Source organism: Stegostoma tigrinum, chromosome 5, assembly GCF_030684315.1.
Source record: "Stegostoma tigrinum isolate sSteTig4 chromosome 5, sSteTig4.hap1, whole genome shotgun sequence".
Classification (NCBI taxonomy): domain Eukaryota; kingdom Metazoa; phylum Chordata; class Chondrichthyes; order Orectolobiformes; family Stegostomatidae; genus Stegostoma; species Stegostoma tigrinum.
The window spans coordinates 22,070,693-22,292,456 of NC_081358.1; the positions used below are offsets into that span (position 1 = coordinate 22,070,693).

At 41.1% G+C, this 221,764-nt stretch overlaps 2 protein-coding genes across 11 annotated transcripts; both read left to right on the plus strand.

The window, feature by feature from the left end:
- The first annotated feature begins 2,448 nt into the window (after positions 1-2,448).
- tpd52 (tumor protein D52) lies at positions 2,449-145,220 on the plus strand. Of its 9 annotated transcripts, none has more exons than XM_048529095.1 (8): positions 2,449-2,557; positions 26,063-26,178; positions 33,132-33,280; positions 39,665-39,766; positions 51,610-51,636; positions 51,904-51,945; positions 53,333-53,381; positions 54,187-55,315. In XM_048529095.1, exons 2-8 carry the CDS (start codon positions 26,134-26,136, stop codon positions 54,307-54,309), a joined length of 537 nt encoding a protein of 178 aa, XP_048385052.1. In that variant the 5' UTR covers positions 2,449-2,557; positions 26,063-26,133; the 3' UTR covers positions 54,310-55,315. The 9 variants fall into 9 exon arrangements, 6 of the variants coding, with proteins under 6 accessions (XP_048385052.1, XP_048385056.1, XP_048385055.1 ...); XM_048529098.2 differs by lacking the exon at positions 2,449-2,557 and adding an exon at positions 3,159-3,376; XR_007247342.2 differs by lacking the exons at positions 2,449-2,557; positions 54,187-55,315 and adding exons at positions 3,161-3,376; positions 47,157-47,280 and having other exon boundaries at positions 53,333-53,348.
- A 55,776-nt stretch (positions 145,221-200,996) lies between these two features.
- Positions 200,997-204,790, plus strand: hey1 (hes-related family bHLH transcription factor with YRPW motif 1). 2 transcript variants are annotated; one of them, XM_048530155.2, is made up of 5 exons: positions 200,997-201,204; positions 201,635-201,710; positions 201,833-201,916; positions 202,162-202,243; positions 203,096-204,790. In XM_048530155.2, the coding sequence occupies exons 1-5, from the start codon at positions 201,119-201,121 to the stop codon at positions 203,677-203,679; spliced, it is 912 nt and encodes a 303-aa protein (XP_048386112.1). In that variant the 5' UTR covers positions 200,997-201,118; the 3' UTR covers positions 203,680-204,790. The 2 variants fall into 2 exon arrangements, with proteins under 2 accessions (XP_048386112.1, XP_048386113.1); XM_048530156.1 differs by lacking the exon at positions 200,997-201,204 and adding an exon at positions 201,213-201,385 and having other exon boundaries at positions 201,490-201,710.
- Positions 204,791-221,764: the final 16,974 nt, after the last annotated feature.

Consider the following 221,764-nt stretch of genomic DNA (forward strand, 5'->3'; position numbering starts at 1 on the left):
TTATTGGCTCCATCCCTGCCTCTTTGACTTGTCAGTCTCCTCTCCATCTATCTTCTCCTCTATCCATCTTCGATCCGCCTCCCTCTCTCTCCCTATTTATTTCAGAACCCCTTCCCTTCCTCCATTTCTGATGAAGGGTCTAGACCCAAAACATAGCCTTCCTGCTTCTATAATGCTGCTTGGCTTGCTGTGTTCAGCCAGCTCTACACCTAGTTATCTCGGATTCTCCAGCATCTGCAGTTCCTATTATCTCTGATACAATTTTATGCCCATCTCCTTTGTTGTTCACTTTGTTAAAAATTCCTCATTCCCTCTCCAGTGGTCATCCCACCTGAGCACAGCTGAGAAATGATTCCATTTATCAACTGGGTGCCAAAAGTTGGAATCACTTTGCAGCCAGGCTTCGTGAAAGAGGTACTGAGTTGTTCTGATTTTTATTGGTAAATATTGTGACTCTGGGCAGACCCTTAAGGTTGGCCACCAGCACAAAGCACAGGCATTAGATATGATGTTGATGATTCAAATTGTCTGTTGGTAAAGAATATTGTGTTCTACCGAACCCAAAAGGTTATAAATTACAAACTGCAGTTCAATTAAAAGTATAAACCATGGTTTCAGTAAATCCATTTATATACAAGTTTATGAAAGTTGATTTTTAGCTCTAGCTAATTTTCTTTCCATCTGACTGCTGTCCTTGTAGGTTTGAAAGCATGTCATTGCAAATATGGCTGCCTGAAGAAATACATTTTTGAATAAATGGCCAATCGAAATTGCCACTCCAAGGCAAACTGTGTGTTGATACATAAACAGCGTAAAATACGCAGATTTGATAATGATCTCAGTGTTTCTTCAGAATTAACAACACCCAGATGTAACAGTGCCTGCAATGTTTTCTCAGAAAAAGCCCTGAAATTATGACATAAATAAACCCCATGAACAAAGGGCAGTAGGACCCATCTGTAACAGAATTTTCTACATGCTCCTTTTCAATCCAGTGATAAATTTGCCATAGTCCTGCTAGACTGTAGGGCCGCGCTCTCATAGAGGGACAACTGGTGACGGTTTAGATATTTTATTTGCTGTTACGTACCTGTGAAGCAGGTGGAACTTGAGCCTCCTGGTCCAGAGGGAGGACATTGCCACTGCACCCTAAAAGCCCTATCAACCTAAGGGTGACTAGGTGAGGTTAAGAAGGACAGTCATTCATGGTGAAATGAAACAAAGAACCGCAGATGCTGTAAAACTGAAGCAAAATTAATGCCAACAGCACTGCTTTGATTCTTGTACTGTCTGAAGTTACCATGAAGGACAATCAGAAATTGCTGGAGGACCTGAACACATCTGGCAACAACTGTGGAGAGAAAGCAAGCAAAGAAAGTCAGCATTTGGAGAAGCCTTACCTTTGAGAATGCCAGCAGTTTCTGTTTTCATGGTAGCTTCAAATGTTACAGGAACTGAACCAGTGCTGTTGGCTTCACTCATCAGCTGTTGAGCCAACTGAGCTAAGCCTCACCCTATCCCCTGCTGTTGAGTATGACCCATCACTGACAGTAACACAAACACAGAAATTGCTGTAGAAATACAGTGTATCTGGCAGTGTCTGTGACAAGAAAGCGGAGTTAACATTTTGGGTCTGGTGACTCTTTGGAACGATTGGCAGTAAGGAAAAAGCACCATTTATGCTGAAGCCAAAGTTGATTTGAGGGGTTGGAGAGGTGACTGGACAGATGGAAATGAAACCCAAAGACAGAGAGATATGAAAGGGGTAGGTAAACATGGAGATTACAGAGGGAAAGCTGAAAAAGTGATAAAGAGAGCTAAGAGTAGGAGACAATAGATGAGCTGTACCGAATACAATATATAGGTGATAATTGGTCTCAGAAAAGATGAGAATGCAAGACTGTGTTAAAAGCAACCCATGTCATTCCAGGACAGGGTGTGGGCTCAGTAAACATGGAATCAGTCTCTAAAGTTATTGAACTGGATGTGGAGTCCTATAGGCTGCAAGGCCCCCAAGTGGATGTTATTCTTCAAGCTTGCACTGATGCTGGCTGAAACTCTGCAGGACGCCTGAGACAAAAATGGTGGCATGGGAACACAATGGTGTATTGAAGCGGTAGGCAACTGGAAGGTCAGGGTCATTTTTACACATGGAATGTAGGCATTGTGCACAGTTGCCCAATACACACAGCACAATGGTTTGGTGGTTAGCCTCACAGTGCCATCAACTGGGGTTCGATTCCAGCCTTAGGCGACTGTCTCCAAGGATTTTGCACATTCTGCCCGAGATTCCTCTGGGTGCTCCGGTTTCTTCTCACACCCCAGAGATGTACAGGTTAGGTGGACTGGCCGTGCTAAACTGCAAATAAGTGAGTTACACCTGGGAAATGCAAGAATAGGGTGGTAGTGAGTGGGGTGGGGCGTGGGGGAAGGTGCGTTTGGGTCAATGTGGATTTGATGGGCTTAATTTCCTGCTTCCGCACTGTTGGGATTCAATCTCCCCAGTGCACAGGAGACCACACTGTGCGCAGTTAACACAGTCGACTCAAAGTGAAAGGTATGTGTCCGCTTCACCCCGAATGTGTGCACCTGGGGACGTGAGATGGTAAGAAGGAAATAGACAAGCAGGTGTTGCACCTTCTGCGATTGCAAGGGAAGGTGTGGTGGGGGAGTGGAGTTGCAGGAGTAGACAGCAGTGATAACGCGCCAGTTATTTTCCACAAGATAAGTAGGAACTGCAGACGCTGGAGAATCTGAGATAACAAGGTGTTGAGCTGGATGAACACAGCAAACTAGGTAACATCAGAGGAGCAGGAAGGCTTTTCAGAGACAGTAGGAACTGCGGATGCTGGAGAATCTGTGAATATGATGGTGCTTGGCCTGCTGTGTTCATCCAGCTCTACACCGAATTATTTTCCACAGTGGGAGACGGCTGCTGACTGTCTCAAAGCGACAACCTCCCAACTCGGCACAAGGGGCTTGACCATCACCGTTTCCCCCACCCCGGGAGGAATCACGTGCGGACACGGCCGGGGGACGCTGATCCGTGCGCGCTGGCGTTCGCCCGCGCGCGGTGACGTTCTCTGACACCAGACGCACGCCGCGCCCGGGGCGGTTAATGGGCGGGGCCACGTTGGAAGTGGGGGGCGGGGTTTGGTTGGCTCCAGGAATAGTGGGTGGAAGCGGCTGTCGGTCGGTCGGTCGGTCGGACGGTGGGTGGGTGTCGGGGTGGTCGTGCTGTTCGTGTCAGCGGAGGGTCGGGTGGCTGTCTGCTTGACTGATTTCGGAGACGAGTTGTGGCGGTCGCAAGAGTATCCTCTCGCCATCGTCCCGTCATTTGTGAAGAAAGGACGAGGGATGGACGCTTCTAATGAAGGTAAATAAAACCGGGCCGAATGCAGCTGGAGCTTTGAGGCGCCGTCTGGTTTAAATTGGTCCACGAGTCGTGTATCCGAGGACAGTGTGTAATTCCTGCTAATATGGGATTACATCTCCTCTAGCCAAGGACCACCCTAATCCGGCTCTCAGTTTTTATTTCTGTTGCGTGATGCTAAAAAGGAAAACTGCGTTCACCCCTTTAGTGATCTGCCGTTTTGTTTACCGCCTGAAACCGACTCACACCTTGAGGGGGTGTCGGTGCCAGCAGATGTTTTAATTCTTCACGTTTTTCACTTGAGCTGTCGGTAATTTGCTAGTTGCTGGAAGTACAACAGGCTTTTTTTGAGATGTGGTGCTCCAATTTTGAGCCTTTCACGTGTTTTCACTCGTGTGACGTGCTGGTAGTTTGTAACTATTATGCCATAATTTTTGGTCCTGGAAGAGGATGTGTTTAAAGTGATTCACAGTGAACAGCCAGTGATATTTCATAACTTCCATTTGCCGATCATGTGCCAGTTATTTTGCACAATTGAAGGTTTCAGCAAGTGTACGGTACACGGTATAATGCCGCCTACATCTCAGTAACTCAAAGTCAATGATATTGCAGTTCCAGGAGTTTCCTTCAGGAAGTTGTCTGCCTGTCCTGTAATACATTTGTCAAGTATGGCTTCAGTCTGTGAACACCTTGGCATATATCTTAATTTGGGGCATTTGGCTAGTAGTGGCAGAACTTATTTCTTCAAGTGCTTGTCATTCCCGGGATCTTGTGTACGATTGCATTAGTTTCTTGCCAGTAGCTTTTGGATTGCTAAAATAGCGTCATTCCCCGACGTCCTTCTCCACGATTTTTTTATTTCTGTCCTGCAAATGGTGACTTTTTTCTTCCAATGTCTGGTACCTTGTGTATTCATATGTGTGTGGTACTTGTCAAATGGGCATTTGATGTTGTTTTAATTTACTCAACTGAGATGGTTGTCAGTCTAATTCTGCCTTCACCTAGTGTGTTTTGAGCTGGCTGCTGTATGATGCAAGAATCTTTCAGTTGTTAAAAGAGATGCATCTTTCCCTGCCGCCGTCAGTTGCAGTGGTTTGCACTTAATTACTTCACCTGACCTATTTTGCTGGAAGTGTGATCAGTTAATTATTGGAATTACTCTAACATTAAAAAGAGCTATTTTGCAAGTACATCTTGAGGATATTCAAGAGACCCTGCTATTTTACATTGGTCTAAACTGTTCTTAACTTGGATAAGAATATTTTTCACTTTGCCTTTTGTGTTAAAACTTGTTATTTTCTTGGTGTTTGCTTAGAATTCACTGGATGAATACAGGTGAGGAAGGTGTCCCATATGCGTTTGATGTTTTCTTTCCAGCAAACATTTCATTCAATTATTTCTTAATTTTTCATCATCTGATGTTTAACTTCCATTGTCCTAATGAGAAATACATTCAACATGTTAATGTTTTGATTTATGAATCTGCTACTTACTGGCTTGAACTATTATTACTTTGGATTTGTTCAGTTTAATGGAGTTTTCTTTCCAATGTACCTTTTTTCAGGTGGTTTACTACCTAAATCATGTGGAAGTCTGCAATATTCTTTCCAAAAAGGGTAGACTGGATCTAAAAGTTGAAGTTCTAAAATTGTAGGAAGTTGAATAGGGGCGTATGTTTGCAGGTAAAAGGATGGCTGAAAAATAGGAAGCCTTCAAAAATGACTTTAGGAGAGCCCAGAGACAATGTGTTACTGTTAGGGTGAAGGGCAAGGCTGGTTGTTGTAGGGAATGTTGGATGTCTAGAGAAATTGGGATTTTGGTCAGGAATAAGATGGTAATATGTGTTAAGTATAGACAACAGAGATTGAGTGAATCCCTAAAAGATTATAAAGGCAGTAGGAGTGCACTTGAGAGAAAAAGGAGGGTGAACAGGGGACGTGAAATAGCTTTGGCAAATAGGGTTAAGGAGAATCTAAAAGGATTCTACAAATACATGAAGGATAAAAAGGTAGCTAGGGAGAGAATAGGGCCCTCTTATGAATCAGCAAGGCTGCCTATGTGTAGAACCTCAGGAGATGGGGGAGATGCTAAACGATTATTTTGCATCAGTGTTTACTGTGGAGAAGCGTAGGGAAGATGGACAACGTGGGGAAGTAAATAGTGACATCTTTGAAAAATGCCCATATTACAGAAGAAGAGGTGTTGCTATCTTAAAAAAAAACCCTGTAAAGGTGGATAAATCCCTGGGACATGATCAGGTGTACCCTAGAACCTGGAACCCTTTAGGAAGCTACAGAAGTGGTTGCTGGGCACCTGAGATATTTAGGTCATCAGTAGCCCTAGGTGAGGTGCTGGAAGGTTGGCTAATGTGCTACTACTTAAGAAAGGTCATAAGGAAATGCCAGGGGACTATAGATTGGTGAGCCTGGCATTGGAGGGACAGGATTTACATGTATTGGGAATGGCAAGGACTGATGTAGGTAGTCAACATGGCCTTGTGCGTGGGAAATCATGTCTCACTAACTTAATGATTTTTTTTGAAGAAGTGAGGTTAGATCACATTATAATACAAGGAAAACTAGCCATAACAAGTCCACACTGAACCTCAGTGCATCCCATCCTGACCCATTCCCCTAAAACCCACCTAAGCCACACATCCTGAACACTACAGGCAATTTAGTGTGGCCAGTACGCCTAACCTGCACATCTTTGGACTGTGGGAGGAAACCAGAGCACCCAGAGGAAACCCATGCGGACATGGGGAGACTGTGCGAACTCCACACAGACAGCCACCCAAGGCCGAAATCAAACCTGGGGCCCAGATGCTGTGAGGCAGCAGTGCTAACCTCTGTGCCACCGTGCTGCCCCAGTTTGTCACATGTTCAGACTCACATCAGGTCCCAGTCCAGCTGATTCTCCTCTATCTTCCTTAGCTTTGTTATCCTTCATCAAAAATCTGGCTGAAACCTATTATCATCCTCCAAGACAAGAACCTTCCTGCAGCCTCTGTCAATGTCTACATTTATTGGTAAGAGTATTGAGTATAGGAGTTGGGAGGTCATGTTGCAGCTGTACAGGTCATTGGTTAGGCCACTTTTGGAATACTGCGTGCAGTTCTTACTTCCTTGCTATAGGGAGGATGTTGTGAAACTTGAAAGGGTTCAGAAAAGACTAAGAAGGATGTTGCCAGGGTTTGAGTTTTAGGGAAAGGCTGAGGCTATTTTCCCTGGAGCATTAGAGGCTGAGGCGTGACCTTAGATGTTTAGGAAATTATGACTGGCAGGGTTATGATAAATAAACCAAGGTCTTTTCCCCATGGTGGGGGTGTCTAAAGCTACAGGGCATAAATTTAAGTTGTGAGGGGTAAGATTTAAAAGGGACCTAAGGGGCAGTGTTTCCAAGCAGAGGATGGTGTATGTTGGAATGAGTTGCCAGAGGATGTGGTGGAGGGTGGTACAATTACAACATTTAAAAGGCATCTGGATGGCCATATGAATAGAAGGGTTTTGAGGGATGTGTGAGAAATGCTTGCAAATGGGGCTAGATTAATTCACCATTTCTGGTTGGCTTGGCCAAGTTGGACGAAGGGTCTGCTTCCATGCTGTGCTTCTCTGACTAAGTTAGTCCCCATGACCCGGTTGTTTCACTCTGAATTCATGTTTTCCTTCCTTAATTTGCAGGATCTCAATGTTTGTCTTATGTCATGATGAGTAAACATAATCTGCCACAAGACAAGTGGTAAAACTACAGAACTAAATGGTTTCAGGGCAGGTTCCTCTGACCAGTATTTCTCTTTTCTACCATTCAGGATTCATTTACAACAAACAAAATTGCTGGAAAAGCTCAGCAGGTCTGGCAGCATCTGTGGAGGAGAAAACAGTTAACATTTTGGGTCTTAGGAAGGGTCAGACTTCCTGAGCTTTTCCAGAAACTTTTTATTTTTGTTCCTGATTTACAGCATCCACTGTTCTTTGGTTTTAAAAATTCATTTGCTTTGCTACTCTCTAAGTTGTTGACTATTGAATTAACTAAAGGCTACCTGAAATGGACTGAGTAAGAAGTGAAAGAACTGCACATGCTGTAAATCAGGAACAAAAACAAAGTTGCTGGTCCCGAAACATTAACTCTGATTTTCCTTCTCAGACGCTGTCATACATGCTCAGCTTTTCCAGCAACCTTTTATTTTTGTTCCTGAAATGGACTAATGTGCCTTGATCTTAGCTGCATGCTGGTTATTTTTCAAAAAACTGAAATTAAAGTGCACTGGAAATTTTGGCCTGTTGAAAATGGATTAAGAAGATTTTAAGCTTTGTTAAATTTTATAAGTTCAGAAGAATGCTTTCATTAAGAAATGAACTGACAAGTAATGGTTACAGAAGCTATGTTGGAAGGAGGACCGAAATGCTGAGTGGATGACGCAGGAGTTGATTTTGGAACCTTTGTCTTCAATTGGAGTACAGAGGTGGAATCAGATAACTGGTCTGAATTGATCAAATTTGCAAATAATACCAAATTTGGAAGCAGTTGATTCTTAAACCACTTAAACTACAGAATGCATTCAATGTCTAGGTAGGTTGGTTTGCTTTAGTATTTCCTTCTGAATACAGATGTATTTTATATTGTCAAACTGGTTCATGAATTTTTATTTCTGGTAATTCCACGTTTTGCATGTTCTGAAAATAAGACAAATAAGTTTCAAGTTGTTCACGTTTATTTATTATCCTTTTAGAAAATGCACAGACATAATGCAGGACATTAATTGTCATTTAATAAATGCCTGATCTGAGGATTGTAGGTGGAAGCTTTTGGTAGAAGATCAGAAACAGAATAACAATGATCAATAAAAATTTGTTGATGGGATCAATGTGAAGAGTTGAGCCTAACAATCTGATCACGAAATTTGGAGCTGTCTTGTAGTTCTTAGGAGTCAAGATTCGACATCAGTTGTTTCTCTTCACAGACACTGCAAGACCTCTAGAGTTTCTCTAACATTCTTTGTTCCTGGAGTTGTCTTGGTTAGTATAAGTTAATGTTTCACCGCGGGGTGACTCGGTTGAATTTTTTTTTTTGGTGAGGAGAAACAGAACATTCCCCCCCCCCCCCCCCCCCCCCCCCCCCCCACCCCTCACAACATGGCACTGCTCTGCAGCCTTTCTCCACAGCTATGCAAACTAAACTATTGCTTGAAACATATCATTTAAGTGAATACTTTGACCATCAAAGCAACCCTTTGATGGACTGAAGTGTCCTCTTTCCAAACATGCTGATTTTACAAAGAAACTTCCTTCTTTACAAAAGTGTTTTCAGCTTTTATTTGGAACGTGAATAACTTAAACCCCTTATTGAAAAAAACTTGTAGACCCCTTTATTCATACTGTGTTCAGAAATTGGCAGCTATGTATCCAGTTCTTTTAGTGAGTATATTTCAGCCATACCTGATGGCCAAATGCAGACTGACTCAAGGAGCAATTAGTTGTTGACAAAATATTGTTCACATCCTGGAACTGTTTTTAAGGTTCTATCCTTAATGGGAGGTTATTTTCTCTCTCCCTGCCGCTGAACAAAAAGAAGATTGTTACCCTTGTTGGAATATTGTGGATTATTGCAGCTGCTGTGATTGCATTTGTTCAGTGTCTCAATGAGCATTCTGGGTGTACCTACACTAACTGAACTGCAGTGTTTTAAAAAGGCTGATATCACCTTTTCAAGGGCAATTGGAGACGAACAATAAATGCTGGCATAACCAGCAGAGGCCACAGCCGATTGTCACCAAGGAGATGCTCTGGGCCTTTTTCCAACTGAACAAAGGTGATTTAATGTTAATTTTAAAAGCAATTTTTCACTTTTCAAACAAATGTAGAATTTTGTTTGGAATTAGAAAGATATTCCCTTTTGAGTTAGTGAAACAGCTTTTACCCTAAAATTATCAGGCAACATTTTAATTTAGCAGGCTGTCTTTATATGGAAAGTGTTGTTGCAGAAAGCAATAATTTGATAGGATGTGGTTGATGCAAGGAATATAGTTTTTACTTTGGAGAATACTGGATTTTGGAAGTAGAGAAAGATGCCAGGTGGAATGATTGGTTGTGGAGTAGTTTTAAGTCACTGTTTGCACACGAAGGGCTAAACAGTGGCTTTGAGTACTGTGCTGAACTTTTTCCAAATGTTTCTTTCTAAATGCTCGATAAATAGTTCCCTAATGTATTGAAGGTGCACATGATCCAACAGGGTAAGATTAGTCCATCAATAAGAATTCTTGCATCTGTATTGTGTAGACATTTGGCTGAAGTTAGTACTTGCACCTTTTCTTCTTTTTTCTTATCTTTTCCTTCATCCTTTCCATTAAATAGCATGGTCCTTTTCTACTTTAGGAGAAAGTAGAATCAGTATTGAGGATGGGGAGATCAAGACCTGTGTTTAATCGTGTATTTCTGCTCTTTTATTGTTATGAAGATGTTAAAATCTATTTGCAGTGCTGTAAATTTCTTGACATTAATTATTACATATTTCTGTGCACTGGTATTGTTTTGCTTTCATGCAAGACATACAAGGTATGAGGGAAGTAATTTTTGTTTTAAAACAACTATTAGTTATTTGATAGTTCAGTGAGATGTTGCATTAATTCATTCCAAATACAGTACCTGGCCTACAATTTATTCCCCCAGGCATTTTGCAGAAGTTATAAATCAGCTTCAAATTAAGTGTCTGTGTATTACAACCTTTGTTCCCACCTGTGTTGTCAATTAGACTGGATTTATTTGTTATTGCTGAAAATGGTTGTTGGACTGAGTTAGATGCAATAACCAGTCTTGTGTTGATTTGGGGTAAAGCTATTTTAGTTAATACAGACAACACAAATGCTGTGTAAGCTTTTTCCACTTTTTTTGGTTTATCTTTACACTTAATCCCTTTTGTACTACTTCGATCAATATCTTGTGTCTCTTGCTTCTGCAAATTGATTTGAACTGACGTTCCCACTAATATGTGGCATTGCCTAATGAATATTCAAATTAATTTAGTTTCTTTTTAAAAAACTTTACACATGAGGCAGCCTTTAGTCCTTTTCTTAGTGTTAATCTTGACTAGAGATGAACTTTGGTACCTTAACCACTTGAAATTTTGCATTGTCTCTACACAAATTCCTTCTAAAACAGATGTAATGAGCCGACATAATTAGTTTGACCTATTCGGGGACACTGGGGCATGTGGGACTTGAACCTGCCCTTCTGGCCCAGAGGTAGGAACATTACAACTGCATCACGAGATCCTGGCACTCGTCATTATTTGGCGTGATGCAGATTGGAGTTGGTATTTTCACTTACAGGCCCTTAATTGTTCAATGTTTGAATCCAGCTTGATTTACGGCATTGGCAGGACAGCATGTGATGGGAATGGATGCCAACAGTGTGAGGTTCATTCTGTGTTCTGACAAGGTTGAGGTTTGGGACTTGCCGCCGCCTCCCAACGATAGACATTGTAATGTTGTTAGTTTGACGTGGGCAGATAACCCTTGAACAAAGAGAATGCTTCTGTCCGTCCCCCTGAAATTTTTTCTTTCTTTTTCGTACTGTGTTCTATACAGCCATATGATATGCAGCTAAAACTTGGGCTAAATTCTAAAAGAATTGAAAAATCATTTTTCAACACATCATTGATTTCCAGATTCAGGAATAAGCAGTTGGATTAAGGCCCAAATTATTCTGTACTTTACATAAACTTGCTTTATGTATGTGTGGGACTTGTCCGGCTAAATTATTTCTTTTTTTTTGAAGTCGTGCAATCAGATCACATGCTTATTTGATTTTTTTCAAACCTTGGTGACGCCTTCATGGCACTGTTGTCAACAACCTCATTTGCTCTATCTAGGGTGGAACGGTGGCTCAGTGGATAGCACTGCAGCCTCACAGCGCCAGGGAGCCAGGTTCAGTTCCAGCCTCGCGCAACTGTCTGTGCGGAGTTTGCACATTCTCCCCGTGTCTGTGCGAGTTTTCTGCAGGTGTTCCAGTTTCCTCCCACAGTCCAGTGATGTGCAGGGTAGGTGGATTGGCCATGCTAAATTGCCCGTAGTGTTCGGGGTTGTGTGGGTTATAGGGGGATGGGTCTGGATGGGATGCTTCAAGGAGTGGTGTGGATTTGTTGGGCCAAATGGCCTGTTTCCACACTAAGCAATCTAATCTAATCGAGTTCATTTATTTATATTTTAATTGGAAATGCATAATCTGTAGAATTGATGTGAACTGATAACTTAAGGGAATGGTTCACAAAAAGAAACTAAAATGTAAATGCAGTGCATTTGGCCGGATCTGCGTAGACAATTGCTCATGCATTCCTGTTTGCAAATTTTAAATTAGAAGCAAATCCTGTTTTGATATGCCTTGTAGTGATATGAACAATAGGCATAGTACCTTGATTGCTTGTATTTTTGCTACCTTGTCTGCTTGATTATCCCAAGTTTTTAGCTTTGGAAAGCTATCTTTTGTGGATAGAAAAGGGCCCTCCATGTTTATCGGCTCCAGGTCACGGGAGGTTGCAGAAGCTTCTTACTGCCTCGTACCTGGCCAAGCATTCATTGTCCACCAGTGCCCACCCTATGTCCATGTTTCAGAGGTGTGATTTCTGGATCGTGACCACCACATGAGTGCACATGGAGAAGCAATAAAAGCAGCATGAGGTAAGTGTACACACATTTTATTCCCCTGACTGCATTTTTTGCATTTTGCAAGAATAAACACTAGTTTGAATATTTAAACAACTCTGATACTGCTAATGAAATGTCAGTGCAACTCCTACATACTCTTGTTTTATTTTAAACTTGACTGTCTCCTGTTCATCAGCCATTTTCCTGTCTCTGGCGTATTAGCCCAGAGCCAAGAGCTCTCGCCTTCTTTAGTAACTCTGCATGCAATACTTCTCAGATCCAAAAAGGCATTTGATAGTTATTACCCTTATCTACCTCGCTTGATAGCCTTGAATTCTGGTAAATTTGTCGAACATGATTTCCTTTTAATGAAACCTTGTTGACTGTCGTTTTCTACTTTCTTCGAAATGGATTTCAGGACTATCCCAATGACTCACGTTAGGTGAATTGGTCTGTGATCTTTCAATGTAAACTCCTTGATTAGAGATATTCCTTTCTTTAAGTTGACTTTTAGTGGTTTCTGAAGTTTTTATCTCAATCTTCCGGCCAGCTACTATCCTGATAGCATAGTTACCTTTTTCCTGTGTTTGATGTGACCATTAATTTCTTAACAGCTGCCGTGTTCTTCTGAGAGTTGTTCTTTCTCATTGCTCTCAAGATATATTTCAGTGTTCCATCTAAGCCATGTGGATGTTAGGAAACTCTGCTCAAGCCATTTGACATGCCAATGCTTAGCTTCTGCTTGTCAAAGCTATTCTGAGCACAGACCAGCGTGCAGTGGCAGGGAGATTTGAGGGTCAAGAGTCATGATTTATGTTCTAAAATGTCTTCCCGTACTTCTCTCTACCTTGTTACTTTTTACTTTCCCAATCTTGTTTAGCCAGCAATCTTCATACCTTTGTAATAACCTTTATGTTTTAGACACTAGTTTCAGATCCAGTTTTTTCCCTGAAACTGAATATGAAATTCTGTCATATCTGATTCCTTGCTATGAGCACACTGACTTGTTACTCATTTTGACATGAAAAATAGCCTATTCTGTGGTGGCCTCAATATATTGTTGTAAGCAAGTGCCCTGAATATGCTCTGAGCAATCTTCAAACTAATTGATATTAATTTGATTCATCAATCTTGAAGAGTAAAATAACCAAAGATAATTGCAATACCATTCTTGAACACACACTATTCTTAATTGATGTTCACTACTCTCCAGCTCCTTGTTATTGCTACATACCCAAAAGTAAAGTCAATGTTTGTCATACCTTTTTGCATCGTTTAGGTTCATAGGTGACATACTCCAATGCGATCCCTGTGAGGGTAGCAGGATCACTCAAAAATAAAATCAAAACATTCTAAAGTACCTCACAGAAAAATTTCCAAAATATAACTTCTTAAAATATCCTCATTGACAACTTCTTAGTCCATTCAGTGGTTGTCTGCAATGCAGGTTGCCTTTTGTAACAAGTGAATTGCATGCTTTAGATCTGCAGTCATGCTTGGAATTATAGCTTCTTTACTTCTCTGAAATCCCTCTTTTGTACCTAACTGCTGCTCCTTGAATGCCTCCCGTTGTTGTTTGTGCAAGTTGACTGTGCACGTTTCATTCCTTAGAACAGTAATTACACTTCAAAAAAGTAGGTGAAAAGGTTGTGAAAGGACTTTGACATGCTCAGTGACCATTAAAAGCACTGCACTTTCAGATATTTTCCAATCAACCTGCTCAGATGTTCAGACCCATCTCTGAAGCAGGTGGGATTTGAATCCAGGGAGAGGGGACACTTGCTCTGTGCACAAGAGGGCAGGGATGTTATCAATACATCATAAGATGGCCCTGAAATAAGATCTTTATCTGCCATTTTCAAATCTGATCCACTGAGGCAAGCGTTCTGCCAACATAATGAAATTATCTTTCCTTCGCTTTGAGTATTGATTTCCCTTACCCTCATTCACAATTGCTTTGAACCAACTGATGAATTAATTGCATTTTTGGCCAGGTAACCTATAACACTTGCAGTCCTCTTACTGTGTTTCCTTTGCAACTATATTGTCTGGCAGTTTTTCCTACTTCCTGCACTCTGTAATTCAGAAGTTGAATTAAGCTTTGGATTTTGACTTGTGCCTTACCTTTGTCTGGTACTTGCAAGTTCCTGAACTTTGTTCAGCAATAAGCCTGTCACAGATTAGGTTACCAAATTTCACATCTGAAGAAAAACCTTGCACTTACAACGTTGAACTTTTTAGTTGCCTGACATCTTAAAGTATAGCCACCATTTTAGCGTTATTTATGGTAGCCAAGATTCCACAACTATTAAGAGATTGATTGTACCCAGAAAATATCTTTGGGGTTCTCAGATGGATGCCTTCTCTTTTTATCCTTTCTAATAAGTTCAGTGTTATTCCATGTGTATTTTTTCCCATGGTGCAAAAATTGTTTTTGAATTTAATATGGTGATTTTCTCTATGATGCTTATAATTCCTGGGAATTATTTATGGTATTTAAAGAAAATCTCAATTGTACATGGAATAGTGTAGGTTAGATGGGCTTCAGATCGGTATGACAGGTCGGCACAACATCGAGGGCCGACGGGCCTGTACTATGCCATTATGTTCTATGTCTCCTCATCTATTTGTTATAATTTTAGTGAGGTTCTGGCACTAAATTGCTCTCATTTTTAAATCGAGATGAGTGTCTGCTTCAATCAGGAAGTACACCAGATTCAATTTTGGTAAATAGATTTGCATGTACGTACCAATTGACTGCTGACACTGTAGATTCGGATGTCAGTTATGTGACATGGTAGCAGATGCCATGCTTTAACTCCTACAGCTGAATAAAACAGTAAACATAACTCACCTACCAATGCTACTTAAAAACTGATGAACTACTTGCAGGTCTGTTCTTGAAAAGGTTGGAAGGATAAGCCCAACAAACCCAAAGTCACTTGAACATTTCATAGTGGAAAAACTACTAAAAGTTATAATCTCAGCCAAATATGGATTAATTAAAATAGTGCATCTTTGTTAAAAGCAGGTTGTGATTAACAAAATTGATTGTGTTTTGGATGTCACTGAATTAGTAATCCTGAGACCCAGGTTAATGTACTGGAGTTGTGGATGTGGATACTAATCCTGCCATGGAGATGGTAAAACTTGAATTCAATGCACAAAATGCTAGAATTAGAAGCTGGCACATTGGCAATGAGCCAACTGTTGTTTTAAAAACTCATCTTGTCCACTAATGTCCTTTTTTAGGGAAGGAAATCTGCCATCCTTACCTGGCCTGGCCTACATGTAAATCCAGTCCCACAGCAATGCAGTTGACTCTTAATTGCCTTCTGGGCAATAAATGCTGGTCCAGCCAGTGATGCCGTTAACCAGTTTTAAAAATCTACCCAAATCTGTCAACAGTGGTCAACAATGGTTTCCCAAGGGTCGGGACTAGGGTTACTGCTTTTCTTTATCTAAATGAGATGGTCCAGACTTGGTACAATATTAAAAGTTTACAGTAAGCATAAAATGTGAAATGGTTATGAACTGTGAGCTGACAAATAATAGACTTCAAGAAAGTCTAACTAAGGATAAGTGGCAGGTGAAGAGATGAAATTAATGCAAAAGTTGTGAAGACATGTATTTTCTACATATTTTCAATGAGTTCCTGGCTGTTCTGGAGCACTTGGGAACACAATACTTAAGAGCAGGAGTAGGTCATTTGGCTTTTCAGCCTCCTACGACATATGATAAGCTCATAGTTGATCAGTTTGTGTTCTCAGTTCCACTTTCCTGTCTGCTTATCATTACCCCTGAATCCTTTGACCACAAAAATCTATCTGATCTGCTTTAAATAAATTTAAAGACCCAGCCTCCGCTATTTCTCGGAGAGGAATTCCACACTCGAACAAGATCAAAATTCTCATCTGCCTTTTTAATTCGCTCACAATTTAGGCATCGCTGGCTGGGTCAGCATTTATTGGCTGTTCCTAGCTGTCCTTAAAGATGACGGGCTGCTGCCTTGAACTGCTTCAGTCTGTCCATCCACTGGAGGTAGACCAACAATGCTGTCGGGGAGTAAATGCCAAGATTTTGACCCAGTGTCGTTGAAAGAATGGTGATATATTTCCAGATATAGGATGGTGGTCAGCTTGAGAGGAACTAGCAGTTAGCAGTGTATCTACATATCTGTTGTTCTCTTCCTTTCTAGATGGAAGAGGTCATGGGTTTAGAAGGTGCTAACTAAAGAAATTTGGTAAATTTTACGCAGTTCACTTTGTAGATGGTGCTCACAAAAGCTGCTGTGTATCGCTGGAGGCTATGGATGTGGTGCCAATCAAGCAGGCTGCTTTGACCATAAGGGTCTCAAGATCTTTGTGTTGAAGCTGCATGTATCCAAGGAATTGGAGTATTCTATCATACTCCTGACTTTTGCCTTAAAGATAATGGGCATATTTTGGGAGCCAGGAGGTAAATTATTTGCTGTAGGATTCATGGTATCTAATTGACACTTGTAGCCACTGTACTTAAGATGGCTAATCCAGTTCAGTTTCTGTTCAGTGGTCACCACCAAGGGCATTGAAGGTGTTATGTTATGTGATGATCATGTAATTGAATCTCATGGAGTGATGGTTTGTTTGCTCCAAATGAGAGAGGCATTGGCTGGCATGAAAATGATTTGCCGTTTGAAAGCCCAAACCTGGATGTTGTCCATTGTTTCTCTATTTGGGTGTGGACTGCTACATAGCTGTGGAGTATTGTCACGTATTGAACATCCTCGCTATGGACCTTTTAATTTTAGGGAAAGTTTTATTTGTCTTGCAGCTGAAGGTGATTGGGCCGAAGACACTAAATCTTTAAACCATGTCCCTAGTTTTAGTCTCCCCATTTTAGGAAACATTTTCATTGTATCTGCCAATTCAACCTCCCTAAAATTGTGTTTTAATAAGATCTCTTCTTATTTCTCGAAACTTCAATAAATATAGGTCCAACGTATCCAGCCTCTTTCCAAAAAATTGGTTTTATTTCCAGAAATAAGTTATGAATTTTTCTGAACTGTTTCTAAAGCAATTGTCTTTTCTCAAATGAGGAAAGCAAAACGCTTCAGGTAAGATCTCATCAACCATATTTAGCAATAGGAAAACTTCCTCCTTTTCTGTCCCATTCACCTTGGAATTAACAAAACATTCCAATTGCCTTCCTGTTTTTAAAAAATAAGTCCTGCTGCAACAGAAGATCAAGGGTCACTCGTAGGACCAAAAAACCTCTCAAAACTGCCAATTATCAGCCATTCAGCAGACAGCAACAAAAATGAGTATGCTTTGTCACACCTGCAATGTGTGAAATAACCATGAATTTTAATATAGCCTGCAACTGCACTGTAGAGTGGAAAGATTCAAAACAATTTGTGAAAATCACAAGACTTACGCAAACTAGGTTTATGGTCCTAGCCTACATGGCTGACTGAGGAAAGTTAAAGTGTACAGTAATTTTCAGACTTGCAACCATGCTGAAAATAAAGCTCCTTTCGGGAGCTTTTGTGTGTCTATGATAATGGTTAGGTATTTGAGGAAGCTGTCCTTTTAATACTTCTGATAGTCAGTTGGTGAAAGAATCCAAAACCAGTTATTACTTGAAATATTTTTACTTTGACCAGGGTAATAAAATACGTAGCCCCTTCATTCTACTATTTTGTTTGTCAGTAAAATTGTAGTTTTTTTTAAATAGTCTGTTCAGCCATGTTATGTTGCAACTCCAGTGCAAGCAGGAGTTGAACCCAGACTTTTTGGCCCTGAGGTAGGGACCGTACCACTGTTCTACATGGTCTTTACAAAAAGTGTTTAGGTTTTAATCAACCTGATTGATAGGGACATTACCCACTGTTCTGCGTGACCCTTTGATTGGGGTTTTAATTCAGAGCTTCTGGCTTGGAAGCAAGAGTGCGATGAAATGAGGCATAATATGTTTGAAGAACGATGTCATCAGTGCCCTCCAACTGTATACAGAATTTTCAACGATGTACATAATAAGGAAGGTTGTAAAGAGCAGTGAATACAGTGTACTGAGTTGAAAGAAATATATTTGCATTGCTTTTTTCACCTTGAGGGAATGATTTGGGCTATGCATTGACTCTGATCCTAGCATAGGACAGAATTTCCTGTGTGGCTTCCAGTTTGATTTTTTTTCAGTACTGAAATTTTAAATGTGACATAATTCTCTATTTAAATATGATACTTTCCCTATTGTACAGAGCAGCTTTTACACTCTCGGCTCCCTTTCCTGATCTTGCTCATCAAGGTGCCTCTCTGAGAGGCTATGGATGTCTTCCAACCGGATCTGTATCTGGTTTACTCTCTGACATACTTACGACAGCTGATTAGAGGAATGCCACACTTATCTAGTGACTAACCCTTTCCAAGAGAATTTAACTGCAGTATTTTTTCATGCTGCTTATGAAATAAGGTTATGTTGAGCTTAGCTGTAAGGCAGGAAAGATCCCATCATTGCATGGCATCATTGTTAAATGTTGATTTGCCCTTTCATGTCTCGGTCTGTTGTTCTTGGAGTATTAAATTCACTTTTTGTGAGACGTTATCTTGTGGTCTTTGCCTCTTAGCTGTTTTGCCACTGTTCAACAACAGTGATTGTCTTGTACTCGATCTTTGATGCCAACAGTGGGGGACATGATGAAATAAGATTTTTCAAAAATTTCCTCTGAAGGAAGACGCCACAAACGTATTGGAAACTTAGGGGCTCAATCTTGTCACCCAAAAGAAGGTGGGTAAGTGTTGTGTCAAAGGTTAATATGCAAAAATATCCAGCAGAGACCCAAGTTACATATTTAAAACTACCTGTGATGTGATGATTGTTTAAATCTTGATTTTATTCGTTCATGAGATTTGGGTCTTGTTGTCTAGGTCAGCCGTTAATGCCCATACCTAATTGCCTTTCAGAAGGTGTTAGTGAGCTTTTGCCTTTATCCATCCCACTTTATTTAGTGAAATAGACCCAGCGCTTTAAGAGAGGGCGTTTCAGGATTTTGACCAGCAAAATCGAAGGAATGGCAATATTCAAGTAAGGATGGTGAGTAGTATGGAGGGGAATTGGCAAGTGATGTTTCCATGTATCTGTTGTCCTTGCCCTTCTAGATGGTTATGGTCATGTATTTGAAAGTGCAGTCTAAGGAGTCCTGAATTCTTGGAGATGAATGTATCTTGAAGATGGTACACAGTTAATACTGAGGCTTGGTGATAGAGGGCATAGATGTTTGTAGATGAGATGCCACTCATGTCGGCAGCTTTGATCTGAAGGATGATAACTTCTTGAGTGGTGTTGAAGCTGCACTCCTCCAAGCAAGTGGGAAGAATTCCAGCACAAGGACTTGTGCTTTGTAGATCGATTTTGGAGATGTTACTCATGCAGCATTTCTGGTCTCTAACCCAGTCTCGCAGCCATGGTGTTTATACGGCCAGTCCAGTTTCTGGCCTATGGTAATCTGCAGGCTACGGCTGGTGCAGACTACAGTAATTGGATTGCCAGCAATCAAAACACCACCCAAAAATTGCAATCTGGATTCTTCCACAATCTCTAACAGCATATAGCGATGAACTTTGATTTGAATTATGGTTCTGCTTCTAAGCTACCTTCTCAGTCTTGCCCTTCCACTTTTGCTGAGGCTGAGCAAATATTAGGCCTTTGATAAGGGTGCAGGATGAGGGGTGTGGATTTGGGAGGACCACCATAACTCCATTTGCAACTTTAATTTTATGTTTGTCTAGGCTGTAGGTGAGAAATTAATGAAAAGCTGCACATGATCGTGACTTGCTGTGATCCATTGTGACCTTCGTGTCTCTGAAGCTGCTTTCCCTAAACTGGCACTGCCATGATTCACCGACATTTAAGCCCCTGTGCTGTGATGTTGGATTTATCCTATTTCTCGGTGCTGTCACTTCTGATACGTGCCGTCTTGTCTTGCAATATTATTAACTTTGTGTTTGGGTAATCTTTTGTCAGAGTTGAATATCTTGTTATATGGAGGCATGGGAAGGTATGTGATGTGCTTTTGATATGCGTGGATGAGGTGCGATGTAATCCTGATGGGAATGATTCCTGAGTAAGTGTCAGGTTATGGTAGCACAGGCTGTGGTTGAATTGAACAATATATGTGGTTTTTGCAGCCCTTAAGTGACTGCAAGCCCTTGATGTTCCTTGTTTGAGAGAGGGGAAACCAGATAATTTTAGATTAATTAGCCTAGGATTTGTTGCAAAATTACTGGAGGCAATATAGGTAGTGACTGAACCTTTTGTAACTTGTCAGCTGCTTGGAGGAAACAAACATGGATTTGTAAGGGGTATGCTATGTCTGAATTTTTGCTGTATCCTGCCTCACTTTTAGCATCCTGGGAAATGGTGTAAGGAGTCTCTAATTTCAGACACTTTTATGTGGCCAGCAAGTCCAAGTGTGTTACTTGAAACTGCAGTTTTTGATTCAAATGTAGGGGTAGTACCAGTTCTGAACAAGAGTCACTGGGGACCTGATAAGTTAACTGTTTTCTCTCCATAGATGCTGCCAGATCAGAATTTTTCCAGCAATTGCAATCCTACTGTATCTCAAGATCTGATGATTAATGGGCAGATACTTTAATTTGCCAGGGATTGACAAATAGTATCCTGTAAGTTACTATATTGGAGACTAAACTAGTCACCATACAATTTAATGTCTTGGATGATGGGGATTTTGGATTTCTGGCTTTTTAGCCAATGTTATGAAGGAAGGCAATATTGTGCGCAGTGTAATAAGAATTGTAATCTTGTAACAAAATATTTTATAGGCAAAGTTCATGGAGAGAAAAATGTGACATGCTTTTCAATGTAGACATATGAGAGAGCATCTGTTTTGGACCTAAAATTACAGTACCTGTTCCTGACACTTGGATACAAAGTGCTGGAGAAACTCAGCAGATCTCATGAGATGGTGTCCATCAGTGGATAGTAAATCAATGAAGAATGTGGGGACATGTTAGCTGTGCTGTCATAGATGCTGCTCGACTTGCTGTGTTTTTATTTCAGATCTTCAGCATCCATAGAATTTTGCCTTTACACATCAGTATTGTGTAGCTGGGGTTATTATTTGAACCTTCACTGCTAGCTTTTAACAGTTGAGAAAGTAATTCACATCATTGCTTGATGCTTCAAAATCATTCACCCAGGGCCTTGCTTTAATATCTGAAATTCAATTTTTTTTTCCAACAAGGCTTGACTCAGTATGCCAGAATGTTGAACTGGGTTGCATATTCTCATCTTGGAATGTGGTTTGAATGTGAGACCTTCAGCTGCCACGACAGTGCTCAAAACTGAACCAGGCTGATTTGGATCTGAAAGCAAAATCTTCTGATTTGAATTTGAGCTCAAATTTTTTGGGACATATGGTTAAAATCAGAATTGGAAATCAATGTCTTTTTCCTATGTAACTCCTTAATGCAAGCAATTCTCATAGTGAACATTTTCTTCCCTTGTTCGCATTTTACCCTCACTACCCAAATATTACGTCATTTCAGCATTTTTCAGACTAAATATCATTTTAATGCATTTTTTTGTTCTTGCAACAACTAATCTCGACAAATATGTGTGATCTTTTCATTTTTTTTAACAAGTATGATACACATTTTCATTAGTTGATTTTTTTTTTAGGGTGCAGCAAAGAAACTGCAAAGAAATATTAAATGTGAAACCTGCTTTCCTAATTACTATCTTGAACTGATTTGTGTTCTCCAATTCCCAAAATGAATGTTTTCTCATTTTGGTGCTGCATGGCTTGGTGGTCCCCTTGGCTAAGTTGATCACTTCATTTGCTCAATGAAGTAAAGATCCAGTAATATTTCCTGATTAAGATACAAATGTTTTACTGTTACTTTTGGTATAAATAAGTCCAAGAGAAATATTGGAGCAGAGTGTTTTAAGTTTATCTCTAAATTAGTCCCTTTATGGTTAAAACAGAATACAGATGGGCCTGATTTTACAAATATCCGACTTAACATTTTTATTTTGGAATGAGATTTCATACAGTGATACACAAATGTTAATTTTAAAGATCCACTTGTACTCATTCTGCATTGTGTTCCGACTTGCATACGAATCAACTTGTGAATATACTGAAGAATTTAACCTGTTCACAACCTGGGTTTTTCCCCTGTATAAGCAAGCAAACCAACTATCCATCACTGGATGTTAAAACAATGAAGAATTTGTGGATATATTACTTAGAGGCCAAAGACACTGCTTTGTGGTAAAAGCTCAAGGTGAGGGGAAAAATGCCATTGATTTGGGCCAAGTGCAGATTTGATTTGCCCACCTATCAGAATTTTTAATTTTCTTTTTTGCAATGCCTGGAAGAACAGCTCTCAAGCTACTCTCTACTCCTAGTTGCTGTTGACCTCTGCACAAAACAGAGGCACATTGTTTAGTCTGCTGTAAATAATTTGTCGTTTTCTCGTAGAGAAGCTGAAGTGAAAATTGCTGCACTTTCAGTGCAGCAAACCTGAACATTGAGGTGAGGTGAGCATCATCGATGAGATGCAGGAAGCAGGATGCCATGTTTGCATAGGATGGGGCAAGAAATTTTGAAGTACCTCCACATTAAGGATTGGGATTAGAAGTCCAGCAAAGCCCACTCGTGGAGTATAGATCCAAAGACTTGGCAGCAGTGCCACAGAGTTTTATTGAGTGGTCAATGTCAGTGAATGCATTTTCGTAAGGCAGTCATTGCATCACAGCCTTTTGCATTGCTCCATGCATCGCACTCCTGTCACTTACCAGGCACCCATCCTTTACACTTTGAACACATGCATAACCTCCAGATGCTCTACCTTTTCTTTTGTATGCCTACCAATTCTAGCAACCTCTGAAAACCCTCACTGCTTTGACATATTTGTAGCTATTTAGCTGTGACAGGTGCATCACCCAACCACTGCTTCATAGGCACTGACTTTCTGCCCCCTCTATGAAAGGCAAGGTGGTATATAATAGAAGGGAACAAAGGAGAGTAGTGGAAGGTAAGGACATGTCTGTGAATCCTATGGAATTGATCGCCATTTGTCTACATAATGAGACTATCTGTGCTCTATCTGGGAACATTAGACTGTGAGTGCATGTTTCTGCGTTCTGCCCCTCTTTAATTCCTAGCACAGCCTTATTCTGTTATCTGGCTGATGTGAAACGTAGATGGGATGACCATGGATAACGTTTTTCATACCATCCCCTTGTGTTCTCCACTCCACCCCTCCCCCAACTCATGGCCTTCCCAAAACCAAATATTCCTTCGAGTTCCTACTTGGAGACATCCGTAAGTTGTCATTTTCCCAACCTTAGAAGGCTTACGAGGAACAAAACAGATTGAGATGTAGGCCCATCACTTGATTACACCCTCAGACGCCAGTGCAATACTTGACTGCACTTAGCCTGGAGGCTTGAGAACAGCATATGGTGAATCATTTTGGCACGAAAGACGTGGAATTGAGCCAAAAGTGAAAGGATGTATTCTGGGCTGGTTTAGTGGAGGGTAAGGCCGCTGATGAGTTCAAAGAGACAGATTGTATAAATAGTGTCTACAGGAAAGGAACATAACGCTTAGTTTAAGCTGGGTAAAATCAAACCCAGGAAATCAACCTCGAGTATGGAATTGCCTTTCATAGAAGATTCACGGTTCAAAATTGTGATTTTTAATAATGAAAATAACTTGATAAGTGGCTAGAATATTAAACGATAGAGATGAGCGCAGGAAATTGGGATTATCCAGATAAGTATCATCATTAGCAAATGACAAGGAAGAGTTGGCCACTAATGACTAATTCCTGTTCATGTTCTCTCTAGTTTCCTTTAAATGTGCAAAGTTCCAAGACTTTAGTTCTCCTTTCTTGCTGAACAGATAAGGGGTGAATTACTAATCTTTAAAGTCTCTGGTAATGAATGCTGTTTGCACCTGAAATCTGATGCTTGGCACGAAAATATTGAAGACTTAATTTTTACAGCGAATTGCAAAGGCTTGGGCACTAAATTAATACTCGTGATCCAACAAAATTCATCTGACTGCTTTGCTTTGCTTTTCTCTTTTTATTACGAAAAGCCACTTGTATCCAGAAATGTGATTTTATCTATAATTTTAATCTAAGCACAAAAGTACTATTTGTTCATATACTTGGTTTGCTGTTTTGAAGCAAATTTGTCACGCAGACTTGCATTAAGTCTCTGCCAAACTTCATTGTTGGGTATATTTGTAGCTATAATCTCATTATTTTAATTCAATCTTTTTTGATGAATGAAATTACTTTATTGCTTACAGAGGCTTGAGTTGCATAAGAGTTGATACTTAGTTGAATAACTTGAAGAATTAACTGGACTTCATGTATTTAAAACAAAACCAAAGTACCCCACCAAATGCAATTATGATATCTATATTAACTTTACCAGTCTACTTTTAAAACTAGCTTGTAAAACTAAGTTTAGTTCATTTGTGATTATAATGGAAATTAAAATGGAAGCTTTCATTTAACATTGCACATCTTTATTTTAAATCCAGTTAAACATGCTTACAGATGGCTCTTGCGCTGATCTGCTTTACTTCTGAGTACATTTATTTTTCACATTTAAGGTTTGAAATGTTTTGTCACTTCAAAATGTGTCTTTTCAGTTTTGTTTGTAGAGAGATTGCAATGAACAGGGTTATCATTGTAAAATATTAACATGAAATCATAGTTAGAATTAAGATCATATTTTGAATTTATTTCCTGTTTATCTTCATTGGACAGCTTTTATTTTATATTAAAGAACAAATCTTTAATTTGTTCATAACAAGTATGTTGAATTTAGCTTGGAATTATGAGAGTAAAGAGTCAGTGAAAATTTCACGGCGAACAATTTTGTATTTTCTCAACTTATCATCCCTTTAGGATTCCATTAAAACGACCAAAATAGAGACCTTCGTGTGAAGGCAGAACAGAGGTACCAAATGTATTCTTTGAGCACTTCCTCTTCTATGGATAATAGTGCAATGCCACAATGAAGGAAAATGTTCTAGAGAAATTGGATAGGGTAACAATGAGGCTATTGGTAAAACTTTATATTTCCCCAAGTAGTGAAGGCATCGCTCTAGGTGAAATGCATCTTCAATTCCTCAGGTAATTGAGTTATTGACTAAAGATCACTTTCTTGCTATAGCATTAATATTACTTTTCATCCAAGTCTAACTGCAAAGTTTTTAAAATTGTGTAGACTGATCATCTCTGTATGAAGTCTGTGCTAAAAATACTAGCATTAATGAATTTAAATGAATTTTACAGGAATATTTTTAAAGCTACCTGTTTTGAGTTAGGTAAAAACTGAAAGAACTGCAGATGCTGTAGATTGGGAACAAAAACAGAAGTTGCTCAAAGCTCAGCAAGCCTGGCAGCATCTGTGAAGACAAAAAAATAAGTTAACTTTTCGGGTCCTTCCTCTGAACTGATGATAGCCAGGAAAACGTTTCTATACATGCAGAAGATAGGGAGGGGGTAGGGAATAAAGGTATATAAATCAACAATTTCCTAGCTACCATCAGTTCTGAGGAAGGGTCACCGGGCCCAACACGCTAACAGATTTTTTTCTTTTTGGCTGATGCTGCCAGATTTGCGGAGCTTTTCCAGCAACTTCTGTTTTAGCCTATGTTTTGGAGTAATATTTATTGCAATATTATGCAGAACATGTATGTATTTCATAGTTATGTGATTCGTCCTTAAAAATGAGTCTTGAGCAAGTACTTGAACATTCGCCATTTCTGATTTGTAGTTTTAATGTCTCTCAGATAACTAATGTATTAATTGTTTCGATTGTGGTTGAGTGTCCTAAGTAGAAAGTATTGATATGGATTGTCATTTGAGCGTACACAGGCACTTGCTGACACAGGAGATTTCAGTTGGGAGTTAAACCTGTAACCTTTCAGTTTACATAGATCTATTCCAAGTAAAAGCTGGCTCTGTTTTTTTTTTCTTTACCAATTATCAAAAAATAACTGTTTCTGTCGCTTGTTGCAGGCCTGTTGCAAGGTGATCCAGCACCCGAAATTGGAGAAGATGCTGTTGCAACTTCTGACCTTGGAGGTGGAATGACAGATGATGAGCGAGAAGAGCTGACAAATGAACTTGCTAAAGTAAGAAATGCTAGTTTTGAAGCTGACAGTGTTTTCTGGAAGGTTATTTCTTCTCCTAACCTGCAAATTATTTGATTTAATTACATTGTTATAATTTGAAAAAAATCAATGCAATTTCTCCAAGTTCAGAAAAAATGCCAAATGCATTCTTGTTTGATTTTGGATCTTCAATGTGTAATCAATTATAAAACCATCTTTTTTGGTACCCTGTTACTTAAAATAAGATGGATATGTGGGCATTCACATACAGTATTACAGTAGTGGTAAAATAGAGTTTTTCTCACTTCTCAAGAAGGTGCTTAGTGGAGAAGTTGGGACTGTCACGTAACAGGTAAGAAACTGAAGGGATTAATCACCTATCTTGAAAATAAGATTGCTTTTTAGAATTGCGGCTGACAAAATACAAAATAATGTTGTTTCTGGAGTATTTGGCTATGTGATCTGAGAGTTTGTTTAAATAACAATGTGGTATGATTTTTAGAAACGCAAGTTTTGAACAATAAATCGAGGGGACCTAGGAAGCAAAGGAAACAAAAACTGTAATGAAATGCAAGAGCTCAAATGTTTAGAGTCTGAGCTAGAATCAAACACCAGAAATAACCCATTAGCTGGTTGCCAGCAAGCAGGAGAATTTGGTTTGAAATTCCACAGTAAATTGGTTTTTATTTTGAGAAAGAGCATTAACACTGTCACCGTGGTTGCAGTGACATCTGGAGAAAAAGGATCAACAGCAAAGGCTCAAAATATGGATTACTTTTGTCATAAAATATTTGAATATGAAAAATTCTTGTGTAGTTGTTGAAAACTGAATACTTGAACAGCTATCTATCAATGCACAGAAGATGGCTCTTGCTGAATTGTTAAGCATTGCATTCTTAAGAATGACAGCCTAGCATTTGATGCAGTGCTTTTTAAAAAAAAAATCTGCACTGTTTACCACTCAGTTGTGAAATAGGTAAAAATGAAATTGAAGCCCTTTCTTTTCTCATTATGACCATTTTGAGAAAGCAGTTTTGGGATCCATTTTGTGATTTTGTTTATTGTTTTTTTGCAGTTGACTTTCACATTTTACTTTAGAAAAATGTTCTGATTCTCAAGATGTCAGTACTTGCTGCCTTATCAACATGAGTTGGTATTGGTTAGTGGTAAGACAGGTTTCTCCTTTTGAGTTACGATTTGAATTAAGAATCAGCTTGCTTTTAAATTCCATTTTTCGTTTTATCCATATCTGCTTGAAAATTAATAGTTCACAAGTGCAGTTACTGTGCACTGGTAAAGCAGCTTTTGGATTTTGGGATTGGCAGATAAGCTTGAACTTCAGGCTTATTAGAAGAATTCTCCTGATTTAGCTCTGACCATAACTGTAGGGTAAGTTTGCCATACTTGTTACAAGATGACGCCAAAGTGCCGAAAAGAGTCTTCTGAATGAAAGCAAGTGAGCAAAGTGGGCCTATTTTAGCAATGTTTCACTACTTTAACCTGATCACTCACGTTATTTTCAAACAGCCCCACAGTACTTTGTCTAGGAATTGCTATGTGAACAAGGACTGATGCTTGTGTCTGATCAGGTGAGCTTGAAGCAGACTTGATAAAGGTGCTTGGCTGTTGTTTTACATAATAGCATGCTAATGAATAATGTTTGCTTTTCTGGTCACTGTCTGCTGATGTAAATTCAGAGCTGAGTTGAATATTGGCTTTAGCTTCATATTCAACCTTTGTTTGAATTTTTTGGTAACTTCTTTGTAAACCTGCTGGTTAGGCTGCACATACAGCACCAGTAGTGTTCAGGGCAGGTAACTTTCAGGAAGAGGGCAATGTTAAATTGCTTTTGAGGTAGTATAGCAGAATATTCCAGATAATCACTAGGAAACGCATTTGCAAGAAAAATGAGATTGTCAATTCACAGATAAATGACAGGCCTAAGATTCTAACAGTACTTAACATGAAAAGCTCTAGTTAACACATGTATTTGCTGTTAGCCCATGAGTCCAGCAAAGCCCAGAAAATCATGTTTATTTTAATCCTATCCACCAGTCAATCTTGTAGAGCTTTCACTGCTATTTGAGTATGCCTGTTCCAACTGAGGAGCCAGAGTAGGATTGTCCCTTTGCAGGACCCAGAGTTATTTGGGTGTTTATGGGCTCCTCTGAGTCTGTCTTGAGGGTTTTGAGTTCCATGGCTGCATTTTGGGGCACTTCTTTTTTTAAAAAAAAGCTTTTCAAAATTCTCTGTCACTCCTGTATCAGGTGACACTGTCACATAGTAACAGTACCTTCTGTGTCTGAGTTGATACTTGGGATGTTTGGACACAGCAGAATTGGAATAATTTATCAATATCCTCAATTAGCAACTCTACATTAAACTTGAAGTTACAATACCACACAAGCAAATTATTAGCTTCCTAGATAGTACAGTATTTAAATTTGGGCAAGATGTACATCAGCAAATGTTTTCATGCCAAAATGGCTGACATACTTCTACACATGAAAAGCTATCTCTCTCAATTCGCCTTCCACAGTTATGTTCATGCCTTTTTGTTTGAGTCGTAGAGACATATAGCATGGAAACAGACCATTCGGTCTGACTTCTCCATGCTGACCAGATATCTTAAATTTAATCTAGCCACCAATTGGCCCATATCCCTCTAAACCTTTCCTATTCATACAGCCATCCAGATATCTTTTACATGTTGTAATTATACCAGTCTCCACCATTTCCTGTGGCATCTCATTACATATACCCTCCAACCTCTGCATTTAAAAGTTGCCCCTTAAGTCTACTACTTGCAAGGCAAGATATTGGGTAAAGAGAACAGGTGATGGAAGAATGGTTGCTGTGGAGATATCAATCCTCGAAGAAAAGTAGAAAAATCCTGATTTCCTGTTTGCAGGTGGACATGCAGAAATAAAATCAGGTGTGTTTGTATGTGTTGTATTGTCTGTGTCCAATTTTGGGCCCCACACCTCAGGAAGGACATACTAGCCCTGGAGTGTGTCCAGTGGAGATTCACACGGATGATCCCTGGAATGATAGGTTTAACGTATGATGAATGGCTAAGGATCCTGGGATTGTACTCACTAGAGTTTAGAAGGTTGAGGGGAGATCTAATAGAAACTTAGAAGATAATGTATGGCTTAGAAGGGGTGGACACTAGGAAGTTGTTTCCATTCGGTGGGGAGACTAGGACCCGTGGGCACAGCCTTAAAATTAGACGGGATAAATTTAAAACTGAAATGAGACGACATTTCTTCATCCAGAGATTGGTGGGCCTGTGGAATTCATTGCCACGGAGCGCAGTGGAGGCCGGGACGTTGGATGCCTTCAAGGCAGAGATTGACAAATTATTCTTCTCGGAAGGAATCAAGTGCTACAGGGAGAGTACAGGGAAGTGGAGTTGAAATGCCCATCAGCCATGATTTAAATGGCAGAGTGGACCCGATGGGCTGGATGGCCTTACTTCCACTCCTATGTCTTGTGGTTTTATGTTTTGAGCTTCACACCAGCTCACAGCAAGTTCATGCTTGCAATATATTTGAACTCCTAAACATAAAACCTCTGTAAATTGCATCCTGTTTTTTAAATACAGGTGCAATAGTATTTCACTGCATCTCAAGTCTTGGTTTAAAATTGAATAGTGGATGATCATTATCATGGGATCCACTGAACCCATTTCTAACCTCTTGCCTTCTGAACTGACTGCATTGTGCTGTCAGATCCAATCCTGATTTTGAAATTAAACCAGCCAACAAGGGTGTTGCAACCATTGTCAGGCATATTGACCTCCGTTAGAGGTTGAGTACCAGGTCTTAGTACCACCTCATATCTGCCCTGGAACACCACCCCATTTTTGAACATTAGGCTACTGTCTATGACTGTCGCTAAACTCATCTCATCTGGGGACCTATTGTCTCTGCCTATTCCTGCCCCACGGAATGAACTTCTCCCTACCTTGACTTGAATTTTGTTTATTCATAGTCCTGTCTCTTTCCACTTACAATTGTTATTTTTCAGATGCTTTAGTCTGTTTCACATTTCCATTTTGTGAGCACTAGCTGCCACCTTTTCCCCAGTTTTGTGCAATCCCTCTACATGGGCAACCCCCATCAGGATGGTCTCACCAGCTGAAAGTACTGCTGGAAGTATGGTTTGAAGAGGCATTGCTTCTGAAGATTCAACTTTTGGAATAATAGCAGTAGAATTCTGCACTGTTTTGGAGGAAAACCTAAGGTCGAAGTCGTAGATGGATGTCTACTGAGTGGGGTAGTGATGATGAGTGTACAATGAACTTTTGTATCTAGAAGATTCCAGAGGGTGACAGCTGAGTTCTGCAGAATCCTGTTTCTGTTGAGAGCTCGAGAATTTTCATCCAGTGACATTGAAGGAATAATGACGCTGTCACAAGTCAGGATGGTGTGGCTTGGAGATGAACTTGCAAGTGGTATTTTGATGTATCTCTTGCCCTTGCAAACTTGTCCTTCTAGATGGTAGAATTTGCAAAGGGCTGTCTTTGGCTCCTTAGTGAGTTACTGTAGTGCATCTTTTGATGGAATGCATTTGTCACTAACAGTATTGAAGGGATGTGAGTGATAATGGGAACTGCAGATGCTGGAGAATCCAAGATAATAAAGTGTGGAGCTGGATGAACACAGCAGGTCAAGCAGCATCTCAGGAGCATAAAAGCTGACGTTTCGGGCCGAGACCCTTCATCAGAGAGGGGGATGGGGAGAGGGAGCTGGAATAAATAGGGAGAGAGGGGGAGGCGGACCAAATTGGAGAGAAAAGAAGATAGGTGGAGCGGAGAGTATAGGGTCGGCCGGGGTGGGGGGGGCGGGGCGGGCGAATAGGTCAGTCCAGGGAAGATGGACAGGTCAAGGAGGCTGGATGAGGTGGTAGGTAGGAAATGGAGGTGCGGCTTGAGGTGGGAGGAAAGGATGGGTGAGATGAAGAACAGGTTAGGGAAGCAGAGACAGGCTGGGCTGGTTTTGGGATGCAGTGGGGGACAGGGGACGAGCTGGGCTGATTTTGGGATGTAGTGGTGGAAGGGGAGATTTTGAAGCTTGTGAAGTCCACATTGATACCATTGGGCTGCAGGGTTCCCAAGCGGAATGAGTTGCTGTTCATGCAACCTTCCGGTGGCATCATTGTGGCACTGCAGGAGGCCCATGATGGACATGTCATCTGAGGAACGGGACGGGGAGTTGAAATGGTTCACGACTGGGAGGTGAAATTGTTTGTTGCGAACCGAGCGGAGGTGTTCTGCAAAGCAGTCCCCAAGCCTCTGCTTGGTTTCCCCAATGTAGAGGAAGCCACACCGGGTGCACTGGATACAATATACCACATTGGCAGATGTGCAGGTGAACATCTGCTTGATATGGAAGGTCATCTTGGGGCCTGGGATGGGGGTGAAGGAGGTGGTGTGGGGACAAGTGTAGCACTTTCTGCGGTTGCAGGGGAAGGTGCCGGGTGTGGTGGGGTTGGAGGGCAGTGTGGAGCGGACAAGGGAGTTGTGGACAGTGGTCTCTCCAGAAGGCAGACAGGGGTGGGGATGGAAAAATGTCTTGGGTGGTGGGGTCGGATTGTAGGTGGCAGAAGTGTCGGATGATGTGTTGTATCCGGAGGTTGGTGGGGTGGTATATGAGAACGAGGGGGATCCTCTGGGGGCGGTTGTGCTGGGGGCGGGGTGTGAGGGATGTGTTGCAGGAAATGCGAGAGACTCGGTCAAGGGCATTCTCGACCACTGCGGGGGGATAGTTGCGGCCCTTGAAGAACTTGGACATCTGGGATGTGCGGGAGTGGAATGCCTCATCCTGGGAGCAGATGCGGCGGAGGCGGAGAAATTGGGAGTAGGGGATGGAATTTTTGCAGAAGGCAGGTTGGGAGGAGGTGTATTCTAGGTAGCTGTGGGAGTCGGTGGGCTTGAAATGGACATCACTTTCTAGCTGGTTACCTGAGATGGAGACAGAGAGGTCCAGAAAGGTGAGGGATGTGTTGGAGATGGCCCAGGTGAACTGAAGGTTGGGGTGGAAGGTGTTGGTGAAGTGGATGAACTGTTTGAGCTCCCCTGGGTAGCAAGAGGTGGCGCTGATACAGTCATCAATGTAACGGAGGAAGAGGTGGGGTTTGGGGCCTGTGTAGGTGCGGAAGAGGGACTGTTCCACGTAACCTACAAAGAGGCAGGCATAGCTTGGGCCCATGTGGGTACCCATGGCCACCCCCTTTGTCTGTATAAAGTGGGAGGAATTGAAAGAGAAGTTGTTGAGGGTGAGGACGAGTTTGGCTAGGTGGATGAGGGTGTCGGTGGAGGGGGATTGGTCGGGCTGCGGGACAGGAAGAAGCGGAGGGCCTTGAGGCCATCTGCATGAGGAATACAGGTGTAGAGGGACTGGACGTCCATGGTGAAAATGAGGTGTTGGGGGCCATGGAATTGGAAGTCCTGGAGGAGGTGGAGGGTGTGGGTGGTGTCACGGACGTAGGTAGGGAGTTCCCGGACCAAAGGGGAGAAAATGGAGTCCAGATAGGTGGAGATAAGTTCGGTGGGGCAGGAACAGGCTGAGACAATGGGTCGACCAGGGCAGGCAGGAGATAGAAGCGGGGTTGGGGGACAATGAGGTTGGAGGCTGTGGGTGGGAGGTCCCCTGAGGTATTGAAGGGAGTCGAGTATTGAAGATGGTGGATCAGATGCCAATCAGACTGGCTGCTTTGCCATGGATGAGTGTCAAGCTTTATAAGTGTTTGACCTGCATTCATCCAGGCTAGTGGAGAGTATTCCAACAGACTTGCTTTTGTAGCAGTATGATTTGAATTTATTTTGCTTTATTCTTTCAGATAAGGTCTATAACATGTAACTGGTACAAAAATATGAGGAGGAGGATGACGAAGTCACTGTTAAACATTAAAATTCTTTTAATTCCATTACTCTGCAGTGTTGAACTCTCATCTGTTTTATATCTTAGGTGGAGGAGGAAATCCAAACACTTTCTCAAGTGCTTGCAGCTAAAGAAAGACATGTTGCTGAATTAAAGAAGAAGCTAGGATTGACTCCATTACATGAACTTAAACAGAATTTGTCAAAAAGCTGGTTAGATGTACAATCCTCCACAGCGTAAGTACAGCAATGGCCGGTAGAACCATGAATTGAATAAATGCCAAGAAAGACTTGCCTGCCTTTTAGTTGTTAATGAAATGGATTGGTAGACAGTTTGTTCTTCCATCTTTTGTTCAAACGTCTGATGAAAATGAATAACCTTTGCAACTAGGAATAAATGACTTGATTTAATATTCCCTCTTTAAACTTACACAGGTTCAAGTTTTGAATTTTGCTTCAGATTTCTCCTCTTTCTCTCACTTGGTTATGCCATCATACAATGTTGAAATTGCTGTGTGGAAATTTTGCTGTTACATTTTGCAGTTAGTTATCACTGCCACTTTTATTTGAAAGTTTGAGACCAAGCCCATTCTATAAATGTAAACAGAGCATGTTTAAAGTTAGTCACATGCACTGTCTCTCTTGGGTTCAATTTGATACTTTTGAAGAATGCCCAGAATATGAGTGCCTCTGTTCTTCTCTGCATCTGAATAGAATAGGGGAAAATCATCTGTGGCCAAGGGGTTTTGTCATCTCCTGTTTAATTGCATTTTTCCCCTTCTACTCAAGTCAAGATGCAGAACCAGATTACTGAAGAATGGAGTTTTGTTCTTTCGGTGGAGCGGCAGCCTAGTTTTTTTTTTAAGTCATTACGTTGTATGTGTTCACTGAGTAAATGGCATGGCATTATACAATGCCATAATCCCAGTAGCTGACTGGCTCACTTCCCTCCTTTTCAGACACCCCATCAAACCTACACACTTCAGGTTTTTGGCCATCTGGCCTAATCACCGTAATAGGTCTGGTGTCTGAGACTAACGACAGGAAAAGGGTAAATTGAGAAATGCTGAGTTGACATACTGAAAGTTGGTGTACTAGTTGTGACATTGGACTAGTCACTAGTCATGATTTCGGATCTGAATGTTCATTTTTCACAAATTGCTATATAATCTTGACTGCAGAGCTTATCCAGCATATAAAGACCAAAATGATTCTTCATTGTCCTTATTCTATGGAAAGCTAACATCATGTGTTAGCTAGTGATCTAGCCAGCAATTCCATTGCGTAAATTATTTCTTTTTTCCATAAAAGCATCCAGCTACCACCTTCTGAGGGCAGTTACAGACGAACAAATCTTTTCATTGAGAATCAATTGAAAGAAAATCCAGAATAGTTTGAGTAAATCCAAACCAGTAAGTAAGTTGACCCATGAAGGCAAGGAAAGCAGTTTCAGCTTATTCAAATGCAACTGAAGACATAATGACCCGAATTTTGTTCACATTTTGAAAGTGGCGACATTTGTTTAAGCTGGTTTTGAGTTCACTGGCTACTCGCTTTGTTTTCAATTTGTGTAATGAGGCACACTTTGTATAGTATATTTAATGTAATAAAACATCCCCAGATACTTCGTGTTGAAAAGCAAAATTAGACTTTGAACCCTCAAAGGTGATTACCAAAAATTTGGTTTAAAAACCTAGGCTTTAAGGAGTATCTTGAAGAATCCTATGGGGTCTCAAATTTTAGTAAGGGACTTTGAGTTAAACGTCAAGGCAGCTGAAAGTTCAAAACTTATTGTACAGGGATAAAATTAAGAATGTTTGAAGCTACAAACAGAATCCTAGATAGTTGTGAGGCTCTAGGTGATGAGATTGAGGGAGGGAGAAGCTGTAGAGAGATTGGAAAAACAATGATTTTAAAATGCGCCCTTGTGTTATTGCTGGATCCAGTGTAGCTCGACAAATACAGGGCTGATAAATGAGCAGGATCTAGTGCAAGGAAGGTCTCAGGCAGTGGCATTGTAACATGAACAGCAGTTAGGTAACCATCATTAAGGTTAGAACCCAGATACATCCGGGAGTGATTTGGAGCAAGCAAGCCAAGAATTAAAGGGATACCATTAGGGTCTCAGCAAATGAGCTGAAACAGGGGAAAAGTCTAGTTTTCTAGTCCTGGCAATAGCTAACTTTATAGCTGATGCAGCTGTGTGGTCATGAACATACCTGAGTCAACCATGACACAGCTGCAAACAATCTGGCATCATTGTTAATATGGCACAAAACAAGCCAGTTGGCCTAGATAATTATCCTAAATTAAATACCTTACACTTGTGTGTTGAACTGTATTTTTTCCATTAATGCAATTAGGATATTGCTGTCTAGGCAGCAGTTATTGCCCATCCCTAATTGCCCAGAGAGCAGTTCAGAGTCAACCACTTTGCTGTAGGTCTGGAGTCACATGTAGGCCACACCAGATAAGGATGGCATTTCCCTTCCCTAAAGGACATTAGTGAACCAGAGGGGTTTTTCCGACAATTGACCCTGGATTCATGGTCATCATTAGACTATTAATTCCAGACATTTTATCGAATTCAGTTTCCACCCTCTGTTGTAGTGGGATTCAAACCCAGGTCCCCAAAACGTTATCTGGGGTCTCAGGATTAACAGCCCAGCAATAATACCACTAGGCCATCATCTCCTCAAGTGCCAATCATTATTTGCTTTGCATGTTCACACTGCAAGTTGATTAATAGCTTAGAGATGACAAGGTGTAGAGCTGGATGTACACAGCAGGCCAAGCATCATCAGCGGAGCAGGAAAGCTGACGTTTCGGGTCTCGACCCTTCTTCGGAAAATTTAGTGAACCAGATGGTTTTTCCGACAATTGACACTGGATTCATGGTCATCATTAGACTCTTAGAAAACTCCTTGATGAATGGTTTGTTGTTTTTGTTGCAGTTGTCAGTGTTAACTGACACCCCGTCCCCAAAAATGACATCACATTTAAATTCTAAGTGTATATCATTAATATAAGTAGTCAACAGCAGTGTTTGCTTCACTAATTCTTGTAGAATGTCACTTCTTAAAAACTGAAAGAACTGTGGATGCTGTGCATCAGGAACAAAAACAAGTTGCTGGAAAAGCTCAGGTCTGGCAGCATCTGAAGAAAAAAACAATTAATGTGTCGGATCTGGTGACCCTTAGAACTGGTGGTTGCTGGGAAAACAAGCTTATATGCAGAAAATAGGGAGGGTGTGCAGTAGGGAGTAAATGAAAGAATAGAAATGTCTAATGAAAGAAGAACAGTTGGGCAGATGAAGGCATTGATAACGATCTGGCTGGGAAGGTGAATAGTTACTGAGGACTATTAGTGACTAACAATGGGTAGTGTATAATGGCAGGCTGTGTGATAACAAGGCCTGATCTGTTAGGTATGGGGCTGGAACATGCGTGAGGTTAGGCCCTAAAATAATTGAACTCTATTGAATGTGGTGGGCTGCAGTGTCCCCCAAGCAGAAAATGAGGTGTTATTCCTCCAGCTTGTGTTGAGTTTTGCTGGAACACTGTAACAAAGTGGAGCGACAGATGTTGACCAGGGAACAGAATGGTGTGTTAAAGTGGCAGGTAGCGAGGAGTCTTTGTGAGCAGAATGTGGATGAAACGGTCATCCACTTTATGCTTTATTTCCTCAATGTAGAGGAGACCACATTGTGAACAACGAATGCAGTACACTAGATTCTGGTAAGTGCAGGTGAAGTGTTCCTTCACCTGGAAGGTACGTTTGGAGTCCTTGGGCAGTGGGGAGGGAGGAGGTAAATGGGCAAGTGTTGCAACTTCACTGATTGTAGGGGAAGGTGCTGTAGGGTTGTGGGGGGCTGTTGGTAGTGAAGATGGTGTGGACCAGGGAGTCCCGATGGTCCCTGTGGGAGGGGAATAGGTGTAGGTGGTGGCATCTTGCTGGACGTGGCAGAAATGGTGTCTGCTGGTCTTTTGGATGTCGATGCTGGCAGGATGTAGATGGGGACAAGGGCTGCAGGAGGCAAGAGAAGGGGTGGTGAAGGCGGAAGTACTGGAGATGAGTCAGTCCCAGTTGAGGGCCCTGTCGTCAGTGGTGCTGGGGAATCCTCAGTTGAGGAAGAAAGTTGACATTTCACAGGCTCCCTTGTCAAAGTTGGCCTCATCTGAACATGAGATCACTTCTCATCTACCACACTGACTAATTTGTTTTATTCCCTCTGGATTTTGTCTTGAAACCAGTTAGTAGTCCATTCTGTCATTTGAGCACTAAGTCCATTTCCTAGTGTTATCCATGTGTCTATTATAAGGCATCTTACTAAAGACTACTTTAGTAAGGCAGATGCAATTTATCTAACCTAGAACAGTTATCAGGGAGAGGGATGGAATGATTAGCTGGGAAAGTCTGGAGCATGGACTTAAGATGATGGCCTCTGTCTTTCCAGAATAGGGAGTCCATAGTTAATATCCCTTTTCGGCATTGTTTTGTTTCTATGTTGTTATTTGAAACTACACTCAATTTCTAGTCCAATGTTGTTTGCTGCAGGATGTTACCTGACCTGATTAGTACCACTGAAAGCAACCATTCCCTTTCTCAGACTGAATGCTGCTTCCTACTTGTGGCCGCTCACCACGCTTGCATGACTGTTTGTTTGAGGTCTTCAACAGAGAGTTCCATCAACTTGGCTGTTGATCGTCTGCTTGAGCAGCTGCTTGAACCTGGCTATGTTGTAGCCACCACCTAACAGCATCCTCCGAGAGGTTGCATAGGCTGCTGCTGCCCCTCAGGATCTGCCTGTTCACAGAGAAGCTGGCCTCTGGGTTTCGGCTAATTCTGAGTTCAGCCTTCAAAGATGATGTCCTAGGCAGTGGCCATGATGCAACAAGAAACAAATGCAGTGCAGGTGGCCTAGTGCTCAATGAGCAATGTCCCTTTGCAAATGTTGGGCAGTTGCTCCTGAGCCTCTAGGAGGTAGTGAGTGGAATGCTTCATTTTCTTTCAGCATTTAAATGTATTTAATTTTTAAGTTAGTTAATTTACAGATGTTGGAATTCAGTCATTTCAAGTATATGTAACACACTTTCAACCCAAAAATTACAAGAATTTTTGTTTTTCTTGTGTTGAGGGAGGCCTTATAGAAATGAACTCCTGTTTTAGCATTGATGTTTAGGAGAATCAATGCTTCATTTAGTTTCTTTTTCCACTTAAAGTTTCAATTTTCTGGAATGGAACCCCAACTTTTAAGTGAGGATACCAGTACTTGATTGAACGATATTTATCCTCCTCCATTACAGAATGTCAAGTGGTAAGTAGTCTGATAATTTCACAAGCACTGAGAGTTCAAGTTAGTTTTACCCATGCGCTGATAACACCTAATGCTGGGCTTTCAGTTGATGACAGAGGGGTAGGGTGTAGATGAAGACTAGGAGGGAACAGATGACGGACCGTTAAAGGATCCTGGATGTTATGGCCCAAGAGAAGGCATTTCAAGTAAACTGGTTACAATTGAATATCACTAGAACCAAACAAGTGCAGTTCTGTCCAGCTAGAAGGTAGTGAAAAGGATTATGGTTTAGTCAACATCAAAGGCTGCATCTGACTCAAAGAATGAGGAAATATGGTTTGTCTTTGCCACTTGTGACTGAGTAGTTTTAATACTGTTGAAGGGATTCAGACATTGGAGCTCTGGAAAAATGGGCTTGGATTTGGGAGGTGACAACAGGATCTTGGACAGAAAAGGGAAATTGGCCCCTGGGCAGTAATTTACAGGAATAGTTATCTCAGGTGTTGGTTTTTGTGAAGAGAAGGGAAATGATGGCAGATTTAAGAGAGGGATAGTAACTCAAGAACTGTTTAACACTGGATGGCGTAGGGTAAAGGTTTGGTGGCAGAAGTGGGAGGGATTCATTTAAAATTCCTTTTTTATATTTATAGTGATAAGTCACTTCAAATTAAATTAGTGGTGAGCCTAATGCTTCTTGGTGAGCTTTGATACCCCTCCACCATATAGCATGGGAAATAAATGGAAAATATACTCCAATGGTACTTGGACATGCACACATAGGTGAGTTCACAACAAATGCTATAATGCAGATCCTCTGCTACAATGTAGCACCTTGAACTTTGATCAAATTTTCAGCAAGTTCCTATGACTACATGTAGAATTAATTGACGATGCAATCTTTTATAATTAAACCTTTTTGCTAGTGATGCTGATGTATCTCAATTTAGTTTACTCAGCTCCATGCTGAAATGGCAACTCATTTGTATTTGTGTGCAATGCTGGTACAATTTCCTGTTTGTACTCTAACCACCTTCCCCCAAGGTTACACTGGGTCTTGGCTGCTTGGGTGAATCACTAAAGTAGATTAGCTTGTACTGTCATGCATGTTTCATGACTTTCTTGGATGTGTTTCAGAATATGATGTAAACTCAGTACAAACTATCGATAGGAAATGTGAAATATCTAGGAGGGGAAGTAGACCTAGAATTTGGAAATCATTTGAAATGTATTGCATAATAAAACAAACATAAAATCCATCCAGATGAAAATGGCTGGAAACTGTACCTTTTGTGCTTGTTCTAATTTCTAAAAATTAATGTCGACAGGTTTAAGAAGACATCTGAAACCCTCTCTCAGGCTGGCCAGAAGGCTTCATCTGCATTTACTAATTTTGGTTCTGCTATTACAAAAAAATTTGAAGATGTTAGGTATGTCTTGAGTTGCTTTCTCTAATAGTAATAACTTGTTGCTCACTCTTATTTAGAATTGCTTCAAAAATTAGGAGTTTTGCACCTACAAGACCATTCAAAATTTTAGATTTCCTCCCATATTTGAACACATGCTGACATTCTTAGACTGTTTCATAGTTCTGAGTCTGTACCTGATATTCCTTTGTAAATGTACTAGCTGCTCAAGCCCACTTGAATTATCTATTGATAATCAGGAGCATTTACACATGCTGCTGTAACATAGAATTTGTATTGATATATAGGTGATTGTGACTTGCTATAATCAAGGATTTCAGATCATTGTTGCATGCCTTGCCCAGATAAAATTTATTATTGTTTCTGTTCTTTCTTCACACTTTCCCTTTCTCAACCCTATTCTTGTGTTGAGCTACATGGATCCTATAATTTTTGAATTCACTTTGTGCTAACATTGTTATTTTTGGCCTTAGATGCAAGAAACATTCGTTCATCCGTAGCATTCTGCAATATACTCACCATTTCGTTGTTTTTTTGCTTTCTGCTTTGCTTGTTCACTCTACAGAAAATATATATTAGTCTCTAAATATTAAATTGTGAAATTCTCAGTTATCTTTCTATTGCATTCTTAATGTGTACTTTTCTACCATTGTGTTGACTCAACTTACCCGCGTGTAACACTTTAAGATCTGTTCTCAAGTTTGAATCTGTTTTGTGGTGTAATTTTCCTTTGCATCCTCCCTCATTTTGATCCTATTCCTTCTGATCATGTAGTATCAGTTCACATGTTCAATTTGATTGCTACAAGGTTTCTTCACTATGACCTGCTTTTGCAGCCATGTTCAACATGTAGCCTGCAAATGTAATCTTGACTGTGAGCCTCTTCCGTGCACATGCAATTCACTCCTTTGTGTGTAGCAAATGCTTCTCTTGGTGCTTCAAACTCCTTGAGCCTTGAGATTAGAAAATGTGTTTCCAGAATGAGGTATTGAAAAAAACTGCTCTTTTTAATATGTCAAATGTATTAAAAGCAATGTTATTGAACCATCTGATGCCAGAGTCAGTTGGAAAATGAGTTGTGAAGAATTCATCCCTGTATTTCTTTGACTCCTTTTTAAGTACGTGGGCAAAAATTTGACAGATGGAGTACAATGTGGGAAAGCATGAACTTGTCTAATTTTATATTTGAGATTGTAGAATTCTGGATGTTCTGTTACATGAAGCTCAAAATATTGTTATGCAGGTACAGCAAGTGAATAGGAAAGCAAATGAAACTTATTATAAGGGGGAATACAGTGTAGAAGTAGGGATAGTCTGCTACAATTGTACAGGACGTTGGTGAAGCCACAGGGTCAGAGTCTCTAAGATCTCCTGCAGTGAATGAACCTTCTCTGCATCTGTTTGGGGTGAAGGGATATCTTGCAAAGAGACATTTGATAGGTTGGGCCTGTCTGTCAAGAGTTTAAGAATGAGAGGTGATTTAGAGGACATGGCAGGGTGGATGCTGAAAGGATGCTTCCCTTGTGGAAGACACCAGAGCCAGAGGATGCAATTTAAAAATAATGATCTCCCATTTGCGACAGATGAGATCAAAAAAAGCCTTAGAGCCATTGTCTGTGGGTTTGTCTTTCCTAGAGACACGGTCCTTGAATATTCTTCAAGTCTGAGTTAGAAAGATCCTTGATAGGGGTTTCGAAGGATGTGGGATGAGACAGAAAAGTGGAGTCAAGGTCATAATCAGATCAGCCATGATAATAAACTACAGACCATGCTTGAAGGACTAAATGGCCCATTCTTATTTCAAATGTATCAGCAGCCAGGTTCAAAACCATGAAATTTAGTAGTTTAAAGTGTCCAACTTGTGTAATACAGGATAATGAAGAACAGTCTTTCATGTACAAGAGCCAATTGCAGAAAATGATGCAAACGAGCAGTTAAAAGAGCAAGAAATAAGACGTTTTTAGTTTTTTTGTCACCAGTTTTATTGCATAGCTGTGTTTAGATGTCTTACATGTGAAGATTGGATTTCGCATGGCAAGATTTAACATTTTAACAAGGGGATTTTGATTTTGTATATGGCGCTGGGGTTATTTGAGAAATCTGCTTACTTGTTTTTCATAGTGACTTACGGCCTTTGTTTCAAAACATTAGATATATTGCTTCATTTGTGATTTCTGTTCCGTGAAATGCACGTGGATCTGAATCTGTTTTGAGAAGGCAAAATGTGGTGAGGTGGGCCACCTTTTTGCAATGAGATTTAAATTTGTATAGTGTTTTTAACCATGTCCTGTGCAATGATTCAACTTGCCTATTTAACCTGACCAAGACCATGAAAATAAGAGCAGAGTGTTGATGTTGTCAAACCTTCTCCTTTTGAGTGTCTTGGGCCTGATACCGTGGCCCTCATGGATAATGAGAGGTTTGAGCAGTGTATGAGTTGTGTGCAGATGTTTCTTCTCTAGTGCAACGAGAACATCAGAGCTGTGTAATTTGACTTGCTGCTCATTTTATACTAGACACTTTTCTGATTGAAGAAAGAACAAGGATGTTGATGCAAGGTTAAAGAGCCGAGGTGCATGATTTCAGTTTTTAACTGGAAAGCTGCTGGTCTTTTTATGGCATGATGCAAATGGGAATTGTGCTACTTACTTCTACCAGACGTGCAAGTCAAAGATCTAATGCACAACTTGAGTATTGACTGCCAATCATTTGCACATGTTGCCACTTCCAGTGCATTTCTTTCCCTTTGCTCATTCTTGAAATGAGCACATTACTGGCCAGGCAGCACTTATTGCCCAGAGGGCTGTTAAGAATCAACCACATTGCTGTGGTTCTGGACATCAGTGAATCAGATGGGTTTTTCCCAACAATCTGCAATGGATTTATGGTCTTTGTTTAGACCTTTAATTCCGGATATTTATTGAATTCAATTTCCACTATCTGCTGTGGTGGTATTCGAACCTAGGTCCTGGGTTGGCTTTGGCAGTGATGCCCACGTCTCATGAAGTGTTATAAAGTTGAGTAAGTCATAAATGTTATTTACTTGCTCTGACTCTTTGAATATTTGTTTTTGTGCAAATAATTAGTAACTGTATCTTAAACGATGTGAATGCACAGCACTGTTGGATTTTTGTCTAAGCAATGAAAAACCTGAGCTTCATGAATATGAAAAGTTTGCTCAAAAACCTGCATTCTGGTGATGTAGTTTGTTAGTATTGTTTTGATTTCTCTTCACCCTATTCCAAATATGTTTTATTTACACACTTAAGCTGGAAGATAACTGGTTTTAAAAACTCATCTTTTCTGTATTTGACAATAAATTTTTTGCTAGTTACATATGATTTAGTTTTAGTATTTAATGTTGTAGGTTGGCATTTGAAGTCAGAATGAACTGAGTATTTGTTTTACCTTGAAGTTAGTAACAATATAGTTGACTATTTATTTGTTTCAAAATGATCTATTTGACCAAAACTCAAATTTATGCATGTCCAGTGTTACCAACAGCAGTTGATTACTGAAGACTAGCCATTAAAATATTGAATTCAATTTGAAATGGAATGCTTTTGATGTGCAAAATTGCAATATTCAAAAATACTGATTGGAACAAAATTGCCACTGAATACTTGCATAAGTACTTTATCTCCTTTCAAAATGGTGCATTGTTTTAACTATAAAATGCACTTGGCCAAAAATGCTGTCTGATATGGTGTGAGTAAAAAAGGTCATGTTTGTGGGCCTGAAATTTGCCTATGATACATTCTTTTGACTTTCAAAGTTGCTGGTAACTGATGAAATTGAATACAATTTTGCTATGACTTTCACGTTCAAATTCAATGACACACTTGCATGCAACCAACAGAGGGGGTCATTTCACCTTTAGTGGCCTACGAACCTGCCCTCTTGTCAACTATCTATCAGGAACAGACCTCTCATGACTTGCACCTTAACTTCACAGTAGTATTTGCCACAGGACTAAGTTTCCTTTGTACATGCTAAAATAAGGACCAAAGTTTTGCGTTCATTCAAGCCTCATTCAAAGACCTAAGCTTTACCTTCAAATCAGAAAGTAATGTCAAATCTCAGATTTAGCACTGTTGATTTCACTTGTAAATGCTAAACTGCTCCCTGTGTACTACTCTTTGTACTTGCTACAAAATAGCAAGAACAAAATTTGGTAATTTTTGAACTCCAGTTTTTTGTTGAGCCAAAACGCAAACTGCACATGTCTTTGATCTACTATTATGTATCAAATGTATAGTTTCCTTAAAACTGAGGAATTTGCCAAGTGCACAGTACAGAAATAGCTTGCTAGCTCGTGGAGGAATTGAGCATATTTAGTGCTGTGAGGATGCTTAGTTTGGTTTGCCTTTTGTCTTGTTAGGATAGGGGTGTGATAACTTGAGTAGTCCGTATTTGCATTCTTCATTGCACCACAATGGTACATGTTATAAATAGCTGTTCATCAATAAATCTTGGAGTTTGCCTGAAGAAAAAGGGTGGACCAAGGTCTCTTTGTAAAAGAAAAACTTTGCAGCAAAAATACATCATTGAAATGCCTAATTCAGCAGAATGAGCACAAGTTATTCCCCAAACTTCATCTCCAATCCTTGGCAGTAAAGTTTACTTTTCGCACCTTGCTGGTGGGTTTCAGTACACATTTTTGTGTCAGTGTTATGATCCCAGCTGATGTTATTACTGGACAAATCGGAACCCAGAGTGAAATCTGACTTGATTGTTTTTGGTTTCGTGTAGTTGATGGTGTCTGAAATATTGTGTAAATATTGCAGCTTTTGTTTCAACAGTAAAAAGTCCATTAACCAAAGGAAATGGAGATAAAACAGAATAAACGGAACGATCTTCATATATCTTTTACAGCTCCCAAAAGTTCCTCTCCCACCTGAGAATCTCAATAGGTTTAACTGTGATTTCAACTCCCTGTCTGGAAAATCGGAAAGCTGTTTTCTGGAGCTTTTATACGCCAGAGTTCAAACTGTCCAGATGCTTCTGGTCTGGATCAAGCTTTAAACCCCTTACCCATTATTCTAACTATTGTTCCACTTTCTTACAATCACTGCTTTATACATCTATCTGCTTTCAAGGAGACTTCAGAACAACCCAAAACTGAAAGTAAAACATCCTCCTGTTTTTCTCTCTCTCTTCCACCTCTTTTCTCCCCTTCTCCTTCCCCCCCCCCCCCCCCCCAAAACTCTTGACTCTGTTGCCCTGCCGCCTTTGCTCCAACCCCATCCCAAGTGGGGATATTCTCTATTCCGTTGCCATCCATCTCTTACCATATTTTGTGTACTTGGGTATTACTCTCCTGTGTTCTTGCCTAGTTCCCACATCTCTGGAGAGTTAGTTTAAACCTTTTTCCCGACAGGACTACCAAAACTTCCCACAAGGAACTCTATTAGACTGTGTTCAGGTGCCATCTCTCTTGGAGCAAGATCAGTTCTTGGGTACCAGCAATTTGAAGCCCTCTGTCCTGTATTTTTCTAAGCATGCATTTATTTCTTCTGTTTTGACTTTTATCTTATTTCTGTACTCACTGTCACATAGGACTGGGAGTGATCTGCAGGTTCTTTTGCTGTCCTAGCTGACTAATATTCAACCTAGCTGTCTCAGTTGTGACTGCAGCACTACAACTGTTTTTCTGACCTATATTATTATTACCCATTATGTTCCATGATCTCTGGCTGATGACTTTCCCTCAGACCTTCTCTGCAGCCACCATGTTTTATCCACGACCCTGATATCGGGGTGGGGGGGCAGTATGCCGTTGGAGTTGCATTTGTGGCCGAAATATACTCCTTTCTGTTCCCCTAACAACAAACATAACACCATCCCTATTTACTCTTCCGTTCTGGTATTGCATTCCTTTTGAGGAATCAGTGCCCTCGCAGTATCCAAAATATGAAAATCAATTCTTCGAGAGGACTTTAGGGACTCCTGCACTGTCTGCTTGGTTTCTTGAACTTGCTGGTTGTTACCCAATTCCCCCTTTGTCTGCATACCCTTAAGTTGGGGTGTGACCACATATCAGAACACTCTCTATTGTGTAAGTGTAAACTTTGCATCTGTCATAGTGAGCCCAGCCACTACTACCCAAGTTCTGAAACTTGGAGCTAGATATAGCTAGGTCTCGTGGCATTTTCAGTCTTTCCAGCATGTCACAGGATGCCATTCCATATGGCTGAGCAGCCCTGCTATAATGCAAGCGTAAATTTCTATAATTTACTAGAGACTGAAAATTCGACCACTGAATTTGCTCTTCTGAGAATGTTACTGTTCTTCTATTTCAAACCCTGTTTACTTGTGCAGCTTTATAACTCCTGGTCAAAGACTGGCTGAAATAGGGGGGGGAAAGTGCCCCCCTCTCCTCTTCTCATTGAACCTCATTACTTGCCTAACTCTCAGTAGTTTTGTTCCCTCTGCAGTCTGAATACTGCACTGAACCTCCTCTTTATACTACTAAGGTTCCAATGAGTCCACCATTTGACAGTTACAAAACAAGTTAAGGCCTCCTATTTATTAATCTCACCTTCTCTTCAGCAAGAAGCTTGATTGGTGCCATTCAAGCTTGGAAGAAACACAACTCTAAAAGTAGTACAATTACGAAAGATGCCCTCAACGTTTTTAAAGGCTAAGCCTGTAGCCTAGATTTGGTGGGTGTGGGCAAATTGTGCTATTAATGCAGTCTTTGCCAACTTTTCCAAAGATTTTTCACTTAATGGCACACCCTTTGTATCCTGTTTTATGCAAGAAGTTAGTCCAGATTTCTGATGTTTCCTCAGGATTTTCATGTTTTGGTTTGTAACTGTATGGAGTGTACTTTTAATTTCTACATTTTCAAAAAATATTTTTTTCTATTCCCATTTTCTTATGGTGCTTGTCTCAGATGCAAAGGCGAATATCAGATATTGTACTTAAATATTTGAATCTTTTCTGGCATGGTAGATGTAGCTGATGCAGTCCAAAAGCTTTGTACCTAAAGTGAATGTTGTAGTAAAACTATTTTCCTTTATTTTGTCCTCCTTCTGACAAACTGGTGCTAGAGCAGAAATTCTATTTCATAGTTACAAATAGAACTTTAGCTGATTGGCATTTGAAACTAGAAGCCAACTACTTGTACCAAATTTAACACTTATTTCTGCTGCTGTAATATTGAAACAATGACTGGAGAAATACTTGCAATGTTTTCCGCTTTGTTAAATATAGCATGTATAAGTCTTCAGATAGAAGTAATGCCAACATTCTACTAAATTTGCATCATCGGCTAATCTTTAGTTTATTGTAAATTGCACGTGAAAGGGTGTGACTTGGAAAACCCATATAGTTTTTCTTAGCATTATTCCTTGGGTTTGTTGGTTAAGAATGACGTGCACTTTGGCAGGTCTGTTCTGGAGGAAGGTGTTTCGTCTAGATTGAGAAGGTTGCCTTTCCTCCCACAACCATCCCCTCCTCTTAAATACTACTGACAGTGTGACCTGTGGAAGATGCTGGAATGAAGAGCAAAGGTAGGCAATCTAAACTTTCTTTGTCTTCATTTCTTGAATGGAAGTATCCTCTACATACCAAGATCCTACTTGACATGTTGGAGGATGTAAACATTTGTTGTAAATAGTTGAACTCTCCTGCGTTCTACCACATTTGGGAGAGAACTGAAGCCTTCTTGCAAAATAGCATCTCTGTACTGTACCAGAGGAGAAATAGGCTTGAATGATGTCCCAGTGTCTTGGAGTAACCTCACATTATCCCTTATCAACTCACTTCCTTTTCCAGTACGTAGAGGGTACTTGCATTTGAAGGCAAGTAATGCAGTTGTTTTACTTAACTGCTTTATTTGTCGTAAAATCCATAGTGTTCTTTCTTTCTTTTCTTTACTCCAACACCAACCCCCCCCCCCCCCCGCTGTAAGAATATCCCATAATGTTGTAGCTTGCAGATCCTAGACACTTTTCTCCATTGAAAATAACTTGATGTATATAAGTACTTAATTCAAATTATTCATGCATGTACAATAATATTTAATTTTCTCAAAATTCAGGCTTTAAGGTTTTGCAGACATTTTGACGTGGCTTGTGAACGAGTTCATGCTCTTTCTGTTCTGAACATATAGATTAGTACTGTAGTTTAATATTTTTCAGGACTCAGCAGCTGCTGAATATGAAGTGTGAAGTGAGTTTGTTGCAGTGCTTAATTGCTGATAAATTCTCAAATAATATCTCATTCAATAGTACTTAGAATTGGTTGTTCTAAAGTATGAACGAACTCTAGTTCTGGATCTTTCTATTTTGGCACATTGCTTGTGTGGCAAGAAAAATTACCAGAAGACTAACTTTTCTCAATATTTAATTAGTGTTCTTTTGCTAACCTGTTGTACAGCAAAACTGATCATTGCACAAATTTTTCTTCTGATTTTAAGACCCTTACAGGTGTGGAAGTATACATTTTAAGTCTGTCCCCCTAAACATTTTGTGCTCCATTGATTGGATTATTTGCACAGCAAATGTGCTCTACTCTACCTGTACAACGCCCTAATTTCCTGTGTATTTGAAAGCTACCAAAAGTTTTTAAGCTTCATTTATAGGATGTGGACATTGCTGGCTGGGCTAGCATTTACTGCCCATCCTTTGTTGCCCTTGATAAGGTAGTTCTTGAACTGCAGTCAGTTTGGTGTAGGTATACCAACATTGCCATGGGGAGTGCTCTGGGATTTTGACCCAGCAATGCTGAAGGTATGATGGTGAGTGGTTAAGCAGAGAACTTGCAGGTGATGGTGTTGCCATATTTGCTGTACTTGGCCTTCTAGATGGCACACACTGCCGTTACTGTGCATCAGTGATGGAGTGTGTGAATGAATTGGATGTGCCAATCAAGAGCCTTGTCCTGGACGGTGTTGAGTTTGTGTTGTTGGAACTGCAGTCATCCACGCAATGGGGGGTATCCCATCACAGTCCTGACTTGTGCCTTGTAGGTGGTGGACAGTTTTTGGGGAGTCAGGAAGTGAATTATTCCAAGTAGGGTTACTAACCTCAAACTAACTTCTGTGGTCACAGTATTCATATGGCTAGTCCAGTTCAGTTCCTTGTCACTGGGAATATTAATAGCGAAGGATGCAGTGATAGTATCTCCTTGAATGGTAAAGGGTGATGGTTAGATTTTTCTTGTGTTGGAGGTGGCACTTGTGTGGTACAAATGTTACTTGAATGTATTTCATTATTTGCAGAGAAGGGTTCTGCACAAATGTAGTTTGCTTCCAGCAATTGTAAATGAGCCACACAAGATCAACTGGCTGTCTTTAGTGTAGCTATTCATGCGTTTGTGATTGATCCATTTGTTCACTTCTCACCTTCAAGCTTGATGCGGGACTGTGTTTGTTCACTGTACCAGTCAAGCTTGCAAATTTGCCAAAGGCTATCATTTTTTTTGTTAGTATCTGGCATACCTGAAAGCATCCTGGAAATAGTAGTATCTCGCGTTTGAAATGGAAGTTAAGAACCTGTTTTGCTTCTATTCAGTGGCTACACAAGTTATATTTATAACCGACAGGATGCTGTCATCACTCTAAAATGACAATCAGACAACTCCACAATTGAGCCGCAGGATATGTGGATTTTAATGCTAATGTTATGCTGTATGTGTATTCCAAATGTCTGAAAGATTAGCTGATTGAATCAAACATATTTCTTTGGGTGCATGTAATAAGCTTTTGATACAGACTGTGTTCAACCTCACTTGCAAAACTCAGTGAAACATATACTGTTGTGATTCTAAATTAGGTAGTACTTGATGTGAGCACGTGAATAGTTGATTATCTCAAATTGGTTGCTAATGTGGCTCAGTTAAATTTGCTAGAAGTGATGTGAAAGGATCCATCCTCTACAAACTGAGGGAGTATATTCAAATTTTGTATGTTTTTTAATGGAGAGTAGCCTACAGCAGCCTGCTCTTTTGACTTGTCAATACCTTGGCCAGTCTTCTCAATGAATTGGCACCCTTTTCTCCTGCAGTACAGATTGTTGTGAAATGAAACCATATAGGTTTACTCCCATAGTCACTGTTATAAGTTTGTCAGAAGAGCTTTAATGAAAGGATTCACTACAATTTAGTAGTAGCTCTGCAACCTTGAGCCAGTTTCTCGTGGAGTTAGTAATTTAGCTCCCTCTGATTTATTCAAATTTGTGAAGAGGATTGGTTCTGCATAAGCTTTGGATACTCAACTGTGAATTTTGCTGGAATCTGACACAAATTGTTACTATTTACTTTTGCTTCCATTTTTGCTGTAGATTTGCTATTGTATTCCACCTATTAGAAGTACTAATACCATGATACCCCAAGTGTTAGTTGACTGAGTTAACAGTAAGATGGTAGCAATTAGTTTGGGTTAAGGAAATTGGAGAAAAAAAAATCAATTGGGATTCATGACTTTTGATCTCACCCAGTGAGCAATAACGTTCACTATTCAATGTTTAAGGCCACAAGTTTGAGTTGACAGTCATGATTTAGGTTTGTGCCCAGAATATTCACTTGTCAGCAGCCCTCTGGTACATCATACATTATTACTACACCCCATTTTGAGTCCATCACAAGGGAGGAAGAAATTTAGAGAAACGAGTGTTAGTGGTAATAGAAGAAAGATAAAGAAACCGATTAGAAGCACCCGACAAGCAGCACTGACGTGTCCCAGAATGATACAAAGTGAATGGATTGTGGATTACAAATGCTGCACTCAATGGTGCTGGAGCAGAACTTTCTCATAATTTAGAAGTTCGACTAGTATCTGTTGGAGATTACACTAGCCACCAATGCTGAAGCATAAAATGAATCATTTGAGAAATGCTATTAAATATCAAGAACTTTCAGAATATATGTTGGTTTTAGCAGCTGGTCCTGCCCTTAACCCAAATAATAAGTCACTTAACACACACAGCCTCTTAGCTGAATGTTGATATTAATGCTTTACTACTTAGAAATCACAATCAATGCTTGTGTTGTTAAATGGGAGCAATATGCTAGAAATGTTAATACAAAAACAGAAGAATGCTGATGCTGAAAATGTGAAATTCTAAGATCAGACAACCTCTGGAGAGGGAAACAGTCTCCCTATCTGGGCCAGCCCTGCTGAGTATTTCCAACATTTTTTGTCTTCTGCCTAAAATTTTGAAATTTGATCAAAATTTTTGAATTTCTACTTCTGCTTGATTGGTATATTTTTGTTGCTCCAATAGTTTATATTTTAGTGCGATTCTTATTTCTCATAATTTTGATTCAGAACCTTAGTTTTTAAATAAGGGTTTTTAATGCATGATCTGAATGTGATCCTAGTTTAAACTGAATAAAAAGTTTTTGTTGTTACATTACTTTGTAATACATTACATTGTATCAATTCTAAAGACAAAATCTTTTTCTACAAAAAGAATAGCTCCTTTGAGCTGCCATTTGTTCCCATGAGCCATGAAGCAATAGGCCAGAGTTCTATGTAAAGCGATCTTGAGCCAAGATGTATTTAGGCCAAATATTATAAATTTGCAAGATGAATTTGTAACCATTACAAAGAGATAAAATATCTTGCAGATGTACTTGATCATGTAGACTCTTAATTTCTTTTGAAAGAACCACCTCTGCAAAAACAGCTGTGCCGTTGTGGTTAGAGAATTACCTATTCAGGAGCTTTCCTTAATGCAAACCGTTCCTCAAAAGTCTGGCTACTTTACAATTGTTTTACCATAACTAAGAACAGCTGAGTTTAAAATGTTAAAATCAATTAAATTTACAGTACTAGTGACCTGTTTTGTGTTCAATTTTCTTGTTAATGCTCACCGTATCATGATGACATCCTGCAGATTACATGCTTTTTCACATTCTTTTAGGTAAGGAAGGTGTAATTTATGATAATGAAGCACAAAATCAATCTGTTCCATTCATGAAATTAAATGTTACTTGAAAATAAAATTGCATGAATTGATGTACTGTGTAGAAGGTTGGTTTGCTGAGCCACAAATGGAAAATTGTTTATTTCATTGCTTAAAGTGGAAGGTGCTGTTTTGGAAACATTCCTTCCTATTAGTCTGTCATAAATCAAGTATTACATGTTTTTGAACTAACTTTTTGCTGTTTCCTTAATGCTGGCCGATTAGCATTCACTCCCTACGACACTCAATTAGCATGCCTGCTATGAGGTACTGTATTATATGCATTGAAATAAAATGTAATGGCTAATTCATTGTCTGTTTTGTTTGTAAACTGTAGTTAGCAGACTTTATAGATTGATATTTGAACTTTTGTTTTCAAATTTGAATATTGACTTGGTCATGCTCTTGTGGCTTTTGTTGATTTGAAATTTTGTACATTTCATTGTAGGAGTGGTAGTGATGAACTTGGGTATTGAGCACTGTACCAACTGAATTTTTCTTGTATCAGGAATTCCTGATACAATTTTTGTTCTTTAAAATCTGGTTGTTTTCAGTGTTCAAATAATAAGATTATCATTAATATTGTAAAATGTACATAAGTTGGTTTTGGGCTTTACATTGAAATCATTGGGTCAGCTTTGGTTATTTTGTCTAAACAAAGATATGCTGTTCAGAGCAGCTGTCAGTGAAACTGACAACTTTTTTTTTTCCCCTCTGTCCGAAGGTTGTGATGTCAGTTGTGTAGTCAGCTTGGTCTTCATTTCTCTAACTTTCACTGTGGTGTCCAGGTGTTAGCATCTTGTATCCTGGGGATAACTGGCAGATTTAATTAACCAGCACTGCCCCATTCCAGGAGCCTGGCAGATAACCAGTAATTACGAGACAGCTTTGCAGTTTCTAGATTTTGTTTTGGGTGGGAGAGAGAAAACGTTTACTTTGATATTGAAGCAGTCTGGATGATGCCACTACATTCAAAGCTTCAGCCATACTGTGCAGTTGAGTGAAGAGGTCTAGCTGCTCAACTGAGGTACAAGTAAAAGTACTTCTCCACAGCGTGGAAGAAAAAATATTTAGACCCGAGTTTCACACTGCTGTTCTTGGATGTCATCTCAATGTTTATTTTGATTTTCTTAAATATTGCAACACCATTTTTCCAGCAGGGGCTGGTATGGGATGTGGCAGTTCCAAGAAAAGACCAGAAGAATAAGCCTTAAGTTTTGCCAAATGTTGTCTTCTAGTGTTAGTGTGGTATGACCAGGTTTAAAATGATCCTTTTTAAGAGTAGGTGAAATGTTTAATTTGCCTGAACACACTTCACATTTCACTACATTGATTCTGTATTTGATTGTGTAAATACATTTTCAAATGATTCATGGACAACGTATCATAGGCTTTTGTTCTATAATGCTACCAAAGTTGATTTTATGTAGCTCTGGATCAGTTTTTGTTTGTTAGCCTGGTGTCTTTTTGCAGTAAATATTGTACAACCTATTGTTATCAAATGCTGGTTTAAAAATGTCGCAAGATGGATGCATCATTCTGCAATAGATTAGAAAACAATGCTAATTTTGATTTACTATTTAAATATTATGGCTAAATCTAAATAGTCATTTTTGGTGTTGAATATTAAAATCTTATCTGTCTTCTCTTGCAGAAATTCACCAACTTTCAAGTCATTTGAAGATAGAGTTGAAAGCTTAAAGGTAGTGCATATGTTAACTTTGAGACTTTGCTTGGGTTGTTGAACAAAATAGCTTTACAAAGATTAACCTGTTTTAGGGTTCCTTTCTGTGCACCACCACTATTCTATGTCCCTTTGGAAATCAAGGTTTAGTATATGTATTTATGGTCTACTTCATATTTTTTGCAAAAACTTCAGACTTACTGATATTTGGATGTCTTTAGATTTTTTCCCTTTAATATTGCTCATGAGGAAGACAGTTATAACCTGGAAGCACTCATTTATTTTTATTTGGGGTTAATAACTGGGAATTTGTCTTGCGCTGTTTGAGTGGAAAGGCACCTATTCTCATGTTTCACTGATAAGGGCAATGGATCTTGGGTTCTCACCATCTTAAAATCCTTTGCAAATCTTGCAGACTTATACTGCTAATGAGTCACTGCTCAAAAAGGAGGAAAGACTATTGTTTTGTTGTGCGGATATAGGAAAATAGGTTGTGAATATTCTGTGTGCAGTAATTGAACAAAGTTGGACTATGGTAAAGGGAGAATAGTAATGAGCTTTCCAATTGATGTTTTCTTTTTTAAAAAAAGCACATTTTAAATTTTACAGGATTGTATTTTTAACATTTCAGTAGAATCTTAGAATTTTAAAAGATGTCAACTCCACTGAGAATTAGCTTGATTTTTTTATACCCATCATTTCAACACTGATGTTTTCAGTAAATTGTTAAAGCATCATCTTAATGTTTTGTAGAAGTGCTTTTAGTTTAATTTTAGATTATATTTTCATCTTTTTATAACCAGTATTCATTTGATTTTTAACAGTCTAAGGTTGCAGGCAACAAGGAAGGAGGTGGCGATTTTGGGAATGTTCTGAACTCTGCAGCGAATGCAAGTGCCACAGAGGCCATTACAGAAGAGGTTTCAGATGTTCAAGAAGCTCATTAAAATGCTGCTTTAAATCCAGCTCTTTGACACAGTACAAATCAAGCAAATGGTACTAGTTACAAATACTGGCTTTATTCCATTAGTTGTGTCTGTCCCACGACATTGGATCTTGTAGTTAACGGTTCACAAGATCTGACCAGCCCCTGGATTAGTACACTTTGAATTTGGCATTTAATATAAAACTAATTTGGTCCTCAACAGCACAAATTGCTTTATGTAGTGAAAATACTTGGCTTAATGACTGTGTGTCCCAAACTCTTGCTCCATGCTACACCAATGAAACTGTCTTGATTGGAATAGCAAATTGAAGTACCTGAAACTTCCATACTTGGTTTTTTCCAAAGAAAATTATTTCAGACTTTTAAAATGGACAGCATGAGTTTGTTGGCAAACGTGCAAGCTATGACTCAGCTCAATGTGAATGTGTATCTTTTGTTAGATAACTCTGAAATTAGATGCCTATTAAATACATTGTGAAAGCTTTTTTTATTTGCTTTTAAAGATGTTATTTGTTCAAGCTATAAGGTAACAAGACATCTTTGTCGGAAATTGCCATAATTTAGCATTCTCTTCAGATGTGGAATTCAGTATATGTTGACTTTCCTTTGGCTATTAAAATAAAAGCCTACTCATCTGATTTTCACTTTAGTACCTGTCAAAGTATTTTCTTGCATAAGTGCTCAGTTATGTGACTTAAATCTGTTTATATCTGAGGTGGTTGTAAAATGTATACTGACTCCTCATTTTAATGCATGTTGGCAGTTAGCAACATTTAAGGTTCAGAATTTTGGGTCTGAGTTTTGATGACCAAATGAATGGATGACATTGATTAAAAGATGTTGCATTAGTGCATATTTGAAATATTTGAGGTTCGAGTTTAATGTTGACATTGTACAAGGGTAATTTTGGTTTTTGTTCACCTGGCTGGATGAAATGCTGTACAGTCCCAGCTATCTTGATATGTTTTAAAAAAAACTTTTAATAAAGATTGCTGATGATAAAAATGTTCACTTGTGAACTGGTCTGTCTCATGCTAATTGCTGAGAACTTGACCTATTGTAATAAATTAATATTTCACTTGTTGCTGATCTGTAAAACTGTTGTCATAATGCAGATCTAAAGCAGTTTTATTTCAAATCTCACCAAAAATGACCATGTTTCAATATGCAAACTTTCCACACCTAATAATTAAGCCCTGAGTAACAATGTTCTGTTCTACAATTCCTAAATTGGTTGTCTTCTGGCTGTGAGCAATCAGCAACATCTGTTACAAGGACATGCGATCTAATGGATTAAATATAGAACTTTTAAATGATCAGTCTCTTTCAGCTGCATTAACTTTATTCAGCATCAAAATAGTTTAAAACAGCCAAAAAATGTTATCTCCTGGGCTATGGAGGAAATGACATGCAAGAATGTTATGCAATTACGTATGTGAGGGTTTGTTCAGAATTCAGTGAGACTCTGATATACTGTAGGAAAGTGAGCCAATAATTAATCATTCTAATCAATTTTTTCATTTAAATGGGGTAAAAATACTTAAGCTACTAATTGCATTGCTTCTTGACTACTAGTTTTAGTCAGTGAGACTGTTGGAGGAGATGTTATAAAGGTAACCTATGAAGCCTCTTTGCTCATCTCAGTTTCCCTCCTAGCAGGAGTCTTACTGAAATGCCAATGTTCTGTAAATCTCAAAAGATTCTAAACAAGCAAAAAGGTAAATCCAGAATATTGCCTTAAATTAGATTGCATAAAGATGACCTAGGAATGCTGGTTTATTGTTGTGTAAAAATATAAATTGTAAACATCTCTCTCATTTCAGCTTTTCCACTCACATGTAGCTAAAATCCCTTATCCCTGGTACCATTTGTAGCAAACATCTCCTGCACCAAATCCAAGTCTTGACATCTCGGTTTTTAAAAAAAACCTGTGGATGCTGTAAATCAGGAACAAAAACAGTTGCTGGAAAAGCTCAGCAGGTCTGTCAGCATCTGTGAAGATTTACCTACCATCCCACTAGTATCCACGACCAGATGATCATTAAACGCCATGTCCGCCTCTGGTGAGATGCCACCACCAGACACACATTCCCCTCCCCTTCCTTGTCCACCTTCTGCAGTGCCCGTTCCCTCTGGGACACCCTGGTCCACACATCCTTCACCCCCAACACCCTCCTCCCTCCCCCCCCCCCCCCCCCCCCAACACACACACCAACAGCCCAACTGCACCTTACCCTATAACCAGTGAAGGTGCAATACCTGCCTATTTACCTTCTTTCCCAGTATCCAAGGACCCAAACATACCTCCCAGTGAAGTAGCACAACACCTGCACTTCCCAGAATCCAGTCTACTGCATTCACTGTGCACAATGTGGTCTCCTGTACATTGAGGAAACAAAGCATAGTCTGGGTGACCACTTTGCAGAGCATCTATGTTCTGCTCACAAAAATAGATGCTTTTGCCTGCCACTTTAACACACCACCCTGTTCCCCAGCCAACATCTATGGCTTGCTGCAGTGTTCCAGCAAAGCTCAAAGCAAGCTGGAAGAACAACAACTCTCTTTCTGCTTGAGGACCCTGCAGCTCTCTGGACTCCATAACGAGTTCAATAATTTTAGGGCCTGAACTCTCCCATGTCCCAGCCCCCTACCCCACACACCAGGCCTTGTTGTCATGTTGCCTGTCTTCACACACCCCCCCTGTTGTTAGTCACGAATAGTCCCCGTTAACAACTGTCCACCCTCCTATCCTGATCTTTATCAACTCCTTTTGTCCAACTGTCCTTCTCTCTCAAAACTCTATCCTGTCATTTACTCCCTACCCCACTCAACTCTCTTATTTTCTGCATATAAACTGATGTTCTCCCAGCCACCATCAGTTCTGAGGAAGGGTTACTGCACCTGAAACATTAACTTTTTCTTCCTCACAGATGCTGCCAGACTTGCTGAGCTTTTCCAGCAGCTTTGTTTTTGTTCTTGACATTTTGGGTATTGGTGCCCAAAAGTGAACACACTACCGTAGTTGAGGACTAACCTATGTTACAAGTAGATTGACAATACCTTGTGTTCACAGAAATAGGTAAGAGACTACATCTTTACTCTGTTTCTTTTTGTAGATGCACCCATAAATAATTCAAGCAAAATAACAATGAAGAAAATAATAGCAGGAGATCAGATCTTTGCAGAATCCTGAAGTAAAATCTCCCAAGACTTTCTTGATTTCATGCTTCACTTTAAATTGGAAAAAGTCCACACCATTCCACTACTTAACAACAATGAAAGAGGAAAATCGCAAAATTATGGAGCTGTTTGTCCAACATCTGTTGTCAGGAAATCACCTGTGTCTATGATTAAGGGGGGGAAAAAGTGACTATACATGCTAAGTTTTGATTTGTTCAGAGAATCAGCAAGGATTTATAAAGGGTTTGTCATCCTTGTTGAACTGGATCAAAATCTTTTGAGATGGTGACTGAAGTAGTGGACAAAGAAATTGGTTGCTATTTATATGGACTTTCAGAAGCAATTCATTTGCAATCTAAAGCTAAAGCTCATGGAATTAAAGGCAAATTAGTAACTTGGTTGGGTAACTGACTGGGTGGCAGGTGTCAGAGGGTAGGGGTGGTGATCAGGTATTCTAAGTGATGGACACTAGAAACTTTCTTCAACCTAAATTAGCAAGTTAAGAGTCACTTATCCAAATTTACAAATAACACTTGTACTTTGATTCACACTTGCAATGTCAAGGCATACAAAGCCATGGCCCAAGTGCTGGAAAATTGGATTAGAACATAGTGTACAGGTCCTTCGGCCCATGCTGTTGTGCCTGCCTATTATCTTACTAAGATCAAAATACATAGATCATTGAAAGGTTATGATCATAAAATGAAAATAGTCAAAAAGGCAAACAAAATCTTCTGAAGGGTTACAGGACCCTAAACGTTAACTCTGATTTCTCTCTACAGATGCTAGCGGATCTGCTCAGCTTTAACCGGCAATTTTTGTTTTTAATCTCTGATTTCCAGCAATCTCAGTTCTTTTTTTTTATTGGATAAAACATGGACCTATTGATGAAGATTTGTTTCAAGGTGGCAATGTAATACTAGAGGTATAGCTAGCCCTAGTTAGACCACACCTGGAATACAGTTCTGGGCACTATACATTGGAAATAGTTTTGGAGGAAGTGAGATCTAATTTGGCCATCATTTTACCTGGACTCCTTGTTTTTAAAATGAGAGATTGCATAGACGTTGGTTGTATTCCTTGATATTCAGAAAGTTAAAAGATGATTTGATCAAAATTTTTGAAATACTAATGGGCACGGAGCAGAGAAAGTGAAACTAGTTCCATTAATGGTCATTCTAGGCCCAGCAGACACATAAATTAAAGCCAAGCCTCTGGAGTGAAGTTAGGAAACAAAAGTACTTATAGCTATAGAGTCAGACAGCACAGAAACAGACTCCTTGGTCAAACTAGTTCAAGCTGACCATGTTTCCAAACTAAACCCACTTGCCTGAGTTTAGCCCATACCCCTCCAAACCTTTGGTATTCATGAACATGTCCACATATCTTTTAAATGTTGTAACTGTTACCTGTATCCACCACTTCCTCTGGCAGTTCATTCCACCCATGAAGCAATTCCTGTGTAAAAACTGTGTCCTTTTTAAAACTTGCTCCACTCACGTTAAAGATATTCCCCAACCTTAGGGAAAATACACTTGCTAGTCACTTTATCTGTGTCCCTCATGATTTTATAAACTTCTGTAACATCACCCCTCCACCTTGAATGTTCCAGTGGAAAACTTTTCAGCATATTTTTATAATTAAAATCCTCCAGTTCTGGCAAGTTTCTTCTGAGCCCTGTTCAAATTAATATCCTTCCTATGGTGGGGCAAGCAGGACTGCACACAATCCTCCTGAAGAAGCTTCACCCATGTCCTGTACAACCTTAACATGATGTCCCAACGTTTAGACATAGGTCTGATCAACGAACGCAAGTGTGATAGAAGTTTGGAACTTTCTCCCTCAAGTTGCATTCTTATGCTGGCACAATTATCAATTTTAGACTGAGTTTGATTTTTCTTATCCAAAGGTATTACATGATACGAGGCAAAGTTAGTTTTATGGACTTTGTCACAGATCAGCTGTTACTGTAACAAATATTGGTTAGTTTCAAATATTCAATAGTTTCAAATAGTTTACACCCATTTTATTGTCCTTTGGCCAAAATGCAGGCATTGAACAGAGCTTCTTCGATCCTTCAGAAACTAAAAAGAACCAATAGCTGCTGGTTAATAAAATGTGAGGCTGGATGAACACAGCAGGCCAAGCAGCATCTCAGGAGCACAAAAGCTGACGTTTCGGGCCTAGACCCTTCATCAGAGAGGGGGATGGGGGGAGGGAACTGGAATAAATAGGGAGAGACGGGGAGGCGGACCGAAGATGGAGAGTAAAGAAGATAGGTGGAGAGGGTGTAGGTGGGGAGGGAGGGAGGGGATAGGTCAGTCCAGGGAAGACGGACAGGTCAAGGAGGTGGGATGAGGTTAGTAGGTAGCTGGGGGTGCGGCTTGGGGTGGGAGGAAGGGATGGGTGAGAGGAAGAACCGGTTAGGGAGGCAGAGACAGGTTGGACTGGTTTTGGGATGCAGTGGGTGGGGGGGAAGAGCTGGGCTGGTTGTGTGGTGCAGTGGGGGGAGGGGATGAACTGGGCTGGTTTAGGGATGCAGTGGGGGAAGGGGAGATTTTGAAACTGGTGAAGTCCACATTGATACCATATGGCTGCAGGGTTCCCAGGCGGAATATGAGTTGCTGTTCCTGCAACCTTCGGGTGGCATCATTGTGGCAGTGCAGGAGGCCCATGATGGACATGTCATCAAGAGAATGGGAGGGGGAGTGGAAATGGTTTGCGACTGGGAGGTGCAGTTGTTTGTTGCGAACTGAACGGGCAGCCCTCCGCTCCCTCCGCTCCAACCCCAACCTCACCATCAAACCCGCAGACAAGGGTGGCGCAGTGGTAGTATGGCGTACTGACCTCTACATCGCCGAGGCCAGACGCCAACTCTCCGACACCACCTCCTACCGCCTCCTCGATCATGACCCCACACCCGAGCACCAAACCATCATCTCCAACACCATTCATGACCTCATCACCTCAGGGGACCTCCCACCCACAGCCTCCAACCTCATTGTTCCCCAACCCCGCACGGCCCGTTTCTATCTCCTTCCCAAAATCCACAAACCTGCCTGCCCTGGTCGACCCATCGTCTCAGCCTGCTCCTGCCCCACCGAACTCATCTCCACCTATCTGGACTCCATTTTCTCCCCTTTGGTCCAGGAACTCCCCACCTATGTCCGTGACACCACCCACGCCCTCCACCTCCTCCAGGACTTCCAATTCCCTGGCCCCCAACACCTCATATTCACCATGGACGTCCAGTCCCTGTACACCTGCATTCCGCATGGAGATGGCCTCAAGGCCCTCCGCTTCTTCCTGTCCCGCAGGCCCGACCAGGCCCCCTCCACCGACACTCTCATCCGCCTAGCGGAACTCGTCCTCACACTCAACAACTTCTCTTTTGACTCCTCCCACTTCCTACAGACTAAGGGGGTGGCCATGGGCACCCGCATGGGCCCCAGCTATGCCTGCCTCTTTGTAGGTTACGTGGAACAGTCCATCTTCCGCACCTACACAGGCCCCAAACCCCACCTCTTCCTCCGGTACATTGATGACTGTATCGGCGCCGCCTCTTGCTCCCCAGAGGAGCTCGAACAGTTCATCCACTTCACCAACACCTTCCACCCCAACCTTCAGTTCACCTGGGCCATCTCCAGCACATCCCTCACCTTCCTGGACCTCTCAGTCTCCATCTCAGGCAACCAGCTTGTAACTGATGTCCATTTCAAGCCCACCGACTCCCACAGCTACCTAGAATACACCTCCTCCCACCCACCCTCCTGCAAAAATTCCATCCCCTATTCCCAATTCCTCCGCCTCCGCCGCATCTGCTCCCACGATAAGACATTCCACTCCCGCACATCCCAGATGTCCAAGTTCTTTAAGGACCGCAACTTCCCCCCCACGGTGATTGAGAACGCCCTTGACCGCGTCTCCCGCATTTCCCGCGACACATCCCTCACACCCCGCCCCCGCCACAACCGCCCCAAGAGGATCCCCCTCGTTCTCACACACCACCCTACCAACCTCCGGATACAACGTATTATCCTCCGACACTTCCGCCATTTACAATCCGACCCCACCACCCAAGACATTTTTCCATCCCCACCCCTGTCTGCTTTCCGGAGAGACCACTCTCTCCGTGACTCCCTTGTTCGCTCCACACTGCCCTCCAACCCCACCACACCCGGCACCTTCCCCTGCAACCGCAGGAAATGCTACACTTGTCCCCACACCTCCTCCCTCACCCCCATCCCAGGCCCCAAGATGACATTCCACATTAAGCAGAGGTTCACCTGCACATCTGCCAATGTGGTTTACTGCATCCACTGTACCCGGTGCGGCTTTCTCTACATTGGGGAAACCAAGCGGAGGCTTGGGGACCGCTTTGCAGAACACCTCCGCTCAGTTCGCAACAAACAACTGCACCTCCCAGTCGCAAACCATTTCCACTCCCCCTCCCATTCTCTTGATGACATGTCCATCATGGGCCTCCTGCACTGCCACAATGATGCCACCCGAAGGTTGCAGGAACAGCAACTCATATTCCGCCTGGGAACCCTGCAGCCATATGGTATCAATGTGGACTTCACCAGTTTCAAAATCTCCCCTTCCCCCACTGCATCCCTAAACCAGCCCAGTTCATCCCCTCCCCCCACTGCACCACACAACCAGCCCAGCTCTTCCCCCCCACCCACTGCATCCCAAAACCAGTCCAACCTGTCTCTGCCTCCCTAACCGGTTCTTCCTCTCACCCATCCCTTCCTCCCACCCCAAGCCGCACCCCCAGCTACCTACTAACCTCATCCCACCTCCTTGACCTGTCCGTCTTCCCTGGACTGACCTATCCCCTCCCTCCCTCCCCACCTACACCCTCTCCACCTATCTTCTTTACTCTCCATCTTCGGTCCGCCTCCCCGTCTCTCCCTATTTATTCCAGTTCCCTCCCCCCATCCCCCTCTCTGATGAAGGGTCTAGGCCCGAAACGTCAGCTTTTGTGCTCCTGAGATGCTGCTTGGCCTGCTGTGTTCATCCAGCCTCACATTTTATTATCTTGGAATCTCCAGCATCTGCAGTTCCCATTATCTCCAATAGCTGCTGGTTTTCACTTTATTTTCAGTGGCCCATGCCTACAAAGTACCAGTAATGAAGGAACTTAGACCCAAGTTCACAGGGGAATTGGTTAAAGAAAATAGCTTTAGAAAACTTTGGTTTGTACTCAACAAAATGGTGTAAGGACACAAAACAAAAACAGAAATTGCTGGAAAATTGTTGTTTCTGTGTTTGTTTCTGATTTCCTGCATCTGCAGTTCTTTCATTTTATTTTGTAAAGGTAAGAATTTTGTGTTGAAGGCTATAAATAATTTTTCTAAAAGAATGTCAGAGGTGAGCATAAGATAATAAAGTGTGGGGCTGGAGGAACACACCAGAACAGGCAGCATCAGAGGAGTAGGGATGTTTTGGGCCGGGACTCTTCACCACAGCGTACTGAATCACTTTTGATAGCTTGAACTTTGTAGTCTGCCTGCATTTTGGAAAAGAAATCAAGTGTGGTAGATTACTGCAATGTTGGAGCATGCAACGTAAAACCATTCCAACTCATCACGCCTCTTCCCAATTTACATTCCGTTACCCGCTCTTGTAAACAGAGATCTAATGTTTCAGCCCTGCCCACTTTAAATCACATATTTATTGCTTGAATCTTGAGTAAAATTCTCAATTATTTACCCCATTCTGCCACATCTGACCACTTATCTATAGCTCAACTGTGCTACCACCAGAGCTCGATGTTTCCTAGAAGTGGTGGATCAAAACTTCTCTTTCCTATGTTGATTCTATGTCCTGTCCGTTTAGAACATAGAACAATACAGCACAGAACAAGCCCTTCGGCCCTTGATGTTGCGCCAACCTGTGAACTAATCTAAGCCCAACCCCCTACACTATCCCATCATTCCCAATGACAATCGTCCATACTTTACAATTTATTATTGAGCCAACACATTCATACCTAAACTTTCAAATACATCTTAATGTACAGCCGCTACAACAGATATGATATTAAACATTTTCAGTTAATATTTATTTTAGTCCATTTCCCTGTAGAGCTGTAAATCTCTTCCTTACAGTGCATTTCACATTGTCATATTTATCCCACGAGCCTGGAATTCTTTCTCCCTGAACATACTACCAGTTGCCGCAACCCATTTTCACTGTTTCGGAGATAATGGGAACTGCAGATGCTGGAGAATCCAAGATAATAAAGTGTGAAGCTGGATGAACACAGCAGGCCAAGTAGCATCTCAGGTGCACAAAAGCTGACATTTCTGGCCTAGACCCTTCATCAGAGAGGTGGATGGGGTGAGGGTTCTGGAGTAAATAGGGAGAGAGGGGGAGGCGGACCGAAGATGGAGAGAAACATCCAGCTTCACACTATTATCTTCCATTTTCACTGTTTGTTTGGTTTGATTTGATTTAATATTGTCACGTACTGACATACATGAAATGTGTTGTTTTGTGTGCTAACTTACAAAAGTATGTCAGGGGAATAGTACAGAATATAGTGTTACAGCTGCAGAGAAAGTTCAACTTTAACTGTATGAGAGGACTGTTCATATATCTGATAACAGTAGGGAAGAAGCTGTTCTTAAACCTGTTGGTACATGTTTTCAAACTTTTATGTCCCAGTGTTGGCCTTGTAACCTTTTCTTTAATGTTCCTTCCAACAATTATTTCCTTTTTCCTGTCCAAGGTTTTAGAGTAGATTTTCCTGCCATAGAAACAGGATGAGGCCATTCAACCCATCATTGCTGTTGTGTTCTTTCTTTCTGCCCCTTGCTCATTCCCTTTACCCTACCTTCCCGCACTCTTACATCTGACTCCTGTGCCCTTAAACTGTCCACTTTCTTCTTTGATAATAAAATGTGAGGCTGGATGAACACAGCAGGCCAAGCAGCATCTCAGGAGCCTGCTGTGTTCATCCAGCCTCACATTTTATTATCTTGGAATTCTGCAGCATCTGCAGTTCCCATTATCTCTGACACTTTCTTCTTTCCCAGCTTTCTCTTTCTGTTTCATTGTCTGCTTGTGCTACTCATCTCAACCGCCATCACGATCCTCTCTGTCCTCTCTTCAGTCTTCTGCTTCAGCATCTCTTCACAACCTGCTGTTTTGTGTTTATCTGATTTATTGCCAATCATCCTATGATCATCTTCAGTGCACCATCATTTTCAGCCCTTCAAGTTCATGAGAACATAAGAACTAGGAGCAGGAGTAGGCCCTTCGAGCCTGCCCTGCCATTTAATAAGATCATGGCTGATCTTTTTGTGACTCGGCTCCACTTACCCGCCCACTCACCAAAACCCTTAATTCCTTTACTGTTCAAAAATTTATCTCGCCTTGCCTTAAAAACATTCGGCGAGGTAGCCTCAACCACTTCACTGGGCAGGAAATTTCGCAGATTCACAACCCTATGGGTGAAGAAGTTCCTCCTGACCTCAGTCCTACATCTGCTTCTCTTTATTTTGAGACAATGGCCTCTAGCCTTAGTTTCACCTGCTAGCGGAAACAACCTCCTTGCCTCCACCTTATCTATTCCCTTCATAATCTTCTATGTTTCCATAAGATCTCCCCTCGTTCTTCTGAATTTCAATGAGTATAATCCCTGTCTACTCAGTCTGTCCCCATAATCCAACCCTCTCAACTCTGGAACCAACCGAGTGAATCTCCTCTGCACTCCCTCCAGTGCTAGTGTATCTCCTCTCAAGTAAGGAGACCAAAACTGCACACAGTACTCCAGGTGTGGCCTCACCAGGACACTAGATCTGCAGCGTAGCTTCCCTGTTTTTAAACCTCATCCGTCTAGCAATGGCAGACAAAATTCTATCTGCCTTTTTAATTACCTGTTGCACCTGCAAACCCACCTTCAGCGATTTATGCACAAGGACACCCAAGTCCCTCTGCACAGCAGTGTGCTGCAATTTTTCACCATTTAAAACATAATCCATTTTGCTGTTATTCCTACCATAATGGATGACCTCACTTATCAACTCCATCCACAAGACCTTTGCCCTATCCATGTCCCTCTGCAGACTTTCAGTGTCTTTGGCACAATTTGCTCTACCACTCATCTTAGAGTCATTTGCAAATTTTGGCATACCACCCTTAGTCCCCAACTCCAAATAATCTATGGTAAATTGTAAACAATTACGGTCCCAACACTGATCCCTGAGGCACACCACTAGCCACTGACCACCAACCAGAAAAACACCCATTTACCCCTACTTTTTGCTTTCTACTGGTCAACCAATCCTCTATCCATGCCAATACATTACCTGTAATACTGTGCAACTTTATCTTATGTAGCAGCCTTTGGTGTGGCTCCTTGTCAAATGCCTTCTGGAAATCCAGATACACCACATCCATAGGTTCCCCATTGTCCACCATGCAAGTAATGTACTCAAAGAATTCCACCAAATTAGTTAAACACAACCTAATCTTCATGAACCCATGCTGGGTGTTCCCAATGAGACAATTTATATCCAGATGTTTTGCTGTTTCTTTCCTAATGATAGATTCAAGCATTTTCCCCACTACCCAAGTTAAGCTAACTGGCCTGCTTTTTGTCTACTTCCTTTTTTAAACAGTGGGGTCACATTGGCTGTTTTCCACTCTGTGGGAACCACCCCAGAGTCCAGTGAATTTTGGTACATAATCACCAGTGCATTTGCTATTTCCCCCACCACCTCTTCAAGTACCCTGGGATGCATTTCATCAGGACCAGGAGACTTGTGTACCTTTAGCCCCATTAGCTTGCCCAGCACTGCCTCATTAGTGATAACGATAGTTTCTAGGTTCTCGCCTGCTATAACCTGCTTGCCCTTAGTTTTCGGCATGTTATTTGTGTCTTCCGCAGTGATGACCGACATGAAATAACTGTTTAATGTCTTGGCTATCTCCTCATTCCCAGTTATTAAATTGGCCTTCTCATCCTCTAAAGGACCAATGTTTACCTTCGCCACTCTTTTACGATTTACATATTTATAGAAACTTTTGCTTCCTGTTTTTGTATTCTGAGCTAGTCCACTCTCATAATCTATCTTACTTTTCTTTATAATATTTTTTGTGGCTTTCTGTTGGCGTTGAAAGATTTCCGAGTCTACTAGTTTCCCACTACATTTTGCTATTTTGTATGTGATTTTTTTTCAATCTGTTATTTTCCTTTATTTCATTAGACATCCATGGCTGACTCCCTCTTTTCCTACAATTCTTCCTTATCACTGGAATATACTTCTGCTGAGCACTGTGAAAAATCATTGTGAACGTCCTCCACTGTTCCTCAATTGACCCACCATAAAGTTTTTGCTCCCATTCTACCTTAGATAACTCCTTCCTCATTCCTTCATAGTCTCCTTTAAGCACAGGACGTAAGTACTGGATTTAACCTTCTCACGCTCCATCTGTATTTTAAATTCAACCATACTGTGATCGCTCCTTCCGAGAGGATCCCTAACTGTGAGATCATTAATTAGTCCTGTCTCATTACACAGGACTAGATCTAGGATAGCTTGCTCCCTGGTAGGTTCCATTACATATGTTGTCCCTGTCTGAACCAATTGCTGTTCTGTCCATTAATAAAACTCTCACAGCATTTGGAATACATTTTCAAATAACAGGAATCAGACAAATCCAGAAAACAGAAATTGCTGGAGAAACTCCTCAGGTCTGGCAGCATCTGTAGAGAGAAAATAAGAATTACTGTTTCTGGTCGATTAACCCTTCTTCAGAACTGGAACTAGAAACTCAGTTTCCCTCTACACAGATGTTGTCAGACCTGACAAGTTTCTCCATCAATATTTTTACTGTTTATTGTTATTTTCTAGTTAAAACGTTCTTGTTCTTATTTCAGATTTCCAGCATCCTCAGTATTTGCGTATATATTTTCGAAATATATTTGTTAGGTGAATGACTGAGACAACTATTTAATACAGATTGCAAGTAACCTCTAGTATTCCCCTACAAAGCAGAAACCATGGGCCCCCACGTGGGAATTTCGGAAGGGCTGATAGCTGGGCTTGCAGTTACAGTAACTAGTCTGAGTGGTGCTGTTCGTGGAGGTCAAGACAGAGCCTATCCGCGGGAACCTTCTTGGATCAAGCACCAGCTCATTGTCTGGAAGGGGGTGTGTGGGGAACGGCCGGTGTCATGGCGACGGTGTGGAGAAGCTTGGTCGTCGTTGTCAAACAGGCGGCTGTCTGCGGAGGACGCCTGACCCCGCGGGCTGTCTGCACCAGGTTCTCCTCGTCAGATGCAGAGAAGCGGAGCGGTTTTGCGGTCGCTTACGAGCGGCATACGGGCCTGCAGCAACAGTCAGAGGCGGAGATCCCAGCCCTGGGTGGTAGAAAGGTCAGTGACCGGGGTGGGGTGGGCTGGATGGAACTAGTTGATTACAACTTGTTATATACCCCGAGACCTTGCAAATCCAGCCTTGCTGTGTGTTTCTGCCTAGTTTAGCCTATCTCGAAAAATAGTTGCTCTGTTGACCTCTTGCACTTTTAAGAGATTGTAATCTCCAAGTGTGAACATCTGAGCCACTGACCTTGCAGCTGGGATAACTGAATCACATTGCGTGTGCAACATGGCAAGAAGCATATTTGTAATGAGAGGCAAGTTAGTTGCACTCTTCAGAGTTTTTGACCTTATCCAACTTTGTAATTTCACAAAGAAATTAATGCATGATTCCTGTTTGAATCATCAGCAACTAATTTGCGCATTTGGAAAAGCATGGCTTAATCAGGGACAGTCAGCATGGCTTTGTGTGGGGCAGGCCATGTCTTACTAACTGGAATGAATTTTTTGAGGACGTAATAAAGGTGATCGATGAGGATAGAGCAATGAACATTGTCTATATAGAGTAGTAAGGCTTTTGACAAGAGCCTTTGTGGTGGGCTCATCCAGAAGAATAAGATGTTTGGAATCCATGGTGACTTGGCTGCACAGCTTCAGAATTGGCTTGCCCATAGAAGGCAGAGGGTAGTAGTTTAAGGGTGTTTTTCTGGTTGGAGTTCTGTGACTAGTGCTGTTCAAATGTTGAGCAAAAGTATGTTAATGGCAGGACCCTGAATCACCATTAATGTACAGAGGGATCTTGAGGTTCAAGTAGATAAGGTGGTAAAGAAGGCATATGGCATACTTGCCTTTTGTTGGTCAGGAGTGCAAGAGTCAGGAGGTCATGTCGCTGCTTTATAAGACTTTGGTTAGGCCACACTTAGAGTAATGATTTCAGTACTGGTCGCCACATTACAGGAAGGACGTGTAGGTTATGAAGAGAGCGCAGAAGAGGTTTACCAAGATGCTTCCTGGAATGGAGGGTATGAGCAATAAGGAGAGGCTAGATAAACTCGGGTTGTTTTCTTTGGAGCAGCAGAGGCTGAGGTGAAACTTGATAAAAGTCTATAAAATTATGTGATGCTCAGATAGGGTTGACAGTCAGAATCTTTTTGAAATATCTAATACTAGGGGTGTACATTTTAAGGCAAGAGGAAGAAAGTTCAAAGGAGATGTGAGGGGCAAGTTTTGTTTTACAGGGAGTGGTAGCAGTCTGAATGTACTGTCAGGAGTGGTGATGGAATCAAATGCGTTAGGGGTGTTTAAGGGATTTTTAGATAAGCACATGAATTTGCAAGGAATGGAGTCAAGTGGATGGTGGGCAGGCAGAGGGATTAACTTAAGTTGGGCATCATGTTCAGCACAACATTGTGTGCCAAAAAGCCTGTTCCTGCGCTGTGCTGTTCTGTGTTATGTTTTACTTGCATTTGTCTCGTGCCATTAACATTGTAAAAGATCCTATGTCACTTCACAGGAGCAGTGCTACTTTTAACTTCAAGATAATAAAATGTGAGGCTGGATGAACACAGCAGGCCCAGCAGCATCTCAGGAGCACAAAAGCTGACGTTTCGGGCCTAGACCCTTCATCAGAGAGGGGGATGATGCCACCTGAAGGTTGCAGGAACAGCAACTCATATTCCGCTTGGGAACCCTGCAGCCCAATGGTATCAATGTGGACTTCACCAGCTTCAAAATCTCCCCTTCCCCCACCGCATCCCAAAACCAGCCCAGTTCGTCCCCTCCCCCCACTGCACCACACAACCAGCCCAGCTCTTCCCCTCCACCCACTGCATCGCAAAACCAGCCCAGCCTGTCTCTGCCTCCGTAACCTGTTCTTCCTCTCACCCATCCCCTCCTCCCACCCCAAGCCACACCTCCATCTCCTACCTACTAACCTCATCCCACCTCCTTGACCCGTCCGTCTTCCCTGGACTGACCTATCCCGTCCCTACCTCCCTACGTATACTCTCCTCTCCACCTATCTTCTTTTCTCTCCATCTCCGGTCCGCCTCCCCCTCTCTCCCTATTTATTCCAGAACCCTCACCCCATCCCCCTCTCTGATGAAGGGTCTAGGCCCGAAACGTCAGCTTTTGTGCTCCTGAGATGCTGCTGGGCCTGCTGTGTTCATGCAGCTCTACACTTTATTATCTTGGATTCTCCAGCATCTGCAGTTCCCATTAGCACCACTACTTTTTACTTCGTTTTTATTACCTTTGGCTTTCTCTGTACTTTCTCCAGTGTGAAAGTATTCTTCCTGAGCATAAATCGTGCATAGTATATCAAGTAAAATGATGCCCGATCGGATTATAAATTCTGTAAAGTGTTGTAAATAGTTGTTTGGTAAATGCAACTCTGGTCCAGGTCTCTGCTTTGACTGTGGCCTCATGACACTGAGCTTGAGCTTTGAGCGAGTGATAAGTGACTACTACCAAATCTTTTGCCCTGTTGGTTAATCTTTAGCCATTTAGGCATTCAGTTCCAATAATATTCCAATAACGTCATAACATTCAAAGCTATGGGTCAAGTGCAGGAAAGTGATCCGTTTATGTTGCGCATTACAGGCTTGATACACAAAAGCGCCTCTTCTGTGCTGTAAGGCTATGATTCCAGTATGCATAGGTATATACATGAGTGCACTGTTGTACACTCTGGCTCTTTAGGAGGACTGTTTTTGACTTTGAGGCCACCTTCATAAATATACCCAAATCTGGTTCTAACCTGTTTCTCCACCCCCCCCCCCCCCCCCCCCCCCCCCCAAAAGCTATGCAGCACACAGTTTGCCATTTGAATAGAAGTCTGTCAAATACAGAAGCCTAGGACACCCCACTCGTGAGTGGTAGACACTCCATTTTAAATCCCCTTTATTTCTGATCTCTTGGTCAATTTCCCTTTAGAATTATCTTTGTATTTAACCCATACATCCCACTTCCTGTGCTTTTGAACATTAAGATTCCCTCTTGCAATTATGCCACATGCACAACGCCATACTACCATGTGATCTTCCCTTTAGCGTGCGATTTAAAACAGGGAAGCGCTACAATTTATAATAGGAAAGGAATGTATCATGAAAGACACTGATGGAAAAATGGACAGAATTATAGAATTTTTTTATCACAACCACCGGTCAAAATAAGGATAATTAAAAGTAGAATTTGATGTGGCCAGTCAGTGTAGATTCAGTGGTCCGAGCCTATCTCTTCCTTCTAGGCAATTTGGGTATAATATCAAATTTTGAAAATCTCTGTATTCCAAGATCTAACCATGAGCAAAATGAAAAAAAATGATTGCCCTAGAATTGGTCCTTGAGTAACTGCATGCTGACACTGCCCAATCCCGAAAGTAACAGTGAGTTATTGTTTAAAAATCAAAACTACTGCGGATGCTGTAACTCAGGAACAAAAACAGAAATTGCTGACAAGGCTGAACCAGTGTGGCAGCATCTGTGAAGAGAAATCAGAGTTAATGTTTCAGGTCGAGCGACCCTTCTCCAGAGCTGATGACTTACTGTTTTCTGTCTTTGAGCCATTTTTTAAAATCCAAATTGGACATGAACTTTTTACTACTCAGTTCCTTAAGCCTCAGTTTTGTTAATCAGCCATGAATGTGATAACTAGTAAAAGGCTTTCCTAAAATCCATGCAAACAACATCCAATCATATTCTTCTCATCAACAATCTTTGTTCATTCATTAAAAATTCAGCTAGACTATACAAGCATGATCTACCTTTTACAAATCTCTGCTACTTCTCCTCAGTTAACGCATGTCTCCAAATACCAGTTCTCCCACAGATAAGTTAACTGTTCTGCTGGCCTACTGATAGAAAAGATTTGAACTCATGCTAGTGAAACCCTGCCTTCTGCACTTTACAGCTGTGCTATCAAAATTAGGTATGTTGTTCTGGGTAGCGCATTGCAGCTAATGGGGAAATGTTGTGTATTCAAAGATTTTTTTGTTTTGTTTTAGATGATTGTGTTTATGATACTAAATTTCTATTATGAAGCACTTATTTGGATAGTCATTGTGCCATAGAGTCGTATGGCATCGAATCATACCCTTCAGCCCAACCAGTCCATTGCCAGCCATAATTCCAAATTAAAGTATCCCTACCTGCTTGCGCTTGGCTTATATCCCTCCAAACATTTCTTATTCATGTACTTATCCGAATGTCTTTCAAATGTTGACTGTATCTGCTTGAACCACTTCCTCTGGAAATTCATTCCACACATGAACACTTCCTGTGTTTAAAAAAAAAAGTTGTCTCTCATGTCTTTTTTAAAGCTTTCTCCTCTCTCCTTAAAAATGTATCCATTAGTCTTGAAATCCCCCACCCTAGTGAAAAGACACCTGTTGTTCACATTACCTATACACCTCATGATGTTATAAACCCCTATAAGGCCAACCCTCAACTTCCTCCAGTCCAGTGAAAAAATCCCAGCCTGTGCCTATAATTCAAACCCTCTTTTTCGGGCAACATCCTGGGAAATTTCTTCTGAACCCTCTCTAGCTTAATAATACCCATCCTGATACAGGGCCACCAGAACTGGACACAGTACTCCTGAAGAGTCGTCATCAGTGTCCTGTATAACCTCAACATTGGAGCACTTGCAACTTTTCGTAAACTTTATCTTATATACTGTATTGTCTTTTAGTTAAGGTTTGTGTAAAACATGAGGAAGGCAAGTATATCACATTTGTTTGTATTAAAACAGGGATTCATTCAGAAGATTTTTCTGAAGAAGTGTCTAGACCCGAAATGTCACCTTTCCTGCTCCTCTGATGCTGCTTGGCCTGCTGTGTTCATCCAGTTCTACACCTTGTTACCTCTTCATTCAAAGGCAGCTAGATATTCTAATGTTTGGCTGTTCTTGGGTTTCTGCGGAATTATGAGCACGTTCGAACCAAAAGACCTCACCTTTGCTTGTCGTTGTGAACACATTAAGAACAGTACTGTAGAAACATGACAGTTTTACTGCTGTTCCTAACACTACCCACAAAGTGGCAAGCCTGAGCAAAAGTGCATTAATTGAAAATTGTAGATCCATTGTTGGAACACTGGAGGGAGTCCTGTACTCAGATTTTCTACTATCAAAACAATTTTCAGTATAGCTTTACAGTTTCAAATGTCTAGTAAAAAGCTTGCATGTACAGGTGTTCTTCAGTTTACATCATGGTGCACTAGATTATCATTTTAGCCAAAAGAACTGATGCAAATTTTGTCTTTGTGTGTTTATTTCCCCGATTACACATCCTTGTTTGAAGACAGTGGCACAAGTTAGGGTATGGGCCCAGGGGTGCTCCTAATCTTTTAGTACTTTTTTTATGAGGAAAGGTTGAGAGAGCTAAGGCTTTTCTCTTTGGGACGACGAAGGATGAGAGGTGACTTGATAGAGGTGTACAAAATGATCAGAGGTATAGATAGAGTAGACAGCTAGAGACTTTTTCGAAGGGTGGAGATAGCTATTACGAGGGGGCATAGTTTTAAAGTGAATGGAAGTAGATTTAGGGGAGACGTCAGAGGTAGGTTCTTTACTCAGTGTGGTCAGGGCGTGGAATGCATTGCCGGAGAAGCTAGTGGAGCCGGCCTCATTAGGAGCATTTAATTGGCTATAAGATACGCACATGGATGATTGTATAAATTAGGCGTGGAGGTTAGATAGACCTTAGAATTAGTGTAAAAGTTCGGTACAACACGGTGGGCTGAAGGGCCTGCACTGTGCTGTACTGTTCTATGTTCTACCTTTCTTATTTGGTTCCCTTCATTTGTAAACAGTGAATGTCGATTTGCACAATTAAATTTTGCCATTGACTAGAGTGTACTTGCACCATTCAACGAGACAATGATCAAGAGATGGAACCCTCCTTTTAGTTTGGGGCCATTTAACTCAGTTGGCTGGACAGCTGGTTTGCAATATAGAGTAATGCCAACAGTGTGGGTTCAATTCACGCTCTGGGAAAGACTGCCATTCTTTTTTCTACAGTTTGGTGACATTCAGGTTAAACCACCACCAGCCATAGAGACATAGTCACACAGTATGGAAACAGACCCTTCGGTCCAACCAGTCCACGCCAAACATAATCCCAAACTAAACTAGTTCCACCTGTCTGTGTCCAGTTCTAGTCGCCCAGTTACAGGAAGGCTATTATTAAGCTGGAGAAGGTTCAGATGAGGTTTACCAGGATGCTACCAAGTACAAAAGGTTTAAATTATAAAAAATGATTGGATAGGCTGGGACTTTTTTCACTGGCGCATATAAGGCTAAGAGGTGACCTGACAGAAGTTTATAAAATAATGAGAGGTGTAGAAAGAGTTAATGGTATTTGCTCTTTCCCTAAGATGGGGATTTCAAGACCAGAGGGCACATTTGTAAGGTGAGAGGAGAGAGATTTAAAAACAACATGAGGGGCAATTTTATGTCACAGGGTGGTTTGTGTGTGGAATTAACTTCCTGAGGAAGCAGCGGATGTGGGCACAATTACCATGTTTAAAAGACATTTGGGTAAGAATACGAACAGGAAAGGTTTGGAGAGATACGGGCCAGGAACAGGCAGGTGGATCTAATTTAGTTTGGATTTGTTTGGCATGGACTGATTGGACTGAAGGATCTGTGTCATATCTCTCTAATGAGGGAGCAGCCCTATGGTCTGGTAAAATTATGGTGACTTTACCGTTATTTAACTCTTCTATAGGTAAAGAAAGAAAGGCTTGTATTTGCATATCACAACCAGATCTCAAATCTGAGGCTAAGATCATGGTTTACCAGGTAGCAGTGGTCCATGTAGCCCCATATCTTTTGAAGACTTGCACAAATTAAAGCAATGAAGAAATGCCACCTATGGTGCCTTTATAAAATCCTCCAAATCTGGTGATAAGACCTGTTACAGCAGCAGTGTTCTTACCTGAGCCAACTTGCCTGAATTTTGTGGTGCTAATCACATAAACGCAACTCTGTATGCCAAACAGCAAACTCCTGATACAGTCGCACTATTTTGAGCTTGCTCACAGCTTGAGACTTTTTAGGAAGACAGCAGAAACATTTTTAAAATGTTATTCAAGGCATTCCTAAAGTGGTCAAGTATACCTCTTGACACATGGGAGGCTCTGGCATGTGACTGATGATAATGGAGAAGGCTTATTAGGAATGGCCCCAGACATATCGAAAGCTTCCTTTTGGGAATATGCAAGGAGTTACTGAAGCATCAGAGGAAGCACAGAAACTATCAAACAGTGTGCCCACTTTACCCTTCTAGCATCACTTGCCCCATGTGTATGGTAATGTATTAGACTTAGAGCTATTGCAGAGCCCATTGAATTTGGAGTCAAAGGAAGCCATCCTTGATCCTGAGGGACTATCCAAGAAGAGGAGCAAGAGACTAATTTTCAATGGGAACTGTACTAACACAAATAGAAATGGTTTTCCAAACACTTTTGAAGAAAATGTTTCGCCATTCAGTAGGTTTCCTGTGTCTGTTTGGTTTTTGTTGGTGTACTGCTTCAGTTGGCTGATCAGAGTTCTGAGTTTTGGTTATTTGTTTCTTCTTCTTCTTCTTGTTTGACTAAATTACTAGGCCATAAGACCATAAGATGCAAGAGCAGAAGTAGGCCATTCAGTCCCTCAAGTCTGCTCCATCATTCAGTGAGATCGCAGTTGATCTAATAATTTTTAGCTCCACTTTTCCTGCTTTTCCCCGCAGTCTCTCTGATTAAAAATCATTCTCAGACTTGAATATACGTAAGGACACAGCCCTGGCAGCCCTCTGTGGTGAAGAATTCTACAGATTCAGTCCCCTCTGAGAGAACAAATTCCTTTCTATCTTTGCTATAAATGGGCGACTTCCAATCTTGAGATTATTCCTTCTGGTCCCAGACTCTTCCATGTGTGGAAACAACCTTTCCATGGCAACCCCGGCAAGACCCCAAGGATCAAGTATATTTCAATAAGGTTACCGTTCATTCTTCTAAACTCCAGTGAATACAGGGTCAACCTACTCTACTGGTCCTTAAAACAGTCCCTCCATACCCGTGATAACCTCATGAGCTTTTTCTGGACTGCCTTTAATGCCAGTATATCTTTGCTTAGATAAAGGCCCCAAAACTGTTTAAAGTATTCAAGCTGTGGCCTGATAAATGCCTTGTATAATTTTAGCAATTTTCCGACTTTCGTATTCTGTTCCCTTTGAAATAAAGGCCACTGTTTCATTTCCTGGTAATGTTGCTAACTTCAACATCGTAGTTTTGTAACTGTTCATTTCAGGCACAAGTTCAGTGAATCAAATAAAAATTGAAATTTTTGCCAATCATCTTAAACAAAATATTTAGCCGTTGGAGTGCTGGAAACCTCTCACACACTTTTAGAAATTGTGATGTTCTCAGTCTTCAGTTGGGGAGAGGGAAGAATATAGATGAAATGCCGAGATTGCAACTGATTCCATCAGTAGTAAACGGTGCTAAATTTAATGCTGATTGCTATCATTATGGTTTCTAATATTTACCACAGTTCCAGTGCGGCCTGAGCAGTGTGTCGTCATGTCAAAAATACTCAAGCAATATATAGCATAAAGTAAAATAATTACCTACTTTACTAACACAAAGTATAGCATCTTACAAATCTATTTGTAATTCTATTTAATGAATGTTAAAAATTAAAAGTACAGATTTGTTGTTGTACCCTGCTCAAACTCAAGCTTTTCATCATTAACCACTCCTGTAAATGTTGGTAGTCTCTTCCATAATCCATGGGATGTGTTAAAATGCTCACAATTTAGATAAGTAATAGAAAATTTAGAGATTGAGCAGAGAACTTTTATCTTGTACATCAACTAGATGAAATATGTTTTTTGTTGCTGCCTTTGTCTTTTGAAGGTGAATTTAATGTGCCATCTAAGATTTAGGCTACAAAGTGTAGATAATAGACTAGATTGTAAAAAGTAGAAACAAAATGCATCTTTGCCTAGTAGGTATGTTTGGGGCCTTGGACAGTGAGGAGGGAGGTGCTGAATGGGCAAGCATTACTCCTGCGATTGCACAGGAAGGTGACAAGTGGGAGCGAGGAAGTGTTAGGAGTGATGGAGGAATGGATTAGGTGTTAGAGGCAATGGTCCCTGCAGGATGCTGACATGGATGGGAGAGAGGTGTGTTTCATGGTGGCATCCTGCTGAGGTGGTGGACATGGCAGACAATGATGCCTTGAATACTGAGACTATTTGGTCAGTCGGAACCCTATCACTGTTTTTGGGAGGAGGGGAAAGGGTAAGAGCAGGACTGCAGGAGATGGAGTGGACAGAGTTGATGGATTGGACACATCTCAGTTGATTAAAGAGGTCAAACCGGAGGCATCTGAGTGGAAGGTGGCACCACCGGAACAGATGTGATAGAGATGGAGAAACATGGGAGAATGGAATGGAATCCTTGCAAGAAACAGGACATGATATGTAGTTGAGGTGACTGGGGGAGTCGGTAGGCTTGTAATGGATATTGGTGCAAAATGGAAACAGTGAACTCAAGGAAGGGAAGGGAAGAGTCAGGGATGGACGGGATGAATGTGAAAGCAGGTTGGATATTGGAAGCAAAACTGATGAATTTCTTCAATTCTAGTCTAGAACAGGGAGCAGTACCAAAGACGTTATTAATGTATTCAGAGAAAGAGTTGTGGCAGCTCAAGTAGGACTGGAACAAGGAATGTTGCACTTACTCAATGAAGAGACAGGTATAGCTGGGACTCAGAGATAGTAGGAACTGCCGAGGCTGGAGAATCTGAGATAACATGGCGTAACACGTCAAGCTTTCCTGCTCCTCTGATGCTGCTTGGCCTACTGTGTTCATCCAGCTTCACACTGTGTTATCATAGCTGGGACTCATGCAGGTACTCATGACCACACCCCTAATTTGGAGAAAATAAGATGAGTTAAAGGAGAAATTATTCACAGTGAGAATGAGCTCAGCCAGCTGAAGGAGAATGGTCATCCTCTCCCTTTTAGATGTTAACAAACGCAAGCTCAAAAATCTTCTACCACTATTAGCAACTCCTTTGTCTTTTGTCCTGAGCCTCAACACTATCTGTTCCTTTTGATCATCCTCCATTTCTGTCAAAAGTATAAGGATATTTTAAAAATCCAACTCCCTTCAATTCTGTAGAAGTCATATCTAATTCAGAAATTGAACTCTTGTTTTTTTATCTCTCCATAGACGCTGCTAGACTTTCTGAATTTTTCCAGTATTTCACATGTTTGTTTCAGATTTCCAATGTCCATAATATTTGGCTTTTATTTTAACATGTTTACAAGTATGTAGATCTGTAATACTGTAGACATGTACAACACGATTAGTTGCCTCTTGAGCCAAATTTGTAGTATAGCTGTGACATTGATGATATGCAATATTTCTCAGATCTGTCCTCTTTACAAAAAACAGGGTAAATTTAACCCATCATTCACTCCCTACTGGCCTTCTACTCATCAGGAAACTCATGGAAAGGGTTATCAACAATGCTATCAAGCAACACTAATAATCTGCTTTCTGGTTTGGGTTCCCCCAGAACCACTTGGCTCCAGGCCTTGACAGAAGAATAATCCAGACCTGGACGGAAAATCTGCGTTAAAGCAGAGGGTGTCAGAATGGCAGTGAACTAATTATAACACCAAAGAGCTCAGCAAAGCTGATGTCAGTAGGTGTCAATGCAAAATCTTCCAAATGCCGGAATCGTAAGTGACACAACAGAAGTTAGTATCTGTTGTTGAAAGCTGCCGATGTCGTGTCTTGGCTGCGCAGTAGATAGAGTTTCATTGAAATATTCTCCGACCAACCATATTTAGCTGCTTCAACCTGACATTCCTCCATTATGAAGTCAGAATTATTGACAATTATACAGCCTCATCTGACCATCAAGGATACTGTACGTTGGGTGCAATTACGTTTTACCATAGACAGCTGCATTACTTGTTAAAATAATATTGTTAAAATAATATTTTATTTTAACTAGAACCAGATAATATGTAATTTCGTTTTGACACCTTTTCAAGCCATGTGTCTGATTTCCATGCCCAAAGTGGTTTTTTAAATTCTTGAAACATTTGCAATATCACTTACATTATTTGCCCCTAGCTGTGAAGCCGCCTTGAAAAGGCTGGGCATTTTGTTTATGAATCAAATTTGTTACCCCCTCTTGTATATTTAACAGTGAGGTAGTCAATCAATAATCTAATATACAAAAGGACAGTTCGGCTGAAGAGAGTTTAAAAACCTCAGTTTTTCTACAATATCCCTTTATATGCTCTCTTACTGGAGGTTTTACTGCATTATATATCCCATTCCCCGAAAACCAGAACATTTCTCAGTCTCTGATGTTTTTCATTGGCGACATAATCATGATTGGGAGGGGATCAGTGTGGGGAACCATTGCCACAAACATGCATGCTATTAGTCTGTGGTATGTCACTTCAGAACAAGTTTCTTCACTGCCCTCTTGATGCATGCTCTAAAATAAAATTAGAGAAGCACAATGTCTGACAGAATATTTTACTGTTTTATGTGGAAGAAATGTTCCTCATTTGTTTTTAAATTGCTATACAGTAATTCATCCAAACCTATTTAATTAGCATGTGTAGACATTGCAATGTTGGACGAAGTATTAAGAAAACAAAACTGCTCTAATTCTTGTGCTTGCTATTTTAGGATCAACGAACATACCTTGATTCCAGGCTTTACATTTTGATGTGTTTTTTTTTAGTATCAGCCCATGAGCCCTACTCCTATTCTGCTTGTCCTGATAGAGGAATTCCTTTCTTTACCTAAACAAGACTTGTGTGTTTCGGTGCAAGCAGCTTGCCTCCTGTACTAACTGTAGAGACAGTGGGCTAAATTCTTGTTGCCTTCAATGCATGGATATCTGTCATTGTAGATGATATGCTTTTCTTGAACTTTCCTGATTCTCATTCCATTAAAATTGGTGGAATACCAACTATGTGTGTTTTATAAAGGCTGGATGATGCACTAAACCAGATTACTGCCTGGTTGATGAAATTTTAAAAAAAACTATTGTATTCTACTCTATTGCTCAATGCTTCATTTATTATTCCACATGAAAACTAATATAGTTTGTTCTGTACAATGTTCAAATTTTTAAATCTATAAATCACAGCGGGTCAGGTGTGAGGCGGGTCAATACTTGGAGAGAAAGCAAGCTAACGTTTTGAGTCTAGATGACTACTGGAGCCATGCATGTGACATAATTTGTGTTAATTTTATTTAGTTATCTGTAACATGTTGTAAAAATGTAGTGTAGACTGACTGCTATAATATGTTATCTGTAAATGCGGTGTTTGCCATGGCTCGGTAATAGCACTGTTACTGTCTTGAAAAGTTGTGGATTGTTCTATTCCAATGCTTTTAGCCACCAAACTAGGCTGATGTCTCAGTGTGGTATTGAGGTCTGCTGTACTTTGAGGGCTTGTCTTTCATGCAAATGTGAAAAATCTCATGGTTTTATGAATCATATATTTTACAATAATTTATAATGATGCAAAACAGAGTGGAAGAGTTCTTTCTAATATCTCAGTAAGTAGAAATGTTCTGTGGGTAGGAATTCAAATTTTATTTAATATTACCTGTTTTGTATTTGAGAAATTTGCACAATAATTTGTACCTCAAAATATAATCATTGAGAACACCAGATGCCTAAATAGTTATGAAAAGAATTTTATCCCCTCCATTTTTGCTGAACATTGAAACCTTACACCTTCTCAGCTCGAACGAATGATTCAAGCAGCCAGCATGGGAATGAAAAAATACAAGAAACAGTGATGTCAGACTTGACAAAATATTTCATAAATGTAACCTGTTTGTAAACCAGAAAATATTATGATATTAAATGTGAAAAAGTCTCTAATTGGCATTGCCAGAGGGCAGTTATTTTGTGCAGCAAAATACAGCAGTTTGACTATGGATTAAAACATATTGTGAAACAAACGCAATGCTGGAGAAACTCAGCAAGTCTGACAAAATCGACGGATAGAGAAAGAGAGTTAATATTTCAACTGCAGTATGATTTCTTCAGAACTGGCAACCCACTTTAACAAAAACCTTTTTGTCTTCCAGTTCTCGACTTTAGTGGCTGGCAAGCAAATAATACTGTGATGGATTGTGTTTCAGACTACAAGTCTATTCAATGTAAAAAAAAATCAAAAATAAAGCAATTGTGAATAGGTAAATTACAGTTTGTTGCTTAGTTTGCAGAAGTTTTTGAAACATAAAATATCTGAAACATCCAGAGTTCTGTCAGTATAACATCTTTGCTTACAATTTGATATGCATGGAGTTTCCCAGTAGCTCCAGTTGCATTAAATGTAAGAAGATGGTATAAAAACAATCCTCTCAATTATACAACACTATTAATTCAGATATGTGTCAGTGGCACAGAGATGTGGAAAGACTAGCACCTAATGCTGCTGAATTTTTAACTCCACTTGTCTGATTCAGACTATCCTTTTGACGTTATTGTATTAGAAGATGTATGTTTCCCAATATGGAATAAAAGACACCTCTAGAACATACTAAAGTTGTTTAAACTTGTCATCATGGTACACTATAAATTGAACATGCAATCTTTAAAATGTGGACATTGTGATTTAAACAAGACAGTTTGAAAAATGTTAGCAATCTATCTGGTGCCTATAGACTACCTCTGACATCTGTCCTATGTCTTTCTCCCCTCAATTTAAAGCTATTGCGCCCCCACCCCCCACCCCGTGCTCACTGTCACCATCCTAGGAAAAAGGATCTCCCTATCCATTTCTTCAGGGAATATAGTATTTAACTGACATGCTGGAATTTTTTTTGAAGAAGTACCAAAGAGGATTGATGTGGTGTACGTGGACTTCCAAAAGGCATTTGATGCAGAATAATCTTGTAAGAAAACTGAGAGCTCTTGGAATAAGAGGGACAGGAACCACAGCGATACAAAATCTGCCTGAGTGATAGGAAACAGAGCAGTTGTTAATGCATATGTTTTGGATTGGATGAGGGTTTGTAGTGGAGTTTCCTAAAGGTTGAGATTGGACCCATGCTTTTCCTGATCCATATTAATGACCTAAACCTTTGGTATACAAGACACAATTTCAAGTTTGCGGATGGTACAAAACTTGGAAGCACGTAAACTGTGAGGAAGATCTAAGTAGACCTTCAAAAGAATGTAGACTCGTTAGTGAAGTGGACAGATAGATGGCAGACTGTGTTCAGTGTGGAGAGGTATGCAGTGATATATTTTGACAGAAAGAACAGGGAAAGACAGCATAAAATAAAGGGCACTACACAAAATGTTTTGCAGGAGGTGGACAGACCTGTACGTTTATGTGCATAAGTCATTAAAAGTGGCAGTACAGGTGGAGAGAGCAGTTAATAAAAGCATATGATTTTCTAGCCTTCATTAATGGGAACATAGGGTATGGGAGAAGGAAGTTATGCTGAATTTGTACAAGACATTATTTAGACCTCAGCTACAGGACTGTGTACATTTTTGGGTGCCTTGTTTCAGGAAGGACATGAATATGTTGGATAGAAATTGAAGAGATTTCAAGGTAGCTGTTGTGACACGTATGAAGAATTGGAGAAGTTGAGAACATCTTCCTTGGAGAAGAAGAGGCTAACAGAAGATTTCAAAATGACAATGGCCTAAACATTTAAGTAGGGAGAAACTGTTCCCATTTGCAAAAATATTGCGAACTAAATGGCACAGATGTAAGGTAACTTGCAGAAGAAGCAATTGTGAAGCAAGAGGAAAACTTTTTCACAAGGTACATTGGAATACGTTGCATTGAAAGTATTGTGGAGACGTTTTCAACTGAGGCATTCAAGAGGACATTACTTGAATTGAAACAATCATCTAATGTGCAGTGTTAATGAGAAAAGGCAGAAGAATAGTACTAAGGCATATTGCTCATTCGGTGAGCTGGTGCGATCAAGATGGACCAAATGGCTGTATCCTCTTCCTCCTCCATAACAATTACACATGACTTTGGCTCATGGCAAAGTTTTGTTTTAAAGCAAACAACACATAAGGATGAAACATTTTATTGGAATAATTGTGATGTGAAGATTTGCAGAAGACTTCATTTCCCTAGCTAATGCATACGTCATCTTGATTCCAAAGGAAACCATGAGAGAATTTTCAAAAAGACTCCCCATGGTTTGCCAGTCTGTTATCAAAACTTGATTTTCTGCAATTGCAGACTAATAGCACATGTTTCTCATTCTGTATTCCAACAAGTTGTCTGGCTAGTATGAATTGGGAAGTTAGGCTGGAAAGAGCCTTGGGAGTCTGTTAACAAGCTGTAGAATGATTGCAGCATTGAAGGGAGCCATTCTGCCATGTTATTTCTGTGTCTTTTTTCTGTAGATGGAGTTGAATATTCACTCAAAAGATTTGAAAATCATGGGCCTTGATACTTAATTAGTGAGAGTAGAAGTACTCCCCAGAATCTTACCATTAAATGTACAGGTCCTGCCCTGATTTGCCTTTCCAAAATGCAGCAATGTTGCAAATCAAGGGCATAAATCAAGGCAGCAAAACAAACTAACAAAATGGGAAATGAGGGGCAGAAACTAGCAGGAATGTGAATTGAAACTATATTAATAATAATTAATACTTCCATTATAATTGTTTTATGTAATGTCTTGATGTTTTTCTTTTAGGTGACTGCCCAGAAAAATGACTCATTTGCAACATTATTGAGGCGCTCTCCTCTAATCCAGATGGGCCCTACCAAAGACAAAGTAGTCATTGGTAAAATTTTCCATATTGTGGATGATGACCTTTATATTGACTTCGGTGGCAAGTTTCATTGCGTGTGCAGAAGACCAGCAGTAGATGGAGAGTAAGTGGCTTTGAGCAAAGCACAGAAAGTATAATGATTGATTTTACATTCATACATACATGTTTAAGATACAGTTCTAATTGAAGTTAAGTTGGTCCAATCAGGTTCAATTACCAATCAATCTGCACTCTTTTGTGATGCAAGCATATGTTTTACTCTGATTCATATTTGGCATTCTTATTGTCTTGAGTGCAGGAAGGCAAATTTAACAATACCTCTCATTTTCAGCAATGCTTAAGATACCTTTGCTTGTTTCTTTCTTTCATCTCTGTAATGAATAGTTTCTCATTTGACAGTTTCACCCTCCATCTCATTTTGTCATGCTTTCCATCCTCTTGGTTCACTGGCCTCTTATCCTCTTAATTTCTTCTTTCATGTAAAATCCCAGACTCTCATCCACTGTTAGTTATCCTTTTTCCATTGCCATCTCAAGTGGTCTTATTACTCCCATCGTACTACTTGGAAAAAACCATTTCTGATAATTTTCTTATTTCATACCTACTCACATTGTCTTTACATGCAGCAGTTCTACCTACTTCTATTTACCCACAAAAGAACAAATTATAACTGTATTTTCAGGATGCAAACTGCCTAGTCTTGGCCTCTGATCACCCTAATGTTTATGTAGCTATTCATTTGCTTCCAAATATTAAACTCCACCTTTGAGTCCTGGTCCCCAGTAGAATATTTTCCTAGGCTCCTCTGCACTCCACTAAATACAAGCACACCTGAATGCTGATTTCATTCACCCTCATTTATTGATGCCAAAACATTTAAAATAATGTCAGGTCCTATCTTCTGTCCATACAGCTCATAATTTCAAAAGAGAGCATGGTGGAATATACAGAGCCCCAACTTCCTTTAAATAAAAGAAAATACTGCAGTTGCTGGAAATCTGAAATAAAAACAGGAAGCACTGGAGAAACCCAGAAGGACCTATATCCCTCAATACTCGGGACCCAATCCTTATCATCTTGCATTCTGTAGTGACTGTCAGATCATATTTATTTATTCCAATGTGTGCATCAATTTCTTTACTCTGTTGCAAATGCTATGTGCATTCTGATTCAGAGCCTTTGGTTTTTTATCGTTTTATTATCTTTGTCACATGTAGTTTTGACTGTTACTGTATTCTTAGGTTTATTCTTAGCACATTCCTGCTAGTCTCTGTCCCTCATTTCCCATTATGTTAGTTTGTTTTGCTGCCTTGATTTGTGCCCTTGATTTGCAACATTGCTGCATTTTGGAAAGGCAAATCAGGGCGGGACCTGTACACTTAATGGTAAGATTCAGGGGGGTATTTAGAACATAGAACAGTACAGCGCAGAACAGGCCCTTCAGCCCACGATGTTGTGCCGACAAAGAGATGTTGGATTGTAGGTTCATAGTTCCTTGAAAGTGGAGGTACAGGTGGATAGGATAGTAAAGAAGCCATTTCGTATGTTTGCCTTTGGTCAGTGCACTGAGTATAGGAATCAGGAGGGTATGTTGTGGCTGTTTAGGACATTGTCGAGGCCATTACTGTAAAATTGCATACAACTCTGATCTCCCTGCTTATAGGAAAGGTGTTGTGAAACTTAAAAGGGTTCAGAAAAGATTTGCAAGAATGTTGCCAGGGTTGGAGAGTTTGGGGCATATGAAAGGGCTGAATAGACTGAGGCTATTTTCCCTATAACATGAGAAGCTGAGGGCTGACCTTATAGCGGTTTATAAAGTCATGAGGTGCATGGATAAGGTGAATAGATAAGGACATTTCCCTGGGATTATGGAGCCCAAAACTAGAGGGCAACGACTTAAGGTGAGAGGGGAAAGATTTAAAGGGACCTAAGGGGCAGCGTTTCCCTTAGCGTCGTGTATGTATTGACTGAGCTGCCATAAGAAGTGGTGGAGACTGGTATGGTTATAGCATTTAAAAGGCATCTGGTTGGTTATATGAATAGGAGGGGTTTGAAGGGTTACAGGCCAAATGCTGGCAAATGGTGCTAGACTTATTTGGGATATCTGGTTGGCAGGGACAAGTTGGACTGAAGGGCCTGTTTCCGTTCAGTATATCCCTATGACTCTATCAAACAAGCTTAATCTCTCATCACCATTCTTTAGATTAAATTCTCCCTACTTATCAAGTTATGTGATTTGCTGGAACACTGGTGCCAGTGTAGTCCAGGTGCAAACTGGCCCAACAGTACAGTACTCACTTTTCCCAGTACTAGCGCCAATAGCTTACAAAACCAAATTCCTCCAGACCAAGCTTTGAATCAGATATGCATTTCACTATTCTTATGTGCCTTCTGCCAATTGGCATGTTGCTCAGATAATAATCTGATGATAATTACCCATGATGTTCTGGCCCTTGGCTTGGTACTGAGTTCCTCATACTAAAAATAACCTCCTTCCTGGTCCTACCTACGTCATTACTATCTATGTAGATCATAATAACTGGGTGCACCATCTGCCATTCCAAAATCCTGACTCCAAGTTCCTGTCCAGCCCAGAGCGTGTGACTTGAACACTTACAATGGGTTGACGTCATAATCGTCAGTCCTCACGGTCTCATCTGCACCGAAGATTGTTCAAGTCCCTCATTATACAATCCCTGACTAGTTTGTTAATCGTTTACTTTTTACTTCCATCCCTCCCCCCCCCCCCCCCCCCACACAACCAACGCTACCACTTGAAAAGTATCTTGAAACAATATGCCCTGCTTAGTCTGCTCCTCATCTCTACATAATTTGTTTGCATCCACACAGGCGAACACCTCAAATGTTTAGGTAATTGCAGGGGCTGGAGCTCCTGCAATACATTATTGTCTGTCGTTACTGCCTTCCTGTGGCCACACACTGTTGTCCATTGTTACAGTTGGAATTGGTCTTAAGTAGTCTAAGGGACGTGAATGCTTGCTGGAACAAAGTGTCTCTCAATTTCTCTCCCTCCCTGACGTGTTTACAACTCAGCCTCCAATTCAATAAAGTTCCTGAAATTTTAGGCATTTGCTTTAGTTATGTTTGTCCTGGACCACTCCCAGGTCCAGAATCTCCCACATACCACAGCTGCAACACAAAATCTGTCCCAGTACTGTCTGTATGGTAATTGTTAAATGTAATTAATTTACTCACTTGCATGATAGTAATTGCTTTTCTTACAGCTTTACCGTGTTTATTAAAGGCTAATATCACTTATAATTGAGAATTATGCACTCCTCAATGAAACAGGAAACCCTCTTTGGTGTTGATATTAAAGTTTTAGACCTTCCCTAATTCTAATGTCCTGAGGCAGGCTATTTACTCAGATACTTATTCTAAACTCATGCCAGCTGTTCAGCTTAATGGACTCCTTTGATGTTACTTTTTTCTTATTTTGGCTCCCAGCAGCTAAAGTGGTGCTGTCCAAATAAGTTAGGGAAAGTAAAAGCACATCTCTCTCCCCACTTCAAATTTTCATACTAAACTCTCAAACTGTCCAGCCTACACGAGCTGCTCTTAGTTCATCTGGTGCATCTGTCTCATTGTCATGTTCCAATTGGATATCATGCTGTTCATTTATCAGTAGCCTTGTATTTACCTGGTAAGTGAAAAGTGCAGGTTTAAAAAAAAACTTGGGCCAATTTGAGAAACAACATATTCTATGAAATTCTTTTCTGAATTCTCCTTCCACTCCCGAAGGCCATCGAAACTCTTTCAGGAGATCATATTGACCACCATAAATAGAATATCCTTTGTTATGTAGTTATTTTCATTTTAAAAAATGCTTAAGGTAAAATGTACTTTACTGCCATGCAGGCATTTTAGTTTTATTTGTTCACAAGGCGAGGGCGTCACTGGCTAGGCCAGTATTTATTGCCGATTCCAGAGGTCAGTTAAGAGTCAACCACATTGTTGTGGGTCTGGAGTCACATGTAGTCCAGACCAAGTAAGGATGGCAGTTTCATTCCTTAAAGGACATCAGCGAACCCGTTTTTGGCATCTGATGTTATTGACCAGTACCAAGCACCATAAAAGTCACTGGTCAAAGAAATCAGCACAAATAAATTCTGTCTCCTGTAAATGAGCTACTGCCAAATTAGTTAAGTTTAAACTCTTAGAGTAAAGAGTAGCAGAGAAGGGAAGAAGATTTGCCTAAGTCCTTACTGGACTTCTGTTATGTTAGTCTAAATAGATTAGAGAAAGCAATATCCCTTTTCCTAGGCTGTTAATTCCCAGACCCAAGTAATGTCTGGGTACCTGGGTTCAAATCCATCTGTGGCACATAATGTTAGCCATGAAACCATTACCAACTTACAGGGAAACCACGTTTGGTTCATTAACATCCTTAAAAAAGGAAACTGGTCTGATCTACATGTGACTCCAGACACTCAGCAATGTAGTTGTTGACACTTAAATGTCCACTGAGCAATAAACACAGGCCTAGCACATCCAGTGAATTAATGAATGAAAAAAAATGTGCTTTCCCACATTTTCTGGAGGAATTAAAGAGGTTCATCAAATAAGTTTAATCAAGTTATGAAACAATATAATCAAAACAGTTTGTTTTCTATCTTTGACTTTGCAGTCCCTAAGAGAAAAACATGAATAAAAAACACTTCTCAGTACTTAGGCAGTTTGTTGGATTGCATAAACTTGACAATTCCAATTTACCCTGGCCTTTTATAATCTGTTCTATGAAGTTATCCAAAATCTGCAACACTGTCCTATTGCATGCCCAATCCAACTAACCCATCCCCCTACTTTGCTGAATTGCTTTTGTTTGTAGTCTCCCAACACCTCTCAATTAAAATTCTTAAATTTATGATTAAGTTACTTTATTACCTCATTCCTCTCTCTGATCTGTGCCACTATGATGAGCGCTGTAATGTTCCTGTGAGATGTTTCTCCAATTAAAGCATGAAAAACTCAAGTTTCTTAAAGATTTTGTAACCAAACATCTTTCTTTCTCTAATATGTCTACTGTTGAGTTGATTCCAGTTCCTACCTCTTATGGGATAATTAGGAGCAGCACTGGTATGTGCAGAACATTCCAACTAGTGTAAAGGTGTTTTATGAGATTTCACCTTTTTAACATCGGTTTTTAAATTTTGCAATTTATTACAGTACAATTTTTGTTTTGAAAAGTTAACAACATTAATTGGTAGCCAACTATTAAGCAAACAGGAAAGGGTTACTATCTACAGTTGAGCTGAAGGATTCAAATTGGCAGTTAACTCAAGCAAGTAAAAGTGGCTTTATACTTTAAAAGATGACTTTAGACTTCTTTGCTGGCCTATCACACGCACTGAACGTTGTGCTGGCTGGAGGTAGGAGTAAAAGGCTTTTCTAATGATTGCACTTCCTAGACTATTTAGTCCGCATTCAGAAGAGAACAGTGGCTGCAGACAAAAGCTGTATACACTGTACAAACAGAGCACCAAAGCAGCAGTACACTGACTCATTCTTCGCTGTGTGTGAGAACTGAGGGGGACTCTATTCAGTGCCTTTGTGCTAGTGTCTGTCAACAGCGCTGTTTGAGGCAATGGCTATTGTGTTTGCCAATGTTTCTTATTGACCTATGTCTCAGCTTGTAATGTTCCCAGGGCTGGACCTGTGAGTGAAAGAATATTTGGAAAGGGTCATAGTGGACCAAATGCATTTCAGAGTACTCTCAACTGAACTATTAAATCTGAACTACGGTTTGCAGTAATGCAAGCAGGTAATTACGTAGTCACAGCTGCATTATACAATAATGTCTTTTGACATCTGATAATCACTTTTTAAAAAGATTAACCTTGTGGTTTGGTATGTCTGTTTTCTTTGTTAGTACTAATGATATTGCCAGGAAATAGACATAACAATGAGTTTTGTTGGCAAGTCAGAAACATGGAAACCTTTTTGGAAATCGTGATATTTATAATTGAAATGTTAGTATTTTTTGTATTACCTTTGGTGGTACAAATTCAGTAGTTAATCTGACTTTCTTGCTAACTGTACTTGACCTTGGCTGAGTGCTAAAGTCTGTACATAATGGTTTTAGATTCAACTGCGGGAATTTTTGTGGCTTTGTGTCTTGACTGAATACTTTCATTGCCTGTGACTTTTCCTACCTTTCTGGGAAAGAGAGAAGCAGGCCGAATACTAAACAAAGTATGGTCTTTCTCCCATCAGGCTTTCCAGTTGTGCTGAAGGTATCTGCAAAGGTGTGACTTTGTAGTGACTCACAATACTTAGCACACACAATTTTCCTAGAGTTTGCAATTGGTCAGTACTAGGTAGAGGAAAACTACTCATTCCATACAAATGGTTGAGGATTTTCACCTCTGAAGATTGTGTAAACTTGTCGTTGCATGTCCACTTGTTAATCTGCCAAATAATCAGTTAAATGGGCATCAAATATAATTCTCTGCACGGAAAATATGTTAATCTGTTTCGAGAAAACTGCCTAGCTAGTTTGATTTAATTTAACATTTACATTTGTTTTAGAATGAGCCAAAACACTAGATGCTTTAGCGAAATTGGAAAAGCGTACAATTTTACATGTTTTAATTTTAACTAATTTATATTTAGAATTTTTCATTGTAGAACATTGCCTTTTTTCAATTTTCCCACACTGTTGGATGCTATTGGAGACAATAATTAAAAAGTTCTGTCGCCATTGTATCTTGCATGTCAAGTAAATTAACTGTTTATTTTCATACTTGCATTTTTAGTGGATCAGTTGGGAGAAGTTATTTTTAATTTGTTAATGGGAATATTAGCTAGATTAGCATTATTGCCAATGACTAAATGCCATTGAGAAGATGGTGGCAAACTGGCTTGTTGAACCATTGCAGTTCTTGGAATGTAGTTGTGCCCACAGTACAATTAGGAAGAGTGTTTCTGGATTTTGACCTAGCAACGTTGAATGGATGGTGATATCGTCTTAAGATTGTGTGTAGCCTGGAGGGAACCTTGCAGACAATGGTGTCCCTCTGTATCCGCTGCCATTGTCTTTCTGTGTAGAAGGTACGGGTTTGGAGATGTGGCTATTAAGGCAAAAGTGGTTTTTGTTAATTAACTTGATTATGAATTTTTAACATTTTAGCACAATGGTCCCTCCATCTGCTTGTTCAGCATCTAATAGTGTATGAGCAGAAATTTCCCCCAACTGAGCATGCTGGTTAGGGCAGCATTCATTGCCCAGAGGGCAGTTAAGAAATTGAGATTCAACCACATTGCCGTGGGTCTGGAGTCACATGTCCTTCCCAAGGACATTAATGAACCAGATGGGTTTTTCTGACAATGAACAATTAATTCCAGAATTTTATTGAATTCAATTTCCAATATCTGCAGTGGTGGGATTTGAACCCGGGTCCCCAGATTGTGACCTGGGTCTTTGGATTAACAGTCCTGTGATAATACCACTAGGCTGTTGCCTCCCTCTCAATCTGAAAAGTCCGATAGTAAAAAAAGTTTTTGAAAGGTGCAATGAGAAGCCAAGGGTAAAGAAAAGGGCAGAACTGAGGGGATGACTGAATCATGCCAACATGAACTGGCTAGGACAAAACATGTCAGCACGAGGGTAGAAATGATTCTTTGAACTGGGATAAAGTTGATTAGATCTAAGCTCTGCAGTCTTATCATATCCAATCATGAATGAATGAATTAAACAACTCACTGGAAGAGGAGAAGGCTTCACAAATATCCCCATCCTCCATGATTAGAGAGCTCATTATCAGTATAAAATACAAAGTTAAAGCATTTGCAGCAATCTTCAGCAAGAAGTGCTGAAGGAATGATCCATCTCAGCCTCCTCCAGAAGCCTCACAGATGCCAACTTCAGAAAATTTGATTCGCCCTACGTGATATCAAGAACGAGTTGGCAGCACTGGACACTACAAAGGCTGTAGACCCTGTCAAAATTTAGCAAATAATGTTGAATTTATATGCTCCACAACTTGCTGTGCCCCTAACCAAGCTGTTCAACTACAGCTACAACTGTAATATCTACAACAATGCATGAATTTGCCTGGGTGTGTGCTCAACTCGTTAAGCAGGCCAGATCCAACCTAGCCAATTACTGCCCTGTCAGTCTCCTCTTGATCATCAGCACTGTGATGAAAGGGGTCATTAACTGTGCTGTCAAGAAGTACTTGCTTCGCAATAACCCACTCACTGACGCACAGTTTACTTCGCACCAGGTCCACTCAGTTGTTGACCTCACTATATATAGCCTTGATTCGAGCATGGACAAAAGAGCATAATTTCAGATGAGGTGAGAGGATCAGCTCACACCATCAAGTCTACGTTTTTGACCGAATGTAGCATCAAGGAACAAGGGAAGATTGTTGTGGTTGTTGAAGGTCTCAGCTCCAAGACATTGTGACAAGTGTTCCTCATGGCAACGTCCTATACCCAAACATCTTCGGCTGCTTCTTCAATGACCTTCCCCAATCATATAGTCAGAAGTGGGTACATCTGCTGATGTAAGGTCCACATCTTTGTATTTTGGATTTTTTTTATTCATTAACAGGATGAGGGTGTCGCTGGCTAAGCAGCATTTATTGCTCATCCCTAATTGTCCAGAGGGGTGTTCAGCATCAACTGCATTGTTGTAGGTCTTGAGACATATGTCGGCCAGACCAGGTAAGGATGGTAGTTTCCTTCCCTGCAGGATATTAGTGAACCAGATGGGTTTTTCTGACAATCGACAATAGATTCATGCTCATCATTAGATTATTAATTCCAGATATTTTATTGAATTCAGATTCAACCATCTGCCATGGTGCGATTCAAACACTGGTCCCCAGAATGTTACTGGGTCTCCGGATTAATAGTCCAGCAATAATACCACTAGGCCATTACCTCCCCATCAATATTGACCCATCGAGTCTGCATCAACCCTCTGAAGAGCATCCCACCAAGACTATTCCCTCCCACCGCCCCAATCTGTCCTCATTACTTCTCATTTACCATGACTAATCCACCTAGCCTGCACTACCTTGGACACTTCGGGCAATTTAGCATGGTCAATCCACCTAGCCTGCACATCTGTGGTCAGAAACTTGAGCACCTGGCGGAAACTCTCTCAGCCGTAGGGAGAACGTGCAAACTCCACACAGACAGTTAGCCAATGCGAGAATTCCTGGTCATGTAAAGTAGCAATGCTGACCACTGTTCTGCTGTTAGTTCTTTCATTTTAACATAACATTTTTACTGCTTATGATGTGGCCCTCTAAACACTGGGGAAGCCTTATGCAGGTTGGATGACTGTTTGGTGGAAAATCTCCATTCAGTTCACAAGTGTGACCTAAGGTTTCTGCTTTTTGTAATTTAGTTCTCCAGTCCATTCCCATTTTGACTTTTCTTGCTCAACTACCATCTTTCAGGAGTGTCAACATAAGGCTAAGAATCAATACCTTGCTTTAATCAGGAACTAGACAACCTTTCAGACTAAACATGAAATTAATCAAATTCTTATCATAACCTCTGCATCTATTTGTGCAGCTTCTATTATTAATAATTCTGTCCCGTTTATGCCTTCAGACATGTTATTTGTTTCTTTGTGCTATAGCCATCTCCTTTTGCCTCGCATCAGTCATTTTGCTTTATCTTCTCTCCAGGCTTCCACCTCATCATAGACCTGCAGTTTAGTTCTCCCTCTCCTGTTTTGCTGCCTCCTTTGGCATAAGGAAATATTTGATCAGAGGGACACCAAGGATCCCTACTAGCAAAACTGAAGTCAATGGGATCAGTAGGAAACAGTTCGGAGTGATATCAGAAAAAAGCAAGGTAATCAAGTTAGTTGGATGTCAGTCATCTCAGCCCCTGGATATCTCTGCAGTAGTTCCGCAAGGGGTGTCCCAGGCTCAAGCATCTTCAGCTGCTTCATCAATGACCATTCTTTCATTATTGTGTCAGAAGTGGGATATTCAATAGTAATTAAACAGCGTTCAGCACCATTTGTTACTCCTGAGATACTGAAATTGACTCTGTCCATATGCAGCAAAACTTAGACAACATTCAGGCTTAGCTGACAAATGGCAAGTAACATTCACATCACCTAAGCAACAGGAAATGACCGTCTGCAATAAGAGAAAATCTGACTATCATCCCTAAACGTTCAATAGCATTACCGTTTTTGAATTCCCCAATATCAACATCCAGTGTGTTGCCATTGATCAGAAATGAAACTGGGCTGGCTAGCTGAATACTGTGGCTACAACAGGTCAGAGGCTAATAATTCTGCAACCAGTATATTATTCTGCCCACCTACTGTCTCCCCAAACCTGTCCACCGTCTAGAAAGCACAAATCCCTGGCTTGGTTGAGTGCACCTCCACAAATGTTCCATAACATTTACACAAGAACAGGGATGTTACACAAGGAGAGGGATGTGTAGCATCATGGTCGGTACAGTCATAGTCGGTCGAAGGACCTGTCCCTGTGCTGTACTTTTCTATATTCATCTAGAACCATGGCAACTTGGCCACCACAATAAACATTCACCCCCTTTGCTAAGTGTGCACAGTGCCGACAATGTGTACTGTATACCAAATACAATGAAGCAACTCACCAATGCTCCTTCAGTAGTATCTCCCAGACCTCCATCACCAAGAAGGACAAGGGCAGCAGAATCATGGGAATACCGTAACCTGCAAGTTTCTTCGAAGCCACACTCTCTGGAACTATCCTGTTATTGTCTTTGAATTAAACTCCCTAACAACACTCTTGGTCAACCCACATCTGCTGCAGATGTTCAAACAAAATTGCTTAAAACCTGTTATATTTTTAATGTTTCCAGTCTGATGGACCTGAAGCAGTGATTCTATTTCACTCTCCACAAGTGCTGCCCTGACCAGTCAGGTAATTCCAGCAGTTTTTATTTTCATTTCTCTTTCAGATTTCAGGGCTGTGCTGGAATTTGCTATGCGTCACATCACATTGAGGTGTAAGGAAAAGAGCATTGAGCCAAGATAGATGTGTTTAGTTCAGTTTTGTATGAAATGACGTTATTGGAAGTTGGGAGAATTGAAGCCAGTAATAAAAAGAACGATAATCAAATCTGGAGGTGACAGGCATGTGTGATATGATTAGGCAGTGTTAATAACAAAAATAAAGCAGGCTTTGAGGTTGCAGAGATTTGGATTCTAAAGATAGGCAGGATATGTGCCACTTGCATAAGTTAGGAGTCTTTTGCCTAGCAAACCAGGCAACTCTATTGGACATGTGTAGAAGAAAATTGCCTGGCAGCGTTGAGCTGACTTTGAAGTATATAGAGGAAGAATTACAGTAAAGGTGCTGCATGCAAGTAGGCCAATAATCGCAATCAGTCCATCTTAGCATTTATTCTTTACATCAACAGTTTTCCTAATTGTAAGTGTCTATCTTTCCCAATCCCCATTCATTTAAGAATTGAACAGGGATGTAGGATCAAATGCTTCCTTCTTTGTTTGTGCTTTATTCTTTTATGGGTATTGCCATTACTGGTGAAGTAAGCATTTGTTGCCCCTCCTTAATTGTTTTTTCGAACATGGCAATGAACCACTATAGTTCATCTAGCATGGATGCATCCACAGGAAAGAAGTTCCAGGTTTTTGACCAACCAACAATGATATCATTGTAAGTCAGGATTCTGTGTGTTTCATGATGACAGTGATTGCCAGAATTCAGAATAAAAATGGCACTACTTACATGATACTGCCACAATTTCTGATTCAGGAAGTTATCTTTCACCATTTGTTGATATCAATTAAAGCCCATGGCGTGTACACAGATGCTCCTTATGAGAACATCAATTTGGTCTCTTGATCAGCTGCTATAGGGATCTACCAGATGGCAGAGATTGTCTGATTCTGACTAAAGTTCAGTTGAGTGAAAGGAAAAGAACAAACAGGTTCTAGGCCTGAAAGAAATGTGAAACTGGGGGTGTATGGTGTTCAGGGCACCAGCCTGCGTTGTTTTGGCCTGGGAAAGAATGTCAAGGCTAGCAGGAAGACCACAGCAAATGAAACAACGTCTTGTTCAGCGCTACTAACCTCAATTCTGCGGAGGCAGTCTGTCTCTGATGGAATTAGGTTTGAGCTGTGTTTCATGCACTCAGGGCCATCACCTGAATTTTCTTTTCATTTTGAGCAATTAGCTTCATTATTTTTACTCAAACTTTTCTTGTTGGTGCAGGAGGTAATTAAATAGCAATGCTACGACAAAAACTAATTAGCAATGAGACATTAAAAGAAAATGGCCTTACATGTTTTTGATATTCCTAGATAAAAGGGATAATAAGCTTGTAACCCAAAGCCACTGATCAGGTTTAAGAGCTGGGACAAATGTCAAATTTAGCAAAAAGGAAATTACCAAATTGTTCTGTACCACAAATGTGTGGAATAGGTTTAAAACTGAGTAAATTAAAACCAGTAACATCAAATCTGTTTATGGTTTGCAGTGGAATTTCAGTAAAATGTCTTCTAATCTACACTTTCTGATCTGTTTTTCTTCTTTCTCAGTTTAATAAAAGAGAACATTACATTATATTGTTCTGACTGTAACGAAGGTAAACTATCCCTCGTCATCTTTTTCGACCTGTTGACAGCTTTGGATACAGTTGATCGCAGATCCTTTTTAATGCCTCTCTACTGTCTTTCCTCTGGGAGGACTAATGTCACCTCTTTTCTCATTCCTATATTTCTGATCATTTCCAGATTATCACATGCAGTAATCTGCTCTCCTGCTTTTGAATCATTACATCTGGATCTTTCAGTCCTTGGCCCCATCATATTTATCATCTACATGCTGCCTTCAGTGAAATCATCCAAACGTGCACATGAACGACACCTGTTCTACTTCACCACCACCTCTGTCAACTCAACTAAATTCAGACTGCTTATCCGACATCCACTACTGATTGAGCAAAAGTTTCTTCCAATCAGAAGGCAGATACCAGCATTTTCATATCCCCGTCCAGAGTCTATTCCCTCACTACTGATTGTATTTCCCTGCCTAAAAGCAGTAATTCCGCTCATAGCATTCTTGCTTTTCTGCCTGACAATTTTGGCACCAAGTTGAACTCTAGGATTTGAGCTCAACAATTAAGCTGAACATTCCAGTGCAGTGCTTAGTGTGCTGCACTAGCAAAGACACAATCTTTCAGATCCGGCATTACAGTGAACCCCCATCGTTTCTGATCTGGTGGATATGAAAGTCCCATTCTTTATTTTGAAGAAGAGTTGTTCCAGCTTCCCTATCTCAATCAGCATTATGCAAAGAGATTACTCAGTCATTATCATATTGCTGTTTGTACAAGTTTGCTGTGTGTGAAATTGGCTACCATTTTTCCTGCTTACCACTTGATTATACTTCAGAAGTACTTTGCTAGCTCAGATGCACTTTGAAATAGTTGGTGGTTGTGAAAAGTGCTATTTAAATGCACATTTTTCTTTTTTTTTATTTGTCACACTGGCGACATATTGAACTGCAAGAAGTCACCACATAACTCCAACTATGCCTGTTTGTAACCACCACCAGAATATCCCTTCACTTCACCCAGCTTCAACTCATCACCTGCTGAAAACCTTACCCACATCGTTCCTCCTTATAGACATATCTATTCCAAATCGTCCAAGCTGGTCTTCCATATTATATCCTCCAAACACTTGAGGTCCAAAACTCTTACCTGTATCACAATTTACACCAACTTCTTTTTGTCTGTTAACTCTGTGCACAGACTGGTGTATGGCTTAGAAAGGATGGACGCTGGGAGGTTATTTCCATTAGGCGGGGAGACTAGGACCCATGGACACAGCCTTAGAATTAGTGGGGGTAAATTTAGAACGGAAATGAGAAGACACTTCTTCAGCCAGAGAGTGGTGGGCCTGTGGAATTCATTGCCACGGAGCGCAGTGAATGCCGGGACGTTAAATGTCTTCAAGGCAGAGATTGAAAATTTCTTGATCTCGCAAGGACTTAAGGGCTATAGTCAGAGCGGGGGTAAATGGAGTTGAAATGCTCATCAGCCATGTTTAAATGGCGGAGTGGATCGATGGGCCGAATGGCCGTACTTCGACTCCTATGTCTTATCGGTTCACAGACATTCATAGTGTGATTTTAAAATTCTTATTTTGTTTTCAAATCCTCTGGTGTATACTTCCCTCTGAGGTATTTGTGCTTATGTAATTAGGACCCCAATAGCATCCGTAGTTTTAATTGCTCTCCCATTGGGTTATTTTTAGCTGTCCAGGACCTAAAATCTAATATTCACCCCCTGCACCTCTCTGCCCTGTAGCTCAATATCGTCTTTATGGCACTTCTTAAAACCTGAATCTTTAATCAAGCTTTTCCCTCATCTGACCTAATGACTTATTTTTGGGTAGGTATTATAGATTGTGATTTAAAGTTTCTGTGTGAAGGATCTTGGGGCATTTCATTGCGTTAAAGGTATCATATAAAAATAAATTGTTGATCATTGTCAGTTAGGATCAAAGGGTCAAAAACAAAACAGAATACACAGCCATATCTGGTACATGTCATGATAATGCTCATAACATACAATGCTCTTATAAGCTTAATATTGTGATATAAGTTTTATAACATTATCATTTGGGAATTTGGACTTTCAAGTAGAGCTAAATGGGATTTTGATTTCAGTTCTGTGAAATAAGCTTGTATTAAGAGGTCATAAAATAATTTTTGAACAGAGAATTAATATATTAGTTCTTAGAAAACATGTGACCAAAGTTAAACGACTAGATAAACTACCAAGAAGTTAATTGATGGAATGTGTACAAAGCCCAACTTCTATGACATACAAGCCAGGCACTGCAATCTGGTAACCATTATCTGCAATTGCATAAAGTGAAACAAACTCTGATCCAGATGTGAACAAGAATTTGTGGCTGGCACCCACCATCTGTAGCATATTTTTAACTAGCAGTTAAAAGTAGTTTAGTTAGTGAGAGGAGGCACAATTAATTTAGATGTTTAAACAAGATTTATTATTGCACCTAATATAATGATGGTTAGGATGCATATTTTGAGGCATTTTTTCTAATATTTGCGAATGTGGATCGTGCTAAAGTAGCATGTATATACCATAACTATTTTCAAGCCAAAATGGATAAAGCTGATTCAAAAATAGATTGCCCAATAACTCAGAAGTCTTATTTCCATGTGAGAATGATCTCCTACACCTGTTTCATCAGGCAGAAGATAGCAAAGCCTGAACACATGCATAAGCAGGTTCCAGAACAGCTTCTTCCAGGCAGTTATTAGAGTGATAAATGGATTCCGTAGACTCAAATAATGCTGATCTTGCAAACATTGATTTTGCCTAATGCACGCCGTGTCAGTGTAATCTGTATGCCTCTGCCTAAGTCTTTTTGATTTGTACATCCTTGCTTACTATGATCTGCCTGTACTGCTCTAAACAAAGCTTTTCACTGCACTTCGGTACACATGACATAAATCAATCAATCAATCAATTGGAAGTTAGATGTCTTAATAGCCAGCAATTATACTTCAGTTTAATTTGGTAAAACTCAGATTTATGATGACGTTAAGGGCTAATGCTGCCATAATTTAAATACATTGTTCAGCTTTGACTTACTGGCAACATTATTATCTCACTTAAGGCTGAATGTTCAAGCCATACTCCACAAACTTGAGAACATGATTTAAGCTGAAGTTGATTCAGCATGAGTATTAGCACAATGCTCTTTGAGGTGTGATTTTTCAGTGATGAACTGGGATTTCATGGTACTGTTTGAGGAAGAGCATGGAAAATAGAATTATAGTAAGTGGAGTGGGCCATATAGTTCCTCAAGCCTATCCTGCCATCCAACGCGAGCATGACTGTTGGAACATTTCAATTACTTTTACACCCTCAACTGCATAACCTTTACACCACTGGTAATCAGTAGTCCTTCAATCTCCACCTTAAACATAGATAACCAGGTATGGAGCTGGATGAACACAGTAGGCCAAGCAGCATCTTAGGAACAGGAGAGCTGATGTTTCGGGCCTAGACCCTTCATTTCCCTCCCCCATTTCTGATGAAGGGCCTAGGCCCAAAATATCAGCTGTCCTACTCCCTAAGATGCTGTTTGGCCTTCTGTGTTCATCCGGCTCCACACCTTGTTATCACGGATTCTTCAGTATCTGCAGTTCCTATTATCTCCACCTTAAACCTATTCAGTGACTGTCTCTCTGTACCAGACTGTCTCTCTGGTACAGAGTTTCATAAATTCACAATCCTGTCAACAATGAAAAAAATCTCCTTATTTTTGATCCGAGCGACAGCCACTTTGTTTCAGATTACACATCCTGGTTCTAAACAGAGAAAGTATCTTAGCTATATCTTTCAATATTTTGTAAGTTTCAATGAGATCACATCTCACTCTTCAAAACGGTAGAGTTTGCCAATCATTCTTCACAGGAGACTCCTGCTGCCCAGAGAACAAGTCTGGTGAACCTTTATTTCACTCTCTCTATGGCAGTAATGTCCTTCCTGAGATAAGGAGACCAAAACTGCATGCAGTACTGTAGGTCTGTTCTAACCAAGCTCCTCTCCAAGTGAACCAGGACTTCAGTACTCCTGTACTTGAATCTTCTTGCAATATAGGCTAAAAATTCCAGTTGTCTTCCTAATAGGTTGCTGCATCTATATTTTGGCACCTAGGTTCATTTTTGTACATCTACACTTTCAAACCTCTTACCACTTAAGAAATACTCTGTACATCTATTTTTCCTCCCTAAGTGCAATTTCAAATTGTGTTTGCCTAAAAATGAAATTAAATAAAGCTCCTGGATGGAATGAGTCACTCCCATAAAACCCACAGGAGTGTTCGTGTATATATATGTGTTCTCAGATTCGCTCGAGTTACTAATAATTTAAGATGATCTGACACAATGCTGTATTGGCAGCATTATAAGCAGTGTAGCATAAAATTCCAAAGTGAGATTAATATCTTCAGTGAATGGGAAAGTCTATGGTAGAGCGGTTTCAATGCTGTCAAGTATGAAGTCATGGAAGCAGTGCAGTTAAACAGTTCTGAACACTAACGGTCATAGAAATTTGGAACTGTTTCAGCAAATGGCAGTTGATTAAAGTCAATTTTGAAATTTTCAATTCAAAGTTGACCTGATCTGATGCCTTTTAGCCCTTCTCTGACACTCTTGTCACCATGTGCGTGTCTGCCTGCTTCATGGTAGTCATTTTCTCACATAAATCCCTGTATAATCCCAACAAGACTTCAAGTTCCTAATACAATCTGTAGGCAGTAACTGGCTATGCATCATTTCACGTCCTAATTTTTTTGCTGCACCAGCATGTTAACTTTCTGTGATTTATGTACAAGGGCATGCTAATTTCCCTGGGCAATAATATTTAAGAACTTTTTACCATTTGAAGCAATCAATCTATTTTTCTTTTGTCACTACAAATGTGAATCACATTAATCCATATTATGTTCTATCGCCAATGTTTTAAATATAAATCATGAAATACAAGTGTATGATATTATGGGTTGTAGCAAGCACTGTTACAGTTAGCACCTTCATGTTGCAATATTATATTACCCAGTCAGAAAACTGACATCACATAGTATTAAAATGTCACTGCGACTGAAGTTGCGAACCAAGCAGGAAATGAGGTTTTTAATTTGGCTATGTGTGAGTTACACATCTCTTCTGCAAACAGAAATTCTCACCTGGTTGGTTGTAATGTTTTCGAACTGACATGCAAGATTATGTGACATGTCTTCCTATTTTTTTTACCAGTGTGATTCACACTTTTCCACATTTCATTCCCTTGTTCACTCAGTTAAACTGTTTCCCTGTGCAGCATGTTTGGTCCTTCTCATAGCTTTATTTCCCATCTAATGTGGTATTGTCAGTGAACCTAGAGACATTTACACTTGGTCTCTTCCCCAAACTCATCAGTATAGATTGTAAAAAGCTGCATGTTTAATAGTGACTTCTATGACATCCCACTAGTACCAACTCGCAAAACTGAATATTAGCCTATTTTATTGTCCACGAGCCGTTGTTGAGAGTGTGTGTGTGTGTGTGTGTTTGTTATATGAAGGTATAGTTAGGAACAGAAATAGGGTACTCGGCCCTTCAAGTCTGCTCTGTCATTTGATAATGTGTTGGCTGATATGACTGTGGCCTCTGCCCTTCATTCCTGATAACTTTTGACTCCTTTGTTAGTCCAGAATCTTTCTGCCTCCACCTATACAATGTCTCTGCCTGTCCTCTCTAAGGGAGAGTGTTCCAAAGACTCAAAGCCTCTGAGAGAAAAGCAGTCTCTCCATCTCCATCGTGAATAGGAGACCCTTTATATTTTACCATGTCTGTTTGTTCTATTCTGCCGCACAAGAGGAAATATTCTTTGAGTATCTACCCTGTCTTGTCCCTCAGGATCTTAAGTGTTTCAGTAAGTTCACCTTTCATTATTCTGAACTCCAATGGATATAATAAAGTTTGTCCAACCTTAACTAACAAAATAAACCTCTTCTCCCCCACCCCAGCATTAGAGGCTGAGGGGTGACCTTGTAGAGGTTTATAAAATCATGAGGGGCATGGGTAGTATGAATAGCCAAGGTCTTTTTTTTTCCCCAGGGTAAGGGCATCCAAAACTAGAGGGTACAGGTTTAAGGTGAGAAGGGAAAGATTTAAAAAGGACCTGAGGAGCAGCTTTTTCACGCAGAGGGTGATATGTGTATGGAGTGAGCTGCCAGAAGAGGTGGTGAATCCGGGTACAGTTACAACATTTAAAAGGTATCTGGTTGGAGACGTGAATGGGAAAAGTTTAGAGGGATATGGGCCAAATTCTGACATTTAGGACTAGAGCAGTTTAGGCTCTTTGGTGGGCATGGCATGGTGAGTTGGACTGAAGGGTCTTTTTCCATGCTGCATAACTTCGTGACTCTGTTTGAACAATCAGCCGAGTAAAACATCTCTGAACTGCTTCTAACAAATTCATATCCTCTGTTAATTAGGAAGACCAAAACTATACAAAATTTTCCAGATCTGGTCTCACCAATTCCCTGTACCACTCTAGCAACACCTCTTCCATGCAATATACAGCATTCCCGTTCACTTTGCTGTACCTGCAGACCAGCTTTATGTGATTTGTGCAGCAAGGCACCCAGATCCTTCTGGACTTCAAAGTTCTGTAATCTCTCTCCATTTCTGTACAAGTTTGCTCTCTATTCTTCCTGCCAAAATTTATATTTTCTGCATTCTGGTCCATCTGATATATTTTTATCCACTGACTCAATAGATCTGTGTCTTTTAGTTTGTAGACTACTCATGTCCTCTTTACAGTTTACATTCTTATCTATCCCCGTCAAGGCAGTTTTTAAATTTTACATCTAAGTATGGCCTGGCCTGACCTGACATGATCTGAACCTGTTTGGAAATCCAAATATCCTTCTGTCCCTAAGTCACTGTTTGTGTGAATAAATGTAGCTTCTAGCATGCATGTGCGAGTCCATCTGATAATCTTACATTGGTTTCTAATGTAGTTCTTAGCTCAATCAAAGTTTTTTTGTCAATGTAATAGCTGAATGACATCTATTGTTGTATGGCATGCTTTGAGTTTTGCAGTCACTGGCTGGTTGACCATGTCCAACATGCAATGTGTTGCAGACAGACAGAGGATTTTGTTATTTAATGTGGTCTGTCAATTACTGGTACGTAATGCCTGCATACCTGGTGCAGACTGACTCTAAAATCTTATCTCATATTACTCATTTGTGTTGTAGGCAGAAAGTCTTTTTGGTATGACAGCAACATCCTGTTAGTGGAGAGTTGCTGCAAAACAGTAGCTTGCACATTGAAAAGGAAGAATTGATTTGACTACTCCATTTCAAAGATAAATTGAGTGCAGGATGAAATCTATCATGGTGAAAACATTAATGTGGATGAAATCTCTTATGGTGAAAACATTTTGGTGAAAAACTGAAAACAATAAATGCTGGCGATCACCGTGGGTCAGACAGCACCCATGGAGAGAGACTGAGCTAATGTTTTGAGTCTAGGTGATGGTTCATCAAAGTTCTGATGAAGAGTGTTGGCTTGACTTGAAACGTTGGTTTGTGTTCTCTCCATGGATGCTGTCTGACCTGCTGTGATCTCCAGCATGTATTGTTTTCAGCACACATTCCAGCACCTGCAGCAATTTAGGGTTAAAAAGTACTAGGGAAACTAAAGCAACTAAACGTCAGTAAGTCGCTAGTTGTGATGGGATTCATCCTAGGAAAAGATTTTAAGAGAGTTACTACTGAGATAATGGTTGCACTAGTAGTTATCTTCCGGGAATCCTTAGATTCTGGCGAGGTCCCAGAGAATTGGAAAACTGACAATATTTTTATATATTTAGGGGAGGCAATGGCCTAGAGATATTCTTGCTAGACTGTTAATCCGGAGACCTGGATAACATTCTGGGGACCTGGGTCCGAATCCTGCCATGGCAGATGATGGAATTTGAATTGAATAAAATGTCTGGAAATAAGAATCTAATGATGAACATGAATCCATTGATGATTTTCAGAAAAACCCATCTGGTTCACTGATATCCTTTAGGGAAGGAAACTGCCATCCTTACATGGTCTGGCATACATGTGACTCCAGACCCACAGCGATGTGGTTGACTCTGAACATCCTGTAGCCAATTAGCTTAACATCTGTTGTTTGGAAAATATTAAAGTTCATAAATTCATAAAGGATGTAATAGAGCATTTTGACGTACAAAGTGTGAATTAGCTTGACTTCTTAAAGGGAAATCATGCCGAACAAATCTACTGGAAATCTTTGAAGAGGTAACAAGGAGAAATAAAAGGGCAACAAATGGATGTAATATATTTGGATAAAAGTGCTGGACCTTAGACTACTTAATAACATAAGAATACATGGAATCAGTATATTAGCATGGATATAGGATTACCCAAATATTAGAACACAGTTGCGATAAAGGGTGCATTTTCAGGATGGCAACATGTAATAAGTAATGTGCGACAAAGATCAGTGCTTGAGCCACAGTCATTTACAATATATTATTAGTCACTTGGATGAGGAAAGTGGATGTATTATAACCAAGTTTGTGGATGATTCAAAAAGAGAACGAAGGCAAGTGGTGAGGGTGACAGAGTCTGCAGTGGGATAAAGATAGGTTAAGTGAGTGGGCAAAAAATTTACACTTTTTTTCTTTATTCATTCACATGGTGAGGGCATCACTCTCTCGACTAGCATTTATTGCCCTTTCCTAATTGGCTCAGCCATATTGCTGTAGAATATAATGTTGGGAAATGTGAGATTATGTATTCTGGCTAGAATAGAGGAACTGAATATTATTTAAATAATAAAAGACTGCCGAAGACTACAGAACAGAGGGATTTGGGAGTCCTGATTCATGAATCCCAAAAAGCTAGCATCTAAGTTCAACAGATAATAGGGAAGACAATGGAATGTTGGACTCATTTCAAATGGAATGGAGCATAAAATGGAGCCTAGGGAGGTTTTGCAAAACCTATAAAAGACAATAGTCAGATCACAGCTGGAATGCTGTGAACAATTTTGAGTCCCATATCTAAGGAAATATATGTTGGCATTAGAGGCAGTCTAGAGAAGGTTCGGATATGGAGGGACAATCTCATGAGGAGAAATTGAGTAAATTCGACCTTGCTTGTTGGAAAATAGAACAATAAGAGGTGAGCTTATTGAAACATGCAAGATTCTTACAGGACTTGACAGAGTAGATGCAGAAAGGTTGGTGCCCCTTGTGGGAGAGGGCATAATTTCAGAATAATGGGTTGCAGATTTAAAGCAGAAAATGGAGGGGTGTTTGTTTTCTGAGGGTTGTGAATCTGTGGACTGTTGTGGTGCCTGTTGAGACTGGATCACTAAGTATAATCAAAACTGAGATGAAGATATTGAGAGTTATAGGGAAAAAGCAGCAAAGTGGGGCTGAAGATTAACAAAGTGTACTAGATTGGCCAAATAGCCTACTTCGGCTCCTATGTCTTATAGGTTATGGTGTTTAAGAGAATTCTTAGGTGTTGCTGTGGATTCAGATATAACAAATAGGCCATCTACATATTGGAAGTATAGAAGGAGTAAGTGTCTGGTGGTCATTCCATTGATTGCCTTCTGATCGAAACCGACAGATGTTAGCAAGAGCTTGTTCTAAAAGGGATCCCATGGCAAAGCTGCCTAATTGGGAAGACATGGTGTTGTTGAAATTGAACTCAATCATGTGAGTTGCAAAATTTATGAATTGGATGAAAAAAGATTCAGACACTGGCGTGGCATACCTAGATTGCCATGATATAGTGACCGAGTGATAATGTCGGTTGTTTCCTTGAGAGATACATTGTTGAATCTAGTACAAATGTCCAATCAGAAGGTAGAAACAAGGAAGCTAGGGGCAGGAGGCGGCCACTTGGCCCCTCAAGCCTGCTCCGCCATTCATCACGATCATGGCTGATTGTCCAATTCAATAGCCTAATCCTGCTTTCTCCACATAATCTTTGATCCCATTTGCCCCAAGTGCTATATCTAGCCACATCCTGAATGCATTCAATGTTTTGGCCTCAACTACTTCCTGTGTTAATGAATTCCACAGGCTCACCACATTTTGAGTGAAGAAATGCCTCCTCATCTCTGTCCTAAATAGTCTATCCTGAATCCTCAGACTGTGACCCCTGGTTCTGGACACACCCACCATTGGGAACATCCTCCCTGCATCTAACCCTGTCTGGCCCAGTTAGAATTTTAAGTCTGTATGAGATTCCCCGTCATTGGTATGAACTCCATGCAAATGGTCATGATACGTGGCTATCCATATATAGGTCTTGCATAATCCTTGTGAAAGTGAGAGAATCCTTCACAGTGTGAGTAGAAAATTCACTTGAAACTTGTTGCAACAGCTCACTCAACCATTTGGTCCATTCATGTTGACAAAAGGCACTCATACATAAAATAGGGCATGAGGCTTTTGTGTGTCCTGGTCAGCATATAGAACATAGAACATTACAGCACAGTACAGGCCCTTCGGCCCTCGATGTTGTGCCGACCTGTCATACCGATCTGAAGCCCATCTAACCTATACTATTCCATGTACGTCCATATGCTTATCCAATAATGACTTAAATGTACCTAAAGTAGGATATATCTTGTATCTAATTCTTCACTTCTTTAAAAACCTTGCCATCACTTTGAAATTTATTTAAATTATGTCGATGCTTTCTATTTCATGGTGACTATTACGGGGTAAGACAAATGATTAATGGATTTTGTCCAGGAATATTTGCTGCTTCTAAAATAGGAGGAAAACTTCTAATCAGTGTGGCACTTTCATTTTTTAGATTCTATAATTTAATAATTCTATACTTTTATTCAGTTTTATTGATTTTTTTTTTCTGTCTTAACCTGCAAGCCCAATGCTAATACTTAGTGAAAATTAGCTAATTAAAGGCACAGAATCTTTAGTTTCATTCTTTCCTCAGTCAGTCACTACTGTTCTCCTAATGTGCCAAGCTGGCTGGTTGTTAATAACCTTTGCAAATCACTTAGTTGTATTTGTCTAGTACGTGGAAATTATTCCCCATTAATCAAGAACGCAAAATAATAAAAATTAACTGATTTTGGTGTAATATCTTAGATAATAAAATGTGAGGCTGGATGAACACAGCAGGCCAAGCAGCATCTCAGGAGCTGAGATGCTGCTTGGCCTGCTGTGTTCATCCAGCCTCACATTTTATTATCTTGGAATCTCCAGCATCTGCAGTTCCCATTATCTTTGGTGTAATATCTTTTCTGTTTTACAAATGCGTATGAAGCCTTCAGATTTGCATCAGGAAGGTGAATTTTCATTTCTTGTTTTCTGTGATTATAGGTGTACGAATGTAAGCCTTGAAATTGGTTGTTCTTGCCAGGGAGTGGTACGTGATGAGCATTTAGATCTTCTTTAGACCACTAGGTGGCACATCCTGTTAAAATGAATAGCCGGAATGTAAGTTAAGCGAGGAAATTGTAGTGCTCATTTGCTTCCTGTTTATTATTTTGGCTTAATCAAAAAATGCACTGATGCAAAACAGAAAAGTAAATAGGAGCAAATATTATGAATTAAAGAAAAAACTCTGCTTGTTTTTGTCAAATTCCAGTACAAAATGTCAGGAAATTTAAGACATGGATTAGTTACTGCCAAAATCACTTGATTTCTTATTTTCCACTATCTTTATAAATGTTTGAAGACCCATCTAAATTGCCAGACTCCTCTGATTCATTTGATACGGGAGGAGTCTTCAAATAGTACTTTTTTAGGCACTAATGGACGCCAATGTGCTCTGAGCTGTGTAGCTATTTGATATGATCAGTGTACAGCAATAATCAGGCCACTCACAACAAAATTCAAGGAAAAGATGGAGCTCAGCACCCAATTGCAAGGGCAGATAGAGGGAGAATGAAAAAGAGTGCAACTTTGATTGGAGGAGTGCAGAGTGTGTGAGGGAACCTATGAGTGGAGCAGCAGCAGCAAGCAGTCACAGAAAGTTTCCAACTGAGGTGCAGGAGAGAGAAAATTAGTGATTGAGATGAGACCGAGAGAAGGAACATCTTGAATTTGGGGAGGTGGTGATGTGTCTCGACTAGTAATTTAGAAGCTTAGGCTAATGCACTTGAGATGTGAATTCCCATGATGGTCGCTGGACAGATTTGAATTCAAACAATTAACTTGGTTTACAAAGCTAGCTTTGATGATTGTCACCGTCATTGTTACCATTGATTGTTGTAAACATCAATTTTGATCAGTAACATCCTTTACGGAACAAAATCTGCTATCCCTACCTGGCCAAGCCTGAATGTGACTCTATGTGCTTGACTCTTAACTGCCCTCTGAAATATCCAAGCAAGCCACTTGGTTCAAGGGTATTTAGGGATGGACAAGAAATCCTCGCCTTGCCAGCAATATTCTGTCTACATTGTGCTTATCTGATGTTCTGGACAATTGGCATAGCATAATCATAGCATTGACTTCCAGTTCTGAACGTTGTGCAGCCGGTAAGAAAATAAGAGGGAACACAACAGCCAGTGACATGTCTCATGAAAGAATAAAAAAAATTGTTTGGAGGAGCAATGAGAGAAAGGCAATCTTGAGATTGGAGGAGTGGCGCTTGTGAAAGAAATGGAATCCGTGATCGGAAGAGAAGTCAGTGGAATTGAGAGGAAATCAGTGATTAGAGGAAGTGCAGATGTGGTGACTAACTCACCTTCTGACTCTCAAGTCTGTCATACGGATTCCCACAAGGTTAAAGTCAGAACAGTGATTAAATATTCTTCATTTTCTAGATGAGTACTCTCCAGTAGCCCTTAGCGCAGTGGACATTATTCACGACGCAACAGTTTTCTTGATCAGCACCCAATCCACCAGCTGAAATCTTCACTTCTTTGACCACTGGCAGGCAGTGCACTCTAGCTGCACTGCAACTATTCACCACTTCTTCAATTTCAAATTCCAAAAGCACAACTCTACTGCTTAAAAGGGCAGCAGAACCATAGATACAACACTACTTGCAAGCTGTTCTCCAAAGTAGACATTGCCTTAGCTTAGAACTAGAAAGCCATTTCTCCATTGTTACTGTGTCAAAATCCTGGAACTCCCTCCCTAATAGCACTGAGTGTGTACCTACACTAAACAGACAACAGTGGTTCGAAAAGGTTGCTCACCACTTCCTCTAGACAACAATAACGGATGAGCATTAAGTGGTGGCCTAATCAGAGACTCATATTTCAAGAATGAGCTTTTTTAAAATAAAACGGATCTAGCCTTAGTCCGGGGGCAGCACAAGGCATACCAAAAAATAAAATGCCAGCCTAGTGAAACTATAACCCATGGCTACAAAGCAGAAACAGCTTCCCAAATCAGAACAAAGCGATCCCAAAACCACTGGATCTGATAAATTCTGGAGTCTTGCCATGTACAGTTGTGAATGCTGATGGATAATTAAGCACCTAACGTGAAGAGGGGGCCCTAAAAACATTCCTGTCCTTGATAGTGACAAGATACCAGCTTGTCATTGGAGAAAACAAGACTGAAAGATTTTGATCTTTAGTCAGAAATGGAAAACTAATGCTCCAATTCCTCATGATATTCAATTACTGAATCCTTGCTTTTCTGGCCAAGTTCGACCCTGAGGATAGTTTTGGGTTCAAGTTCAACCTCGGAATGTGATGGCAGTGTAGGTGTGTCATAATCCATCCAAACATATTCAAACAGAAATTATGCCCGCAAGAGCAGGTTAATAGCTGAAATGCTTTAGCAAGTAACACACCACCTGATTCCATAATCTACACAAGTGACAAGTCAAGACTGAGATTGGATATACACCGTGTGTTTGATCAGTTGCCATTCCAACAACTTTCAAAAGGTTTGGCATCCACCAAGATTAGACAGTTTGCATGATCATCATGCCATCTGCTGCCTTAGATTGCCCAATCTCATCATCAATGGCACAAACATAGATCACCAAGGTGCCTTTGACAGGGTCTTCCAAACATATGACCGTTATCACATACACGTTCCATCTAGGTCATTCATGATTCTGATTTGGAACTATATCGCCATTCTTGTACTTTTGCTGTGTCCAAATCCTGGTACATCCTCCCTAGCAGCACCAGGAGTGTACTTACGCAACATTTTGAGCAGTTGGTGCACTGGCATCCCCTCAAGGACAATCAGGGATGAGCCATAAATGCTGGCTTGCTGCCAATACTCCTTTCCCAATGTCAAATGAGAATAAAAACTTAAATCAGGTAATTCACAAGTGCAAGACTGGTTACCCTTATTGATCATAGTTACTTATGGTGATGAACTGACTTCCAGCTCCATCGATAAAACTGCTCCAGATTACTATTATTTAATAGTCATGCCTGTTAATGGAAATAAAACAACTTTTAACTTTGTAATACAATGTCTGATTTTAATGGGCAATGAGCATCATTATGTTTGTCATTACACAAATAAATTTTGGTGGAAACTTAAAACAGTTTTCCACTTGTACGAAAACTGGAACCTCTGTCAGGTTCTTGAGCTAAATGAGTAGAAAAAACAGCTAACATTTCTTTCAGTGTTGTGCAGAACTCACCTGGAAGGGAACAGGTCTGTAAAAGACGGAAACTCCGAAATGCAAATACCTTCATGGTTGTGTATTGTACCTGGTCTATTTGAATAGACACCAAAATGTACTTTGTTTTAAATGAGTCCTCGTGCAACCTGTTAAATTATAATTGCAGAAACCACTCATGAGCAGATGCATGGTGTTGCTGACAAGGTTGTAAGTGGTTGGTAGGCTATTAGATGCTGATGAAAACAGTTAGCAGCCTAGTTGACAACAGCTGAAATGACATGTCATCTGCTGTGACAGTACCTTTCTAACAGATTCTCAGGTTTGTAGCTGGGATAAAAGCATTGCTGAGACAGGGAAACCACTGCACTCATACTGACAGTTGTGCTATTTGGTCAGTATGTACTGACTATACTGAGGCTCTGAAAGTACTTGGTAATACTCTCTCATAATATTGCTTGCAACAGTTCAGAATTAATAGTACTACCGATTAACTCCTAATTATTTTTAAAATTATTTTCAATTTTCTGAGGTTTTGTAATAAATTGTATCATAATTTAAACATCAATTGGCTGAGCCACTTAATGGTGAGAGGCAATTTTGCTCATGTACTGCTTGGAACCATGTTGTTATACAGCATCACTGAGCAGAATTTAGGTTCTTCTTCACTGGAAGGGAGGAAAGAATTGCAAATTACCTCCAAATAGGAAAGAAGGAATATCATGGAGAGAAACAAAAAATAATTATCTGTCAATATTTTTACCTTAAAATCAGCGAACAAAAAATAGTATTAAGGTATTCTGCAGTTTAATTTTTTAACATTGTCATCAGATTAATTGTGCAGAAAATTAATATATAATTCAGCTGGTCCCATTTCAGCATTATGTTTTGTTGTCTAAGAAATCGTGGAACATTGTAGTTGTATCCTTTTCCATTTTTAGTACTTTGGTTGCAACCCATTCCTGTAATGACTTTTTTTAAAGTCAGTTTTAATTGGCAATTTATAAACATATTTCTTTCTGTGGTTGTTATTTAGCTTTTATTCTCAGTGTCAAAGTTTGGGTCAGATGGAACTAGAGCCCAAAAACCAGAGTAAATTCACAGAAAATTAGCTAAGGTCAGTTTTATTTGAGCATCACTAAACCTCTAAAAGCAACTAATGAGATGCGATTAAGCTAAATGACAAACTATAATTTTTGAAACAGTTCACAAAACTTACTTTTATTAGTCTTAATGGCAGTTCCAACATTTTGGCAAGCCTATACCTGCACCAGTTGCATTGAACAATATTTGCCAATACTTCTGGAATCTTGAATGAGTGGATTATTACAATCATTATATTCAGGATATTCATTTAGTTTAGTGACATTGTTGCTGTTATCAAGACTGTTTGGATCTTCATATTCTATAGTTTGCTTCAATGTACATGCGTCCTGACACACACTTTCACTCCTTCTTTGAACTATACCCATTTTAAATTTCAGTTGGTCACTTCTTGGAGTTTCAAGCTGAGGGTCATTTGAAAGGAAGCTAGAGGTGTTTCCACACTGTGAATACTCCCACAACTTCAGTTGAAAATATCCACTTGGATGCTGGACTGAGAAGGTGATCTCAAGCAAATGCTAAATATTATTTGAACCCTCAACACTTGCTCAGCTTGGTGATTAACAAAAGAAAATCTCATTTGTGTTGATCTGAAAGTTTGAGCCATTGTACCTTGTACTTGTTAATAATGCAACTGCTCAGTAAACAGGAATTGTTTGCCATTTAAGTTGTTGGGACAGCAACTCACAGGCAAAGAAGCATAATGGTGAAATTGCTCTGCCTGCCATACTATGTCCTGTGGTTGCCACATGCGCCCCAGTCACCAGCAGCAAGTGGCGATGGCAGGCAAGAGCATCAGGTAAGGGGATATTTCAGCTCTTGTGGATCTCTTCAGGGGAGGAACATTTCTTTGGCAGGCTTCTGGTAGCTGAGCTCTAGGTCACCAGCGTTAGGCTGAGGTTGGGGGAAGAGAAGTGGCAGAAAACCCGAGATCTGTGTTGGTGCCTTCGGAGGAGAACTGAAGTGGATGTCCATCTGCTTGGCAAGAAAAGACAAGATGGCGGCAGTGGTTATCATCTAAAGTGTTGAACTCAATGTTGAGAGTGTAGAGGGCCAAATGAAAGACCCCGTGTTGTTGATTAAGCTTGCCATGAGCTTCATTGGGTAACAGCAGTTCACTATGTATAGACTGCAGTGTATCGAACAGTAACTCTCTTGTCTCTGTCTGAAGCTGCGGCCAGATGTTTTCTAGCATTTTTGTATTTTCAGATTTTTAGTATCTGCAGGGTTTTGCTTTTGATGTAGGCATTTGTAGCCCCAATTTTTATGGAGGGCACTTCAGTTTGAGTGAATTAATTTGAAGGTCTCTCAATCTGCTGTGCCCCTAGCTACATTCCTTGGTTTATTTTCAGCTTATTTATTACAATTCTTGAAATGTGCATATTACTATAAAAAAGCTTTTCAAATCTCAAAGGCAATCTTATTGCTATGATGAATCTATAATGGGGTTGTTGAATTCACAGAGCAAGGGGGTTGGTTCGCAAATGTTTCGTCACCGTGCTAGGTAACATCATCAGTGAATCTGGTGAAATGTTGGTCTGTCCCGCTTGTTATTTGTTTGTTCTGGCTTGACATGGTGGTTGGCCTCATTTCCAGTTCTGCTTCGTAGTGGTTGGTATGTGGGGTCTATTTCCATACTTTTGTTGATGGAGCTCCTGGTTGTGTGCCAGGCCTCTAGGAATTCCTGTGCATATCTTTGGTTGGCTTGTACTAGGATGGTTATGTTGTCCCTGTCGAATTGGTGCCCTTCTTTGTCGGAGTGTATGGAAACAAGTGATAGGTGGTTATGTCTCTTGGTAGATACTTGGTGCTCATGTACCCTGATAGTTTTCTCCCAGTCAGTCCAATGTAGTGTTTGTGGCAGTCCTTACATGGGGTTTTATATATAACATTGGTCCTGTTGGCTGTGAGTATGGGATCCTTTGTTCTCGTCAGTAGTTGTTGTAGTGTAGTTCTGTGTTTGTGTGCTACCACAATTCCTAGTGGTCGGAGTAGTCTGGTGGTCGTCTCTGATATGTTCTTGATGTATGTCAGGGCGACTAGCGTATTCGAGCGTGCCGTGTCTTCCAGTTGTTGTCTGTTGAGTAAGTACTGGCGGACTACGCTTTTTGAGTAGCCATTGTTTTAAAAGATGCTGTAGTGTTCTTCTTTGGCTTTGTGTAGCTCTGGGGTGCTGCAGTGTGTTATAGCACTTCTCAACAGGTGCTGCTGTGTTTGTTGGTGTTGGGGTGGTTGCTGTCGTAGTTAAGTATTTGGTCTGTATGGGTGGCCTTTCTATATAAGCCGGTCTGGAGATCACTGTTGGCTCTTGGTATGAGTGATCCCATGGGGCTTATAGCTGAAGCAGTAATGCAAAAACAAGAACGGACAGCCCTTCCCACTAGCCAGCCAAAACTATGGGTCCTCTGTGTGCTGGACACATTTGTCATTATCAAGCACACAAAGCCACTAACTCATCAACAACATCGTCACCAGTATAAAACTCACCAGGGAAGAGGAGAACAGCAACCAACTCTCATTCCTGGATGAGATAATGGGAACTGCAGATGCTGGAGAATCCAAAATAACAGTGTGGAGCTGGATGAACACAGCAGGCCAAGCAGCATCTCAGGAGCACAAAAGCTGACGCTTCGGGCCTAGACCCTTCATCAGAGAGGAGGATGGGGAGAGGGTTCTGGAATAAACAGGGAGAGACGGGGAGGCGGACCGAAGGTGGAGAGAAAAGAAGATAGGTGGAGAGGAGAGTGTAGGTAGGGAGGGGATAGGTCAGTCCAGGGAAGACGGACGGGTCAAGGAGGCGGGATGAGGTTAGGTAGGAAATGGAGGTGCGGCTTGAGATGGGAGGAAGGGATGGGTGAGAGGAAGAACAGGTTAGGGAAGCAGTGACAGGCTGGGCTGGTTGTGTGATGCAGTGGGGGGAGGGGACGAACTGGGCTGGTTGTGGGATGTGGTGGGGGAAGGGGAGATTTTGAAGCTGGTGAAGTCCACATTGATACCATTGGGCTGCAGGGTTCCCAAGCGGAATAGGAGTAGCTGTTCCTGCAACCTTCGGGTGGCATCATTGTGGCACTGCAGGAGGCCCAGGATGGACATGTCATCTGAAGAATGGGCGGGGGAGTTAAAATGGTTCACGACTGGGAGGTGCAGTTGTTTATTGCGAACCGAGCGGAGGTGTTCTGCAAAGCGGTCCCCAAGCCTCCACTTGGTTTCCCCAATGTAGAGGTTGCCACACCCGGTACAATGGATACAGTATACCACATTGGCGGATGTGCAGGTGAACCTCTGCTTAATATGGAAAGTCTTCTTGGGGCCTGGGATGGGGGTGAGGGAGGAGGTGTGGGGGCAAGTGTAGCACTTCCTGTGGTTGCAGGGGAAGGTGCTGGGTGTGGTGGGGTTGGAGGGCAGTGTGGAGCGAACAAGGGAGTCACGGAGAGAGTGGTCTCTCCGGAAGGCAGACAAGGGTGGGGATGGAAAAATGTCTTGGGTGGTGGGGTCGGATTGTAGATGGCGGAAGTATCAGAGGATGATGCATTGTATCCGGAGGTTGGTGGGCTCCTCTCCACCTATCTTCTTTTCTCTCCATCTTCGGTCTGCCTCCCCCTCTCTCCCTATTTATTCCAGAACCCTCTCCCCATCCCCCTCTCTGATGAAGGATCTAGGCCCGAAACGTCAGCTTTTGTGCTCCTGAGATGCTGCTTGGCCTGCTGTGTTCATCCAGCTCCATGCTTTGTTATTTCTATCTCTCATTCCTGGATGTATTGTTAAACGAAGGGCCAACGGTGAGGTCCAGACCAGCGTGCCCAGGAAGGCCACCGATACGGACCAAATACTCCACGACCACAGCAACCACCCCAATATCCATAAATGGAGCTGCACCAGAACTAAATTCAAAAGAGCATTGCAGCACCCCGGAACTGTGCAAAGCAGATGAACACCACAGTGTCTTTAAAAGAAATGGCTACTCAAAAAGTGTAGTCCACTGATACTTGCTCAACAGACAACAACAGGAAGACACAGCACGCCCAAATACACTAGTCATCCTGACATACATCAAGAACATATCAGAGGTGACCACCAGACAACTCTGACTGCCAGGACTCGTGGTAGCGCACAATTCCACAGCTACAGTCTGACAATTACTGACAAAAACAAAGGGATTCCATATCCACAATTAACAGGCCCAATATTATCTACAAAATCCCATGTAAGGACTACCACAAACACTACTTTGGACAGACTGGGTGGAAACTAAGTATCAGGGTGTATGAGCACCAAGCATCTACCAAGAGACATGACCAACTATCACTTGTTTCCATACACTCGGATGAAGAAGGCCACCAATTCGACTGTGCCAACATAACCATCCTACAACAAGTCAACCAAAGACACACATGGGAATCCCTAGAGGCCCTGGTACTCAATCAGGAACTCCATCAACAAGCGTATGGAAAAAGACCCCATATACCAACCACAACGAAGCAGAACCGGAAATGAAGCCAACCAATATGTCAAACCGAAACACACACATAACAAGCGGGACAGGCCAATAACATTTCACCAGAGGCGCACCGATGTTACCTAGTATGGTGATGAAATGTCTGCAAGCAACTCAACAACCTGAGCTGCAAATCATTTCAAAAACTTGAAATGAACCTAAAATAGTAAATTAAATGATGAAACAAAATACCTAAATGTATATATAATATGAAAGCAAAGTATGGTGAATACTGGAAATCTGAACTAAAAAAATAAAGTGCTGGAAATACTCAGCAAATATACTAGTGTCAGTGGAGAGAAACAAAGTTCACATTCTGAAAAACAGGCATATTCAACTTGAAACAGCAACAGCTCACAGTTGCTACCAGACCAGCCAATCATCTTGTGTTTATTATAGAAGATAAGCGGTTTAGTACTGACGCTGCCTTCTAGTTTCCTTTTCTAAACAAAACCTTGAATTTTAGTCATTTGATAGTTTTGTTCTGTCTATTCTATACATTTTTTGCGATGTATTTGACTTGGAAAATCTATTTATCTACTGTCTAACTTTTTTTTATCACTTTCCCTTCAAAAAGTGGACAACTTCAAAGGGAAGATAGTCCCAATCAACAAAAAGCCCTAATTGGTCAAGTCACATGTAAATGATAAATACATACAAAGTATTCAGAGAGTGAAAAATATCTATTTTAACTTTTAGCTTTCTCTAAAATGTATTGGTTGTTTAAACTAGTGGGAAAGATCAAAACTAAGTAAAGTAGTTTCAGCATAATGACCATTCTGTATTAACTTTTAAAAGACTACCCTGGTTACGATGCCTTCCAGATATTCTACAGTTTTAAGTGTGGACATTTTTGTCACTCTTGCTATTAAGTTAGTCTCACTCAGAAGGAGAAAGGGAGGTGCTGTTTGAGTGAAATGTGCTGACACTCGTCAGATTTCACGGTCATGCAGAAGATATTATCTGCAGTTAGTAGTTCCACTCTGCCGAAAACCCCTCGAGACTGCAGTTCATTGCCAAAGGCATTTTCCCACCAGGAGATTAGAGAACGAAATAAAAAGAGCTGATCTGCCTAAAATTGTGCATGTGGGTCGTCTGATATGAAGAGATGGGATAAAAAGTAAAATAGAAATCAAAATCACGTTTTAAACCAAATTATTCAATTGTATTTTTCATTGAAAAAATGCAGGATCGATGTCAATCCAATTAACCTTTAATTTCACCTACTTCCAGTGACCCACTGGTCCTTTCAAATAGACAAGTACCTAGAAGGTTTGATGTGAAAAACTCATCTGCTAACTGGTTATCCTAAAACTTTGTTAACCTTTAAACTTTAATCCAACTTACAGTCTTCTGTTCAAAAATCACATGTTTCAGACAGCAAACCATTTAAACAAAACAGAAGTTGCTGGAAAAGCTCAGCAGGTCTGGCAGCATCTGTGAAGGAAAAAGCAAGAGTTAACGTTTCAGGTCTGGTGACCGTTCCTCAAAACAAACCATTTACCTCTGTCTTTGTTCTTCAGAGATTTGATTTCCTTTTCGATTATTCTCAGCCTTCCCTTTTTAATCGTGTATCATTTTAAGCCAAGTGGCTCGAACAATTGGCTGTGGAATATTGCTTCCTCTAGTTTAATTTTCAAGAGCAGGTTTGCAGCACCCAAGGAGGCTGTTTCGTCAGTATTGGATCTTTGCTGGAGCAATGTATAACTGATCCCAGCCCCCTGTTCTCTTTTCATAGCTTGGAATCTCTCACATCTTTAAATATGTATACAATTTTTCCTTAAGGTACAATAGTCTCTGCCTCAAATACTCGATCTGGCAAATTACTCCATATTCCAAAGTGTCTCATTTTAGCTGAGCTGGTAAATCTAACAATTTGGCTCAGACCTCAGGAAACAGCCTACACCAATCAGTTCAGTGAATTCATTTATAATTCCTTCATTTGGAAATGTGTGTTGTACCTTTTGTTTTCAAAATTAAATTGTTTATATTTTTTGTTCGTGTTAAACGACTATCTGGACACTGCAGTTAATGTAATGGGGGAAAAGAATGGTGGTTCTCAGTTCTAGCGAGCGGAAAATTCAGATAAATGTTTTTATTTATTGATCTCAAAATATTTCCTTGTTCTTCCAAAAACAGGAGAGGAAAGTAAAATGGTATCAGCCAGAAGCAAGTCCAGGACAGGAGTTTTATAGAATGGAGCAACATAGATTGAAGTATCCTGTAATATGTGCTAAAAAAGTCTCAATCTGAGCTGCTTAATGGCATCCAGTGACTTGAAATTAATTTTCTACACATCCATTGTTGATGAGATTCCATATATTTGTTAACTTTGCACCATATTTTGGAAAACTTTTCTCCCCCAGAGCTTTGGCTGACTAGAATCTAGGTTGAAATCTTCCAGTCATATTCAAAACAGGACAAGTAGAATTGATAGAAAGTAAATATTTTTACCTTATCAACCGCATATTGATTTGTGCTCTGGATCCAGAGTTTAAATAACCTTGTCACCTAGTCTACCTCATACAGTAATTCGTACTGTATGACGTTAAAAACCAAATGATAGATGCTGCATTTGTTCATGTTGCAAATGTGTATGCATCTGTCTCCCCAGTAGGATTCATCCAGCAGTTTTTAGTCAGTAAGAATTTATGACCGAATCAAATCAAATTCTGAATGATTTCAAGCAAGCTCTGAGCGCTATTTGTCACCATGTTGATGAACTTGTCGACTAAAAGCAGTAAAGAAGGTATGATGGCTGAAAAGGTCTTGTGGTAGAGAGGTTAAGGAGCAGGCTTCACAGCAATGTCCTTTGTGGGTGGTGGCAGACGCTTGAGTTGATATGTCTGATGTCTGAGGGGTTTTGTCAGTTCCCAGCAGGACTATTTGCTGGGAATGTCTTGGGGACACCCATCCCAGGGAAAGGACTGACATTTGATCTGCATTTTTAACATGTGTGCCTCTTGTCCACTAAATCACAGCATAACTTCGACAATGAAACGCAATCCTGCAACCGAAGAATACCAAAAGCAAGCAGAGATGCAGGCAATGAATAATATTATGTAAAAGCAAAAAGGACAAAGTTGCAAAGTTGTGTTTTGATGAGAGACAGATTTCTATAAGTTATAACTTTAATGGATCTATAAAAAATCGGTTTAATCATATAGGGCTTTTAGCATCATAGAGTTCTAGTCATATAACTTGGAAAGAGGCCCATCAGCCCAACAAACACCTATTTATTGTCATCCTTTTTTAAAGCACATGATACCTAGCTTTGTATGCTGAGTTGTTTCAAGTGTTCGTTTTAATACTGCTTGTATGCTGTGAGGGCTCCTGCCTCTTACACCCTTTTTTGGCAGTGAGTTCCACACATTCTCCACCCTTGATGAAAACAATTTCCTGAAATCTCCTCTAAACCTACTGTTGCTTACCTTAAATCTTAATCTCCTGGTTATTGAATATGTTTATTCTAATGTACCTTGTCTATGGTCTTCATAATTTTGTACATCTCAAAGAGCAGCACCCCACCATGCTTTGTGTTTTAAGAAAAGCAATGAAGAAAAGTCTAGGCTCGAAACATCGGCTCTCCTGCTCCTCTGATGCTGCTTGGCCTGCTGTGTTCATCCAGCTCTACGCCTTGTTATCCCAGCCTATGTATTCTGTTTTCTTAGCTGCAGTGCTCTGGCCCATACACTATCCCAGTAGATCTCGTCTACATCTCATCTAGTGCAACCACATTGTTTCTGTATTGCAGCAACTTAGATCCACACACTGTACTCCAGCTATACTCCGAACCAATGTTATATACAGCTCCATCATAACTTCCCTGCTGTTGTATTCATTGCCTTGACTGATAAAGACAAATGTCCGTTATGCCGCCTTAACTACTTTATGCATCCATTCTGCTGTCTTCAAGGATCTGTGGACACTAACATCCCTCTGATCCTGTATACATCTTAGGATCTGACCATTCATTATGTACTTTCTTGCCTTGTTAGTCCTCCTAAAATGCACCACCTCACACCTTTCAAAACTAAATTCCATTTGCTACTGTTCTTCCTGTCTGACCAGCCTGTCTGTGTAATCTGTAGTCTAAGTCTTTCCTGCTCACTATTTACTAATTTTCATGTCATCTGTGAACTTCTGTTTGCATCTCTACATTCAGGTTTAGATCATTAATATACAGTCAAACTGTAAGGGATGCAGGACTGAACCCTTTAGTATGCTACTGGACACAGACTCCTTGTCACAAAAACAGCCTTCAAGCATCACTTCCTGCCTCTCACCATAAAATGAATTTTGGATGCAATTTGCCAAATTGCCTTGGACCCTATGAGTTCTTAACAGCTTGACTGGTTTCCCATGTGATCCCCTGTCAAAAGCCTTAGTAAAATTCATGTAGACTACATCAACTGTGCTGCCTTCAACACTACCTATACATCTCCTTGAAAGCTTCAGTCAAGTTTGTCAGATATAACCCCATCTTGATATAACCATGCTGATCATCTTTAATTCATCCCTGCCTTCCCAAGAGAAGATTAATTCTGTCCTCCAGAATTTTTTTTCCAGTAGTTTCCTTACCATTGATGCCATACTCACTGGGCTGTACTTCTTGGTTTATTCTTACCAGCTGTCTTGGATAATATTACAACGTTAGCTGTCCTGCAATCCACTTGTATCTGTCCTGTGGCCAGAGAATTTGAAAATTTATATTGGAGCCGTAGAAAACATCCTATCTGGATGTATCACTGCTTGGTATGGTAACTGCTGTACCCAGGATTGCATGAACAAAGCCCAGTCCATCGTGAAAGCCAGCCATAGAACATAGAACAGTACAGCACAGCACAGGCCCTTTGGCCCACGACTTTGTGCTGAACTTTTACACTAATCCTAAGGTGTGTCTAACCTCCACCCCTACCTCACACTATCATCTACATACCTAATAACCGCTCAAATGTCCCTAATGAGACAGACTCCACTACCCTCTCCGGCAATGCATTCCATGCCCCAACCACTCTCCGAATAAAGAACCTACCTCTGAATTCCCCCCTATATCTACATCCTTTCACTTTAAAACAATGCCCCCTCATAATAGCTACCTCCACAATAGGAAAAAGTCTCTGGCTGTCTAGTCTTATCTATACCTCTGATCATTTTGTACACCACCATCAAGTCACCTCTCGTCCTTTGTCATTCTAAAGAGAAAAGCCCTAGCTCTGTCAAACTTCCCTCCATTCCAGGCAACATTCTGGTAAATCTCTGTACCTTTTCCAATGCTTCCACAACTTTCCTGTAACAAGGCGACCAGAACGGGACACAATGCTCCAGATGTGGCCAATCCAGGCTTTTGTTTAGCTGGCGCAAAACTTCACAGCTCTTGAACTCCATCCCTCTATTAATGAAAGCTAACACACCATACGCCTTCTTAACAATTCCATAACCTAGGTGGCAGCTTTTAGGGAACTGTGGACATGAACCCCAATATCCCTCTGCTCCTCTACACTACCAAGAATCTTTCCATTAATCCTGTATTCTGTTTTCAAGTTTGTCCTTCCAAAATGAATCACCTCACACTTTTCAGGGTTAAACTCCATCTGCCACTTCTCAGCCCAGCTCTGCATCCTATCCCTTTGTAAACTAGAACAGCCGTCTTCACTGTCTACAACTCGACCCACCTTTGTATCATCCACAAACTTACTGATCCACCCTTCCACTCCTTCATCAAAATCATTTACAAAAATCACAAATAGAAGAGGACCCGTAACAGATCCTTGTGGTACACCATTTGTAACTGAGCACCATGTTGAATATTTTCCATCCACTACCACCCTTTGTCGTCTAAGGACCAGCCAATTCTGAAGCCAGTGTGCCACATGTTTAACCCGTCTTTCTAGGAATTAAAACCAAAGGAACTGTGGATGCTGTAAATCAGGAACAAAAACAGAAACAGCGGGAAAAGCTCGGCTGGTCTGGCAATGTCTGTGAAGAGAAGATCAGATTTAATGTTTTGGGTCCAGTGACCCTTCCTCAGAACAACAAGTTCTGAGGAAGAGCTACTAGACCTGAAATGTGACTCTTTTTGTTCTTTCTTCCCATTGACTTCATTCATACTTTCTGATGCTTTGGGAAAGCAGCCAACATAATCAAAGACTCCTCCCACTCTGGTTATACTCTCTCTACCCTCTTCTAACAGGAAAAAGATACAATCGTTTGAAAACCTATCAACAGATTTAGGAAGAGCTTCTTCCTGCTGTAATTAGACCAATGAATGGACCCCTCATATATTAGAGTTGATCTTTCTCTGCACCTTTTCTGTATCTGTAACACTGTATTCTACATTCTGTTCTATTACCCTGAAGTACTTATGTAAGATGATCACACACAAAACAATACCTTTTATAATGTCTCGGCACATATGACAATAATACAGCAAATCAAATCAAATTAAATTGAGCTCCTGAAATCTGCATCTCTGCATCCCACAATAACTAAGGATACATTTAATCTGGACCTGGAAGTTTATCCACTTTCAATCTTAGTAAAACTACAAATGCCTCCCTACTGTATGTGATAATCTGTTCAATATATCGCAGTCCGCTGTCCTGATTTCTGTAACTACTCTTAGCCTTCCAATATCTGAAGAATGCTTTTAGAAAATTACTACCATCCATACTTACCATCTGCCTTGCCATAAATTTAGTTTTGGATTGAAAAATTTAAAAACACCTAGCTAATTAAGGAACTTTTTATCTTTTTCGTCTTGTTGATCATTTTTGTCATGACAGTTCCAGCATGCTGCTTCCATAAAAGACAAGTTTGAGGACTAATTGTAATTTATTCATTCCAGGAGTAATTTATCCTGTTGGTAGTTATATTAGTGTCCTGCACATTGTGAACAAATGTTTTTTGCAGGAGAGAGATTGGGCCATGAGTAATTATCCTCCAATTCACTATCAGGTGAACTGATTGTTGAAACATTTTGTACTCAACAAATCTTAGCCAAATATCAAGGTTCCATTGTCAAGCAGAGGTCAGGCATATTGTCACAAGGAGGAATGGATAGAAATGACACACACATCTCCTAACATCAACTTGAATAGAATGTGTTGCGTATAGTTTGCGGCACTATCATTGTGTTCACCATTCTGGCCTGGGGAAGGAAAAAGTAAACCAGTTTTTCACTCCAGTTGCTCTTCAGAGAACTGAATTGAATGTATTTTTCTTTGGAAGTCAAATGAAGATGGTTCTGGATGTGATTGAGATACACTCAATGTCAAATAGTCTGCTGACGCCAGCAAAACTTGCACAAAGAGAATGGGCACTTTGGTACAACGTAAAACACACAGAATACTATATTTCACAAGTCAGTGCCTTCAGGAGAAGAGGAGGAAAAAATTATTGAGAAAGTGAAGAGGCAAAGTAATATCCAATTAATGAAAGCTAGCCAACTTCTAAGCAGATTTGTGAGTTTTTGCAAAAGTGCGCTGTTTAATTTACTTGCCATGAGTAAGGCATTGCATTTCATCTTAGCATCTACACCATAATGAGTTAAGATGACTTTTTTCTTGAATATCCATTATTCTATAACACCAAATAAAAACTGAAAGAACTACAGATGGTGAGGAAGGGTCACCGGATCCGAAAAGTTAACTCTGATTTTTTCTTCACAGGTGGTGTCTTTTGCTGATATCAGCAGACTATTTGACATTGAGTGTATCTCAGTCAAATCCAGAACCATCTTCTGCTGCCAGACCTGCAGAGCTTTTCCAGAAACTTTGTTTTTGATTCTGTAACGCCATCTAGTTTGAATAATTCAAACACATTTAATTCAACTTACCCAAAAACGTATATGAAGCCAGATCAATAAATCGTACATGTGAGAAAATGGACATTTGGCAAACAGGTAACCACCACAAAAGTGTAAAGTAACTACATGTTATATCTCCACAATCTTACAAGGTTTCTGGTGTGGCATTTACTTTTCTTCATTTAGGTGATACTGGTTTCACTGATTGGCCTTGCATTTATTACCCAACCCTAACTGATCTTGATGAGATGATGGTGCTACCTTTTTAAACTGCTATAGTTTATTTGGTGTAATGACATCTACAGTGCTATTCGGGATTGAGTTCCGGGTTTTGACTCAGTGACACTGAGGGAACAGCACATTTTACTCAATCTGCTACATTACCGTCTACTGACTTAACCTATCTATATCTCTTTGGAACTTGTTTGTGTACTTGCAGTTTACATTCCCACCTAAGTATATTGGCAGCAAACTTAAGATACTCTTAAGCTCTTAACTTAGATTGAAAATAACTGAGGTCCTGAAACTGATCTTTGTGCAATCCACTAATTGCAGTTTGCCAGCTTGAAATATTCTATTTATTCTGGCCTTAGCTTTCTGAGCATGAACCAGTTTTCACTCCATGGCAGTAAGTTACTTGGAACTCCATAAGCCCTTTAGCATTTTTGTGGCACCTTATCAGAGGTCTTTTTGCAATCTAAGTATGCTGCATCTGCTGATTTCTCCTTTATCTGCCTTACTCACCTTTCCGCAAAAAATTCCAACAAATTTGTCAAACACAATTTCCCTTTTGTAAGACCACATTGATTTTGTCAGATCACGCAATAATTTTCTCAATGTGTTGTTAGGTGTTCCTTACTAATTGATTCCAACAATTTCTAAACAACTGATTTCAGGCTGATGGGCCTCGTTTTCTTGCAGAATGGTTTTATATTTAGTAACTTACAATTTGCTGGGGCCATTCCAGAATCTCCAATTCTTAACCTGCCATTTTTAGAACCCTAGGATATAAGTCATGGAGATCTGCTTGCCCCTTGTCCTTGAAGTTTCTCAATACTTTTCATTCCTGCTGATATTAATTATCTTGAGGTTTGTCACTCATATTAGCCTCATGTTTAGTCTGATTTGTAATTTGTACTGTCTACTGCAAAGACAGACATTACACATTTGTCCAAGGTTTCTGCTGGATATTTTTACATCTATTCAGGGATATTATTGCACGCATCTGGAGCAGGCAGGTCTTGAACCCAGGTGGTCCAGAGGTAGGTACAGTACACCACAAGAACCCTCAAGATTTCTCCTATTTCTTAATTCACCATTACTTTCACACAGTTCTGCTTCTAAGATGCCAACATTTGCTATTTTCCTCCATTTTATAAACTCGTAAAACCTCCTTTATGTTATGGTAAACCTGCTGACCAATTCTATTCTTTCACTTTTTAAATGAATTTTTGAACTGCCTTTTGCTGGCTTCTAAAATTCTCCTAATCCTCAGACTTACAGTTTTTTTGTAACATTTAAGCCTCTTTAAATCTAATATTGCCCTTAGCTTCCCTAGTAAATCTGGATGGGTCATTCTGTTTCCCAAATCAATTGGTCTTTATATTCAATGAAACTTGTAGTTACATAGCACTTTCAACATCATGATGTTACTTAGTACACCAAAATTGGGCTGAATGATCAATTAAAGGCCTACAATTATTATAACATGCTGCCAAGTCATTGAGATTTTTTTGGGGTGGGTCCATTTAACCAAAACCCTCATCAGGACAAAATATTTATTTTGCGAGGGTCGCAGAGTTTACTGAATGAGTCCCAGAAGATTGGGCAAAGTTGGCTATAAGTTCTGATTTGGTAAAGGAAGAGGGATACAAAAATGCCAAACCACCTGGTAAGGTCGCGACTGCAACCTAAGATTGGAAGATTTTTCAGAGGTTGGCCGAAACAAGACATTTGACAATCAGTTTAACTTCGCTATATTGAGGTCAGGGAACCAATCTAGGTCATCCAACACTGGCAGATGGTAGATAAGAGAAACTTTGTATAGTCATGCAGTGCTTTGCTAAGTTTGAGTTGTTTAAGGATATAATAGGGGCACAATGTAATAATCAAACCAAGAATGACAAAAATATGATTTTGGTGATGGTATGGCTAAGATGAACGTGGCCAGATGATATTGTGTAGGTGAAAGTAGACATTTTTGTAAGGTTTGTTGCTTGGTGATTAATGTTTCCGTCATTATTCAAATCCGTACAGAGTATTGTCTATTTTAGATAATACACATTTCCTCCTTGGAAAGTTGCTTTGGAACAAATTTTCCTCTCGCCTTCCCTCCCTAAAGTTTGAGAGTCTTGTTCTTCCTACTGCCATTTGCCAACCCTCACCCAACTGCCTTTCAGAATGCTGGCACCTTTCAGAATGCTGGCACCTTCCTAAGCTCTACTGCCTCTACCTTTTGATGTTCCTTGGCCCCAAGCTGAATGCTGTTACGTTTCTTTCTATTTCCCAGCGCACCACCTCCACTACACAAATGTCATTGACAACCTGCAGCTCTTTCTTACTATTCCCAATATCATGCAAGTGTCACTGCTGTCTATTGCACCTACACTTTAAACCTATGCTTAAATTGACCTACTGAATGTTTCATCCTCGGGATGTATTTCATGCTTTCATACCTTACACGACCCTCTCACATATAATTGTCTCCAGCACCATTCCTGCTTAACTGCTTTTGTGTTAGAATTTCTTGTTCAAGAATTTAAAGGCATTCATAATTTAACAGCCATTTCCTCTGTCATAAAATATGGACACAGCCCTGTACCAAATGCCAGTAATCTCTGTTGTACGAACAGAATCATAAGTTGCTGGAAAAGCACAGCAGGTCTGGCAACATCTATGAAGAAAATATCAAAGTTAACGTTTTGGGTACAGTGACTTCTGAGGAAAAGTCACTGGACTCGAAACATTAACTCTGATTTTTTTTCTTCACAGATGCTGCCACACCTGTTGAGCTTTTCTAGAAGCTTCTGTTTTTGTTCCTGATTTACAGCATCCGCAGTTCTTTCCGTTCTTGCCTCTGTTGTAAGCATTGTTTTTGTCTTCAGGTCCCACCTTGTCCTTACTGTCGATCAGCTAGATCTTTTCTACATCCTTTTCTCTTGCAGTTTACCAAGCCAAAACACTTTACCATTGATGAAGTACTTTTGAAGCATGTTTACTGTTCTAGAGAAAGAGAATAGACAGAAGGAAGAAAGGATTTAATGGAAAAATTTAATGAAATAAAGGAAAGGTGAGAGGAAGAGTAGAGTTGCACAGAGGCACAGACAGCAAGTAGTAAAAAAGTTTGGAAGTTTAACACCTGTAGAACCTTAAAGAAATATAACTGAAACAAAAGCAAAGCTTTAAAAAGGGAAAGGACAGGTAGGAAGACATAGAGACGTTTACTTCCGCTCATAAATCACGTGGAAGAGAAACTTTTATCATCTTAATAGTAGTGAAACCACAAGAATAAAATTTTAACCAAGCTCTCTTTTCATTTACTTCCCGTTTTCATGGTAACCAAAGAGCTTCCTTTTGAACAGATGACCTTGGTTTCCAGATGAAAACAAGATTAAAAATAGATGAACTGCATTAAAATTGGCCTTGAAAGATGCAACTAACACTAAAACCTGCTTGGAAATCTTTATCCATCACTGGTTTCTTCATGTTGGTTGCCAGGCTGATGGATTTGGAACAGAGAAGAGAAAGATTAGTTCAAAGCCTCAAAGTGGGATGTGTAACTTCTGGACTGTGCATCAGTCATGTGTGACATTAAGCTGAACTTCTAAGCTATTTAGACTCTGTGAGTTAGTTCAATGAAGAAGTAAAATGTAGTAATGAGCCCATATCATTTCCTTTTCCAAAAAGTTTACTTGTTTTTGTTTAGATTAGCTTTTTTGGTTCCTTAATCTCCATCATTATGTGACTCAAACTTCAGTGATATTTTTATGGACTGATGAAAGTGCTGCTTTTTGCATTTGAGTATCAGGGAAGAGGACAGTTTTGGAACAGAACAAATAAAACTGCGTCTCTCCTCTTCATCTCACAGTGCACTATACCAGATGAACTTGTTGCATCATTTAAGATCTGACTGACAAAGATGCAACAGAAAAACATGTCAGAGAATTGTTTCCAAAAATCATGTTTGTGAACTTTATTAACTTTTATAGTAAATTTAAATTTAAAATTGCTTGATCAGATATGTAAAATATAATCAAATGGCCATTGTTTTTATTTCAATATTTACTCCAACTGTTGTTTGTGGAGGAAGTACACTGTAGTTCAACCTGAACAAGATATTTTTCTCAAATAAGGATGGTATTTTGTAAAGATGTGAAAAATCACATTAGTGTTAATTTCTACTTTGTTATTATGGCTAATAGTTGCATAGAGATTAATTAGTGTGGAGTTTTATTTTACTGCTGCATGAAACTTTGGCCTCATGTTTTAAAACATGCTTTTTTAATCCACCCACAAGTGACTGTGAACAAAGTCGATTGCATTGTACTAATTGTTGCACTTGAGATGTGAGGAAATGTATGCAAGACCCTAGGTTTTCCAGCTGAAGTCCCAGGATATTAAGAGGTCTGCAAAAGTATTTCAATGAATTCCCAAACTCAGCAAATTTCTGATTGGCTTTGTTTATTAATGGTGGTAATAAGAAAACAGTATCGTTGTTTCCTTTGGGTTCCTGACAGTGTTTTAGGATTTAGGAGGGGGAACTCCTTGGGCTGTGTAAATATTTGTTGAAACCCTTCAAAGAAGCATAAGTTAGGAAAGTATGGTTTAATTTACTTTAATTTTTAAAATAAATTATTCTCTAGGCATTTCATTTCTGGAAAGAAGCTTCAGAATGGTCTACATCATTTTTGTTGTAGTTATTGATCCCGATTGTTTCAAAACAATCTTAATGGATGTCTGTTGTCTAACATGCGTTATAATCAGCCATGAGATCTGACGAGCCCGGATTGATACAAAATTCGCGATCCGAAGACTGAGTCTTAATGCTGAGACATTTATCTGTTTGCAACAAATCTTTTCCATTTGTTTCAAAGTAGAAAATGGAAGGAAATTTTCTTTCCTACCAGAACACCATGGCATTCAAGTAATAACAAAGGTAAAACCAGCCCACTCATCCCTTCCCCCCACTGCATCCCAAAACCAGCCCAGCCTGCCCCCGCCTCCCTAACCTGTTCTTCCTCTCACCCATCCCTTCCTCCCACCTCAAGCCGCACCTCCATTTCCCACCTACTAACCTTATCCCGCCTCCTTGACCTGTCTGTCTTCCCTGGACTGACCTATCCCCTTCCTACCTCCCCACCTATACTCTCCTCTCCACCTATCTTCTTTTCTCTCCATCTTCGGTCCACCTCCCCCCTCTCCCTATTTATTCCAGAACCCTCTCCCCATCCCCCTCTCTGATGAAGTGTCTAGGCCTGAAACGTCAGCTTTTGTGCTCCTGAGATGCTGCTGGGCCTGCTGTGCTCATCCAGCTCCACACTTTGTTATCTAAGTAACAATTTCCCCACTCTGGAATGAATCATGGAAGAAATTCCACTTCAGTTGAGGGTACAAAATGAGCAATTGCCGATCAGCCACACATAATCCACATGGCCACTATACATGGATTTCCTTTACAACAGCTTTGATCCAAAATCACCATATTGTGAGCCCAGTGCTCTCTGTTTGATCTTTAATCTTCAGGAAGCGTATTTTCTTAAAGAACATAAATAATTTTAATGTGATTTTTATTGCTTTCCTCTCAAAAATGATTTACCATTAAGTATACCATAACTGATCAGAATTCGTGTTTGAATTAAGGCACATGCTTGAGGGAAGACAAAAATCTCTCAAGTATTCTTCACAATATGTTCTATTCTGTTCTATATTCTATATATGAATAAGGCAAAGAAGACAAGATAGGGAGTGATATGAAGTTGGACCACATTTCTTTGTTTTGGTCCAGTATTGCTGAGCCAGTTGTACAAGTTTGTTACTGTATTGTGTTCTTATGTTTGAAGTAGGAACATTCTCAAATTTTCTTGAGCTTGCATGTGATGCAGTTTTTGAAGGCTCCCATTCGAAACTTTTTCAACTGGAATTTCAAAACTCAATTCTGCTTACTTAAATGAGTTGTAACACTTGCGAAATATTAGAAAAAATTTAGATGCATCGTTTCAGGTTTACAAAAGGTTGAATTTGCAATAAATTTGAGAATCACCAGGAACATAGTTTGAAAAATATGTTGGAGACCACAGCACAAAACATGTCAGTTGTAAAAATGAGCACATTGTATTATTATGCCATGCATCTGACGCTTACACAATCATAAATTACATTTGTAGTGCTGTTCATATTATTAACTTTTTGCTTCATACATTTGCTTTATACTCTACAGTTATGTATTTCACTGGTTAAAATTTTGTAAAACTGCTCAGATTATGGGCTAAATTTTCATGGAACAGAGCCAAATTTAGATATCTTTAAAAATGACAGATGGGATTTCTGGCAATTCCCATTTTTATCGGCCCTGGGAAAAGGAGCACGGTGTGAATCCACAGGTAGGAATTCCAGATTTGAAATTGTTGTATTTGTCGTGTTTGCTGGATAGAAATTTTTAAACCTGATTGACCTGATTGAATGGAGTTCGCTAACGAGTTTTTAAAATATTAAGTTTATATGTATGTGAGCTCTTTTAGATTGTAATTTTTTTTTCTTCTCTATCTGACTTCTGAGAATTGCCAGAAGTGTATATAGGGTGAGTGTTTATGGAGGTGGCATGTGGCTGTGAGGGGCCACGGAGGTAACACATGGATATGAGGATGCATAGAAGTCAAATGGGGTTTTGAGCGATGAGGGTTAGAGGCCCTGACATCCTTTATTACAACTGACTGAAATCTCAAAGAACCAAGGTAGCTTTTTTAATAAGTGATAATGGGAACTGCAGATGCTGGAGAATCCAAGACAAAAAGTGTGGGGCTGGACGAACACAGCAGGCCAAGCGTCATCTCAGGAGCACAAAAGCTGACGTTTCGGGCCTAGACCCTTCATCAGAGAGGGGCTGATGAAGGGTCTAGGCCCAAAACGTCAGCTTTTGTGCTCCTGAGATGCTGCTTGGCCTGCTGTGTTCGTCCAGCCCCACACTTTGTTGTCTTAGCTTTTTTTAATAAGCTTACTTCAACTTTAACCTGCCTCTAGCTACTTCTGACTGCTTCAAAACGTGGTAGGTCTATCTCCAATATACCCCCAAAGAAAAGGGTCTGCAGAATGAAAATATGAGCATGAGCACTTGTTAAGGAGATAGAATGACTTGAACTTCTCCACTTCAATGGTGACAATTGAGCCCTAGGAGCTAACAAGATTATTATTCAACAAGCTGTTGTACGTACTCAGTACTTAGAGGAGCCTTCCCAATATTTCTAATTCAAAGGCTTTTACTTTCACCATTTCTCTTTCATTGCTGTTGCTATTTTCCCAACTTCTCATTATTAGGTTTGCTTCAAATGATGTTCTGAAGTGATAGCCTCTGTTTGCAGTCAGTATGATATTCCACTTAGCACACACACACGTCTTTCTCACCAGTAACACTGGACTATATTTGTGAGTGAAAACAATATGTATGTTTTAATTTCTCTTTTTCCCTATCTAAACTCACCAATAGGCAGTTGCAGCTCCATCACCATTTACAGTTATATGTCTTTGTGTCACAGCGTGAATTACATTTATTCATCAGAGAATCTGCTCTGCTGAATTTAAACTTCCTACTTGTTTAAATCACCAACTGGACAATTGATATATGAGGCAAATGTTAACTTAAATGACCTAGGAACTCTCCACTCTTTCCAAAGACTAGTCCTGTTATATGCTTTGCAGCAGTGCCTAACCTGGGTGGAGGGGTTTCTGTATGGGTAACTGTTTAAGGGGGAACCACTGAGAGCATTGAAATGCATTTCTTTGTTCTTATATATTTAATTTTCATACGTGTCTGAAATCTTTCAATTAAAACAAATATTCTTTGTGTTCTTTTAATTATAGACATGGATGGAATTTCATTAGGCATCTAAAAACATAAAGCAATGTTTTGAAAAGTTTGTAAAAGCAGTAGTTTATATTTAAGTAAGTTATCACCCGCACATTGTGCACCTGTAATGCTATACTCTGGGAAAACTATAAACTACTTCTGAATCATTAAGCATAAAATACTACAGGACAGTAGTGTTTGTTTTCTAATTGACCTACATATCAGTTCACATCCAGTAAACCCAAATGCAGGTGGCAACACTAGCTAATACGAACACAAGAAACGCCAGACTAGTAATATAATTATGCATCTCTTTTCATTGTGAAGTGATTCTCCATAACTAGCTGCACTGAACATCTGGAAGTAGTATGGTATTTGGCAATGGAATAAAGAGTGCAGCAGTGTTGTTTGCAAACAAATTATTCTCATATAAAGAAGATGATTAAAATTGTGCTTGGAAAAAACTTTAAATTACTCCCTTGCAAACATAGTTTGATAGATTTGTTCTAAATATTTTGCTGTAGTTTTCCACTACAGTGTGTGCCCCCACCCCACCCACTGAGCATACTGGAGCTATTCAGAGAATTTCTGGAAGTGATGGTAAGCCCCCTTCAAAGAAAAACGTTTATTGTCCAAATTCATTCTCAGTTGTAGAAACATACCTAATTGCCTTTTACTTGATGCCTGAAAGCAGCCTAAGAGCTGAAGCAGCAAGCTGATTTTGTGCAGCAGGTACTATGAGAATGTGGTTCATAAGAGCAGTTAAGATAAGAGCTTCCCTCAATGTGTTTGATTTAGAGTTCACAGAAATTGTTCAAAAGCAAAGTACTTGAAGTTTGAACCATATGCCAGACGCAGTCGACAGTTTAATCCCATGTATGTTTGACTGGGAGGCGTTCAACTGTTTAACCTTTAAACGTAGGGAGCTCTGGTTGTTTAGGAGATTAAGGATTTGGTGCCTGACTGTAATGATGGGACATTAGATAAGATTACTGTGCCTACAGCAGCCTATCATTTGCCTCTCCCCATAAATCTCATTGATGGGAAGAAACAAAACTCTATCTATGTTTTGGTGTGTTGATCCTCATACATAAGGGATATCCTTCTGGTGCCAGAAGGAGTACTGGACAGGGCCACAGATTATTATGTTGTTTGCTTCAAATGATGTTCTGAAGTGAGAGCCTGTATTTGCAGTCAGTATGATAAGGTTACTGTTCTTTAAAGGCAACAAATGTGAAAACATCTTTCCCATTTTTAGTTTCTGTATTGGCAGTACATCATTACTGTCTGTAAGCAAGAGCCATAAAGTAATTATGCCAGGAAAAGTGGTCATTTGGTCCATCAAATACAAGAGAGTGGTTACGCAGCTATTCTACAGTTGATGACAATGTTCCTGCACAATTGGCTAACAATTGTGGAAAATTAATTAAAAAAAATTAAGCTACCAACAATAATTTTTTGATGTTTTGCCTAAGTTAGGATAAAAATGTATTCAGTGAAACACACTTGATTGATGTACGTTTACAGGGCGAGCATTTATGAGACTGAAATGCTTATCTTGTATCAAATGCCACTTCAATAGTGTAAAGAAAGTCATGCACTGTGCTAGAAAAAAATTGAAAGCAAATCAGAGTTATAAAAATGTAAAACAAAACATGAAATATTGGAAAAGGGTATAATTGCTTATATTTGTTGAAGAGACAGCCAAATTTACGATTCAGAGGTGAATCTTAAAGAATGCTAATAATGATCTCATTCAGGTGTAAATATCTGTTTCTCAGTCGGTCTTTTTCTCCACATGGCATGATATTTATTTGCTTTCAACCACATCCCACCCAGAGTTTTAAGGTCGTGAAAAGGACTCAAATGGTGATAGTAAATGTACACTAAAAGTTAATGGTGACAGCTAATTAGTAATAATAAATGGATACTAAGGGCTGAAAAGAAGACAGCACTGGAGCAGTCTGAAAAGTCTTTTGTAAGTTGTAGTTCCTCATCAAATATTTGAGTTCAGAGCTGAACTTACAATTATAACCAAAATTGAGAAATGATGCCCAGGAGTACCGGCTATAAATCAATGCCATTATACGATGAGTACTGTACCTGTCTGCCTTTACGAAGGGGAAAGAAACATAAGAGGCTGCTGCTGACCTAATCTTTATATAAACTCTTAAACGGTCGTGAAAGGACAGCTGTAAAGCTCTCATAGATGAAAATATCACTAAAATTGCTTACAACAGTAATTTGTTTTGCATTAAAAAGGCTTGCCTATATCTTTATTTTGTCAGTTTTGTCATTTTTGTTTTCCACAAATGTGCAAAAATTATATAAATGTCCATCTGATATTTTGGTGCAAATGTTACTTCCCTGACACTTGGAGATAGTATGATAATTTCACTCTACCTTGGAGGATCTCCCGTCTCCTTACCACTCATTTCCTGATGGGCTGCCACCCTGTAATGATGTTGGATGTGCATTGATATTAAAATTAGAATTCGGTTTATTACGATATGTACTCACGAGTGCAGTAAAAAAGTTTACAAAGTTGCAACTTATGCTGCTGTTTTTTTTCATTCATTCATGGGATTTGGGCGTCTCTAGCTAGGCCAGCATTTATTACCCATCCCTGATTGCCCAGAGGGCAGTTAAGAGTCAACCACATTGCTGTGAGTCTGGAATCACACCTAGGCCTGTGAGGATGGCAGTTGACTTCCCTAAAGGACATTAGTGAACCTGATGGGTTTTTCTGACAATTATCATTAGATTCTTAATTCCAGATATTTTATTGAAAAATAAAGAAATAAAATGTTCTGCATTACAGTCCTTCAAGCAGACCCAGCATGGCCTTCCTTCCGGTCCATGCTGAGACCGTACCTCCTGCCTGTGGTGGGACCTCACCTCCAGTTCATGCCAAACTTAACCTTATACTATACAAAGTTTGCAGCCCCACTGCTGGCACCAAGCTCAGCTGTAGACGATGACATATCACAGCTGATGACCCATCTGTTCCCACTGTGGGCCTATCGCAGCTCTGCTGTGGGCACCAAGCTCCGCCACAGCCGATGGCCCACTAAGTTCCCGGGTCCAGGCCCCAGGCATACCAAAGACATGAGTCCTTGATCTGGTCACTACCATCGTTCCTGTCGATGACTCTCTAATACCGTGCTGGCTTTCGCATGATGTGAGAAGTTGAAACAAAAGGGGAGATAAAAGGACAGAGTGGGGGAGAGAGAGAAGGAAGGATGTGGCCAGCCCTGGAGCATGTAGACTCAGGAGGCCTAACGCTCACTGCTGCTGTCATCCATCCCGAAAAACTGCTGATGGTATACTCCTCCATCCGGTAAAGTCCTCAACCTGGGAATTAAAAGTGTGTTTCTTGAACAGGGAATTAAGACCATGTTGCTTTCCTTCGCCACTTTCAGTGGCTTGGATATGTGATCTCAATGCTGACTCCTCCACAAGTGATAGTGAAATGGTATTTTCCCTTGGCTCCATGGTTCTCTGGTACGCGGTGTAGAGCTGGATGAACATAGCAGGCCAGACAGCATCAGAGGAGCAGGAAGGCTGGATTATGTTTCGGGCCTGGATCCTCCTTCAGAAATGTAAGGTCATGTGGCTGTAGTACCTGGTTTGCTTCAGGATGTGGTTGAGCAGATTCAAGGCCGAAGAAATTACGAGAGAGTTGCAGTGGGAGAGAGATCCACTGACGTTTTTCTGGAGGGAGGAGTGTAACGTCTTCAGGGTAGGCATCCGTAGAAGAGGCTTCGCAGTGGGGTTAAAATTGTTTGAGATGATGGGAACTGCAGATGCTGGAGAATCTGAGATAACAAAATGTAGAGCTGGATGAACACAGCAGGCCAAGCAGCATTAGAGGACCATGAAGGCTGACGTTTTGGGCCTGGAACCTGCTGCAGAAATAGGGGAGGGGGAGGGAATTCTGAAGTAAATAGGAAGAGAGGGGAAGGTGGATAGAAGATGGATAAAGAAGTAGGTAGGTGCAGAGGAGACACTCCGGTCAAAGGCCGGCTGTGTTCATCCAGCTGTACACCTTGTTATCTCAGATTCTCCAGTATCTGCAGTTCCTACTATCTCTGTTCTCTGGTACACATCTTTTGTTAATAATCTGCAGCCCAACAAGCAATTAGGCTAGTGAATAGGTTGATCAGTGTAGAGCTGCTGTCATGTCATGTCATGTCATGTTCTATGGCACTGGGCTTATCTTGGCAGCCCTCAGAAGATCACTGAAATGCTTGCAGTACTGTGTCCACGTCCTAGTGACAGTACTGTAACTGCATACTTCACAGGCCACCTGTAGCCATGCCAGTTTTGTTGAACTTGCAGCTTTCTGGGAAATGTATGCTCCACTGTTCAAACACAGTCTCCAGAAGAATGTAAGAGAGATATCTGAAAATTGTCAGTCTGCCTTTGTGTATGGGCTGCCCTGGTAATAGCATGATACCGTCCTCTATCCTTCACTAGCTCTCTTCCCACATGAATGATTGCCTTTAAGTTCATCCTTTAAATTGCTACCACATTGAGTCTGCTATCTCTAATTGAACAGCAAATGCATCATCTGACTATGAATTTGCCATTATATTGAAAATCACAGCTAGCCTGGTGTGGGCTCAGTACCCAGAATTGGCCCTGTATCCAAGTGCCCAAGTGTCAGTAACTGGATGAAAATATTTAACTCCCAAGTGAAATGTACATTGCATGGTGTAAGTGAAAGAGCAACAAAATTATGGCACTGCATCGAATCAAAAAGATGTGAGCACCAACGCTAAGCAATAATACTTCAGATCTTAATCATACATTACAATGATGCTGCTTGCCAGATCTTTACATTTGGTCAGTAGTAGTAGATGGTTACACTTCTCTGCATTTTAAAGGTTTGTTTTAGTCAAAACTTACACAGCGACTTGCATTTCTTCCAGGCATTGTTTGACTTGCTCATTAATATGTCAATGGGTCTGCCATAGAATTCAGTTCCAATAAAACCGTTTAATTTTTTTCATATAGTTGGAAACATTGTCATCTTGTAAAGTAGAAAGCTTGAGGTTATTCCTACACTAGGTCTGGAGCAGATATTCTAAGTTAACACTATATTGTTTGGCTAAAAGATTGCTAAATTGTAATAGGTACTGTCCTGTGTTAGGCTATTGTCCCCTGTCTGATCTGATGATTTAGTTGGTGCTCAGAACTCCCTCAAACGGTGTAATCAAAAACAGTTAGGAAATAAACACTTCATAGTAATCTATTCTGAAATGTTTCAGAGACATAGGGCCTTTTTATTGTTCTCCACATCTCATACATTCCTAAAGTGGGTAATTTTCTGATTTGAGGTGTCAGCATCCCCTTTTCTCTGTCTTCTCCCCTGAGCTATTTGTAAGCTATAATTTAAGGCAATATTTGTTGGTCCAGCTGGTTGTCTTTGAAGTTGAATCAAAATGAAACCCTCTTATCTATGCTTAAACCTAAAGGCACACTTTTCAACAGAAGCCATAATCAGGAAGAGGAACTGAGCTGATTTTCTTCCTGACTCCTCTTCATCCACTGATACCCACCTCCCTATCTGAAGCCTACAGGCATGAAAGCTAAATATAGTGCTGTTAGAGCAGCAGTGGCTGCTGGAGACTAATGTGTTAAGGGCAATCTTGTGTAAGTATAGTGTCTAGGCAAAGTGTTTATCCAGATGACCATCAGATGAAATTTAGATATCACTGACATTCTTACAGCAAAGCTCACGTGATTATGCACCAGATTATCTTAAATCTATTAATACATCTGGTGAATTTTTGCACTCCCTATGTCCAACCTGCAAAACGTTGCTGAAACCTGAATGTGCTGGAGCCACCCAGTAATTATGGGTGTGGATGTTACATTTGAGAAAGGCTACAGTGGTCAATTCTGTGATTAACATTTTTGTGTTAGGGGAGAGCACAGCACAGAGAAATGGAATAATAGTACAAGCCTGCAGCTTTTCTGAGAGATTGTACTGCATAATGAACAACATAGTGCAAGGTTATATTGAAATCCTGACAAAAACTAAGAATCTTCCATAACTGATCGAATTAAATCACCCAATAAGCTTTATTTGCTAATATATTTGGGAGTCAGAGTTTTGAAGAATACATAATTAGGGAACTTTATAAATTTCTAATCTGACTCCTGTATCCAATGGGTATATTGACCAAAATTTGTGGTCAGTCCAGGCGGAAGGGTGCTCCATGTCAGTAACTTCCATTTTCCTATTGGTAGTTTAAATCTGGTTTCAAGTCAAAGCCATGTTTTGGCATGCAACAATAGTGTCAGCAAGCAGATGACAAATCAAATCAAAATATTCACGTGCAACAGCTCAGCAAGTTAAAAACATTAAAATCCTTTATTTTTAACTCAAAGTTTTAGGCAGGTAAGAAGGTATAAAGCTTGAAGGTAGCAAAAAATTGTTCTAAAATATTTTTTCAATCTGACAAAATTGGATATTCCACAAATAAAAACTAGTTTTCCAGAGCCAATGAGGCTAGTGAGCCATAATTATGAACCTCAAGCACTGATTAAAAACCCAGTTACACCTCATTCAAGAACATGTAACTTTTTTCAAGGATTAATAGAATGTGACTCAGTGTAGAAGTGGAATTTTTCATCAAAATATGACTGTAATGTGGATTGAAGACTGTGGGAACCTCTGCAGCATATCCTATGAAGGAGCTAGACATACTGACAGCAACTCCTGGACTACTGCATTATTCTTTGTATGTCTGATCTTCCAAAGTTGCTGTAAATTTCAGTGGATAATTCAGCTGACCCTATCAAATCACTTCAGAGTATGTGTGAAATTTGTCCACATTGTCCACTCTATTGTGGATGAAGACACTAAGTTGGTATGTTTGTTCCTTTTTGTATGTTAAGATTCATGATACCTTTTGATGTCATAAGGATTATACTCTAGATAATCATGTTGTTACTTTCTAACTTCTATAGAAGCTGTATGTTTATCGCAGCAAATAATGTGATTACTTATATAAAAACGTGTAAGTTTTCATTTTTCATCAAATTAGCACAAGTATAAAAATGAGTATGTTTATTATTTCGAAAAAGACTTAGGTTCTGACATCAAGGTTAAAACTTGTTGATAATTGGTTTTTATACGTTCAATCCAAGAAATAGACCAATGTTTAGAAGTTATGCACATGCTTAATGTATTTTACATGTAAACCTTAGTATATCCATGAAGTTTGTTTTTTTAAAAAAGTAACGTACAGGTTATATTTTTCTTGACCTAGGAAGTATCAGAGGGAAGTGAGAGTACGTTTGAAACTTGTTGATCTGGAGCTGACATCACGCTTCCTTGGAGCCAAAACAGATACAACACTGCTAGAGGCAGAAGCTACACTCCTGGGGTTGTTGGACATTAAGGATACAAATCAAAGTGGTTGAAAGTTATGAGCAATGATGTAATTTTGTTTCCATAAAGAATATATGTATCTTGCTTACTATTTTATAAGGAATAAACTTTTACAGGGTACACGTGTGTGTGTTGGTCAATTCAGACATTGCAGATATTTTTATTGATACAGCTTCAAAACGGCAAATGTGAAACAACCGTTCACTTCTCTGAAAGAATGATGTTTTCCTGCTCACTCTGATATAATCCTCCTGTTGTGTACACACTGCTGTGATTTTCGTTCAAACAAAGTTCCAAATTCTTATTGTTCCCCTGAAATACTGGTCTCCACAGAGGTAAGCTTTTCCAAGTTCTGTGTTAAGAGGCTGTTCATCTCAGCAACATCCAATCATACTGCATATCCAATCATACCTATGCAATTCCTAACCTGACCACTGTTCAGAAATGTTCTTGGACATGCCATTCGATTAAGATTAACATATTAACTGACTTGGGTTTTGCTTTAATGAAAACAAAGAAGTCTGTAAATACTCGACATGTTTGACAGTCTGTAGAGAGAGAAATATTGTTAACATTTCAGATTGATGCTTTTGTTTAATAGGTATGAAAAAATCCAAAATATTTGTGCTTGAGCAAATGCATTTCCATTTATTCCATTGATTAAAATGTGCACTTGAACAGTTTATTCTTTGCCACTGAAAGGATTGATGGTAAAATGACATATATCCAATAATCCTATGACAATCGGCTGGACAAATAACCAATTTTTTAATGTACAATGTATTTACCTAAACTGTACCTAGAAACTGATTTACTGTATGTAACTTTGTCATTGTCCTAGTCAATATTTTGGTAATTCTATTGCAGTCTGTTGAGATAAGCTATATTGTCTGCTGTTATATTTTGGATTATCATCACACAGGGACATTGCTGATTGTGACGTGGACCTCTGTTTTCAAATACAGAATTGCAAAATATGAAGGATTTGACAAACAGTTCATTTTAAGAATTAGTTACACAATGAAAATTGTAGTGCAAAAAAAAATTTGTAGTGAGACTATCACTGTTTGCCCTTTTTTTTCTCATTTTTGGTTTGGAATGATGAGCTGAAGTTGAAACTGAAAGTTTGAACAGAGCTTTTTTTTTGAAAAATGGAGAGAATGAACAAACTGATGTTTGCAAATGGGATCAGGCCTGGAAAGATAATTGCAGGATAATTATTGTCCAAAGGCAGCTGTTAGGATGTTGTATTGGTCGGCCAAGGAAGGGCAGTGCAGGCAAGGCAACCATAGAGAATGCATTAGACCATAAGACGTAGGAGTGGAAGTAAGGCCATTTGGCCCATCGAGTCCACTCCGCCATTTAATCATGGCTGATGGGCATTTCAACTCCACTTCCCTGCACTCTCCTTGTAGCACTTGATTCCTTGTGAGATCAAGAATTTATCGATCTCTTGAAGACATTTAACATCCCGGCCTCCACTGCGCTCCGTGGCAATGAATTCCACAGGCCCACCACTCTCTGGCTGAAGAAATATCTCCTCATTTCCATTTTAAATTGACCCCCTCTAATTCTAAGGCTGTGCCCAGGGGTCCTTGTCTCCCCGCCTAACAGAAATAACTTCCCAGCGTCCACCCTTCCTAAGCCATGCATTATCTTGTAAGTTTCTATTAGATCTTCCCTCAACCTTCTAATCTCTAATGAATACAATCCCAGGATCCTTAGCCGTTCATCGTACGTTAAACCTACCATTCCAGGGATCATCCATGTGAATCTCCGCTGGACACGCTCCAGCGCCAGTATGTCCTTACTGAGGTGTGGGGCCCAAAATTGAACACAGTATTCTAAATGGGGCCTAACTAGAGCTTTATAAAGTCTCAGAAGCACATCACTGCTTTTATATTCCAACCCCCTTGAGATAAACAACAACATTACATTCGCTTTCTTAATCACAGACTCTACCTGCAAGTTAACCTTTTGAGAATCCTGGACCAACACTCCCAAATCCCTTTGTACTTCTGCTTTACGAATTTTCTCACCGTTTAGAAAATAGTCCATGCCTGTATTCTTTTTTTCCAAAGTGCAAAACCTCGTATTTGCTCACGTTGAATTTCTTCAGCCATTTCCTGGACCACACTCCTATACTGTCCAAATCTTTCTGCAGCCTCCCCACCACCTCAGTACTATCTGCCTGTCCACCTGTCTTCGTATCATCGGCGAACTTTGCCAGAATGCCCCCAGTCCCTTCATCCAGATCATTAATATATAAAGTGAGTAGCTGCAGCCCCAACATTGAACCCTGCAGGACACCACTTGTCACTGGTTGCCATTCCAAAAAAGAGCCTTTTATCCCAACTCTCTGCCTTCTGTCAGACAGCCAATCCTCAATCCAAGCCAGTAGATCACCTCGAACACCATGGGCCCTCACCTTACTCAGCAGCCTCCCATGAGGCACCTTATCAAAGGCCTATTGGAAGTGTAGATAGATAACATCCACTGGGTTTCCCTGGTCTAACCTCTTCCAAGAATTCCAGCAGGTTTGTCAGACATGACCTCCCCTTACTAGATCCATGCTGACTTGTTCTAACCCGACCCTGCACTTCCAAGAATTTAGAAATCTCATCCTTAACAATGGATTGTAGAATCTTATCAACAACCGAGGTTAGGCTAATCGGCCTTTAGTTTTCCATGTTTTGTCTTGATCCTTACTTAAACAAGGGGGTCACAACAGTGATTTTCCAATCATCTGGGACTTTTGAAAGATCACAACCAAAGCCTCCACTATTTCCTCAGCCACTTCCCTCAGAATTCGAGGATGTAGCCCATCGGGGCCTGGAGATTTATCAATTTTTAGACATTTTAGCTTTTCTAGCACTTTCTCTTTTGTAATGCCTACCATGCTCAACTCTGCCCCCGGCTCTCCTTAATTGTTGGGATACTGCTCATGTCTTCCACTGTGAAGACTGACGCAAAGTACTTATTAAGTTCTTCAGCTATTTCCTTATCTCCCATCACTAGCCTTCCAGCATCAATTTGGAGCAGCCCAATGTCTACTTTTGCCTCTCGTTTGTTTCTTATATATTGAAAGAAACTTTTACTATCATTTCTAATATTACTAGCTAGCCTACCTTCATATTTGATCCTCTCCTTCCTATTTCTTTCTTTATCTTCTGTTTGTTTTGTAGCCTTCCCAATCTTCTGATTTCCCAGTGCTCTTGGCCACTTTATAGGCTGTCTCTTTTCCTTTGATACATTTCCTGACTTCCTTTGTCAGCCATGGCTGTCTAACCCACCCCCAGATAATCTTTGATAATGGGAACTGCAGATGCTGGAGAATTCCAAGATAATAAAATGTGAGGCTGGATGAACACAGCAGGCCAAGCAGCATCTCAGGAGCACAAAAGCTGACGTTTCGGGCCTAGAGCCTTCTTCAGACTTTTTTTTTAATGTACCGGAGGAAGAGGTGGGGTTTGGGGCCTGTGTCGGTGCAGAAGAGGGACTGTTCCACGTAACCTACAAAGAGGCAGGCATAGCTGGGCCCCATGCGGGTGCCCATGGCCACCCCCTTAGTCTGTAGGAAGTGGGAGGAGTCAAAAGAGAAGTTGTTGAGTGTGAGGACGAGTTCAGCTAGGCGGATGAGAGTGTCGGTGGAGGGGGACTGGTCGGGCCTGCGGGACAGGAAGAAGCGGAGGGCCTTGAGGCCATCTCCATGCGGAATGCAGGTGTACAGGGACTGGACATCCATGGTAAATATGAGGTGTTGGGGCCAGGGAATTGGAAGTCCTGGAGGAGGTGGAGGGCGTGGGTGGTGTCACGGACGTAGGTGGGGAGTTCCTGGACCAAAGGGGAGAAAATGGAGTCCAGATAGGTGGATGATGAAGGGTCTAGGCCCGAAACGTCAGCTTTTGTGCTCCTGAGATGCTGCTTGGCCTGCTGTGTTCATCCAGCCTCACATTTTATTATCCCAGATAATCTTTCTTTTCTTTGGGATGAACCTCTGTACTGTGTCCTCAATTACACCCAGAAACTCCTGCCATTGTTGCTCTACTGTCTTCCCCGCTAGGCTCTGCTTCCAGTTTTTTTTTGTCAATTCCTCTCTCATGCCCCTGTAATTACCTTTATTTAACTGTAACACCATTACATCCGATTTTGCCTTCTCTCTTTCAAACTGCAGACTGAACTCTACCATATTATGATTGCTGCCTCCTAAGTGTTTCCTTACTTTTAGATCTTTTATAAAGTCAGGCTCATTATAGATGCAGAAAAATGGGAAACCATAGATTGAATTGTTTTTGACTTGGTCTTTGGTTAGAAGATTGTTTGCTGAGAAACTGCTGAACTGTAGCACTGTGCTAAAGATTTACCTCTAGTTTTATATTCAGTCAAAGAATTGTTAAAGGTTCTGAAAACAAAATCCCAGATTATAAGAAAGAAGTGACTATTCCTAGGATCCTACTGGAAGTTGTTTTCATTGTCTGGTGATTTCAGAATTCAAACAAGATACAACTCCATGTAATACAATGGATTGTTCAAGGATTCTACAAAGACTGGTACTCATCATCGAACTGGCAAATTACAACTCTTATTCTCTTTTAATTTATCCTTTAACTGTATGTGTCTGTGTCACAGTCAGGGTTATGTTTAAAAAAGATTAGTTTTGATCATGGACATTAATTAGATTACTTTGTTTAGCTTTGTTCTGCTAATGTTTCAGTATTAATAATAAATTGTTACTTTTTGATTAAGTTATAAACTTGGTGTCTGACATCTAAAGTCTGGTTAATTGGCCAGTTTTGAGGGTCATTGAATATTTTACTTTCAGTGATAATAAGCCTGATTTAGTTTGGCTTGCTATTGCTGTGTTGAAACATTATTTTTGAAGTTATTGTAAGATGCAAAGAAATATATAATCAATTAAAGTACACATTGTTAGTTTTTTCCAACTTGGCTACCCTTTTTATTTTAAATGAAAACTTCCTACTGAACCAATAATTAAAATCAACTCTGTAAAAGAAAACACTTTTGAAAGATGACACAAGTGATAAACCTGATATGTATGAGGTCTCATGAAGTTCATTTTCACGTGTTTGGCAGACTGGTCAAAACAATTGCTAACAACTAGTCTTCAAGGGGGCAAAAAAATTAATACTTAACATTTTGCCCTAAAACACTTTATTACAAATTAAAGTTTTGAAACTGCGAATTTTCTTTCAGAAATGCTGGTCCTTTCTCACCTCCGTCTCACCTAAATTTTTGATTCCAGTATGTGAGATGTGATGCAGAGTATCTTGGTATGTCTAAAGTGCCTCACCCATGTAGCCATTTTACATGCAGAAGTCTGCATTGTTGATGTTAGCAAGCTATTTGACTTTAGGGGCATCACAGTCAAATATTGTCCTGTTCTCTTCAGTCGAAGCACTAAAGAAATTTGTTGCATTCTGTGTTAGCTAGAAAGCAACCTTGTTTTATTTAATAATTTGAGTAGCTAAGAAAAATTGAGAACAATTCTGATAGGTAGTAAGTGAAATAGATATCAAATGTAAGGCAGCAGGCCGAGCAGCATCAGAGGAGCAGGAAGGCTGACATTTCGGGCCTAGACCCTTCTTCAGACACATTTCTGAGGAAGGTTCTAGGCCTGAAACATCAGCTTTCCGGCTCCTCTGATGCTGCTTGGCCTGCTGTGTTATCCAGCTCTACACCTTATTATCTCAGATTCTCCCGCATCTGCAGTTTCTACTATCTCTAGATATCAAATGTGTTGATTTAATAAAGAAGTGAATTTTTATGAATGCTGTAAGATTTATTATCTGCATAAAAGGATTACAATTATATGTAAATTTTCAAGATCAGTGGACATCGCAAAAACTTTCACAGGCAATGAAGTACATTTTGAGGCTCAATCACTCCTGCAATGTAGAAAGTGCAGAAGTTAATTTGCACTTAGCAAACTCCCACAAATAGAAATGTGAGTTGAGCAGATAATTTTTTTTGTGATTTTAATTGATGGGTAAATGTTGACTGGGGTAGTGGGGCCAGCCCCTGTGTTCTTTGATCTATTGCCATGAAATACTTTAAATCCACCCAGACAGGCAATTGAGACTTTAACTTCCTAACTGAAAGATGGCACCTGCGGCAGTACAACAGTTATACCTGTTTGGAATGTCCACCTTGATTTCTGATGTGCTTAAAATTAGATTTCACACATCATTACCATTAATACTGAGTTCAACAGGCAAGTTTGTATTCCATAATCTATTGACTAAAATATTATTTTGGATACTGCATCATGTTGGATTCTTTATTGTGTTCCTATATTGGAAAAATATACTACACTGCTTGTTTTAAACATTTCACAGTTTTCAAGGAAATTGATCAATTTGCTTTAGCCATTACATTGTATATATAGTGCTATTTCTTAACTATAGTCATTAATTTATTTGCTATCTTTCTTCATTTATACATCTATTTACCCAAGTTGTTTCTTTAACATTATATAGACATGATACTGTGTCATATGCAGGAGGAAATAAGTGGTAGAAAAAATAAAGTGAGCTGTTAAAGAGCAGCAATTGTTTGGAATATTTCTCCCTTGCCCTTTGGTCTCTGGTCTGGAGCATCCATGCACACGCTAGATCACAGGGGAGCAGCAGTTTCATTTACCGATTCAACGACTTTGAAAAAAGTCCCTGTTCCTAATTAGTGTTGCAAGTTGTACAGATCAATGGTGGGTTAAACTGAGCTGCCCACTCAAGTGGTGGGTGTACCATTTCATAAAAGGAAGAGGTTCTTCTCTTTCATGGTGCTGGGTTCTTTCAGTTCAGCTACAGTGGGCTTGATTCTTGTGTGAAAAACAACTGCCACAATGCTTAAATCCTAACCTCCTCACCCCTGACGGCATGGGAAAGTGCACTCCTCAGCTGTTAGTTATATAAAGGCTGTTGCAGTCATGAGAAATGTTGATAAAAGAATGCAGTTTAACATCTCTCCTCCTACCCTCTCTGTCAGCTGGTCTAGCGAGCTGCTTAATTAGAAAAATGCTTTTCTGGGTGTGTTTGCTGTAATTAACCATGGTGCAAAATTATTGTGGCTATTTATTGTTTCCAAGGAAAATATGCTACTCACTCCATGTTTATCCTATAGTTTTTTTAAAAATCTCACAAATTTCAGATTTTTTTTGGCAATCTTGATTCTTGTGACATGTTGATCTAAGATTTGAAATAGGTAGTTTAACTAGACTTTGTATTTTAAATGTTTGTCAAAACCTCTTGTTTCTGAAATTCTGAAGGGATCTCCTGAAGTGTAGTGGTTTATAGTGTAAATTTTGTTTCATTCCAATCCTCTTGTGTGATTGTAAACAAGGTGTATTGTTAAAACAATTCTAGAAAACAATGGCTACAAAGACAGCAGTTGCTGAAAGGTATTTGTTAGTTTATTACTTAATGTTTTGAAAATGAAAGTTAATACAGAACTACTTTAAAAAGACTGCAGGATTCAATGGCACAGCTCATTGGAGAACACAGTGATACAGTAGAATGATGAGAGTATTCATTTGAAGTACCACTGAAGGAGCCGTTGGAGAAGTAATGGTTATATAACACTAAATTTCTATTTATTAGTTTCCTATTTGTGCAAGTTAAGTTGTTCCAAAACTTGTATCTTGATTCTAGGAAAACTTGAATCTTAATTTTCAATGCAGCAATTGCCATGCTAGTCAATTTACTGTACACGGAAACACAGCTTCCCAAATGGCCAAGGATATAATTGGAAACCCTTTAACTTTTAACTGTTCTTACAAGTTCATCAAGCTGTGATCTCGGAGCAGGATTCCATTTAGCCTCCTTGGATGGCAATGTTTCATGACTTTCATCTGTAAAGGCTGTAACTTGCAGTGCATTTCTAAAAGACTAGAGAAGAACATTGAGACCTGATCTGTTCAAGGGTGGATTCTTGACTCACTTGCACTGTTACAACAGGGAACATAGCCATGTAGAATCAAGCTACTTCTCCAAAAAGACAGAAACCATCTGGACAAACAGAAATGCTTCCTGAAGGCAGTTTACATTGTATGTGTATTTACTCAAGGGTATTCATGGACTACTCGATAATCTAAGCAAGAGCCAAGAATATGACTATCAATACTTCCCTGCAATTGCCAAGTAAGAGACGTGACAAACAACCTTTACTTACAAAAATAAAATCCCAGTATTTGGAAGACCTGAATATTTTCAGAATTTTCTGTTTATATTACTGTCCTTGTTCATTTACTTCCTGAGCCCATTGTCAACCCAACCAAAATCATGTATTCATTATGTGGAAAGCTGACAATAATACTGTCATATCACCAACTGCTGATTAAGAGCATGGTGTAATCAAAGCGATTTCCTGTTCTCAAATCAAAACTGATTAAGACCTTATCTGAATTGACAAAAAATCACTAAGAGTGTCCACCTGTAATTAAGCATGTGGTGAGTGGTAGACATTAGCTTGATTTAACGGAGAAAAACAGATGAACAGTCAATTATTAATGGGCAAATGCTGGACTAATGTGAGTTAATAACTTAGAATTATTTCAAAAACAAAATGTCATCTTTATTCATCATAATTGTATAGAGTGAGATGTCAAATGTTAAAATGAAATAGCAGTTTAACATTAAAACATTTTCTTCAGTGAAATGGATAGCTCTCGGTCACATTTTTGATGTAACACAACAACTAATTGTTAAATATAATTTTGAAGTTTTAAAATTCATATACTATCAGATATTTCAAGTTTTTGATAATATGGTGCAATTCTACTGATCTGTTGTAACCAACTTAAAAAATCATAACAGTGCCGTTAATATTTTACTTTGGTATGTGTGCTGAGGTGCTTGGTACAGCACAGAGTAATTAACTGAGCACCAGCACAGGTTGAGTAATCAAGCCTGTGGCCCAACAGCGTATTTTATGACAGTTACACAGTGCAGGGTAAATAATCGAGCTGGAGGAGTCTGCAGCTTTCTGGCAGTTTCATTGCACAGTCGGTAATGGAGCTGGCAGGGCGGAATCAATTACTGGCCAGTCAAGATTTTCCCACAGGTTGGGGCTTGGGAAAAGACATTTACTGCTGCCTAGACAGCTGGCATGGAGTGTCCACTGGGAAAGTGGTCTGCTGAATGTGAGACGGACAGTTCCATGTGAGAAATCTGGTGGTAAACTGGTGACAGTTCATAAATTAAAGAACAAACAGCAAAACTTCTATGTATTCTACTCTGAACAGTGCCAACTCTATTTATAGGACAATTAGAAACTTGACTCTTACTTTTCAGTGTTTCTTCTTTACACACACACCAAACTTTCCATTTCAGTTTACATTTTAATTTTTTTATATCTCTATTTAGGCTTTATGTAATCTAGACCAATATCATTGCTTAATATAAAATAAAGTTCTCCAGTGTAATAACCAATCTTACTACCAGATTAGAAAGAATGGTATGTATTTGAGGCTGGAATAGAATTAAAACCAATTTTGGTGAGGAGGGACAAAGGATTCCATGTTTTTGTAATTACTTCCCTGTAAACAGACAATTACTGTGTTTCTGTGTTATTCTATCTGACATAGAAAATCTAGTCAACATAGAGAATGAAAAGAAAACTTAATAAATGACCAGACAAGGTAGTGGTTAAATTGCCAAGGACACATTTTCTGGAGAAGCCTTGATGACTGAGATATATCTCCAAAAGTTTTTAAAAGCAAACAGTTCTGTCTGTCCATCCATCTCTAATCATTCACTTGTCAATGCAGAGGGTTAAATATTTTATGGGGCTCTTAAAGCCTGGCAATCCTTTGGTTGTTATATTTAATGAGTTAAATGGACATGAGAAAATAGCTCGTGAATGACAGATAAAAGCAAGACATTGACCTTTTCTTGTAATCATGAATCAGAACAAGAGGAAGCCATTCAGCCAGTCAAACTGATACTTAGAGATAATGAGAACTGCAGATGCTGGAGATTCCAAGATGATAAAATGTGAGGCTGGATGAACACAGCAGGCCAAGCAGCATCTCAGGAGCACAAAAGCTGACGTTTCGGGCCTAGACCCTTCATCAGAGAGGGGGATGGGGGGAGGGAACTGGAATAAATAGGGAGAGAGGGGGAGGCGGACCGAAGATGGAGAGCAAAGAAGATAGGTGGAGAGGGTGTAGGTGGGGAGGTAGGGAGGGGATAGGTCAGTCCAGGGAAGACGGACAGGTCAAGGAGGTGGGATGAGGTTAGTAGGTAGCTGGGGGTGCGGCTGGGGGTGGGAGGAAGGGATGGGTGAGAGGAAGAACCGGTTAGGGAGGCAGAGACAGGTTGGACTGGTTTTGGGATGCAGTGGGTGGGGGGGAAGAGCTGGGCTGGTTGTGTGGTGCAGTGGGGGGAGGGGATGAACTGGGCTGGTTTAGGGATGCAGTGGGGGAAGGGGAGATTTTGAAACTGGTGAAGTCCACATTGATACCATATGGCTGCAGGGTTCCCAGGCGGAATATGAGTTGCTGTTCCTGCAACCTTCGGGTGGCATCATTGTGGCAGTGCAGGAGGCCCATGATGGACATGTCATCAAGAGAATGGGAGGGGGAGTGGAAATGGTTTGCGACTGGGAGGTGCAGTTGTTTGTTGCGCACTGAGCGGAGGTGTTCTGCAAAGCGGTCCCCAAGCCTCCGCTTGGTTTCCCCAATGTAGAGAAAGCCGCACCGGGTACAGTGGATGCAGTATACCACATTGGCAGATGTGCAGGTGAACCTCTGCTTAATGTGGAATGTCATCTTGGGGCCTGGGATGGGGGTGAGGGAGGAGGTGTGGGGACAAGTGTAGCATTTCCTGCGGTTGCAGGGGAAGGTGCCGGGTGTGGTGGGGTTGGAGGGCAGTGTGGAGCGAACAAGGGAGTCACGGAGAGAGTGGTCTCTCCGGAAAGCAGACAGGGGTGGGGATGGAAAAATGTCTTGGGTGGTGGGGTCGGATTGTAAATGGCGGAAGTGTCGGAGGATAATGCGTTGTATCCGGAGGTTGGTAGGGTGGTGTGTGAGAACGAGGGGGATCCTCTTGGGGCGGTTGTGGCGGGGGCGGGGTGTGAGGGATGTGTCGCGGGAAATGCGGGAGACGCGGTCAAGGGCGTTCTCAATCACCGTGGGGGGGAAGTTGCGGTCCTTAAAGAACTTGGACATCTGGGATGTGCGGGAGTGGAATGTCTTATCGTGGGAGCAGATGCGGCGGAGGCGGAGGAATTGGGAATAGGGGATGGAGTTTTTGCAGGAGGGTGGGTGGGAGGAGGTGTATTCTAGGTAGCTGTGGGAGTCGGTGGGCTTGAAATGGACATCAGTTACAAGCTGGTTGCCTGAGATGGAGACTGAGAGGTCCAGGAAGGTGAGGGATGTGTTGGAGATGGCCCAGGTGAACTGAAGGTTGGGGTGGAAGGTGTTGGTGAAGTGGATGAACTGTTCGAGCTCCTCTGGGGAGCAAGAGGCGGCGCCGATACAGTCATCAATGTACCGGAGGAAGAGGTGGGGTTTGGGGCCTGTGTAGGTCGCCCACGGCCGACGCCGACGGAACCCCGCCCACGGCCGACGCCGACGGAACCCCGCCCACGGCCGACGGAACCCCGCCCACGGCCGACGACATCATCGCTCCGCCCACAACCTCCACAGCCTGCAACCCCAGAGGAGACAGCCACCCTGAGCCCTGCCGAATCTTCACCATCCCCCCAGACCTCCCACTGACTGAGGACGAACGGTCAGTCCTGAGCAAGGGGCTCACCTTTGTCCCCCTACAACCACACATCAACGAATACCAGTCACGGTCGGACATAGAGCAGTTTTTCCGCCGTCTTCGCCTGCATGCCTACTTCTTCAACCGGGAACCCAACCCTCCTTCCACTGACCCCTTCACCCGCTTCCAACACAAGTCCTCCTCCTGGACACCACCCCCAGGCCTCCTACCCTCCCTCGACCTCTTCATCTCCAACTGCCGTCGAGACATTAACCGCCTCAACCTCTCCACCCCTCTCACCCACTCCAACCTCTCCCCCGCAGAACGGGCAGCCCTCCGCTCCCTCCGCTCCAACCCCAACCTCACCATCAAACCCGCAGACAAGGGTGGCGCAGTGGTAGTATGGCGTACTGACCTCTACATCGCCGAGGCCAGACGCCAACTCTCCGACACCACCTCCTACCGCCTCCTCGATCATGACCCCACACCCGAGCACCAAACCATCATCTCCAACACCATTCATGACCTCATCACCTCAGGGGACCTCCCACCCACAGCCTCCAACCTCATTGTTCCCCAACCCCGCACAGCCCGTTTCTATCTCCTTCCCAAAATCCACAAACCTGCCTGCCCTGGTCGACCCATCGTCTCAGCCTGCTCCTGCCCCACCGAACTCATCTCCACCTATCTGGACTCCATTTTCTCCCCTTTGGTCCAGGAACTCCCCACCTATGTCCGTGACACCACCCACGCCCTCCACCTCCTCCAGGACTTCCAATTCCCTGGCCCCCAACACCTCATATTCACCATGGACGTCCAGTCCCTGTACACCTGCATTCCGCATGGAGATGGCCTCAAGGCCCTCCGCTTCTTCCTGTCCCGCAGGCCCGACCAGGCCCCCTCCACCGACACTCTCATCCGCCTAGCGGAACTCGTCCTCACACTCAACAACTTCTCTTTTGACTCCTCCCACTTCCTACAGACTAAGGGGGTGGCCATGGGCACCCGCATGGGCCCCAGCTATGCCTGCCTCTTTGTAGGTTACGTGGAACAGTCCATCTTCCGCACCTACACAGGCCCCAAACCCCACCTCTTCCTCCGGTACATTGATGACTGTATCGGCGCCGCCTCTTGCTCCCCAGAGGAGCTCGAACAGTTCATCCACTTCACCAACACCTTCCACCCCAACCTTCAGTTCACCTGGGCCATCTCCAACACATCCCTCACCTTCCTGGACCTCTCAGTCTCCATCTCAGGCAACCAGCTTGTAACTGATGTCCATTTCAAGCCCACCGACTCCCACAGCTACCTAGAATACACCTCCTCCCACCCACCCTCCTGCAAAAACTCCATCCCCTATTCCCAATTCCTCCGCCTCCGCCGCATCTGCTCCCACGATAAGACATTCCACTCCCGCACATCCCAGATGTCCAAGTTCTTTAAGGACCGCAACTTCCCCCCCACGGTGATTGAGAACGCCCTTGACCGCGTCTCCCGCATTTCCCGCGACACATCCCTCACACCCCGCCCCCGCCACAACCGCCCCAAGAGGATCCCCCTCGTTCTCACACACCACCCTACCAACCTCCGGATACAACGCATTATCCTCCGACACTTCCGCCATTTACAATCCGACCCCACCACCCAAGACATTTTTCCATCCCCACCCCTGTCTGCTTTCCGGAGAGACCACTCTCTCCGTGACTCCCTTGTTCGCTCCACACTGCCCTCCAACCCCACCACACCCGGCACCTTCCCCTGCAACCGCAGGAAATGCTACACTTGTCCCCACACCTCCTCCCTCACCCCCATCCCAGGCCCCAAGATGACATTCCACATTAAGCAGAGGTTCACCTGCACATCTGCCAATGTGGTATACTGCATCCACTGTACCCGGTGCGGCTTTCTCTACATTGGGGAAACCAAGCGGAGGCTTGGGGACCGCTTTGCAGAACACCTCCGCTCAGTTCGCAACAAACAACTGCACCTCCCAGTCGCAAACCATTTCCACTCCCCCTCCCATTCTCTTGATGACATGTCCATCATGGGCCTCCTGCACTGCCACAATGATGCCACCCGAAGGTTGCAGGAACAGCAACTCATATTCCGCCTGGGAACCCTGCAGCCATATGGTATCAATGTGGACTTCACCAGTTTCAAAATCTCCCCTTCCCCCACTGCATCCCTAAACCAGCCCAGTTCATCCCCTCCCCCCACTGCACCACACAACCAGCCCAGCTCTTCCCCCCCACCCACTGCATCCCAAAACCAGTCCAACCTGTCTCTGCCTCCCTAACCGGTTCTTCCTCTCACCCATCCCTTCCTCCCACCCCCAGCCGCACCCCCAGCTACCTACTAACCTCATCCCACCTCCTTGACCTGTCCGTCTTCCCTGGACTGACCTATCCCCTCCCTACCTCCCCACCTACACCCTCTCCACCTATCTTCTTTGCTCTCCATCTTCGGTCCGCCTCCCCCTCTCTCCCTATTTATTCCAGTTCCCTCCCCCCATCCCCCTCTCTGATGAAGGGTCTAGGCCCGAAACGTCAGCTTTTGTGCTCCTGAGATGCTGCTTGGCCTGCTGTGTTCATCCAGCCTCACATTTTATCAAACTGATACTTATCCGTACTGTTGGAAAATTCAGCCAGTCCCACTCACACCCTTTTGCTATAACCTTGCAAGTTTTTTCAGGTGTTTATCCGATTTTTAATTGAAAGTTGTATTTTAATCTGCCTCAATATAACTGTCAGGCAGTGCATTCCAGATTGGAGTGCCTGGCTGTGTAAAAGATTTTTCTTTACCTTGTTACCTTTGGATCTTCTGCCAATCAATTTAAATTTTTGTTCTGTACTTCTTGATCCTTCCACAATGGGAACCGCTTTTTTTTAATCTATCTACTCTGCCTAAACTGCTTCTGATTTTGAATACCTCCATCAGATCTCCTCTCAACCTTTGCTAAGATAAAGAAGATTCATTTTTTCTTTGTAACCCGCTCATTGTCAGACCATAAATCATCTTCCACCTGTTCTAACACCTGGACATCCTAATGTTGGGTGCTCACAATTTGACACAATACTTTTGTTGAGGCCAAACCTGTGTTCTATAAAGGCCCATCATAATTTTGTATTCTCTGCCTCAATTTACGAAGCCTAGCATTCTACGTGCCTTTTTAACCACTTTCAGTGATTTATATGCATAGACTCCAGGTCTCTGCTTTGTGCATTCCCTTTAGAATTTTACACTTTATTTTGTTTTGCTTCTCTTGTTCTGACCACCAAGTGTATCACTTTATGTTTCTGTGCTGTATTTTTTAAATGCCTTATTTATTCCTATCCCTCTAAAATAGATTTGTACACATTAGCAGTAATGTTTTTAAAAGGTGAATTTAATTATTTTAAAGACATAATGAAATAGTTCTTCAGCTGTAAGGAATCATTGAAAAGGTGAGTCTTTATTTCACCTGAAAACTAACATTAGTGAACTTTAAAGGGAAACGTCATAGTTGTCATGAGAGACGTTTGGAAGCAGACAGTTTCTCAGTTGGATAGCATGGTTACAGCAACTAATTGTGATTGTAATGGCAAAAGAAGTTATTCAAAGAGGCATGACAGGTACATGGCTTGTAATGAGTGTTAAATGCCCCAATTGACATGACCATCACCTGAATTCCTGGATTCAGGTCAGCTACAACCTAAGTTACCACATTGATTTAGGATAGTTAAAACTATTGTTTTAAAAGATGCATCTTTTTATATTATCAAAAATTCTCTGGCTGTAACATGTTGACATGCATTGCATTTGTTGTGTACTGCAGATGGAGCATCGTGAGATTGAGCAATCTTTACTGCGTAACTTGCCGTGTGTATAGCCCTGGATACTGATTCCATGAAGTGACTGTGGCTGAGGTTGTGCAGCCAAACTTATTCAGTAGAAACAGAAGGTGTTCCATAAGTTGGAGATTCAAATATATGACTAAGCAGTTTCTGGAAATGGGCAGAGAAGGAGACAAATATTCAAGCATATCTCCTGGTTCATGAGTTTGTTGCAAAACCCCACACTGGCCACATGAGATCATTCTCTCGTCATCATCCTAAAATCAATCAACGATGTGCAGTTAGCTGGAGCCCAGTCTTCCCTATGTAGTATTGCAAGGGATTCATTATGGAAGGCCTGTCTTTCAATTACATACTACTGTTGGGTGTTATGCACCTCAGGTTGCCAGTAATTGGATATTTGGGAAAAACCAACAAATGTGGCAGGCTTTCCCTTCTGACAATCCGCTTTCACAAATTTACCATTACTGTCATGTTTCACAGATGTAGATTGGTAGAAGAATGACATATTCTAAAGGTACCTTGATGCCTGTAGGATGCAGAATTAGCTTCAAACTGGAGCTAATCTTATGTGGTAGGTAAATGAGGTATCAAGGCTTTAACTGAAGTGAATTAGAGTCACACTAACCACTCGACTTCCCCCACCCCCCCCCCCCCCCGCCGCTTCTCTGTAGTGAAAAATAATGGTACCTTTCACCAAAACTCAGATATATGGATGCATTCTTAATTTACCCTTTTAATTCATTTAATTTGATTTATTGTAGTCACATGTACCTAAGTACAGGGAGATCATAGCAAACAAGACAGAGTGAGACACACAAGATTACAGCTGAACAGAAGTGCACAAAAACATTATGAATATTAGCTTTGAAATTAGAGAAGCCCAGTCAGCAATCAGGGAAGAAGCTGTTCTTTAACATATTGGCGTGTATGTTCAAGCTTCTGTATCTTCTATCGGACAGAAGAGAGTATTACCGGGCAAGGAGTGGCCTTTGATGATGTGGGAAGCCTTTTCATGGTAACGTGACGTATAACTGGAGTCCATGGATGGGAGGTTGGCTTCCATGATGGTCTGGGCTGTGCATGTAACTTTCTGTAGTTGCTGTACCAGGCCATTTTGCACCTGGATAGAATGTTTTCTGTGATGCATCTGTAAAAACTGGTGAGGTTATTTATGGACTTGCCAAATTTCCTAAGCTGCCTGAGGAAGAAGAGGCATTGTTGTTGCTTCTTGACCATTACACCTAATTGGGATGTCCAGGAAGATTTGTTAGTTATTGTCACTGTTTTATTACAGGTTGCAATTTGATGTGTCAAAGTGCCAAATCTCCTATCACCTGGACTGTTCGGTATTGAGCCTGTTCCTGAGGATTTTCATAATTTGCAAAGCAGTGTGTGACTTTTTTGAGGCTAATTGTCAAATTTTGATTAGTTTATAAACCGTTTGTACTGCCGTGCTCTTTTGATAAAATCCCTCGGGGTTTCAATCACTTGATGCTGGTTGTTGAATTATCAAAAGAGTAAGGATGTTCAGGATGTACTTCCTCTCACAAGGTATTGGCCAATCCAACTTTATCAGCACAGTTCCTGTAAACTTTGTTTTTACTGAACAATGTACAAGTATAATTCCATAAACTTCAAAGAAAGTTAAACAACGAGAGATCAGTTTCACATGAGTGATACTAGATATAGGAGACTTATAAACACAAGACTTGTATGGGGTATCTGTTACTACGTGCTGTGTGAAGAAGTGAAATAAATATGGTGATCAAAGATTTAAAAGGTAATTGTTCACTAGAAGCACATATCAAATCTTTGAATGACCTATATCTCGAGGATTGAAAAAAAGAGGTACAGCACAAAGCAAGATTTCAGATATGAGATAGCAAGAATTGCAGATAACAGTGTGGAGCTGGAGGAACACAGCAGGCCAGGCATCAACAGAGGAGCAAGAAAGTTGATGTTTTGGGTCGGTTCCCTTCTTCAGAAATGGGGGAGGGGAAAGGAAGCTCAGAAGTATATAGAGAGGAGGGCTGGTGCTGGAGGAGTTAGGTGGGATGCTGATAGGTGAGTTTGTCAATGACCAAGTGCTTTACCAGAAGCAAGATGTTGGATAATGACAAAAACAGAAGTTGCTGGAAAAGTTCAGTGATAATGGGAACTGCAGATGCTGGAGAATCCAAGATAACAAAGTGTGGAGCTGGATGAACACAGCAGGCCAGGCAGCATCTCAGGAGCACAAAAGCTGGTGTTTCGGGCCTAGACCCTTCTGGAAAAGTTCAGCAGGTCTGGCTGCATTTGTGAAGAGAAATCAGTTAACGTTTCGGGTCCGGTTACCCTTCCTCAGAACTGGTGTTGAAGGAGGCGTTCTTCAAAAGCTTGTGATTCCAAATAAACCTGTTGGACTGTACCCTGATGTTGTGTGTCGTCTGACTAAATAAAACTTGTTTGAAGTAGTTCTCTGGACTATTCTGGTAATGGATAGTAGATGATACCATCATGGAGAATCTACTGAAAAGACACCATTCCCACATAACAAGATGGCTTATTGCCTGATAGGAATAAGTACAACTATATTTGATTTGGCTTAATTACTAGGACATCAGGGAGCTGGTGCAAATACATATGTTCCCTCCAAAAGCCAGAGTAATACCCCTTGCTTCTATGCACACATGGTGTGACATTATTAGAATGTGTGGAGCCAATGCATTACAAACATTAACACCTTCAGAACCATTACATTTTACAACAATTTATAGCTCTATAAATCAGTTTGAGCTATGCTACATGTATAAAAATGAAAGCTATCACTGTAATCAGTAATGTAATGCTAAATGTGTGATAATTTATTTTGGATAAGATGGTTGTAAGTTTGTTATATTTTATTAATTAGATTTTCCATTTTATTTATGCAAGGTACATCTAACTAACTGACAGCGTAAATGCAGTTAAAACTGACTGGTTTATAGCATATGTTTGAAAATTAGTCTAAGATTCCACCAATATGAAAGTCTATGTTAATTTATTTAAATGTCATAATGTTGTATCAACTCACATTGCCTTTGAGCTCTTTCTAATTTAAGCCTCAATTTTCTCAATATCTGCATCCTTTGATAATTCAGTTTGTCCAGACACAAGGGAAAATGCCTTCAGACGATGTGTAAAGTACTGAGAGTATGCTTAAATCATGCTGGCACAATTATCTCCTTGCTTCCTACCTATCTACCGACTCCTCCTCAGTTCCAGGCTCAATACTCAGCAGTCCTGGTGATAAGAGGTTCGGCACCTTGACACATCAAATGCCAGCAAGTTCCTATGGGAAGGGCAGAGGTAAAACACATCAACGTAGGTCATCTGCTTGGCTCTTACAACAATTAGTTTTGAATGCTAGAAATACACAAAACCTGTAGCATTCACATGTACACTTGAAGATTGGGCTGGTGACTGGCAGCCATCCTGTAGGGATTAAATTACACTTCGGTCAGGCATTTGCTAAAAAGAGTGAGACTGGTTCAGGAATAAACAGATTTTTCTAACCACTGTGGACGAGTAGAAATCTTTTAAGCAGCGCCTTTCAAAATTTCAAAATGAATTTGCCATATGATCCCAGAAACCTCTATTCTGTTTAACTGTACCATGCAATGAACAAATGGTAAGCCCAATCTTTGGTAAGCTCCACTTATTTCCATTTGCACATTGATTTTTAAAAAGAGATATTTTCAACTCGGAACTGAACCTTAAATGAGCACATGGGAAGGATTTTGTTTACACCCAGAGTTGCAAACAGGAAGGCACATGATCTTTCAATCAGAAAGTTAGTTCAACATGTCTTGGCTGGCCCAAGCTTGCCTGCCACTTTGATCAGTGCTGATTGATGGGAAAGTGAAAAACAGTGTCTAGTTGTATCGAGTGTGATTGACAAAAGTAGCTGTCAATTTTCTGTTACCATCGGAGGCAGATTCCAACCTCACTCCCCACCCCCCTCACCCCCCAGGTGGTCATGGGATCACTGTTGGAGACAACTTGGGTAAATTAGTCCCATAACTCCTAGAAATCCACCTTAGTGTCTCCTCCACTGGTCTTCTATGCTCTCTCTAATCATTCCCCTGCTGCCCCTAACTCCATCCACTCTCCCTAATGGGCTTTAGGCTCACCCTTGCTGGCCTCCTTCATTCAATTCCTGATTGACGAATCAGAGTGTTCTGACAGAATGTCTCTGTGAAATGCCTTGGGATACTTTACTATTTTAAAGAGACTATAATAATACAAATTGTTGTTCTTGTTGGGTTGAGAAAAGAAAACTCAATTGTAATTCCCTTTCTCTCACTACCACCCCATCAATCCCTTATTGGGAAATGCTTTTATGGATGTAAAGGGACTGAACCTACCCTCCCTTATGTCAAATGATATGTCAATCACAACTAACAAAGTGTGGAGCTGGATGAACGCAGCAGGCCAAGCAGCAACTCAGGAGCACAAAAGCTGACGTTTCAGGCCTAGACCCTTCATCAGAAAACAGGACATGCAGTCAACACTGAATCTCTGGTCTCTCTGCAACAGCTCTGGTGTGTTCTGGTTCCACCTGGAGAGAAGACTCTCTTAAGGGACATGCAGTCAATTGCAGCTTGCTGGTTTTCACTATCAAAGCAGAATAGAGTGTTTACTATCATCACATTCTATACAAGTCTATGACTAAAGAATGAAAGCTGTTACAAGAGCCATTATAAAGCCCAATCTTTCTGCATTTAGAATAAAAATACGGCCCAAGGAAAGAAAGGCCTGCATTTACTTAGTGCCTAATCACTCCAAAAAAAGTTGCAATGCACTTCATGTGACTGCATTTGAAGTTCAACAGCTATGTTGACAGTCAAAGATGCCCGTTCAGGTACACATATTTTGTACAGCAAAATTTTGTAAATTTTTTTCCTAAAAATGTTTTTATAAATCATATCTTTTAAAGGGAAATTGGGTTATTCTCTTAATAAATGAGATGTGCAGGACTAGTAGTAAATGACAGGGCTATCTGAGTTGCACTATGGGAGACCTGGTGTTGACACAAACAGCCAAATTTGGAATCATTCTATAATTTGATTTTCTTCAATGAAAGAAGAAAGCTTTGATGGAAGCCTTCAATGGCTGAATCAAGTTACAGTTCCACATTTACTTTGTACCTCTTATACTTAGCCTAGAATGATATTTATTTATGTGTAAGCTTTAATGGCGAGACTGCTTAGCCAAAAGGCCTATCTTCAAACAGCATCAGGCCGGCATAGTGGCTCAGTGATGCTGCCTCAGAGTGCCAGGGACCTCAGTTTGATTCCAACCTTGGGTTACTGTCGGTGCGGAGTTTGCACATTCTCCCCATATCTGCATGTGTTTCCTCCAGGTGCTCATGACATCTTAGTGTTTGGAACTAGAAACACCTGCCTGGTTTTCATCCTCCAATTTAGGGGCACTGATACTAATTGCTGTTTCTCTATTAGGCATCAGTTGAAAGCAATTAATTCAGCCTAGATCAACAATCTTTCTGGACCTAATTTGGCCTGCACTATTCACCTACTCACTGAATAAACTCACTAGTGGGGATCAGTTAGCTCAGTTGGCTGATAGTTACCATATGATGTGAATTGCTGCCAACTACCTGTGTTCAATCTTCACTGGCTGTGGTGATTCAAGGAGGCCCTATCTTCTTGCTGTGCCTATGTTTATAGAGTGAACTGCCAGTTTCTGATTAGTTAGTAACTTTCTTCTAGAGTGCATGATGTCCCTCAAATTATGAGTAACTGAGTTTTTTTTATCTAATGGAGAGAAATACCAATGGTCCTTTGTGGCTATGGTTTGATAATGGTGATAGATAAACTCATTGCAGAGTGGCAATACTGATGATATTGTTAACACTTTCAGTTTCCTAAATGGAAACACCCCATTCATTGATATATGAGAACAGTTTTGTGCAAAGCAAATCATATCTGACTGACCTAATATCTAACAAACATTGACAGAGATTCAATGGTTGTCATAAATGTGGATTTTCATTTAAAACATTGGTAGATTCTGCATAATAGACTGAATTAACCTGACCGCCATTATAGTATATCATAGAACTGGACAAGCTACAGAAAATTTGTCATTTCAAATGCTCATTAGTTAAGTTGTACCACAATAGGCAATGATATTAATTTTGAAAAACCTGATCATTTGTAGGACTAACATCAGATCATAGGATCCCTAGAGTGTGGAAACAGACCCATTAGCCCAACAAGTCCACACCGACCATCAGAACATCCCACCCAGACCCATTTCCCTAATCTACACATCCCTGACACTATGGGAAATTTAGCATAGCCAATCCACTTAACTTGCACATTTTTGGATTAAGGGAAGAAACCCACACAGACAGTTGCCCGAGGGTGGAATCGAGCCCTGGTTCCTGGTGCTGTGAGGCTGCAGTGCTAACCACTGAGCTACCAAGCTACCCTCAGTACAGTAACTATGAAAATTTTCAGATTGCTTTGTGACCACATTTACTTCACTAATATCCTGACTTGGAAATCTGTTTCCAAAACATCCAAGAAAAGACACCAAGTGAAATAAGTGCACCGAGGCTGGTATCTTATCACAAAGTCACTCTTTATTTACACATTCAGAGTCAGTCACTGAAGTGCAGAGAGTCTGAATCTTGTATTTATATCTGTCAGCCAGGGCTACGTGATTGGCCCAGGTTGACAACCTCAATCAATGATTATGTAGTCAATGGACCCACCTGGCTCCAATCGCTGTGCCAAGGATTGCCTTATAAGGTTTTTTTTTAATATTTACTCATGTAATGTAGGAGTCACTGGCTGGGGTATAGCATTTATTGCCCATCTGTTGTTGCCTTGGAGAAGGTGGTGGTGAGTTGCCTTCTTGAACAGTCTATGTGTTGTGGGTAGAACTACAATGCAGTTAGTGCGGGAGTTCCAGGATTTTGACCTATTGACAGTGGAGGAATGGCAATATATTTCCAAGTCAGGATGGTGAGTGACTTGGAGGGGAATTGCAGATGGTCATAATCCCATGTATCTACTACTGTTGTCTTTCTGGATAGAAATAGTTGAAGGTTTAGAAAGGGCTGAGCCTTGGCGAATTTCTGTTATGCACCTTTTAGATGGTACACACTGCTGCTACTGAGCCTTGGTGAAAGAGGGAATGTTAATCAAGCAGGTAACATTGTTGTGGATTGTGTCAAAATCCTTGAGTGTTTTTGGAATTCATCAACGCAAGTGGGAAGTATTCTATCATATTCCCAACCTGTGCCATGTACGTGGTGAACAGGCTTTGGCAAATTGGAAGGTGAGTTACTCACTGCAGGATTCCAAACCTCAAAGCTGCTCGTGCAGCCACAGTATTGATATGGCCACTCCAGTTCATTTCTGTTCAATGGTAAAGCCCCAGGATGTTGATTGCAATGCCGTTCACCGTTAATGAGTGATGGTTGAGTAAATTCTTGTTGGAGATGGTCTTTGGGGGACGTGAATATTAGTTGCCTCTTGACATGCCCGATATTGTCCAGGTCTTACTGCATTTGGTCACGTGTCAGCAATAGAAGAGTTCCAAAGTCAAAGCAAATTGATTGCATAGATATAAAGCTGTCAAGAAGGTAATAAGGTGATAGCCAGTTTAGAAAAGACATTCTTGGAAAGCAGATTAGTTATTCATCTTTTGCCAAGGCCACCATTTTTCAATGCATGCTTGTAGTTGATGGGAATTTGTTCTTGGCATGTGACAGGAAATTGTGTTTTATATAATGTTGCTGTCGGACATGCTTTTGCATCAGAGGCATGACAGGAAGTGAGTATTTATTGCATTAAAAAGGAGCTCCAGCTGCATAATCCCAGCCACCTGCAGTCTGACTTTGTTTCCCAGGCAGCAGACAGGACAGACCTCACTGTCACGTCTGTTACATTAAAGATACAGAGACAGGATAGACTAAAGTGGGACAATGTTATTTTAAGGCAGCACCGCTTAATCCTTCGCTCAATTACATAATTGAGAAGCCATGCTCTTCTTTAAAATAGTCTCTAGAAAAATGAAAGTAAATAAGTATATTTTTTTCAAACATGCTTTGAACAAAAGAAAGCATACTTTCATCAAGACAAATTCTCAATGGCTGTGGCTCTGCAGTCAGCAGATGAAACAGCAATCATCATTGACCATGAAGAAAGCTGCCTACAACAATCAAGCATTTGTTGGAATTGGTTTTTGCCTTTCCCAACAGCTGGTAGAATTAATACCAGATCAATATCTGGTCCTGCAGCAGCAATTATATTAACAAGCGTATAAGCAGCTAATCACATTAAAATATTTGTACGCAGCAAGCTAAGAAGTTAATTTAAATTTCATTTGCCATACACGTGTATTTCTAAACAGGAATTGAATTTTTATTGTCATTGTAGATGAAATAACTCCACAAGGCCAGCAACCCGTCACCAAGTCACCCTTTATTTACAGAGAGATAGCAAGAACTGCCAATGCTGGAGTCAGAGATAACACCGTATGGAGCTGGAGGAACGCAGCCGGCCGGGCAGCATCACAGGAGCAAGAAAGCTGACGCTTTGTTTCAGGACTGTTCTTCAGAAATGGGGAGGGGGATGTGAGCTGGGAAATAAATAGAGAGAGGAGGGGTGGGGCTGGGGAAGGTAGGTGTGATGTGATAGGTGAGTGCAGGTGGAGAGGCAGGTGGGGCTTGGCCATTGGGAAGGGTGGGGTGGATAGGTAGGAGAGAAGATGGACAGGTTGTGTCCGGCCGAGGAGGTGGAGATGAAAGAGAGGGTTGGACACGGGATGAAGCCTGGGGTAGGGAGATTTTAAAACTGGTAAATTGGGCTGTAGGCTCTCAAGGATGGACATGTCATCCAGGGAGTGAGAGGGGGAGTTGAAATGGTTCGCGAATTGAAAGAGTTGTTGTTTATCATGTACAAAGTGCAGATGCTCTACAAAACAGTCTCCAAGTCTACTCTTGCACTCACCGATGTAGAGGAGGTCACATCGGTAGTAGCGGATACAGTAGACCTGTTATTTACATATGCCCAGTACATGGACTGTGACTAGCTGGCTCAGAACCAGTCCCTACAGTGAAGAGAATCCCTGAGATTCTTGTTTATATCTGTCAGCCAGGGGTCTCTGATTGGCCCAGATTAACAGCCCCAATAAGGGAACTCACAGTCAATGAAATATGTCTGGCCAGCCATGTTCTAATCACTGCAATAGGGAAAGTTAATGTTCAGAAAACAAAGAAGTTAGGTCACAGGGCCAATGAGGGTGTTTCACATTAATTACGAAGTTAGGATTCCATTAGAACACAGTTACGCCTCATTCATCAATTTTTGCAAGGGTTTTGCACTGAATGGAACAGCGTATGAATAGATATATCTGGCAATTCATTTCATGTATTGCTTTCGCTTTGGTAGGGGCAGGCGGGAACTTAACAGGCCATCCTCTGACCAGATAAATCATAGAAACTCTACAATGTGGAAACAGGCTCTTCAGCCCAACAAGTCCACACCCACCCTCAGAGACCACCCAGACCCATCCCTGTATAACCCACCTGATCTACACATCCCTGAACACTATGGGCAATTTAGTATGGCCAATCCATCTACCCTACCATATCTTTGGACTGTGGGAGGAAACCAATGCACCTGGAGGAAACCCATGCAGACATGGGGAGAATGTGCAAACTCCACACATACAGTTGCCTGAGGCTGGAATTGAACCCAGGTCCCTGGCACTGTGAGGCAGCAGTGTTAACCACTGAGCCACATGCCACCCCCAGTGTAGAATCACTGACAGCAATGTATGGGTTTCCACAACACAATGCATCTGGTGGACCTTAGAACATTTACATGGTTACTGTTTGCTTTTGTTCATCGATTGATATTTTGAGTGAATGGGCCACACCCATCATAACAATGATGATGAAGGATGGGTCAGCATCTGCAATGGTTTCGAAGTCACTATTAATCTGATACGATGGGCTGAGCACTATCCTTTGCTGGATTAGCTGGACGTCGGCTTTTTAGTAAAATTGACCTTAGTCAAGCTATCTCCAGTGGAATATAAATCCCGAGTCACAGAAATGCTTGAAAATTGTAACACATAAAGAACTTCTCAAATATAAGAGATTTTCATTTGGAATCATATCTGCACCCATGTTATTCCAACAAATAACACAGAATAGGAAAGATTTAGAGGCATGAATGAGTTGAACAGAAGAAAATCTGTTTCTGTGCTGTATGATTCAATGACTCCATTTTCTTTTACCTGAATCACATGCACATACAACCTAAGCTCATTCACAATGATAATGTGAACTTGTCTACTTTGGCAGGAAGAATAGAAAGGCATCATATTACTTAAACTGAGAAAGATTGGAAACCTTCCAAATACAGTGGGATCTCGGTGTCCTTGTGCATGAATCATAAAGTTAGTTTGTTGGTACAACAACTGACTAAAAAGGCTATCAAAATGTTGTCATTTATTTCAAGAGAAATGCAATGTAAAAGTATGTAAGTTTCACCAAATTTACACAGGGCATTGGTCAGACTACATACTGTGTACAGTTATGGTGTCCTTCCAAAAAAGAGGTTTAAATTTGCTAGAAGCAGTCTAGAGAATGTTCACTTGACTAAAAACTGGGGTGAGGGGGTTATCACATGAGGAATGGTTGTGTAGGTTGAGAAGTGGTCAGTGGATGTTTGAAGAATTAGAGGTAATCTTATTGAAATAGCTGAGATCCTGAGGGCACTAGATAGGTGGATGCTGTAAGGATGTTTCCCCTTGTACAAGAGACCAGAGCAAGAGTACAGTGTTTAAAAATGAGGAGGTTTCTATTTCTGGTGGAATGTGAGTTAAGAAAACAAAGATGCCCATTGTCAATTGTGCTTCATCAGAGACTACCAGAAAGCTCCTGGACTAAGATAAAAGATAGGATTGACAGCAGCACTCTATTACAACCTCAAATTTTTGGGACATTGTCCTTCTTATCACTGCTACACACCTTTTATCGCCCTCCCTCCCAAAAGAGCCATGAAACTTTTTGAATTTCAATACATTCAAGGATAGTGAAGTGTGAAAGGTCAGGAGCAAGCATTTCGTCTTTGTATGGGTTTTCAAGATGTAAGATTGAAATTTTCATTAATATAATTTACTGTGTTTTGAGAAAAATTGGTTCTAATTTGCTTAATTTATTTCCTCAATACCAAGGACATTTAGGTTTAGAATTAGACTTAGGTTTTATTGTCATGGGTACTCAAGTACGGGTACAGGAGTACAGTGAAAACTCTACAATGTCACCACACAGAGTGCCAACGTAGGTTCAATGTACCTAAGTACAAAATCTTATTACAGAAGTAGAAAAATAAAGAAATAAGTTAAAAAGTTCAGCACTACAGTCTGCTTAGTATAAAGATAGAAAAATAAAGAAATAAGGTTAAAAAGTCAAATGTTACAATCTTAAGACAAGGGCCTGCAGATGCTCCAAACTGGGCTTTCTCCAGAGGGCTCACTCTCCCCTGCGCGCGGCATACTTTCACCCACACTGGACTAATTGTTTTCAAGTTGTTTATTTGGTACTTTAACTATGAGCTACGAGGGAGGAAATTAGTAGGTTGATGAAGATGTGTAATTAGCTGTTTTCTGGCTCATTGTTTTTATCCTGTGGTGGTTGAGCTATTTGAGTACATTAAGAGCTAAGTTGTGTCTGCAAAGCACAAGCTGCCAACAAAGAAGTGAGCTTATGCTGCCTTTGCTCTGGGTGTTCAGCCTTGAGATACTGTTCCACAGGATATTTCCCAACAAACATTAATACTTGTGCAAGGTAAGTAAGAAGAGTTTGATTCTTATAGTGTTTAGTATGAATTGAGTTTGGACAAACGTACAGGTGAGACACAGAGTAAATCTTGGTGCTGTTTGTGTGATATGTGAATCATCATCGAGAGTATCTATGGTGGGACGTTTACATTGTTTTGAAAAACTTACTCCGTTGAACAGTTTATAACCATCTAAACAGGGAAATAGCCACTTTCTGCAGCATCAGAGAAAATGAGTAGTTTCTGGATTGATTTTCCAAAGAGATTTGTCATCAGAGAGGCAGTGCAAATACTATTCTGGGCATGTGGATGATGTTTAAAGAAGGAAAGGCACCCAAAGGGGGCAAGAGTTAAGATCCTTGAATTATCTGTTAGAAAGTTAGGCTTGGATAAGTCTCTTTTTCATATTTCAAGGCACAGAGTAACCATATTCCTCAGAGTTTTGTAGGATTCCTGAGGGTATGTCGTTAATTGCTAAAGCCAATCTGCACCCAGAATGTTTTGTTGCAAAGCAGACAAGATACCACTGATGATTGAATTTTGGATAGCTTGTTAGCTTGGGTTTCCTCTCCTTGCATTTTCACTGTACCTCTGTACTGCATTTGCTTTTGAAGGAAACAGCACCAATATTTATTTGTGTCAGGTGCAGCAATCCTGGGCAACTTTTGTCCATATGAAGCCTTCAAAGTTCCTTGCCTTCTGTTGAGAATGCACCCCAGAATTTGTATGCTTCATAGATTCACATCGGTGAGTGAGTGTCAGGCATTCTGGCTACAACCAAGCCATTTCAGCGGTGATGTAGAACACAGAACAGTACAGCACAGTACGGGCCTTTTGGCCGATGATGTTGTCCTGACCAAATATCCTACTAAGATCAATCTACTCTGCATACCCTACATTTTACTATCCTCCATGTGCCTATCCAAGAGTCGCTTAAAAGTCTTTCAAGTATCTGACTCTGCTACCACTGCTGGCAGCACATTCCACACGCCCACCACTCTCTGTGTGAAGAACCTATCGCTGACATCTCCCCTATACCTTCCTCCAAACTCCTTCAAATTATGTCCCCGCATAATAGTCATTTCCGCCCTGGGCAAAAGTCTCTGACTATCCACTCTACCTATGCCTCTGATCATCTTCCACACCTCTATCAAGTCACCTCTCATTCTTCTTCACTCTAATGAAAAATGCTCGAGCTGCCTCAAACTTTCCTCATAAGACCTGCCCTCCAGTCCAGGCAGCACCCTGGTAAATTTCCTCTGCACCATCTCTAAAACTTTCACATCTTTCCTACAATGAGATGGCCAGAACCGAACACAATATTCCAAGTGTGGCCTAACCAGAGTTTTATAGATCTGCAGCGTAAGCTCACAGCTCTTAAACTCAACTCCCCTGCCAATGAAAGCCAACACACCATACGCCTTCTTTACAGCCCTATCAACTTGGGTAGCAAACTTTGAGGGACCTATGGACATGGACCCCAAGGTCGCTCTGTTCCTCCAAAATCCACCGAAAATCCTGCCATTAACCCTGTATTCTGCATTCAAATTCAACCTTCCAAAATGAATCACATGTCTCTATATTGGTGTGGACAATTGGATTACCAGCTCCAGAGAGTACCCTTGTGTTTGACATCATGTCTTGTCAATTGATCTTCAGAAGCTTCTGAGGGCAACTCAGGTGAAGGTTGTTGAGCTTGGTGTAATGCACACGTGGAGCAGTGGGAAGGACTACTGTTCTGCAATCTTTTGGTTTAGTAGGCAGATTTGCTTCTCCTCATTCCTAACATTTGAAGCCTACAGTTGTTTTGGCAACTCTTGCACATGTCTCATCATCCATTGAGACAGCTTGAGAGAATTGATGCTGGAATATACATTTAGAGGCCTTGGTCTTTGCCTGGAGTCATTTCAAATGGAGCAAGTTTCTGTTCATGATATGTCTGATTTTAATGCCATGATCACCATAATAGACAATATGACAATAGACAATAGGTGCAGGAGTAGGCCATTCAGCCCTTCGAGCCAGCACCACCATTCATTATGATCATGGCTGATCATCCACAATCAGTATCCTGTTCCTGCCTTATCCCCATAACCCTTGATTCCACTATCTTTAAGAGCTGTATCTATCTCTTTCTTGAAAGTATCCAGAGACTTGGCCTCCACTGCCTTCTGGGGCAATGAATGATGAAAGGTATTGGAAAGCATGATGGAGCAACAGCATGTGTAACAGGATTATCATGAGCATACAGCCTAGTTTAACTCAGCTAATGACTGAGTATGGTCTGAAGCTTCAACATTATCCAACATGTGTGAGTGGATCATCATGGAATTGTTGAAACATTGTAATGAATTTTTCGGGGGAGCTAAATTTCTCCATTAGTTTTCAGAGGCCCTAGTAGCTGACCGATGGTTTCAAAGGGCTTGGTCAAGTCAGCTTGGAGGTAAATATCATCTTCAGTGAATTGGTCCTGAAGCTATCCATCTAACTACAAACACCTTATCAGTGTTCCTCAATCTTTGCTGACACTGCACTGACACTTTGACATCAAATGTGTTCATTACACAGCACTAAGTGTTTTAGAAAGATTGCGGCAAAAATTTCACCAGTGGCTGAGGAAACTAAGATTCCTGTACGATTATCATAAGATTGGCAAACCCTTGTCCACTTTAACAATAGAAGAACTTTGTATTCTTGCAAAATGGTTCCTTGCTGCCACAAGTACTGAAAGGGTTCAGTAAGCCACTTGACTAGGCATTATATCCCAGCCTTGCAGACATCAGCTGGGATTGTGTCAGATCCTGAAAGCTTGCCGTTAGACTGAACTTGAATTTCATTTATCACTCCTGACAATGTAGAAGGTAATGAAGAGGACAGTCGATGGCAATCTGTTGATTAATTCTCCTTGATTGAATGAAAACTGGGTGAAAATGTGGTTAAGGTATGCTGCCCATTTGCGAGCAATCTTGGCTGACTGGCATTGAGGATTAGTGATGATGAGCTTATAGACTTGAGGTGTATAAACAGATTTCAGAGCATCATAGGGTCTCTTCCTGAATTTAATGTGCTGGTCAGTGCTAGGGCTGCTGCTTTATTTAATGTATAACATGTGCATAGGATTATGTAGGATGTATTGCACAGAAACAGTCTATTTACCCAACCAGCCTGTCCAAGTACACCTCCTCTTATCATTGAATCTAGAGTCATAATGTTCTACTCTTTTCACCTTCAATGTTACAACTAATCTTTGTGGTACTGAGATCCACATTCTGAACACTCTTTAGCTCCAAAGGTTTCTTGAATTCCCTATTGGATTTCTTGGTGACCATTTTATAGAGATGGTATATTTTTGTGCAAATTTTCTAGTGCCTCTATATCTTTTCAATAATAAAGGGACAAAATTTTTCCTTGAATATAAATGTGATTTATAATTATATTCCAATATTACAATTATTATGTATTAAATATAGAGTAAAAATCGAAACTTGCCAACAATACCAAGCTTGAAGTTATGGTAGATAGTGAGGATGATAAATTGACTGCAAAGAGAGATCATTAGGTTAGCAGAATGGAAAGTCTTAAATGGATTTGATACAGAGAGTGTGTTGTGATTAATATTGATCAGTAGGAGCTGTATAGGGATAGTCTTAATAGAATGATTTGAAAGTTTAAGCAGGGACAGCAGGATTCAGTGACCCATGTGCAAAGATTATTGAAGATGGCAGGACATACTGGGAGAGTATTTAGCAAAGCAATTGGGACCCTGGACTTTGTAAATAGAGGCACTGAGTACAATAACAGGGAAGCTATGATGGATCTTAATAAGGCTGTGCCCAGATAACAACTAGTGTGTGGCATCCAGGTCTAGATGTTACACTTTAGGAAATCTGAGGGAAGTGTACAAAATGATGTCAGACTTGTTAAGGTAAACATGGAGAAACTATTCCCATTAGTTACTTGTAAAATGACAGAGGACACAGATATAAGGCTTTGGGAAATAAATGCAAGGGTTGTAAAGAGGACTTTTACATGGAAATTTGTAATTATCTGAATTTTTGTGCTAAGGATGGGAGAAGTGGATTTAATCAGTGGTTTGATTTGTGGAAATGAGAAATTGAAAGTGCATTTGTGGGAAGTAGACCTGCAGAATGACTGACTGGAATAGAGCAGGAGAGTGGAATTGATTGAATTGCTCTAGAGAAAGTTAGTATAGACACATTGGGTGGATTCTTCTGCTTGGCCAACTTGGAGGCAGGGAGGATATTTAATTAGGCACACTAGGTACCAGCCAGAACTAAATTATAGATAGGAAACCCCATGGTCAAAGTTACTGCCCTAATGCCAGTTAATGATTATTTAAGGGTCACTTGCCCCTCTGGTATCAATGCAGTTACATGCAGGCCTATTGCTAAGCACCGTATATAACAAATAAGGTCACTAGTTTGTCACCTCCTGGGTGTGGGTCCTTTGATCAAACTCGGTGCCTGATGAAGGGATGTAGGGATGGGTGACCCACTGAAAACCGTGCCCTTGTTCTTGTTGCCAACACCTCTTCTCCCTGAACTCCTTTTTCCCATAACCCCCAGCTACACAAGACATCTCACCACCTCCCCCCACCGTTCTGGTTTACTGCTTGTGTCTGAGTCACTCTTTGTGTTCCTCTGTGGCGCTGCTGAGCTCCTGGTAAGTGAGATATCCACCCAGCCAAGTGCACTCATATTGCTGTCCTTACCACTGCCTGATTGGTTCAGTGAGACATAAACTTTTTTAAAAAAAGCAGTGTGGGTCCTTGCCATCAGGCCAGCTGACAGTCAAGACGCCTAAGACCACCACAAGATTCTATACCATGAGCCAAATGCCATGATGACTCAATGACTCTATGCAAGGCAGGCACAGGAAGGAAGTGTTCACATTCTTGAGGCTTTGAAATTATTTCTGGTGCTACATCATCTGCCTTCCCCTGAAACAGTATCCTTGTGATGGCAGTACTTAGAGTAGTGCAGGGTATGGAGAAAGTCTGTTACTAAAGGAGGGAGAGAGAGCGAGACTCGGATTAAGAAAACTATTGAAAACGATGCAGAAAGCCTACATTAAATAAATGGAAAGAAGTGCATTGAGGAGGAAGGGAAAGAGACAGAAAATTTTAAAAAGAGGCAAGGATTGCGAAGAAAACCAGAATAATGAAAAACAGTTAACATTCAAAAAATAGCATCAATATTAAGTAATATTGATGTGAATACTGAAACTAGGCAAAATTTCAGAATCTACAATTCAAGATAAAATTTAATGCTCAATTAGACATGTATAATTTTAAGAAGGATAAATGGCGTAGATTTTGTTTTCAAAGGTCAAGCCACGCTTGACAATGGGTATTTTGAAGAAGCAAATAGGTATTAGAAATAGCAGGCAATTTTCATAAGGTGCTTTGGAAGAGGCTGATTAGAAAAATTCCCCAATTTAAAGTTTTTGTGGTGGGCACCATTCCACAAACTGGGGCATGTAGGTTTAAAACACATCCTCCTATTTTCCTAACACGCCAACATCTTCCTCCCTCAGCATTCCCTAGGCCTTTGGTAGTTGTGGGATTTGAACTCCATTTGTGGCAAGCATCGAAAGAGCCTGAGACATGACAGACAATTTTGTGTTTAGTCAGGTCTAAGTGTAGCAGCTCACAGAGTTATGCCCCATGTTAACATCCTGTTCAAATAGGAAGCTCCCAGCTGCTGACAAAACTGTATCTTTTAATAGGTATCGCAGTGAAAATGTCACAAAGTTCTAAGGTTGAGCTGCCAATGTGCAGAGCTTCAAATGTTTCCAGCTGAAGGAAGAGTTAGGTGTTTCAATTGAATTACACAAAACCAGCAATTGGATTATTGGGACTTCATCATCAAGATTGGTGCATTTTGTTTCTATCATGCTTCAGGAATCTTACGGATGTTGGTTGGAACATGCATTGTTATTAACTCTGTTCCCTCAACTCCCACTGTCTCTCATTGGACATAATTTACCTATGGCCAGTGTCACTCCATGATCCTGGGACTTTAGCGTACATCCTACTCGAGCAGTGATGTCTTTCCCTGTGACACTGTTGAACACGCAAGCTTCAGTTACAGCTGTTTTAATGTGCTGAGATAGTAGGAACTGCCGATGCTGGAGAATCTGAGATAATAAGGTGTAGAGCTGGATAAACACAGCATCAGAGGAGCAGGAAAGCTGATGTTCTGAGTCTAGACCCTTCTTCAGAAGTTGGGGAGGGGAAGGGGATTCTGAAATAAATAGGGAAAGGGGGGAGGTGGATAGAAGGTGGATAAAGGAGAAGGTAAGTGGAGAGGAAGCCAGTAAAGGTGAGTGTAGCTGGAAAGTTAGGGAGGGGATAGGATAGTCCAGGGAGGACAGACAGGTCAAGAAGGTGGGATGAGGCTGGTAGGTAGGAGATGGGGGTGGGGCTTGAGGTAGGAGGAGTGGATAGGTGGGGGTCAGGTTAGGGAGGCTGGGATGGTTTTGGGATGCAGTCGGAGGAGGGGACATTTTGAAGTTTGTGAAGTCTGTATTGATACCATTGGGCTGCAGGGTTCCCAAGCGGAATATGAGTTGCTGTTCCTGCGACCTTCAGGTGGCATCGTTGTGGCACTGCAGGAGGCCCAAGATGGACATGTCGTCCAAGGAATGGGAGGGGGAGTTGAAATAGTTTGGGACTGGAAGGTGCAGTCGTTTGTCACGAGCCGAGCGTAGGTGTTCCACAAAGCTGTCTCCAGGCCTCTGCTTGGTTTCCCCGATTGTAGTGGAGGCCACATCGGGAACAGCGGATGCAGTATACCACATTAGCAGATGTGCAGGTGAACATCTGTTTGATGTGGAAGATTTTTCTTGGGGCTTGGAATAAGGGTGAGGGAGGAGGTATAGGGGCAGGTGTAGCATTTCTTGCGGTTGTAGGAAAAAGTGCCGGGTGTGGTGGGACTGGTGGGGAGAATGGAGCAGACAAGGGAGTCACGGAGAGAGTGGTCCCTCCGGAAAGCAGATGAGGGTGGGGATGGAAAAATGCCTTTGGTAGTGGGGTCGGATTGCAGATGGTGGAAGTGCCGGAGGATGATGCATTGGATCTGGAGGTTGGTGGGGTGGTATGTGAGGATGAGGGGGATTCTGTTTTCGTTGTTTTTGCAGGGACGGGGTGTGAAGGTTGAGTTGCGGGAAATGCGAGAGACACAGTCAAGGGCGTTTTCGACCACTATGGAGGGCAAGTTGCGGTCCTTGAAAAACAAGGACATCTGGGATGTCCGGGAGTGGAATGCCTCATCTCAGGAGCAGATGCGGCTGAGATGAAGGAATTGGGAATAGGGGATGGCATTTTTGCAGGAGGGTGGGTGGGAGGAGGTACATTCTAGGTAGCCGTGGGAGTTGGTAGGTTTGAAATGGATATCTGTTTCCAGGTGGTTGCCAAAAAGAGACAGAGAGGTCCAGGAAGGAGAGAGGGGTATCAGAGATGGTCCAGGTGAACTTAAGGTTGAGGTGAAAGGTGTTAATGAATTGGATGAAGTGTTGGAGCTCCTTGTGGGAGCACGAGTCGGCGCCTATATAGTCATCGATGTAATGGAGGAAGAGGTGGGGTTTAGTGCCAGTGTAGCTATGGAAGAGGGATTGTTCCACATAACCTACAAAGAGGCAGGCATAACTTGGGTAACCATGGCCACCCCCTTTGTCTGTAGGAAGTGGGAGGAATTGAAAGAGAAGTTCTTGAGGGTGAGGACAAGTTTGGCTAAGCGGATGAGGGTGTCAGTGGTGGTGGACTGTCAGACCTGCAGGACAGGAAGTAGCGGAGGTCCTTTAGGGCAAATGCTTAGGGATTGCAGGTGTATAGGGATTGGATGTCCATGGTAAAGATGAGGTGTTGGGAATTGGAAGTTTTGGAGGAGGTGGAGGGCATGGGTGGTGTCATGGACGTAGGTGGGGAGTTCCTGGACCAAGGGGGAGAAAATGGAGTCAGATAAGTGGAGATGAGTTCAGTGGGGCAGGAGCAGGTGGAGACAATGGGTTGACCAGGACAGGTTTGTGGATTTTGAGAAGGAGATAGAAGTGAGCGGTGCAGGATTGGGGAATGATGAGGTTGGAGGGTGTGGGTGGGAGGTCACCTGAAGTAATGAGATTGTGGATGGTTTGGGAGATGATGTTTTGGTGGTTGGGGGTGGGCTCATGATCCAGGGGGTAGTAGGAGGACATTTCGGAGAATTGGCGTCTGGCCTTGGCGATGTAGAGGTCAGTGCGCCATACTACCACTGCGCCTCCCTTGTCTGCGGGTTTTATGGTGAGGTTGGGATTGGAGCGGAGGGCTGCACGCTCTGCGGGGGAGAGGTTGGAGTGGGTGAGAGGGGTGGAGAGGTTGAGGTGATTGATGTCTCGATGGCAGTTGGAGATGAAGAGGTTGAGGGACAGTAGGAGGCCTGAGGTGTTTCTCAAAGATCTATTACTCCGTATAAATGCATCTCTTCCAACCATGATGCTTCTTAAATTTCAATGCAATATTACTTAATAATGGTACAAAATTACATTTGCTTTATACTATATATTATTAGCAGCATATAATGATTCAATATACTTGTTAAAATTCATTAGATTTTATGAAACTGTTTGCTCAAACTGCACTTCATTTAAGAAAACAAACTTTGCCCATGTCTCAGTCTAAGTAGCAAGATAGATAAAGATAGATCGAGACTTTCAGATCTCTGACAACTCATCATGCAATTATTCAAATGTGAGTTTACAAAGGAAGACCTTATATTGAATACTAAGTAGAAACTGAAAGAACTACAGATACTGGAAATCAGTTTCTGGTCCAGTGACTCAGGACCATGGTGCAGATGCAATCAGTGAGAATAGGCAACAACATCTCCTTCACAATAATCCTCAAGACCAACACCCCGCTAAGCTGCATACTTGTACCACACTCCCTATACAGTCAGGACAGTGCAGCCAAGTTTCATTCTAATTCCATTTACAAGTTTGACAAGCTGACACTGCAATTATAGGTTAGACTTCAAATGACAAAACAGAATACAAGAAATAGATAGAGTACTTGATGGCATGGTGTAAAAATAACTATCTCTTGTTCAACATCAGCAAAATGAAAGAGCTGATCATTGGCTTCAGGAAGCAAGATGGAGGACACACTCCCATCTACATCAGTGGTGCTGAGGTGTAGGTGGTCGAGAGTGTCACGTTCTGAGGAAGGGTCACCAGACCTGAAACGTTAACTCTGATTTTTGCTTCACAGGTGCTGCTAGACCTGCTGAGTCTTTCCATCAATTTGTGTTATTGTTCCAGATTTAGAACATCCGCAGTTCTTTCGGTTTTTAGTTATTGAATTTACGTAGTCTGCAGTTATTTTTTCCAAAGTAATCCTTTTAAAAATTTGGAAATGTAAGTAATATCTATAAATACTTTGGGGTTCTGATCTGTAGTTGTAACATAATTCAGCTGACACTATGGTGAGGAGCACTTCATCACATTTAAACTAATCCGAAACATGTTAATGTTTGACTCTATCAATACAGATCACATAGTCAACTCTTCAAGTATTTCCTTGGCAACAGAACTCTTTGATTTTGTAAGACAAACTCCACAGGTACCAGTTCTTTTCTTCGTTCTGTTTCTCACTTGAAACATTTTTCCAAGTAGAACATTTGCCTTTTGAGCTTTCAGGGAAATTAGCAAAAATCTAAAATGAAGATTAACATTAATTTAGTTGAATTTCACAGAATCAGAAGTCACACAACACCAAGTTATAGTCCAACAGATTTATTTGGACTTCACCTGATAAAGGAGCAGTGCTATGAAGGCTTGTGATTTCAAATAAAACTGTTAGACTATAACTCAGTGATAGTAGGAACTGCAGATGCTGGAGAATCTGAGGTAACAAGGTGTAGAGCTGGATGAACACAGCAGGCCAGGCAGCATCAGAGGACCAGGAAAGCTGATGTTTCGAACATATGATGTGACATGTTTAGTTTTCCCATAGTCTTTATTTAATATTCCATGCATTGTTCCCTCCACCCAGATTCTCACATGCTGCCCTTATGGTACTGATTCATGATAGCGTGTGATCCAGGACCTTGTGTGAAACAGTCAATGTTTGCCTGTTGTCCAATATCAAGACATCACAGTGAAGTCAATCCTATTGCTGTGTTCACAAATGTTCTAATCAAGATTTCTGAACAGCAAGGTATGTTATTGCACTGGAATGGTCCTTTAAGAAACTATACATTCAGAAGAATATATAAAGGTGAAAATGATGTTGACATCTAAGCTGCCAAATCTGTTGACACCAAAAATGTGAAATGTGCTGTGGGACAACTTTTCCAGGTCAGAACAGTTTGATGATGGACGAACTTAAGTCATGAAATGTTTTGGCAACATGGCGTATTTTGTATTTCTGGTAAAGAAGAATGACCTTGAAAAGGTAAAGGATATAATTGTGATTTTTATTTAAAAATGAGGCTGAGTGTAGGACTGTCTTTCCAAAAGTTCTTTTTTTGTCTCTGACCTGTGTGCACTGGTGGCATTAAGAGTCCTCTGTGGGAGTCTAGCAAAGCAAAGTGGAAACCCTTTCCAGGGCCTTCGTTTCAATTTCCAGCATTTGGTTAGGAAAAAGGACAAGATGATTTCTGTGGGGCGAACAGTGCAGCAAACCTCAAATATTCACTTCAAACTATGAGATGTTAAAAACAGAAGACATTAATTGATTTTAAAAAATATGATGAATATATAAAATTCAATTGGAAATCAACATTCTGTAAAATTTTGCCCTGATTAAGATGTTTTACTGATCAGTAAAATAAGATTTTATTGAATCTTTGAAAGGCAAGCTGTTAGAGGATTATTTAAAGATTACAATATGGATCTTTCAGCATTTTTGAGAAACCAGAAAGAAAAAACTCTGGATAAATTTCTACTGGTGTCTAACAATAAATGGTATTTTACTTTAGTAGAAAATTCCAGCTACTGATCCAGTTATCTCTCCTCCAAGAATGTAAGAAGCATTCATTTGAATATTTTCTGAGTGGTGAGAAGTTAGAATTGTCGAGCGTCAACATGCAAACCTACAATTTAGGAGCATAAATAGGCTACTCAGGGATCAAATGTTCTCCACCGTTCAACAAAATTGTAATCAATCTGATTTTGGCCTCAACTGCGCAATCCTGCATAGCCTGATACCTTTGTTGCTTTTGTTAGTCAAGAAACTATCTAACTCAGCCTCCAATGCATTCAATGGATCTGCATCCAGTGCCCATTGCAATGAACCTCCTCTGAAAGCTTCTAATGGAATATGTCCTTTCTTGAGTGAAGAAAGCAAAACTGTACACAGTACTCAATGAATCACCCACACAACTGCAGGAAAAAGTCACTGCTTTTATAATTTATTTCCATATAAATGACACCATTCCATTTACCTTCCTAATTACAAGTTGTAACTTCAAATTAACTCTTTGGATAGTTTATCAGGAGACGCAGATCGCTCTGTAATTCAGTTCTGCAATCTTTTCCATTTAAAAAATGTTTTTTTTTCTACTCTTCCTGCCAAAGTGGACATGTTTACATTTTCTCATGCTGCATTCCATCTGTTAAACCTTCGTCCATACTTAGACACAGGCATAATATTTTTGTATCCATAGAGTCTTTCTCATTGGGATATATCATTGTTGAGTGTTATGAAATGCCCCCTTAAATATGCCCCTTGATGGGCAACATTTTGGTGGTTCGTGTGTGGAATGAACTTCCAGAGGAGGTGGTGGATGTAGGTACAGTTACAACATGTAAAAGACATTTGGAGAAGTACATGAAACAGAAGTATTTGGCGGGATATGTGCTAAGTGCAGGCAGGTAGGACTAGTTCAGTTTAGGATTATTTTCGGCATGGACTAGTTGGTCTGAAGAGTATGTTTCCGTGTTGTATAGCTATGTCTCTATGACTATAAATATTTGCCACTACATCTCTCCTGCCCTATTTCTTAAATTAATTTCTCTATTCACTTTAGCCTTTCCAATTTTCCTGTCCTTATGAAATGTCCCAGAGCCTTAAACATTCAGATCTCAGCCTTTATCATCTTACACCCTCTCTCCGAAATACTATCAGATCATAGATATTTATTTCCATGTAAGCTGTTAATCCATATACTATGTTACAAATGATAAATTCATTTTAACTTTAAGTTCTGTCTTTTCTGTCATTTTCAACATTTTAGCCTCATCTGTTGGGACGCTCTTAAGCTTGTGTGCTCTTTCCCTTGTTACCACTTATTACTTTACTTATTGCAACTTTGGGTGGGGGACGGGTGAAGCTCTAACAAAAACAAAGTTGCTGGAAAAGCTCAGCAGGTCTGGCAGCATCTGTGGAGGAGAAAACAGAGTTAACGTTTCAGGTCCGGTGACCCTTCCTCAGAACTCACCGGACACAAACCTTAACTCTGTTTTCTCCGCCACAGATGCTGCCAGACCTGCTGAGCTTTTCCAGCAACTTTGTTTTTGTTCCTGATTTACAGCATCCGCAGTTCTTTTGGTTTTTATCAGAAATTCTAATGTCGGACCCAGCAAAAGAGATAGTTTACTTCAGGGGATGCAGTTTGGTGTGGGGACCATGGGAATGGCCCTGCATGGGTAAAGCGCGTGATTGATGTGATGTCAGGACCAGTGACATATAAAGTTCAGGTTTTTGTGAAGGTCCCGAACAAGCACTTGGACCATATGAAAGCCACAAATTCTCAAACAGTACAGGAGCAAAACAGGCCTTGCACTTCGGATTAGTTGGAAATGCTGCTCAAACCTGTGGGTTTACCATTTTCATCAAGTGTTGACAACTCCTCTGGATCAGAGATGGACATGATGGAAATAGCCACTTTGACACCTTTGCTGCTAGAAGAAGAGATTTAAATTCTACCTTATATTACACGCTGCCTGCATTGGACATCGAGTTGGAGGAACCTGACCCGGTGCTAAAACACCCCAGGAGGGTCTCCAAAAAAAACCCCACCTGTGTCCATGGACTCAGAGAGGAAAGGATGTAGACATTGTAACAAGGTCTGACAGCTAGGCCTTATAGAATATGAGTTCCCTTATTGGGGCTATTAATCTGGTCCAATCAGAGTGCCCTGACTGACAAATAAAAAGTATCAGAGATACTGACACACTGGCGTCTGACTCTTTATGAGGCTGTACTACATTCAAGGACTATTTGTATGTAATTAAAGGGTGACCTTGTGATGGCATACTGGCCTCTGCAGTGTTATTTCACTTCAAATATCTTTCAATGTCTTCTTTGGCTATTTGACACTGTTATATTATTGTTACTTGATTTGTAAAGAGCTAGGAACAAATTGTTACATCAATATACTTCCCAGAAAGCCAGATTCACTGTTGTATATGAGATGATTGACAATGTATCAGTCTATTTCCACCAGTCACAAGGGGAACTGCAAGAAATAGACTTGATAAATCGCTAGCATTTTTGAGTCTGAAGTGTTTATTTTCGACTAATGGGAAACAGAAGCTGTAACAGACCCTATTCATGGACTCATGCATTGTCCATGTTTTCCATCATCTGTAGTACGTTACACATGTCAACATTACATTTCACCTGCCATTTTTCATCCAGTTACACATTTTGTTGCATTCATTTTTATATTTCCTAAGCTGTATCACCAGACTCAACTGGCTCCTATTTTTTTCTATTAATCTGTTACTTTGAACAATTTCTATTGAGCTCTGAATTTAAATTCTTAATGTTATTTTGTACAATATGGATCCGACATTTGTAAAACATGAAAATCAGGAAACATAGCAGCTGTTCTATTCTGTGGGCTTGACTGTATAGAAATATATTTTTAAAGTTCTGTTGGAGACTTCAAATCCCATTGGAGAACAGATTAAAATCTGCAGGAAACAGTTGCTACTATTTCAATAATAAATCCTAAATTCTAGGTTTGCAATGAATTAGGATTACTTTTACAAATCTGTTTCTTGCTTTCTTGAATGCAAATCTTCACACAGCAACCTTGTGATTATAGTAATGGACTAGCAACCTACATGAGTTCAGTTTCCACCAAGGCAAGCTGTGAAATTTGACTAAAATTAACCTAGAAATTTGTGGGTTGGCACCCCTGGAAACTGACAGATTATCATAAAAATGCTTGTTCAGTAATGTCCTACAGGAAATACAACCCACCACATCTGTAGAGTTTACTCGACACACGGTGACTTCAAAGTTTGTAATGTTCCCTTTCCAGCTCTTTCAAATTCTCCAAACAATTTTGAAAAATTGTGGACTGACATGGGCAGGAATGTGTGATGCTGCTTTAGTTTAGAAGGATGAGGGAAACAGCTTTTAACCACTTTGTTTTAGCAGAGTGACTTCTCCCTATTTTATTTTTGAATGACTTTAACAGGATTGCTAATCTAATTCTGTGAGGACACCCGTATCCTGGCCAGATAAGAGCCTGAGTTCATTACAAGAAGTGATGTGAATGATAACGATAAAAAGCAGCAAGGAGTTGCAAGGCCAAGCGTGGGAAAGCCGGAGATCTCCTCCTGTCTCAAGCCAAACACAAACAAAAATACACACACAGGAAAACAACAAAGCAATGAGCCAGCTCAGGCCTGCCACCCTGAGAAAGACTAAAGCTCCATTTGTGATGGTGATCAGAAACAGTTGACCATCGAGTTCAGCCATTTTCACTCCATTAAATAAGAAAAGGCTTTCTGTTTGTTGAGTCTCCGCTGTGTTTTGACAGAAAATATGTTTGGGGAGTGCAGGTCGAGCGGGTCATGCGACTCTTGCAAAATGAGACAATAACAACGGCCCCGGCGACACCTCACAACCAGATGCCCCATGCTGTCCGGGCAAGCAGCTTTTCTTATATTTACGATCTCCTGTCTCCATGACAAACCAAAGTGACTCGACCTCAGCCCATTGTTCAGCATGAAGTGGACACTTTATCCAGCAGGGATCACGGGATTCTGGGCAGTAATGGATACTCACTGGAGAGGATTAAACACATTCATTGCAGATGCATAAGCTGTCAAAGCCTGCAGTCTTCAAAGCGGAAAAAGCAGCTACCGTAGTCCAAAAGGATTGAAAATGATCTTGGGCAAAAAAATGAACCTCCACTTAAATGATTATCTGTCGATGTTTAATTGGTAATGTCTTGCAGGCATGTCAGTCAGGTAGATTTTGGTAAGTTTTTGATCCTTAAAGAACTGCTGTAGTATTCCTCAGTGCATGAGATAAAGGTCTCCTTTCCAGGCAAAATACCATTATTGACAATGGAACATAAAACACACACAAAAAGTAGGAACGTGTGCTCCTGCACAATGCACGCAGTGCCATAGTTAAAGTCAGTCAAGAAGAACATATAACAGACAGGCCTACTTTTCTTGGTATTGTGTAAAATCAATTTGGCATTTAACACTTCACATTTCATAAAATGTTATTACTATAGGCTGATAAAACATTATTATCTGACTGCTTGAAAAGACTAGTGGATTTTGCATTCGGATTTGGATGCAATACTGAAATTCCTCATGTCTCTTTATTCAGTTTTAGCCATTGGGTGACCCATGTCGAATATGCTTGGACTGTGATCTGGCAGAGAACAGCATTTTCTGAGCAGAAGTTAGAACAGGCGAGAATAGGAACCAGATTTTCGGGATAGGGTGGGGGTGGGGACTTGGGGGCCCAAAATCTCTCCTTATATGATTATATCAAATTGCATTCTAATTGTATTTTTTTATACCTAATCCTAAAATTGTTTCTTTTGTCCCTCCCCCGTCCCATTACTTTTCTTCAAATGGCATAGATTATGTGCTTCCATGTTCCACCATGCGATTCCAGTAATCTGGTTGGCCTTCCAGTGCTTTTCCTTTTATGATTCCAGCCTGCGTGAGCGTTTTCCAGATTTTACAATAAAATACTGAAGTTGAACTTTACCTAATACAGTTGTACGTCTTGTTAGGAAAGGTTTTAAACACTGCTAAATGATTCCTCATGATTCAGACTTGAGCGTGTTATCCCACGCAAAATTATTATTCAGACATCAATAGGACAATAAATAGCACAGTTATACAAGAGATTTATCAAACCTGATTTCTTACAGACCTAAGGCACCAAACGTGATCTTGGACTTCTGACTTCTGACCTAGAAGGCTGTTCCCTAATATTTTGCATAACCAGGATGAATACTGAAGTGATAATAAAATGTGAGGCTGGATGAACACAGCAGGCCAAGCAGCATCTCAGGAGCACAAAAGCTGACGTTTCGGGCCTAGACCCTTCATCAGAGAGGGGGATGGGGGGAGGGAACTGGAATAAATGGGGAGAGAGGGGGAGGCGGACCGAAGATGGAGAGTAAAGAAGATAGGTGGAGAGAGTGTAGGTGGGGAGGTAGGGAGGGGATAGGTCAGTCCAGGGAAGACGGACAGGTCAAGGAGGTGGGATGAGGTTAGTAGGTGGCGGGGTGTGTGGCTTGGGGTGGGAGGAAGGGATGGGTGAGAGGAAGAACCGGTTAGGGAGGCAGAGACAGGTTGGACTGGTTTTGGGATGCAGTGGGTGGGGGGGAAGAGCTGGGCTGGTTGTGTGGTGCAGTGGGGGGAGGGGATGAACTGGGCTGGTTTAGGGATGCAGTAGGGGAAGGGGAGATTTTGAAACTGGTGAAGTCCACATTGATACCATATGGCTGCAGGGTTCCCAGGCGGAATATGAGTTGCTGTTCCTGCAACCTTCGGGTGGCATCATTGTGGCAGTGCAGGAGGCCCATGATGGACATGTCATCAAGAGAATGGGAGGGGGAGTGGAAATGGTTTGCGACTGGGAGGTGCAGTTGTTTGTTGCGAACTGAGCGGAGGTGTTCTGCAAAGCGGTCCCCAAGCCTCCGCTTGGTTTCCCCAATGGTTTCACCTCCGCTCAGTTCGCAACAAACAACTGCACCTCCCAGTCACAAACCATTTCCACTCCCCCTCCCATTCTCTTGATGACATGTCCATCATGGGCCTCCTGCACTGCCACAATGATGCCACCCGAAGGTTGCAGGAACAGCAACTCATATTCCGCCTGGGAACCCTGCAGCCATATGGTATCAATGTGGACTTCACCAGTTTCAAAATCTCCCCTTCCCCTACTGCATCCCTAAACCAGCCCAGTTCATCCCCTCCCCCCACTGCACCACACAACCAGCCCAGCTCTTCCCCCCCACCCACTGCATCCCAAAACCAGTCCAACCTGTCTCTGCCTCCCTAACCGGTTCTTCCTCTCACCCATCCCTTCCTCCCACCCCAAGCCGCACCCCCAGCTACCTACTAACCTCATCCCACCTCCTTGACCTGTCCGTCTTCCCTGGACTGACCTATCCCCTCCCTACCTCCCCACCTACACTCTCTCCACCTATCTTCTTTACTCTCCATCTTCGGTCCGCCTCCCCCTCTCTCCCTATTTATTCCAGTTCCCTCTCCCCATCCCCCTCTCTGATGAAGGGTCTAGGCCCGAAACGTCAGCTTTTGTGCTCCTGAGATGCTGCTTGGCCTGCTGTGTTCATCCAGCCTCACATTTTATTATCTTGGAATCTCCAGCATCTGCAGTTCCCATTATCTCTGAGTACTGAAGTGATTCCCTTTTCACTGACCCTCTAAATTTGCTCCAATGCCCATCTTGTTGGATTAACTGTTAAACAGTTTAAATTACTAAAAGGAACAGGGTAACCTGGATAATCTCAAACAATTAAGTGAAATTGCTTAGGTATTTCCATTGTTCAGACCGATTACCCAATGCTCATACCTGACCTGGGACATAGCCAACATGTCTTGTTTACTTTTAAGTTCTATCATTTGGACCAATGATTGACATGAGCACAAGTTCAATCTCTGATAATCATACTGAGTTGTGATTAATTATAAGACTCAGACAAATTCTAAAAGACTTCTTTATAGATAGCCAATAGCATGGAAATGCTGAATATTAACAGCATCAGCAGCTCTGGCGAGAGGGTTCTGCACTTCAATACACCATGACAGTGACCATGTGCCAAAACTACGTCATTGGGTGTGAACTGCTTTGCACATCCTAAGATCAACCTGGAGAGTCTCATAGCACTTGTATCAATCAAAGCAGGTTCCATGTTCAGCAGCAGCATTTCTATTAACAGATCCAGAGTGTCTTTAAATAGTGTCACAGGGATGTGGTTTTCTGGGTCCTCTTAATGTGAGCTGATAATGAATGTCATGGGTAGTGCTGGTCTCTTCCTCTTCTTCTTTGCAGCCTGTTCAACGTTAATGCAGCACAAGGACAAATTCCTCCACTTAGTGACACCAAAGCTTTCAGACAGAGGTAGAATGCAGATTTAGGGCCCAGAAACAGACACAGACCCCTTCATGCCACCCTAATGTTCCTTTCTTTTTTTGAATGAAGTTAATGGTTATGGTACATAGATAGTAACTGAAAGATCATAATTTTCAAACCCACCATGGCAAGTTATTTCATACAATCTTAAGTCTTAAAAAAATCCCAATTCGCACTGTGAAAGTTTCATAAACATTTTTTTTTGTTCCATGCCAGCTGCCCACATTTGGTGGAATGGAAGCTCTTACAATTAGCAAACATTCCTGGTTGATCTGGGAGGTGCCTGGACTGCTGCATGGGTGCAGTCAATGGGACACAGCACTTGTGGAAAAGTTTTCAAAGATGGCCTGGGCAAACAACACATTGGCCATCATTGGCTCTCTGATGAAGGGTCAGGCCCGAAACGTCAGCTTTTGTGCTCCTGAGATGCTGCTTGGCCTGCTGTGTTCATCCAGCTCCACACTTTGTTACATTGGCCATCTAATATGTTTGTGAGCTGCTGACCAGGATATCCTAAACATGCCTACAGCAGACCCTTGAAAGGATCTGGAAACCATTGGTCATTGATTGTAAATTTCAAGCACACTGCGAACTGGAGCAGGTTTTTCTCGAAGAGGCTATAGATATCTATTGCTACCTTCTGATGTGCCTTGGGTCTATTGAGTCATTACTATTCATTATGAGAGAAATTCAGGTTTTGCCTGACATAACAATGATGAGATTTACAAGAATATTATTACTGTAACATTAAATTTAGGATAAGCACAATAGATCTTGTGACCTGTTCTGCAATCTGCCCAAGAAAAATGTTTGATTTTTTAAAAATTCATTTGCAGACTGAGGGTGTTGCTGCCTGGCCAATATTTATTGTCCAAGCCTAACAGTTAAGAGTCAACTGCATTGCTGTGGGTCTGGAGTCACATGTCAGCCAGACCAGGCAAGGATTGCAGTTTCCTTCCCTAAAGGGTATCAGTGAACTATTTTGGTTTTTCCCTGACAATTGATTCATATTTTTTAAAAATTGAATTCAAATTCCACCATCTGCTGTGGCAGGATACGACCCTGGGTCTCTGGAACAGTCTTGGGTCTCCTGGATGAACAGTCCAGCAATAATATCAAATAAAACCCAAAAGAACTGTGGATTCTGCAAATCAGGAACAAAGTTAAAGTTACTGAAAAGCCCAGCAGGTCTGGAAGCATCTGTGAAGAAGAAAACAGAGTTAACGTTTTGGGTCCAGTGACCCTTCCTCAGAACGGTTCTGAGCAAGGGTCAATGGACCTGAAACGTCAACTCTGTTTTCTTCTTCGCAGATGCTGCCAGACTTGCTGAGCTTTTCCAGCAACTTTGTTTTTGTTTCAGCAATAATACCACTTGGCCATTGCTTCCCCTTGATTGTTAGAGGTCAAAGAAGTGCTTGGATTCAATTATCAATAGGAAGATGCGAGGTATTTATGTTTCTCAAGAATGGAAGCAATTTCTGAGTTTACTGTGAGTGATCCATTCCCAAGATTTTTTTTAACCATGAATTACCAATGACTGGATTTCCCTGCCGCCGCCCCCCCACCCCAAAGTCCTGTTGGTATCAAGCTGTAAATTGTTATACAGTGATCTATCCTTTAAATTCTAAACTAATTGACATTTCTACCCAGAAACAAGGTTGATGTGTTTGACATTCCCATTGGAAAGATAGCAGGAAAAAAAACCCATATTTTGAGATCAGGATACAGGCTTCCCTTCTCTAGATCTGGGAGATTTATTCAGGCATATCTAGAGGAAGTATGAATCAGGCTGTACTGCTGGTGGCGGATTGAAGGTATTCTCAGAAAACTGAGAAAATTGCTTGGATATGGTCATTCAAACATACTTTTCAGTGAAGTGGGAATATAGAAACCCCAATGGAAGTTGTGATCAACTGTGGACTGTTTCCAAAAAGGACAATTCTGTGGAAAATGTGATGGATAAGTATACATGGGTAACATCACTTGCTGCAATTTAAAGTATAATTTGTTACAAAAAAGTTCAGTCAATTTTTTTAGTCACTTGTTACAGTAGAAAATTTAAATGTTTTCTTCTTGTGTCATTCTTTCAGCAAGTAATTGCAAGTTCATATCTTGTTTTAAAAGTTATCAATCTCTGCAGAGGTGTTTCTTTTAAAAAATACTCAATTCTGTAAGTAATACTTCCTGAGAGATAAATCTCTCTATACCTTCCTACTCTCCTGTTCAGCTATGGATGTGTGGTGTTACTGCCAGTCATACTAGTTCTCAACTGAGGTCCAACCAAAAGGAACCATATTATCACCAACCTGACGTGAATGAGAAAATCTCCAAAGTAAGGAAGTAAACTACCAGTAAAAATACTGTGGACAATCCCTTTCCTGTAAGAAAGGAAATGGCAGAGTGCTATGGATTTATGACTGTATTTTCTTTGAGGTTGATTCATTCCCCTCTCATAAGCTCATGTCATTTTCACCAGTGAGTTTCTAGAAGGCTGCAAAATCTTTGGACATGCTGTTATATTTAGAAATGAGTTGAATTATGGCTCCAGTTGAGCTACTAATTTACGTTAATCAGAAATCTGCCTCTCTTGAAGGGATGCACCTGGAAGGAACCAGCTTCCTGATGTGTTGTCATTTTTGCTGCTTTTAATCTCCACCCACATCCAAACACACATACACACGCTGCTCCAGATTAAAATACCCCATGTTAACTCTGCTCCTCACTCTACTATAGTTGGTTATTACTGCATCAGAGGTGAGATTTCCACCCCTCAGAGCAGTTCACTGGGGTCAGACCAGCAAGCTGTGGTGAGTCACATAAGTAAGTTGGAGCAAGAAGTGAGAGGCTGGGAGTGGAGGATGTTGTATGCGTACCTTGCCTTTAAGAGAGTTCTTGTTTAAGGACTGTTTGCAGTGTTAGTTTACAATGTTGTAAGTCTGTCTGCTTGTGTCTGCAAACTATACACACAGAAATCAGTTGATTTGCTTGAAAGTCTGTTTCGTAGCTTGTAACGTGTTTTACTGTTTTAAACAGAATTAATTAGTACCTGATGAGCAATTGATGACTGGACCATCATTATTAACTTGATCGCAGGGAAAGGGAAGTGTAGTTTTGTCACGGTGTCTCTGATGGTTCACTGTCCTTTGCCCAACATCTAAAACTAAAGCTGTCAGGTATTCACTTGGCACAGCCTTCCTCCTGCCATGATAAAATAGTTGTGGGGGTGGAATGAGTTCTTTATGAGGATTAATTAGCAATTTAAAGATAATTGATGAGGGAAGAGCTGTGTATGTAGTTTATATGGACTTTAGTAAGGCATTTGATAAAGTCTCACATGGCAGATTGGTACAGAAACAAAAATCACATGTGATTTGAGGTGGGCTGGCTAGATGGATACAAAACTGGTTTTGTCATAGATGACAGAGGGTTGTGGTAGAAAGATGTTTTTCAGAATGGAAACTGGTAACTGGTGGTGTTCCACATGGATCAGTCTTAGGTCCTCTGTTATTTGTAATATATATAAAAGATTTGGAGGAAGATGAGGGTAGTTTGATCAGTAAGTTTGCAGATGACATGAAGACTGGTGGAGTTGATGATAGTGTTGATGATTGTGAAGGGATATGACAGGATATAAGTAGATTGGCGATTTGGACACAGAAATGGCAGGTGGAATTTACTCCAGACAAATGTGAGATGCTGCGTTTTGGAGGATCAAATTTAGGTGTGAATTATACTGTACATGGCAGATCCCTTAGGAACATTAACCTACAGATGGATCTGGGTGCACATGTCTACAGTTCCTTAAAAGTACCAACACAGGTAGCCAAGGTGATTAAGAAGGCAGATGGCATGCTTGCCTTCATCTGCTGGAAATGGAGTACAAGAGTTAGCAAACCATATTGCAGCTATATAAAACCTGTGTTTTTCTGCATTTGGAGTATTGTGTGCAGTTTTGGTCGCCACACTACCAGGAGGACATGGAAGCTTTGGAGAGAGTGCAGAGAAAGGTCACTATGACGTTGCCCGGTCTCAAGGGCATTAGCTAAGAGGAGCATCAAAAAGACTATGATTGTTTTCACTGGAAAGATGGTGGCTGTGAAGAGATCTAATAGAGATCTACAAAATTATGAGAGGCACAGATAGGTGAATAGTCAGGATTTTTTTAAAATCAGGGTTGAAGTTTCAATTACAAGGGGGCACAGGTTCAATGTGAGAGGGGGAAAGTTTAAGGGAGATGTGCGAGGGAAATTTGTCACACAGATAGGAGCCTAGAATGAGCTGCCAGAGGAGGTGGTGGAAGCAGGCATGTTGACGACATTTAAGAGGCATCTGGATGATTATTTGAATAAGGGGAGAATAGATGAATACAGTGTGAATAAGGGATGATGGTTTGTTCTTTTGTTTCGTTAGGGCCTTATGATCAACACAGGTTTGGAAGGCCAGGGGGCCTGTTCCCGTGCTGTATTTCTCATTTGTTCTTGTGCTCTTTTAAGAGCCTCAATAGACCCAACGCTGGATGGGCTGCCTGGCAGGTCCATAGTCACCTATGCATCCCAATGTATTTCCACCATGACCCTAGCTTCCAAACCCCAGAATGTGTGAAAGCATAAAACCAATCCAACACTTCGTCAGAACTGTGAAAAGTTCAAGTTGCAATAAGTTCTGAACAAAAGCTGGGTGATGCAAGGATAAAAAGCAACTCTGTGATGGGTTGGAAGACAGGAGGGAATTGAATAACAGAGGATTTAGTCTGACAGTGCCAAAGGAATTGGTGATGTGCCAAGAAAAGAAGCAAAGATACAAAAGCCTGATATCTGTGGTTGGCAAGTTATTGGAGAGGATACTGAGGGACAGGATCAACCAACATTTGGATAGTCAAGGTCTGATTAGGCATGGTCAGCATGTATTTGTGTGTGGGAAGTCATGCCTGACAAATCTTTTAGACCTTTTTGAAAAGCTAACCAAGAGGAAGATGAGGGTAGGACAGTAGATATTGTCTATGTGGACTTCAGCAAGGTCTTTGACAAGTTCCCACATAACAGGCTAAGGATAAAAGTTAGGCTGCATGGGATCTAGGGAGAGGTAGCTAATTGGATTCAAAATTGGTTCAAAGGTAGGAAGCAGAGGGTGCTGGCTGAAGGCTGTTTCTCAGACTGGAGGCCTGTGACTCATGGTGTGCCACAGGGGTCAGTGCTGGGACCTTTGTTATTTGTTATTTCCAAAAATGATCTGGATGTGAATGTATAAGGTATGATTAGTAAGTTTGCAGTTGATACAAAATTAGGAGGTATCATTGACAGCGAGAAAGGCTATCAAAAATTACAGAGGGATCTTGATCAGATGGGGAAGTGGGCTGAGGATTGGCAAATGCAATTTAATGCAGATAAGTGTGAGGTGTGGCCCTTTGGAAAGTCAAAGCAACGTAGGACGTACACAGTAAATGGTAAGATCCTGAGGAGTTTTGTGGAACAGAGGGACCTAGGAATACAAGTACATAGTTCATTGAAAGTGGCATCACAGGTGGACAGGGTAGTGAAGAAGGCATTTGTCATGCTAGCCTTCATCAGTCGAGGCACTTTGTACAGGAGTTGGGATGCTTTGTTACAGTTGTATAAGTATTGGTGAGGCTGCACTTGGAGTATTGTGTACAATTTTGGTCACCGTGTTTTAGGAAAGACATAATTAAAATGGAAAGTGTGCAAAGAAGATTTACAAGGATGTTGCCAGGACTAGTAGGCCTGAATTATAGGGAGAGGTTAGCCAGGATAGGATTTTATTCCTTGGAACATGGGAGACTGAGGGGTGACCTTAGTGAGATGTATAAAATCATGAGGGGCTTTGATAGGATGAATGCATATAGTTTTTTTTCTCCCTAGGGATGGGGAATTGAAAAGTAGAGGGCATAGATTTAAGGTGAGAGGGGATAGGTTTAAGAAGGACCTGAGGCGCAACTTCTACACGCAGAGAGTGGTGCATATACGGAATGGGCTGCTAGAGAAAGTGGTTGAGGCAGGTACATTAGCAACATTTAAAAATCATTTGGAAAGGTACATGGATGGGAAGGGTTTAGTGGGATATGGACCAAACGTGAGCAAGTGGATCTAGCTGAGTGGGCACCATGGTCAGCATGGACCAGTCTGGGCTGAAGAGGTCTATTTCCATGTTGTATTACTCTAGACTCTAAAAGATCAATGTCCAAGCTTGCAGACTATACAAAGCTGGCTGGGATGCTGAACTGTGAAAAGAACATAAAAACTAGGAGCAGGAGTAGGCAACTCAGCTCCTCGAACCTGCTCCACCATTCAATACAATCATGATTGATCTCATCTCGCCTTCAACTCCACTTTCCTGTCTGCTCCACATAACCCTCTAACCCGTTATTAATTGAAAAAATCAATCTATCTCACCACTCCCCCAGTAAATTAATTCTAGTGTCCCAGCATCCACAGATTCATGACCCTTTGAAAGAAGTAATTCCTCCCAATCTGTTTAAAATCTAACTTTAGCCTAAAACTGCAACTTCTCATTCTGGATTGTCCCACTGGGGGAAGCATCCTCTCTATGTCTAATTTGTCAATCCCTTTTTGCACCTTATATATCTCAATTACATCTCTCATCCTTCTAAGCTCTTAACAATCATATATCTCTTCTAAATATCTCCAAATAAAGAGCTCAATATCTCTTCTCATAAGACAAGCCTTTCATCTCTGAATTAACATAGTGAACCTTCTCTGAACTGTATGTAAAGTTGATGAGGCTTTTTGACAGTACTTGATGATTGTGGCTACTGGATGTCGTAGCCTGAGGTCTGCTCAATGCTGAGTTGAATACACTGCATAATATATTGGGAAACCCTTTGTCAGTGAAAACTATTAGACTTTCAGTGGTAGGGTTGTTCACGTTGTCAAAAATATAATCATAAAGACATAGGCTCAGAATGTGAAGCAGAGCAGAATCAACAGGATGGATATTCAGCTTTCTAGACAGCAGGCAGCTTTACCACATTAGACAAACAGGAGGCTAGAAAAACACACCAAGCTAGGCAGCATCTGGAGAAGTCAATGTTTTGGGTATTACCCTTCTTCAGGACAGGCTTCACTGAAATCATCTCGCCCAGTTCTATTGGCTTCCCAAGATCCGCAAACCCAACTACCCCGGCTGACCCATTGCCTCCTCATGCTCCTCCTCGACCAATCTCGTCTCACTTCATCTCTTCTCTGCCAGTTTTACCCACATTGATGGTTTTTGCTGATAGTGACTCAAGTATCGCATTGTTGCCAGTAACAGTTGAGTTTGATTACATTGATTTTCTATGTTCTTTTTGCTGATTGAGGTACTTCCCAAACTGAGCTTACACACATTTTTTTAAACCTGTATTTCAGTTGCTCTATGCACCTTTACCCTAGAGAATGATCATGTGTCCTGTCTAAATAGATCATGTAACTATTCTCCTTGTCAATTCATTTTGATTGCAGATTCTGGAGGAATAGTATCAGAGAATGGGTGAGAGCTGGTTTTGTGCATGTGTTTCTTAAACTATTCTGGGAAGATTCCTCCTAACACAGCCACTCCCCATTCGAGTCAGGACAATTGTTACTGGAAACAAACCAAAAAACATATATAGAGACAATTATACCACAAGAAAGGCCTGTCTGATCTTACAGTCAGAACCAGTAATTATTCCCATGACAGGAACAGTCCTCTATTGAATATTATTGTGATGCAATTGCCCTGCAATTGTGCATTCCTGAATCCTTCCATCAGGTGAATGTGTGATATTTCCAAATTTTACATTGCTGACTCATCACACAGGTGACTTTTTAGCCCAGTCAAATAATTACTTTTTCATAAAAATGGGAATAAAAGCCTTTTTAAAATCTCTCTGGATTCTGTAAGCTGCAGGATGTTATTGATTGAAAGTATGTGGTGATGCAGGCACTAAACAAACCACACGATCCTCCAAGAGAAGTTCTGTTTTATGTTCATAGATATCAAATGATGTGTATCACTGCTTAATGTTATAGTCCATGGTGAAATTTCAGGAGATAACATAGATGTCGAAGATTCTTGGAAGAAGTTAAAGGATATTTGGATTTGTCATATGGAAGCATCAAGGTTGCTTTGATAAGAATGAGCAAGATAAAGCCATTCTATTAGATGATGTGCTTGATGCTCACTGATCCCACATTTCTGATAATAACAAGTACAAGGAAAGTCATATACCATAAAAAAAATGTGCTGCAGGCCAGTCTAAGAGACAATGAAAAGCCAATGCTTGGCAAACAAAGTTGCAGAACTTCAGAAAGATGCAGTTAAGCATATCCAGAAGGCTGTCTTTGAAGTTCTCCAATCTATGGCCCCAAAATAAATTGTGCAACACTTGACCTCTTAGCAGATAGCAACCAGCTCCTAATGAATGGACATGAGACTCTATCTCATTGAGCAGAACCCTATAGCATTCTGCTCCCACTCTGCATAATCACTTCCACAGCTTCACATTCTGAATGAACTTGCTCTCAATCCATCTCAAGCTGAAGTCACCTAAGTCATACAGCGACCATCTATGGTTCTGTCTCTGGGAGACCGTGACATTTCCCTTAAACAATCCAGCATGAAATCAATCACATGGCTTGGAAACTCAACACTTTCTACTTAATCTGGAATCAGGGTGTCATGTTCCAAGAATACCTCACTGATACAAACGGAAGGGAAGTAAGGTTCTTTGTGACAATTGACATGGTGTTTAATCTCTCCATGATGGAAAAAAAATTCTTGCCAGTGTGATTCTCAGCAGGACTGATACTCACCTGATAAATTACACAGTTAGAAATCCAGTGTGGTTTTCATGTTGGACAAGAAATGAACAGCTTGGTCTTTATGTCAAATTCACAAAAAGTGTGCAAACAGAACAAAATTCTCTACGTCTATCCTCTAGTCTGTCTACCTGACCTAGGCCACCAGTAAGTCATAAGGAACAATGGAGGGTGCTATACAAATATGGCTGCCCTAAAATCCCTCATTTTATTGTAGAGCGACAGCTAGATTGATGGAGAGTTGTGCTTACTTGAAGTCTTTTTCATCATCCAAATGATCAAGCAAGGTTTCCTAATCACTTCGCCTCTACTTGTCATCATATTTCCAAATGTTTGTACTCAAAGATCATGATGCAGCAAAACACATTTGCCCAGGGCATTTGCCAGTCTCTTTCATCTGTAAATCTGCAAAGGCTCAAGCATCGCACAAAGATCACAGAACAGCTCCTAAGCAAACCTGCATTCACAGACAGCTGTACTCTCATAACACACAATTTGGAGGCCATCGGCTACGTTGTAACCACTTTGTTCAAATCTCAGAATGCTTTGTGCTTAAGTCTGACAAACCTGTTCTGGGCCACGAACTCCCCTTGGCTCAGTTCAGAAGTTCTGTTATCCTATGAGTTCCCTTTTCAACAAGACCACATTGGGTAATGAAATCATCCATTGTCAAGACAAAGCAAGCTCAGCATTCTGCAACCTTACCCACAAGCTTTGTAGAGAATTCACGGACTTTGTCTCAAAATAAGTATTAAAATCTCAGCCAGTGGTTCTCACACCACTCCTCCATGGCTGAAAGAGATGAACAGTCGACTGGTGTCACCTGAAGCCAATAGATGTATTCCACCTTCACTGATTAAGACTTATCTGCAACATAGACTGGCAGTACAAAATCCTGAACATAAAGTTCTCACAAGATCCTGCATACCTCATAATAAGAGCAAGTCAGCCTTGGTGGTTTATATAGAATTTTTGCATACCATAGGCATTATTATAGAGGCAGCCTGGAACTTAAACATTGAATGTCCCAAATATAGAAACAAAAATATTCTGAAAGCCAAGCGCAGAGCCAGTAAATTACACTAACAATACATGGGAAAAAGAAACTCAGACAGATTTCAATGCAGAAGTTTCAGAATCCCAGAATTTGAGGACACGTTTATGTGCCTACAGGACAAGTTGGAATGGTGCAGAGCCTCTAACTTTATTCCACTCTCTAACAGTTATTTCATACATAATATTTGCAAATCAAAATTCAGTTTAACATCACATATGAGTTTACATCAAACTAGACAGTGAACAATTAGATTTCTTGCAGAACAATCATCCGTTGAAATGAAAGGAGAATCCGTCACAGTGTAATGCACTTGCCACCATACATTTTTACATTTCATCACCATTATCTCCATCGGGATCTACAAGGATGATAGTAGCACGGTGGTAAGCTCGTTGGATAAGTTATTCAGAGGCCCATCTTAGTGCTCTGGGACCACAGCTTCTGATCCCACTGTGACAGCTATGCATTGTAAAATCAAACAAGTAATTAATCAATCTGGAATTGAAGTTATGAAACTATCACAAATTATTTTCTTAAAGAACACTGATTCACTAGTTTTGTTTTAGGGAAGGAAATCTGTCACCTACATCCATGTACATGTGATTACAGACCCACAGGAATGTAGTTGACTCTTAAACATCCTTTGGAATAGCCATGCAAGCCCCTTAGCCAGGAAAAGTTAGGGATGGATCTCAAGTGTTGTTCTTGATATCACTGAATATATCACTGTCAGTGATGCCCATTTCCTACAAAGAAATAAAAAAGATACAGTAGCATTTTGGATCACAGATGATTTCAGCACAGAAGGAGGCCATGCTAGAACAACACAGCTAATTCCATTTCTAGCCCTTTCCCAATAACCCTCATCCTTTTTTTCTTCAGATAATTATCTAATGTCTTTTGAAAGCCACAGTTGAATTGGTCTCCACAATACACTCAAGCAGTGTTTTCCATGTCCTAACTGTGCATGTTATAAAAATGTTTCTCCTCTGTGATCTTTCATTCCTTTAGCATTCACCTCACATCAGAATCCTCTGGTTGGTCCTCTTCACCTATTCTGTCCAGGCTGCACATGATTTTGAACAAACCTCTCACCCCTTTCTTTTTGTAAAGACAGCACACCTGACTTCTCGAAACGATCTATTTAAATAAAGTTCCTCATCCCTGGAACCATTCTTGTGAATCATTTCTGTACAATCTCCATGTTTTCACCTCCTTCTGGACACAATATTCCGTTGAGATTGAACTAGTGATTATAAAGGTTTGGCATAATTTTCTTGCACTTGTAATCTATGCCTCCACTTTAAAAAGTCCTGGATTCCATTCTTAAAATGTGGGATGTGAGCACTATCGGCAAGTCCATGGTTTGTAACCAATTCTTAATCGAGAGGAGTTAAGAGCTAACCACATTTCTGTTGGTTTAGAGTTGTATGGGCAGATAAGGCAAGCATCTCTCAAGGACATTATAGAACCAGATTGATTTATACAACAGTCAGAGAGTTTTATGGTTAATGCTACTAAGGTTATCTTTTCTTCTCGTTCTTTCATGTGAAGTGATAATGGCTGGCAATGTCAGCACTTGTTGCCCATCCCAAACTTCTCTGCAATAGAATGGCTTGCTAGGCCATTTTGGAGGGCAGTCAGAAATCAATTACATTACTGTACTTCTGGAGACACATGTAGGCCAGACCAGGTAAGTGCACCAGATGTCCTTCCCCTATTGGACATTCATAAACCAGGTGAGTTTTTTATGACAATCAATGATGATTGCCATTGTCACCATTACTGAGAGTAGTCTTATATGTCAGAACTTAATTTCTACCAGTTGCCAGGGCGTAACTTGAATTCATATTGTCAGAGCATTAGTCTAGGTTTATGCAATTATATTCAAGTGGCATTGTCATTAAGTCACTTGTTACCTGAGATATTCCAAATTTATTAATTACATTAATTTTAAATGACAGCAATTGGTCAGGATTCTTTATCTGATATTAGTCACTTTTTGAACCTGCCCTGCTAACTTCAACAATTTGTACACATATGCCTTCAAAAGCTTTCACCCCATTCCTAACACCTTTTTAACATAGTTACCTGTAATTTAAGAGATAATGGGAACTGCAGATGCTGGAGAATTCCAAGATAATAAAATGTGAGGCTGGATGAACACAGCAGGCCAAGCAGCATCTCAGGAGCACAAAAGCTGACGTTTCGGGCCTAGACCCTTCATCAGAGAGGGGGATGGGGAGAGGGAACTGGAATAAATAGGGAGAGAGGGGGAGGCGGACCGAAGATGGAGAGTAAAGAAGATAGGTGGAGAGAGTGTAGGTGGGGAGGTAGGGAGGGGATAGGTCAGTCCAAGGAAGACGGACAGGTCAAGGAGGTGGGATGAGGTTAGTAGGTAGCTGGGGGTGCGGCTTGGGGTGGGAGGAAGGGATGGGTGAGAGGAAGAACCGGTTAGGGAGGCAGAGACAGGTTGGACTGGTTTTGGGATGCAGTGGGTGGGGGGGGGAAGAGCTGGGCTGGTTGTGTGGTGCAGTGGGGGGAGGGGACGAACTGGGCTGGTTTAGGGATGCAGTAGGGGAAGGGGAGATTTTGAAACTGGTGAAGTCCACATTGATACCATATGGCTGCAGGGTTCCCAGGCGGAATATGAGTTGCTGTTCCTGCAACCTTCGGGTGGCATCATTGTGGCAGTGCAGGAGGCCCATGATGGACATGTCATCAAGAGAATGGGAGGGGGAGTGGAAATGGTTTGCGACTGGGAGGTGCAGTTGTTTGCTGCGAACTGAGCGGAGGTGTTCTGCAAAGCGGTCCCCAAGCCTCCGCTTGGTTTCCCCAATGTAGAGGAAGCCGCACCGGGTACAGTGGATGCAGTATACCACATTGGCAGATGTGCAGGTGAACCTCTGCTTGATGTGGAATGTCATCTTGGGGCCTGGGATGGGGGTGAGGGAGGAGGTGTGTGGACAAGTGTAGCATTTCCTGCGGTTGCAGGGGAAGGTGCCGGGTGTGGTGGGGTTGGAGGGCAGTGTGGAGCGAACAAGGGAGTCACGGAGAGAGTGGTCTCTCCGGAAAGCAGACAGGGGAGGGGATGGAAAAATGTCTTGGGTGGTGGGGTCGGATTGTAAATGGCGGATTGTAAATTCCTCCGACACTTCCGCCATTTACAATCCGACCCCACCACCCAAGACATTTTTCCATCCCCTCCCCTGTCAGCTTTCCGGAGAGACCACTCTCTCCGTGACTCCCTTGTTCGCTCCACACTGCCCTCCAACCCCACCACACCCGGCACCTTCCCCTGCAACCGCAGGAAATGCTACACTTGTCCCCACACCTCCTCCCTCACCCCCATCCCAGGCCCCAAGATGACATTCCACATCAAGCAGAGGTTCACCTGCACATCTGCCAATGTGGTATACTGCATCCACTGTACCCGGTGCGGCTTCCTCTACATTGGGGAAACCAAGCGGAGGCTTGGGGACCGCTTTGCAGAACACCTCCGCTCAGTTCGCAACAAACAACTGCACCTCCCAGTCGCAAACCATTTCCACTCCCCCTCCCATTCTCTTGATGACATGTCCATCATGGGCCTCCTGCACTGCCACAATGATGCCACCCGAAGGTTGCAGGAACAGCAACTCATATTCCGCCTGGGAACCCTGCAGCCATATGGTATCAATGTGGACTTCACCAGTTTCAAAATCTCCCCTTCCCCTACTGCATCCCTAAACCAGCCCAGTTCGTCCCCTCCCCCCACTGCACCACACAACCAGCCCAGCTCTTCCCCCCCCCAACCACTGCATCCCAAAACCAGTCCAACCTGTCTCTGCCTCCCTAACCGGTTCTTCCTCTCACCCATCCCTTCCTCCCACCCCAAGCCGCACCCCCAGCTACCTACTAACCTCATCCCACCTCCTTGACCTGTCCGTCTTCCCTGGACTGACCTATCCCCTCCCTACCTCCCCACCTACACTCTCTCCACCTATCTTCTTTACTCTCCATCTTCGGTCCGCCTCCCCCTCTCTCCCTATTTATTCCAGTTCCCTCTCCCCATCCCCCTCTCTGATGAAGGGTCTAGGCCCGAAACGTCAGCTTTTGTGCTCCTGAGATGCTGCTTGGCCTGCTGTGTTCATCCAGCCTCACATTTTATTACCTGTAATTTATATTGCTGTAATGTGTATACATACATTTAGCTCTGAAAAAGGGTCACTGACCCAAAATGTTAACTCTGATTTCTCGCGACAGATGCTGCCAGAATTGCTGCGTTTTTCCAGCAATTTCTGTTTTGTTTCTGATTTCCAGCATCAACCCTTCTTTTGTTCTTTTAAACAAATATGGGAGATTCCATGCTGTTTTGCTGGTGGTATATTTGACTGTGAATGTATCACAGTTGAGCTGGGGTTAGAGATGCTCATGATGACTGTCCAGAAACTTTCCATTGGAAATGATGCTGGAAGTCTAAAACTGAAACAAATTTTTGGAGAAACCCAGCAGGCCTGGCAGCATCCATAGTGGGATACAGAGTTCGAGTTCAATGACCCTCCTTCATATTGATGTATAGACGGTTCTAGGAGAGATTCCAACTGACTTTCTTTCTTTCACTAGTAAAGTGCTAAAACCTATCCTCCAGGCCTACACTGACATTGCTGAACTCTATGCAATGGGAATTCACCTTTGGTGCTCTGATAGTTTGTATCTATATTTTAACAGACAAAGGTAAATTTGATAACGTCAGTCCAGGGGAAACAACGGTATTTTCAGATTTTGACCCCTGAAAATATTGCAACTCCGTTACATTTGACGTGCGTGGCTGTAAATTAAATAGACAAGGGTGGTCGTGAAAATAATGCCTCCCTGATGTTGAACAGCATTATCCTTCGGGCTTTGGCACAAAAACAGAAATTGCTTTTGGAAAAGCTCAGCAGGTCCGGCAGCATCTGTGAAGAAAAAAAATCGGAGTTAACGTTTCGGGTCCGGTGACCCTTCCTTGGAGCTTTTTTTAAAGCAATTTCTGTTTCTTTAGCACTTTTGATATATATTTTACGCCAGGCTCAAAATCAGCTCTTCGCACACACAACAAAGTGCTGCGCTGTAGCGTTCCCACTGAGTATCCTTTACATAAATAGAACTGGCAGCGGGGAGGGTTTTAGTTCCTTTCTGCCTCAGCGGCGCGGCTTGTCTTTGCAGACAAACAAGAGAACGAGGTCTTGTCATGTGTAAGTGTATGTGAGTGTGTGTGACCTCAGTGTGTGCAGACAGGACACAATGCAGTGAGGGTGGAATGGGGATGGGAGGAGGGACGGTGCTCTCTGGGAGCGGTATAAAAATGCAGCAGGAACTGGCCCTGGCGTGGGCTCTGCAGCGGCTCATGTTGCTGTTCACACGGTCCCGCCGCAGACCCGCAGTCGCCCGGAGCGAGTCGCTACTTTGCAGTCCGCGCCGCCGCCACTTTCCCACGCTCCCCACCAGCTGCGCGCGCGCGCACACCCGCCCGCGCGCAGCTCACACAGGCTTGCCTCTTTCCCGCCGCAGCGCACACACCGCGGCCAGCGGCGGCGCTGCTGCCTATCAGAGCGCGCTCCTCCTCCCCGTCTCAGCCGCCCTGGATGGGGGCGCGCGCGAGCTGTCAATCAGCGCCCCTGGTGGAGGGGGGCGGGATGGACAGGTCGCGGGGGGGGGGGGGGGGGGGGGGCCCGAGCTGGTAAGCGCGGTACCGTGGGAAAGCCACTCAGTACAGCCCAGGCAACCGAGCGCGCAGGAGCTGCTGGGCGCCCCATTCATTCCTATGTTGCACCGCGACAACTGAGAGCGGCATGAAGCGGACTCACGACTACAGCTCGTCGGACAGCGAACTGGACGAAACGATCGAGGTGGAGAAGGAAAGCGCCGATGAAAATGGGTAAACCGTGGCCAGTAGAATTTCAGTGTGTGCAAATGTAATCTGCAGATTACAACTCTCTTTGCAACTCCCGGAGCTGATAGCTAACAACGCAGTAAAATGACAGAAGTCCTGCTGCCGCTGCACATTCACTTCTAGGACTTGCATTTTGTTAAACAAGCTTGCACAAACAGAAAGTGAGGTTGCTGGAAAAGCTCAGCAGGGTCTGGCAGCATCTGTGGAGAGAAATCAGAATTGACGTGACCCTTCCTCGGAACAGTTCAGATGCTGCCAGACCCTGCTGAGCTTTTCCAACCCTTTATTTTTGCTTCTGATTTACAGCGCTCACAGTTCTTTCAGTTTTTACACATTTCCGATTAAAGTAAACTTTCTGTAGAACTTTCCGTTTTGTACCTGACTGCTGATCCCAATTTGATGGATTGGATTTCAGGAACTTCAGCACAGTCACAGGCTCCATGTCCCCCAGTCCATCCTCTCAGGTCCTGGCTAGGAAAAGGAGGCGAGGGGTAAGTTTGACGCAGCCCTGCTGAGAACTGCTTTGTTTCGTTGCGTGTAGCCTAAGCGAAAATTTATTCCCCTCACTTTGCCTGGCTCATTGCTTAGAGGAAATCTATTTCGTTTTAAACAGATCATCGAGAAGCGCCGCCGCGATCGTATTAACAACAGTTTGTCAGAACTACGCAGACTGGTTCCGAGTGCTTATGAGAAACAAGTATGAAAACAAATCCTTAATTAAAACATAATTTGAAAGTTGAGAAATAAACAGCTTGCTTTATGTAAAAATGTTCAAGTATTTATTAGGGTTAAGTAAACTTAAATTCCAATGAAACCAATTCTATGCTGTCAGAATGCAAATCACATTTTGTGTCGTGCTGGGACACAGTTGACTGGGAAATTGACTGGGCAAGGTCGGTCTCACACGAATCTTTAATTGTGAATCGTTGTTGCCTTTGGCAGGGTTCCGCCAAACTGGAAAAGGCAGAAATTTTGCAAATGACTGTTGATCACCTGAAGATGCTGCATGCGGCCAGCGGCAAAGGTAACATTTTGTTGGAATTTCTAGAATAGATCTCTTGGAAATGTCATTGATTCGGATATACTTAATAAAAGTTAGGAGGTACATAAAAAGTGTAGGACCACTCCCCCACCCAAGTATTAAAAGGCTTTAATTCTGATGTTGAAGTGCTGAGTGATCTGAAGAATCTAAAAATGTTAACCCTGTTTCTCTCTCTACAGATACTGGAAGGCCCACTGAGTTTCTGCAGCAATATCTGTTTGTTTTAGTTGATTTCTAAATTTGTTCCATCATGGCTTTTGAGTTGTGAAAATCTCAGAGAACAGCACTATCCTAAGCCATGTCTCAGATCAATCATCTGTCCAAGATTCCTCAACATGGTATCTCACCATTGTGCAGTTTAGCTGTTGTGTAAACATTAATTGGTTTTACATTCCATAAGATGTAGCAATGAACTTCCACTGCGTGTGATGACAAAGACTATTTTTAGATTGAGAAGATGGAACTGTTTGAAGTTTAATTTTATGTAATTACGCAAAGATAAATAAACCTCAGATCTAGAGATGTATCTTTATGAGCTATCTCCATCACTGTAAGATGCCTTTAAAATCTTTCTGTTTGATCAAGCCATCCTTGTAGCTATGTTTTTTGGTTCTGTGCCAGTTTTTATGTGTTTACTCTAGTGAACACTTGCAACCTTAAAGGCACTACATACATGTAGTTTGTTGCTCTAAGATGTTGCACAGGAGACTCCTTTTATAAGCTTGACATTTTTATAAAGTAAAACTTTGAAGGTTGCCTGAAACTGACTTCACAGTTGCTATAGTCTTTGTAACTTTCAAATTAAATTTGTTTTAATTTTATTTAATTTAATAGGTTATTTTGATGCTCAGGCTCTAGCTATGGACTACCGTAGCCTGGGATTTCGAGAATGCTTGGCTGAAGTGGCTCGGTATTTGAGTATTATCGAAGGCCTGGAGAACACTGACCCTCTCTGTGTGCGTCTGGTCTCTCACCTCAATAACTATGCATCTCAGAGGGAAGCTGCAAGTGCTGCAACCCCTAACATTGGACACCTTTCCTGGGGGACTGCCTTCAGCCAGCACCCACATCATCATTTGCACCCGCTCCTCCTGCCACAGGCTGCCCACAGTAACAATAGTACTACTGCCTCAACGGAGCTGCACCATCAGAACAGAATCGGCACATCCTCGCATGCAGATACCTCTCCACTTAGAATGGGTCCTAATTGCAGTGTCGGTCCAGTCATCCCAGTGGTCACCTCTTCCACAAAACTGTCCCCACCTTTGTTCTCAATGTCATCCTTGTCTGCATTTCCTCTGTCTTTTAGCACTTTCCCCTTGATTTCTCCCAGCAGCTTTGGTTCATCAGCTCAGACTCCAACAAATAGCATTGGCAAGCCCTACAGACCTTGGGGGACAGAGATTGGGGCTTTCTAAAGACTTTTCTACAGGATTGTCATGCCTTATGAAATGCTGAATTCTCAGCTGAGCTGAGGTATTACCAACATAATTGCCATGGAATATTCAGGATGTGCTTCCATTCACTGCAGACAAATAGTGTACAATGGCAAATCAATCTGAAATCCTGTGAATATGGCTACATAATTGGCCTCTTTGGCTCAAAATTATACAATAATGTTCTTATACGGGCAGTCTGACTCTTTCATTCTTGAAGTTGTCAGTATTCAGACAAAAAAAATTCTAGAAGTTGATTTTAATAGTGAGACTAGTCAAAACAAGCAGTATGCCAGCTCGCTTCAAGGCTCCAGAGACCATTTCAGACAGTTTTATCAGTTTTCTAGGAGCTTTGAGTATAAAAGTTATTCATTTGTTTAAGAGATGTCTAATATAAAATTGGATTAAATTTATTTGTCTTAAATTCTTATTCTTTATTCCATAAAGGGATAAGCAGTGGTATGTTTAAAAAGCTGCATTTTTAACTTAACGCAGGTTGTGCTTAGATATGGTATAAAATCTTCCTGTTACAAAGGCCTGTGTAAGTAATTGTGGCATTGTGCACAGCCTGTGGTTAGGCAGTTAAATTTTCCATGTCTTTGTCATTTGGTTAGCTAAATGTTGCCTGAAACTATTAAGTTACTACCTTTCAACTGTTTCAAATGGAACAGACTTATTGTTAATCACAAGTGGCACCATCCATCTATTTATTTTATGCTAACATCTGTGCTGTACATGACTATCTACAAAGTCAACATTACATGCCTTATACTCGACAAAAAATATAGAAGTAACAAGATCAACATGTAAAGACCAATACACTGGTGTCCTGAATTACTAAAATGCCTAAATAATGTAAATATCTTTTTCAGTGATATTTTATATTATTAATTTTGCTGAATGGAGCGATGACAAATCAGATTTACAGTTTTGTTTTCAGCGAGTGTTAGATACTAAAGATTTTTCAATGCTGAAACTGTTAATTTTTACAAGGTAATAGCAGGTGCAGTGTTCATTTACTGTGTATTGGTTTGTGCTGACTTTACTAAACAGGAGAAGTAATAAACTATAAGTGCAATTGAGTATAATTCAATTACATGCGTCTTCTCTGAGAATTGTTGCTGTTTGTGATTTGTAATTATGTACAGTATTAAAGTTAATAGACTGGTTATTTAATGGTGAACTTCAGCCGTTTTCATCATAATGTTGGTGAGTTCTCTGTTGCTGCAACTGTAATTTAAAAACATGTAGACAAAGGAACAACTTATAATTCGTTTTATCTTTAATGAGCAATGATCCTGTGGCCCTATAGAAATAAATTGCATTCATTTAACTGCTATTTTTTCCCTAGTGCTGAGGAGTAAGTTCATACCAATGACAGAGTTGATACAGATTAGTTTGTATACATAACAACATTTGGCAGTCACCAGCACAATGCTCTTTGGATTCAAATGTTTCCTGAACAGGATTAAAATTCAGTATTGCATCTGCTGGTGAACAGAATACTTAAGATGTGTAACCCACAAATGGGAATTTTGTGTGTGTGGGTAAAAATCTTCTAGATATTACCTCGTTTTTTGGCAATGGATGAGTATCTTTATCTACGTGGAACCTCTGCTCATGCTGGAGGAGGTGGGCCTCTTCTGTATATTTCCATTTGAACACTGGAGGAAGGTGCCCCAGCTTCTGCTGCCAACTAATGCTAGACAGTCAGTGGAGACTTTCTGCTTGAACCAGGGGAAAGATGACCACTGAGTTGCCTGCAAAAACATCGTTTTTTTTTAGCAAATTGTATTTGTAGGATATCGACAAGGCCTGAATAGGCTATGTTACAGGATGTCATGGTAGACCATGACTATTTTGATATTGTAATCCTGGACCCCAACATCCAGTGGTCATTCTTGACCATCAGGAGTAATTATTACCAGAGACTCCATTTTCCTTAATCCCATTGACGGACATCTGTCCCATACAGGTAGGCATATTTGGAGTCCCTGGATTAACTCCTGAAGGATTAGACCATGTAAACGTGCTTCTGGCCATGCCTGCCTGTTAGATACTTTCAAGTACTGTGTGACATTTGGAATCTGTCTAACATATGAGAGGTAAGGGTTTTATTATACAGCATTTGAAAGTGTCTGTAGCAATTTTTAACTGAGAAGAGAAACCTTTCGCAATCTGAGGTCATCCCAAAGCAGGTTTCAAGCAAAGAATTTCACTTCTCCTGGTCACTATTTGGAAATATAGCATCTAATTTGTAAATGTAAATGGCTCACAAACAGTTAAGTGATAAAATCAGCATATTTTATTTACGTAGTGCCCCTAATGCATTCAATTTTACGCCAATCACTAAAAATTATGCCATAGGTTTGCAAGACCAAGTCAAAACAATCAAACCTTGATTATGCCATACTTAAAGTACCATGTGCTGTTCTAGTCACCATACTGCAAAAGAGAATAGAGACATTGGAGAGACTGTAGAGAAGATTTATAATAATGACACTAGATATACATGAGCATATATATCAGGAAATAATTGACAGGCTGGGAATAATTTCTGCTGGAGGAGGTGACCTAATAGACATCTTTTAAAATTATAAAAGTTTTTGTTAGATAGAATACAGAGAAGTATTCTTTTGTTCTTATTTAGGGATAAACAAATGCTGACCTGTTAGCAATGATCCATCTCATGAAAAAGCAGGAAAGATTAATTTGATGTAGACACCAAAAAATCAGTAGGGAATTTGGAAGAAACCTCTTTATCCAAGCGTGGTGAGAGATTGAACCTTATTGCCACTAGGAGTGGTTGAATGGAATCGTTCCAATGCATTAAAGTGGAATCTAGACAAGCATCTGCAGGAGAGGGGAATAGAGCATTACAATAGTGGATTTAGATGGAAACATATAGCGGGAGGCTTGACTGGCATGTAAACAGAGGCATGGGCAGCTAACATTTGTTTTTGTGCTGCATATCTGTAATCAGGAAAGATATTGGAGAATGTGCATTCGAAGTACATCTGGTAGATGGGTGACTCGGAATCAAAGAGAATATAGTTCCATTAGAAACCCATTTCATGCAATACTGTTTGATCTGATTGTAACCTCAAATTCACTTTTACTGCTTACCCCTGAAAACCTGTCACTCCATTGCCTGACAAGAATCTATCTACCTCTAACTTAAAAATCTTCAAGGACTTTGCTTCCATCCTCTTTTCAGGAAGAGAATTCCAAAGACTGAATACCCTCCAAGAGTTAAAAATAGCCAAATCTGTTTTAAATGGGTTACTATGATTAATGATCCCTAGGCCTAAACTCTCCCATGAGAGGGAATATCCTTTCACATCCAACAAGACCTCTCAGGATTTTTAATGTTTCAGTCAAGTCACCTCTTACTAATCTAAACTCCAGAGAATATAGACCTAGATTTCCAGGCAGCTTGCCTGACATTGGTACTGGAGAAGCCAGAACTTTAAAGACTGGGAAAACCAAAACATTCAATCCACTAGGTACTGAATCTGCTCCAATATTTAAGTTCTGATGCAGCGTGAGTATCTATAAAATAATCCTAGGGAGCAGGACCCTCTGATGCTGCTTGGCCTGCTGTGTTCATCCCGCTCTACACCTTGTTAGCTCAGATTCTCCAGCATCTGCAGTTCCTACTATCTCCATAAAATAATCCTGGACTTATTAGCGCTGTTACTACACAAGGAAGCGTGCGCCCTCTGGTGGCCAAAACTATTTCTTTTCGCGTGAATAAACCTGTACTTTGCAATTGACGTCAGTGGAGACCGGAAACTTGCACCTGGGACTGTGCACAAGAACAATCTGCACGGAATTACTTAGAATATGCAGCACAGAAACGGGCAATTCATTTCAAATAGTTCGCACTCCATACAAGCTTCCTCCTATTGTATCTACTTCATCTCAATACTAATATGGTGCCATTATTTAAGAAACGCTGTAAGGAAAAGCCAGGGAACTATAGACTAGTGATCTTAACGTCAGTGGTGGGTAAGTTGTTGGAGGGGATTCCGAGATTCCTCCCTCGGCTTCAGTGGCCTTTGTTGTGGTCAGTGGGAAGAGGTCTGACCTTCTGTCTGACACCCTGCCCATTGGCACCTTGAAAAATTTCCCTAGGAAATGGGGAGCTAACTTATTTTTTTCTTCTGTGACATGAGTTAGAAAGGTGAGCACCCAAGTGTGACGAGTAGATCATGGCTTGCAACCAAACTTCAAATATAACACAAAAGCTTCGGAAACCTGGAAATCCCAGCAGTAATAAGTACTTAAGTTTCATTTGCCATCTGAATCACTGAATAACATGCCCAGGAATGATGCTATGGAATCCTCTCACCACCATCATTTAACTTCAAATGTGTAAAATCCTGGTCAATATGTATATAGGATGTCGGCTGTAGATTTTCCCATAAGTCATCTATCTGGTCAGTCTAAATTTTTCTCCTTACTTGAAGGAGCAAAGGCCCCACCTGTTCATTCTTGCCCAGCAGTTACATTCTTTCTGTTGTAGTATTCAGGAGGCCTGGCTTAATTCCCACTTGCTCCAAAGGTACCCCCAAGAAGGTCAGTTGGAAAGTATCTCCTTATAAAGCTTCATGGCATTTCCACTACAACAGTAGTATCCTTTCTATGCCCTGGAGACCAGAACTTACAGGGCTCCCTGAAGTGTATCTTAACCAGGATCCTACAGTCATACATCACATAAACAGATCCTTTGGTCCAGCTCATCTGTGCTGACCAAGATTTTTTTTCCTCTTTCTTTCACTTCTGCTCTTTCTTTTCGTTCCTTCCTCAGCAGCAGTGGTCCCTGGAGCCTCGGCAGCAGCATGTGTGCTCCCCTACCTGGAGTCTCAGCAGCAGCGAGAGTGGCCTCCTTTCCGATGTGGTTCCTGGGTATGTTGGCAGCGGCGGGGATGGTCCCCTTTCCAGGGGGTCGACAGTGGAAGGTTCCTTGCTGAAATGGTCCCAGGACGCGCGCAGACTCATGGCGCTGACAACGTCGGTGGAGGCGAAGGATGGTAACGCAGGTCCAGTGGCGCGGCTCCAGCATATGTCTGGGCCTGGGTGCCAGATGTCGGAGGCAGTGGTGTTCTAGCGGTAGCAGTATTCGGGGACTTGGGGCATTTCAATGTTTGCAAATGGAGGGGATGGACTTTGTGGCTTTGCTTTGCTGGCAGTGAGAACTCAGCGGGGAGGGAGTGATCTGGACGTTTCCTTTTCTTTTGGATGTTTCTTTTATTTCTGCTTCTGTTTTTAATCCTGTCTGTTGTATACCAAAGATGGCACAGTGATTGGCTACTTTGTACACGTTTCACTGTACACCTGTATTCATGTACTGGAGTACTCGTGCTGATAAAATCCAAATGTAAATTTAAATCTAAATTAAATCTCAACCTGAATCTACATTTAAGTTTCCCAAACTAAATTAGTCCCTGTGTCTGGCCCGTGTCTCTCTAAACCTTTCCTATTCATGTACCTGTCCAATGTCTATTAAGTGTTATAACTTGTACCTACACGTATCTGGCGGTTCATTCCACGTACAAACCATCCTCTGTGTGAAAAAGTTTCCCCTCGGGTCCCATTTAAATCTTTCTCTTCTCACCTTAAAATTAGCCTGTCTAGTTTTGAACTTCCCGACCCTTTACTATTCACCTTATCTGTACCCCTCATGATTTTAGAAACCTGTATAAGGTCATCCTTCAACATCTTGTGCTCCAGGGAAAAAAAGTCCCAGCCTATCCAGCCTCTCCTTATAACTCAAACTCTCTATTCCCAATAACATCCTGGTGAATCTTTTCCACACCCTCTCCAATTTAAAAATATAGTTCCAATTGCTGGGTGACTAGAACTGTACCCAATACTTCAAAAGTGACCTCACCAGTGACTTGTACAACAGAGACATGGCATCCTAACTCTTATATTCAGTGATCTCAGCAACAACGGCAAGCATGCTAAACACATTCTTTACCTCAACCTGTGGCACAACTTTCAAGGAGCTGTGTATCTGAACCCTTTGGTTTCTCTGTTTGGCAACACTCATCAGGACCCTACCATTAATGGCCTTGTTCATCTTGTTAAAATGCAACAACTTGCTTTGCTTAAGTTTAACATACCTTCACTACTTTTTAATTCTGTCACCTGGGAATAAATTCCATTCCTTAGTTATTAGTTACTTTGTGGACCTGTGATGCAGTTTTGGTCACTGAATGCCATTAACCTCCTTCTCTTTTTAAGATACAAGTGATGTTTCAGTTATTTCCTACCATAGTGCTTCACTCATATTTAACAATGCTAATGTTCATCTATCCATCAATAGCCCAGTTTGCACATTTTTAAACATTATTTTGTATTATGCTATTTTCTTCTTCCCTTGGCAGCTATTTGTACAAATTTGATCTACCTGCAAATTTTGACTTTCACTTACTTGTCTCTAAGAGTAAATCGTTGATGTACATTATGATTAACTGTGGTCCCCACACTGATCCCTGTGGAACACTAGTTTCCACTGCCCTCAAATCTGAAGACTTACTCCTCACCACTGCTACCACAAGCCAATTTAATAACCATTCCAATATTCCACATGCCCTAAACTTTGTCCTGAACCTACTGTGTGTTACCAAAGCTCATGTCATAGGGTCATAGAGTTATACAGTATGGAAATTAGCCCTTCGGTCCAAGTAGCCCATGCCAACCAAATGTGACATCCATGCATTCCCCAAATCTACTTTTTGGTACCTCTTCAAATAATTTTAATAAATTGATTAAAATGACTGAGTGGTTCAGAATCCATGTTTCCTTTTTTGTTCATTTTGTCTCTGGATTCTGTTCTGTGCTTTCTTCTTGTATAGATTCTGGTATCTTTCCTACCATGCACAGTAAGTTGACTCATCTATTGTTCCCACATAGTGGTACTTTGAATGAAAATAAGCTGTGCCCGAGAATTCTGGCACCATACCACCTCTATGGAACTTGTGTACGTTTGTAAATCAGTGACCATTTCCTCTCTGATGGAATTGGTTTTGGGTGAGTTTGCCATCTGGAGCTGGAGTTCAGCCCTTTGTGCTTTCGCTCACTTGAAATTATTTTATTCCTTTCTGTCTCAACTCCATTAACATTCTTTTTAAGATCATTCTCTCGTCAAGGATTCTCCCACTGGGACTGATGGGTGCTTTAGTAAAAATTGAAGTGAAGTTGTTATCCATACTCTGGTAAGTTTATTCATTAACACACTAAAGGCTTTGGGATCTTTAAACAATTTTTCAGTGTTAATGAGATAAGAGGGTTGGCATGGTGACAGTGTGGTTAGGGTTGTCAGGTTGAAAGGTTGAGTTAGGTCAGTTTGGTGGGGAGCTGGAGAATTGGTATGAATGGGATGGCTTGCAGGACTTCAAGAATGGCTTTAATGGCTTGAGGTTGGGTTGGTTATCAGGTCGGGGAGTTGGTACAGTTGGAGCGGTTTGGAGGGGAATTGGAGAGTTGGGGTGGGGTTGGCATTGGGATGCCACTTAAATAGTTACCCAGGAATTAGCACTGTTTTCTTATTTATCTAGCATTCACTAGGCAACTTGACAGTTACGCTCTGAGGTCTCTGACTGTAGCTCAGTGTTGGATAGATTTTCAGAGGGTTCTGGATTTAGGATAAATAGCCACTGGAAGTCTAAACTGTACTAAGAGTTACCTGTAGCTGGTATTTGGATGTAATAGAATCTTTGGATAGTGATGCAGTCACCAACCATTCCTTCTAATATTTGTCTACAGGACCTACTAGTGTTAAATACTTATGGATTAACCACTAGTGGGTCTGGCAGAAGAGACATGTGAACTTGACGAAGAAGAAAGACTTTATTACACAACGGTCTGGATATTCTGATAGCCAGACAATTGGTGGGGCACCACAGACTATAGTTGTAGTCAGGACCCTGTGGAATCCCAGATGCCGTGAACTGGAGCCTTCTGAAAAAATCAGTTAAAAGGTAGAGGGTTCAGAAAGATTGGCTTCACTTAAGGTAATTGTTCCGGGGAAAGTTGAGATAATTAAAAACCACTCTCACTCCTGGTTAATAGTTAAACTTACCCCACCAAATCACCTGCCCCACCCTGGACACCCACTTCCCAAAGTGATCCCTCACAGCCCCCACTCCAAGGCTAAAACCCCAAACCGGTATATTTCCACCAACTCACTGGAACCTGACACCAGCCCCTGCTGCTGGCTTGGACTCTCAAGACTCAACGTTTCCCATTGGTCGGGCCTTTCAGTCCGTCCTTTGCTGGATCTGATGTTGGTCCCCCAATGGATCCAATATGCTTTTTCTACCCTCTGCTAGACCTGATACCTCCCCTCGTCCATTCCTGGACCTGATAGCAACCCTGATCCTGGCTGGAACTGACTGCCTGCTGGACATGAAAGATGCAATCTCCTATTCCAACCTGTGCTAAGCACTCCATCACTTAGCATCCTGGACGCTCTACCTACTTGGCACACTAGCACCCGACAAACCTGGGAAATATCCACCTTACAGACTACTTAACTGTTATTCCAACCACTATGCACCCTACCTACCTGGCACTAACATTCCCTTTAAACTGCGCAGTGTTGATAATTGCACAATGTTCAACACCATTTGCAACTCCTTAGCGTTATGGATAAGACCAGACCAGAACCCCCTCAACATATTTTAAGGAAGTAGCCTAGCCCCTAACTTTTTCCTATTTTAAAGGTAGATATGAACTGGGTGTTTCAGGTCTGATGCAACTGGTCTAACCACTCTGCTTTAAGCAAAACAACATTTATTTAAACTCTGCAGTTGAAACATGAACTAAAGAAAGCAGAATGTAGAGTAGCTTAACTATTGGAAAATCTAACCGACCCTATCCAGCAATGTAACCAATTAACTGTTCCGGTATGGTAACATCCCAAAAACACTGCCCTTGACAAAAAAATGGTAAATTCAAACACACATTCCTACAGGCAGGAGGGATGAATATCTAAAGAGAGATTTCAGAGAAAGTCAGAGGAATTCTTTACTGAAGCTTGCAACACTTCTGGTACTCAAAACATCTTGTGCCTGCTACAGCTGAAAAAAAGCTACAAAAAACCTGAACTGGGAGAACTGATCGCTCCCCTTCCTTTGTTAAACTGTTACTCCCTCGCCTCTTTGGCATTTCTGCCTTTGCAACCTCTCGTCAATAAAACCAAGGACAAAATAACCTTTTCAACGTGACAGCATCATCACATCACACACAAACAGTTCATGTCCAAATGCAGCAGAGTCCAGCAAGTACCCAGGCTTGAGGTGACAAGTGGCAAATAACAGTTAAGTCCCAACAAGAGGCAATCTAACCATTGCCCCTTGACATTCATAGCATGTACAACTCTGAATCCCCTCACTATCAAAATCCTCATGTCAGCACTGACCAGAAACTGAACTGGCTAGGTATATAAATACAGTGGTTACAAGAGGAGGTCAGAGGCTAGGAATCCTGCAGTGAATAATACTCCTAAGACCCCATCGTTTGTCTACTGCTTGCAAGGCACACATGATGGGTGTGATGGAATACTCCCCACTTACTTGGATGACTGCAGCTGAAACAACACAAGATGCAGTGACAATATCCAGGACAGCCTGCTTGATTGGCACAAAATCCACGAACATTCACTTGGACCCATCACTAATATCCATCAACAGCCTTGTGTACCATATTCAAACTGCATGGCAGTCAGTCAGCAAGGCTCCTTAGACATTTCCTTCCAAATACATGGTCACTACCATCTAGAAGGAGCAGCTACATATTAACACCATCATTGCCAAGTTCCTCTTCAAGCCACTCACCATCCAGGCTTGGAAATATATTGCCGTTCCTTCAGTGTGACTGGGTAGAAGTCCTGGAACTCCTCCTTAATGACATTGTGGATCTACATACACCACAGACTTGTGCTTCAGCCCATCAAGTCTGTACTACCAAAAATATACTACCTATTTTCACTTTCTCACACTAGCCCTATAGCTTTGTTATGGCACTTCGAGGGCTTGTCCAAGTAATTTTTAAGAGTTAGTGCAGGGAGATTGCATCATTTTTGCTATTTCCCAAAGGCTGAAGATGCATTAATTAATGCAACAAATACCAATGTGTGCTTAGCAACTGTTAATATAGAAGTGATGAAGTAAAGGAAGATAAATTGGTAATTTGAAATTAGTTTCTGCACAATATTTCGGGCCCAACTGATTGAGAAGATTGCCAGCATTTCTGTATTTCCACACCTTGTCCAACTTCTAGAAATCTGGATAATCAGTTTTCCTCTGGGAGTGCTGTTTGGTTTTTGTTTTGTTGAGGAAGGGTGGTAGCAATGGGAGAATGACAGACAAACATGGGAGAATACAACATCAGAGAAATACGCTCAGTTGCCGCTTCCCACCACCTAAAAGCATTGACATTAATGTATGTTTCCATGGGTAGTTTGTAGGGTGTGATTTTCGAATGAAACCCCGACATTACTATTGACCTGTTGATGTCTACTTTCTAAGGTCAACCTCTTTCTATTAACACATAGCCTTCTCTGAGATAACAAGGTGTACAGCTGGATGAACACAGCAGGCCAAGCAGCATCAGAGGAGCAGGAAAGCTGATGTTTTGGGCCTAGACCCTTCTTCAGTTGCTTTTTGGAATTGCAGGGTTTAAAAACAGGCAGCAATTTAAAGGGGCTCACATCATGAAATTGCTTTTGCCCAGTAAGGGAGGAATGCCAGGAGGGCAGTGGATGTTCTATTGCACAAAATGAGGCAGCATGTTAGCTAGGGCACACCACTTCTTCTCTGCTGTCTGGTGGGAATCCATATGATGGAATGGTAAATTATGGCACTGCAGTGCACACCACAGGGAGTTTGAAGGAGCTGAATGAGACCTTCCTCAATGAGTTAAGGTTCGGATTAATGTACAATAAAAAAGACAAGGTTCAAGACGAGGTATTGGGAATGGAGTAGGAGTGGAGGAGGATCTCCCAGATGAAATTGGCCCTGTGGATGGCTCAAAAGGGAGGGTGGTATATGTCTAGTGGTGGCATCCCACTGGAGGAGGCAGAAATGGTGATTAATATCCATTGGATGTGGATGCTGGTGTCGTAGAGAGGGACGATCAGGGAAACCCTATCACCGTTGTAAGCTGGAAGTAGTGAAGGTAAAAGTGTGGGGAATGGGTTCAGACCTGGTTGAGGACCCTGTCAATAGTGGTGGAGAATCCTCAGTTGAGGAAAAACATGGACATTTCTGGTGTCTCCTCATTGGAAGGTGGCATTGTCAGAACAAATGTGATAGAGATAGAGAAACTGGGAGAATGGATTGGAATCTTTACAGGAAGCTGGGTGTGAAAATGCTTAGTTCAGCAAACTGTGGGAATTGGTGGGTTTATAGTGGATATTGGTGGGTAGCCTATCCCCAGAATTGGAAACAGAGATATCAAGGAAGGAGAAGAGAGGAGACAGTGATGGGCTAGTTGAAGCTGAGAGTGGGGTGGAAATTGAAAGCGAAATTGATACATTTTTCCAGTTCCAGATCACAGGGAGAAGCAGCACTGATGATGTCATCAATATTCTGGAGAGACTTTGCTCGGGCGGGACCCGAATAGGATTGGACCAAGGAATGTTCCATGCACTCCACAAAGAAACAGGCGTAATTGCAGCCCACATGGATACCCTTGGCCACCTCTTTGACCCGAAGAAAGTGAGAGCATTTAAAGGAAAAGTTGTTCAGATTGCGAATGAGCTCGGCCAGGTGGGGAAGGGTTGTGGTGTGTGGGGATGGGTTAGGCCTTTTTTTCCAGGCAGAATTGCAGAGCACTGAGACCATCCTGATGGGGGATGAACGTGTAAAGGGATTGCACATCCATGGAAAAGAGGAGGTGGCTGGAGCCTGCAAACTGGAAATTTTAAAACTGACATAAAACATCAGAAGAATTGCAGATATAAGTGGTGAGGGGCTGGATGAGGGGAGAAAGAAAATTGAGTCAAGGTAGGAAGAGATATATTCAGTGGGGCAGGCACAGGCAGAAACAATGGGTTTGCCTGGGCAGCCCTTTTGTGGAATTTGGGGAGAAGGTAGAAGCGGGCTGTATGGGGTCTCTGAGCTTGGAGACTATGTGGAGATGAATTAGTGATCATTGTGGACACAAGAGTGTGATGTTCAATGATGGGGTCATAATCCAGGGGGAGATAGGAGAATGTTTTCAAGAGCTGGCACTCAGCCTCTGCAATGTAGAGGTGGGTATGCCAGACAACAGAAGCCCCATCTTGTCACCCTTGACCTCTGTTTCTTGTTTGCATTGAGCTCCTGGAATTTGCCAGTACCCAGAGGCACTCGTGCTTAGGACATAGAATCAGCAAAAAATCTGCTGCATGATACTACCATGCTATTTACATTTTTGACAAAGTTTCATTTTTGGTTGACATATATCTTGGGCAGAGAGGTGTTTTGCTACTCTCCTGTTCCTACAATAAACTTGCATTACCAGATGTTGAGGTGGGGAAAATTTGAGATTCCTGTCCTTCGAGAGTGAGACTGACCTGATACCTGAGCGGGAATGTTTATTATTCACATTACATTTGAGGCATACAGAGCAGTAATGTTCCCAGGTTTGTTTTGTGACATGCTAATAACCTTGGCTAGGACGTTAATGGCAGCACCACTTTTAGCCTTTTGTATTAGACAACAATCAAATTGGTCAAGGTTTCCACACTTGATTGTTGTTGAGGAAAGTGCATGAGATAACATCAGACAAAACAGCATTGCCTTTGCTTGTGCTACACTCTGTCACTGAATAGGCTATTGCAATCACTTTCTAGACATGTACCGCAGGAGATGAAGGCTGCTGCCCCTCAGCTGGTGAGCAGAGGGAGGAACATGGGGAGGCATTGTTTACACAATTTGTTATAAATGTTTCAGCTTGAATTCTAAAGACAAGGTTGGTGACCAGGGAATATTGATAGGATAGGAGGTAACATTTGTGAGCCTTTTAGCCACTTCTTTATTTATGCTATTACTGAAATAATAACTAGTCATGTAAGTTTTGTAAGTGAATAAGAACCACTTCCTTGGAACTAGGTTAATACAATTAAGCAGAACATATGAAATGGAAATACAATTTGAAGGAAGTGACATGGGTGTGGGAATCTGAGAGTGCCTGGTTCACGTAAACAGTCTGAACATGTAACGGGAAGTTTTGATCACTTTTGAATGTATTGTCTTCAATCTGTATGTATGGTGCAAGTTTTAGCATTATTTTATAAACCTTTAGAACTGCTTAGATCTACGCAAATTACACATTTGAACCTAAGTTAAAAATGCAATGAATAAACTTTCCCAATGCCTGATACCTCCTTCACAGGGTAACTGTCTTGCCGGTTTTGTTAAGCTCTATGATTTAGAGATGCCTAGTTTGATCCCCATTCTGTGTTGGGTTAGCTGATCTTTGCTGATATGCCCTTTTCCTGGATAGACACACAACATAGGGAGGTGGTGGGGGGGAACCTTCACTGCCCATATCACCTCATGATGGAAAGCTTTGTGTCCATATAGGAAAAGGCCAGATTGGCTGCAATGATTGTAAACAGCCTGTACGTGTTCGCAATGAGCGGCTGTATCCATAAGATGCTTGTTAGTGGTCACCGTTGTCATGTGATAGAAAGTGAGAGACCAACTTTAGGGAGTGGAAGAGGTAATTAAAGAAATGAGGAAACATTAATTTGTATACTCAGAAAATGCTCACAGACTGTGACAGAGATTTCTATTCCTATGCCTTTGCTGCTTTTCCCATTCTTTTTTCGACCAAAGAATCTTCCTCTGAGATTCCGCTTTGCCCTAGCCACCTCTTTCTTTAGTTCCTCTCTCATCTGTACTCTCTGAGAGCTCATCCACTTCATGTGATTTCTCTCCTGCTCTTTTAACTTAATTCCACTAAATTATTTCACGGGACAATTGTTTGCACCACTCCTAACCTTGTTTTCCTGTCCTGAGCCATGTTCACAAATTCTTGCCCATCTTGACATGTTTGACTTTATCTAGTTAGTTTTCTGTTCATGCCCAAGCATCAAAAACTTTCCAATGAAAATTGAAAGTCATATTCTCTGTGATGTTTTCCGTGGGGCACTGTTCCTTTTTGCTGTTATAGAGTCATATAACACAGAAACAGGGCCTTTGCTCCAACCAATCTGTGCCGACCATAGCTGTCTGTAACTTCTGTCTGAGATGACTATACCATTCTTTTCCAATGCCTTTCCTTTGTTGTACAGCTCAGTGGGACTGCCTGAGCTTTTTTCAGTTTTTAACTAATCAATCATTGCTAGAGAACTCCCAGCAATCTCACTTTCTGTCTCAGCAGCATTCAGTCCAGAATTACCCAAAGATCTAGTTCAGAACCTACTTCTTCCTCATCCATTTGATGCCCCTTGGCAACATCGTCCACTGACATGGCATCAGCTTCCAGATGTTCACTCTTGGCACCTAACTCTGTCTCTCCACCAGCTTGCTCAATCCTGTTGCTGCATAGGTTATGTTGCTTGACTGGATATCCAATATTGCGTTTTGGTTGAGAGACTGTTTATTCGATTGGGAAAACAGACGTATTAACTTCTGCTCCCACTGCAAATACCAACTTCAACCCAGTGATACAGCCCTCCTTTCCTGTTATTGCTTTGGGTTGAACCAGATTATTTGCAATTTCTGTATAAGGTTTACTTTGAGTTGGACTCCTGACCTCATGTTTTCTTTATCTTAAAGATTATTTCCATCTCTACAAAGTCACCCAGCATGTTCTACCTCAGAGTTTCTTCTACCAAATTCCTCATTGTGTTATCGTCACTGCCAGGTTTGCCTGTTCCAATGCCCCAGAGTGGAGCCAAACATCCCTCACTGTCTGTAAACTTTCAAATCGTGCTCCCTTTATGTAACTCCATACCTGGTCCTGCTCACACATCAAACCTGACTTGCTGATATATGTTGATTCTTGACCTTCTAACATTTCAAATTTTAAAAGTTCAACTTTCTGAGCAAACATTTTCCTTGTCTCGCATTCATCCTGCCAGGAGACCAAGCTCCCTTGACCCTCAAAAATTTTCCATTGCTTTGAATTCAGTCTCTTGAGTAGTCACTCTGGCTTTACCTGGTCAATGCTTTTTCTCAATTTTTTTTCTATGACAAATGTGCTACTAAATGTAAATTATTGTTGTTGAAAAGAACCACAAAGATTTTAGATAGTTCCTTCATTGTTTGGAGATATCTCTCTGTTGTGCTAATCATATCTTGCGACATGTTTCTGTTTCTCGGTAAATCATCGAACGCTGCAGTGCAGAAGATGTAGCACATCATTTGGCCCGTCAAGCATTTCTCTTCTCAAGTCACATTCTAAGTTCCTTTCAAAATAATTTATGGATCCTGGTGTTTATTATTTTTCAAACTCGAACAGACAACATGATGGCAAAGTGTGAAGCTGGATGAACACAGCAGGCCAAGCAACATCTTAGGAGCACAAAAGCTGACGTTTCGGGCCTATCCTCTGATGAAGGGTCTAGGCCCGAAGCGTCAGCTTTTGTCCTGCTAGGATGCTGCTTGGCCTGCTGTGTTCATTCAGCCCCACACTTTGTTATCTTGGATTCTCCAGCATCTGCAGTTCCCATTATCTCTAGACAACATGATGGGCTTGATTCCTGGTGATTGTACTCAGGTTAAGGGACACTGATCAGTCTTATTGTATACTATCCCACACGATGAGGAAAGAGAATTGCATTGATAAAAGGAAGACACGATAATTGAATCTGCCTTCTTGTTGTTAGTGCATTCCAGAACAAGGGAAGCCCAATTGATTGGCAGCACATTCTCAAATATCCACTACCTTTATCCAAAAGCGCACACAACCCAGAGTTACATGGACTTCCAATCCCTGTTCTTGTGTATTCTTGAAAGGGGAACATTTAAAACAAGTATCTCACCCAGTTTGCTGCCTTTTCTCCCATCCTGTTCACAATCTGAGATAATGTCCAGAAGTTGACAGTTCTTGTATTGCGTTCCTCCCTTATAAAGTCCATCCCTTATTTAAATGTCCAAGATACTCAGTATTCCCAAAGGATAGACAAGTAGGAGCAGGAGGTGGAATTGCTTCATTGGTTAAGGATGATGTTAAGGCTGTATTAAGAAATGACATTGGCACCGCAGACCAAAATACTGAATCACTCGGAGTGGAAATAAAAGGCAGGGCAAGAAATACGTCAGTAGGAGTAGTTTACAGGTCTCCACACAGTATTTCCAAAGTTGAGCATAGTATAAACTAGGAAATAATGAGGGCATTTGAGAAGGGCACATTGGCACATTAGATAATTTAAACATGCATATTGACTGGATTAATCAACTTGGCAAGGGCAGCCTCAAAGACAGGTTCATAGAGTGTATGAAGAACTTTTTTTCAAGTAACATATCATGGAGCCAACCAGAAAACTGACTATTTAAATTTGGTGTTATGTAATAAGAAAGGGTTGATAAATGGTCTCGTAGTTAAGGATCCCCTTGGAAGGAGTGACCACAACATGCTAGAATTTCAAACTCAGATTGAAAGAATGAGAACAGAGTTGCATACGAGAGTTTTAGGTTTGGGTGAAGGCCTGACGAAGGAATTGCTCCTGGTGGACTGGGCAAAAATACTAAAGGGCAGGAGAGTTGAAGAGCAATGGCAAATGCTAAGGGAGATACTAAATACCTCTGAATTAGAGTATATTCTTGAGAGGAAGAGGAATTGTAAAAAGGTGAAAAATCATCCATGGCTAAACAAGGAAGTAAAGGATGACATAAAGGCAAAAGCTAGGGCATATCATAGTGCAAACGTTAGTGGCACTCTGGAGGATTGGGAGAACCTTAAATGTCAACAAAGGGTTACTAAAAATGAAAGAGTGAGGATGAACTATGAAAGGAAACTAACAGAAAACACTAGCATTGATACCAAAACCTTCTATAAGTATATAAAAAGCAAGAGAATAGTGAAAGTCAGAGATAATAGGAACTGCTGATACTGGAGTCTGAGATAACAAGGTGTAGACCTGAATGAACACAGCAGGCCAGGCAGCATCAGAAGAGCAGGAAAGCTGATGGTTTGGGTCTGGACCCTTCTTCAGAAATGGGGAAGGGGAGCTCTATTTCTCTCTATTTCTTTCAGAGTGCCCCTCCCCTTTCCCATGTCTGAAGAAGGGTCCGGACCCAAAATATCAGCTTTCCTGCTCCTCTGATGCTGCCTGGCCTGCTGTGTTCATCCAGCTCTACAGAATAGTGAAAGCAATGTGTTGGCTCTTCTGACGACTAAATTGCAAGGTAATAATGGGAAACTCAGAAATGGAAAAGGCACTAAACCAATATATGTCTGAATTTTCACAGTGGAATATAATAATTTTTTCCCAAAAACTGCACTTACTGCAGTGGAGCTTGATGAAATTACTATAACTAGGGAGAGGGTATTACCTAAACTGATGGAATTAAAAATTGATAAGTTCCTGGGATCTGATGGCCTGCACCCTAGGGTAATAAAAGAGGTGGCAGTGGTGACAGTCGATGCATTAATTATAGTATTCCAAAATTCCCTGCATTCTGTAAAGGTAGTATTAGATCGGAAACATGCTGATGTGACACCCTTGTACAAAAAAGGAGATGGGCAAAAAGTGGGAAGGTGTAGACCAGATAGTTTAACATCTATAGTGGGGAAGGTGCTAGAGTCAATCATAAAGGAGGAGCTAACTGAACACTTGGAGAAACAAAATGCAATTCACCAGTTTCATGGTTTCATGCAGAGCAAGTTGTGCAGTCCAAACGTGCTTGGAGTTCTTTGAGGATATATCCAACAAAGTGGATAATGGGGATCTGGTGGATGTGATATATCTAGACTTCCAGAAGGCATTTGTTACGGTGCCACATAAAAAAATTGAAGCAGAAGGTTAGATCCCAGGGGATTAAGGGTAGACTATTGGTTTGATTAGAGGATTGGCTGACTGACAGAAAGCAGAGTGTCAAGTTAAATGGGTCCTTCT

Coding starts and splice junctions, on each gene's coding strand:
- tpd52 (XM_048529099.2), top strand. Junction 53,382..83,545: donor ATAGAGTTGAAAGCTTAAAG/GTAGTGCATATG, acceptor TTTTTCTTTTAG/GTGACTGCCCAGAAAAATGA. Junction 83,728..139,535: donor AGACCAGCAGTAGATGGAGA/GTAAGTGGCTTT, acceptor TTCTTGACCTAG/GAAGTATCAGAGGGAAGTGA.
- hey1 (XM_048530155.2), top strand. CDS start 201,119: ATGAAGCGGACTCACGACTACAGCTCGTCGGACAGCGAACTGGACGAA. Junction 201,917..202,161: donor CGAGTGCTTATGAGAAACAA/GTATGAAAACAA, acceptor TGCCTTTGGCAG/GGTTCCGCCAAACTGGAAAA. Junction 202,244..203,095: donor GCATGCGGCCAGCGGCAAAG/GTAACATTTTGT, acceptor TTAATTTAATAG/GTTATTTTGATGCTCAGGCT.